Here is a 288,358-nt window from a genome sequence, read left to right as displayed (position 1 = left end):
TTTTATACATTCAAAAATATTATTCTGAGAAAGGGTCCATAGGCTTCACCTGACAGTCAAAGGTGTCCCAAGATCCATAAAAGGATAAGAACCCCTACTCCAAAATCTTTGCTTTGAGATCTTATCTGCTGCTTTGGGTTTAAATATCATTGCTGAACAATTTATTTGACCAACCCTAATCTCTCCTCAGAATCCCAGGCCTTCAAAACCAATTGTTTGTTGGATATTTGTCCCACCTATACATCAAATTCAACTGAATTCATCTTTCCTTTTAATCTTACCTTGTTTCAAATTTTCTAATTTCTGTTGAAATCATTCCATTTACCAAAATTCATATTCTGAGCAACCTAGAATCTTACCTCTCCATTATTCTCTATGTCAAAGTCATCTCAATGCCTACCTTCACAATATCTCTTGCATCCATATCCCCTAATCATGACTTACAAAGCAATCACCCTCACATAATTCAGGTCCTCATTAAATCTGCTGGACCAATGGTATCCAGTGTTTCTTATTACTTTAAAATCTTTCAAAAGCAAACAAAAAATATGTTTTGAACTTCTAGAATAATTTAATACACTACTCATGTTTTATTATATTATATTATATTATATTATATATATTTTTATTTACTTCAATTTGCTGTTTAAATTGTCATTAAAGAATTTTTAGTCCTCATCTATCTATCTGGAAACCCTCAAAAAGAACAATGGATATCACTTATAACATTGCTTCTAATATGTATGTACATATATATATATATATATATATATATATATATATATTAATAAAGTGGACTCCCCTCCATTTCCCAATCCAATCTATCCTGCTATGACTAATAAAGTGATCTTCCTAAGGTACAGGTTAGACCAAGCACTTCTTTACTCAAAAACATTGGTTGATTCCTTTCTAGAAAGAGAGAATTATAAACTCTTTAGCATGAAACTTAAAGTTTTCAGAAATCAAGTTCCAAATTACTTTCCCAATCTCATCTCAATAGTTCTATTCATGTACTCTATGTTCTAACATAATTGGCCCACCAGCTGTTTGCTAAATTCAATATGCCTCTTCCTACCTTCATACTTTTTAACAAGCTATCACGAGTGCTAGGAATGCACGCCTTCCTTATCTCCAGTTCTCAAAATCTCTATTCAACCTTAAGCTTATAGTCACCTAATTCCCATGTCTAACCCCAGTTGTTAGTGCTTTCTTTCTCCTTCTTTAAATTATCTTGTATTTTCTTATCCACAAATGTATTGTATCTTCTCATCCCCAAACCCTTCATAGAATGCAAGTTGCTTAAGAAGAGATTGCTCTTTTGTTTGCCTTTTAATCCCTAAATCATTGCATAGCCTTATATATAGTAGGTGTTTAATTTTTTAAAAATTGTTGAATTAAATTAAATTGAATGGCTGAATGTAATCTCAATACTAGTCATAGTATTTTTTTTTAATCTATAATTATATTGGGTCACATTTTTGTTATTCTTATTATATAGGCCATCTAGAGATCTGGAATAGTTATGATTCTCTTTCTACCTGTATCGGATGAACTTAGAACTTTACTTCAGGGTAGAAAGTCCAAACTGATATGAATAACTCAGGTATCTTTAAGATAGACTTCATAGAGACTTACTTCAAGGAGAAAGTCCTATAACTTTCTTGTAATCCTGCAGGGGTATACAAATTAACTGACACCAAGTAAAAAGTTACATTTAATTACATGTAATAAAACTTAAAACTTCTTAAAAATAAATATTTTATTTTTCCTCAATCACATGTCAAACCATTTTTAAACACTTTTTTTGAAGTTTTGAATTCCAAATTCTATGTCATTCTCAAAACAATCTGGTACTAGCTAACAAACAGAGTAGTAAATCAATGCAATAGATTAGGTACACATTATATTATAGTAAGTGACCATAGTAATCAAGTATAAACTCCAAGCTTTTGGAACAAAAAACTAATTCTTTGACAGAAATTTCAGGGAAAACTGGAAAACTATGGAAAAAAAACAAAAAACAAAAAAACCTTTATAACTTTTTAACTCTTAAAAGAAAGACTTTAACTTGCAATATATTCTTCTTTTTCTACAATAGCTTATTTAATGGCATTTAGTTCACAGAATTTCCCCCCCACATGTTTTTAAATTAATCATTATGAAATCGAACTTACTTAACACAGTGTCTTTTCATTATTCCCATACCATGAGGTATGTCTACTCCATGCCCAAAATGCTCTTCTTTCTCATTTCTGTTTCCTACCTTCTCTGGCTTCTTTGAAGACTCAACACATACCTTGTCTGGAAGACTTCTCCTCTCTCCCTTAAACCAGAATTATTGGGCCACTGAAAATCTCCACCTCTTTTAACTTTCTAACTTTTCATCATGTGTAGTTCTAAAGTATTCCACCTCTATTTGGGAATTTAGAACAATTCTTCTTCTCCTAAATTTATCAACATATTTACCAGAATTCACTGTCTTTCATTGAGATTTCCTAACCCACCAAAAGTTTAAAAAAATCTCCCCCCAAATCCCATCTTTTAGGTGGATGTTTCATTGTCCGATGAAGGTACTCAGATGTTACGGGTTTTCTATATTATTTCTGACAAAAATTTTCATATAATCTTGAATTTAAAAGTAAGTTTCATCACTAAAAACTGCCTTTTTAAAAGATTTGGTACACTCATCTGTGTACTATCTGCCCAAGATAAACCTTTTTTTTTTTCTTCAAAGAAAAAGTTAGCTGTTGTTTTTTTGTTTTTTTTTTTTTGTTTGTTTGTTTTTGCTTACGTGTTTGTTTCCTGATTTTTTGTTCATCCAACTTGAAGAAGCCTACTAGGTACTCAAAAAATCAATACCAATTTATGCAGCTGCCAGATATCTTTGATCTTTTCTGTTTCACAGCAACACTTTGTTAGTTCTTAGTGTTATTTCTTATTTTCAAGCACACTTTCTTTCAAACTTAGTTGAGACTGATGATGTTTGATTGTTGGCTTGAATGATCCTTGAAATATTTGACTTTACAACATTAGCCATTCCAATATTTCTAATTATCATTGTAGCGTGTTTTTTACAGCTCATACTTGAATATTTCCTTGGACTAATATCTATTCTTAAAAATCACAGGATTAAAAGCAAAACAAAAGGAACAATAAAACAATAAAACAACAGTGAATGAAGTGACAGAAAACTAAATGAAGTTAGGATAAGCAGATCAATCTAATATCATCAGGTCAAGGTCAGATGTTCTAACTTAGTATCAGTGGCACATGGGCATGCATGCACTCACATGTAGCATGCACACACATACACTGGCATGACAAAATGAAGCCATATTGAAAATTATATTTTGTTCCTACTTATAAGAATTTGGAAATAGATTATCCTTTTATAACTCTAGATAAATATAACTTTGTTATGTCTGGTTTTTCTTTTAACAGTTACTGTCCATATTTAAATTATATAGCTTAGCAATGTTCTTACAGTGTTCTAACATTGCTATAACCAACAGAAGCTATGGGGCAAATGATCATGAGGATCTCAGCATTTATGTGATGACTATGCAAATGAGATATACTTCTAGCTTACCCTTCCCTCTCCTCCTTTTCTCTCTCTCTCTAACTTTTTTTTTTAATTATTGGGAAAGGGATATATGTTTATCAGTTATATTTGGAAATGAAATTGAATTCTCAGTATCAAACATATTTCTTCCTCCTTTTGCTACTACCAATAAAAACAGGTTTTGTAGCACCTCTAGTGGTTGAGATTAAGAATGAAGTGAATAGAACTAGGAAAATAGTTTATACAGTAATAAGTATAAAAAAGAAAAAAAAGAAAAACTTTGAAAACTGTAAGAATTCTGATCCATACAATGGTTATCTATGAGTCAAGAGGACCCATGATGAAGTAAACTACCCTCCTTGGTGACCGAGATGTGATGGATTTAGGGTACAGAATAAAACATGGACAAAAAAGGAATTTATTTTGCTTGACTATGCATATTTATTATGAGGAATTTGGGTTTTTTTCTTCCAATAAAAAGGGAGAAAGTATAGATTTGGTTTTATCAAGAAAAAATTTAAGGAAGAAGGATAAATAAGGAAGACCAAAAAGAAGAGAAAAGTTGTATAAAATGTGTTTTTTCCTACCATAATTTTGTAGAATTTAGAGTGGGAAGGAATTTATCAGTCAGATGATTCTACCTCTCATTTAACAGTTCAGAACATTGGGGCCCAGAGAAATTAATTGCCTTGTCCAAAGACAAGTTTTGTTGCAGACACACTTAAATGGTTAAGTTACAATTCAAACTCTTCTTACTTCTATAACCAATATTGATATTATTTCTAATACTTTTGCTAGTAATTATATTCCATGACTCCATGGAGCATCATTATTGTATTATTATCAAATGGTCTTTTTCTTTAAATAGAGATTGAATCTGTACATTTTATCATTACGCATATAGGAAACACTGAAATGAGGAAACTTCCTCCACCCAAAATTGCTATGATTTACAATCTTAGAGAATTGACTGGGACACTGAGAGGTTAAGTGCTTTGCCCATAGTCACACAGCCAGTATATGTGAAAAACAGGATTTGAACCATGACAACAGTTTGAAACAGACAAGAAAACACCAAAACATCTCTCCTTTTGACTTTTTTGAATTTAAGAATCAGATAGTGGGTTATTTCTCTGGCTATAGGCTGAAATCTGAGAAGCAAGAAAAACTCTGGGTTAGGGCCAACTGATGAGGTCGATTAGTCCTTGAGTGGACCTAAGGAGGTGACAGCTGTTCAGCAATGTAACCCTTATAGGCTCAGTTTTCCGTTTCCAAAGGAACCCCCACATTCTCAATCAATATGAAAGCATTCAGGCTAGGGAGCTAGACTCCTTCACTGTCCAGAATAGTCACTGACCCCAATAGGGTGTCCTGTTCTAACAAGGATGGTAGAAACTGCAATCAGCAATGGAAATTACATATTAATTTGACTTTTCACCGAAATTATTTTGGGGCCATCTTGAAGTTGATGGCTAGAAAGTTGGGGTTCGGGAGGCAGATACTCTGGTTAGCCATCCTTGGGTCCCTTCTTACCTCCCAACTGAAAGAATACAGAGATCTCGCTTCTAAAAAGTTCAGTTTCAATAAATGCATCTAGCCACCAGGTGGTGCTTTCCTCTAAATTTTGGTTTCAGACATACAGAAATCCTCAGACTCAATCTTTCCCTTCCCTCCCTTCTTGTACATCCATTTAAATGGGTCCTTCTCCCACTCCCACCTTCTGACTGATGATAGAAGAGAGCAAGATGTCAACTAAGCAGCTGCAACCCTTCATTGGGGTGGGGGGGGAGCATGGCAGGAGAGGGGGCAGGAGAGGTGCAAAGATGCTTTAAATCTTTGTTCTCATTTCTTTTCCTGCCAAGCTATTCAGCCAGCTCTTAAGAAGCAAGGGGTCAACTTATGAGGAGAAGGGGTACACCATAGAAAGTATGGGTTAAGGTGGGCTGTGCTGTGGAGGTGACTGCAAAATCCCTGCTCTCCCCTCCTTGCCCCTTGACTGGTATTCCATAGATTCAAGTCTCCCTGGAATCCTCACTTTTCACCATGTGTAGTGCGGTGAGTCATTTTTAGATAGAAAGATGACCTTAAATTTAGAAAGACATAGGTTCAAATCCTCTCTCTGACACACTCAGAATGAGTCAGTCAACAAACATTTGTTATATATCTACTATGTGCCAGGCACTGGTATTATGACTGGGCAAATCACGAAATCTCTTAGTGTTCTGGGCAATTCTTTAAGACTATATATTCATCACTATGCCCAAAGGACTATAAAATTATGCATAGCTTTTAATCCAGCAGTGTCTCTACTGGATCTGTATCCCGAAGAGATCATAAAAAAGGTTAATAAAACATGACTGCAAAAAATGTTTGTGGCAGCCCTTTTTGTAGTGGCAAGGAACTGAAAACTGAAGGGATGCCCATCAATTGGAGAATGGCTGAATAAATTGTGGTATATGAATGTTATGGAATATTATGTTCTGTAAGAAATGATCGGCCTGCTGATTTCAGAAAAGCCTAAAAGACTTACATGAATTGATGCTGAGTAAAGTGAGCAGAACCAAAAGAACATTGTACACAGCAACAAGCTTATATTGTGATCAACTGTGATGGATTTAATTCTTTTTAACAATGAGGTGATTCAAAGCAATTCTAATAGATTTGGTATGAAAAGTGCATAGCATGTTCACATTTGAAATGCTGTTGTTTGTTTGCTTGTTTTTTCTTTCTCAATTTTTTTTCCTTTTTGATCTGATTTTTCTTGCACAGAATGTTAAATGTAGAAATATGTTTAGAAGAATTACACATGTTTAACCTATATTGGATTACTTGCTGGCCAGGGGAGGGTGTACATGTGGAGAGAGGAAGAAAAATTCAAAACACAAGGATACAGGGATCATTGTGTTGACAGGGATAAATATTAAAAACTATCTTTGCTTGTATTTTGAAAAATAAAGAACTATTATTCTTTTTTAAAAGCTTATACCATCATCAAGAAGGTGCTAACCTGCATTGAATGTCCTCACCTTAACACTCACTATAACAATAAAATCATAGACCCATTCCCACTCCCATTTTGCATTTGCTTAATTGATTCAGACTGAAGTGAAGGAGTTCCAAGATTGAAGCCCCTTCACCTGCTGTTATCTGTGATTGTCGAGAATGATATGATACAACCACCCTGGTGACGTCAAAAAGTTTCCTTGAATAGCACTTTGGGAATTCAAAAGCTCTTTTATGCCTAATTCACATTAGACAGAAAACCTTGATTTTAGTCAAAATGGTAATGACCTTACTTTGTAATCTTGGATAAGTCATATCAATATCTGGCCTTTCATATTCTCTTTTGTATAAGAGTGTGGTTCTCAATGGATCCTTACAGTTCTCATAGTCTGATTCCATTTAAGGCATGCCAGTAGGAGAAGAAGGAAGGAAGGAAGGAAGGAAGGAAGGAAGGAAGGAAGGAAGGAAGGAAGGAAGGAAGGAAGGAAGGAAGGAAGGAAGGAAGGAAGGAAGGAAGGAAGGAAGGAAGGAAGGAAGGAAGGAAGGAAGGAAGGAAGGAAGGAAGGAAGGAAGGAAGGAAGGAAGGAAGGAAGGAAGGAAGGAAGGAAGGAAAAGAGAGGAAAAGAGAGGAAAGGAAAGGAAGGAAGGAAGGAAGGAAGGAAGGAAGGAAGGAAGGAAGGAAGGAAGGAAGGAAGGAAGGAAGGAAGGAAGGAAGGAAAAGAGAGGAAAAGAGAGGAAAGGAAAGGAAGGAGGGAAGGAAAAGAGGAAAGGAAAGGAAGGAGGGAAGGAAAAGAGAGGAAAGGAAAGGAAGAAGGGAAGGAAGGGAGGGAGGAAGGAAGGAAAGGAAAGAAAAAGAGAAGAAAGGAAAAGAAAGGGAAGGGAAGGAAAGGAAAAGGAAGGGAAGAGAAGGGAGGGAGGAAGAGTTTACTATGTGCAAAGCAGCACACTAAGAGCTGGGGATATAGATAGAAAAGCAGAACAATCCCAGCTCCAAAGGAGCTCACCTTTTAATAAGAGAGGCAGTAGCTGAAAAATTTCAGCTACAAATCTAATGGAAAACTCCCATACTCCTAAAGGTGGCAGCATCAGAGCAGATATTAATGACTAATCTTAATTGTCACTTCTGATAAAATCATATCATTTTCTGGTGTGAACCATTTTGTAAGGATTTTGGCAATCTATTTTCTATTGTTGGTGGCAAGAACTTTCATTTCTGAGGCTTTCAAAGCTTTAATAGCAATAACAACTGCAGGAATTGTTGCTAGGCTGTATATTGGGAGAAGAAAGGAGAAGATCCCAAGTAAAATAGATTTAAAAAAAAATCTAGTAGTAGTAGGAGTTAGAAAGACTAAGAGGTCAGAGGAATTGAAGAAGGGGAAAAACAATTTCCTGCATCTTGGGACAGGCTAAGACAAGGGCAGCAGAACAGGTTCATTTGGAGAAAGCATCCTCTGTGAAATCAAAAAAGCCTTTAACAATCTACCAGATTTTCCTCTCATCAAGCTAAAGGATTAGCTCGAGGATTTGTTTTTCAGCTGATCTGCTGATAATAGCTTTGTGTAGACTTGGTTTTACTTCCCTGCACCAAGTTCTTTGACCTTTTAATCCTTCTGAAAGTGACCTGTCCCCTTTTTACAAATACTGATGTAGAGAAATGAAAGGAAGTTGGGCAGCAACCTTTCCTAAACATTTTTTTTAATTTACTCTTAAGACTGTTCCTAATAGAGTGAGGACTGGAAGGTCAGCTATAAATCAAAAGTAGCTAAATTCAGCAAAATATAAAACTAAAGCATATCTTAATGATACAATCATTTAGTCTATATACATTGTGGGTGAAAGTGTTGATTCAGACGAACTTCACTTCAATGGACTTTATTTACTTGTTTGTGTATTTAAGGAATTTGAAAATCTACTTCTTGGGGGGAAACCACATATACCCATACTGAGGAGTAGGATGGATAAAAGATGAGTCCCACAAAATCAGAATGCCTATTTTTGGGAAAACGAAATATGAAACATTCCTGATATATCATGAATTTGGAGAAGTTTGGCACTTTGCCTTTTGAAACCAATCTGACTGAGCTTCTCTTAGTTTATGAGGATTTTTGGTCATGTCATATGGGAAACATATGGGCATTATTTGTTCATACTGTGCTTTTTATTCTCTTCAGAAAAATAATCTTGACTATTTTAAATATTTACCAATTGGCCATATGAGACAACTGAATAAAAAATATGCAGCAATGAAAAGGACAAGTCCCTGAAAAAGCTGAATAGGTAATCCTAATAAAATCTACATGTAGAAAACTACTTTGAGTTGCCCCTTTCCCCACTTTCCTTTTCTCCATCCAATTCTTGGTCAGTATGGTATTTAACTATGTGGATTTAACTATATGGACTTACCAAATTTATGCTTGCTGAGGCTTTGGGTTATGTCACAACTAGAAAATTATGTTATTGCAGTTTACTTCCTTAGTGAAATTACTGTTTGGAGCTTTAATCTTAGGTTCTCACTGAATGAATACAACTCAGCAGGAAGTGAGAGTTCATTAGAAAGAAGAGTTCTTACACATAAGTTCTTACACACATAAATTAGTTTTTCGAATTTGTTTTCATTTTTTATTTCTTAAGAACAGAAGTAACTAGGGACTGACTTCAAAAGTTCCATGATTTCATCTATGTGGTTACTCCATCTACCAACACAGGAGGGAACTCTAGCACACTGTAAGCAATGGCCTTTATAAGGTGAAAACAAAAGAAATATAATAGGAACTTAAGTGCATCTAAGGAAAAAAAAAATCAGTGAAGTATTATAACTATAAACAGGTCTTTGAATTTCACCTTCCCTCATGCCCACAACGATATAAATGTATATATTTTAACCAACAACTGTTGTGTTTAATTCAACAAACATTCAGCTAACTATGTTATTTTCTTTAACAGCAGTCACCCAATCAAATCAATAGAAATATTTTCATTTATGTCTATTCACAGCACTGCACTGTTGGTTGCCTGGGTCAAATTATAGTGCACCATAGTTAGTAGAAAGAGAGGAAAGTAATACAAAATCAAGCATAAAATGACTTTGATAACAATAACAAATAGATATTATATAAAATGCATGAGTTAGATAGATTTTCTATGTGACTTTTGGTTTCCAATAATTCTCAAATTTGTTTCATTGCTTTAAGTCAGTGACTTTATCTTTTCATGTTGAGCATTGATTTGACTTTTGATTCATTAAATTGGGGTTTTGATGGATCACTGGTCACCAAAATTAAAATGCCAAGCAAAGTATGTTACACACAACAAGTTCATAGCAGTTTATGGGTTGTTAAATTTCAAGGCTTATCATTTGTCTGCAAATCTATTTTAAATTAAGAAATAATTATCTTTACATGGTAACAAAGCTTTCACATGACAGTAAGCAATTTCTCACATTAAAAAGGCTTTGTACCAAATGCATATTTGAGAAGTGATTAAATTCATCAATGCTTCAGTAAAATTTGTATTGTCTTTCTCTTTCATTTTGTTGTCCCACATATATCTTTTCTGATTATACCTATGTTGTTTAATAAAAAGATACAAATATCTACATTTAATGTCTACCCCATTTTGAAAAATTAGTATTCACATTAAAAACAATGACACAAAGAAAAGGAAAATAGAAAGGAATAATTTCAAAGAGGATCAGAAAAAAATATCAGAAAAAATATAGGTTGCATTTTCCCCTTATAGGACTCATAATTCCAATAACTTTTCAGGAGACAGATTTGTATTTCTTTTTCATTTAAAAAAGTTTTATTTTAGGGTATGATCTAAAATTGAGGGCAGTCTATATATGACTTGATGTTATATGTCCTAAGAGAAAAGATTATTGGAATGGAGGGTGTTTTATCTGAAGAAAATAAAGCTAAAGATATTTTTCCTGATGAGCTATTCCCCATTTCTGTGGAGGAACAAACAGAAGGTTATTACAGGCCATAAGGAATAATGGTTTGCCTGACAATTGAAAGAAACTATTTAAGGGGTTTCTATTCCTTGAGTCTTTCTAGGAAAAAAACACAGTACATTTTCTAGGATGACTGAGATTTTCATCTGCTGAAATAAGATGATTAAGCCAGATCATGGTCAAACAGCTCTCTTCCATCTAGGGAATTTATGAATGGTATATGTTCCTAAGATGGCTGGTCCAGGTCAGGACAGTGCTATCTGTCTATATAGGAACTACATAGAGCTCACCTACAAAAGACAATAATAGGACAAAGTCAAACTTCATTAAGATTCAATTAAGAAAAAATGTATTTTATATGTCAGTCATATTGTTTAGATGAATGTCTATGTATGTGTATATGTTGGTAGATATATGTATGTGTGTGTATATATATATATATATATATATATATATATATATATATATATATATGTATATACACGTGGGTGTGGGTGTGTATAATATACATGTATATATAAATATATCCATGGTTATGTAGCTTGCTTGGGGAAGTCATAAAGGAAGGAAAAAGGGTGGGGATAAAGTAAAAAACACACCTTAGAGAACAAAAGAAAAACTACAAAGCAGCAAAAAAAGATGAACATTTATGACTATAATGCCTTCTATTACATATGCTTTCTTGAAATGGAAATTTATTGTTACATATTTTAAGTCCTTCCTGATGTTCCACTGGGCACATAACAATGTTTTATTTTATTTTTCTGTCTTTAATTTTCTATTTTGCTTTTTCTTATTGTGCATTTCAGTTCTAAATAAATAAAAATATTCTATAAAAATTAAATTACTGAAAAATATCTCCAAATAAATCTTAGCAGTTAAAAAAAACCCAACAAAACAAAACCTTGAGAACAACATACTCTAACACATAGTTTCCTAATGATATGCCTCAGAACCTTAGAGTTTTGTCAATTTACATCGGTGTTCAAAATTGACTTCACATTCTTACATGGGTAAATCACTCAACCCTCTTGTCTTAAACCACTGGAGAAGAAAATGGCAAATCACTCCAGTATTTTTTCTAAGACAGTCCCATAAATGGAATGGGATATTGTTGATCTAAAAGAAATGAAATGATGAGCAGGTTGATTTCAAAATGTTGGGTAAAGTAAGCAGAACCAAGAGAACAATGTACATGGTAACAACAAGATTATGTGATAATCAGTAATTGTGGTGGATTTGCCCCTTTTCAACAATGAGATGATTTAAGGCAATTCCGATAGGTTCAGGATGGAGAATGCCATCTGCATCAGAGAAAGAAAGCTATGGAGACTCAATGTGGATCAAAGCATAGTATTTTCACATTTTGCTGTTGTTGTTTTCTTGTTTGTTTGTTTTTTTCTTTCTCAAGGATTTTTTCTTTTGATCTTATTTTTCTTGTATAACATGACAAAAAAAGAAATATATTTAAAAGAATTGCACGTATTTAGCCTATATAGGATTTCTTGCTGTCCTGGGGAGGGGATAGAGAAGGGAGAGAAGGAGAAAAGTTTGGAACACAAAGTCTTACAAAAATGAATGTTGAAAACTATCTTTAAGTGGATTTGGAAAAATAAAATACTATTGGAAAAAAAGAAAAAGAAAATCTTATGGACAGGATGGTCCATGGGGTCACAAAGAGTTAGACACAACTGAATGACTGAATAACAACATGGGGAATAATATATGTTCAGAAGTATGTTTTTAAAAGTACAGGAAAAGAAGATATCTAGTAAAGTGTTATAAAAATACAGGTACAGACTTGTACCTATACTTTCATTGACTGTGTTGTTTATTCTTCTTCTTGAAGGGGACAAATGATAATATAGGATGATGCTTTGACTTGTGTGTTGAATTGGGATTTACATGAGGCAGAGCTGTACAAAGTCACCAGCCTCACTCATTCTCCCAGAGTCATCAAAGTCCAGTGGCAGAGCAAAAGTAGGGATGACTAGCAATTGGCTGGCATGCAGTGGATGACCCTGGCATCTTTGATGTCTGATCAAGCTCTAAGCACTCCACAGCATCTACTGCAGCTGCCATCATGGCCATTGGACCAAATTATCTTCAGTTGCCCATTCCTCTGAGAGAAGAATTCACACCCTTGGGGTAGAATCCCCCTAATTCACCAACAAGATTGAGGTCTGTTGATTACCCTCAACCTGGATGAGCCCATCTGCCAAGATAGTTTTACTTGGGTATGGCCACTGCACACGCTACAGCTTCTTGGCAAAAGTCAGTGACAGATAAACACCAAAGGCAGATGAGCATATACCTATGATTTTATTGTTCTAATCAACACCTAGATGAAGAAACTCTTTTTCTATCAACACAGATTGACACCTGCCCTGAAAGTGACAGTCCTAGAGAATTCCTAGAGTACTAAGAGTTTAAAATCCTCTGCCCTGGGTTACATACCCAATATGTATCAAAGGCCAAATGAGGTATGCTACATGGCCTCTAATGATCGCCTTCAGATACGAGAATACAAAAAGATTTTATGAAGATGGAGGCATCTGAGTCAGGAAATTGTATCTGGGAATGAAGATTAGATTGTTTAAATTAATTTGATTAGGACAAAGTAATGAAAGAATATTGAAAATTCCATGTTCTTGGGTAGTACCGTATGTCTACTGGGCATTCTGACCTCACAGACACATTGGTTTGGTGCTGTCTGGTGAGCATTGCTCATAGTTTCTACTGGCCATTGCTTCCCACTTCTGATATCTTGACTCATTTCTTGAAAGCCAGCATCTTCTCACCCATCCATTTCAATTCTTCTCTGCTAAAATATAGTGGCTAGAACCACCCTCTGAAAGGAAAAAGCTAATACTTTTTTTAGACTCAACTAAGAAAAGGCAGGGCAGCTAGATGGTGCAGTAGATAGAATGCATACCTGGAGTCAGGAAGATTCATTTTTTCTGAGTTTGAATATGACTTTAGACCCTGAATAAGTCACGTAATCCTGTTTGCCAAAATTTCTTATCCATCAAATGAGCTAGAGAAAGGAAAAGCAAACCACTCTAATTTGTTTGCCAAGAAAACCCCAATGGGGTCATGAAGAGACAAATAGACCAACAACAAAAAATCCTATGCTAAAATTATTTTTTTTCAACTCCTATACATTAGTAGAGAACAAAGTCCTTTGTTATAGATATCTATCTAACTCAGGTTTAGAAACTGTTATGATCCTTTCTTGTTTAGTAAATAAATTAGAGCCACAACAAAAGGCAAGCTGAGGAGATAGCATTATTGCTCTCTGCCTACCTAGTGTCCATTTACTCTTACATTATGCATACTTATTAGCAATAAAGTTCTCTCTCTCTCTCTCTCTCTCTCTCTCTCTCTCTCTCTCTCTCTCTCTCTGTCTGTCTCTGTCTCTCTTCTCTCTCTCTCTCTCTCTCTCTCTCTCTCTCTGTCTGTCTCTGTCTCTCTTCTCTCTCTCTGTCTCTCTCTCTCTCTCTGTCTCTCTCTCTCTCTGTCTCTCTCTCTCTCTCTTTCTCTCTCTCTCCTCTCTCTCTCTCTCTTTCTCTCCTCTCTCTCTCTCTTTCTCTCTCTCTTGCTTTCTCTTTCTCTCTCTCTTTCTCTCTCTCTTGCTTTCTCTTTCTCTCTCTCTTTCTCCCTTCTCTTTCACTCTCTATTTTCATATTCACACATCTCTCTTTCTCTTCTCATAGTCATGTGTCATTAAAATTTTATCATTCAATCAAACATTTGCCATTTTATATAAAAGTCAGTGAGCCTGAAATACGAAAAGAATCAGAAATTCCTATGTTGTATAAATCATCTATAGAGTATTTCCAGAAAAGCATGGACAAGAAGGAATATACTTAATAAGATAGCCTGAATGGGCTGTACTGATAAAGAAAGAATTTATACCAATGAAACTGCTGATCCTCTGACATAAGAACATACAAGTTTCCTCCCTCACTTCCAAAGTTTTGCCAATTACTGCTCCCACCGAGTATAATTCGCTTAATTATTCACAGGAAGATTCTCTATACTTTCTCCATTCAATAAGTATTACTGGCCTGCTTGCTCTTTGCCATATAAAACATTCTATTCCCTACTTGTGTGAAGAACAGAAAGGAGATCAGTGTAACTAAATCATAGAGTACATTCAAGGAATAAAATGTATGAATACTTAAAAGAGAAGAAGAGACCAGATTGCAAAGGATTTTAAAAGCCAACTCTGGTGTTATGTTTGATGCTGGAGATAATAGAGACACTGGAATTTATCAAATGAGAGGGGGAACATAGAACTCTACTTAGGCAGATCATTTTGGCAGCTGAGTGGATGATGGACTGGAGTAGGAGAAGACATAAAGCAGAAAGAGTAATTAGAAGACTATTAAATAGGGTATGAAATCCTACAGAATGGTAGTATGTGAACAGAGAGGAGTTTGGCTAGAATAGAAGCTGTGAAGGTATGAAAAAACAAGACTTGGCAACAAATTGTATATTGTGGTGAGTGTAAATGAGTAATCAAAAATGACATAAGTTGTGGATTTGGTTAGTTGGGAAGTTCTCAAGATAAATGTGATGAATTTGGTTAGAGTGTCTGATAAGCTTTTATTAAAGGGGAGATTGGGATATTTAAGCAATTCACTTTCTTTGTTCCCTCAGTCCTAACTGCTCTACACTGTCCTACCCTGAGACAAAGAATCCAGGCCTACTTCTCCTACTTTATGCCATCATACTTGGCCCAGCCCTTTCTTCTTTCTAAAACCCAGTGAACTTGCTGCCAACTAATAGGTAAGCAAACGACATATTCATGGCCCAGAATTTCTGCTATCTTCAATCTTTCAACATGGTAGGAAATCAAATGGAAATGTGGAGAAGGGATTGAGGAGACAGTCAATAAAGGAAGCCTTAAGTGATTGAAAAACACACAAAAGTTTTTATAGAAAAGGACCAGTAAGAAGATAATAGAGAAATTAAACCCTAGAGCATCAGGAAGAATGTGAGGAAAGGGCAAGTAGACCTCAGTTATTGGAAAGTACAGCTCAAAGTTTCTCTCTATTTTTGCTCCCTTGAGTTTCATGCTGATCCTTCCTTCTCTGAGCTCCATACCTAGACCATACTCTCATTTTACTTCTGTTCCACCTTGCTCCTTCAACAGTGCTCAAGAAATACCTTCTACCTAAAGCCTTTCCTTAATAGTCTAACTAGAAGTGTCCTTTCTGAAAAGCAAACAAAAAGCTTGTATGCATTATGCATATACTTATATATTGTACCTCGCAAAAAGGTATAAGCTCTCTGAGGGCAGAAATTGTTTCATTTTTGTCTTTTTATCCCTGATGTCTAACATAGTACCAAATTCAGAGCTGGTACTTAATAAATATTTATTGACTAATTGATGTGTTCAAGTGTCTGCATAACTGATGATGCTACCAATCAAAATCATAATTAAGATATATGTGTGTATGTTTACATACATATATACATGTATTTATATCACACATGTATATATGCAAATATACATATTTGTATATTAGAGATGTATAGGCAATAACAGACTGATACCACTAAGTGGTTCTGAGGGCATCCTATTCCAAGAGGCGACTCAAAAGACAACTCCAAAGAGAAGGGTCAGGCTCTTTCTCACAGTCTCTGGCTTTTTGTGTCCCCATCCAACTGACCCAGAGAAAGACATATTTTTAAAAGCTTGTTGACTCTGGTTTAATATTTACTCAAAAGAGAGGTGTTCATCCTTCAGTTTTGAAGAAGACCATTGGTGGAAAAGGATAAGACTGAGCTGAACAAAGTTGTCAACCTCACTTTCTCTTCCAGAGTTATCCATATGTTTAGTGGCAAAACAAAAGTCAGGACACCTGGTAGCAATGGTCAGGAACTATGGATCACCTTAGCATCCTTAAAGCTGACCAAGCTCTAAGCAGCCAAAAAGGCTTAACCGCATCAGTGAGTTAGGGGAATGTCTACCCCAAGCATGGGAAGACTTTCCCCAGTATAATGGGCAGATGAGAACAATTTGTTCCAGTGGCCATAAAGGCAGCTGAAGCAAGCTCTGGAGAGCTCATTGATCATCAAAGGTGAACAAATCATAAGACCACTTATAGTTAGGAAATGCCTTAGCCTCATAGAGGATGTCATATTTGATCCTTGAAGTAACAAATATTGTGATTATTGTGGAAAGTGGCAGGTGTGATAATCAATGTACAATCAGTCTAGGTTGTTATTATTGTTCAGTCTTTTCAGTTTTGTCCAACTCTTCAGGCCCCATTTGGGGTTTTCTTGAGAAAGGAAGTGGGGTAGTTTTCCATTTCATTTGCCAGCTCATTTCAGAGATGAGAAAAGTGAAGCAAACAGAGTTAAATAACTTGTCCAAGATTACACAGCCAGTAAGTGTCTGAGGCTGAATATGAACTCAGGAAGACTTATCTTCCTGACTCCAGGACTATCCATTGCACCACACAGCTGACCCATCAGACAGTATTTGGGATGTTTATTTATTTCCTCTATTCAAAAGAAATGTTTGAAGTCTCATAGATATACTCTGACAAAAAAAATTTAGAATATGAGACAGTAACTCATATTTGTTATTATCTCTCCTAGGAGAATGTTATTTAAAATATCCACATATGAGTTATTTGGGGAAGTTGCTGAATAGACATTATATCGTCATCTTGATTTTGCATTTTAAAGTAATTCCCTCCAGGTCCATATCTTCCAGCAATTCACAACAGGATGGTCATTCTCTTCAAAATGGTGGTAGAGGCAGAAATCATTCCTCTTACTATTTAGCTCCAAATGAGAAACCTAAAAGCTCCTGACCTCAGCTCATAAGACTATCTTCAAGACTAGAAATGCCCTGTCACATTCACTGTTTGATAACCTATAGTCAAGAAAAGAACACAAAGAATGGGTATCATGGATCTGAGATTCAGATTCAGGCACATCTACACAGAACATATGCTTATTATCACCTGCAATAGACTGCTTAGGATGGAAGGGGGGATGGAGGAGGGTAAGAATTCTACTGCACAAATTCAGAAGGGAGAATCAAAAGAAAATTCTAGAGGGTGGAGAAGCTCACTTTAAGATCTACCAAGCAGCACCCCTCTCCTTCTTCAGCCTGTCTTATTTGATGCAGCACCATCCCCCTTCCTGCTGTCAGTGGGACAGACGGATTATTACATAATCCCAGAGCCTTTCCACACTGAAAACATGTCTCTGAAAGTCACTGAGGGAATTCAGCTTAATTCTAAGCTTTCTTCAGGATGATTTTTTTTGTTTGTTTGTTTTTGTTGTTGTTGTTTTAGCTATCCTGGAGCTAGGACTAGGGAAATGGTCCAAAGGAACCCTATATATGGGGAAAATTGGGGCTATTTATGCTGACTGTAAGTACAGAAAAGAATAATAAAATGAAAAGAGAAAACTAAAAATTTGATCATTTTATGTGGTCATACTAAATATTGCCAATTAAATGAACTGCTTATTGCTTGTGGCTAATTACAATTCATCGTAAGAATGATTACATAATTATTTATTATATATATATATAACATATAAAATATATATTTATATGTTATATACTTTATTTTAAAGTATTTATGTATTCATTTATATATAAAATATATTTATATATTATTACTATATATGATATAAATCAGATTGATTCTATAAATCTGTCAGATTAACTTTGTTATAAAATTTATTTGATTAGGACAAGAAACCTTACTTATACAAGTCCAGCTTTCATAACTTGTTTATTCATACAGCCTTACTTCTCACAATTTTAAAATGTTAAAAGAAACTTTTCTTAGAATTTTTCCTCTGTATTTCTTTGCATTTTTATCCTTGAGAAGTTATGGTGTTGAGTGATTATTTCTTCCTTGGTTTATTTTTAATACTATTTCACTCATCATCACCTCTTACTCTCTTCTCACCACCAGTTGCTAGATTATTTTTCTCATTCACTATTGTCTATGAAATAGTTGGTTGTCCACACCTGGGAAATATATTGTTTTTTGAATGTTCCCAGTGGACATATGCATCCTGTTGGGGCCCAAGGTAATAGCAAATTTGAAATAATGAATTATGTCCAATTGGACTTGTGGAGAATACGTCTCTAATTCGTTTGTTTTCATCATAGGCTCTCCTCAATTTATTCTCATCTATTTCTATTAAATGATCTAGCTCAGCCTGGGCTCCATCTGGGTGAGCTGTGCTTGCAGCTGTCTCCAAAGCTGACAATGTGGCTCAGAAAGAAGGAACAACTACTAAAAGGAGGAGACTCATCCCCAGGGTTTTAATTGTGAAATTCTTGGCTGAAGATGATGGGGGAAAGAGATTGGAGAAAACTAGGAGAGGAAGAAAGGAAAGTATTATATAACCTCAAAGCCAAAACACAGATAAATCCATTAAATGGATCATTTTCAGCAAATGATACTCTTAAACAGATTTTTCCTTTCCTCTGAAATGCATGATTTAATATATATTTTAATGGGCTCTCTCCTGGAGTTCTGCAAGATTCAATCCAATTTACAATTTACAATAATGTAATAAAATAAGAGAAAAAAGTAAATGGAGAAGTGAACAGTAAGATAAAGAGAAAAGGAAAGAGGAAAGAGGGAGAGGAGAAGAAACAAGAGAAAGAAAGTTAAGGGAAAAGAAAACCAAAAATCACATGTCTCATTTTTCCATTTTGATAGCCCTGTCATGTTTACCAAACATTTTCTTTGAAAAAACTCTACAAACTAGAGAATCTGATTATTATTGTCCCTGTTTAAATTTTCAGGGAGTTTAAAATGGAATATAGAATTTCCTCTATCTTCTCTGACATAAATCTAGATAGAACCATAGCTTCAGACTCCAAACACTTTTAGCATTCAGTACAGTAAAAGTATAGAATTTTACTGTTAAGAAGGAATATAAAAATAATCTATACTACTTAAATCATCTGACTTTAAATCTGATCTCAGACACTTTTTAGTTGTATGATCCTAGATAAATTATTTAACCTTGGCTATCTCAGTGCCCTCACCTGTAAAATAAGCATAATAATAGCATCAAATATTAACAATAATAGCACTTAATAATAACAACAAGAGCAACTTCTCAGAGTTGTGATGATAAAAATTACATTATAAAGTAATTTGCAAGACTTAAAAGTGTGAGCTATTATTTATGTAACCCTTTCTTTTTACAAATGATAAATCTGAGGATCAGAAAAGTTAAATAATTTGTTAGGATGAGAGCTTAGACATCTTGACTACCTCTTCAATGGTTTTCCATTATTATTCTATGAAATATGCAATACATAAACAAACATACACACACATAGAGTAACAACAAGATTATGTGATGATGAACTATGATAGTCTCAGCTCTTCACAACAATGCTGATTCAAGGAAATTCCAATGGACTTGGGATGGAAAATGCCATACACATCTAGTGAAAGAACTATGAATACTGAATATTATTGAAGCACTGTATTTTTACTTTTTTGTTGTTTTTTTTTTTCTTTCTCATTTTTTTCCCCATTTTTGGCCTAATTTTTTTTTTTTTTTTTTGCAATGTAACAAATCTGTAAATATGTTTTAAAGGATTACACCTATTTAACATATCAGATTACTTGCTATCTTGAGGAGTGGGAAGTTAAAGGAGGGAGGGAGAAAAATTTAGGACCCCATGTTATACAAAAATGAATGTTGAAAACTATCTTTACATGCATTTTGAGGAAAGTGCTATTAAAATAAATTAAATGTCTGATCTTGAAATATTAAAAACAGAAAAAGGGGGGGAATTCAATTCTAAGACTCCAGTGGAGAATTACAAGTTGATAGACATCTAACTTGCCAGATTCACAAAACCCACACTAATAATACAAGGCAATATAAGTGCCAAGAGAATGATACTAACAAAATATGCCAAAGATTCCTGGACCTAACATGACAGAAAAAGTCCTACTCTTAGTTTCCACTTTAACTTTAAAAAGTTTCAGTAAATAGTTCATTCTTGTCTTCAACATTTGTGCAGGGGTAGAAAAGGGGTAGACAACTGAAAGAGGGTATCTCCTAATTCTGAAAAGAGGAGAATTAAGAAAACAGTGAGATGGAATCAAAAAGATGATATGCTGTGAAATTACAGAAAACCTGCACCTTCACAGTTTTGTCTGGGGCCAACACTCTGTTTATAAGATTATAAACTCCTTGAAGACAAGTTCTATTTTGGAAATTTCCATTTGTCACTAACCAAATGATGCATGCAATACAGAAACTTGTTAATAATGTTAACTTGTTAATAAGGCTAACTATGACTAAAATGATTGACCCAAATTATTTTTAACAAAGAATCTCCATGATTCCCTGTTTGTTTCAGATATCTATATGGTGTGATCATTCTAGTCCAGTCCATTTCTTCTGATTTTGCAGGAGTTTAGGAATTCCAGTGTAAAGGGCTGAAACCCTTAAAAGGTGTGCTGGAATCAGACAACTGAGCACTTAAGGCTAATTACCTATTTGACAATAACTCTATTAGCATATGCTTGGAAAAAATGGCCCTTCTCACTATTCTGTGCTGGCTCAATCTTTTGGCATATACAGATAATCGAAGGAGGGATTAAAGGGTGGACTGGGAAGAGCCAGACTCAGTCGCAGGACGAGAGGAGGAGAAAAATGTGGAGATTCTGAATCTAGATCCTTGGCAAAATTCCTGGCAGTTTTGTCCATCTCCTTCACATCTCCTCTTAAAGACAAAGGACTTTTGCTTATCCTGCCTCTGGCTGACTCATTCCAGTTATTCAGTCATTTCAATAAACGTCTGATTTTTGGGGACTCCATTTGGGGTTTTCTCAACAAACTACATTTCCTTCTCTTGCTCATTTTACAGAGGAAGAAACTGAGACAAACAGGGTTATGTGACTTGCTTACAGTCACATGGTTACTAAGTGTCTGAGGCTAGATTTGAATTCATGATGATGAGTTTTCCTGACTCCAGATCCAGAGCTCCTTTTACTGTGCACCTTGCTGCCCACCAGTTTGGAATCCATTTAATTTAACTATTCTCATTTATACTTCATAATCTTTTTTATAAGAAAAGCTTCAATTGGCACAATACACTTCCATCTTTTGAAGTTATATATATATATTTTTTTCTCAGTATTTGTGGTAAAATAGCAACAGGAGGACAATGTTTCATACTTGGTCAGATAGGTACATTTTAAAATAAATTATACATTTTAAAATAAATTTTGCTTAACTATTTTTCTTTGTTGCAAAGGTTTCAATTGGATAGAAATTAATTGAGATATGGCCACAAAACAAAAAAAATTTCCAACAAAACTTTTTAATGGTCCCAAAAAGAATTACACTAGAGTGTGTCAGAAGTATCACTAAAATAATGTTGCATTAAGTGGCTCACTGGGCCTAGGGTCAGGAAAATCTGAATTCAAATTGCAGCTCCAACATTTTCTAGCTTGTGACCCTGGACAAGTCACTTAATCTTAATTTGCCTCAATTCCTCTTTTGTACAATTGAGATACATTGGAGAAAGAAATAGTAGACCATTCCAGTAACTTTGTCAAGAAAGCCTCATGAATTGTATCCTTTAAGTCACGAAGAGTTAGACACAACTGAACAACACAACAACAAACAACAACATATCTAAACCATTTCCTGGATCTATTAGTCTGGAGGAAAAGCAATTATGATTAATTTGGCATGACCTATGCTCCATGAAGCCAAATTGACTCTTTGTCATTAGCATTTCCTTTTCTAGGTCTTTATTAACCATTTATTTAATAATATATGTTAGAAATTTGTCCACAAATCAAGTCAAATCTGTAGCTTTTCTGTTCTAAAGCATAGACCAGTGATTCCCAAGGTAGACATTTTTAGCCTTGGAGATAACTTTATGAGTTTAGGAACTTCTTAGTTCCTCATTTGGAGGTGAATGGTAGGAGGAATAATTTTTGCAACTAACCCCTTATTGATCTTTGTGGTACGAGAGACCTAGAATAGATTAATTATAAGTGAGAGATACATCATGAATTATTAAGGGATGGAAGATGTTGGAGTGACATATGAAACATTTTTTATTTCATGGAAACCGTATCTCTTCTTACATGGCCTTTGGTGACATTGATTAAAAAAAAAAAAAGAAAAAAAAAGAATACTGAGCCCACAGGGCCATGAATGTGCCCTAAGATGACATTCCCTGTGCTTTAATAACCCCAACAGCAAATTGTCTATCTTTTCCTTTAAAACATATGAAGTAACATATGAAGGCAATGTCTCTTAGAAACACTTTCTGTTGGGTAAATTTTGAAATGTCTTCATTGTGGTCACAGAACCATATGAGTAATTTCTACTTCCAAGTGTCACTGTGAAAAAATCCTACAGTAGAGCATATATCTCCAGATGACTTAATGAGTATGTTAACATTTCCAAACATCAGCAAGTTATAAAAATTCTTTTAAGGATATTTTCCCCAAGGAATATGAAAAGTAACATGATTTAGTCATCAAAAATTTGCCAGAAAATTAGGGACCTTAATGCTTTTTGCATGTATGGGCAAATTAATAACCTTTCTGGTGGAAGGATCATTACAAAAGTAACTATTAATAAATTAGAGAATATTTCTTAACTAATTTCTGAACAAGTAATGGAAAAATTTTGCCCTGAGTATTTAATTATGTTTCTTTTGAATCATAGTCTTCAAGTAATCTCTCAAAGAGTTGTATTTAATTTGTGTTTTTAATTATTAATTTTCTTTTTTCTTTAATTCAAAATTTGATTATTCTTATGATTTGATTATTAAAGAAGATCAGAAGAAGATAACAACAATAGTCAGAGAGATGTACATCCCATGGAGTCTGTTTAACAGCACCTTTTCTTGGACATGTGTCTAAAATGGACAATAAAGAGAAGAGTGGCCTGGATTGTCTTTAGGAAATTGTCCAATTCTTGCTATGACCCTAAGCCTTTCCCTGATATAAAAGCTTATATTTTTTAATTCTATTATTCTTTCAATGATATCAACCAATCAATAAGCAATTATTTAGCACCAACTATATGTCAAACTGGGGACTCAAAATGCCGAGTCCTTTCTCACAGAAGCATACTAGATATCGATACAAAAAAAAAAAAAAATGAATACAAGTTTAGAGAGGGAGTTCACAAATAGTTGGAAAGATTAAGAAAGGATTTACATAGAAGGAAGACAACTTAAGCTGTCTTGAAGGGTATAAGAGAAAGGCTTTATAAGGTGGGAATGAGGAACAAGGAATTATAACAGTCTTTCACTTGGTGAAGGGTTATCAGTCATAGGTACATGAAAAAATTAATATAGGCTGGAAACATAGTGAAAGTAAGAAATAACCAAGAAAGAGATCACTCATTCTAGCAATATTCATGTAATGTCAAGAGAACAGGAAGAAAGGGTTAAACATATTTGGTAGATATTTTGTGGTGAGTTAATAGAAAAACATGTTTATTTTTAACCAATATCAAATTGTTTGCTGTCTTGGAGAGGAGACAGAGGAAGAAAGAGGGGGAAAATGAGGTATAAGGTTTTGCAAAGTGGAGTATTGAAAACTATCTTTGCATACATTTGTTTATTTGTTTGTTTGTTTGCTGAGGCAATTGGGGTTAAGTGACTTGCCCAGGGTCACACAATTAGGAAGTGTTACATGTCTGAGACCAAATTTTAACTCAAGTCCTCCTGACTTCAGGGTTGGTATTCTATCCACTGTGCCACCTACCTGCCCTGCATGCATTTGGAAAAATAAAATACTATAAAATATGTTTTAAAAAAGGAAAACATGTATAGGAGTTATATAGGATGAGCAGGTATGTTTGATTTGTAATCTAAATGAAAGAAGTACCCAAATCAATTGTATCATTGACTCCCTGGAGTATTATTTAATAGAATCATTTCACATGAGAATTACTAAATTCTCAAGAGAGACTATAACAGCTAAAATTCTTGTAACTCAGGAGTTGGTGAATATGCATCCTGGGCCAAAAGTAGCTCTTTAATACTTGTTATGTTTTCGAACTATAGCTCCTCATTACAGTTATTTTTCCACTTAAATATGTAACCTGGCAGTTGTACTGGTTATAATTGACCTCATTCATTATAAACTACTTCAACTAGGCTCAAGAATCAGGGAAATATGAATTACAAAGTATAATAACATCTGTGATTTAAGCTCAGTGATTCCAAGAAAGTACTTGCATGGAAATGAGAGCACTCAAGTAAAGTAGTTTTCTTTTTTTCTTATTTTTAATTTTAAATGTTGTTGAGATCTTTTGTTTTTAAGTCCCACTCACTTCTAAATATATTCATATTCTCTCTTCTAGATGGTGAGCCATCTCTTATAATAAAGAATAAAAATAAAGACAGAGAAGAACCCAAATTGTCAAAACTAACAATAACCAAATCTAACAAGGTTCTGTATCCTTTCAGAACTCTGCAAATTTTCTTCAGTTCTTCAAAGTAAATTCTGTCACTATTTCCACAGAATTCAGAATTTATTATTTGTTCATTTGTTGGTTTAGTAGCTTTTTATTTCTATTGGCATAGTTTCTTGGTTCTGCTCATTTTACTCCCCACCAGTGTGTATAAACCTTCTCAAGTTTCTGTTTTCATCAAATTCACTATTCCTTTAAGTTCAATAATAGTCTATTACATTCATGTACAACAATTTGTTTAGCCATTTCCCAATCAATGAACATTTATATTACTCCTTGGTCTTTGTTACCACAGAAAGTGCTGTAACAAGTAGAATAATTAAGTCAAGGTTTTGAACATTTTAGTAATTTCTTAAGTATAATTCTAAATTACTTTCCCAGAAATGATGGCCCAATTAACCATTCTGCCTTCCCACAATTCTTTCAGCATCTTTTTTCATGTTTACTAATTTGCAAGGTATAAGATGAAACTTCAAAGTCATTTTGATTTAAATTTTTCATTAGTGATTTGGAGCAAACTTTCATATTGAAGGTTAATAGTTTGTAATTTCTTTGAAACCTGTTCATCTCCTTTTACCATCTATCCATTAGGGAATGGTTCTTGAGTTTATATATTTATACTAATAAATAATATGCTAATATGCTATAAGATTCTAATCAGAAGAATTTGATGCAAAATGTTTTTATAAATTCTCGTATTTCTTTAGATATGTTGATTTTGCTCATGAAAAAGACTTCAAATTCAATCAATCAGACATTATTGTTTGTTAAAATAATGGAGTTTGGATGTATACGCAGACTCTATCAGTTTGTTCAAATGACAACTTTCTATATGAAAAATGCTGATGGCTTCTGGGATAATCACGATAACATGTAAGAAAGATGCCTTAGAGAGATTACAAGTGGTTCTGGTCAGTTAACCATATGATTTTGAGGAGGCTTTTTTATTTTTTTTCAACTAACTGAGTAAGCTTCAGTTAGTTGTTCCTTTTTGCTGGATTCGTATCAGAGAAGGCATAATGATTCAACTTACAGCATCCCGTGAAAGTAAGGAGAAAGGCCTTAGGGCTTTTTTCCATTTGGAGGTCACATGGCCCCTGAAAAACATTATTGGCTTCTTAGCCTTTTGTCTGTTTTTTTCCATTTCATGTGCAGGGAATTAGTGGTCTCTGATTTGGTCAGGAAAGTGAGCAAAAAAGACTGATATGCTGGAGAAATAATGCTTCAAGTCACCAGGAACTAGAATCCCAATGTTATTTAACCACTTCACTTTAGGTATCTTTTACCAAGGTATATGTTTCTTAAAGCTATGTGTCTTCAGAAGGATAAAAGTCCTTCAGGTCTTTGCTCTTAAAGGTGTCTCCCGTTGGATGCTGTGACCGAAAGTCACTGTTCTCCCTCAATTATAAATGAAGCAAAGGGAGATGACTGAATCTGGCTCATCTATCTGAAGATGTCAATAGAACCAATCACAATCAGTTGAAAAAGGTTCTTCCCAACCACCAACCAAAACCAGTAATATATTTTTCTTGTATACCCAAATCTCTTCAAGGCACTTTCTTTATATATTATCACAGTTCTCCAGGAAGCCATATTCACAGCCTTCTCTACATGGGAATATACAATCTGAGCAAGCCAATGGGGTCTACACATGCATCATATTTCCATTATATTAATACTTCTCTCCTATTAATTATGGGCATGTAAAATAGCTTTACCTGTTTTGCTCCATTGTTTGGTATAATGTGTCATTTAATCCTTAAAACAAGTATCCATTTGGAATAATAATTACTAGCATTTAAATAGCACTTTAAAATTTGCCGTGTTTTACAAATATGCTTGTATGATTCTTACAACAATTATGAGAAATAGGTGCTATCATTACACTAATTTTACAATTCAAGGAAAAAGACAGAGAGAGGTTAAGTAGCTTGCCCACAATCACACAACTAGTGCTGATGCTGAACCAAGTATAGTAATCTTTCCACTGTGGTGTATAGCTGCCTTTTTTGTTTAATGTGCTGATCTATATTAATTTTTTTTTTTTTTTTTTGCCAAACCTCTCTCCAGATTTCCTAGCAGTTCTTATCAAATAGGGAATATTTCTGTGAGTAGTTTCTATTCTCTGATTTAACAAGCATTATTAAATTATTATTTAATACCAAATTATTATTTCATATTAAAATGATTCAATTATGGTTGGATTAGGGTTATACATATCTCCCCCATATCTTTCTGTTCTACTAGTCTATTTTTCTAATTTTTTAGCCAGTACAAAATGATCTTGATGATTATTGCTTCATATTATTTGAGGTCTAGAAATGCTGTTATTTCTGCAGGCCTACATTTTCACTATTTTCCTTGAAATTTTAAACCTTTTAATTTCTCCAAATGATTTTCATTATTCTTTTGTCTCTCTTTACAAAGCAACCTTTTGGTAATTTGGCATAAGACTAAATTTGAAAATTAGTTTAACTAATAAGGTTTTTATTATATGTAAAGTCCCTTACAGTCATAACATGGTGCTGAGATAGCTCCTTATTTTAATACAAATTATCAAGAAACAATAGGTTTCGTTGATTTAACCAGATCTACAAACCCAGTTCAAAGAAGTTCTCAAAGAGGTGGTTCAATCAAAAATTATTCTCACCTAGCAAAAGCAATTACTTTTAAGCTGGTGAAATAATCAATAAGTTTCCACACTTAGACTAGGTTCACCTGAAATTCCAGATTTGGCATATGATAGTGGTGTAATAGAAAGAGAATTAAATTTGGGTCTAAATCCTACTCCTGATACTTACTAATTGTTTAAATTTAAGAAAACACTTAACCTTTCTAATCATCAATTTTCTCATCCACAAAATTAAGACAATATTTGGAGTACCTTCTGAGAAGGCACAGGATACCTCAGATATAGAGCAGGTTTAGTTCCAAACTACCACAATAAAATAATGTTGTAATAAAGTTTGTCACATATATTTTTAGTTTTATATAAGAGTTATATTTATATTAATTTCACAAAAAAAAACATGCCAGGGCTATTTACCAAATATTTCTAAGAAAGAAATGAAAATGATGGAAAATCTATACACAAAGAATCTCAGCAATTTTAAAAATCCAAGAGAGAAAAAGTTAAAGCTGAGAGAAAATGTAAATTGTGATAAATGGAGTCTGGTTATTAAGCCATTATTGGCCTCAACATAAAGCTGTATGTAGCTCTTAAGTATTTTTAAAGACAGTGTCATGTGTCAAACCCACTTTAGTATGAATGTTTTTCCTTTCAACCTGGCTCACGTGGAAACCATTTACTGGAGTTAATATGTTCAGTTGAGATGAAACCCCACAAGTAGATATATATTTTTTAAAATGCATTTCCCAAGCTGCCCAGGTGCCAGCAATCTACACTCATCAAGGACAATTTGTCACCATGTACTTTGAAAGTCAGTGGGATTGGAAGAGGTAAAAGCCTGTTTCCTATTCCTTGATGTGACATTTTTTCCCCATAGATCAAATTTCTTAAGGTTTATTTTATCAATGATGGCAATCCCCTACATATATTAACAGGAAGTGTTGACAGGTTAATTATAGAAGGAAATTAGCACATTTTAGAAGCCTGCATGATCATTCATACTTGCAATCACTTTTAATTATAACTGATTTGCTACAGCTTTTCACCTGCTTCATGGGCTAAAAGCTTTGACAATACCCAAGCCATGTGCATCTTAACCATACTTAGGTAGGTAGATTATACAAGATTTGTATTCACTAGGAAAGTGACAAGAGATAGTTTCGGGATATACAAATTTAAGGTAACTTAAACTATGTCACTTGTATTGTTAATAATAACCCATCTCCCCATTATTTCCTAAGAACATAAAATCCAATGATCTGGTGGAAATTTAAGTTCAACAACCATGTATTAAATAGCTATGTGCAAAATAATGTATTAAAATATAGACCCCATTCTCAAGGAGAAGGCATTCTAGTTAAAATTTTACAGACCTTGAAAATGAAATATTTTTGTTCTTCCTGTTTCATTGTTGAAAATGCTTGCAGTTCCGTATCTAGGATTGATGGTATATCTCAGTCTTTGAAAAATGTGTGTATCACCCAAAGAACAGAAAGTGCATGGTCTGTGAGTAGGTGGTATCAGAGAGATGCGTGACTAGAAAAGAAAGCAGGTCAGTAATGTAGCCAGAGTGAGGAATAGCCCATAAACAGCTCATGTATTCTACTGATATTTATGCAATGTCAAGAGAAAAAGGAAACAACTCCCAGAATGTTGGATGGATTTTCCTTGAGAGAATTTACAGAAGAATATGATGAAGAATTGCATGATATGAATAGGTTGCTTTCTCCCTTGCTGGATAAAGCAATCATATTAATGAAATAGAGGCTTTGAAGTGCTCCTTGTAGAATGTCTCAGAGTTTGCAGCATAGATTTTACTTTGGAGGGGGACAATCTATATATTGTTTTAACTGACTCTTTGTTTACCATGTTCAAAAGTCCTGGAAATTTTTTTCTGTCTTACTTCTTGCATAAGAGTATTCAGATTTTTGGATTTGTCATGTTATTCTGGGAGCCCTATAATACTTGGTTTTTTTTGTTTGTTTGTTTGTTTTTGTTTTTGTTTTTGTTTTTGCTTCATTTCTTCAAGATAATATATTTTGCTTGTTTAGAAATTGTTCTTTCTTTTAAGGTTATTGCTTTTTACTTATTTTCTTACAGATTGCTCATTTCAAATCCATTATCCTCTCCTTTATTTCTTTATCCAGACTTGCCATGGAAATTGAAGTTTTGTTTTTGTTTTTTCCTATTCTGTCAACTAATTTTATTATACAGGCCGTAGATTCTGTTTTTTATGTTCTTTCTCTTTTAAACCATTCAAGAACATCCTGGTATAATTTCATATTCTCTTTCAAACCCACAAGGACTTCTGCCTTATCTAGTGTTTATTCATTTTCCTTTGTCTTGCAATACTTATTCATAGATGCCTGAATTCTTTAACTTGATCTTGAGACCATATTTCCTGTTGTTCTTAGTATCATCTCTAATGACTTATCTACTTATCCTCGAGATCTTTAAATTTTCTTCCTTCTGAGATCTTTGATAATTTCAGTCCTCCCCACTCTACCCCTATGCACTTTCCTCTATTTCCCCTCTTTTGCTCCCTCCTCATTCATATTTTCCTGAGAGTTAGATCATAAGGGGTTTTAACCTTCTCCCATATTGGGCAACTCATAGTGCATTCAACCAGTTCTCTTCCTCAAATGATTTTGGGGGAGAGGGAGGCCATACTAAGGAAGAAGTGTTGGGTAAACCTAAATTAGAGGTGAGGGATTACTGGGCTTCTCTGCTGCTAGTTAAATGAAATTCTTTTAACTTGTTTGGCATCTTGGTGTCCTAGATCATTAATATATTTGAAATTGTTTTATGTCTAATATAATTCCTATTTTGGAAAGGTTTGAGAGCTTGAGAGGACAGTAGAAAATTTTTCATATTCCATCTTGTTGATCTTTTTTTTATTATATCACTGAAATAATCATCCATCTTCTGATATTCCTATCTGCATAAGTGTACATGCAATCCATCTCTGAACTTAACTTAAATGAATATGTTATCCTTGAATCAAGCAAGTAAAGATATATGTTCACCTGAACATATCAATCTGTCTGCCTCCATGTCAGAGTAAGAGATTTAAATACTTTAATTCTTCCTTCTTCATTCATGAGAAAATCCTTCAGAACACAACATGGAAACATTAGAAGTGTATGGTTGCATGTAACAGTTTTTTTAAAAGGCACTTTTGTCCAGAAAGGCAACTGGTACAATATAATGTTGACCCATTCTATCACTGGGCTGAACAAGTCCCACAAATTCATTCCCTGAATGATTCTTCTTCTCAAAACTGTTCTTGTCTAAAGAAAACAGTGACTTGCCAGTGATACTATGTGCCAGAGTTGTTACAATAATAATAAACAACTACTCTGATGGGGTCACAGGACCAAGCCTCATTTTGTAAGGAAACAATTTCAATTATTTGCTTGGCCATTTCAATTATTTATAAAGAAAACAGAGTAAGACTATGATAATACATCTGAAAATTTAAAAATGTTTACTGTATTAGTGAGTCTTTCTCTGTTGAAACCGTCACATTCTCCTAGGAACTGTTGTTATCAGTATTAAAATTCACCACATTCCACTCAAATCTTTATATCAACAGGGAGCTTAAATCAGGGTTACTATATAAGGTTATTTTCACTGGACAAAGTTCTTCTTTAAGCAGACGTGCTTTATATTTCATTTTTCTTCTTCTCATAGGTCAGGATTAGAAATAGGATAGCAGTAGTCAGAATGATATGGTGAGCTCAATTCCAGATGTGTTAGTTGGTTTAATGGGAGCAAGCGACTGCTTAACATCCCAGATTGCCAAGTATAAGTTATGTAGTATGAAATACAGTGAGCATACTGTACTATTATACTGCATCAGAATATTTGTTCTCCTTTCTTGTACCTTTACAAATATTCTTTTAAAGGTTACCTGAGAATATTCAGATATAGATTATATGTGGTGGATATTGGGAGAGGGAAAGGACTGATGCCTTAAGATAATTTATTTTTAAAGGTTTCTTTTTAAATCATATAACATTAAAAAAAACTCAGAATACATCTAGTTCCACCTCTCTGTGAAGTATGAATCATGTCTATGAATTTCCAGCTTATGCATAAAGACCTATAATCATTTAGATACACATACCTTTCCAAGCATCTCATTTTCATTTTGGATAGCTCTAATTGTTAAGAAGTTATTCCTTATATTTAGCCCAAATCTTTTTCTTTGTACCTTCCACCCATTATTGCTGATTTTGACATCTAGAACCAAGCGGTATAAATGTGATTATATCCCTCTTCAATGGGAAGGAGGGAAAGAAAATAGAAACTTAAAAGTAGTGGGAGGGGGGAAATGGCTAGCATTTAATTGCAATAATAATATCTCAAACCAAAGAGTTAAAAGAAAGATAATAGAAGTGGAAGGAAGGAAGGAAGGAAGGAAGGAAGGAAGGAAGGAAGGAAGGAAGGAAGGAAGGAAGGAAGGAAGGAAGGAAGGAAGGAAGGAAGGAAGGAAGGAAGGAAGGAAGGAAGGAAGGAAGGAAGGAAGGAAGGAAGGAAGGTAGGAAGGAAGGGAAAAAAGGAAGAAGAATTTAGAAAGAGAAAAGACTGAAGCATAGCAAGATAGACAAATGAGGAGACAACCAGAGACATGCTTGAGTTAAAAATCTTGTGAAATCTTGATTTCTCTTGAACCTGAAAGAAATGATGGTTCTTTTCTGTAGCAACTGTTTCAGATTACATTTTTCTTTTTCCTTTTTTTCAACTGAATGTTTCCCAATCTATCTTCCAAATCCCTACATTTGAAAAGAAGTGGATAAAATAAAAAATTGATATGAAGGAAAAAAATCTATCTATGCCTATGAAGAAGTGACTCAGCATCTCTTCTTTGTTAACCTGGGTACACTAATCTACTCTCTAATTGTGTTAAAATAAAGATAAAAACTTCCAAAGTTTTTTGAAGATGTAAAATCCTTTAATTGTTGCATAAATATTTTCTAAACAGAATTTTTTCATCTTTACAACCCCTTTGGTAGTTTGGTAGATGATTAATGAATAGAATGATGGGCTGGGAGTCAGAAGAGTTGTCTTTTTGAGTTCAAATGTGACTTCAAACACTTTCTAACTATGATATTGTTTAACTTAGATTCCTCATCTACCAAATGAATAGAAGAAGGAAATGGAAAACCACGCCAATATCTTTGGGGGTCACAAAGAGTTGGACATTACTTAAAAATAACTCAACAACAGCAAAGTCTATGGAACCCTTCTCACAATAATATTTTTACATAATTGAAGAAAATACAAATTTCACTCAAGATTAATGAAAATAAAGACCTAATTTTTCCCATGCAAATTAGCAGACTTTCTGAAATCTATTCACAGACCCAAGATTACATGGACATCAAATTAAGAACTCTAGAGTTTTACATAGATTCTTATCTATCTAAATAGACATGTAATTGTGAATAAATCTATTTATCTACGATATGTATACATATAGATAGGTAGATAGATAGATGATTGATAGATAAATGCAAGGTGTTTCAAAAGTCAGTCTAGTCTTGAACTTTAAAATAAAAAAAATTAAATAAAAATAAAAGTTTAAAACATTACTAAGACTTGAGGGATTTACTGTATCTGTCTCTGATTCTCTGTGTCTGATTCTGTTTGTTTCTAACTATTTCTTTCTTTCTTTTTCATTTTGTCTCTTTGGCTCTGGTTCTGTCTTAATTTCTGTTTCTGTGTATATCTCTCTATTTTCTATCAGTCTCTATCGACTGTCTCTGTCTCTGATTCTTTATACATACATATATATTATATGTATGTATATATATGTATATATATTGCATTCATAATATAGATATAGATCTTTTACATATATATTATATACTTTTATAAAAATAGAAAGATATATATTATATATATACATATTTTTCTATTTTTATAAAAGTATATGTGTGTATAGATATATATATGCATATATGCAACAAATGTATACGTATCTATACAACAAATAAATGAAGTTGTATTTCACAGAAGATAGAATGTGGTACCTCCAATCAATAAGACCTAAGTCTAAATGCCACCTCTGAAGTGTATTAGCTTAGTTGCCTAACCTCTGTGAGCCTCACTTTTTTCATCTGTGAAATGGATAAAACAATATTTACAATACCTAACTGACAGGATTGTTAGAAGGACCAAATGAAGTAATGTAGTATTTTGTAATCTTTAAGAGCTCCATAAATTATATCTCTATGTGAATGTGCCCAATAAAATCCTCCTCCAATGCCTCATTGAGATAGAAAAGATCTAGGTTATCCCGAATCCTCAGAAGCCATGCTATTAGGGTATAAAGCCTGGCTGGCACTAAAAAGCTGTAATGTTTTAGAACACAGGTCTGATGATAAGTTGTTATTAAGAGTTTTTAGTTGTCTGTAGAAAAGCCTAGCTAAATTCATTAAGGCTCATCAAAAAATTGCCTTCATTTCGTAAAACCAAGAGAACATTATACATAGCAACAAGATTATGTGATAATTAACCTTGATAGACTTTGCTCTTTTCAACAATGAGGTGATTCAAGGCAATTCCAAAAGACTAGTGATGGAAAGAGCCATCCAAAAAGGGAGGGAGGGGGGGAAGAAGGAAGGAAGGGAAGGAGGGAAGAAGGAAGGGAGGGAGGGAGGGAGAAACAAAAGGCTTTTCTTTTTTTAAATTTAATTTAATTAACTTATTTTTTCTTTTTTTATTATAGTTTTTTATTTACAAAACATATGCATGGGTAATTTTTTAGCACTGACCTTTGCAAAACATTCTGTTCCAACTTTTCCCCTCCTTTCCCCCACCCACTTCCCTAGATAGCAGGTAGTACAATACATGTTAAATATATTAAAGTATATATTAAATATAAAATATGTATACATATTTATGCAGTTATCTTGTTGCACAAGAAAAATCAGATTTAGAAATAAGGTGAAAATAACCCGAGAAGGAAAACAAAAATGCAAGCGGACAATAACAGAAAGAGTGGAAATGCTATGTTGTGGTCCATACTTATTTCCTAGTGTTCTTTCACTGGGTGTAGCTGGTTCTGTTCATTACTGCTCTATTGGAATTGATTTGGTTCATCTCATTGCTGAAGACAGCCATGTCCATCAGAATTGATCTTCATACAGTATTGTTGTTGAAGTATACAATGATCTCCTGGTTCTGTTTATTTCACTCAGCATCAGTTCATGTAAGTCTCTCCAAACTTCTCTGTATTCAGAGAATCCTGTTGGTCATTTCTTATAGAACAATAATATTCCATAACATTCATATACCACAATTTATTCAGCCATTATCCAACTGATGTCCACTCAGTTTCCAGTTTCTAGCCACTACAAAAAAGGGCTGCCACAAATATTTTTGCACATATGAGTCCCTTTCCCTCCTTTAGGATCTCTTTGGGATATAAGCCCGGTAGTAACACTGATGGATCAAAGGGTATGCACAGTTTGATAACTTTTTGGGCATAGTTCCAAATTACTCTCCAGAATGGCTGGATTCATTCATAATCCCACCAACAATGTATTAGTGTCCCAGTTTTCTCACATCCCCTCCAACATTCGTCATTATATTTTCCTGTCATCTTAGCCAAGCTGAGAAGTATGTAGTGGTATCTCAGAGAACAAAAGCCTTTTCAAAAAAAGTATTGCTTTCATGATGACCATTTGTTTTATTATAATAATTCCCCCAGCACTTAGAGCTGTGCCTACTATAAAGCAATTCCTTAATAAATGTTTATTGATTAAGCTTTAAAGAGTATGTACTAATAATAGCTAGAATTTGTAGTTCTTTAAAGTTTGTGAAGCATGGGGGCAGAGCCAAGATGGCAGAGAGTAAGACAGGTTTTTGCCTATGCTCTTCCTGGTTTCCCTCAGTATCAATACTAGGTCAAACCTTTGAATGGATTTTGGAGGGACAGAAACTACAAATATTTGGAGTGTAACAAATTTCCAGCAGAAGGTATCTTAGAAGGACTTCAATAAAAGTTTATCTTAATGAAGGGGCGTGGGGAGAAGAGGAGGATGGCCAGCACAGGAACAGTGCAGGGAAATCCAGGGTGGAGAGGTTCCATGGTGGGAATTGGGGGTGTGTGTGGAATCAGTGGGAGGATTTTAGCCAAAATACAGCAGCCTTGGCTACTTTGTCCTGGTCCAGAAGCCAATGGATCAGGCAGATTAGCTGACAGAAGGTAAATACTGAGGTCCTGTTTTCCTGCATAATCAATGGGACTTGGCCATGCTCATTCAACATGGGAAGGAAGCTGGGAACACGAAGGTACTGTTGCCTGTAGAAGAAGCTTGGGACAATCTCCCTTTTGCTTAAGAGCAAATTTCAGCCTTTTTAAAATGAGCAAAAAAGCAAAAAGAGCTCTGACCATAAATAAATATGATTGAGCCAGGGAAGAACAGACCTCAAACCCTGAGGACACTAAAGGCAAAACATCTCCAGATGAAGCCTCAAAGGGTGATGTGAGTTGATCTCCAATTGAAAAGGCTGTCTTGAAGATTTAAAAGAATCTTAAAATAGAGTTAGAAGAAAAATGGGTAAAGGAAATGAGAGCTTTGGAAAAGGAAACAGAAAATGTCTAAAGAAAACAACTCCTTAAAAAATACATTTGGTGAAATAGAAAAAAACGTACTGAAGAAAACCATTTCTTAAAAATGTATTTGGTGAAATGGAAAAAAGAAAAATTCCTTTAGAATAGATTTTGGGAAATAGAAAAAGAACAATTACTTGAAAAATTGGATTGGTGAAATGGAAAAGGAAAATGACATTTAAAAAAATAGAATCAGTGAAATGGAAAAAAAAAAACTAATGAACAAAACAACTCATTTAAAAGTTCAATTGACCAAATACAAAAAGGAGGTTAAAAAGTTAATTGAAGAAAATAATTCACCAAAAATTAGAATGGAACAAATGAAAGTGAATGACTCAATGAGACATCAAGTACCAGTCAAACTAATACATTTTTCATGGAATTGTGAACTGATTCTAACCAGTCTGGAAAGCAATATGGACCTATACCCAAAGAGCTATCAAATTGTGCATATCCTTTGATCCAGCAGTGTCTCCACAGGATCTGTACCCCAAAGAGCTCATAAAAAAGGGGAAATTATTCAAATGTGCAAAAATATTTATAGCAGTCTTTTTTATAGTGGTAAGGAACTAGAAACTGAGTGAATGCCCATCAGTTGGAGGATGACTGAATAAGTTATGGTATATGAATGGAATGGAATATTATTTTCTATAAGAAACAATCAGCAAGATGATTTCAGAGAGGTCTGGAGAGACTTACATGAACTGATGCTAAGTAAAGTGAATAGAAGCAAGAGAACATTGTACACAACAATAAGATTTTTCAATGATCATTTCTGATGGACATGGCTCTTTTCAACACCAGGTCTTGTGATGAAAAGAGCTATCTGCACCCAGAGAGAGGATTGTGAGGACTGAGAATGGATCACAACATAGCATTTTCACTTTTTGTTGTTTTCTTTCTCATTTTTTTCTTTTTTGATCTCATTTTTCTTGTGCAGCGTGATAATTGTAGAAATATGTGTAGAAGAATTGCACATATTTAATATATATTGGATTTCTTGCCTCTAAGAGAGGTAAGGGAGGGGAGGAGAGAAGAGAGAAAGAAAAATTGGAAAACAAGGTTTTAAAAAGCAGGGGTGAATGTTGAAACCTATCTATGCATGTGTTTTGAAAACAAAAAGTTTTATATGTATATAAAGAATCAGTCAAACAAAACCAAAAAAATGAAAAAATAGAATAAAAAAGGTTTGCAAAGCACTTTGCAAATGTTATCTCATTTGATCCTCATCATAACTCTGGAAAGTACGTGCTACTTTTATTTACATTTGCTAAATGGCCAGGGACTTAGCCATTGTCCACAGAGTTTGTAGCTGTAGAAGTCTTCTTGACTATAAGTCCAGTGTTCTATCCACTGCACAATCTAAGAAGTTTTAGAGAAGTTACCATCTGAATTGATAGAGGAAGTGCCCATCTATATGAGATCTCAGAATCTTAAGAGTTGAGTTAAAGTGTCTGGACCTCAAGAAATGTGAACAAAACAAAGACAGAGGCAACATAATTACAGTTTCACTAAGGGGTCAGTTTCCAAGATATTTACTATGGGGACAAGAGGCAAACATTTCCAAAGAATGAAAAAGTCATGAATAATATTATTTTAAATTTTTAAAAAATCCACTGATTGAGAAGATACCAAAGCATGTATCTACTTTTTCATCTCTATATAGAATCATTCTGAGAATGATATATATTTGAATTGAAGAAATTTTTGATGAAAAAATGAAATGTAAATGGGAAGGCTTTCACAAATGATTGCTGACTTGGCATTATCTTTACAGGTGCATGACAGAATGAGATATATAAAAAATGAAAAATCCTTGCAATATTTACACTTTATACATTATAGAAAGCATTTGACTCAATAGAATAAAAAGCAGTGTCAAAGGCTCTCCCCCAAACAGATGCCTCCCAAGTAATTGTTAAAGTTATACAAAATTCTTTGGTAAATGCTACCAAAAATCTAATTTTGTTTAATGATTCTTTCATTATATTTATTAAGTAAAGCAAAGAACAATTAGATATATAGTTACCAAAGGTGTTTTCTAGTATCACAGTTGTTGTTAACAAAGCACAAACTGATAAGTGATTTTTTAAAGTTGTCAATGTCTTTAAATGAACTGCCAACCGGAAAATTTCTCTAAAGGTTCTTAAAATTCTCTTGATTTTAAACAACATTATGATCATCACATTCCAGAACAGAGGCTCCTCAATAAAATTCATGTCTTAAAAGATGGGAGTTGAACAATTCACATATAGGGAAAACCAAATGGATGAAGAATTAAATTTGCCCAATTAAAGGAATGCAATTAAAAGGCCACTTAGCATATAAATATTGTAAAATAAAAAAGAAGAAAAATTGACCAGGCCCAAAATTGAATAAGAGAGGGAAAGATGGTTGGATTGCCACCAAGAAACTATAATAATCCCAAGTTAAACCCAGATACAGAAGTACATTTTCTTTTTAACATCAATAATTTCTTGGTGATTTTATGTAGCTGAAAAATCATGGCAGATAAGCTATATAACTCAAGATTCAAAACTACAAATGACCCAAAGGCAATGAAGAAGTGGGATCAGCAAAAGAACAAAGCAGTAGCTTTTAGTAGCCCAGATAATTGTAGAGGGGAAAAATATAACAAAGAAGTTATCAAGAAAGCCAAGCCAATAAGATGACAGGGAAAGATAATACATTGTTGGTGGAATTATGAACTGATTCAACCATTCTGGAGAGCAATTTGGAACTATGTTCAAAGGATTATCAAATTGTGCACCAAAGAGATCTTAAAGGAGGGAAAGGGACCCACATGCAAAAATGTTTGTGGCAGCCCTCTTTGTAATGGTTAGAAAGTGGAAACTGAGTGGATGCCCATCATTGGAGAATGGCTAAATAAATTATGGTATATGAATGTTATGGCATATTATTGTTCTATAAGAAACAATCAGCAGGATGATTTCAGAAAGGCCTGGAGAGACCTACATGAATTGATACTAAATGAAATGAGCAGAACCAAGAGATCATTGCACATGGCAACAAGATTAAAAGATGATCAATTCTGATGGATGTGGCTCTGTTCAATAATGACATGATTCGACCAGTTCCAATGATCTTGGATTGATGAGAGGCATCTACATCCAGAAAGAGGACTGTGGGACCTAAGTTTGGATTATATATTTTCACTTCTTTTGTTGTTGTTTGCCTGAATTTTATTTTCTTTTTTCATTTTTTTTCCTTTTTGATCTGATTTTTCTTGTGTAGCAAGTTAATTGCATAAATACATATGCCTAATTGGATTTACATACATTTTTACCATGTTTAACATATATTGGATTACTTGTCATCTAGAGAAGAGTGTGGAGGGCAAATGGGAAAAATTGGAACACAAGGTTTTTGCAAGGGTCCAATGTTGAAAAATTATCCTTGCATTTTTTTTAATTTTAATAGTTTTTATTTACCAAATATTTGCATGGGTAATTTTACAACATTGACAATTGCCAAACCATTTGTTCCAATTTTTCCCCTCCTTCCCCCTCCCCAGATGACAGATCGACCAATACATGTTAAATATGTTAAGAGTATAAATTAAATACAATATACATGTCCAAACAGTTGTTTTGCTGAACAAAAAGAATTGGATTTTGAAATAGTGTACATTTAGCCTGTGAAGGAAATCTAAAATGCAGGTGGACAAAATTAGAGGGATTGGGAATTCTATGTAGGGGTTCATAGTCATTTCCCAGAGTTCTTTCGCAGAGTGTAGCTGGTTCAGTTCATTACTGCTCTATTGGAACTGATTTGGTTCATCTCATTGTTGGAGAAGGCCACATCCATCAGAATTGATCATTATATAATATTGTTGTTGAGGTATATAATGATCTCCTGGTCCTGCTCATTTCACTCAGCATCAGTTCATGTAAGTCTCTCCAGGCCTTTCTGAAACCATCCTGTTGGTCATTTCTTACAGAAAAATAATATTCCATAATATTCATATATCACAATTTATTTAGCCAATCTCCAATTGACGGGCATCCACGTAGTTTCTAATTTCTGGCCACCACAAAGAAGGCTGCCACAAACATTCTTGCACATACAGGTCCCTTTCCCTTCTTTAAGATATCTTTGGGATACAAACCCAGTAGCAACGCTGCTGTATCAAAGGGTATGCACAGTTTGATAACTTTTTGAGCATAGTTCCAAATTGCTCTCCAGAATGGCTGGATGTATTCGCAGTTCCACCAACAATGTATCAGTGTCCCTGTTTTCCCACAGCCCCTCCAACATTCTGCTTTATTTTCCCCTGTCATTCTAGCCAATCTGACAGGTGTGCAGTGGTATCTCAGAGTTGTCTTAATTTGCATTTCTCTGATTATTAATGATTTGGAACATTTTTTCATATGACTAGAAATAATTTCAATTTCTTTATCTGAGAATTGTCTGTTCATATCCTTTGACCATTTATCAATTGGAGATTGGCTTGATTTCTTATATATTAGAGTCAATTCTCTATATATTTTGGAGATGAGGCCTTTATCTGAACCTTTGACTGTAAAAAATGTTTTCCCAGTTTATTGTTTCCCTTTTAATCTTATCTGCATTGATTTTGTTTGTACAAAAATTTTTCAATTTGATATAATCAAAGCTTTTTATTTTGTGATCAATAATGATCTCTAGTTCTTCTTTGGTAATGAATTCATTCCTCTTCCACAGGTCTGAGAGGTAAACTATCCTATGTTCCTCTAATTTATTTATAATCTCATTCTTTATTCCTAGGTCATGAACCCATTTTGACCTGACCTTGGTGTACAGTGTTAAGTGTGGATCACTGCCTAGTTTGTGCCATATTAATTTCCAATTTTCCCAGCAATTTTTGTCAAACATTGAGTTCTTATCCCAAAGACTGGGGTCCTTGGGTTTTTCAAATACTAGGTTATTAGAGTTATTAATTATTTTGTCCTTTGGACCTAACCTATTCCACTGATCAACTAGTCTATTTCTTAGCTAATAGCAAATGGTTTTGGTAACTGCTGCTTTATAATATAATTTTAGATCTGGTACAGCTAGGCCACCTTCATTTGATTTTTTTTTTCATTAATTCCCTTGAAATTCTTGACCTTTTGTTTTTCCATGTGAACTTTATTGTTATTTTTTCTAGATCATTAAAATAGTTTTTTGGGAGTCTGATTGGTATACTACTAAATAAATAGATTAGTTTAGGTAGTATTGTCATCTTTATTATATTTGCTTGCCCTATCCAAGAGCATTTAATGTTTTTCCAATTGGTTAGATCGGACTTAATTTGTATGGAAAGTGTTTTATAGTTTTGCTCATATAGTTTCTGATTTTCCCTTGGCAGATAGATTCCTAAATATTTTATACTATCAGTAGTTACTTTAAATGGAATTTCTCTCTGTAACTCTAACTGTTGGACTCTGTTAGTGACATATAAGAATGCTGATGATTTATATGGATTTATTTTGTATTCTGCAACTTTGCTAAAGGTGTGGATTATTTCTAATAGTTTTTTTAGTTGAATCTTTGGAGTTCTCTATGTATACCATCATATCATCTGCAAAGAGTGGCATATGTTTTGAAAATAAAAAACTTCAATTTAAAAAAATAGAATAAAAAAGGACAAAAAATTTACAAAAAAGAAAAAAGAAAAAGAAAAAGAAAATCAAGCTAAATTCACAAGATAAGAAGACAGGAAGACTGCAGAGGGTGAAAACCTCATGAAATAACATTGTAGGGCTTAAATACTTAGAACCACAACTGCATGAACACAAACTTTCAGAAGTATGATACAAGGTTTCATTTTTTGTGATGTTTTTCCAAGTTCATCACTTCCATCAACTTCCTTTCATAACATTTACAATTAATTTCATGTAAAGAAATATTTATTAAGTGTTCATTGAGCATAGTTCTAGGCACTTAGGTTGCATGATGTGTTATAGGTATGAGGCTTCTGAACTTTTTAAGTAGTTTAATATATTTTTTTCCTGAGAAAATGTATACATGAAGGACTGAAAGATCAAGTTAACACATAGAAAATGTATATAAACTACTCATTGAACATCCTACACAGGAGCCCTATTCTGATGTCTCAATGTGGTTTAGAGTTATTCTGGATTTTGGAAGATTATATCTTAAAGTTCTGTTTAGGTTCCATGGTAAACAGTATATAAAACTGAAATGTCCAACTGGTTAAAGTACTGGACTTGCCATGAGAGTTTAAAATCCTATTCACCATATTTATATAGCTAATCCATATGGTATAAATATGACCAATATATTCACCAGTACTGACCACACTGAAAAAATATAATATTTATAATAGCTTAAAAAGAATGGTGTTTAAATTTTTTTCTAAAATAAATCCCTGTTAAGAGGAAAAGAAATAAATTTAAAATGTTTTATTTGGCATTATCCTGTGAATGCACAAAACATTGAATAATAGTCTATATGTGACTGGATAACAGAAAAATACAATTAGTTCCACATAATGTTGAAATCCACTTGCAATTTTGCTCACAAGAAATGCTAGCAAATATGGATATTGATCAAAGTATTTTCCAAATAGCTAGGTCATAAGAAAATCACATCCTAGTATTTATAAGGAGTTTTTTATATATGTATGGGGCATATATAGATTTCTTCCTCTTTATTTCCCCCCACACACCTGAAATCCATAAGGAAAATCACAGAACAGGATTATTGATTCTGGTAACATTCTCTTGAGAACCTCCAAGTGTAACTCAAGTCACTCATGTGCTGAGAGAATATTTGCTGGCACTGCAATCTTCTTACATCAATTTCTTTCACATGATTAGCTTTTTATCAATACTCTCTTGATCTCTAATTCCCTATACTATAGCTGATTGTATATCACCTCATTTTAAAGTATTTTTTGCATCTTTCTTCTTTCACCCAATAGATTATAATTTCCTTGAGGGCAGGCATATATTTCCTTTGAATATAATACAGAAATGGGCACATAACAGGAAATAAAGTTTGTTGAGTGATTCAGTAATTCCTTTCTTCTGTGTTTATTAATGTCTTCACACTAAATGGCTTTTCCCCACTAGTTTCCCAGAATGTGTGATTTTCATCCTCTCCCTAAGGACATCCTAAGAGACATTTTTTCCCTATTAGAGTGTTGGAAGGGCCTTGGTCTCAGCAGGATAGACACCACAAGAATGGACAAGAATAGAGTGCAAAGTCTTTTATTGTCTCCTTCACAGTCTGTGTCTGTCATAGTCTGACCCAGTCTCCCCCATCAGTCTGCCAGTCTGCCAGTCTGACTTCTGTCTGACTTCCTGTCCAGTCAGGAAGTCCAGTTCTTATATACCCTATTACAATTACATCATTACAGCATACTGAATATATGTGAACTAGAGAACTATTACATCACCATGCTAAGTATTAAGTATATATAAACTAGATAACCATTGTATCATCAATTCCTCTGAGTTAACACCTTGTTTCAATTATACTTCTTTCAAATATACTTCTCCAAAGTTCCATCCTCTACATTTAGTGACTATCTTTCCATTTCAGTCCTTGAAATTGTTATCTCAAGATTTCATTTTCAGTAGTGATTACTTGTTTTAGGCTATATTTATAGAGTATAAAATTTCATATCCATCAAGATCATAAGTGACTTTCCCCCAAACTGATTCTTCCCTAATTTCCTTTCTTTTACAATTGTTCTTTGTGAAATTTTTAAAGATTTTTTTTTCATGCCTAAACTTGAGGTTCTCATGAGAGTAACACCAGAATGCTTTTGAGGGGACAGTTTAGGAGCATAAACTTGGTAGTGTGGGTGTCCCATAGATATGTAAGTAGCTCCTTATAGACACTGGTATATGACTTTCTTATAACTTAGCTACTCAAAAATATTTTTATCTATATCTATATTTATTAGCTAAGAGATCACAGAATAGTTAGCATTTGAGTTGATCTTTAAAGAAAAGCTCGGAATTAACAGGGATGGTAGGAACACTTTAGATTTATTGAACAACATGAGCAAAGGAAAAATGTTAGGAAAGTGCAATGATCCAAGGAATAAAGAATAATATAGACTTACAGAGGCATAAGATGATTGGAATGAAATAATACAAAGCTGGGAAATTAGAATATGATTGGTTGTGGAGGGTCTTACATGCTGGCCAAAACATTCTGAACTTTATTTTATTGGCAATTAGGAGTCCAAGAATATATATATATATATATATATATATATATATATATATATATATATATATATATATATTTGAGGCAAGTGGGCTTAAGTGACTTGGCCAGGGTTACACAGCTAGGAAGTATTAAGTACCTGAGACCAGATTTGAATTCAAGTTCTCCTGACTTCAGGGCTGGTGCTCTATCCACTGTACCATCTTAGCTGCCCCCCAAGAATATTTTTAATCATTAGAGTGACAAGGTAAGATCTATGCATAAGAAAGATCAATTAGCTAAGGGCCATATGGGTTTTTAAGTAGAACAAGAAATTATTCTGGAGTGAAAAGGGCAAGGGAAACTACCCACACATATCATAATAACATAACATCAAATACTGATGATACAATAACTGCATCATACCTCCCAATGTGAAGCATTCTCTTCCCTATCCTCAATTTATGACCCGTAATCTTTAACCCCAAGTTTTAGTAAGTATAATCTAATATAGATATACCAACCTCCTTTTCATGTCTCCCTTAAGTATCCTGGCTGATGAGTTACTGATGCCAGTTGATCATGACAACATCAAGGGTGAGACAAAATCATTACATGGAAATCTCCCATATACCATCAAGTCACAATCTGAACTTTCTTCCATTTCTGTGTCCCATGCTTCCTATTATACCAATATTCCCACTTCTTAGAGAGATTACTTGTAGTTACAAAACAAAATTTCCTTTTTAAGTGAATTATTCCCCTAATGGCACATTTCCTTTTAGAATCTGAAGCCATAGTGTCATATTTGCTTGATTTCAAAAGTCTGCTTTCCTCAAGTCTGAGGTTATAATGCTTCTGTAGACTCATTGTTCAAAAGCTATTCATCATTGTTCCCTTTTATCATTGTACTTATGATTTCTCTTCAGGGTGTTTGATCTTTTTTTTTAAAAAAAAAAAACATTATCACACTATGATAAAGAATATAAGCCACTTAACCTCAGATCTAAAACCAAGTCTGCCTGAGAGGTTTTATGCTTTATTCTGAGCTTAACAGCTCTTTGAAATTGTTGTACTATCTTCAGAACCTTTCTGCTTTCTCCTTTCCTTAGGATTGTTCATTAGAATCCTGGATATAAATTGCTTGAGAGTACAAAACAGAGAAGTATCAGTAATCATTACAGTCCCCTCTCTGTCTTTGTAACATCTTGACTGTCTTGATCAATTATGAGTTTTATTTTCCTATTTATTCTGGAAAATGGCAAATTAACTTTCTTTAAAACTTATTTTAAATTAATAAAACTGTACAATCATCATTTGTATGAAATTAACATTTCAGAAGCACTGTGAAAGAATCACAGTGTTGACACAGAAAGGGTACTTAGAATGGAAGCAAAGAGATCTGAGTTCTCATTCCATGTCTGCTGCTCATTAACTCAGGGAAATGATGTAATCCTTCTAGCCTTCATTTTCTTCTAAAGTGAAGAAGACAAGAGAAACAACCCACAATGACAGAAGAGGAGGAAATTCAGAAAAATATTGAAGATATAACAATTGTACTACACCTCCCAGTCTAGAGCATTCTCTTCTTACTCCATGACCTGGCATGCTTTAATCATAAGTATAAGTCATTTGGACCAGATTAGGTACACAAGATCCAGATGCATTTGAACATAATACCATACTGTTCAATAAACATAAAGACACCAACTACTAAGTAAGGATTAATTATCTGACAAAATTTCTGGGACAATTTTGCTGAAAAAAATCTGCTAGAGCTTGGGTTTGATCATCATCTCAAACAATGTACCACAGTGATCTCTAAATGGAATTTGTTGTACAGTTTTTCAGTTTTGTCCAATTCTTTGTGACCCCAACCTGATGATGTTTTCTTAGCAAAGATACTGGAATGTTTTTCTATTTCCTTCTCCAGCATTTTGTAAATCGAGGAAACTGAGACAAATAAGTTTAAATGACTTGCCTATAGTCACTCCTAGGCTCTGAGGCCAGATTTGAATTCATGAAGATGGGTTTTCCTGACTTCTGCAACTTCCTGGGCACTGTATCCACTTTGACATCTAGTTGCCAATGGTGCCATCTAGTTAATGGTCTAATATGTTTTATTGCATCCATAGGCCATATTTTTTTTTTATTTTATTTTTATTTTTTTATTTTATTTTATAATTATAACATTTTTTGACAGTACATATGCATGGGTAATTTTTTACAACATTATCCCTTGCATTTACTTCTATTCAGATTTTTTCCCTTCCTCTCCCAACCCCCTCCCCCAGATGGCAAGCACTCTTATATATGTTAAATATATTACAGTATAATTTAGATACAATATATGTGTGTAGAACCTAATTTTTTGTTTCACAGGAACAATTGGATTCAGAAGGTAAAAATAACAGTTTACATTCATTTCCCATTGTTCCTTTTCTGGATGTAGCTGGTTCTGTCCATCATTAATCAATTGGAATTGGATTAGCTCTTCTCTATGTTGAAGAAATCCACTTCCATCAGCATACATCCTCGTACAGTATCATTGTTGAAGTGTATAATGATCTTCTGGTTCTGCTCGTTTCACTCAGCATCAGTTGATGTAAGTCTCTCCAAGCCTCTCTGTATTTCTCCTGTTGGTCATTTCTTATAGAACAATAATATTCCATAACATTCATATACCATAGTTTACCCAACCATTCTCCAATTGATGGACATCCATTCATCTTCCAGCTTCTAGCCACTATGAAAAGGGCTGCCACAAACATTTTGGCACATACAGGACCCTTTCCCTTCTCTAGTAGTTCCTTGGGGTATAAGCCCAGTAGTAGTATGGCTGGGTCAAAGGGTATGCACATTTTGATAACTTTTTGGGCATAATTCCAGATTGCTCTCCAGAATGGTTGGATTCTTTCACAACTCCACCAACAATGCATCAGTGTCCCAGTTTTCCCACAGCCCCTCCAACATTCATCGTTATTTGTTCCTGTCATCTTAGCCAATCTGACAGGTGTGTAATGATACCTCAGAGTTGTCTTAATTTGCATTTCTCTGATCAATAGTGATTTGGAACACTCTTTCATATGAGTGGAAATAGTTTTAATTTCATCATCTGAAAATTGTCTGTTCATATCCTTTGACCATTTATCAATTGGAGAATGGCTTGATTTCTTATAAATTAAAGTCAATTCTCTGTATATTTTGGAGATGAGGCCTTTATCAGAACCTTTAACTGTAAAAATTTTTTCCCAATTTGTTACTTCCCTTCTAATCTTGTTTGCATTAGTTTTGTTTGTGCAGAAACTTTTTAATTTGGTGTAATCAAAATGTTCTATTTTGTGATCAATAATGGTCTCTAGTTCTCCCTTGGACACAAACTCCTTCCTCCTCCACAAGTCTGAGAGGTAAACCATCCCATGTTCCTCCAATTTATTTATGATTTCGTTCTTTATGTTTATGATTTCGTTCTTTATGCATAGGCCATATTTTTAATAGTTCTCCAATTGATAGGCACTCATTATGATTCCAATTTTTTGCTACAATAAAAAATGCTGCTATAGGTATAATGTCTTCCAGAGCTCTATTGTAAGCTTTCTTTTTTTCACCCTCTATACTATTTTGCTCAATATTGTCACTAGCTGCCATGGACTCAATGATCTTCTTTATGTTGACGATTCTCCAATCAACTGGTCCAGTCCTATCTAACGTCTCTGCTTACATCTAGTCCCCAGCTGTCTCTTAGAAACTCAAACTGGATGTTCTATAGATATTCAAACCCAACATGTAAATCCCCTATTCAGTAAGCTACAGTGGCCCTGTATTAGCTGAAGGATCAAATACAAATCTTCTGTTGGGCATTTAAAGTTCTTCACAGTCTCCCTTCTTTCCAATCTTCTTCAACTTCATATCCCTTCTCCTTATAACTCTTCAATGTAATAGCAAACACTGGCTTCCTTGCTGTTTCTCAAACTGCATCTCCTAGCTCAGGACATTTTTACTGGCTGTCTCTCATACTTGGAATGCTCTCTCTTCTCAGCTCCACCTTCTGGCCTTCCTGGATTCCTTCAAATCTTAACTAAAATTCTACCTTTTACAGGAAGCCTTCCCAACTTCTTAAATCCAATGCTTTTCTTGTGATTATCTCCAGGTTATCCTCTATGTAACTTGTTTGTATCATTTTCTTTTTGACCAGATAAAAGAAGGCATTCTAAGCTTTATTTCTTACTCAGTTTCTTACCCTGATAGGGTGTTGCCTCAGTCAAATTGAAACCTATTAAATAGCTTAGCTTAAAAAGTCCAAAGTCTCCCTCTGGATCGAAGATCATCTTCAGGCATCCTGATCTCTATCTTATCACTGGACCTGGATGATTCTGGAGAATAAAGTGAAGCAGGTGACCTTGCACATCCCTTTCTCACTTAAATCCGATTCACTTGCAAGTCATGGCATTATCTTCCTGATGTCATGGTCCTCTTCAAGAATGAAAAACAAAAAACAACTAATTGTTAATATGAGCTCTTTCAATGGGGAAAAAACCAAAACTGTTGTTTGTCTTTCTTTATAGTGCCTGAGTTTAGTACAGTTTCTGGAACATAGTATGTAATTAATAAATGTCTACTAACTGATTGCCTCGTTCACTAAATATTCAAAATGAGACTTATTTTCAGATATATCTTATGTGTTAATTTGTTTTCCTAATGACTACAAGTCTTTGTATGGGGCTAGGGTGGGGGGGTTAGGGTAGAGAGAGGAAAGTAGTTAGAAAAAGAGCACCAGTGAAATATTTTTTTAAAAACACAGAAGTAAGGAGAACTGAAGAAGTTCAGGAGACACAGATAAACATGGCAGTGATATATAACTTAAAAAAACAAGTTATACATGATATAAATTTATTCTCAAATACAATTATTTTGTTCTTTGTAAAAGGAAATGTTTTAAGTTCAAAAATTTCATAAAAAAGAAAAGTTAAAACTAAAAAAGATATATTGAGACAAATATCAAAATGTGTAACAACATATAAAGAAAAAATAAATCATTCATTAAATGTAAAATTATATTGATCTTAAAGATTGCATTATTATTTTTCTTCTATTTCACTACTCTAATTAGTCTAAAAAAATACTGAGTATGTTGCTACATTGTAATGTAAACAAAACAACACCATTCAATCATTTACTTTGACAATGAGCTTTGCTTGTGTTTGATTCAATTGTGCTGGACAGGAATAGGTTCAAAATAAGGAGCTGTATCAAAATCAGGGAAGAGTGAACATACACAAATATATACATGCACAAACTCTTAGGTTTCTTAGAAAAAAAAATAAAATTATATTATGGATTATTAAGCAGAGAACTAGGTGGGAAAATGGATAGAGTGTTGGGTTGGATATGGAGTCAGGAAGATTTCCTGATACTTCTTAGGTGTATGACTCTGGCCAACTCACATAACCCTGTTTCCCTTAGTTTCCACATCTCTAAAATGAATTGGAGAAGGAAATGGCAAATCATTTCATTGACCCTATCAAGAAAACCCCAAATGGCATCATGAGGATTTGGACATGACAATAACAAATGAATTTGTTTAATGGCTGCTACAATTCTAATGCAAATTATAATTTTTTCTTTTCTTTTCTGGTTTGGTGACCATGAAAAAATAATTAATTTGGCTTTTCACAGGAGTGAAGCTATCAATTCAAACAAGGGATTAAAGGGTTCTCACAAATCACCTTAGAAAATATTACAGTAGACAACTTATTTGGTTCTGGTTTTAGGGGGCAATATGAACATAATATCTTTAAGTATCAAAGATTGAAGCTTCATATCTGCTTTTGTACATCTATCGTCAATGATGATTTTCTCTATGAAACAGCTATGTTTATATATATATATACATGTATATAAATGTGCTCATATATGTATATACACATAAACATGAATGCATAAAATATATGCACGTGTGTATGTGTGCATGTATATGGGCTTCTCTGTGCATTGTGTGCTTGCAATGCACATATACATGTGTGAATACATAAGTATATGCATTGTGTGTTCATATGTGCCCATAAATGTATGTATATGTGCATTGTGTGCATTTTGTTTATATACATGTGCATATCTGCACAAACCTATATGATATGTGCATATATCTGCATATACATATAGATATCTGTGTGTATACATACACACAGGCTTCCATTTTTAAGGATAAGGAGCATAAGAACAAAGCTGTTATATAGGAAGCAACTGAAAAAAGATTGCCTGCAAAACCTACAAGTGAAATTATAAAAAAAAGAGCTGAGATTTTGTTTCTATTATGTGAGTCTTAAATCTGACTAGAGTCATTAGGGAATTGATTCAGAAAGAGAAAAGAAACAGGAAAGTGCCTGGACTTAAGATGAAATTCTACCTTTCGTGAAGGGACATGGAAACATGAAAATATAGAGGGAGAAAGTGTGATGTTAAACTTGGGATTCTGGATGAATATTAAAGTCAGGATATATTTGTTCAAAACAAAAGCATTTAATGAATGGTTTATTTTGTTACAATAGCCGATTTTGTTATAAAATAAGCAATAAAAATATGATTTTGAGTAGATGTGAACTCATGGAATGCTTTGAACCTGGGGTGACTTTGAGATACACAAATGATATGCAGGGTACCCCCAAGGGCTAGTCTATAATCTCTACAAGTTAATAGATGTTCTTTCAGAATTTTAATGGCACTGATTTTAACATGATTAGGTCATGGTTGTCTGAAGGATTTCTTTGACTCTTTATAAAACATATAGTCATCTCATGCTAAAAGTTCATCTGGCATCTCACTAGACATGAGAAGCTGAAATAATCTAGCTCTATAAAATCAGCAAAGAAAGAGAACTGCAAAATTAATGCAATCCCAGAATCCAATCAAGAAGGAAAGAAACACTTATTAAACACTGTGTCCCAGGTGGTCTTCTAGTGCTGAGGAATGCAAACATGAGCAAAAAGAAGTTCAATCTTTGCCTTCAAGAATTTAGTTTGTAATGGCAGATATAAAACATAAAAGGGACCTGAAGAACAAAGAAGAAGAGGATAGGTTTCAAATGTAGAAAGTTAGAAAGAACCTGGAGGAGAATGAAGGCAAATTAGCATGGGCCCTTTCACAAAATGGAAGCTTCAAGAGAGCTATTCATTGAGAGAAGGGAAGTGGACCTTGAAGAGAAATATTTCCAGGTGAGTAGGCTCTTCCAAGTTAAGGAGGCCCCAAGTCTGAGGGAAGTTCCAGAATGAAACAGGCTTGGTTTTGAAGAACAGAATGTCAAGGCCAGGATCAGAAGGAGAATGAAGGCAGTAAAGAGATTCTCTTTTCACAGAAGTCTTCAAGGAAGGGCTCTGTTACCTCTTATTAGGGATGAAACAGGGAATTCAAAGTCAGACAAGAATAGGACCATCTATCACTTTGATTATGAGAAAATAGGCTTTGTGAGACTTAAAAGCACACAATTTTTAATCTTTCTATGGAAACAATTGTCCTGTGGTACATCATGGCACTTTTACAATAGTCAACTTAGACTACTTGCTTTCGCATGAACATAAAATTTTCAAGCCTTACTTTTGCTATCCTTTTTTTCTCCTCCTTCTCCTTCTTCTCCTCCTTCTTCTAGATTTACCTGTTCAATTCTAATTTCAAGACCCAATTTTAAGGCAAATTCCACCCCCAACATTGTTAAGAATTATTTCTTAATGGCTCTAGCAGAGATGGATCTTTCTTTCTATTGAATTAGTATAACACTTGATGACACAACATTTACACTTAATTCAATTCAATAATTATGATTTAAGCATCTATTAAATGTAAGACTCTATTTTAGGTATTGAGGAGAAAAACATGAAAATTATTTATTTTTTTTTACTACACTGAGTTTAAATTCTAATAGAAGAAAGAATGTGACATGTAAACAAAAAGTAAGTATGGAAAAATGTGATGTGTGCAAATTAGAAGTACATGTAAAGTACCAAAGAAAATATGTGGGAGGCAGAGCTAAGATGGCAAAGAAGATACACATGTCATTCTAAGCTCCCCTTCTACCCTCACTACTAATTACCAAATTCAGCCTCAGAAATAGTGCTTGACTGGTAAAATCCCTGAATATTGGGAGTACAACAAATTACCAGCTAAAAATAATCTGGAAGATCACTAAGAAAAGGTTTGTGCTGATTGGCAGGAGCAGGCCAGCACAGGCAGGGAGGCAGAACACAGAGGCTAACAAGCAGATCAGGATGGGGGCAGTTTCCGCAAGTGGAGAATTTGCAGGGAGGACTCTACTACAGGTTGGTTGCTCTACTTTGGTTGCAAAACAGTAGATTAGCAGAGAAGTTACACAAATGCCAAAGGTAGAGTGTACTACAAAAAATGTCAGAATTTAACAGGACCTGGCTATACCCACCCAACACAGGAAGTGACTCAGCACAGACAGCACAGCTGTGCAGCTGCATTCTGCAGCATGGGGCTTTTGTCCAGGTCAGCCACAATTCTGTGGGGGATGGGGGAGGGAGGGGTGGTACTCTGCCCAGGGCCAGTAGAACTTACACAGTGTGGCATTGCTTCCAAGGGTAGAGACACTTCCACTGTGGGGTTCTTCCCAGGGCACTTCCACAGCTTGGCCACTATTTGCAACCTGTTGCAGGACAGCTATTTCCATATATCTACCCCTGTTCTATAGAGGAAGCTGGTTATCTCTTTGTGCTGAAGGCAGACCCTAAGGGCTTTTTTAAAAAATGAGTAAAAAAGCCAAGGGAACACTAGCCATTGATAGCTTCTATTCAATAGAAAGCAGGTTTTCAACCCCAAGGACACTAATAGCAGACAGTCTCCAGACAAAACCCCAAAGGAGGATGTAACCTGTTCCCCATCACACAAGGCTCTCCTAGAAGAAATTATAAAATCTTAAAAAAGAGCTGGAAGGAAAATGGGGAAAGGAAAGAGAAGCTCTGCAAGAGAGTACAGAAAAGGCTTATAACTCATTAAAAGAAAGATTTGAAAAAGAAAACAACTCCCTGAAATGTGAAATGTAAAAGGTAAAGAACTCCCAGGGAAACAGAATTTGTGAATTGGAGAAAGAAAATAACACAATTAAAAAAAATTAGTGAAATGGAAAAAAGTTCCATAGAGCAAACCAATTCATTTAAAAACTCAATTGGACATATACAAAAAGAAGTAAAAAAGCTAATGAAGAAAATAATTCATTAAAAATCAGAATTGAACAAATACAAATGAATGATTCATTGAGACATCAAGAATCAGTCAAGCAAAACCAAAAAAAAAAAAAAAAAGAAAAGAAAAGAAAAAATAGAAAAAATGTAAAATATCTACTTGGAAAAACAGCAGACCTAAAAAATAGATCTAGGAGAGATAATGTGAGGATTATTGGGCTTCCTGAAAATTATGATGAAAAAAAGATCAAAAATTAATAGGAGATATCCAATGGATGCATCCAGTGTTAGGCTTAATTACCAATCAACTACAACCTCTATATGACATTTTAAGGGGAGACAGTGCTTTAAATTCACCACGCCAGCTTACAAAAGAAGCACAAAAGGCTTTGAGAGAAGTTGAACTGGCTTTATCCAATGTGGTTGAAAGAGTCACTCAAAAACCCTTGGAAATATCAGTTTTTGCTACAAAAGAGGCACCCACAGCAGTCCTTCATCAAGGAGACAGAGTGATTGAGTGGGTGAACCTCCCAGCACAACCAGAACAAAGCCTTACACCTTACCCAGTGCTTGTGGCTAGGATTTTATTAAAGGCTATTAAGAGAGTAACACAATTATCTGGAATAAGTCCTGAAAAAATATACACATTCTATACTAATGCACAAATTAATGTATGCTGTGAGACCATCCCAGAATGGCAAATTTTATTGGCCACCGCTCCAAATTTTGCACATGGATCTCCATTAAAGATTACCCGGCTACTACATAATTGGCGATGGATTTTTGAAGAAAAGGTTTCTAAGGTTCCTCTTAAAGGACCAACAATCTTTACAGACGCCTCCAAAGAAAATATTTGTGCTGTATACTCTCATGATTTAACCATAAAGAGAGTAGTCAGGACTCCTTTTCAGTCCACTCAACAGAATGAATTATTTGCTATCATGATAGCTCTTACTTATTACCCAGGAGACATAAATATAATTACTGATTCAGCCTATTCAGTAGGTGTAGTACAAAGAATTGCCACAGCCCAAATAAAATTTGCAGCCTCCAATATTTATCAGCTCTTTAAGGAACTTCAAGAGCAAGTGAGAAAACATCTAGGCAAGATTTATATCTTGCATGTCCACTCACATAGTGGACTTCCAGGTCCCATTTTTGATGGAAATTCAAAGGCAGATAGCCTTCTAACCATGTTAGCCAGTAGTCCTTTATTTCAGGAAGCACAAGAATCTCATTCTAAATATCATCAGGCTGCTCGAGCTTTACGTTTACAATTTGGAATCACAAGAGAGGAAGCTAGGAGCATAGTAAAAAGCTGTAGAGCTTGTCTTCCTTTCCATGCTCCTACACTCCCTCCAGGGAAGAATCCTTGTGGTTTGAGACCCAATGAAATCTGGCAAATGGATGTGACCCATTATAAATCTTTTGGTCGTCTATCTTTTATTCATGTCGTGGTAGACACCTTTTCAGGATTCACATTTGCAATGCCAGCAGCAAAAGAGACAGCCCGGGTGGTCACTGAATTCCTTATACAAGCTTTTGCAATTATGGGTGTGCCACAAGCAATAAAAACAGACAATGGACCTGCATATACGTCCAAACATTTTACACACTTTTGTGCACAGTATAAGATTTTACATACCACGGGCATACCCTTTAATCCTCAAGGGCAGGCAATAGTAGAGAGAAGAAACAGAGATATTAAGACACTCCTCCAAAAACAAAAGAAAGGGGGAGCCACAGGTAGCCCTAGGGAACTTCTAAATTTAGTTCTCTATACCATTAATTTTCTAATTTTTGACAAAGATGCACTGGCTCCGGCAGACAGGTTTTATAACCCACCAGAAGGGCAGTGTCCAGTGCGAGCATCTCCACTGTCCTTAGATAATCGCCAGGTGATGTGGAGAGATCCAGAAAGTGGTGAATGGAAGGGACCAGATAGGTTAACTGCCTGGGGGAGAGGGTTTGCTTGTATTTCTTCAGCAGGAGAAGGAATCAGATGGGTGCCAATGAGTCATATTCGCCTTGTCCATCAGAGACAGACAGAAAAAGAGAAAGACCTCAAAATAAAGGAGAAGATATAAGAAACATCTGACACTGAAAGAGCATGGATAATAAGAAGACTGTTAAAGAACTTTAAAAACCAGCAGGAATCATTGGACTTCCTCACACAAGATGAGACTAATGGACAATGGACTTATGGACATTTATAAATTTTCAATTTATGATTATTTGATTATGTTATTTGTCATATACTTCTAGCATGTATTATGTTACTATGTTACTATGTGCTTATGTAATTTATGTAATTATGTGTAATACTTCCCATATTGATGGATTTATGTTTCAAGATCATGACTGTCCTATGTTCTAAATCAAAAGAAAGGGGGAGATGTTAGGATTACTAGGTGAGAACTCAGGTTGTCTGGATAGTGACAAGGTGAGAATTCAGGTTGGACAATTACAAGGTGAGAACTCAGGTTGACTTGATAGAAGGAGCAAGCTCATTGGCTGAAGTGGTTCTTCCCAGAAGCCCTTGCATTATCCCACGCCCATTCTCTGGGAGAATAAAAGAGAGGACACCCAGAGATAGAAGAAGACTCTGCATTGCATCAGGCTTGATGGGGCTCTCTGCAGGAAGGGAAGTCACTTCTCTGGACAAGAGTTAACAGCAACTGCCTGGAGACAACGGTTCATTACAGGAAGAAGAATCTGTCAGAGAGATTTGAGTAGAAGACACAGCAGATCTCTTCCCAGAGAGTGATCCAGCAGCTTCTAGAGACGACAGCTCGCTACAATAGATACTATTTTACAGGAAATCATCAAAGAGGACTGCCCAGATGTAATCGAATGAGAAGGTAAAATAGGTATTGAAAGAATTCATTGAACACCTTCTGAAAGAGACCCTAAAATAAAAACTCCAAGGAATATTGTGTCTAAATTTCAGAACTATCAGACTAAGGAAAAAAATATTACAAGCAGCCAGAAAAAAAACAATTCAAATGAGAAGTCACAAAAAGGATCACTAAGGAACTAGCTGCTTCCACATTAAAGGATTGAAGGACTTGGAATCTGATATTCCAAAAGGCAAAAGAACTTGGAATGCAACCAAGAATAAACTACCCAGGTAAACTGAGCATTTTCTTCCAGGGAAAAAACACAAAATTTGACCTCCAACTATAGGACTTAAGAGAAGTAGAAAAAGGTAAAAAGAACTCTTGAGAACTATATTTCTATTATGGATATACATAAAGAGTGCATGAATAATTTGATTTTACTGATATAATATTTAAAAAAGGAGATAGAAGTGGAAAGGGGATAGTATCAGAAAAAAGGAAAAGGGGAGATGAAAAGATAGAAATTACACCCCACAAAGAGGAAAAAGAAACCTATAATATCTGAGGGAATTTAGGGAGGGGGAGGAACATTGTGTGAGTCTTACTCTCATCACATTTGGTTCAAAGAGAAAATAATAGAAACATTTGGTTTGCAGAGAAACTTCTCTCACCTCACTAAAAAATGAGAGATAAAAAGGGAAAAGGAAAAGAGTAATAAGGGAAAAGTATAGGAAAAGGGGAGGGACTCAAAAGGGGTGGAAGGGATTCTAAAGAAGGAGAACTGTGTGAATAAAGTAGTGCCCATAAGTGTAATACTGGGAAGGTGGGTAAGGGGGGAAAGAAAAAGAAAAGCATAATATGGGGATAATAAGATGGCAGGAAATACAGATTTAGAAAATGTAAATAGAATGAACTCTTCCATAAAGTGGAGGCAGATAGCAGACTGGACCAAAAGCCAGAACCTACAATATGTTATTTACAGGAAATACACTTAAAGCAGGGTGAGACATACAGAGTAAACGTAAAAGTCTGGAGCAGAATCCATTATGCTTCTCCATGAAGTAAAAAAAGGGAGTAGCCATCCTGATCTCAGATCAAGCAAAAGCAAAAATTAATCTAATTAAAAGAGATAAAGAAGGAAACTGTATCTTGCTAAAGAGTAGCATAGATAATGAAGCAATATCAATACTAAACATATATGCACCAAGTGGTATAGCATTCTAACTTCCTAAAGGAGAAGTTAAGAGAGTTGCAAGAAGAAATAGACACCAAAGCTAATAGTGGGAGATCTCAACCTTGGACTCTCAGAATTAGATAAATCAAACCACAAAATAAATAAGAAAGAAGTTAAAGAGGTAAATAGAATATTAGAAAAGTTAGATATGATAGCTCTTTGGAGAAAACTGAATGGAGACAGAAAGGAATACACTTTCTTCTCAGCAGTTCATGGAACTGATACAAAAATTGACCATATATCAGGACATAAAGACCTCAAAATTAAATGCATAAAGGCAGAAATAACAAATGCATTCTTTTCAGATCATGATGCAACAAAAACTACATTCGATAAAAAGCTAGGGGTAAATAGATGAAAAAGCAAATTGGAAACTAAATAATCTCATCCTAAAGAATGAATGGGTGAAACAGGAAATCATAGACACAATAATTTCACCCAAGAGAATGACAACAATGAGACAACATACCAAAATTTGTGGGATGCAGTCAAAGCAGTAATAAGGGGAAATTTTATATATCTTTAGAAGCTTACTTGAATAAAATAGAAAAAAAAGGTCAACGAATTGGACTTGAAACTTAAAAAGCTAGAAAAAGAGCAAATTAACCCCCCCAATCAAATGCTAAACTTTAAATTCTAAAATTTAAAGGAGAAATTGATAAAATTGAAAGCAAAAAACTATTGAATTAATAAATAAGACTAAGAGTTGGTTTTATGGGAAAAACAATAAAACATAAACCTTTGGTAAATCTGATTAGAAAAAGGAAAGAGGAAAATCTAATTGTTAGTCTTAAAAATGAAAAGGGAGAACTTTTCACCAATGAAGAAGAAATTAAAGCAATAATTAGGAGTCACTTTGCCCAACTTTATGTCAATAAATTTGATAGACTAAGTGAAATAGATTACTACCTTCAAAAATATAGGCTTCCTAGATTCACAGAGGAGGAAGTAAATTGCTTACATAGTCCCATTTTAGAAAAAGAAATAGAACAAGCTATTAATCAACTCCCTAAGAAAAAATCTGCAGGACCAGATGGATTTAGATGTGAATTCTACTAAACATATAATAACTTATACAACTCAGGATTAGGAATCTTGGAATACCATAAATTCTGAAGCATCAATGTCTTAAGTGACCCAAGAAGTAACGGAGAGATACATGGAAAGCCTTTTTTTTTTTTTTTTTTTTTTTTTTTTTTTTTTAGAACATATCCCCAAATCATTATATACTTCAACAACAATATTATATAATGATCAATTCTGATGGACGTGGCTCTCTTCAACAATGAGATGAACCAAATCAGTTCCAATAGAGCAGTAATGAACTGAACCAGGCACACCTAGTGAAAGAACTCTGGGAGATGATTATGAACCACTACATAGAATTCCCAAACCCTCTATTTTTGTCTGTCTGCATTTTTTATTTCCTTCACAGGCTGATTGTACACTATTTCAAAGTCTGATTCTTTTTTGTACAGCAAAATAACTGTTTGGACATGTATACATATATCATATTTAACTTATACTTTAACGTATTTAATATGTATTGGTCAACCTGTCATTAGGGGAAGGGGTGCAGTGAAGGAGGGGAAAAGTTGGAGCAAAAGGTTTTGCAGTTGTCAATGCTGTAAAATTACCTATGCATATATCTTGTAAATCAAAAAGCTATAATAATAAAAAAAAGTAATAGACTAGTTGATCAGTGGAATAGGTTAGGTTTACAGGATAGAATAGTCAATAACTTTAATAATCTAGTGTCTGACAAACCCACAGACCCCAGTTTTTGGGATAAGAATTCACTGTTTGACAAAACCTGCTGGGAAAATTGTAAATTAATATGGTAGAAACTAGGCACTAACCCATACTTAACACTGTACACCAAGATAAGGTTAAAATGGGTTCATGATTTAGGTATAAAGAATGAGATTATAAATGAATTAGAAGAACATAGGATAGTTTACCTCTCAGACCTGTGGAAGAACTAGAGATCTTTATTGATCACAAAATAGAAAATTTTGATTATATCAAATTGAAAGCTTTTGTACAAGCAAAACTAATTGCAGACAAGATTAGAAGGGAGACAATAAACTGGGAAAAGATTTTTACAGTCAAAGGTTCTGATAAAGACCTCATTTCCAAAATATATGGAGAATTGCTTCTAATTTATAAGAAATCAAGCCAATCTCCAATTGATAAATGGTCAAAGGATACGAACAGACAATTCTCGGAATAAAGAAATTGAAACTATTTCTAGCCAAATGAACAGATGCTCCAAGTTATTACTAATCAGAGAAGTGCGAATTAAGACAACTCTGAGATACCACTACACAACTGTCAGATTGGCTAGGATGACAGGAAAAGATAATGCCAAATGTTGGAGGGGATGTGGGAAAACAGGGACACTGATACATTGTTGGTGGAATTGTGAATACATCCATATATTAGATGGTAGAAGGAAAGTAAGAGTAAAGAAATGATTAAAAGCTTCAAGTAATTATGTGTTTTGATTTGCTTATATTTGATGCATTGACTATTGACATTGTCAGATATTGCAACAGCAAAGAACAATCAGGTTTCATTTTCGGCCCAGATGTATCTTAGTAGACTATGTTATTAGTTGCTGGATATTTGTCTCATCTGATTACATTTCTATAACTAGATCTGTGTGACCACTTATAAGGATAGTATAAGATTTAATGATTTAATTAAAATTCAATTGAACTTTCCTTTCACCTGAAATCTTTCCTGTGTATAGAAAATAAAAGTTTGTGTGTGTATGTAAAAAAAATAAAGAAAAAAAATTATGTGAAAGAAGAGTATTTTTACCTGGAAATCTCATAGAATGTGAGGAGATGATGTTTTCTGATGAGTTTTAAGAAAGGAAGAGCTGTGTTCAGTTGTGTTTGACTCTTTGTGACCCCCATTTCGGGTTTTCTTGGTAAAGATACTGGAGTGTTTTGCCATTTCTTTTTCCAGCCCATTTTTGCAGATGAAGTAACTAAGGTAACCATAGTTAAGTAATTTAAACAGGGTCATTTAGCTAGTAACTTAAGTGTCTGAGGTCAGATTTGAAGTCATGAAGTCTTTCTAATGCCAAGCCCAGTGTTCTATCCACTGTGCCACAAGTTGTTTAAGGAAGACTAGTACTTTTGGAATTGGATTTGTTGAACCCTTTTTCAGGTCTGCTCAGGTACCTTTGGTGTCCACTAGGCACACAATTTAAACCTATGGCTCTAAGAAGTAGTAGCATAAGCAACAATATACCACAGCAAACCATCTCAATAGATGGACCAATCCAGGTCAAGGTCCAGGTCAAGGACTGATGTTTTGAGTTCAGTGGAACTCAAAACATCAGTCAGTTTGAGAGCTATCTACTTTAAGAATATGAAGACTTCTTCCCAGTGGTTTGCACAGATGACAACAATTTGTTCCAATGACTTTGAAGGCAGCTAAAATAGGTGCTATGGAGTACTCAGAGCTTGGCCAGGTATTAAAGACTCCAAGGTTATCCAGTGTATCCTGGGCCATTGCCAGTCATCCTAACTATTGTATTATCATTAGACTTCAATGATGCTGGGACAGAGTGAGGCTAATGACTTTGTACAACTCACTTAAATTCAAATCTCAAATAAGTCAAGATATCACTTTGCTGGTCCTCTTCAAAAATGAAGGACAAACAACAACTTCAATAACAAAAAGGAGGAGAGGGATTTCAACTGATGGAAGGGAGGAATGAAAGAAAGGAGTCCATTTTAGGACTAGAGATGGTGGAAGCAAAAATAGGGAGGTGGCTGAAGACAGGATAAAAACTGGGAATAGAAACTGATCCAGTTTGACCAAATTACTAAGTAACTGAAGAGAGGTGGTATGAGGTAAAGCTCTTTAGTTAGGTTGGATACATATGGTAGAGGGTTCTGAATATCAGGGTTAATTCAGGAGGGGGGAACAGCTAAATATTTTTGAATAGGATAATTATTTGTGGACTAGCTTATGACCTCCCCTACTAAAATGCTCCTTGAAATTATTTTATTCTAAATTGCGGTACATGAATATTATGGAATATTATTATTCTGTAAGAAATGACCAACAGGATGGTTTCAGAAAGGCCTGAAGAGACTTACATGAACTGATGCTGAGTGAAATGAGCAGGACCAGGAGATCATTATATACTTCAATCACAATACTATATGATGATCAATTCTGATGGACGTGGCCATCTTCAACAATGAAATGAACCAAATCAGTTCCAATGGAGCAGTAATGAATTGAAGCAGCTACATCCAGTGATAGAACTCTGGGAGATGACTATGAACCTCTACATAGAATTCCCAATCCCTCTATTTTTGCCCACCTGCATTTTTTATTTCCTTCACAGACTAATTGGACACTATTTCAAAGTCCGATTCTTTTTGTACAGCAAAATAACTGTTTGGACATGTATACATATATTGTATTTAATTTATACTTTAACATATTTAACATGTATTGGTCAACCTGCCATCTGGGAGAAGGGGTGGGAGGAAAGAGGGGAAAAATGGAACAAAAGGTTTGGCAATTGTCAATGCTATAAAATTACCCATGCATATATCTTGTAAATAAAAGGCTATAATAAAAAAAATACTTAAAAGGAAATTATTTTATTCTTTGATTCATCCAAAGAACCTGATATAGTTCCTTATACTGACTGCTAATATTTGGTGAATAAATAATATAGATTATACAATGGTTTTACATTATAATTCTATTATGGTATATTATTTTATTGCAATCATATTTAGTGTTGTATAACAAAGTCATATAGATGGAATTACATATGCAAATATAATCATTCCATAAAGTAATATTGTTTTACGTTAATAAGATTTTACAGATAATCCTGAGAAGCTGCCACTTAAAATAGTGTTTCCTTGCAAAAATATTCAGATTTAAAAACAACTAATTTTCAAAGGAATTTTAATAATAGCATCAGTTTAGGAGCCAGAACTTGCCTACATTCTCAACAATCTGTACTAAGATTGAATGGCTCCTTTATCATATTACTTAAAAGAGGAAAACTATTCATTGTGAAAAAAATATTTATCATAATATTTTATATGTGCTATACATGTTATTTGTGTTTATGATATATATTATGTGTGCGTGCACAAATAGCATTTAAATGGTGCAGTAGATAGAGTTCTGGGTCTAGAGTCATCTTCATGAATTCAAATTTAACCTCTGACATTAGCTATGAGACCCTAGGTAAGTCACTTAACTATTTGCCTCAGTTTTCTCATTTAGAGAAGGAAATAGTAAACCACAGTATCTTTGCCAAGAAAACTCCAAGTAGAATCAGAGAGTTGAATGTGACTAAAAACAACTGAACAACCACAGCAAAATAGCTGCAGTTGACTTAGAACTGGGGTTGAATATGAGTACTTGTAAAGCTGACTAAATGTGCATAACTCTGTCATCCCATGACAGTTAGAGAAAATATAATTTCAATTAGCTCTTGAATACTTGAAGACAACTATTTAGTCCCTTCTAAGTCTTCTCTTTTCAAAGTTAACTCTTTCCCACCCTCTTATTCATCACCATATCTACAACTTTGCATGTTAATTCCTCAAGGATTTAAATATTGATATTTTAAAGACTGACAAATTTTTGGTTTTTGAAAATTAATAATGAAGTCCTTACTTTTATTTAAAATGAGAAAAGAATCTTCCTTATATAAATATTATCATACTAGATCAAATGCAAAAGTACTTTTATCCAATCCATAAACTTATAACCAGACTAAATCATATCTATACTTCTTTTGCCATATTGATTTTACATATAAGTTTTAGAACCTAAGAATGTGAAGCAAATTTGCTATCCTAACTACTTGATTGCAACAGCAAATAGCATTTTAAGAAAACCCATCTGTTGATACCAGATTGATGCATGGAAGGAACACAGTTCAAATATCTAAAGTTTATAAAAAGAAACTGGGGGAAAGCTATCAGCAGACTCATTGTTCCGCTAATAAAGAAATTAAAATATAAATAAAGCTTTACAAGGTGAGATCACTTGTGAATGTCAGTTTAATAAGTGACAAGGAATAAAGGTCAAAATAGACTTGGTTTTTTGCTTAACAGTAATAATGAATTTGAAGGAATGATTTATACAAAAATGTAATTAGGCTGATGATAATGACATTGTGTGAAAGTGACAGAAAATTTTGATATATTTCTTTAAAATTCTTAAAGTCATTAAAATTGGAATCTATTGTTATATAATATTTCTATTTAAGTTTCATAAATTTACAAGAGAATTGACAGAGCCCAGCAGAAATCGATGACATTAAGGGTTGTTGCTATGGAATTCATCGGGACAGAATGGAGGCATTTGGCCCTTTTTCAGAAGAAGCTGTCTAGGGATTCAGATGCGATCTCCTAATTAGGGTGATGGGAAGTAACTCAGATCCCAGGAAGAACCTAAAGAAGTAAAATTCAAGTTTACCTCTTTACTACCCTGGACTTTTTTCAGTTGAATACTACTGAAATGGCTGAATAACAATAACTGGAATTAATAAGCACTTAAATGCTTGGTGACTTGACTCCATTCCTCATTCAGATGCAGTCACTCAAAAAACATTCATCTACCTATTCACACAGAAAAAATCCAGTGGATCAAGATTGTGGCATGGATCTTGATAAGTAAATCCCCAAGACAGTCAGATCATTGGTGAGCATGGTTTCAGAAGTCATTCCAGATTCTCAATGAACTGGAACATCATGCTTGTGTCATGTTTGAGAAACTGTATCACATTTTGAGTTCCCAAGCCGCCCTGCTACAAAAGGCCATCTTTTTAACATCAAAAAATTTTCACTTATACTCTATGGCTACAAATCAGAATAGTACAATCTCAAAATCAGAATTCTAAGGGACTCAGTATTATGAGTCATACTCATGACAATTTGTGCATGAGAAGTGGACCATCACCACAAATATGCATGAGTGGAGAAAGACATCGGCCATTTATGTTATAAAAGGAAAAGAGAGCAGATTGATAGCCCAAAGGATGTACTGGTATCTACAAAATATTAAAAAAGAAGAAGAAAACAGTGACAACAGAAAAGGGGTTGTTACATCTTAAGCAGATGCTCTATATAAAGTACAGGGACAAGAATTTCATGGATGAGAAGGTATGCTGAGTGAGCTAAAACCTAATCAAGTGAAAGAAGCACAAATACCAAAGTAATTTCAAAATTGGACAGAAATTTGAGAAATGATGCATAGGATTTTTAATGAGGGGAGAAAGAAATCAGAAATTAAGACCATAAAAGAAAAAAAATACTCAGATTAAAGTTCCATTCACAGCAAAAATCAACGAAACCAATACCTCATCATGTACAAAGCACTCCTAAGGAAAAGTCAATTGCCTTTTTATTCCCAATTCTAAGAGCTGAAATATTTTTAAATTAAAAATTATAAATGTGTGTACTTTTTTAAGGGGTAGGAAAATGGACAGGGGAGAATTGCACTCCAGTATTGTAAAACTCATATGGAAATGGGGAGCATCAATTCCAATGGTCTTGTGGTAGAGAGAGCCATCTGTACCCAGAGAGAGGACTATGGGAACTGAATGTGGATCACAACATAGTATTTTCACTTCTGTTGCTGTTTACTTGCATTTTTTTCTTTCTCATTTTTTTTTCCTTTTTGATCTGATTTTTCTTGTGCAACATGATAATTGTGGAAAATATATGTGTGTATATATATATATATATATATATATATATATATATATATATATATATATATATATTATAAGAATTGCACATGTTTAACATATATTGTATTACTTGCCATCTAGAAGAGAGGTGGGGAGAAGGGAGGGAGAAAAAAAAACTTGGAATACAAGTTTTGTCAAGAGTGAATGTTGAAAACTATGCATATGTTTTGAAAATAAAAAAAAAGACTTTTTAAAAAAAGGAAATGGGGAGCCATTAAACAATACTAAAGATTTTTGAAAGCTGCATTTGACTTAGAAAACCACACATTAATTATATTTACTTATTGTTAAATATTCCCTAATTATTTTACTACAACCTAAGGATTCTGCATTCCCTAGTGAACTGAGGGCATTCCTTTTCCCACTCCTTCTGGTTCAATTGGGAGGAGAATTTTTGCATATTCCTTATTTCTACTTGCCACTTGATACCATTGCTGTTTCTAGCTCTAAATTGCCATTCCACTTATCTGTTATCTTATATTACCCTTTTAGACATTGTCAGAACTTTGTCAATGACTTTGACAGCTAACTCAAGGTCTGCCTTTATTATCTTCTTCCACTCTTGTCTTCCCATCTTCTTTCTGGGACTTCAAAATATACATGTATCATGAGAACTCATGACAATAATTGGATAAAACACATTTCCTCAGCCCTGGACACTAATTATTTTCTTTCCCTCTACTCCCAACTTGAGCTTCAGACTAGTTTCATCATAAAACTTATCATTTCTTTGATTTCCACTACCTCTAATGCTTAGAAATTTGAAATTCTACATTCTGACCACCAGCTGTTACTTTCATACCTTCTACTTTCTACTAAGACTTAGCTTCTTCTTTACTCTTCCTATCTATCATATAAATCCACTAACCTATTCCTCTTTTTCCTGTTCACCTCCTCCATACTAGTTTCTCTTGCCTCCTTGCTCAGACTATGCTTTGTCATTGGAAAATCTACTATCTTTGATCTCCTGATTTGCTGAACCTCATGCTGCTTTACTATTACCATCTGAGTTCCCTGTTCCATTTTGTAGGTTGAAATAAAAATCTAGTGCTACTGAAGAAAGTTGGGAAATAGAACTAATTTCTTCCACTAGCTCTTAAATCTTCTCAAATACACTAATATGAAGCAATTAAGCATAGGACTCTACAAGTGTAACAAAACCATGCTAGAACTTCCTTCTCTCTCCAAAAATCCCAATATCCTTGATAAATAAACTTTATCATACTGTGACATCTCCACTTTTGGAAAGCATTAACAAATAAGGTTGAAAAGTGGACTAATATTTTAATATATCCTGAATTAACAATCTCTTTGTAGCATTTTTGACTACCCCCCCATCAATAGCAACAAAAATTATCATCCAAGTCCCCATACTCTCCAAGTTCTCCTTCTATATCTCTACTGCTTCCTGTCCATCTCTTGATTTCTCAAGTTTGGTGGTCTCTAAGCAAAGATGTGCTGGCTAATAACCAGCAATTTGGGAAAAGAGAATGTTGGAAATGTGCATATGACATCCTTTAAAATTTAACCTCCTTTATTAACATATTCTCCATCATTTTCTTAAGTCTAGATAGGAAACAAAGCAATAAATCAAGTTCTATGATAGCGTGTAATTTTTTTTGTGATTTCCAAGACATAAATGCTTACACTGAGAATATAATAATTATATCTCACAAGCTAGTATGAGCTGGTTCCAATATACCGACTGTCTCCAAGATCCTGTTCTTGTCCCATTTCACTATCCTTTAGTAAGCCCACAACAACTGCTTTCATTTTGTAACTAAACTTATCATTTCTTCCAGTGCCTAGCGTGATACTCTGCACACTCATTGACTTTAAAATTCATAGGGAAACTCCTTGAAACTTCAGTGGCATTGCACAGAAATTGTGTTTGGATAGGCCAAAGAAAATTCACCGTGCAATTGTCTGGGATTTAGATAGACTAGGAAAAACACATTCCTGGAATAGTTTATTAATTATCATGTTGGTTTAAAACCTGAATCATTTAAGAAATTGGAGCAAGGATGATTTCCAGTAAAAATGGAAAAAAAACTGCATGAACAGGAGGAAAAGAAAAGCCTTGCATTCAGCAACTTTCTAGGTCTCCTCCTTTTCCCCTTTATCCAAAAGAAGATGTTGTGAACGTCAAAGAGTTCAAAAGATGTGATATTTCCCATCATCCTATTCTTATCCCAACAGTGATCCTAGAAAGCTGATGGCAGTGTTTGCATTGGTTGCAAAGGATAGAATGGATCTAGTTTCACAACTTCAGAAGAAGCCCATAAATGAAACTCCATCATGTTTATGGAGATTCTTGAGCTCCCCCCAAACAAGATAAAAAGAATTTCAAAAAGCCTTTGCTTTGAATCATCCCTTTCTACATGTGCTCTCTAAGTTTACTCTCTCTTTCATATGCCCTCTATATGTATTTGTGTGAAAGAGATTGTCACAGAGCTTGTCAAGAATATTTTGTGCCACCTGTTTTTATAGTACCACTTTGGTAATAAAGTTGTACTTTCCTTTCCTAAAACTTCTTTAGGTCTGGCTGATTGATTGCAATGAATTTTAACTGACAATATTGGGAAATGGTACAAATCTATGGAATTAAAGATTCACCCTGGGACCTGAGACTGGTCTCTGAGAATGGAAGTTGGGATAAGGATTATCAAAGTTTATATGGCTGATATATCTCCATTTCTGTATTTATGTCCTCATCATCCCTATCTCTATTGCACCTATCATTATCTAACCTTATATACAAATACAAGCATATTTGTATAAATAAATATATACCTATATGTTATAATCATTATGTACATTGTTTTCTTGGCTCTGCTTTCTTCATTTTGTATCAATTCATTTAAGTCTTTCCATGTTTCTTATATTTATTGTTTCTTGGAACACAGTAATATTCCACTGCATGAATGAATGATAATTTGTTCATCCATTTCCCATTTGAGGGGCATTTACTTTGTTTCCGATCCTTTACTATCAAGAAAAGTATTGCTATTATTGGTGTATAGAGGGACTTTCTTTTTTTTAAAAATTAAATTAAATTAAAATTAATTAAACTCTGACTTCCTTGGGTTTAATGCATAGTAGTGAAATTTCTGGATTAAAGGGGACAGACATTTTAGTTACTTGGTTATTATAATCAAATTGCATTCCAAAATGTTTATACTGATTCACAGTTCCTTCAACAATATGCCAGTTTGCCTGCCTTTCCACAAACCCTTAAATACTGTTACCCTATTTTGTCATCTTTGACAATTTTGTTGGGTGTGAGGTAAAACCTCAATGTTATTTTGAATTGCATTTACTTTATAATTAGTGATTTGGAGCGTTTGGTTTGCAATTATTCTTGAGAGCTGTTTGTTCATATTCTTTGAGTACTTATGGAAGAATAACTTTTGATCTGATATACTTGTATTAATTTTCTTAAAGAAGTTTTTCCCATTTGATCATCTCTTTTCTTTCTTATTCTAAATACTTTAATTTGTTTGCAAGAGCTTTCCAGTTTCATTTAATCAACATTACGTTTTCTTTTGTAACAGCCTCAATCTCATATATGGTTAAGACTACATTGCTTATCCAGAGATATGAAATGCATATGATCTGCTTTTATAATTGTTTTAATGGTATGACTTTTAACATTCAGGTCACGTATCCATTTTGAATTTATTATGGAATATGATATAAAATGTTGGTCTAAACCTAATTGCTCCACATTTTAAATATAGGAATAAAATGAAAACTTTTGCCTCCAACTCAGACTTATCTTTCTGAATTTCTTTTGAGATAGCTGTGAATACGCCATAGTGCAATGAAGTTTTTAATCTAGGTATAGAAATATTTTGTAGAGAAACCTTTGCATGTTGTCACATCTCGGTATATCTCAGGAGATTTCAGAATAATTTATATTGTCTGAACACCAAAATATTTTTTCCTCACATCTAAAATGTTGATATTCTCAAGTAAAAAGTATTGATTTTTTGGGTAGGAAGGAGAGGAGTATTTTTGCTTTGGTCCAGTGCTATGCCTGCCTTAACATATATAGGTTTTTCTTCACTTTGTAAATGCACTTTATCACAATGGTGCCTTGGGTCATGGATATTAGGATTTTAAGTATATTAACCTCAATGCTGGAGCTTAATATATCAGCATATTTCTTTGGCATATCAGCAGATTGCATTAAGAGATTTATCCAACTTATCTTTCTGAATCAGACTGAAGTTAAATGTGAAATACCTAGCAAAATTAGAAGGATTCTCAACCTCTCTTCATCTGCAGTGATGGAATATGATTAGGAAGACCAAGGTATTATGGTAGCAACAATTGGTATAATTTCTCCAAAAATGATATTTGATATAACTGCTCTATAACCAGAATAAGTAAATTAATTTCTATGACTCGTAATTTCATTATTAAAAAGAGAATTATAACATATATATATAAAATCTATTTCAGAGGAATATTATAAAATTACTATAAGAATGTATAGGAAATGTTTTGCCAACAATATATTGCTATTAAAATGTCAATTACTATTGACTCATCCATACTTTTGCTGTGTTTTAGAAGCTACATCAGTTCTGCCTTTACACTAAGTATATTACATATATTCTAATGATATTTATGGTCTTCTTGATATAGTACTTCAAATCTATTTAGCATTATGAAGTACTTAATAAAGAAAATTTCTTTTGCTGGAATTGAAAACCAAAATTGGGTTCATATATTTTCATATTTCTTGTTTTGCTAAATTCCTTTCACTGCAAAGTAAAACTGAATACATGTACTGTAATGTTCTCTTCTCTAAAGTGTAATCGTTCTCTGGGAGCAGGTTTCTTGGGGGACTTCTGGAGGCAGCCTTAGTTTCAGTTCAGAATAATCACTCCAAATGCAGCTGGGGATTAAATTCCAAATCCTTTATTTTCTCTTCCAAAATCTTATCTCCACTTGGGGTTTGGCTAATTTTTTGGAGGCCTTCCTCTCTTCTTGGTTCCCCAGAGCTCTTTCCATTAGTCCTTTGTCTCTTCCAGCTTCAGTCTCTCATCTTCCCAATGTCTCCAGCCAGCACAAAGGTGGAAGTTGGAATGAATCTTCTCCATCTCGGAGAATGAGATTGTGGGTTTCTGTGGGTTTGGCCCTGAGAGCTTCTTGCTTATATTTCTGCCTGACTTGTGAATCTCCTCGACTTGTGAATTTCCTGGAAGTCCAAGAGTAGGTTTGTCCTTTAGTGGGCTCCTCCTTATATATGCTCTCTAATGGTGTGAAGTCTAATGTGTGAATTAATATGTGAACTCCTTTAAAGGTGTGAACTAAGTACATAAGCATTTGTACCTTGATTCAAGTTCTGGCCCATAACAATGTACAAAATACATGAGACTATGTTAAAGGATGTTTTTGTTTTTCTTTTTTTAAACGACCACATGCACAAAGTACATTATATAGCTACCTCCCTATTTTAAGACCTTTAAGATGACTTGAAAATTTAATGGTGCTTATTAAGTCCTAGATGTTTTTAATCATTGCAAATTTATAATTATCAGCTAAGAAAAGTGGAATTGTAGTAATTTTTCAGAGACTAACAATTTCAGAGAACTAGTGACTGTTCTCTAAATGTCTATGTAAATAGACATCTATTTCCACCAAAATATAAAGGATTATGATCATTACTGTTTATTATGTTTTCATAAAGATAGACATTGTTTTTCTTCCATTGATGATCCCTAATTTTGAATTGCTGCAATTTTTTTTTTGCAGACAAAGATAATTATTTGGTTTATGTAAATAAAAAATCATTTCTGCAGCATATTCAAGTGATGGCCTTAAAACTTGAAAAATATTCTTATATTTCTTGAATGAATATTAATGCCATTGAAAACTATAATAAGAAATTACAAACATTTTAGAGAATTGTTTTTATTTTCTTTTAAGATAGCTCATCTGATAGATTTGTAGCTCTCTATTTTATGGAAATAAGTTAGAAGCTAGTGATTATTCACTTAAAAAAAACACATCCAGAATAACTGAAAGGAAACAAGTATTCTTTCAGACACAGGTGTAAGTTGTTCATGACCTTAGGAAGTATTCCAGGTGACAGACAGCTGAGATACTTCAGTAGATGTTGCAACAAGCATTTATTTGTAAACTAAAAGTCTACAGTCAGAGAAACAAGGGGAGGGGAGGAAAATAAGTAGAATTAGGCTAGAAATATAGGATAAAGTTGGGCTATGAAAAATATTTATTTTGCATATTTAATCCCAGAGGTAATAGAAAGCCACAAGAGATTATTATATCAGTCAGATGACATGCTTTAGGAAATCACTGTGGTGACTGTATGGAGAATGGATTGGAGTAAGTAGATACTTGAAGAGAGACGGTCAGGAGACTATTGTGATTGTCCACCTACAAATGGATACATATGTGAGGAAAAGGCATATATACAAGAAAGGTTGTAAAGAAAAAAGTGACCAAATTTGGCAACTGACTGGGTATGGAAAGGTGAGTGAAAGTAAGGAATTGAGCACAACTCTAAAGTTATGAGCATCTGATAAGTAGTATCTATCTAAAACTATCAGCAAGCATTATTTGTAATGGAGATAAGCTAGAAACATGCTCAGTAAAATCAGAGTGAAAACAGGATGCCCATTATCACTATAATTATTCAATATTATACTAGAAATATTAACTTTAGTAATAAAAGATGAAAAAAATGGAAGAAATTAGAGTTGGCAATGACAAAACAACACTATCACTCTTTACAGGTATCATGGTATATTTAGAGAATCAATTTTAAAAACTACTTGAAGCAATTAACAACTTTAGCAAAGTCACAGGATATAAAATAAATCCACCTAAATCAACATTATTACAACAAAAATCCAACAGCAAGATATAGAAAGAAAAATTTTATTTAAAATAGCTGTAGATAATATAAAATATTTGGGTGATATCTGCCAAGACAAACTCAAGAACTATATGAACACAATTTTGAAATACTTTTCACACAAATTTCTAAATAATTGGAAAAATGTCAATTGCTCGTGGGTAGGCTGAGCTAATATAATAAAAATCACAATTCTACCTAAATTAATATATTTATTCACTGCCAAAACAAACTGCCAAAATTTTTTACAGAACCAGAAAACAATAATAAAATTCATTTGGAAGAAGAAAAGGTCAAGAATATCAAGATAATTAATGAAAACAATGCAAAGGAAGGTGAATTACTATACAAGACCTAAAACTGGACTATAAAGCAGCAGTCATCAAAACCATGTGGTACTGGCTAAGAAATAAGAATGATAGATCAGTGAGAAAGATTAAGTACACAGGACACAATGGTCAAGAACTATAGTAAACTATTTGATAAATTAGACTGGAGCTTCTCTGATAAGAACTCACTATCTAACAAAAAGGAATTTATGACCAAACAGGAAATAGAGAATATTATGAAATACAAAATCAATTATTTTGATTACATTAAATTTAGAAGTTTTTGCACAAACAAACAAAACCAAATAAAGCCAACATAAAAAGGGAATCAAAAAGCTAGGCAACACTTTTTTACAACAAGGGATAGTCTAACTGTCAGATTTGTGGAGAAAAGAATTTATAGCCAAAAAAAACCTAGAGAACAAAACGGAAAATGGATAATTTTTATTACATTAAATTAAAAAGCTTTTGCACAAACAAAACCATTGTGGCCAACATTAGAAGGGAAGCAGAAAGCTGGAAAACAATTTTTACAGCCATTGTTTCTGATTAAAGTCTTATTTATAAATTATATAGAGAACTGAGTCAAACTTATAAGAATACAAGTCATTCCCCAATTGATAAATGGCCAAAGGATATGAATAAAAAATTTCAGATGAAAAAATTAACACCAATCCATTAGTGAACCATCTTCTCCAACATTAAATTGGAAAGGAAAGGGAGTTGGGATGAATGTCTTTATTTTTTCCAATAAAATACTACTAAAAAAGAATAGTGAAAGGGTTGTATAAGTAATTTGAGGAGAGTAAAGATTTGAAACAGAAACTTTAGGTAATGATATAGAGTTTTGATAATGTATGGGATGGGTGCTAGATCCCCTTTCCCAAATTAACTAGATTCATCTTCAGGAACAAAGAAAAAACATTTATTTAATCCCTGCAGAGAGAGGCCCAACATACCTGAGAGCCATCCCAACTCCTGCCATGTGCTCATGGAATCTGGCCAGCTTCTGGAATTGTCCAAGATTTAAAAGCAAAGAAAAATTTTCATTGGATAGACTAAAAGGACATAACCATCCTTGACCAATGGTCATCAATGTTGTCTGCCTTCCACAGGTCACATTCTGCAATTTCACTAAATTCCTGCATCCCAGGGTTCAAGGTTCATCCTTCCAGAGATCATGTGACCTCCCCTCCAGGGTCCCTCGGGGACCCAGAGTCCAAAGCCCAATCTCCCAGCTCTGGGAATAGGTATCATGTGATTTAATACTAAGAAATAATTCATCCAATTAGTCCCATTCAATAATAGAAGATTAAAATAATTGTGACATAGTAATGAGAAGCCAGTCAGATTAGATAAACAAATCTGAAGTATATACAGTATACTTCTTCCAGTGAATAAGCAGTTGGCATAATCCTGTGTTGAGTTGGAAAAAGATAATTGATGATAGAATAGGGGAAATAAGAATTTCAAAGCAAAAGACTTTTGCAAGGTTAAATTGGTTAGGATCGATTTTGAAAGGATGTCATGGAAGACAGAGAACAAAGGCAGAAAGGAAGGAGTGTTCAGAACTTGCAAAAAGAAGAGAGAATAGTTTTTAAAAGGGACAATCACAATAAGAGATAGAAGGATAAGAGATTGTGGTTAATGAGAAATTTTGGTGGGTGATGCTAAACTCAAAATTAATCTATTATTGTTCATTTATGATTTACTTTCTGCTGAATCTATACATCTATTTGAATTGAGAAATTTTTCTAGCACAAAATTCTAGAAGTAAATCATAATGTTGATCCTAATCTATAAGAGATACCTGGTAACAGAATTAACAATTTTCAAGTATGATTTTGTAAAAATTACCGAAGAAATAGGGATAGGGCTTATATTTGTGATTTTATTGGCAAAAGGAACTCTCAAATGAGGAATGCAAGAAGGAACCAATGCAGGTAGGGACATTGATAATTTACAATTTTAAAGAGTTACATAGAGTAGCAGGGTCAAATATGTGACTCACTAGACATATGGCAGCCCATAATACATGTAAGTGTAGCCTGAGCCAGATTAAAATGTAATTAGAAAATATTTAGCAAAATAAAAAATACAACATAATAAAATGCTGCAATAATATAATATAATCAATAACCAAGGTTTCATTGTAACTTGGAAGCAGATCATTTAACTCTTAGAAACATTACAGTACACGTCTCCTTGGTTCTCTAAGGAAGAAAAATTAGAGTCAGATAAGTGGAAACTAGTGGGAGAGTGCCTAATTAAATATTATAATGATAATGGTCCTGCTTCAATTCCTGAAGAAACATTCTATATATACAACATAATACAATTGGCTTTAAGGAATTACATAAGTATTAGAATAAGGAAAAAGGAGAAAGAGCAAGAGGGGGATGGTATTGACAAAATAGCTGAAAAGCATGAAGAACTGGTCAGTAAGTTTTACTTTCTAGTTTTTATTTATTTTTATTAAAGTTTTTTTTAACATATTCATGGGTAGGTTTTCCACCAATGACCCTTGCAAAATCTTTTGTTCGAAATTTTCCCCTCCTTCCCCCAACCCTTTCCCCTAGCCCATAGGTACTCCATGTTAAATATGTTAAAATACACGTTAAATCCAATATATGTATACATATTTATACAGTTATCTTGTTGCATAAGAAAAATCAGATCAAGAAGGAAGAAAAATAAAAACTGAAAAAGAAAACAAAATGCAAGCAAATAACAAGAGAGAGAGTAAGAATGCTATGTTGTGTTCCACACTCTGTTTCCATGGTTCTCTTTCTGGATGTAGATGGTTCTTTTCATCACTGAACAAGTGGAGCTGGTTTGAATCCTCTCATTGTTGAAGAGATCCACGTTCATCAAAATTGATCATCATATAGTCTTGTTGCCATGTATGATGATGTCCTGGTTCTGCTCACTTCACTCAGCATTAGTTCATGTAGGTCTCTCCAAGCCTCTCTGAAATCATCCTGCTGATTGTTACTTACAGAATAATTTTCCATAGTATTCATATACCATAATTTATCAAGCCATTCTCCAATTGATAAGGCATCCACTCAGTTTTCAGTTTCTTGTCATTACAAAAGGGCTGCCACAAACATTTTTTTTGCACATGTGGGTCCCTTTCCCTGCTTTAAGATCTCTAAGTTGTAACACTTCTGGATCAAAGGGACTGCACAGTTTGATAACTTTTTGAGCATAGTTCCAAACTGAGCTCCAGAATAGCTGGATCCGTTCACAGGTCCACCAACAATGTATCAGTGTCCTAGTTTTCCCACATCCCCTCCAACAATGGTCATTATTATTTCCTCTCATCTTAGCCAATCTGAGAAGTGTGTAATGGTACCTCAGAGTTGCCTTCATTTGAATTTCTCTGATCAATAGTGATTTAGAGCATTTTTCATATTAGAAATTGCTTTAATTTCTTCATCTAAAAATTGTCAGTTTCTTTTCATATCTCAATTGTCATTTCATATCTTAATTGGAGAATGGCTTGTATTCTTAAAAATTCTCTGCATATTTTCTAAATGAAACCTTTATTAGAACCCTTGGATATAAAAAAAATTCCCCCAGTTTTCTGTTTTCCTTATAATCTTGGCTACGTTGGTTTTGTTTATATAAAACTTTTTTAATTTAACATAATCAAAATTATGAACTTTGCATTTCATAATATTCTTTAATTCTTTTTTTGGCCATAAATTCCTTCCTTCTCCACAGATATGGCAGATAAACTATCCCTTGTTTTCCTAATTTTCTTATTATGATATAATTTTCTTAGTATGACCTTTTATGTCAAAATCATAAACCCATTTCAACCTTATCTTGGCATTTATAGAGTGTCAGATGTTAGTTAATGCCTAGTTTCTGCCATGCTATTTTTCATTTTTCTCAGCAATTCTTGTCAAATAATGAGTTCTTATTCCAAAAGCTGGAGTTTTTGGCTTTATCAACACTAGATTACTATAGCCCTTAAGTATTGTGTCTTGTGAACCTAACTTATTCCATTGATTACTCTATTTCTTAGCCAATATCAAATAGTTTTGATAACTGCTGCTTTATAATATAGTTTTGGGTCTGGTACAATTGGGCCACCTTCATTTGCATTTTTTAAAATTAATTCCCTTGAAATTCTTGACCATTTTTCCAGATGTGTTTTATTATTTTTTCTAGTTCTGTAAAATTAATTTCTTGGCAGTTTGACTCCCATGGCACTGAATAAGTAGATTAATTTAGGTAAAATTGTCATTTTAATTATATTTTATTTATATTTAATTATATTAGTAGTTGATTGTTAGGTGCCATTCTCGCACCTAACTGATGCTAATAAATACTTATTCCTAGGCCTTATCAGAGAAAAATCTGGTAAATATAATATCTTACCTCTGTTTTGAGGTCTCCAGAATCCTCCAGCTGCTATCTCATATGGAAGCAGTTTAAGCACAACAGAGCACCCGAGAGTTTTGGCAACCAATCTTAAGACTTTATTCATGTGATTTATACCCACTCTATTACCATCTGCACTATCTTGGTACTGCTCTTCCAGGCCAAGCTCTAGATGATAAAGAGATGGAGTCCTTCCTGCCCTGAGCTTTTATGGGGTCTATGAGGTCACAGACACAAGCCAATAGATGGTTACATCCTGAATTTGACAAGATTTCAGAGTGAGATTTTAAGATTCCCGCTATGGCTGGAGGTACCACCCATGAAGGAGGTCTCTAAGTACTCAACTCCAATCACATCTGGGGACCTCAGAAACCATTGACCTTCTTACATCTCAACTGCGCTTGCCTGACCTTTCTAATGGACCCTTAAGAGTTGATATTCTTCCAATTGTTTAAATCTAACTTTATTTATGTGGAAAGTGTTTTGTCATTGTGTTCACAGAGTTTCTGATATTGTCTTGACAGGTAGACTCCCTAACTACAGTTATTTTAAATGCAGTTTCTCTTTGTGTCCATTGCTGCTGGACTTTGTTGATAACATAGAAATGCTAATGATTTTGAATGGATTTATTTTGTATCCTCGATTTTTTGCTAAAGTTGTTAATGTTTCTAGTAAATTTTAGTTGATTGTGTAGGCTTCTCTAAGTTTACCATCTTATCATCTGCAGAGAGTGAGAATTTTGTTTCCTTGTTGCTTACTCTAATTCTTAATTTTTTTCTTCTCTTATTACAAAAGCTAATATTTCTAATACAACATTGAATAATAATGGTGATAGTGGGTAACCTTGCTTCACTCTGATTTTATTTGGAATGCTTCTAGTTTATCGCCATTACATATGATGCTTGCAGATGGTTTTAGATGCTGCTGATCATTTTAAGTAAAACATTTATTTCTGTTTTTAATAGGAATGGGTATTGGATTTTGTCAAATGCTTTTTGTGCATCTATTGAGATAATCATGATTTCTGTTAGTTTGATTACTGATATAATCAATTGTGCTAATAGTTTTTCTAATATTGAACTAGCCCTATATTCCTGATAAAAATCCTACTTGGTCATAGACATAGACTGTCTTCTGGAATGTTCTGATGCTGTAAAATATGGTTAGAATTAGTAGATTGAGGAATTTGGAGAGGTTTGAGGGAGAGTTTGGTTGAGTTCCTGCCCTAACTTTGCCATTTTGGCAATTTTCTTTTTTTTTTTTTTTTTTTTTTTTTGAATTTTATAATTTATTTTTTTTTAATTTTTTTTTATTATATATATATATATTTTTTTATAATATTATCCCTTGTATTCATTTTTCCAAATTACCCCCCCTCCCTTATTCCCTCCCCCCGATGACAGGCAATACCATACATTTTACATGTGTTACAATATAGTCTAAGTACAATACATGTGTGTGAATATCATTTTCTTGTTGCACAATAAACATTAGAATCCGAAGGTACATGCAACCTGGGCAGACAGATATTAGTGCTAACAATTTACATTCCCCTCCCAGTGTTTCTTCTCTGGGTGTATCTACCTCTGTCCATCATTGATCAACTGGAAGTGAGTTGGATCTTCTTTATGTTGAAGATTTCCACTTCCATCAGAATACATCCTCATACAGTATTGTTGTTGAAGTGTATAGTGATCTTCTGGTTCTGCTCATTTCACTCAGCATCAGTTGATTTAAGTCTCTCCAACCCTCTCTGTATTCCTCCTGCTGGTCATTTCTTACTGAGCAATAATATTCCATAACTTTCATATACCACAATTTACCCAACCATTCTCCAACTGATGGACATCCATTCATCTTCCAGTTTCTAGCTACAACAAAAAGAGCTGCCACAAACATTTTGGCACATATATGTCTCTTTCCGCTCTTTAGTATTTCTTTGGGATATAATCCCAGTAGTAGCGCTGCTGGGTCAAAGGGTATGCACAGTTTGATAACTTTTTGGGCATAATTCCAGATTGCTCTCCAGAATGGCTGGATTCTTTCACAACTCCACCAGCAATGTATTAGTGTCCCAATTTCCCCACATCCCCTCCAACATTTGTCATTATTTGTTCCTGTCATCTTAGCCAATCTGACAGGTGTGTAGTGGTATCTCAGAGTGGTCTTAATTTGCATTTCTCTGATCAGTAGTGATTTGGAACACTCTTTCATGTGAGTGGATATAGTTTCAATTTCTTCCTCTGAGAATTGTCTATTCATATCCTTTGACCATTTATCAATTGGAGAATGGTTTGGTTTCTTATAAATTATGGTCAGTTCTCTATATATTTTGGAAATGAGACCTTTGTCAGAACCTTTGTTTTTAAAAATATTTTCCCAATTTGTTACTTCCCTTCTAATCTTGTTTGCATTAGTATTATTTGTACAGAAACTTTTTAGTTTGATGTAATCAAAATCTTCTATTTTGTGATCAATAATGATCTCTAGTTCTCCTCTGGTCATAAATTCCTTCCTCCTCCACAAGTCTGAGAGGTAGATTATCCTCTGTTCCTCTAATCTATTTATTATCTCCCTCTTTATGTCTAAATCATGGACCCATTTTGATCTTATCTTGGTATATGGTGTTAAGTGTGGATCCATATCTAATTTCTGCCATACTAATTTCCAGTTTTCCCAACAGTTTTTTCCGAATAATGAATTTTTATCCCTAATGTTGGAATCTTTGGGTTTGTCAAAGATTAGATTGCTATAGATGTACCCTTTTTTGTCCTTTGTATCTAATCTGTTCCACTGATCTACCGGTCTATTTCTTATTGGCAATTTTCTTGACAAAAATATTGGAATGCTTTGCCATTTCCTTCTCCAGCTCATTTTACAGATGATTAAACTGAGGCAATCAGGGATAAGTTACTTGCTCAGAATCACATAGCTAGTAAGTCCCCATAGCTAGTAAGTATCTGAGGACAGATTTGAACTCAAGTTTTTCTGATTCCACAGCCAGCACTCCTTTATCCATTGTACCATCTAGCTGTCTTAGTGGTTATATTATGTCATTCAATAATAATCGTTCTTGCTTAAATAAAACTTAAAATTCACAAAACATTTTTCTCATAACAACTCTGGGAGATGGTTAGTAATAATATTTTCTCTATTTTACAACAGCATCTCAGAGATGGACTTGTCAAATCTCTTGTTCTGTGTTCTATTGTCTTTAATACCTTCAAGTTCAAATGTCATGATTCTATCAGTGACACTGTAATCAATATATGAGCATACATATAAATAACATTGAGATGGAATCACAAAAGTACAAGATTTAATGAAATAGCTTGTCTAGTCATTAATAGAAATATGTATTGAACTTAGGTAGCACAGTGGATAGAGTGCTGGGTCTGGAGTCAGGAAAATTCTTCTGAATTAAAATCCAACCTCAAGGAATTTTAACTAGCTATGTGACCCTGGGCAAGTCATTTAACCCTGTTCCACTCATTTTTCTCATCTGTCAAATGAGTTGGAAAAAGAAATAAAAAAATCACAAAAGTCATGAGGAAGAGTTGAATACAACTGAAACAAAGTACAAACATGAATACTCTTTGAAGTTAAATGTATCTTTCTTTAAAGAAGTGGTCAAATTTGTAATCTCAGCATGAACTCAGTCCTTGAAGCTAGTAGAAGCTTAACAGATATTTACTGAATGTTGCAAAAGACTAGAGATATATTCAAAGATGCTTTTGTTAGTTGAGGTTCTGTTGTCTGAGCACTATGCTTCTGATTACATATATTTTAAATTTAATTGAAAGAATTGCTAAAAGAAAAAAAGTATGAGGTTTTGAGTTCCATTTGAGATGTTTCACTGACATCAGAATTTTGTTAGCTTTTTAGTAATCTTTATTAAATTTAGAAGTAGGATAGTTAATCTTGTAGTTGCCTAGCACAGGGAAAATAGGTTAAGTTCAACATGACTTATAGTCAAATTGTAGTAGTAGAATCTACTCGTGTTTAAATCCCAATGGGAGATTCCTCTTCCACAATACATGCTATATATTTTTTAATACTGAATATGGTTTCTTATAAAATGAAAGTGCCTCATGAATTATTAACCTTTTCCTGGCGCATTTTTCTTTCAATGAACATTCTAGTTAGGAGAAAGGATAGGGTTATTCATGGAAAGAATGAGTATCAAAAGGAAACAATCACTTTCAATCTCATCTGGATAATTAAATAACCAATGATTTTGGTCCTTTGTTTAACAATATAAGTGAAATTACTTCAGGCTAACCACACAATTTCCCATTTAGCATCATTAGACTGTGGTGATAAATGTTAGGTTAGAAAATTTTCTCTTTCTCCTGGCAGTTATCCTGAGAGGAAATTACATGCAAATTTGGATTTCCCCATCTTAGCACATATCAAGAGAATTTTTTTCATCCTTTAGGAAGTTTTCAAAATACCCTCAGGATTGGGGGGAAATGCAAACTTTCATTATTTGGAAGTCAGAGTTGTGCAATTTCACTGGTACTCTATTAATGACACCACCAAAAATAGTCAGAACTCACTCATGAAGGAAAATATGAACTCTTCAGTTCTTTCTAGTGGAGGGTGGAGGAGGAAAACAGGGAGGGGAGTGAGAAATGAGTGGATTTCCTAGTGCAGTCACTCTGAAAAAGGGAAGGTCTTCATAAGACCAACACAAAGGATAAATTCTCTCTTAAAAGTAGGAGTGGGATTAAATGACACTAAGACTAGGTGATGAAAACATGGATGAAAAATAATCATGACAAAGAGGGAAGTGAATGTGGCTAACTAATCAGCATATCATTGAGTCACTCTCAGCAAATGGGATGGGATTAAACATTTGAGATAAAGAGAATTAGGCAGAAGGCCAGCCACATTTAGAAATTTGGTTGGTAAAAATATCATTTGAGGAATTATGAGAATTAAAATCTACACCACCCCCACATCCCCCACATCTTGGTTTGCTTTCTTGGAAATGTTTCAGACTTCCCTATAATAATCTTCTGTCACCTTTGGAGAGATGTGCAAAGGAATTTAAGAGATACTCCTCAAATGATTCCCAGGATTCATAGTACTGCTGTTTCAGTCATTTCAGTCTTGTCCAGCTCTCCATAATTTCATTTGGGGTTTTCTTGGTAAAGATACTGGTATGGTTTGCTATTTCCTTTTTCAACTCATTTTAGAGATGAGGAAATGGGGTAGAATTTTGGTCTGGCCTGAGTATGCTTGAAAGTTCCCTATTTCTTGAAAGTCTAATATTCAACCTAGTTTTTGCTTATTAAGGAGGATATGGGATTCCCTTAAAAAAATAAAGCTTTTTCAATTAATAGAAATTGATTTTTCTCTTTCACTTACCCTTTCTCCATACCACTAGGAAAAAAGAAAAATCTTTATAAGAAATGTTAAGTATTTCTTATAAAAAAAAAATCCTTGAACAAATCCATTCTTAAAAATACCTACTAACTGCTTCCCAGAATGAATTATCCACCATTTCCATTCTGAGAAGTAGCATGGAATTTTGGTGAGCTGGCTGTGAATCTTATTAGCTCTGAGTTTAAGTCCTACCTTTGGTACATACTGTTTGTGGGGCTCATGGACAAGTAACCTGTAAGACTCCAGGCAACTTGTACTGGTAGAAGGTTATTTCCTCATACAAGAATTCCCTCTATTTATAAAATCACAGGGTCAGTTTCTATCTTCTATCCCATTTATCAAAGTAGAAGTCTTTATCCCTTCTTTGATCCAAATATTAGTTTGGTTCTTACTCACAACTGTAGGTGATATGGAGACCCTAAATATGCAAATTATTACCAGGCTGGTGAAAGAACAGGTAGCAGGAAGAATATAGGGAGATCCTAAGAAAGAAACTCAAGTAATAGACCATTTGAGGATAGTTAAGGTAACGGTTTTCTCACCTTTACGTTACTTTGCTTGTAATCCCACCCTTTGTTTAGGGTAGATGATGCATTGATTCTTAGGGAACATGGATTAGACTAGAGGCAACAAAGTGGACCAATGGGCAGAGTGATGATTGTTACATAATAGTTTAATAAAAACTATTTTTTGACTTTGTAATTTGCTCCTGAATTTATAGCCATGCCTCCGAGCAGGTATCTTTATCAATCCTCCTTTCATCTCTGATTTTTAGGTCCCTTCCATTTGTTTCCTTTCCCCATTAGAATGTAAGCTTCTTGAGGAAGCTTTTTGCTTTTTTGCTGTCATTATTATTGTTGTCCTTTGCTTTCAGAGAGGACCCTGACATTAGAGAGGTGATGCCATGTAATTTAAGTGTACTGGATTTCATTGAGTGAAAGGGCAAAGTAACCAGCACTTTCTCCTCCACAGCCATCTGGATCCGATGATAAAATATGGATCAGTTCAACTGGAGATGATCTAGAATGCAGTGTGTTTTTGTATCCCTAGGATTTAGTGCAGTGCAGGAAACACAGTAAATGATTAATAAGTGCTTTTTGCCTTGCTTTATCTTGTCTACTGCCCAAGACTGATTATTTATAATTACATCCTCATTATATTTTAAATCTACTTAAACTATATACATAAGTTTAAAATTTATAAATAACAATTTGGGACTTAAGATCTGGTAATGAAAATGTATAAAGTCCTAGTTATAACATATAGTCTAAAACTTATAGTAATAAAGATGTTCTTATAAAAGCATAAAGGTGCCATGATGAAAGATATTCCAAAAGATTTAAATTCAAGTATCTAAAAGGAAGCAACTTATGAATCCAAATCAGTCATAATATTTGACCTTCTTGGGTAAAATACACTTGCCATTGTCAAAGAGAGCTAATCATGTTTAGCTAATTGATTTTAAGAACTTTCTATGAATGAACACTAGGAATGGACAACTTTTTAATTCTGCACCTAACATAAGTTCCTGACATCTCATTTAGCAAGACTCATATGATTCGTTAACTTTAAACACTCTTTTTCTAAAATCTAAAAATGAATCAAAGGCACCTTGCATTTGTTATAATCAAATTTCATAAATGCTATTAATCTTCACTAAATAATTTTAAATGTATTGTGAGACACTGATATATCTAATGATATCTCATTTTCCACCTCAGTTATTTAGCAATTAACAGGAAGGAAAAATAAGGGGGAAATGATTAAGGTGAATTTTTTTTTTTGAAAGTGGCTTCTGTAACACAGAAAATCTTACAGCTTTTTTTTTCATTTGTACCAATATACCAATATCATCTTGTGTAAAGTAGAATATATAAGTATTTTATTTTTCTCCTGAATTCATAGTATTGCTTTTTCAAAATTCTATTTATTTCTATAAATGTAGGGAATAACAGAAAATCCTAATATTTCTTTCCTCTTATGAGAAGACTCAAGTAATTACTTGTTTATCAAAGATATGGAAGCAGAGCACATTCTTTTTGGAAATAACTTCCTTCAATAGAAATTTAGAGATTTTTATTTCATTATGTTAAATTGGAATTATTTTAAGAATGATAATTATACAACATCACTCTACTCTTTTTCCAGTAATCTATTTTTACCAAAAGATCAGAAATGGAACATAAAGATTTTAGTAAGATGCATTATGTAGTTAATTAATGCAGATATCAAATACAAATTATGAACAATTAAGTTCTACTTTTAGGATTTCCATTTTTACTTACAGTACTTATATTTACAATATTACCCAATGAGCATTTGTGTTCATTTCAATCCTCAGCAAGATCATTTAGAAATGCATGTATCATCATCAAATTATCTCAACATGCATGTTATTAAACTACCCATCCTATGGGTATACCATAGGATTATACTAGAAAACAAATAAGATGTTTTGTAGATGCAAACTCCTCTAAAACACACATATTATATTGCAAAATAATTACTTCTCATTAACATGCATAAATCATAAAATGCAAACCCATAGGAATTATGTTTAAAATAATTTATCTAACTTTGAGAAAAGGAAAGTTAGTATCTTTAGGCTAGTGAATATTTATAGTGAAAATTAACTTCATAATACTATTCACTTATTTAGTATTCACATAGCCTGTTTCCTCTGTTATGATCTAAAAAGGGTGTGTGTGTGTAACATTAGGGTATCTTTTTAAAAAAATTTTGTTTGCTGAGGCAATTGGGATTAAGTGATTTACCCAGGATCACACAACTTGGAAGTGTTAAATGTCTGGGACCAGATTGGAACTCAGGTTGTCCTGAGTTCAGAGCTGGTGCTCTATCCATTGCATCACCCAGCTGCCCCAAACATTAGGGTATCTTAAAATTAAAATGGACCCCTAGAAGGCATCTGCTCCAATCCACTATCAACCAAGAATCTGACTTTAAAATATTCCTTAATAAGGGCAATGTCACTATGTGAAATATACAAAGAAAAATTCCCCAGCAAAACAAAACAAAAACATCAACTATAGCAGTTATGAAGAGGAGGATGATAACAATGTTGATGATGATATAGCCTTCAGTCTGTATCAAGGATTTAAGAGTGAGATGATGATAATAGAGACAACAGGTCCAGATGAACTATATTCTTTATTGCATCATTTTTTTAGTTGTGTCTAATTCTTTATGATCCCCTTTGGAGTGTCCTTAGCAAAGATTGCAGTGGTTTACCATTTCATTCTCCAGATCATTTTACAGATGAGAAAACTGAGGCAGAGAGGAATAATTGACTTGAACAGGATCACATAGCTAGTAAGTGTCTGAGACCAGATTTGAACTAAGGAAGGTGAAATGTCCACATTCCAAGCCTAGCCTAGCCTTACTGCATCACTTAACTGCTCAAACTATATCCTAGGGTCCTAAAAGAACTGACAGCTGTGATTGCTGAGCCACTATGGGTGATAAAAGTGCTTCAGAATGAAAAAAAAAGAGTGTATTCAAAATTTCCAAAGGGAAGATAATACATCACGAAAACTATAAGCTTAACTTTATTTCATGGCAGAATTATAAAATATACTAGCAGAAGAATATGTCAGCATTCAAAAGGGAAAATAGTGATCACTAAGGCAAACCATGACTTCAAGATTAGGTCATATGGCAATTTTATTTCCTTTTGGATAATATTACTAAATAAGTCAAGGGGAATGCTGTAGATATTCCTAGATTTAACCAAACCATTTGATAAAGTCTTTCATGTGTTTTTATGGGCAACATGGTAAGATGTGATCCAGTCCAATAAACCCCAAACAAAATCAGGTGCCACAACATAAGAATCCCTGTGGGCTACACATAAAGTGAAATATTATAACTTTTTTTTGTAATTTTGGCTTGTTAAATATTTTCCAATTATGTTTTAATTTGGTATGGGCCAAAATTGGCGGTGTTGTTGGCTCATATGTTTAACACCTCTGGACTGGATGATAATACATTATATGAACCAAAAATCTTGGATTACTGGACACACATTATTCATCAATGAATCACTGCCTGTGTAATGTGATACTTCAACAATCTGTGCCAGACCCTGAGCAGTTTACCATTTTTTATTATTGACTTATATAAAATTATAGATGACATCATTAAACTTACTAATGTGAAGCTGGGAAAGATAATGATCATGCTGGAAAGAAAGCAAGGAAATGTGTATAGGCTAGAAAAATGATCTGAATCAAATGTAATCAATGCATATATATTTTTTTAACTATAAAGACAGCTGCATCCAGAAAATAAATTGATAAGTATTTATAATTATATAGATATGTACTTATGTACATATATATGTATACCTATACACATTATACATATATGTATGTATGTATGTGTGTATATATATATATATATATATATATATTTAATATTTGTATCTAATGGTTGCCATTTCTAGGGCATAGAAGAGGGAAAGAAGAAAAAAAAGAGCGTAAGTTACATGATAAATTTAATATGTTTTAATAGAATGGCAAGTTGTACATAATTACTTGCAGTTTCATGTACAATTATCATTTTTTTATTCCACTAGATTATGGAATTGCTTATTAATAATATTCAGAACCAAATAATTTAAAAATCCTCCAGTGTCAACAGGATAAAATTGAGCATAAAAAAGATCTGGGGGTTTTACTGGATTCTAAGCTGATTGTAAATCAACCAGATATGAAAAGAAAAAGTAGTATTATTTCCAGTTATGCTTAAAGAGGTGTTACATGTGAGTGAAATTACAGTCCTTCTCTTCTTTGCCTTAAATAGACTGTATCTGGTGTAAAGTATTTAGTACGGGGTGCCATATTTTCAAGTTGGAGCATGTGCAGTGGAGAGTAAGCAGGATGGTGAAGGACTGGAAACCATAGTATAGGAAAATTATATTAAGAAACTGGTGATATTTAGGCTGGAGAAGGAGAAGATAAGACTCAGGATGGACAAATTATTATGCATCTGGAGAGCTTTCAGATAGAAAAAGAATTGTACATAATTCTTTGCACTGTGTGTGGTTCTTAACAATCATAGTGTTATGGACTCTTGGTAAAGTCTGTAGATCTTTTCTCAGAATGTTTTGAAATTAGTAAAATTGGGTTACAGAGAAATTATATTGAAAGTTACCTATTTATAATATCTCATCCATCTATCTATCCTTCCTATCTAAATTTGACTATTGTAAGTTCCAGTTTGAGAATTCTCATCCCAGACAGAATTTGCAGAGGCATGTTTTGCTTGCTATATAAGAAAGACTTCCCAATACTTAAAGAGTTTTCCAAAAATATAATGGGACTCCTTTAACTATATAGTTATTTATATGGACATAGGCAAGTTATTTAATCTTGATGTCAGACCTGGCAATCAAATTTACTACAATTAAATTATGTTACTTAACTGATGAATTTCATTTCCTCATCTGTAAAATGAGGAACTGAACTACATTACATAGCTTGTATCCTTGTAGTGCTAGAGAAGTAATCATATTTTCCCCCTATCCTTGTACAGTTAATAAGTTGATGTGTCCTTATGACATAATATATATTTGTAGGAAGAAATTAAAAATTATTACTCCCATTGCCTATCCAATTATTGAATCAATGCTTAAACATTTTTAAACCTCCATCCTTGACAATGGACTTGACAAATGAGATTTATATCGATACCACCATAACAAAAACCATCATAATCTCACATCTAAATTATTATGGAGTCTGCTGGTTGCTCTCTGCCCCAACTTTCCCCACTCCAGTCTATTTTCCACTCAGTATCAAAGTGATCTTCCTAAAGTGCAGGTCTGACAATATTGCCTTCCATATTCAATAGACTATATTAGATTCAATTAAAAAAAAAAAAAAGTCCCCTTGACATTCAAACCCTTTGTAAATGGCCCCACTGCATCTCTCCTTTACCTTTCCAATTTCTATATATTCTACAATTTGATGACACTTTCTTATAATTCCTTTCAAAAGTGGCTTTCTCTCATGCTTCTTGGCTTCTTCTCAAGTTCTAGCTAAAACCTACCTTACATAGAAGCTTTTCCTGAGTCACCTTAACTCTATAATGTTCTTCCTTTCTTGATTGTTTCCAATATAACTTGTATAGTTTCTTTGTACATAGTTGCTTGCATGTCAAGTCCAGATTAGACAGCGAGTTCCTTGAAAGTAGAAATGTTTGTGTTTTTTTGTCTTTTTATTTCTAGCACTTAGCACAGTGACTATCACATAGTTGGCATTTACTAAATTAGCATTGTACTTCTCTATGATATGCTATTTATCCACTGACCTTGACATTTTATGATGGAACAAAGTAACATATTTGGCTGATTTAGCAGTTCCCTGCATTTTCATTATTTGTGAGTTACTTCTATTGGGAATGAAAGATCAAAGAAAAGCAATGCTTCCTAAGGAAAAGTCAACTTCTAAAAGCAGGTCAAAATTAATTATAGTAATTCTAATACTCATTTTGCAAATTATTTTTTCATTTAAAAAGTGATTAACAGTCTATATTGATGCATTTCTAATATATAATTTACTACACTACATAATTAAATATTTTTATTCCAATACCAATACATAAACAAATTAAAAACTAATAGCTAATATTTTTAAAGCAACAGAAGTAATCTATATTAAAAGTTTATTCATAAAACTTAAAAATACTGCCATTAAAAACCCATCAAATCCCAAAATCCTTAATAAAAATAGTTAGGTTGAGTTTGACAAATGCAGAATGAGATCATCTGAATTTTCAAACAATATCAAGTTGCTTTTAACATGATCCATATATAAATTCATATATCACACATGAGCTACTCAAGAGTTTTAAAATATCAGTGTCATCAGTCACCTAATGAGTTTGTGAATGTGACATACTGATGTGTATACTATTGCCAATAATCACATTATTATTATTTTTTAATGAGCCCTTTAAAAATGGATATCAAAGGAATACTTTGCATGGAAATACTGGCAATGCAAAAATGAGAAACATCTTTAGAACAAAAATTTGATGTTGCTGAACAGCATGAACAGTCATAGAACTTCTAAAAAAGAATAAGATGTTGAAATACTGAATGTAAAGCACAAAATATTGTGAAAGACACATGAGAAAGAATAAAGGCAAAGTTGTATTATCTTTTTTCTTTGACATGTAAATAATAAAGAAATGAAAGTGTTATAATGATAGAATCAAAGTGTCCTTCACATATATGAAAATTTCAATCAAAAACATCTTTCTAAACATAGTCACATTTCAAAAAAAGAGTAAAATTTATTTAAGTCAATAAAACAAAATGGAAATGGAGTGGACAGTAAAGTTAACTTTTACTATAAATTATGATTAGCAAATCACTTTTAAAACTTCCATAACTTAAAGTTCCATAACTTTATATTTGGTACTAATAACTGTTGATGAAATGAACTTATTCTGGAAAAAAACTTATAAATAAAACATAAATAAAACTTATTCTGGAAAAGGAGGCCTTCCAAAACAAACGCCCTTAACAGCGGAAAATCTCAATTTAGATTTAAAGTATTTAAGGATGTTTTGATACTTTTACTGGGAAGTAATACAGAGGATGATTTTAAATGAAAACCAATGTTTATCAGCCTCGAAATCCTCCTGCTATAATCACTGAAATGTTTCTAGTTCTTTGATAATCAAATAATAAAGTCTGGCTGTTTTAAAACTGCTTCTGAAGACTGATTTTCAAGTCATTTTAGCCCAGTTATTGAAAAATATTGGCTAGATCACAATGTTGCATTACTAATTTTAGATAATGCTGCAGGTGATCCAATTACATCTGATTCATTGAATAGGGATGTGTTTAAGAAGCTGAAAAATGATGCTAAAGAAGCAGACAATATGTAAAAAAAGGAATTCACTCTCAATTTGAAGATATTTTTTGAGCTGCACAAGTAATTAAGCCAAAAATTATAAATGTTGATGCTGTCAGTTGAAGAAGTCAAAGTCCACTAAGATGTGGATAAAGTTCTCTGCACCAGCTAGCATATGTCTGAAGATTTAAAAATAAAACACTTCAATCTCCACTGCTGAAATTATTAGATATCAATAACATAAATGTAGACATTAAATAACTTTAACATTTTAAAATTTTGCTTTTAATAAGCAATTATTACTTTGTAATAAATCTAAATCAGAAAATTATTATCTTTTGTTATATTAATAAATTAAAAAGATTATTTAAAAATTGATTGTATATTTCCATTGGGTAGGAATCAATGACCACATGTTACATATTATTATAACTTCAAATAGTACAAATTCAAATACTGGTCATTACTCACTAATTGGACCTTGTATTCTAAAATAGTTTGTAAAGGAATATAAAGACATTAAATATTTTACATTAAGAAAGTTCAATAAAGGAAATGAACATGAAGATTCAAGTCTGAATTATTAGATAACATCATGTGGGCTACATCTCACTACATTCAAATTTGGAGAAATCTCATTTTTTCAGACACATTCATGCCATATAAACTCATGTGTTTGTGTATGTGTACACACACACACACATATATATGTGTATATACATATATATATATATATACATATATATAAATATCTATTTAATATCTATCACCCTCTCCGCCTCCCTCTCTACCTACCTACCTACCTATCTATGAATGAGTCCCTCCATCTTACCCCAGCTGGAAGTGCTTGCTCCTCAGGTAACCTGATGGTCTCTGCTTTTTGGAGTTCTCGATACTAATTATGAATTTACTACAGATGCCCGATATGTACTTAAAATTCCAGAGCTTGAGATTCATTAGCCTCAGCTTCTTCAAAAGCTAGAGCTACGAGAATGTACCACCATTCCTGAACACATTTATGCTATTTATTATTACCTGTTTTGAAAATCCAGACAAAGCATAACAGGTTAATAAACAATACGTAATTAAATGTAACGTTTTTTAAAAATTAGAATTATTTAAGAAATACACTTAAAAAGGCAATGTAGCTCCCATTACAATTGTAGGATTAAAAAAAAATCTTTCAATCACTGATTGTAGGATATAATAAACAAAACACATGATTGTGGAAAGTCAGTTTTTATTATTTTGATAAAATTTGATTGTTTAATTTGTTGAAATTTAATTGATTTTTTAAAAACTGTTGACTATAATTCATGCTACATTATGTTAAGTATTGAAAAAAAAAAGTTTGCATGTTAAACAATGTATCACTTCAAATTGCCAATAACTTTCAACGAGTATTTTAGGGCTTTCTAGAGAATTAAATTAAGCCTTCTATATCCATGTATCAGACCTCTTTCAATTATGGTATTTAAAAATTCTTTTCTTCAAAGACTATCACATGGAGGCATCATGACAAGTTCTTTATTCAAAGATATTGGTGAACAACAAATCATTATTTTTGTTTTCCTGTAAGAATATAGTGAAATTAAATTTCCTGAAACAAAGTTGTTAACTGTGACCATTGGGAATTAGTATTTAAATATTCTCAAAGCCTGGTATGCAATTTAGCAAAAAGCTTATAAAGATGTATCACAGGTAGAAATGATTCTTCAGAATAAAGGGAAACTTGCTAAATGAGAAATCTTATGCATACATTATTGCCAGCAAACTATTTTCGTTGATTGCATCCAAACCATGCTCTCAAAATACAAAACTTTTTAATACTTATGTCTTAGTTTTTATAAAACATCTTTATGTTCACATTTTGAAGTTATAACTGAAATGCCCATTTTGAACTAAATCCTATTTGCCTTTTTAACAGTGCAAAGATGCCTTTAGAAAGACTTTTGTCAAAATAACTAAGCATGAAACAATACTACTCATGATTTAAAAAAAAAAATTTTCTCATTGGTATTAACTTCAATTTTAAATGGCAAAACAATAATTCTATTACATCCCCTCCCCACTTTTCTACTCCAAAAAAAAGAGGGTGGCAGCATACTAAACCTAAGAATGAGGTGAGTATACAGCCCCCCAATTCCTAGATGACATAAAGAAGGCACAACGTGAACAATGGTAAAGTCAGTAAACAAAATTTTACTGGAACATTTCATAACACAGAGAAATTCTGTCTGACGTGTAAAGCTACTGTCTTACACAAGAAGATGGAGAGACCCATTTCCAAGACTAATATGGATACAATAAATATGGAGTTTTACATACCAATCTGTACACAGAAACTTTCGCCTACAACCATAAAAATTTACATTTAACAGTGCAACATATAATTTAATCATTTGATTTGACATAAGATGTTTCACTTACTAAACACAAGCAGCTACCTGGTTTTCATATACATATATAATATGTATTTATATATATATTTTTCAACAATCTGTACAAGTTTCTAAACATAAAACTCCAAAAAAGGCACAATTGTCTATACAACATGTACAAAAATGGTTGGAGCTGACAAGAAACAACAATTATTGGTCAAAATTTCATGATTGCACAAAGATTAATAATGAATTTGTGTCAGAAAAAATGTGCTTTAAGGAAAGAAAGGTTTGCCAAGAAACCTTTAAGTGTTATAAAAAAATCTAGGTTGCTATCACAAGCCTGTCCTCATCATCATCACTACTGACATCACTAAACTGCACTGTCTTCTGCCTCCGGGGCAGGCCTGGGGGTCTGGGTTGCGGCCTCTGGACAGAGCCCGCCCCAGACTGCACTCTCAGGAGGGGCTCTGAGCCAGAACCCTGTGGAGAAGGGGTTTCCTGCTTTGGCATCACATGATTCACCAAGTCAGCTGTTTCCACATCAGTTTTACCTGTGCCATCAAGCTTTCCATGTTCTCTTGCAAGAGTGGGCTCTGATGAGTTTGTGACATTGTACCGATGGGTTTTAGGTGACCCCTGAGGAGATACAGCAGTGGTGATCTGATTGAGATCTGCTGCAAGAGTCTGTTCTGATTGAGTTTCACACCCTTTATTTTGAGAAGCTGGTGTTTCAGGAACTCCATGTCCATCTACAGTTACCGGACTAACCGAAGGAATTAAGGTAGGCAGTGCTATGTTCAATATTTGTAGGCCTGGAATGTGTGTCTGAGAGCTGGGATTGCTTTGGGTAGAAGGGTTTGCAGTCAGAACTTGAAGTCCTACAGCATTCAGTGCAAGTCCTGAAGGATGGACTTGAGGAGTGATATTTGTGTTGGCGAGGCCTAAAATATTTACAGTTTCCATGCTTAATGGCGGAAGAGTTTGCAAGCTTGGTGCACTTAGATTTTGAAGGCCTGGGACACCAATCTGGCCAATGGGAATACATGGCATAACATTGTTTAATTCAGCAACTCTAGTGGGATTTGTAGTGCCAGAAACTTCTGCGGCTGGATCCCCAGGAGGACCTGTAGTTCTGTGTATCACACTGACAGCTGGAATAGTCAGTTGCATGGGACCAGCTTGAATTGGTACAAATGTGGAGTATGCAGTTAGGCCAGCAGGAACCACATGGATTCCTCCGACTGGAATCATACTAAAGGGTGTCCTGGTTTGTTGCTGTGAATGCAAAGGAAGATGGCTAAACAAATGAGTTTGAGGAGGCATCAATTCTGAAATATGCTGCAGAGGTATTTGCTGTTTATGTTCTTGGATCTTAGGATAAGGTGAAGCCACTGAAGGGACCACCACTGTTGTCTGAGTGCCATGGTCCACTGCTGGAGAAGGAAAGTGCAGAGAGGGTATATTCTAAGAAAAAAAAAAGAAAAAGAAAGAGAAATGGAAAAATAAAACCACTTTTTTCAATATTTTGTGTGGCAGAGAACTCATTCTGCAAAATGATAATGTGGGGTCTATTTTCTTCTGGAAGCAAATTAACACAAGGTGCAGCATTAATTGGGTGAATTAATTTCCAAAATGCAACAAAATCTTTCATCAAAAAAATTCAACAAATTTATTGTTACAAGGAAATAAGTATAGGCATGGGAGAAACTGCAAAAAAAAATAAGCTTGAAGAATAGATCAAAAAATCTTGGAAAGTATCTCAGATTGTGAAGCAATTTAGTCTTATTTCCCACAGAAGACTATAGAGCTATCCATAGATTTAGATTTATAAGAGACCTTTGGAGGTAATTTAAATCTCAGTTTTACAGATGAGTAAACTCAAGGTCCAAATAGCTGAAGTAACTTGTATAAAGTTAAACAAGTACAAAGTAGCAAAGTCTACAGCTGAAAGCAGGTCCTCTTAACTACAAACATAAGGCTTTTCCTATTATTGCTTCTTAACTGTTTTCTGGACATCAAGACTCTCCCAAATATACCTAATGGATATATTAGTTGGGTTAAAAGATCTCTGGAGAACCAAGTTCTGATAGAACAATATTTTTATTCAATGTTAATCTAACATATACTAAAACATGCTTCAAGTTGAAATTTTCAATGAGTCCCATTGTGTTACTTATAATAGTATCTCAGATATTTCATGGGTTTATATTATACAATAATGTTAAGGCGGGCTAATCACAAATTGTGGAACTTCACTGTCACCTAGAATCACAGAATTTCTGAACTTAAAGTAATCTCAGAAGCCATTCAGTCCAAATCCCATTTATGCAGAACTCTTCCCATTACCTCCTCTGTATTCATTTATCTTTATTCTAAAAATACTGAACTTTGCCTTTATTTGCTTCTTCTTTAGCATATAAACTCCTTGTGAGCAAGGATTGCTTATTCTCTGCACTGGTATCCCTATCCCCTGATAGAGTGCTCCTTGGTTAGTAGGATTTAATAAATGCTTATTGAATTGAGATGAATCAGACAACAGACATCTTAAGATTTTACAGGCAGAGACTGTAGCAATATTGGCCAAGAATGTCAATGACAAGCAGTCCTTTTTACACTATTCAATGGACGATGAAGATTTATAGAGTTTTTTTTTTTTTTTTTTTTTTTTTTTACTAATAGAGTGACACGAAGGAGCATCACATTTCTCAAATGTAGGAGAAAGGGTTGGAGAAGGGAAAGACAGGCAGGAAAACTAAGCAAGAGTTGATCACACTAAGACTAAGTGGTCAAAGGTGAATAAGAATGGTTACTGGCAGAGGACTAAGGAGAGGATGCATTAAAGATTTATTGAAAAGATAAAATCTAGGAGGCAGCAAAACGAATGGATTGTAACCAGAATGAGAAACTAAGGAAGACCTTAGTTTAAATTTTGCCAGAATCGCTGTGTGAACTTGAAATATATCTGTCTTAATGTTCTCATCTGTAAAAGGGGAATAATAATGACACCTAATTCACTTATGAGGATAAAATATTTATAAAGCATTTTGTAAATCTAAAGGCTTTATATAAACACTAGTTATCTTTATTGTTATCATTGCTGGTGTTTTGTAATTAGCAGGCAATTAGAAAAATAGGACTGCAACTCTAGGAAGACAGAAATAAGAGTCATGTGCCCAGATGTGAAAAAGGATGTCCTGGGAGTAAAAGAGATCTTCAAGGGACAGAATATAAATAAAACAAAGACAAGATTAGAATTTTAGAGGACAAACTAAAGGAATGGGAAGGGATTGAGAAACCAACAAAGGAGATAGTTTAGAAATCTTCTTCTTTTAAATCATTATTATCTATGATCTGTGCCCAAATGGCTATCACATGTATGCATATCCTTGACCTAACACCACCACTACTAGGTATGAATACCAAAAGAGATAAAAAAAAAAAAAAAAAAAAAGGAAAATGACCTATATGTATCAAAATTATAGCAGCATTTTTCTCAGGGCAAATAAAAAAAAAAAAAAAAAAAGAAAAAAGAAATTGAGAGGATGCCCATCAACTGGGGAATGACTCAATAAATTTTAGTATTATTTGTGATGAAATATTATTGTTCTATGGGAAATGATGAGCAGGATGCTTTTAAAGGAAAAAAAAAAACCTAAAGAGTCCTCCACAAATTCAAGCAATGAAAAGTACTGAATACAAAGTAATAGCAATATTCTGGGATGACCAGCTGTAAATGACTTTGCTATTCTCAGCAGTACAATCATCCATGACTACTCTGAAGGACTTATGATGAAAACTCCTATCCATACCTGATATGGTATCTGATTGTGTGTGGATACAGATTGAGGCATTCTCTTTTTCTCTGTCTCTGTGGGGATGGGGATAAGGGAGAAAACCTAGAACTTAAAAATTTTAAAAACAAATGTTTAAAAAAAATCTGTTTTGAATGTAACTGGGGGAAAATATTAGATAAATAAATGTTATCATCAATAACTCACATTAATGCTTTTTTTCAAAACAATATATAAGTAGGGCAAGTAACAATATCTCTATTCTACAAGTAAGGAAACAGATTCAGAAAGACTGCCTAAGTGATAGGCCAAAAGTCACACACCTGGGTCACACACCTGGCTCAAGGCAGGGCAGGAACCAAGTTTTTAGACTTGAAATGCAGTTTTTGCTATTTTTTTGTTTTTTGTTTTTTTGCTACAATGTGAATTATACATAAAACAAAAAACAAATAAAGCAAATTAATATAACTTCTTATTAGGTATTGTTTAAATATAAGAAGAAAGAAAATAGAGTGAAAACATGATTAAAATAGATGAGGAAAATGAAGGAATAAAGAAAATTAATAATCTGCATCTACCTATTAGAAATGCTTTCATTGAAATTACATAACTCATTCAATAATTGATTCGGATAGCACATGATTTGACTTAATTTGATTTAAAAAATAGACCTTTTTCTTTTAAGATCTACTAACAAGCAAGGGTTTTTAAAACAATAATAACGTTCTACTTACAAAAAAAATGTTTAAGATATATTTAAAAACTCAATATATAACTAGAGAAAAAAATAATCTACTTACCTGTGTTATACTGGTAGGTTTTACTATCATAGTACTTCCCGCTACTTCATCAGGATAGTCTATAGACATCTGATGGCACGGTGATCTGGGAGCAGCTTCAGGAGACGGAGTAACATATTCACTAGTTTCCTTCTCCTCATCTTTTGTACCGTGCTGCCTTGTTATCACTGGGGATATAGAGTTCCTACTGCCTGATTGTACTGAGCTAAGTACAGTCATCTTTGTGAGTAGGGCTTTAGGCAGAGCATCCATAGGATCTGAGTGTACTCCAGAAAAACAGTCTGTCATTCTACTTTCCTCATCAGCACTTAGAGACTCCTGAAGACTACTTCTGGATGGATGATGCTGAGGGCTGGCAGTCACTGAAGGTGCTGCAGACAAAACTGATTCACTCTGACTATCTTCATCATCTTCTTCATTTTCATTCTCATCATCATCAGGGCCATCAGAATCTTCAATCTCATATCCTGACTGCTCATAACTAAACCTTTGTTTTTCACCTGTTAAAAGAACCCAAAGTTGATATGATATAAAAGTGCTTTGAAAATGATGTATTAATAATTATTAATTAGCATTTGAGTATGTCTTGTGTGTTTCCTCTGTGGAAATATGAAATGTAGCTTACAATGCAACATAGTTGAGGACATAAGACACATGCATGAAAAAAACTGGAGAATAATTGTAAAGAATAAAATACGGTCAGAATTCAGAAGACTGAAAAAACAGTATATTCTAATTTATTCAAAGATAACTGCAAAATTGTCGGTGACCTCTCCTAAAGCACAGCATTGTCTCTTAAAATACAACATTTATACAAAATGACATACAATTTTCCTGCAAAGAGAAAAGTCTGCAAAGATTAAATGAAGTCTGTCTTATTATGAGCTACTTGAAGGTATTTTTGTATGTGGCATCTCCAGAGCTTAATACAAACTCTCACACACAGAGCAGATACTAAATAAATATTTATTTAATTGATATGACTTTAAGGTCTATTAACAACCAAAGGTTTTTAAAACAGTGCAACTTTCTACCAAATCCTTTCACTCTAAAATATCAGAGTACAAGCAAACAAGTCAGCTTATTTCAGTCTTATTTCAGAGTGGCATGTTATGGAACATGTATTTAAAAAACAGGAGTGGGGAAAATAAAAGGAAAAAATAAATGAAAGAAACAAAGCATTTTTTTCTTAGATGACAAAGTTGCCTGAAAATCATTATAATTCTGTTCAATATATTCTTTACATTATAACGCATGAGATCTAGGGCAATCATTTGGATTTTTACAGGTTTTTTTTTTTTTATGATGTAATTCATATCTATGCTATAGGACTTGATCAAATATGTACTGAAAGTCCATTTTGTACCCATCTATAATACTCTTAAAAACAGCAACAATAACCTCTGGTAAGCACTTAAAGCCATTTAGAAAGTAAATTAATAGAAATTTAGCACTTAGCTTAAGAAGCATTCAAGAAATTGTTATTGTGCCTTTCTTGACCATCTTTCAATAAATTCTCCATAGAAGAACCACAGTAAAAGCAAAATAAATAAAAATTCTCACTTTAGGATTTAGAGTCTGCATTATAAATATATGGTTACTTATGTAACAATTTCCCTTCCCCAATCATCTCTTCCGCCTATTGGATAATGCAACAAATTCTACAAGTAAGAGATTTTATTACTTAATTTTTCCTTTCACTTTAGTTAAAAATACAAATAGTAAAGAAAGAGAAATCATTCATTGAAATTTGTTTAGTTTGAATAATTTTTGTAGATTCTTTCTAAGACAAAACAAGGGAATATTAGAACCTTAATGGACAGAGGGAAGAGAAGGAACTAGAAGGATAGGAGCCAGGAAAATAAACACTTTGAAATAACTTTTATACTGGTATATACTCCTATTCCTACTCCTCCTAGTTACTATTTGTTAAGATAGTAATGTGATATTAATATTTAAGTTAAGATATTAATGTGTTTTGATTTTTACCTTACAAACCTTTCTAGATTATCCCTACTTCAGGAGGGTTCTCATTTAACAGTAAAGCTAATAGGATGTGACCTCATCTGAAAGTACATACAACATTCCAAATTCACAGGACTTTTCTATTCTTTTAAGGAACAGAAATCTATTTTCTCTCCTTCTGACCCCAATTCTATTGAAAAGAAAAGAAACAAAATCCTTGAAACAAATATACACTAGCAAAACAAAACAAATTACTCACTGGCTATATGTAAAAAAAATGTTTCATTCTGTTCCCTAAATCTAACACTTCTATCAGAAAGTTGACATATGCTAGTTCTCTGCAATCACTGGTTGTCATCGTGTGGACCATAGTTCTTACAGCTTTCAAAGTTGTTTGCCCTTATAATGTTAACACTGTTTTCTAGATTCTATTCATTTCTTCATTATAAAAATCCTCAAAACTGTACACTTTACATTATCAATGTCACAGGATAAATTGTTCTTTTTTGCCTTTGCTAGCTTTACTCTGTACCAATTCATAAAAATCTTTCTACAACTCTAAGAAATCACCAATTTCCTCATTTCTCACAGTACAATAGTTTCACATTATATTCATATAACCATAATTTATTCTACCATTCATTATTTGATAGGCATTCCTTTAGTTGTTTTGTTTTGTTTGCTAATCACAAAAAAAGTGTTACTATAAATATTTCTGGCCATATTGGAACCTCCTATTCCTTTGATCTGTTTTGGGCATAGGCCTAGCAGTGGAATAGGTGGATCAAAGGGCATCATTGTTTTGTAACTTTTTTGCGTTTAACTATAAATTTCTTTGCAAAATATTTGCACCCATTCACAGACCCACTTGTATATCAATTTGTCTTTTTCCACAGCCTCTAGACAATTACCATTCCCTTTCCTGTCATCTTTGTCAATCTGCCTGAAGTGGAATCTCAGAATAGCTTTACTTTGCATATCTCTAATTACTCATAATTTGGAGCATTTTTTTCATATGGTTATAGATAGCCTGGATTTTTTTCCCTTGAAAACTGCCTGTTCATATCAGTGCTCTATCACTGGGGAATGGCTTTTATTCTTATTCAGTTCTTAAAAAGGAGACTTTGCTACAAAGACTTTTCTCCCAGTTAATTATTTCTCTTTTAATCTTAGCTTTATTACATGTGTTTCTGCAAAAATTTCAAAATTTTATTCAATCAAAATTATCCATTTTATTTTCTGTGAGCCTTGTTCTTTATCTCTTATTAGGTCACAAGCTACTCTCCTGTCTACAGAAATGATAGATTATTTTCCCCCTGTTTCTCTAATTCCTTTATGATGTGACCTTGTAGATTGACATATATCTACTTTACTCATATCATGGTAAAAAGCATGAGGTATTGTCTAAATCTAATTTCTTCCATATTGCTATTCAATTTTCCCAGTTTTTATCAGTTAGTAAGTTTTTTATCACAGTAGCTTGAATCTTAGTTTTTATTGAACTAAGGTACTAATGTATATTTACTTCTATAAGTTGTATACCTAATTTGTTTCATTGATCCATTTTTTAAACCAATATAAAATTATTCTGAGAATTGCTGCTTAGTAGTATTGCTTGAGATCTGGCATTGCTAGATCCTCTTAGTTCCCTCTTCTTTTTTCATCATTTCCCTTGGGATTTTTAAAAAATATATATTTCCCTCCTTATGAATTTCAATATCACTTTTTTCTGGTTCTATAAATAATCCTTTGGTAGCTACAGCTAGCTAATCCATTCCCCCCCCCCATTGTTTAAGTGGTTTCTGAAATTAACTCAAACAGGAAAATTATTGTTTCTCCTAATAGACTTCACTTAACCAAACTTTTGAGTTGCCAGTGAAGTGAAAAGGGAGCTAAAATTTAGAAGACTGGACTTCAGTTTTGTGTGATTCTGGTAAGTTATTTAATGATTTTAGGCCTTAGTTTCCTAATATGTTAAATTAAAGAGGTGAACTAGATAACCCATAAGATCCTTTCCAGCTTTATCAACGAAATCGCGAATAACTGATAAAGTAACTTTTTACATTACTTATATGAAATGTGAATACTTGCTTTTTTTTGCTTTGAGTTTAAAAATTTAGCTGTCTGCATATTTTTATTATAATTCTGTTTTAGATTACTTATAATCTTCTTGTCAAAAAGTTTAACATTAAATTTGCTCTATTTGATGCCCAGCTTTTATAATAGCAAATGCAAATCAATATTTAATGGATACTTTTTGATAACAAAGATGATAAAGCTAGAAAGATGATCTCTTATCTCAAACAGAGCAAGCATGGGCTTTATGATATTTTGCCAGAAGTTCAGATTTCTATTTTTTTAATCTATGTTATTTGAAAGAACTTATTCATTTCTTGAATAAAATGATACTTTCACATTTCCCATCAGCATGAGATGCTATAACCAAAAAATTCATTACCTCTTGTCCACCCTCCTAGTCATGCATTAGCTTATGAAATAATGTGCTGCATTGGTACAGATCAACATATATAGATAAATGGTTTAATAATGAGTTTTCCAAGTTCATTAAATTTTAAACTGTGAGAGATTTCAAAATCATGAGGGATTCTTTTACAATCACTTCTTTCCTTTGGTTACTACACTTTCTATTCTTGACAATTACATACCTAGATCATTACTTAAATTATTCAAGGTGTTTCAAATACAGGATGATAAGGTAGTAAAGTCTGAACTGTTATATAATTTGGACAAAGTTCCTGCCACTTGCATTATGATAATCAAACTGGATTTTCTTCTTATTGCTGCTTTTATTGAAATTTCAAATTAAAGGAATGAGTTTAAGGCTCTAGGGATAACCAGGAATGTTATGTGTATGAAGCACTTAAAAGACTTTACATGTTGACAGAACCTAAGAGAGTTTGTGTTTTATGGAACATAAAAATAAAATGTGGCATTGGAATAGAGTTTTTAGAGTTTTAACATATCAATATCATTTTAAAAATGCAATATGCTTTATGTAACTATAGCCTTCCAGAAACATAAAATAATATGAAATTTTTTTTCCTTGTAAAAATTTACCTTAAGATAACCAAGACTTAAGATTTTTTTTTTTTTTTTTTTTTTTTTACAGTTGAGAAAACTAAGGCAAAAAAGCTTAAGTGATTTGCTCAGGGTCAGAGAGCAGTGTCTGAAGTCAGATTTGAATTCTGATCTTCCTGATTCCAGGTTCAATGTCCTCCACTGTTCCTCTGAGCCTAGTGGCATCATGGAGCCAGTCTCTATGGTTCAGAAGAGTAGTAGTGCATTGGAAATTCTAAAAGTGATGAGTTTTCAAATTAGCTAACAGGGAATGGAGATAACTGTCTACTGAAGCTGTGGCACTATTGCCCAAATGGATTTAGGGGTAAGGAGCTTGCAAGGCTCAGACCAAGAGAGCAGCAAGCAGACTACTCCAGAGATCAGACTGTATAGGGCTTGCTAAAAATCCACAACTCCAGAGCCACTTTTGTGATCTATGAAAGAACATATAACTCATCTAGAGAATACAGCATCAGGCTCCAGGATGATTAATATCACACAAGGTCATGATAAGTCCCATGAGAAATGTGAGCCTAACTCTAATACAATGTCTCTAATACAATACAAAAAGGAAGGTTAAAATACTGAGTAAATTTTGAAATACAAATGTAGGGGTCAAGAAAATGCTGAAATGGTAAATATTAGTGAACTGTGAGAAAGGACTTTCTTTATAAGGGCAATCTATTTACATTTTAACAGGGGTAAAGAAAAATAAAGTTGTCTTCACGAAAACCTAAAGTAAACAGGGGTCATGGAGGCAGATAAGTAAGAGAGAAGAGCAAGAAATGGTCATGTTCTGATATTTAAAATAAGAAAGGAAAGAGTGTTACTGCAATGGAAGAAAAGGGAAGATTGTGTGATATAACTGTGAGCTAAAATCATATATATCCAAAAATATAGGCTTTTTTGTAGAAGCAAAGAACCAGAAACTAAAAGAAAACTATTACTCAAGGAATGATAGGAAATTCTGGCACATAAATGTAATGGAATTCTGCTATGCTATGAGAAGTGATGAAAGGGATTTTCTCTGAAAATGGGTAAAATCTGTATGGACTGATATTGAAAGAAGTGAGAACTTGGAGAAGAATGCAATACATAGAAAAATACTTTAGAATTCTATTCAGTGGAATTATCAACTAAGATTCCAGAGCAATGATGATGAAGTATGTTATTTATGACCTAATAAAGATGAAAATCTAAATATTCAGAATAAGATACACCTTTCTGGTATAGGCATATGGAAATTTGCTTTTGCTTGTATATGCATATTTGTGATAAGGATCTTTATTAGAAAAATAATGCTTATTAATTTAAAAAATTCAATTTAAAAGACAGATTTCATTAGATTAAGAAAACAAATCAGTCAGTTAATAATTGGTTACTGGGGATAAGAGACAGAATAAAAGAAATTGGGAGTAGGGGAAAAGAAAACAGCTCTTGCCCTCAAGGAGCTTACAATTTAATGCTGGAGAAAACAAACAAACATATGTACAATCAATCTACACATGGTAAAAATAAGAAATAATTAATAGTAGGAAGGCACTAGAGTTAAGAGAAGTTGGGAAAGAAGTCCTATAGAAGGTCTGAAAAAAGCTAAGAAATCAGTCAGCAGGCATGGGGGACATGCCAGAGTAAACACCTGAAGTGGAAAGATGGAGGTTCTTGTTTGAAGAACAGTCAGTTGGTCAGTGTCATTAGATTGAAGAGTTTATGGCAGAAGGTAAGGATAAAGGTGTAGGGTAAAGGGTAAAGACTAAAAAGGTGGTAGTTAAAGCAGCAGTGTGGACGGGAAGGGTTTTGAACATCATAGAAAGGATTCTGTATTTGATTCTTGAGAGAAGGAACCTCCCATGAGAGACATAAACCTAAATTGCTACATGGGTGGCACAACCTGACAGATACAGGAAAGCAATTTTCTTTACTCACTACCACACAATATAAACTATAATCAATAAATGCCCTTTGAAGAAAGGATTCAATCTTAAAGACTAAATTATTTCATTCTAAAGAATGGATATGTCAAAAAACAAACCACAGAAACAATACATAATTACATTAATCATATGATAACAATGAAGGAAGACTAATTCACCATATTTCACAGCCTGCTTTCTCTCCTTCCTCCACACCCCTTAAACAAGTAGTCAGGGTCAATCTCTGCTAACTATAGGTGACAAATCCTTTAACCTTCTTCTGATCCCATAAAGCCGCAAAGCTAGTTTAGGAGTCAGAGATGAATTGTGAATTCCCCAGACATCTAGCTTTAAGTCTAGTAGCTTTGTACTATACCATGTGGCTTCTCAATTGTGATCATTTTATAAATGAGGCAACCAAGAATCCTAGAAATAACATGATCTGTCTAAAGTTATTAAAAAAACTAGCAAATTGTGACATGAGGATTGGGACCTTCTCATCCTTTAAGGTACAGCTCAATCAATCTGAAGCTGACAAAGTCTTCTTTGAACATTGATCTTCCCTCTTTAAACTCACAGTACTTAAGTTTTTGTACCACTTAACACACTATCTCTTGTGTTATACTTCTTGTATTATTGCCATATTTTTTTCCACTCTTAACTTGTTTTTCCTAATCCACATAGTACATAGATATATCAATATTGATAAATTTTGAAAATAAAAAAAGCAAATTTACAAAGTTGAGATAATTTTGCATATTTAACAATTCATATGTTAACTTCATATTACAGTTTTCTAAGAATATGCCATCCAATTTTACATATTTATAGAACCATAGCTCACTAAATATCTGGACTAATCTAGCATTAGTCCAGCTAGCAATGGATTTTTTAAAAATGTTAAATTTAAAAAAATTTAAAAGAAACAGAATTGTGCATATTTAAATACAATATAGTTTTACAAAGACAAAGTAAGTTTCAATGAAATCATATACTATGTGATTTTCAAAGTCTATAAGTTATCTTCAAGAACAATCTTCACAATTCAAACCAGTCTTATTAGCACTGCTAAACAGTGACACCTACTGGGAAGAGCTCAACCTAAATACAAAGATATATTTGAACACATACTTTCTCCTTAAGAACTCAGAACTTTCTGAGATATATTAAAAATTATATATACAAATATGTGTGTGCAGATAGACAAATGAGAGCCAGACACAGAGAAATTTGCTGAAAATGTTTAAAAAAAAAGATTAGAGCTTAATATTTGCTTACTCTGTGAATTAAATATAAAGACTATCAAACCTGTTTTTGTAATATCTAATTACTCAGATAAGTTTTTTTTAATCTACTTATATCAATGAAAAACAAAAATATCTTTAAAATTATGATTTTTCTGAAGGTTTTTGAAAAAAGACAAGAATATTACTGACAAAATATTTTTAAAAGGACATATTTTTATTGGGTTCAGGAATGTGACTCTATGTAATTAACTCATCGTTATTATCACATGTAACTAGTTTTAATTATTTCTAAATCTTAAAGGGATAAGAAGAGCTTAAGACTCTATGTTCTCAAATCATCTTCACAGTAAGAACTACATAACTAAGAACAAAGTTTCCAGTTGCATTATATCATGTTAAATGCTTTATGGGTCTGACAGTTTAAGGAACAAAATAACATTCCTTACATTGTAAGTAGCATTTTGGTGACAAAAACATTCCTTGTTGATCAAGACATACAAAGCAAATAGCTAGAGGGGTGATTTTTGACATAAAAGATGAAAACTAAAAAGTACTTGCTAATCTCAATGATTACAAACACAAATTACAAAGAATGATAAAAAAAACCCCAAATATATATAATCTTATATAGCAAGAATGTACTTCATTCCTTAAAGAAAAAAAAAAAAGCAATTAGAATCCTAATTAGCGTGTGAGGTTGGATCTGAATTCAGATATTCCTAAATTCTAAGCCCAATATTCTATCTACTGTACCACTTTGCTGCCTAATAATGGAAAACACCTCAAAGAATAAGATTACAGCTATCGCACAGATGAAATGATTTTGGGGACTCACGAATAGAAAAGATTTATGTATATATTAGAAAGATAAATATTTCTAAGACCCACATTTTAGTCAGATTTGTTAAAAAATATATATTGTTTTATTCTTCACAACTTTATGTTGTGGACATGAAATAATCTTGACCACTATGCCAATATGAAATTTAAACTTTCTGAGGGGAAGGCAATAAACAAAATATTAAGTTCAGTTGAGGTATAAAAGTAACCAGTCAGGTGATTTTCCAAATTCCCTCAACAATGTGGAAGAAATCAATTATTCCTCTTTATGTCATAATTCTCTTACTATTTGAACTTAAGTATGTATTAACGTTAGCTTCCTTCCAAAATGAGAAAGTCAGGTGGAGTACTGTTGTGAGGATCACATGGAAAGATGTATATAAAATGCATTATAAATCTCAAAGCACTATATCAATGACAGTTACAATATCTTAGTCTTATCCTGAAGAAATATTATAATTATAGATTAATAATGTCTTTTTTTTCTTATTACTTCTTAAGTTACAGTTTTCATAATGTGCCTTTTCAAGATGATAGATTAAAATCAATGACATTTCATGTTGAATCTGTTATACATTTTTTCCTAATATATCACTTCTGAATAAATTCCTAGAATATTGAAAATTTCCTTTTCATATACAATCATTAAATCAATTTAATTGTAATTAATCAAACTGATTTTTAACTATTTATATACAAAATTATTCAGATTTACTTTATAAAATCTGTGCAAAAGCATTGGCCTTAGATTTATTTCACTGCCATTAAGGTATTTATTTAAAAAAAAAAAAAAAAAAAAAAAAAGAACTCCATAAAATTCTACTAACTTTAGTAAAATAATTCCTAAGATAAAAAGTTATCATTGGGTTACAAAAATGGAAGGATGCCAAATAACATTAACAAAGACTCAAGATGAGAAGGTATCGTCTTACAGAAGAAACTAATAGTTCGTATATTTATATAGTCTTTTCTTGGAGGTTTGATATAATTTTTGGATATTTATAACAGCTCAGAGAATCAAATCTGAAAAAGTACATGAAGCACTTGGTTAAACTATACAGAGCCATACAAATATAAGACACGTGTGCCATTATGATTATTAAAGTTTGATGATCTGGAGCCTGTCTGAACCATGAATATCAAAGGTCCTGCTACACAATAAAAAATCTGTTAAGTAATTATCTAAAGCAGGGCTTCCTAAACTTTTTCCACTCAAGATCCCTTTTCACCTGAGAAGTTTTATGAAATCATGGGTTACATATAAAATAGACATACAAATCAAACATAACAAAATAAATCATAGTTTTGCAAACCCCTAAAGTTTAAGAAATTTTGATTGACAGAATACTTTTCTAATTCCAGTCCTATCTGGAATTTTTTTTTTTAAAGTACCTCCAAACATCCCATAACCATGAAAATGCTACATATTGTCATAGATGTAGTCATAGACTACATGGCTATCTTTTTCTTTCACATTTGAGGAAAACGGAAATTAATCTGTACTTCAAAAAAAGGTTAAAGGCATACATTTCTTCAGCTTAAAATAATGAATCATATCAATTGTAACACCTGAAAGTCATTGCTACAGTACATTTACGATTAAATTCAAGTTAATTACTTAAGTTTATTATTGGTTGTCATGTGGGAGTAAAAAACATTAACCCTTCCCCCATTTTAAATAATTTCTTTTTCATTTTCTTCTGGCAAATTGTGTATGTTATATGACAAAATAAAGCCCATTCAATAAAGATTTTATTCAGAGAATTTTACAATAGAAATAAGGATAATTTAATAGCAATAAAGTATCATTCTTGTTTTAGAATCAAACGTGTGGGCAAAAATGTTAAGAAAAAAAGTTAACTGATAGACTTGTTTAATAATAATAATAATAGACTAATAATTATTAATTATTTAATAATAAAATAAAATTTTATATTAAATTTAATAATAAAATTTAATTAATAATTAATACATATTAATAATTATTATTAATAGACTGATAATACTTGTTTAAAAATCCTGTTGAATTAAATAGTATTACTGATGTTTTTTCTTGACTAGCTTTTTCTGCCATCCAGATGGTGGAATTCAATACAATTTTATTTTTAAAAAATCTGGAAAGATGAACAATGGCATTAAAAATCACATATGGGAATAAATATGACACACAAAAATCTTACCTGATTCTTCTGGGTCTTGATCATCTATTACACCTATAGACACTCCCAAATCCACACATTTCTTGCTATGTGCCTTAGATTTCATATGTTTTGTCAAATTTCCTTAAAGGGGAAAATATATTAAACTTTCATTATAGTAATATATTATATAATGTAGCTATTTTCAAATAGAAATATAAACTATGGCTACCAAAATTAAAGTATTCTTTTGGTCTTTTTCTACCCCTCTGATGGATATTTAAAGAACTTTTGTGATGGTGAGATTATGGAGAAAATCAAATCTAATAGCAACAAACACATATTTAAAGCAAATCCAGGTTTCTATTGGATATAAATGTAGCTACTAAAAATGACCCTTGGCTCAATAGAACCTATAAAAGAACTTTTACTTTCACAATACAAGTGGAAAAAAAAAAGAAAGTTTAAGCTTCAATGTTTAGTTAATACTACTATACTTGTTGGGCCAATGAGTACATAGAATTGACCAAGTAAACCCTGCCAATTCAAATCAAACATTTATTGAGTGCCTACTCTATCCAAAGCACTGTACTAAGCCCTGAAAAGGACACAAAGCAGTTAGCACAGCTTGCTTGTATTCTGTATTCAAATCTGTGTTCTCCTTGATGTGGTTATTTTCTCCAAAGAGATGGATTTTAACTCATTCATGGCTATCTATGTCCTCATATAATTCATCACAGAGACCAACTTGAGGCTCTTGTGTCACTCACTTTTGCCACATAACCAATAAATATACTTTTTCAGTCACACATTTCTTTGATCAAATCCTTTATACTGAGAAGCATCATGGGTTGGTGGTTTTCTGTTAGGATAACCTGGGTCCAAGTTCCATCTCTGTTATTTACTGGCTGTAATATGACCCTGGAAAAGTCACTCTTAGAGTCTCCAAACAACTGTCTAAATTATTCTCTAAGTAGGAAAATGATTGCTGATCCACATTGGTTGAAGGAAATTTCTTCACCAGGAGCTCCCTACACCAAAATCACAGGTTCAGGCAAAATGCTTTATACTGCGTCTCTTTTAACCTTCTTGTTAGCAATTTGTAGTTTCTTGTTTATGCTTACCATGCACCTTTCCATACTGTTTGAGATCTTCAACTTCACTTCCTCTGGGGACTATAGTATTCCAAGATTTCCAGCCATATATTTCCATTACTGGAAGCATATTGGTGTTAAAAATGAACTTTTGGTTCAATGAAAAGCTGAGGTCCTTAAAAGAAGTTTATAATTTTCTGAAGACAAGTAAGCCCATCCAATTCTGTATCATAATCTAGACCACAGGCCTTCTTCAATCTTTTAAATTTTTTTTTCTGTGTGATTCAGCATAAGTGCCACTTTCTACACAAAGTCTAGGAAGACCCCCAGTTGCTAGTATCCTCCCTCCTGGAAATTACTTTGTATATATTTACTTATTGATATTCATATTATTTTCCCTAATCGAATAAAAACTTCCAAGGCTGGGGCTGTTTTGTTTTTGTCTTTGTTTTCCCAGCCAATGCCGGTCAGTTTTCCCAGTGCCAGAATACATAGTAGGCACTTAATAAATGCTTGTTGAATGGATAGGTCAAATTCTTTTAAGTAATTATGAATCTCTTTTAGGAGGCTCTGCAATATTTTGGCGTTTGATGGAATCAACACAATAGTATCCACAAACTGGATCATCTGAAGGATCTCACCATCTTATAAGGATTCCTTCTTCAACTTGGACTCTGCTGGATCTCTTCTATGACAGTGATGAACATCTCAAGTGAGGCATAAAATAAATAAAACAAAATAAATTATGTTTGCACATAACAAGTGCTTATAAAATGTTGAATTGAATTGATTAAGATCCATTTCATCCTCTCAAGGAACTTAGATAATGTGAGAGAGAGATACACAATCAAATATTAATATGAAGTAGTGTATGAAAGAACATGCAAGGTACAAAGAATTTGAAAAAAAAAAAAAAAGCATGGATGGAATGCTTATCAAATTTACAGATGATAGAAAGCTGACAGGAATAGCCTAGAAAATGGATTTTAAAAATTAGAATCCAAAAAAGAAGTCTCTATGGGTTGATTACTGTAGCAACACAGATACTCATTCCTTCTGTGTACATCACGGAAAAACTATCTAATGTGATGGAGATTTTGCTTGGCATCTTTGAACATACTATGGGTATTTCACTGTAGCACTTATGTGGTATTCCCTGTTCTTGCTATGACAGGATCACCTTTTCTGACCATATTTCCTGGTTTTTTACACCATTTCTTCTGCATAAATCATCATTGGTAATATGTTATACTCATTTATGCAACATTATATTTCCCTTTGGATAACCACAATTTTTGAGTCTTTGGAGACCTTGGTATTCCATGATTCACAGCCATATAATTTCACTGAGAAGATATTGATTTATTTTTTTAATCAAATTTTTGTTGCAGGAGGTTTAAAGTTATTGAGAGTTCCGCACATTTTCCAAAATACAATCTGATCTGTTTTCTTTTTTAATTCTGAGCCTAGTTCATTGTCCATTTATATGTGTACCCAAGATACACACACACACACACACACACACACACACACACACACACACACCCCAGCTCAAGTGGCTGTCCATCACATAACATATTAGAGTCTGAACAACAGACACTTGATCCAATTAGTATTTCTTGCCTGTATATCAACCCATATCAATAGAACTCATTGAGATGGTTCTGCTCTGTAATATGTTGAAAACATGGTATGACCAGCAAAAAGCCATTTGTAAAAAGGAACATTTAGAGGTCCTCTCTATTTATGGGGAAATCCTCTTCTACTTGGATTCTATGCATGCTATAGTCTTGTTTTATGTCTGCTTGCTGAAAGAGTTAATGTTGAGAGGACTGAAAGTTATCTCTATGATTACATTTATAAAGGTATTGTATTTGATATTAACATATATGTATATATATATGAGAAATATTTTGTTAAAGGAAAAGCCTTTAAAGCAGCATTTTACTTAAGGCTGAGTAAAGTTATTTTTTAAAAGCAACACATACTACAGAATCTTATGTCCTCTTTACTCTCTATTCTAGGATTTTAAAGATGTGATTTGCCATAGAAAATAATTTGCAAAAACCTTTTTGGTCCCTTTATCATATCCTCAATGAATGTAAACTTAATAAGTAAAAAGATCATTTTCAAGAATTTTACCATGATGAGAAAATAGGCTTGTGATTATTTGTTACAGATATCTTCCAGCCTACTTCTTTCTCTCCCCAATCCAAATCCTACTGTTTGTTATCTTCTCATGTTTCAGATATTTTAAAAATTACTCCTTTCATGCTTTCTTTTTTCTTTTATGCATACTTTGTCTAGTCTAGCAGCTATCCTTCACTGGATCTTTCTGCATGACATTTACACATGCCAATATGGTACATTTAGGACTGAGATGTTGAATCCACTGTCATTAATAACAGAATAGATCATTAAGGAAACATTGGAAAATAGATTTCAATTTTAGTGTACTTGTTGTCTTTCATCTTCATCTATAAATTGTTTCATAATAAAGTAACTCAGTGTGGTCCCATACAAACCTTTTTAAAGACTTATTTTCCTCCTATTCTTCACAGTTCTATGAGGTAATACTGTGCAAAATCTTCCAATATTGTTTATATCTGATACAAATATTGATTATCATGCATTCTTATTTTACATGGAGATCAACTATTTCCTAGGTGAATTATTTTGGAGACTCTTTTAGTCTTCTTATGAATTGACATTAGTTAAATGTACATAGAAAATGATGATAGTCCACACAAATTTCAGTTCATTTTATCCACTTTCCAAATTAGTCATCAATATTTTAACCAAATTTTAACCAAATTTACTTGCATACCTTATCTTTTAATTTTTTAAATTTACTTTTGATTCTAAATTTTGCTCTTAAAAAATAGGGCAGCAGGAAGATGATCTCACTGTATAAGGTGCTAATTCATTAACACTAAGTCTTTTAAACCTACTGAATGATGTACTAGGTAAAATCAGTCATTTTTGTCTATTAAAATACATTCAATGTCATTTTTGTATTGTTCAATACTCACTAATCCCAATGTCTTCTACTATTTGTCAAAACATTCAAGATATAAGGATGTAAGGCTTCTACATAGTTTACAAGCCTTTCCCTCTTTCTTAATCACAAATCATATCTTCCAATATTTTTCAAGGTCTTTCGTTTTGCCTAGTTTCACACTGGAGTCACTGAATGTCATTGTACATTTTGATATGGTCTGAAGAATTTTTCGAGTTTTTCATGGACTTTCTCAATCTTCTCAATTTTCACATCAGATGTTGGCATTTAAGCTGTAATTATTATGATTGTTTTTCATATGTATTCTGCAAGCACTTCAAGGTAAGATGATCAAAAATCCCATGAAATTATTTTTCTTATTGCCTTTGAAGACATTCTGTAACCAACTCTGCAAATTCATTTATTTGCTTTTCCAAGGAGAATCTGTGAGTCAACCTTCTATTCAGTGGAAACTTCATTATGTTTGTTGATGCCATTTAGAGTTGAGAATGCCATTATCATCATTTGGTTCAGTGTTCCTAGGAGTATAATCAACTTGTGATCAGTATAAACACTGTGTAATTCTTAGCATTTTCTTCTTCCTTATCCATTGCTCTTCACCTATCACTGCAGAAAGAGGCCACCCAGGACTTAGAGCCACTTTGTCTTTTTGTTTGTTCCTTGGTTGCCAGGATCAAAGAATCCACCACCTACCAACCAAATTTCAAATGATGATCCCTTGCTCCCGGAACAGTTCTTGTAATCTTTGTAATTTAGTAAAAGCTGTTATAAGTTGTGCTGGTGGCATAGCTTTTAGGAATCTACTACTATATCCATGCTATCATAAAGCAATGGAAGAGGACTTTATTAAAGGGACAAAAGACAGTAAAATAGAATTGGGTAAATTCATTTAATAAATATTGAAGTTCCAACTATGTGCAAATACCTGTGGTAGGAACTGTGTGAAAAAATAGTTTAGATAAGATGCAATCCCAACTCTCTTCAGAGGTTGCAAGTTAGAAAGGAGTTTGCTCATTTTGCTTGTTTAATCACCAGTCTTGTGATATTGTTTAGGAAAATTCCACTGAGGAAAATCCTACTCTACCAATGCAGATCAGCAACTCCCTTGCAACTTAGTCTTTAAATTAAGAGTTTTGTGTCAATATTTATGAATTCAGTGACTCATTTAGTATCACACAGCCAGTATATGTCAGAGAGGGGAATTGAACCAAGTTTACTAAATTCCAAGGCCAGTTCTCTTTACACTATGTCACATTACTTTTTCTATAATAAACAAAGGGGTATGGGTGAATGACATAGAAATTGGTAACTATGTCATACAATCTTTCATGTTAAATGCTTTAGAAGTGAAAAACAAAATGCTAGATGAGATCAAAAGGTATGTGGGAAGGACATGATTACTGGGTAAAGGAGAATGAGGGAAAAGTTTCAAGAGGAGATGACCAGTGAATTGGGCTGTAAGGATGTGTCAGAATTAAACAAGAAGAAGAAGGTAGAAGGCATTACAGGCATATAGACTGGGTGAACAAGACACAACTAGAGAGTGCAGGGAATGTTTGTTAGGACAAGAGTAGACTAGTTTGATTACAGCACTAAAGATACATTGAAGGGTGTATATAAGACAAGAGTAAAAAAGAGTAATAATGTCATACCTAATTACAGTGAACCCTGAACCTGTTACATAGAAAAACAATTTTAATTTTTAACTTTTGAGTAAGAGAATGTTAAAACTATATCCATATATAAGAAAGATATTTTGTTATCATGTTGCTTTATGGAGGATGAACTGGAATACAGTGTCATAACTGGAATACTTAAAGAGACTACTACAACAACAGTCTAGGCAGGTACTTCTGAAAATGTTAACTACTGAAGGCAGCAGAGGAAAGAGAGAAATGGAGCAGGTAATGTTGCAAAGTTGCTACTAATCAAGCTTGATTAGTGAAAAAGTAAGAAAGATAAAAAACAAGGAAAAGGCAAAGATAATCACAAGGTTATAATTATGAGGAAAATTTTTTTCTCTAACATAAATAACATGGCAGAAAGAGATATATGCATAAGTGAATTTGGAAACAGAAGAGAACTTGGATATCTTGGCCAACTCCTTCAACTTAGAAACAGGAAAACTGAAACCCAAAATAGAAATTACTTGACTCACAATTATAAAGATAGGTAGAATGAGAGACAGTCCCCCTACTCCTTAACCAACATTCTTTCTACCAAATCACATGCAATTATAGTGTTTTGTTTTGTTTTTTAATTAACTGCATTAGCAAAAGATGAAGGAGACTTGCCTAGAAGGGAGTCCAAGTTAAAAATAAATGAGGATTTAAGTAGATTGTAAACTCAATGTAAGTCAATAGTCTGATGTGGAAACCTGCACATTATGCTATCAGATATCACCAACTATAATTATACAGTTAGTTTGCCATTCATCTATGTCATGCTGTAAACTCAGGTATTGACAAGGCAGAATTTATCTAGACCAAGAGAGTGAAAACCCAGGAACATGTCATTTGAAAACTTTTTAAGAAGAGTTAGGGGAGAAATGATAGGTCTAAAAGTGCATAGCATCCAAAATGGGCAAAGTGACAGTCTTGCTGCACTAGCCAGAGCCTGGTCAGACCATATTTTTAGTACTATGTACAATTGTGGGTACCACCTTGAGTGAAGACATTGACAGGTTAGAAACCATCCTGGATAACCAGCATGAAGCAGTAACTGAAGTTTATGACAGATGAGCTTCAATTAAAGGATTTGGAGATGTCTAGCATGGAAAAGAAAAGACTTGGGAAAGATATGTTAACTTCATTAAGTATTTCAAAGGCTGCCACATGGAAGAGAGATAACATTTCTTTTGCTTAATCTTGGAGAGCAGAATTGGCAATAAAGGGTAGAAGTTGAAAATAAGAAAATTCAGAAATCTTCAGAAGAAAGCCTTCCTAACCATTGGAACCTTCCAATGTCCAGAGACAGCGAGGCCCTCCTCCTCTTCCTTCTCTTACTTCTAAACATGGGTTGAAATCCTGTAATATTTGTTGATAGTCTGGACAATTCTTGGTTTACTTTCTGCCATTTCATCTCTATCACTTGGGAACCATAAGGGAACCCAAATAAGCCTTGAGGTTCATATGCTTTGTTCATCTCAAGGATGCCCATAACCAACTATAATTAAAATAAATACCCCTGAAAAAATGAAATTCCAAATTGTGAAACATTAAATATCATTGAAACTTCTAAAGAAGAAAGAAAATATTTTAAAAACAAATAAAAAGTTCTGAAAATATAAAGAATATTTGAGAGAAAAAACCAATAACAAGTAACATTCCTGTATTTCTTAATCTTAAGATTTTCTATGACATGACTACATCATGACTTTTTACAACATAAATGTTCAATAAACAATACTTAAAGAGATTATTTGTAAAATCTCTAATCATTATTATTCTCAACAAAGCATTATTGAATAAGAGAGTGTTTATCTTTGGATAGATAGTAAAAACATTTAACTATAACAGCATTTAACTTATGAAGTATTAATACAAAGTAATAATTTACCAGATATTATGACAGTATCTTAACAGTGCTATAAAAGCTTATGATTTGAATAAAATTATACATATAGCAAGTAAGGGAATAATAGGTCTAATTTCACTGAGTTCTTCTGAGGTATGAACAAACTATAAAGAGGAATGATTAGAAAGCAGGACACACTTAGCATAGTTAAGATTTGATTTAGCATTCATATATATATTTATGGAAGTTAAGGAGGAAAATGTAATAGGTGGGAGGCCTAACAATTAGATAATAGCATTGTTTCATTAATTCTTAAAATCTTATTGTTGTTTTTATTTAAAATATTTTCTTAATCTTTTATAGCTTTCTAATAAAATTACATATAACACAAAATTCTTACTTCAAAGTGACTACTTCTAAAAATATATTAGCAACAGAATATATAACATTTTATATATGAGGGGAAGTTATTGCTTTAATTTTAAAATTTTAAATTAATGACATTTTAAAAAGATTATGTAGAGGCTGTCATCTTCCCCATCTCCATTTCATCACAGGATCTAGAGAAATAGACATAAATATCTGGAGGAAGGAGGTGGACATGCTATAAATATATAGATAGATAAACATAGATATAGTACATATATATATATTTATATCTGTGTAAAAATATTCCAAGTATAATGCATAACAATTTTAAGCCATTATAAAGAGAAGGAAAATACAAAAAATTTATGTTGTTCTACCTTTAGTCTTGAAGGAGAAATTACAGTAGTTGCAGTGGTAAGGACGGACATCTGTGTGAGTGCGAATATGTTTCTTCAGCATACTAGGTTTCTTACAACGTATTCCACATTCCTCACAAATGTACTTTCCTCTTCCTCTGCCCCGAACATAGACATAATCTTCATTTGATTTATATCTAATTTAATGAAGAAAATACGAATAGGAAAGTAACAAACATAATCATCAATGAAATAAAACAAATGATGGTACAAACTCAAAACAAATAGCTTTTGTGCATTTTTATCATTTTATTTTTACATTAAAAAGCATCTAATATCTAGGAGCTAACTGTAATTCAATTTGAAATCTTCTCTAGCTCTATTAAATCTCATTCCTTTCTTCCTCAGTAGTAATTTCAGGGTTCTTTCTTAACATAAACACATACATATACATACACACACAAAAAGTATTATACAATAGTAATAGCTTATATTTATATGTCTTAATTTTTACCTAGTACTTTCCTCACAACAACCCTAAGTAATTAATACAATTACTATTGCCCCCATTTTACAGATGAGAAAACTAAAGCTTCAAAAGGTAATTTGCCCAAGGTCACTTAGATAGATGACTAAAGTGGAATTCAAACCCTCCCTTCAAAGTTGGCTAATCTGTCACCGTCTCTTCCTATCTGTATATGTATGTGTATATACACATACTTACATGTACATATATGCACACATAAAATTATATACTGTATATGATTATGATATATTATCTATGGTATATATTGTTATGACATAAATGTTACATATCATGCATATACATACACCCATAGATGCATGCATGTGTATATATATGGATGTGAATTTATCCAGATCTAGGATTTTATTAGAATAGGGAACTCAGAAATTCTCTCTACCACTTTAAAGCAACCTTTCTCTGCAAATAATATTCTTTGTAGGTTATTACCCAGGACACTGCCTCAGGTCATACAATTCTCAGATGTCAGAGGATAGACATGAACGTGGTTCTCTGCGGCTCTGAAGCCAGTTCCATACCATACCATACCATTTCCTATTATAACAAAACTCATAAAATAATACTCTGCATATCAAAATATATATGGGTATTTCAAATTTATCTTTTTCAGGCTAGGAAAGTTTAGAATTTTCAAGATATTGAAAAATACAATCCATTGCTATAGAACTAGAAATGAAACTCAGAACTTCAAAGAGACTTTGCTTATAAGTATCTCACCATTTTTTAATAATTAGTATTGTTCTTTTCTCCTACAAATATAAACAATTAAAATTTTGATCAGAATGGAACTGAACTAAACTGAATATATATTTTTCTATGCTAACTTTATAGCAAGGACTATGTTCTATGTAAATGTTGAATTAAATATGTGAATTTATATATGCTAAAAATATAAAATTAGAAAATAATGATCATCTTTTAAAATATCAAAACAAGGAACATTAATTTTTAAAAAGCTAATTTAAAAAATAAAATTGGTACTTGCCCTCCATCAAATATCTTAACTCTTCTTGGTTCATTTTTCATTATGGAATTTTCTTTATCTTGTTCATTGCTAATTTCAGAGGTGGCTTTATTGCTGAATTCAACTACTTTGGACTTTTGACTACCTAATGCTCTCTGAAAGAAATAAAGAAATTCAACCTTAAAGGAATTGAAAACAATACCCTTTTAAAATGTTCAATGGAGACTATAATTTACAATAATTAGTGTAAAGAGGCGCATGATTGTAAATAAACTTCATTACACTTAATCAAATTTAATCTGTCTTGTCAATAACAAAAAACAAACACACACACACAAACCAAACAAACCATCCATAATAACTTGGTAATATAGTCCTTCCTTGCTCCAAAATAAAGATTCCACAATTTTCTTCAAAGTAGGATAAGTGATCTATTATGATAATATTCTTAAGAAAGTTATTTATTATATTTAACTTTAAATTTTAACATGTAGTTTGAGTCAAGTTAAAATCTTTAAGATAATTAAATATTTCCCACGAATATTCTCATCTTCCCTCCTAATCTCCCAGTTAAATAATTTCAGTAAATTTAAACCATAAGTTCTATTTCCAGCACTTTGTATCATAAAGTAACCCTTTCCAAATCTGATAGACATCTTAAGTTGAAAAAACAATATAGGCAGTCTTCAAAATTGTGATGTTTCATTCCTGAAAAAAGGGCTGTAAATAAAGATATAGGAATAATGTAAGTCAACTCTAACTTCCTCATAGAAATGTTTATAAGAGGAATTATAAGAGAGGGTTATATTCCTGAACAAAAGTCAGTTGCCATAATTGCCACGGAAATGGTCACAAGCACCACATTAACCACAAAATAAATACTTTATATTATGCAATATAAAGTATAGACATTTAACAAAGAGGACAATATAATAACCATGACAAATTTTTATTAAATTTATAGACATAATGTAGCATAGTAAACAAAACAAAACAAAAAAAATGAGATCTGAGTTCACATGCTAGTTCTACTACCTAATAGCTGTACAAGTCAGGGAGACATGACTTGTTTCTGGGTGACATAATAATATGCTTATTAATAAAATAAAAATGGGAAGGTTGAGGTGATTTCTCAATTCCCTCCTCCATCACCCTACCATTCCCAGTCTAAATTTTTTAATATCAAATTATCCTTTAGGAAAACTGCAAGCATCTCTGGATAAGTGAACATGATAACATGTGGAAAATAGAAGAAATTTGGAAAAGGACCTTTATTAAGGTCAGGAGACAATAAACTCCGAGAGCTACCTAAAGTTAAGAGCAATACATGGGGTCATATGTACTGAATGGGGTCATATGAATTGACAAAATAATCTGTGTATAGCCTGCTATAAATAAGACTGAGAAATTAAATTATTATAATTTGACTAGGGTTTTCAACTAGTAGATTAAAAGAACTGATGCCAATTAAACTTTGTTTGGTAGGTATTCAATGAGATTATTTCAGAAGGGAAAGCATAGAAGCTTTGTCATTAGGGATCCTCTGATTGCAGTCAGAATCTCCATTCTAAGAGACAGCATATCACATACTTCATCTTATACTTGAATAAAAATCCAGTCTGAAATATCTCTAACAAATGTGCATTAATCTGTGCTCAGCTATCCCGCTCTTCCCCTTGCAAAGATTCAAACATGGGAAATCTAGCCTTCCAACAGAGTCCAAATCTGACCTTCTATGAATTATACCCACTGATCTTAGTATTGTCCTGTGGGAACAAGGCCTAAAAAAATCAAGTCCTTTTTCTACATACTATCAATCAATCAATATTTATTAAGCACCTATTATTGGCCAGGCACTGTGCTAATGCTAGTCCTTCAACAAATGAACAATGCTAACCCATTTTTTGCCAAATGATGTCTTCTCAAAACTAAATATATTTCCAATATCAACTGATTCTCATGTGACATGATCCCAAGATCCTTTACAATTCTATTGACTTCTCTTGTTCCCAATTTCTTCAACTATGATGTGCAAACTCATATGGAGTCTTGTAATTGAATAAGGGAGGCTATCTCAAAATGACTTATTATCAATAAATTTTATTTGTATACCTATTTTATATACCTAGATCCCTGGAATCATGTAAAAACTTCTGAGGCAAAAAAAGGTCATGAATGGAAAAAAAAAAAAAATAAAACTTAAGAATCTCTGTACTAGAGTATTGATACTATTTTTACAATGTGGAAGCTAAAACTGAGCACAATATTGCAAATTTAGGCCACCCAAGATAGATATAGTAGGATTATCACTCTATACATCCTGAACAAATTTTAGGCCTCTCTTAAATGAAGTCTAAAATTTAATTAGCTTCTTTAACTGACATACCACACTGCTGACTACATTAAATTTATAATTCCACTCCACATTTGATTCCTTTATCATAGTGTCAGGGGCATAGTAAACTAAATTTAATAAACTCCTAGTGATTAAGAAACCCAAGGTTGGAAACTAAAGGACTGTGGAGAAGAGGCGAGATTTCAGCACCTCATCAAATTGAGATTTGTGACTTTGGAAAGGAGAAAATGGAAATAAGCAAAAGAATCTTACATTTGACTTCAAAAATATGAATTTCTAAAGTGGAAGATGGAAAGATATGCCAGAAAGCAGTACGGTTAAAAAAAAAAAATCTGGGAGAGTTAATGGCCTATAATCTCATTACAATACTGTGATATAATAGTTCATAATGAACTTGGGCCATATTGAGACAGATGTAATAAGTAGGCCAAGAAAGAAATAAGAACTAGAAACAATTGAGATAACATCTAAAGTATTGTATTTCAGTTCTGGGGACCTTACTTCATGCCTTGAGGATCAGTTAAAGGAAGTGGAGATATTTAGTCTGGAAAAGAGAAGACTTGGAACAGGGAGCAAGATATTTGCCTTCAAATATTCAAAGAGCTACTGTGATGCAAATGAATTCCAAATCTGATTTCCTATCTTCTCCCTTGATCTCTAGGCACATACTACCAATAATCTGTAAAAACCTCTTTATTTGGATACACTGAAAAGTGAACTAATCATCTTCTTTCCAGAACCTACTTTCTCCTTACAAATTCTCTAATTCTATACAATAACACCATTTTTCCAGTTCAACTCTTCAATCATCTTGATTGTCAACTAAGTCCTGTACTTAATCAGTTGATGAGATCTGTTGAGGCATTCTTCACAATCTGCTTCCTATATTCTCTGTATTCATTCACAGTGATCAAGCACCACTACAATTAAGTTCCTGATACCTCTATGATACTTTTATAGGAATCTCCAAATGAATTTCCCTGCTTCCACTCTTTCTATTCTCCAATCTAATATTTACACACCTGGAAAAATAAAGTTTGTAACACAGAGAATTGAATGATTCCCCCAATATGTATAGGATGATAAAACTTGCTTAGCTTGATATGTAAGGACCTCTACAATCTATTTTCATTTCATTTTAATCATCTTTATGGCCTCCACAATTCCAGACAAATTAATGTAAGCCATTTCTGTTTTCCTTTGTTTGAATAGGTTACTACCAAGAACCAGGATGCATTTTCCTTCCTATATTCACTTCTGGAATATTTAGTTCAAATACCACCTTTTCCTTTAACTTGTCTTAACACCCATTCCAAATTTAAAAAAAAAAAAAGTTTTCTGCCTATTTCATAATTTTTTTTACATCATAACCACCATCATAATAACACATTATAATCTCTGTTAGAATGTTATATCTTCAAGAACAGGGACTATGTGACTTTTACAATTCTGTATCCTTCGTGTATAATATAACTATGTTTGGATTTAACCATTCCCCTGGATACTAGGTATTAAAAAATGTTTTCTGAATGAAATTTCATCTTTTTGTGTATGTTCTTGTCTCTGCTCATATCTGTCCTCATATCATTGCCTCTCATTCTATACATCTTTCCTTTGCCTTTTTTTCCACTGTAACCTTCTACCTTTTCCTTAAAAGCCTGTCTGTGGTTGGGAAAAGTAAAGTGGATTAAGCTAAGATATCTCTTATAGTTACTCTTAATTATTCTCTAGCACATGTAAAATGTCGCACATTTTCAAAAAGTAGTCAGCACATCATATGGTGTACTCAAAGATACAGTGAGAGAGACTGGTACCTTCTTATGATATTAACTACGACTCATCAAAAATGTTGACACAGCCTATAACAGTTATAAATTCAGTCCTTACATTTCTGTAGCTGGGTATAGCACAATTTTGATAGCTGGTTCTCCGGGGAATCTTTTGTTTGTTTATTTGTTTATTTTATTTTATTATGGCCAAAGAATACATGCTCTAACTGAGGGGAGTCCAACTTCTGCCCAGACCAAAGCTGCCAGGATACTAGAGAGCAAAAGGAGAAATATGTTTAGGAAACTTTTATAATGTTTCAATTTTGCAATCTGCATGCTTGTCTGGATCCCATACCCTTATGCAATAAAGTATGTGGAGTGTAGGCATATTTTTCTAAAAAAATTTAAAGTAATCTCAATTATGTGGTCATATCTTGTCATATAAATTCAATATGCCTCCTATAATTTTGGTGACTGCAATCTTGATTATTTCAGTATAATTTTTCCAATATGGATAACAAAACTTTGATGAGGAAACTCCTTCCGCCAATGCAGATCAATACTTTTTTTTTCCAACTTGCAGTGCTAGAGAACTGCTGTCTTGGGTCACACAAATCTGTCAGAAACAGGATTGGAGACTTGGTACTCTAAGCTCTGAGTCAACTCTCTTATCCATTATGCCATTTTGTCTCTCTTGGATTTTTCCCAAAATGTTTCATGAACATTTAATATTTAATAGTAAGCTCTGGTTGATGGGCTGTTATTTGTAACCCAGGATTTATTTACAAAAGATTTTATGTTCCCTGCCTGATTTTCATTAAAAATAAATGATTTCATAATTTTTTAATAAGCAAAAAGAAGATTAAACAAAATGAGCTCTTTTTATTTATATAACTAAGTCATTGTCCTCCTGTGGATCAGTGGCCTTGGTTAGAATAGCCCTTTTTAGAAAAAAAGGCTCCCAGATTTTGGGAACCTAAAGTAACAATATCCCCAAAGTTGAATGAATACAGCACTTCACAGCTTTCAAACCACTTTTATGTATTTCAATCTCTCTTTAGCTGAAATCCTAAGAAGTAGATTAAGTCAAGGAAATTATTAACCCCATTAAAAGCAGAGGCTAGGAGAACTCAAAAGACTTGCCCAAGCTCATGTAGTTAAGGAAAAAAGAAATAAACTAGGATTATAAGCTGTTCCTGGGAACCACAGACAATGTTGTTGCCCAGGAGTCAAAGGACCCTGGGTTAAAATCCCTCCTGTGATGCTATCCATTTGATCCATTTGCCTTAGCAAGTTACCCAATTTCTTGAGGTTTTAGTGTTCTCATGTGAAAAATAAAGAATTTGGATTATATGGCCTATAAGGTTCTTCTCAACTCTACATCAATGATCAGATTCAAATTCTTTGACTTTCAAAGGAAAAAATTCAACTTTCATTTAAATGGGAAAAAAAAAATCAAAATTATTTTACACATCACAAAGATGCAAAAATGCTCAAAAAGACGAGAGAGAGAGAGAGAGAGAGAGAGAGAGAGAGAGAGAGAGAGAGAGAGAGAGAGAGAGAGAGAGAGAGAGAGAGAAGAGAGAGAGAGAACAAATAATAATAAAAAGAATGATTTGTAAATAAAAATAAAGCAAGAAAAAGAAGGATGGTAAAAGAGTAGAAATAAGGATCGCCAATGTCTCAAACACAAAATTTCTTCATAAAGATCTAAAAATTGCATAAAGATCAAGTCCTAACTGATAAATCTAAGAAGAAATCATGAGTGGGACTTTTTTTCTAGTCCAGGTTGGCAAAGGAAAGTAAAAGAAAGGTCTATGGACACTGGGGATTGAATCTACCCAGGAATATTCTGGACCATTTCAAACACAAGCATTAAAAGAGGGCCAATACCATGCACCATGCAAGAAGAGGTTCTTAAGACTACAAAGACAGGCTCAGCCTGCAAGATGCAAAAATAGGTGTCAACTGGCAGTTCCATAGCTCACTGATTAGTTTCTAGTGACAGATTCAATTGTGGAACTGAGAGGAGACTAAAGATGATATTCTAGAGCACTGAATGTCTTTCCAATTATTTAAATCTGACTTTATTTTTGTGGCAAGTGTTTCTTAATTTTGCTCATATAATTACTGACTTTCCTTTGGTAGATATATTCCCAAATATTTTATACTATCGACCGTTATTTTGAATGGAATTTCTCTTTGTATCTCTTGCTCTTGGATTGTGTTGGTAATGTATAAAAATGCTGAGGATTTATGTGGATTTATTTTGTATCCTGCAACTTTGCTAAAATTCTGAATTATTTCTAATAGCTTTTTAACAGAGTCTTTGGGGTTCTCTAGGTATACCATCATGTCATCTGCAAAGAGTGATAGTTTGATTTCCTCATTTCCTACTCTAATTCCTTGAATCTCTTTCTCGGCTCTTATTGCCGAGGCTAGAGTTTCTAGTACTATATTGAATAGTAATGGTGATAGTGCGCAACCTTGTTTCACTCCTGATCTTACAGGGAAAGGTTCTAGTTTATCACCATTACATATGATGTTTACTAGATGGTTTTAAATATATGCTCATTATTATTTTAAGGAATAGTCCATTTATTCCTATACTCTCAAGTGTTTTTAGTAGGAATGGATGTTGGATTTTATCAAATGCTTTTTCTGCATCTATTGAGATGATCATATGGTTTTTATTAATTTGATTATTAATATGGTCAATTATACTAACAGTTTTTCTAATATTAAACTAGCCCTGCATTCCTGGTATCCCACTTGGTCATAGTGTATTATCCTGGGGATGATTTTCTGAAGTCTTTTTGCTAATATCTTATTTAAGATTTTAGCATCAATATTCATTAAGGAAATTGGTCTATAATTTTTTTTCTCAGTTTTCGATCTACCTGGTTTAGGTATCAGTACCATGTCTGTGTCATAAAAGGAATTTGGTAGGACTCCTTCAATCCCTATTTTTCCAAGTAGTTTATATAGCATTGGAGTTAGTTGTTCTTTAAATGTTTGGTAGAATTCACATGTAAATCCATCTGGTCCTGGGAATTTTTTCTTAGGGAGTTGGTTAATAGCTTGTTCTATTTCTTTTTCTGAGATGGGATTATTTAGATTACTTACTTCTTCCTCTGTTAATCTGGGCAAGCTATATTTTTGAAGGTATTCTTCCATTTCATTTAAGTTATCGAATTTATTGGCATAAAGTTGAGCAAAGTAGCTCCTAACTATTGTTCTAATTTCCTCTTCATTAGTGGCGAGTTCTCCCTTTTCATTTTCAAGACTTACAATTTGCTTTTTCTCTTTTTTTAATCAGGTTTACTAAGGGTTTGTCTATTTTGTTGGTTTTTTCATAGAACCAACTCTTAGTTTTGTTAATTAATTCAATAGTTTTTTTTTTACTTTCAATTTTATTAATCTCACCTTTTATTTTTTGAATTTCAAGTTTTGTGTTTGTCTGGGGGCTTTTAATTTGTTCCTTTTCTAGCAATTTTAGTTGTAAGCCCAATTCGTTGGCCCTCTCTTTCTCTATTTTATGCAAGTAGACCTGTAGAGATATAAAGCTTCCCCTTATTACTGCTTTGGCTGTATCCCATACATTTTGGTATGATGTCTCATTATTGTCATTTTCTTGGGTGAAGTTATTAATTATGTCTATGATTTGCTGTTTTACCCAATCATTCTTTAGTATAAGATTATTTAGTTTCCAATTATTTTTTGGTCTATTTTCCCCTGGCTTTTTATTAAATGTAATTTTGATTGCATTGTGGTCTGAAAAGGATGCATTTACTATTTCTGCCTTACTGCATTTGATTTTGAGGTTTTTATGCCCTAGTATATGATCAATTTTTGTATAGGTTCCATGAACTGCTGAGAAGAAAGTATACTCCTTTCTGTCTCCATTTAGCTTTCGCCAAAGATCTATCATATCAAACTTTTCTAGTATCCCATTTACCTCTTTGACTTCTTTCTTATTTATTTTGTGATTTGATTTATCTAATTCTGAGAGTGCAAGGTTGAGATCTCCCACTATTATAGTTTTGCTGTCTATTTCTTCTTGCAGCTCTCTTAATTTCTCTTTTAAATTTTAATTTAAAATTTTACCTATGCATATGTACTGTCAAAGAAAATGTTATAATTATAAAAATTAATAAAAAAGAAAAAAAAAGAATGAAAAAAAAAAAAGGTATTCTAGGATAAGGGGAGGTCCCAGGCAATGTTATGGAATGAGCTGGGAGAAAGTTTAAAAGCAAGTAGTGGCAATGTGGCTCAAATTGCAGGAATTGAGTGGGATCTCAGCTCTTAGCATCAAATCCTGTCTGAAATTTGAAGAAGGATAACTAGGACTCAAAACCAGGAATAAAGAGAAACATGCAGTCATTCTGAATCAGAGCTTCCTGAGTGACAGTAACTAAATCCAGCACCAGTTTAAGTAAAACTCGCTACTATATGCAGAATTCAGAGTTTACCTCTAGATCAGAGTAGTTTGGGAACACTGAAAGCATGCAGGTCTCCAGTCTAAGGTGTCAATGAAATCTTGGAATATTACAATTCACATGAAAGAAGCAATAGGAACCAAGAGAACACAAACTCAGTTTGGACAGTTTTTCTAGAAGTATGCAGATCACTGTCCTAATAGCAAGGATAAAGTCAGGAAGGGAGTTAAAAGAATGAGTAAAGAAAAAGAATACTGCTATGAAGAAATATTATGATGACAAGAATGTTTAAGACAAATACTCAGAAGAAAATGAATTCAAAACAACTATAAGCAAAAATTCAAATTAAAACATGCTTGGGCACAAGCTGAACTAGAATTCTTGAAAGAGAGGCAGCAAAAGAAAAAAATAATGAAGAGAGCTAAAAGTGATTTGTCAATGAAATGAGAACACCAGAAGAAAAAAAGAAAAAGAAAAAGAAATGAGAGCTAGGGAAGAAATAATTAGAAGCAAAATTAGCAGCTTGGTACAAAGAAGCATAAAGTATTAGTCAAAGAACAAACAATCTGAAAATGGCAGTTGACCAAAAAAGAAATTAATGACTCCATGTGGAAAAAAAAAAAAAAAAAGAACTATTAAAACAAAGTCAAAAGACTGAAAAAAAAAGAAAAAAAAAAAAAACATAGCAATGACGACTGACCTGGAAAAGAAATCAAAGACAGATAATTTAAGAATTGTTGAACTCTCGGAAATCCATGATCCAAAAAAGAGCTGAGATAATACATCTCAACAAATCATAAAAGAAAACTGAAAATAATGCAGAAATAGGAAAAATCTACTGGTAACTTCTTGAAAGAAATCCCACAATGAAAACTCCCAAGGACATCATCCAAAATCCACAGTTTTGAGGTCAAACAAAAAATACTGCAATTAGCCAAAAAGAAAGAATTCACATACTGAGGAACAACCATCAGGATCACACTAGAATTAGCAGCCATTATTTTAAAAGGGAAAGAACTTGGATTAAGATATTCCAAAAATCAGAAATACTATAAAAATAATAAACAGCTTTTAAATATTTAAACAATTCTGATTAACACAATAACCACAACTCAGTCTATCTATCTCCTGAACACTGGGGAGATAAACTAACAATATAAAATAAAGCTCTTTTTATATAAAGATATAAAATAAAACATTTTTGGAAAAATGCAGGAATTTGTATTGCTTTACTATAATATAAGGATTCTGTTTTTTCTTTTTTCTTTTCTAATAGTGTATAGGAAATGATAGGCATTTTTGTTAATTAAAAGTTGATATAAAATATATATATTTTATATATACAGAAATTTTATATGAGTTAAGAAAACTCCAGATCAGAGTATTGTGTTTTATAGGATTTTAACAACAGGCTATTAACAGTGATATAATATTAAGAGTTATATCAAAACACTTATCTCAAGCAGAAGAGATTTTTTAGGAAGTTCTCTGTGCCAACTGGTGGAAGGATAAAATTTGAATAAAAGTTAAATATTTTAAAGGTTAAAGAAACAAAGAAATAGGAGTGAGTCAAATGACATTGCATCAGAGACAGAAGACAATGTCTATGGAGCAAATAGGACATAAATAGCATAAGAATGTTTTAAAGGTAAATCTAAGGCATATTTCAGGCATGTGAATAATATCTTCTTAAGTGAATTAACTATTTTCAGGATGAAGACCTCAAAGGAATTGGATGAAGCAGTATAAAAGTGATGGACCTGGAATTAGTAAAATCTGAATTCAAATTGGGCCTTAGATTGTTAATAACCGTTGAGACTATTGGCGAGTCACTTAACTTCTGTCTGTCTCAGAATTCTCATCTATCAAATAGAAAGAACAACAGTATCTACCTCCCAGAATTGTGAAGATAAATGGTTATTTGTAATTTGCAAACTTTGAATCATTATTTAAAAGCTACTATTACCATTAAGTATTTTAAAATTTTTAGATATTAGTACCTGGTTTAGTTTTCTCTTGCAATCCTCCCCCCCCCCCCCTTCTTTTTTTTTAGGATAGTCATCTCTTGACTCCTTTAAATTCACAGTTCTTTCCTCTTGATGACTCAACTGTTCTTAATCTCTAATCCATGTCAATCACACATCTGGATGACTATATTCTGAAATAAATCATCCCTTAACACTGATTTTTTTTTTTAATGACCTCAAATTTAAGGCTGCTTTGCCATACCTGCAACCTTCCTACTGCCCTCATTCCTAAATGATTTAAACTTAGTGAACATGTTTTTTTGGGCTTATCAGGAATTTGAGTTGTTTTGCGTGTCTGTTTTCACTAAAAATTAGCTGTTAGAAATCCATGGTTAGTTATCCCCCCATTACCATAGCTCTACTTTGTCCATCTTTCAAATCCCTCTTTGTCCCCAACACTTACCACTCACTGTCTACAGAACATGCCTGAGAGCAAATCCAAAAACATATGTTATTCTATTTTCTAATCATCCCTCCTTAGGAACTCTTCTCTTACTTGTATAGTCTAATATCTACATTGTTAAGTTTTCTCACAGTAACATGGTGACTGTTCTACTCTCTTCACATTTCTCCTCAGAGGACTGATCCATCCTTTCTTCTTCTTCTTTTTTTTTAAACATCTTTAATTATCAAACCTCTATGGAGCGAAGAAGGCAGGGGAGGAGAGGGGATAGAAGAGAAGGGGGAAGAAGGGAATTTATTAAGACTTTCAGACTCTAGACATAATTCTTTATATATTATGCTACCTACCTACCTCTAAAATATGAATTTTCTAACTCTAAAAGTGTCAACTCTTCTTCTTCCAAGACATGCAGTGTATTAAGGTTGAAAGTTTTAGGAGACAGAAGAGTTTTTAGGTGGTGGAAAATCAGTGCATAAACATAAAGACAATGTCTCAGAATAGAACAGTTGGAAGTGAACCCAGAGGACTTAGAATGAAATGTTTAGCTCTGGGGAAATATGAAAAGAATAAGGATTTAGATTTGCTATGTATATGCTATGGGGTTCCTATTAGTAATGTTCATAGACTAATGACAGCATTTTTTGAGCCTGTGATAAAGTCCTGGCAGATATAAATATTTGATTGAGATGGTTTTCAGTCCCAGCATTTCTGATAATGGAATAAAAAAACCAACTTGGGAGTGGAAAGGAAAAGGGAAATGAAGGGGGGAAAGGGCACTGACAATAAAAGAAACATTTGGCTTAATAAATTTATGTGTTTGGGTATGTGTTACAGGGATCAGTTCAAAATATTTTAACACTTTAATTACTGCCAACTTGCACAAAGCTAAATCATCTCAAAATGTGTGTTTAAATCTTGTCATTTCTTTGTTAAAAATCCTTTAAAGAAAACTGCATGTATTTAGCCTATATCAGATTACTTGCAGTGTTAGAAAGGAGGAAGGTAATAGAAGGGAAAAAAATTTGGAATATCAAAGTCTTACAAAAATGAATGTTGAAAACTATGTTTATATGAATTTGGAAAATAAAATAGTATTGAAAAAAAATTTAATCCTTTAAAGGGCATATCCTGGTAGAAAACATGAAAAATCCATAGCTTAATAATCAAATTTGCCCAAATTATGCATTCACTTACCTAGTTCCCATTTCTTCAAAACAACTATATTTACAATAAGGCTTATTGAGTTTTCCCTTAATAAGCCATGAACATTTCAACCTTCTTTTGATCATACTGTTCTGATACAAAATTTCTTCTTTTCTAAGTCATGAAATTAACTTAAAATTCTATTTTCTCATTAAATCTCTTCCAAACTTTTCCAGTTTATATCACATTAATGCCACTGCCTGACAGTTTTGACACTGAATTATTATACATACTATATGGGTGTTTGTTGAATGAATGGCTAAGATTTATGTACTTTGAATCAAATGAGAAGGTCCATAAAATCCATTTACTGATCATACTATGAGTTGGGCTTATTGCTACTTTTAGTTAATTATTTGGCACAAAGATCAAAAGGAAATTAGTTATCTCCCAGTATACCAATTCAATAGAAAAATTCAATTCTGCACTTTGCATAGTAACATGAGGGAAATGAATTTAAGGTTTTATTATAGTAAGATCCTTTATTATCTTAAAGGCTGAATGGACTATCTTGATGAGTATTAAGTTCCCTAGATTTTAATAGTAGGCTGGGCAGCCCTTTGTCAGTGATGCACTGGATAAACATCTTCTGAGGTACTGTCCATTTCTAAGATCCTGGGAGAGAGAGAATGGCATACATCGAAGAGCTTTGGACATGAAGCCAAGAAGAACTTAGGTTCAAATTCAAGAATTCTTAGGTATGTAACCATGAACAATTCTATGAATCTCAGTTTTCTCCTCTATAAGTAGAGAACAATACCTATTGTACCAAACTCACAGGGTGATTATAAAGCAAAAATACTTCATAAGTCTTAAAATTCCATGTAAATGTCATCTGCTATGATTAAGAAAGAAAGAACACAGACTTGTTAGTATAGTTTTTATAGTTTTTACTGCTACTGATTAAAGTGATAGGCCTCAGAAGATAAAAGGAAGGCATGAACAGCGAATTGTTTCTTTAAAAGACATGGGCAGGATCAAATCCAATGAAATAAAGGTGTCTTTTTTTTTTTTTTTTTTTTTGACAAATCTTTTTAAACTCCTAAACTTAAAAAAAAAAAATTAAAAAAAAAAAGTAATTATCAAGTAACATAAAACTGATTCTACAAGGAGGCAATCCCTCTCCCCCTAACACATCTACACAAGGTAGAAAACAAAAAACAAATTAACAGTAGAGAACTTAATTACTTAAGAGCTCTAACTCATCATATCAGTCCTCAAATTAAGCTCTAATATTAATGAGCATAAAAAAAACTCTTTAAAAAAAAAGTGTAGGAATCCACTATGGAAGTGATTCAGCCCAAAACCCATCTCAATTCCAATCACTAAAAAACAGTAGATACAGTGACTCATATTCTGGTCAATCACATGAAGAAAAGGAGGATTAATAATAGAGAAAACTGGCCAATTATAAAAAAAAATTTTTTTTCAAAGCAAGAAGGGAGCATGGAACCTAATGGAAATGGGGCTAGGAAACCAACTGAGGAGTATCTTTTCTCTTATGAGGCTATCTAAAAGCATAAGCTTTATTTCCAATTACAGGAGAAAGGACATTAAAGAGAGAAATACAAGAGAACTGAAAGAATACAAGATTGGAAGACAACAAGAACTTGATAAACCAACAGATAGGATCATAAAAAGAAAAAAATAAGAAGGAAAACCCCAAAACTTTAAACAAATGTAATATAAAGAAAAATAAAAATAATATTGACTGTGGACAGCCCCAAAATCATGAAATAAGAAATTTCAGAATGGTTCAAAAAGAAATAAATGTCACAAAAGTAGTAATTAAGAATTAAGGTCAATTATTGGAACTCTAAATGCACAACTTGAGAAAGAATTAGTATAGTGGAAAAAATAAACACATGATAAAGTAATTCATCTACTGTAGAAAAAAAGGCAAATTTCCAGAAATGTAAAGAAATTTGGCAGAAGATAAGCAAAAGAAAATTTTAAAAAATATATGAATTTTTTGCAAACTAAAGAAATTGACCTTGATGATATGATATATAGAAAAATTATCATAGGTTTCCAAGAAAAATACACCAAATCAAAAAAAAAAAAATATCTAAATACCACAATGAAGGAAAGGCCTTTAAACTACCAAAAAGCATGAAATGAAAGAATCAGATGACAACAAACTACCAAGCATATCAAACTTTGAGACACAGTGGTAACATTTGAGAATTTCAGTGATACATAATTTCAAGAAGCAAGAAAGAACTTCACATTTGAAGGAAAGGTAATTCAAACAATACACAACTATTCTACATGCAAGAGAATTCAGAGGAAATACTAGAACTTAAAAAAAAATATAGGAGAAAAAAAAAAAAGCTCAAGATGCAATTAAAAAAAAAACATACAACTTAAAAATTGAGCTATTATCAGTGAAAAAATAGATGTTTAACTCCTCCATCTAAACAACCACAACAAAAAAGTGGCAAGAGAAATTACTGGGAATAAATAAAAAACAAACAAAAAATCCACAAGAAGAGAGTATAACAATTCACTTGCAAATGTCCCAAAACAATAGAGGCATAATAAAGGTAACTTGATAACTATATTTATTAAATTATCTCATATTTATAGGGTTTATAGGTGTTTTTTTTTGTTGTTTTTTTGTTTTTTTTTTAAACAGAAAAATGATGAACTATTTATTTAACACGTACTAGACTAATTGCCAGCTAGGGGAAGAGTAGAGGGAAGGAGGAGAAAATTTGGAACAAAAGGTTTTGCAAGGGTCAATATTGAACAATTACCCATGCATATGTTTTGTAAATAAAAAGCTTTAATTAAAATTTTTTTTTAAATTAAAAAAAGGTTAAAAAAAAAAAAGAAAGAAAAGAAAAAGGTTCGAACTGCCGAGGTAACAGAAAGAATTAAAAAAGGGATAAGATGACCTAAGGGGCTATAAAGATTGAAGAGGAAATCAGAAGAAGTTAAGAAATTAAACTGAGGTACTAGGAATTAAAATTTTGAGACTCCAAGAATCAATGTTTTCTTTGTGAGGACAGAAAAGTGAGAACGTCATAAATGGGAAGAGTAAAAGTGGAGGACAGAGGGGAACAAGCATTGTAACCCCTACCAAGTACATGGGTGAACAAGTAAAAGGATGGCAATTCTTAAATTTTCACAAGAGAAAGTTCATAGGCAGAATAATAGAAATAAAAATTAATTTAAAACTTAGCTATCTATCTCTTTTTGTGAGACAAATCTTATCCTAAACATGAGGTTCTGGAAAGCAAGGTAAGAGTTTGCCAGCAAGTCTGAAACACTGATGAGATTATAACACTCTGAGGTGAGCTCAGATAGGCTCCCCAGAGCGTTTTTTGTTCTTAAGTAGACCTTTTTTTTATTCAAGTAGAGTTTCAATTGCAGCACCACCTCCAGTGGATATCTTATTGTATCCAATCAGAAAGTTTTGATGTCATATCCCCCATGATTAAATTTCCCCCATAAATCTGCCAAGGCCTACACCATCTTTGGTAAAGTTCCTTTTTAGCCTGCCATAAAGTCCTATTTCACAGTGTCTTTCACACCCTTCCCTTCCCCCTACTGCCTCATGGTGGTCTTTCTCATTATAGCTAACTCTTTTAAAGTGCAAAATACCTTTTAGGGTTAGTTTGCCAATCAATGGTATAATCCCATCCCTATTAACACTCTTTTAAGGTTAGTCTACTAAACTCTATGGATTTAGCCTGCTAGTCAATAGCTTTGTCCAATTTCATAGCATACACTCTTCCTTCTGGTTCCACTGAGGAATTTGTCTTTTCTATTAAGTGTTAAAACTCCTTTCTTTGCTATTTCTTCTATTGCACTTCCAAATCTATTTCATTCTTACCATTCCTGGTGCCTTTTACCTCTTCATTTTGTCCATAACCTCTTCCTTTGCCCTTTTGGCAAAGAGAATACCATTGGGAAATCTTCACATGTGCCTTTTGCTTCATATTTCAAACCAAGAATTGCTACCTCATTATTAATACTGAACTAGAGAAATAAAAGGCAAAAAAGGGACGAATACACATATATGTATATTAATGAGTATTGCTTCAAATACTTTAAATAAAACCTTATTAAGAAAGACTATGGTAATATTAATCTAAAAAATTATCCTCTATGATCAAGAAGAACTTATACTTAGAAGTATACTATAGAAGTATACAAAGAAGATTCCAGATTTTGGGGAAAAAAACACAACACAAAAATAATCAAATTTTTTAAAAAATCAAAATTAAAAAACAAAATGCCCTAAAAGAATTAATAAAGAACCTAATTGGCAATAGTTTCAGTAAAGTATTAAGATTCTAAAGAAATCCACAATAATCAATAGTATTTCTATATAACAATAACAAAACCTGAAAGAAAATAATGTAAAGGGAATTCCCCAAATAACTACCAATTACAAAAATACTAATAAACCAATCTATCAAGGAATATTCAGGACTTCATAGATAAAAGCACACAATATTATCTGAAGAAAAAAAATAACTTAAATAACTAGAGAGCCTGTTAGTATTCTTGGTTGAGTTGCATCAATAGTACAGATTTTAGTAGTGGCAATATAGCAACAGAATCAAATCAACTTGCTAACTTGTTGATTTTTATTATTGCTGATGATATATCAAACTATTCAATTTATTTTAGAAAGCAAAATAAAATATGCTTTTTGTTTGGAGAAAAAAAAAATCTATACTCTTGAGAGGAAAAATACCAAAATTAAAAAAAAAAATTTAAAAAAAAAAAAGGAAAAAGGAGAAATAGCATGTCCAAACCTAAGACTACATCTATCATAAAACAAAAAATATCAAAACTATATACTATTCATTTTTTTAAATAGAACTGCTAAGAAGAATCAGAAACAAGTGAACCAAACACTTAGTGTTTGACAAAAATTAAGAACATAAATTACTTGGAATAAGAACACTGACTAGAACTGCCAGGAGAATTAGAGAACACTATAAGAATTTAGATTCAGAGTAACATCTTATATCATATGCCACAAACAGTTCAAAGATGATGCTAAAGCTGAATATTAAAAGTCACACTATTTTTAAAAACAGAAAAAAAATGGAATAGCCATTTTTACTGCTACAATTTTAGAGTTCTTATTCAAAGATAATTACAGTAATGAACCTGGAATCAAGAAGATCTTGGCCTGAATCCTGCCACCAGCACTTACTTGCTAGCGGACTGTAAAAAAATCACTAAATTTCTCTAGGCTCTAATAAGGGAGTTGAACTCTTCTAACAAATTCTATGATCTTATGTTATTATAAAAGGATAGGAGTGATCACAAAAGACAAAACAGATAACTCTGATAATAAACTCCAATGATAAATCTGAAAACTAAATTTATAGGAATATGATATGACAGATGATTTAAGAATAAAATCAGTGTATCTAATATTAGAAGAGAAGCTTTAGCTTGGTGAAAAACTAGACCAAAAAAGAACCTCTAAGTGTATGGGAGATGTACACATAGTATATATACATCACCACCCACATGCTCAATTGGACACAGAAATCTCAACAAAGAAATAAGAAACGGGGATAAAAGAAGATTGTGAGGGGTGATACATGGAATGACAGATTAAGAAAAGCAGTAGTCAGAAGTAAAACAGATTTTTAGGAACAAGGTTAACAGAGAAAAAGAAGGATAAACAGAAGAAGAAAGGATGGAAGTAAAATACATAACTAGATAACTGTAAATGTGATGAACTCATACAGAAAACAGAAGTAGCTAACAGAATGAATCAGAAATCAGAATCCAAGACTACGTTGTTTAAAAGAAACACCCTTGAAAAAGAAAGGCATGCAGATTTTATTAATAGGGGTATGTGGAGGGGTGGAACTCAATCTATTATGTTTGGGCTTGTTTTAAAAGAAAGGGGAATAACTATCATGATCTCAGATGATGCAAAAAGAAAGACTTAAGAGATAAGCAGGAAAAAAATAATTTTGCTAAAAAGTACCATAGTCAGCAAAATAATTTTACAGCAAGTTTCTCTGATAAAGGTCATACACACACACATATATTTATATCTATAATAGACATACATATATTGTGTGTGTGTTTGTATATATGGAACTTAATCAATTTATTAAAAAAAAAGAAGAGCCATTACCCAATTGACAAATGGTCAAAGGATATGAAAAGCATTTTTCAGAAGAAATCAAAGCTATCTATTTAGTAATATGAAAAAATGCTATAAATGTCTACCGAGAAATGAAAATTAAACTGAATCTAAGGTATCATTTCACATCTGTTAGGTTGGTTAATATGGCAGAAAAGGAAAAAACAAATACTAGAGGGGGGTATATGGAAAAAGAGAGATACTATTTTAAAAAATAGGGTCACAATTAAAAAAATTTAAATAGGGGCACTTATAAAAATATACATTCTTGGTAGAGTTGTGAACCAGTCCAACTACTCTGGAAAACAATTTTGAACTATGTCCAAAACTACATATACCTTTTGATTCAGCAATACCACTACTAAAGAAAAGGAAAAGAATGTATATATTAAAAAATTTTATACCAATTATTTTTGGAGTGGCAAATAATTGGAAATTGAAGAGATGCTCATCAATTGGGGAATGGATTAACAAGGGGTGGTAGAGTATTATTGTAGTATGTGGAAGGATGAGAGATGGTTTCAAAAAAAACCTGGAGAAGACATATCAATTCATGCAAAGTAAAATGAACAGAACCAGGAGGTCATCATACACTATATTGTAATAATGATTAACTGTGAAAGACTTAGCTTCTTTGAGAATACTGATTCAAAACAATTCCAAAGTACTAATGATGAAAAATGCTATCTTCCTCCAGAAAGGGAATTGATAAACTCTGAGAGCAAACTGAAATATAACTTATTTTATTTTTCCTGTTTTTTGTCATTAAAATGGCTAAATTAATGAAATGTTTTTACATGATTTCACATTTATAACTGATATAATTTTGTTTGCCTTCTCAATAAGTAGAGAGGGGCTGTAAGGAGCGAGAAAATTTGAAATTCAATTATTTTGGGGAAATTCAATTTTTTTTAAAAGAGTACTAAAAATGAATAATAAATTCCCTCTCTCTCTCTCCCTTCTCTTTCTCCTTCTTAACCCCCACCTCTCCCTGCCAGAGAACGTAAGATGCAGATATGAGGAAAAAAGTGTATTATAAGATTGAATGGGGAAATACCTGTGGAGGCAGAGTTAAAAGAGAGAATGCCTTTTATAAAGAATTGTAATAAGGCCAGTTTGTTTAGAAAGCACCACAAGAAGGGCTTTAAAAAAATATGTTTTGGGAACAGGTTGCACAAGTATTTAAATGCAAAATAGAGGAATCTATATTCAATTTTAGAGGGGATAATAGAAAGCATTTTAGGAAAATCCCTTTAACAAGCTCTTAGAAGATGGACTAGAATGATGACTAATTAATTAATTAGATTGTTACTTAAAACAGTCCACATGAGAAGTGATAAAAAGCCTGGACTAGAAGAGTGGTTAAGTGTCAGGAGAGAACGAATGCAATGTTCAAAATGCTAAAGAAACAGAATTGACAAGATGTGGCAACTGAAGGGCCAAATATAATGAAGGGGAGTCAAAATTATTTCAGTAAAGTAAGTTTTAGTGAATAGAATTGTTTGTCTCAAAAGAAAAAAGAGAATGTAGAAAGAGGGCTGGTTTCATGGGGAGTATGCTTAATTCAGTTTTGGATATCTTTGATTGGAAACACTGATGGAAATCAAAAGACAGAAAATGAGTGGATAATATATTTCTTGAAGTCATCTGCATACAAATGATAATTGAATCCACTTGAGCTGAAGAAGTCACCAAAGCATAAAGTATACTTTATATAAACATAATACTTATATAAAGTATAAAGAAAGAAAAAGATTGGATATATCCATAGTGTACATCCACATATGTGGATGATCTGTGGTTTATGATCCAGCTGAAGCTACTCAGAATGAGTAATCAGAAAGTAGGAAGAGAGTCAAGTGGGAGCATATCATGAAAATGCAAAGAAGAAAAAGTATCCAGGAACAGAGGGTGGTAGAGTTTCAAATGCTAGAGAGAGATCAAGAAGGAGGAGGACTGAGCAAAGTCCCTTGGAAATAGCAATTAAGAGATTATTGCTAACAATAAAAAGCAGTGAGTGATGAAGTCAGAAGCCAGATTTCAAAGGCATGAATGAGCTCATAGGAAGTGAAGGCAATGAGAAATGACAACTTCTGAGACAGAGAAGCAAGACAAAGATTTCCCAGAAAGGGAAAGGATGTTTGGGGAAGTAATCTGGAAAAGAAAATGGTTGGCCTAGACATGGACAATTATCACCTCTTAAATTGAAAAACTTAAGAAGAACATAGGGAATGACATCAAGAGACTATAGAATGTAAATAAGGAAAAGAGCTTCAGTAAGAAAGAGGGAAAAGGAGACTTTTGTTAGGAAAGAGTCCAACTAAATATTCTTCCCAGGAAACCTTCTCTAGAAACTACTTCTGCTACAAATTCTTCTGCAGATAATATATTTGAATGAAAAATTGTTTTCTTGAATATAACAATAAATTTTAAAAGATACTTTTTAAAAGAAGGCTGAGGCAGGTGGGTGGCATATAGAATCTGAGGCTAGGCCATAAACCAGAAAAACCCAAGTTCAAATCCACAGCATCAGACACTTTTTAACTGTTGTGATCCTTTGCAAGTCACTTCACAATTTTGTGTCTCAGTTTCCTGAATTGTAAAGTGGGGATCACGATAGCAATTACCTCACAAGGTTGTAATGAAGATTACATGTAATTACACATGTAAAGTGCTCTAGTGCCTGGCACATAGTTGGTGCTTAATGCTTATTCTCCTAAAAAGAAGGATGATGATTTTAGGAAAATAATTTCATAATGCAAAAAGGGCCTTGAAGGGAAGTTATTAAAAAACCATCTACAGAGTATAGGCAAGCCTATCCTATGAACTGCTTACATATTCTCTGTCTTGCACAAAAGAAAAAAGAAAAAAATGGGGAAAATGTTAATTTCTTTTCACTATTCAGAAAATAACAAATTTGCACACATATGATCAACAGATCATAGGGTCATTACTTTAGAAATGGAATGGACCTGAAGCTTTCCATTTCAGCCTTCTTTCACCTAAGCTGTACCCTTTCTCATTTTATGAATGAATAAATCGGGGTCCAGAAATATTCAGTGATTTAATTAAGATCACATTTATGGCAAATAATAAGAGATGGAATTTGAATTGATGTTCTCTAACAATAATTGCTCTTTCCACTGGACTGCTCTGCTTCTTTTGTGTTTGTGAGTGTGTGAAAGTGTGTGTTTCTGAATCTTTGATGCCAGTAACTTTGCAACAAGCCACTAACATTATTAAAAACCTTTTAGAATGTTTGGGGACAAGACAGAACATGACTTCAGGTATGTGGTTTCCAACAAAGGAGATCAGCAATTGCCCTGAAACTCACCTTCAAAGAGTTATCTAGGAGGCACTAAAAGAATAAGTGATTTGTATAGGGTCATACCAATAATATATTTCAAAGGTAGGATGCTTGAAAACTCCAAGATTACTTCTACCCTTGGTTTTTTGCTAACTCCCAAATTGGAATGGTTGACTTTATCACTATCTTTTTTTTTGCATAATTAAAAAACAAAACAAAAACAAAAAAACCCTAAGTCAGGAATTCACTCTTCTTTGATCAAATTTTTAAAAACAGTTTCTTAATCTTCAGTCCATAGTTCTACTCACTGAATCATATGGTTGAATATATATATATATATATATATATATATATATATATATATATATATATATATATATATATATATATACATATATATATATATGTATATCTTTAAGCTAAAAATGCAAAAGAAATAGAGCTATAAAAATGTTTTTCAATTCTCATATATTCAGAGTTGAAACTATTGTTCTTGAAGTATGAATGACAGCAAGAAAACAGTCTCCTCTCCACAAGGGAAATATTGAAAGACAAAAATGCAGTATATTCATGATGGATAATTTTCTAGATGCTATCATAACTACCCTCTCCACAAAGCAAATCATATAAATTCACTTCAGTTAGAAAACAACAACAAAAAAATTATAAAGTAGATTCCCTAAAAAATGCAAAACCAACCAAAAAATCAATTTAAAGTAATGCATAGTTAGAATTCAATTCTATACTTGTTTTTTTTAAGCCTTGCTACTGATAACTCAACAGAAAAATAGTTTTTAAAAATGACACAGACACAAAATAAAAGATATACAAATTTTCTCAAAGAATCCATCCTAGTTTTGTTCTGCCTTACTCCTATATCTGTCTCATATTTATGACTAACAATTTTACTAAGTTATTCAACAATAGCTCAAGATTAAAGTCAAATATGCAACAATAGCAGCAAAAACTCTACATAAACACAACCTTGAACATCTTACTTTGATAGGGACTATATCCTTAAAGTATTCTGCTTAATGAAGGAAGAATTCTAAAGGGAAATGACCTGTATTTAAGTGGAGAAGCCCTCATACTTTGTCCTTTTAAATTTTATTCTATGAAAACTCCAAAACTCAAGATTTTCATGAACTTTTTCTATTGTCCATCATAACTATCATATTAGAAAGTATGCCTTCCTCATCCTGTCTGTTAAATGTAGGCTTTCATTCTCTTTTCTTTTTATAAACTTTGTCTTCTTTCCTCCTATAGATTACACCATCACCATTATGTGAATAATTTCCCAAATCTTTATCTTTAGATTTCCTTTCCCAAACTCCAAATTCACACTTCCAGAAGTTCTGCTGGTCTTCTCTACATAGTAATCTGAACTCACCAATTATTACTTGCTGTCTTTCTCCTTTATTGCCCCATCAGTTCCTCCCAATGGGTATGCTATTTATTGTGACAGTATCAAACAGTGACCATAGACTTGAAACCTGAATTACCTTTTACTACATCCTGAACTTCACAAGCACATATCCAGTTACCACGCTGTGGATTTTACTTCCATAATGTCTCGTGCTATTCTACTAGTACTATTCAAGTATGTCTTCAATATGATTCACTGAATTAAAATAATAGTTTCTTCAAGTTATCAGTGTCAGAAAATATAAGAAAAAGGACATATTGAATATTTGTGGTTACTTAATATAGTACATTTTGACAAATGTTAACCTTTTTCCTTAAATAATTATTTGTTAATTAGGACAAATTTCAGTAGTTTAAACAAAAATAAATTATTTTCCAATTAAATGTTAGAAGTACAAAGACAATCATTAATTATATGAACTTTTTTTAGAAAATAATTACATGTCAAGTACCTTGCTTAGGTTGTTTTTCCATTTGCTTGAATACACCAGTACATCTGATTTGGAATGAGAAGTTATTGCTTGACTATACAGGGATTTTCCAAACTTCTGTTTTGAATTAAGGAGAGAAAGTGCAACTTTTGTAGGCAAACCAAGTGGATTTGGATTACTGGAACTAATATTCCACACTGAATATGCTGAAGTTTTTTGGTCATTTTGAGGCAAATGCAACGGTTTCCGTTTTACAAGGTAACACCATGTGAAACTTGTTGTAGTCTTTAGACTTGGAAAGGATAACTGGTGTATATCTCCTGAATGAAGTGATGTAGAGGTTATCTCCTGGATATTCATTTTGTTACATTTGTTTTTAACCACTGGAGAATTCCTTTCTTGGTTACTGTTTTTCAAAGGAAAAACTTTAATATTTTCTGGAGAAGATACAGGTGATCCTTTAGCTCCAAGACTTAAAGATATAGAAGCTTTACTGTTTTCTAGTTCTGGCAATTCTTTTATATGTTCTACAATTTCAGATTTCAAATTTCCTGAAGAGGTCCTGCCCAATAAACCAGCTGTCAAACCGCCAGGGTCACTTCTATTTCCAGACTGCAGAATAGTTTCGTGATCCAATAAAACACCTTCAATGGGCTCTATAGTACAAACCTGTCTCACCAAAACAGGCTTCTTGTGTTTATTTGAATCACTAATTTTCATGTTTAACAGTTGTAATGATCTAATGTCTGTTATACAAACAGCACCATTTTCATCTTTAGCTCGCTTCTGTTGTTTTTCCATGGCAATATCTAAGCTATTGGCTGGGGAAAGCATTCTTTTACTTGAAGCTGATGCTTCTGAGTGAGGAAAAAGACCACTGACGGGGATTTTCTGAATTATAGTCAAGGATTCTGATGGTGACAAATTTTGGCCTATCTCAGAAAACACATTTTCATTAACAAGTTGTTTTTGTGAGTTTGGCAAAGCATTCTGGGGATCCTGGTGAGATTTTGGCTTCTGAATTGCACTTTCTGAAGTTGGCACTGTAACCATATTTGTCTTGCAAACTGGTTGATTTGCTTGATCCTGGGTTACTAAAATTTGTGGAAGGGATGTAACAGTAGCAAGACTATAAGATGGTACATTACTGTGAAGATGAACAGGAACTACAAAAGGTGTTATCTTCTGTATTTGACTGCACAAATGTCCAGGTTTTAGAGGTGGCAAAGTGCAAGAGCTAGATGTACTAGGTATTTTTAATGAAGTCATACTTTGATCCACACTACCTAGATTTGGATGAACTTGATTTGACAAGGTATTTGTGGAATTTGAGCATGGCTGACTTGAATGCAGAGTTTTAAAAAGAAGTTGATACTTTGGAGCAAAGCAATCCTCGCTTTCAGAAGATAAGCATGTAGTAGAGACAGTATCTGATTTTTTACCTTGTGTTGTCACTTCAAAAGAAGTTTGTACATTTTGGTGTTCAGGGGTCAGATAAATTTGATTTGTTAGGTTGGTATCTAAAAGCTGCTGTGGATTTATAGAAACAGAATTTGAGATTACTGGTTGCAAGTCCTTAACTTGAATCTGGGGAAACAATGAGTTTGAAGGAAAGTCATTTAAAGATTTACTAGATATCTGAGATTTATGAAATGCCATTGTGGTTACATCTGATACAAGAGTATTAGGGAAAGATGATGGTATTACAGGAGTCAGATGACTATCTGGAGCAATGTTCAGCGATATTTGACGTACAAGAGGTCCCCTCCTCCTTTCTAAAAGCGGAATATGTCCTGTAATTCCAATGCCAGAAGGAGGCTTCAAAGTCTGTACTTCCACAAGTGGAATAGATTTGGATGGAGATGTGTTTCCACAGTCAAAAGATTTACTCCTAAAGTCAGAGACCTCCATAGATGGCTGTGTGCAATTAATCTGTTCTGAAGCAGCTCTTCTCATTTCACGGTAAGGAGTTCCTGGCACACTCAGCGTTTGTGAGACAGCTGGAATCATAAGGAGCTCTGATTTAGTTATACTTTCAATTTTGGAGGTATTTTCAATTTTAGAAACTTCCTCTATGTCTAAAGAAGCTGAGAAACTTGAAGTATGTGATAAACTGCTCTCCCTACTTAAGCTCCTAGAAAGGGTAGAATCAAAGCTTGATTCGGCAGAGGAATGTTCCATTTCAGCTAGACGGATTCTTTTCTTTTTGGGTGGCAGTTTCTCAGTTGGCAATTTTGCTAAAGTTTCACTCCGTTGGGGCCAATTAAACTTTTCTGTTTTATCTTGATCAATACTTTGGATTTCATGGTCACGATCTGGTTCTTCTGTGACCAATATTTCAGGGACTTGTATATTAGGTTGGCGAACTAGTCTTGATTGTATCAGCAGATTTCTTTCATTTGAAACCACTCTAGGACTTTCTTGAAATTCTACTCTAGATGAATCTGACAACACAAGCTGGGGATGGCAAACAGCACTCCCAGGAGTATATCCATCCTCTCGAATAATTCTAATTGTTTTCAAAGGCCCATGCTTCATTGATCTTTTACACTCTTGAAAAGAAATTGGGGAACTTCTTTCAAAAGGTTCAGATTTTTCAAAGGAACTAGGTCTGCTTAATGAATTGGTATGTTGTATAACAGAAATTCCAGTCCCTTGTCTTTTCAGCTCTAACTTTTCCTGGGTAACTGAATTTATTTTCTTTTCTATAATGGAAGAAACTTTGGGTTCAGTAATCTGTTCTGTGCTCCTTGTAACAAGCTGAATTTGAGATTTACTTTCTGAAATATTCTGACATTGAACACCTTCTAAAATTTTTGAAGCAATTCCACTTTCATTTTGCTGAAGCTCATCATCGTCTCCAACACTTTTCATTTTCCTCCTTTTTCTTATCTGGGGTGTCTGTTCCCAGACTCCAGATGAACCAGCCATTCTATAATGCAAGATTGGAGGTTGTATACTACCAGATGCCGAACTGTGCTCAGTTTCTCGTATAGCTACCTTTGTTTTTGGTCCATGTAACTCTGAACAGTAAAACTTCTTGTGATTTTCAAAATTTTCCAGTTTCCTATATCTGTTTCGACAAGTTTCACACTCAAACATTGTTCCTCGGCCTTGATGGGATTTCTTTTTTTCCAAATTTGATCCTTGTGCAGATGACTTACTTCTTGGCAACAAAGTTTCATTAGAAACATTACATCCAAGATAGCTTTCATCTGAAGACTGTGTTGTTCCAAGAACATGATTTTCATTTGAAGAATCTTCTATTGCTGTCTGTCTGACAAGAGTACGAGGATGTCCACTTTGTTGTCCTGAAGAATTAGGTCCTGATACAAAGACATCATCATAAAAAGAACCAATTTTATCATCAAATGATTGACTTCCTCTTAGTGGATGAGGTGGTGGTATTATATTTGCAGGTACAGCTGAATAACCTGTAGTAGGCATAGAATTACTTCTTGTTATAGGTAAACAGTCAAGGGAAGGTACAGACAAAAGAAAAACTTGTTTAGATTTCTCAGTAGGTGTGAAAGGGGACTTTGGTATATCAGAACTTGAGCTAGTTCTCCTTCCCATGGGTTTTAGGTCAAACTGGAAAGAATCTTTAAATATATATGATTTTGGTGAATCTATACTGCCTCGTCGAGAGAGAGAGGTTCTTCTTGGTTTCACACTATCTAGTTGCTTATCATCTACCAAGGCTTCATTATCTGATATTAACTTTGATATACGTTCTTCCAGTGTTTTTGTTGCCATTGGTGGCCGCATTAGACTAGATAAAATCAATGCTTTTTCCCCAGAGGCTGTCTGTGCAGTAGAAGATGGTGCTGTACTGACAGGAATTGTATAGGGTCCATTATTTTTATTTGGATCTTTTTCAGTGGTGGATAATACTCGTACAAAGGGAGGAGGTGGACTCATTGTCTGATCAGTACTTTCAGAGCGTGAAAAGTAACCTGAATCTGTGCTTCCCAAACTTCTAGGGCTCAGTAAATGCTTTCCTTGTTGCTCTTGGGAACAATCAGTAGCCTGCTGTCTTTGCAGTTGTGCATGTATTGGTCCAACATGAGATTCTTGCTTTTCTTCCAATTGTGTGACATCCCCTTTCTGGTAGGGTTTATCATCAGTCTCTAAGCAAGAAACATGGTCTAAATTTGATTTTGTGTTTATAACTTGAATGTCCCTTGGCTTTTGTATATTAGAAAGTTCAGGAGTGGAATCTGTAACTTTTGGACTATCAGCTCTTAAAGGGGAAATATTTGCTGGGTGAACTACTACTTTAGGTAATGCTGTTCTTACTTGTAATTCTGAAGTTTTTTCTTGTAGTGAAAAGTCACCTAATACATGATCTGGATTGGTTGAAATAGAACTTGATTTCTGTAAGGTTTCAGAATTTGATATAATTTTCATTATTTGTGTAGATTCCAATTCTATGGAACCTTGGTCATCTTGTCTTTCATCAGCAGTACCTTCATCATCACTTTCACCACTTTCTTCAACATCTGAATGAATAGTAAGTGCTTTAGCTGATTCATGTGATAAAAATAAGCCACTTGAATCTGGCTGTAAGACAAGTCCCAGTTTGATAGCATGTGCATGAGATTTTTTGTGCTTATATAAGTTGCTTTTAGTCTTAAATGAAAATCCACAAGTCACACAAGGATAGGGCCTTTCTCCAGTATGGGAGCGGATATGCTTTAAAAGAACACTAGGTTTTGCACAAGCTCTACTGCAATATTCACATATATATTTTCCTTGCTTTTTGGGTTTCTGATCTTTCAAAATTAGATTATACATTTGTTCAACACTGTGATTAACAATGGAAGCAACTTGAGCTGAATTATACATTGGGGCTATAGGTAACTGTGTGGAATTGGTTGGACTTACTGACATTGGTGAAGAAGAATCCACTGGCTGGTTATGAGCAATAACCTGAGATACATTAGAAAGTGGGGTATGATTTATAGAGGAAGTCACAGCTATATTGTATACATGTGGGATTTGTAGAGCATCTTGACTTTGCTGATGTGTAAGTGACCTAGTAAAACCTGGACATACTGAAAGCTGATCATGTTGGCTAGATTTAGGAACAAATCGCTCATGTATAGTTTGTGAAGGAGAAACTGACTGAATTGGTGCTTGTTCATTCTTGCCAGCAGCAGATACATGTACAGTTTGTAGGGTACAAGGAGCAACCTGTGAATTAGGAACAAATTCTTGGTGTGACAAAGAGTGATTTGGATCACTCTGACTGTTTTTTAGTTTAGAAGGAGATTGGGTAACTTTATTTGGTCTCAGTTTTTCTACCTTTATAGCACAGGAAGGCCCCTTTTGTGATAAGGTACTCAGTTCTGGCTCCATGGCTTTCAATAAGACATCAAATGCAGTGCTTGTATATGAAGATGAAGTAGTACTACAATTAAAAGTAATACATTCACTGTTGTCAGTCTTAGTCATACTTGACATAGAACTAGAAACACACTGTTCAGCAGATAAATTGAGCTCTCCTGAATCAGAGCCTTCTGATCTCCACTTGCGTAACTCCAAGGAATGCTGGGATAAAGACAATTTCTTTGGGGGTACCAATGTTTCAGCTTTTGAGGTTTTGGTTGTTACTACAGGTGTTTCCCCATTTTGTTTGGTAAATTGTTTCCCATTTTCTACTGGAAGGTGATTCTCTTCCTTTTGATATCCTGAAATTCTATGAAGCACATTAAAAGATGGTTCTCCTGTGTTTTCCTTAAGCTTTGTTTGAAGAGGATTTCTCAGGGGTGATTTTGGTATTTTTTTCAGATGATTTTCAGTTACAATCTTTTTCCGTTTCACACCTTTAACTGTGTCTGTTGTTCCTTTAACACCAGTCTCTAAAATGTCTGTGAGGGGGAAATGGAAAAAAAAAATTTAATTGGAATGACTTTAAAATAGCTTCTATAATAACAACAAACATGAAAAACACAATGGAGTTGTGAAAAAAAATAAGATAAAATATGAGTCTAATGCAAATGATACTAGTTCTTTTCATAGTACTTTTATGATGTCTGTGAAGAAAAGTACTCTGTTAGAGTAGTGATGATCTCCATATTCTTTTTGATTGAACCCACTTATCAATTGAAAAACATGAACATAGAACTTTCATATAAATATATTTATGAATTATATATGTTTACCACCAGATTAAATTATAAAATGAACACAAAAACTGACATTTTAAAAGGGACATATATATATATATATATATATATATACATATATATATATGTATATATATATATATATACATATATATATATATACGAAAAATCTTAGAGAGCCCAAAGATTTTGTATGTGTAAAGAGAGACGAAAATGACTAGATCTATACTTTAGAAATATTTCATTGGTAGCTCTGTAGAGAATGGATTAGAAAGGATAATAAGAAAAAGTAAAGACTTAAGGTAGGAAGACCAATTAGAAGAGTACTCTAATAATCCAAGGAGAAGTGATAATGACATAACCTAAAGTGTTGGTTGTATAAGTAGGAAAAAAAAGACAGATACAAGAGATTTTGTGGAGAGAGAAATAATAAGATTTGGCAAAAGACTAGCATCCAGAATGTAGGATGGAGAGCGAGATGTTGGAGATGTTGGCGTTGAAAACCTGGATAAATGGAAGGTTGGAGGTGACTTCACAGAGAAGAAAGAAAGGTGCAGTAAAGAAGGAAGAGTACACAGAGGCAGGACAATGGCATAGTAACTTTGCTGGATAGCTGGACAGGATGTGAAGGTAGAGCATTATTTGGTATCTGGTGCCACCTAGCAGATACAGTGAGCTAAATGGGCTGATAAGTTACCTATCTCCTAGGTTGAGTTTTAAAGGTTAAGTGAATTTATTTTCCCAGATATTAAAGGCATGGATTCTGGAATTCTGAGACACAGACAAACAACTTTATTCACTTATTTAAAAAAAAAATAACATGTATCTATCTCAAGTGAATGATCTGAAAATATTTTTCTTTAAGTCAGCAAAGTATTCTGAATTCATTCTTAAGCCTATTAACCAATCAGTTCAGAATAACTACTAAATAATTCACTGTGAATCCATTTTTTTTGCAAAGTCAGTAATTTTAAAATGCTAATTTAATTCATAATATTAATCCTTCTGTCTTTGTTAGGGGATAAAATGCCTATGCACTATCTCATTAAGTCTTACAACTGCCTTGTAAGGTTAAGCTTCTATCTTCATTATTATCTCCTGTAGAGGGCCGAACTTTGGACAAATATACTTGAAAGAAGTATACTTGAAACAAGGTGTATACTTGAAACAAGGTGTTAACTCAATGGAATTGATGAGATATTGATTCTCTAGTTCACATATATCTAGTATAGTATAATGATATAATCACTCTAGATTGGCTTATATTCAGTATGCTGTAATGATGTAATTATAATAGGATATTTAAACTGGGGACAAAATCAGACTGGGGGAGACTGGTTGAGACTGGCAGACTGGCAGATTGCTGGAGGAGACTGGGTCAGACTATGATAGACACAGACTGTGTAAGAGACAATAAAGACTTTGGACTCTATTCTTGTCCATTCTCATGATGTCTATCCTGCTGAGACCAAGGTCCTTCTGAAGGATCTCCAGACAGCTAGCCCAGACATTAAAATCCCCATTTTACAAAGCAGATGACTGAGGATCAGAGATATAAAATAATTTGCCCATGAACACAAAACTAATTAAGGATTTGAGATGGGATTCAAACTCATATGTTTCTGACTCAGATCCAGCATTCTTTCTGCAGATATGATATCTTCAAGGGGCTATGGCAGAGACTCTCCCAAAACAAATTATACTTAATAACCACTACTAATGTCTGATGATTTATTTGGGGACAAATGATGCCCCCAAGAACACAGAAAATTTTACCAAGGATATATGGGCTTAGGCAAAAACTGAAGATTTTTCATAGAGACTTCATCACTACTGTTGCTTTAATGTAGGGGAGTCAGAAAGAAGATGATTTGGGAAATGAACAATAGGTAAAATAATAGCATCTGATAGGTTTTGTATTTCTATAGTATTGTTTAAAATTTAGAAATAATGAGTCTTGATCAGAGAAGGAATTCATATTAAAAATGCTGAAAAAGACTTACATTCCTGATGTCTTGTGAACACGATCCAAGGGGGCTTTAATTGAAAATTAAAGGAAAGGGCAGACTTTCCCACATAATCTATCTGTCAATCCTGGAATCATGGAGAGTAGAAAATAAGAATAGGAAAACATGGGGCCAATAATTCAGAGAAGAAATTACCAAGAAAAAGGAGCACTTCCTCAGCTATACAAATTTTTTTAAAAGTTTGGAAAATAAACGCAAGGCAAGAAGGAAAATTTGACTTGACTTAGATTTCTGAAACTTAGTGGTATGGAAGTCATGACTAGAACATGGCTTTGGATAAATATCATTTTTAAAAGTCAATAAATGTTTATTAAGCACATACTATATGTATGCACATTATACTAAATGGTAGATACACAAAGTCAAAAAGACTGTCCCTGTCCTCAAGGGATTTACAGTTTAATGGGGGAAGATAGCTGAAAAGTGGGGGATGGGGGTGTTCAGGAAGAGACCCAACATGGTAACAGGAAAAAAAGTTAGAGAAATGACAAAATCGTACAATCAAGTGAAAATAAGGTCTAGAAAGTAATGATAAGGTAGAATATCATGGCTGAAAGGCTCTTGCAGGGCTCTCTTGGTGTATATTGGTTAAGTCAAAGAAGTCCTAAAGCAGTGAAACTAGTTAAGAAATGAAAAAGAGAGAGACTATATAAAAGGAATGTGGAGCATATCACTGTATATGAACAAGGTATGTATATTCATGTGAATTGAAACCCTAGGAACCTAACAGAAAATACGGGGAAGCATATGGAGGATCAATAGAGGAAGAAAATGAAAAGAGAATATCATTTGGAGAAAAAGAACAAATTAGATGAGTTTGGGGAAGCAAGCCATTAACCTGGAATGGAAACAAGTTATTGTAGTAAAGGAAGATTATTAATTATCTGAATATCTTCTAGAGAATCTTTTTTCTCCAGTCTTCTACTCTATTCCTACTCCTTAGCATTAATCTAAATGATTTTAATGTTCTAAAGAAAGTATAATCTCACAGTCTCAAGTCCAAGGACCTTCACTTTCAAGCTTCTCTTTAAGCACCTCCCAGAAAGACCATGCACTTCATTTTCCTCTAAGATCTTAAACTAAGATCTTAAACTATAAAAGTTAACACCTTTCTACATCCATAATTCTAAATCATTACATCATCTCCCCAATACCTTAACTTTATAGCTTTTATTATAACTTCTAGTTTTTTGTCCCCTCCCTATTCACCTGCTCCAGCAAAGTCTAGTTTATCAAGTGGTTCCAGATTCAAACTGACAGTATAGCAATAGCCATTTCAACAATACTTTTGTTCACAACCCACAAACTAAGGGTTACAAACATTTTATTTTTGGACTAAAGAACATGTTCTTAATCTAGTGTTATCTCTTTCCATTTTTTTTTCCCTTTCTGTTTATCCTGTATAGAGCTTCTTTGTACATATTTATTTGTTATTGAGAGCATGGACTATCTCTTACCTTTTTTGAATTCTCATTGCTTAACAAAATGCCTGGTATATAGGAGATGCTTAATAAATGTTTAATGTTTGAATGATGCTAAATAGCATGATTTACTTAATTTACTCATTTGTTAGGTATTTGCTATGAGCTAAGGATGTGGAAAAAAAAGGAAGACCTCTTTTTACAAAGTTACCATTTCACTGGAGAGAACACACATATATTCAGTTATATTAATGTAAGGAAATTTGAGGTAGAAGAGAGTCTTAACGAGGAAGAGAATCAGGAAAATTATGTCATCTGATCTTCATTTTTAGGGAAATTCGAGATGTCTAGAATTTCTAATTAATCAATATCAAAGGTAAAGAGAAGGAGATCCATGGCCACAGGTATCAACAGATAATGTTAAGAAAAGACTATGAGACAAAAATTAAATATTACTCAAAAGTATCTGATCTAGTTTTGACTAAAAAAAACCCAGAAAACTTTTCTCATTGCTAGTAAGTCCCAAGTTTGCTTAGACCAACACCAAAAAAAAAAAAAAAAAAAAAAAAAAAAAAGAGGGAAATCAACAGGGGGAAAAATGGGAAAGGAGAGATATTGTGGAAATTATAAATAAAAAAGGAGGGGTCAGAATAAAGTATTAGGAATAACTAGAAGAGTAGACAAGAGATGTATGGAATGCTTGTAGCAAGAAACCAAGTAAAAATGGAGCCACTTGGATAATGAAGCACCTGAGACTAATTGCCAACTGGACCTGGGATTATGATAAATTACAAGTGCAGCACGTATGATCATGCAGCACTGGATCATGAGAATTGGAATCCCTTAGAAATAATGATATCAAGAAAAAGAAAAATTGACTTGGAATACAGGATATTTAAAGAACAGTGGACTTATGGTTACTTTTTCATGCAGTACAAGGAAAGAGCTGTATGTCTGATATGCCAGAACATAGTATCTGTGTTCAAAGAATATAGTTTGTGTTGACACTATGAAACTCAACATAAAGATAAATATGATTGTTTGGTTGGAGAAGAGAGAAAAGATAAAATATTAAAACTGAAAAATGCATCAACAACTCGGCAGAAGCAGCTAAATATTTCATCACTGCGAGCCAAGTTTTCAAGTTGCCAAGCTAATAGCACGTATTGGCAGACCATTCATGGAGGGAGAATTTGTTTAAAAATGCCTTCTTTCTGTTGCCAAAGAGATGTGTTCAGAGAAGGCCGATTTATTTAATACAGTGAGTCTTTCAGGACCTACAATTACATGGAGGATTGAAGAAATGGGAGACAATCTGCATCAGTATTTGTAAAACTCCACAAAACAAATTTCATATTTTTCTTGGCACTTGACAAAAGCAATGATGTTCATGATTCTGCATAACTTCTAATTTTTATTCATGGGACGAATGATTATTTTGAAGTCATAGAAGAACATGCTGCACTGCAAAGCATCAAAGGAACAACTACAGGAGAGGATATCTATGAAAAGGTTTGCCAAACTATGAATGGTTTGGAGCTGGTCTGGGCTAAACTAGCCAGTGTGACAACTGATGGTGCCCTTAGCATGGTGTGTTCTAAGAAAAGAGTAATTGCTCACATTAACCAAGAGATGGACAAACATAACCATTCTTATCCAATAGCCATACACTGCCTCATCCACCAACAAATGCTGTGTAGTAAATCAATTGTGGTATCTTGTGTTAACTTCATTAGAGCTAATGCAATAAATCACAGACAATTTCAGGAATTTCTGTCTGAGCTAAATGAAGAAGATTTGTTCAATAAATTTGGAAACAGTCTAGAAGCAGACAATGAAGACATACTAGGATAAAATGTTTATATTTATTCAGAGTTCTCAATAAGAAACCCTTAAAGATTTTTTGTAGGATAGTAGTGATCTGATGAGAATGCTAAACTAGAAAAATTATATAGCAGCCAGAGAGAAACAATTCAAATATCAAGGAGCCATAATCTGGATTATTAAGGCTCTAGTAGCTTCCAGTTTAAAGTATCAAAAGTCCTGGAATACAATATTTCTGAGAACAAAGGACATTGGGCTGCATCCAAGAATTGCTACCCAGCAAAATTAAGCATTATCTTTTGGGAAAAAAGATAGATATTCAATGAAATTTCCCTAATGGATATTGATGCAAAAATCAAATAAAATATTAACAAAGAGATTACAGAAAGTTATTATCAGGATGATATACCACAACTAAGTATGATTTATACCAGGAATGCAGGGCTGGTTTAATATTAGGAAAACTATTAATATAATTGACTACACCAATAACCAAACTAACAGAAGTCAGATGATTGTCTCAACAGATGCAGAAAAAAGCATTTGATAAAATCCAACACCCATTTTTATTAAAAATACCAGAGAACATAGGAATAAATAGTTTTCCTTAAAATGATGAATAGCATCTATCTAAAATCATCAGCAAGCATTATATGTAATGGGAATAAATTAGAACCATTCCCAAAAAGATCAGGGATGAAACAAGATTGTCCACTATCACCATTACTATTCAATATTGTTTTTAAAATGTTAGCTTTAGCAGTAAGAGAAGAAAAAGAAATAAAAAGAATTAGAGTAGGTAATGAGGAAACAAAATTATGGCTCTCTGTAGATGATATGATGATATACTTAGGGAATCAACTAAAAAACTACTAGAAACAATAACAACTTTAGCAAAGTTGCAGGATCAAAATAGATCCACATAAATCATCAGTATTTCTATATGTTATCAACAAAGTCCAACAGTAAGAGATAAAAAGAAAAACTCCATTTAAAATAATTAGTTGGAGAGTCTACCCACCAAGACAAAGTCAGGAATTATATGAACACAATTACAAAACACTTTCCACACAAAGTCAGATCTAAACAATTGAAGGGTAGACTGAGCTATTATAATAAAAACATCAATTCTAGCTAAATTAGTATACTTATCCAGTAGCATACTAAACTGCCAAGAAATTACTTTAAAGAACTAGAAAAAATAATAACAAAGTTCATCTGGTGGAACAAAAGATCAAGAATTTCAATGGAATTAATAATAAAAAAAGATGCAAATAAAGGTAGCTTAGCTATATCAGACCTAAAACTATATTACAAAACAGCAATCATGAAAACCATTTGGTAATGGCTAAAGAAATAGAATAGTTAATCAGTGGAACAGGTTAGTGTTAGGATTACAAGGATTCAGAGGAGCTAGCCCAGACCTTGATAGGTTAGGTTCACAAGACACAATAGTTAATGACTATAGTAATCTAGTGTTTGATAAACCCAAAGACCCCAGATTCTGGGATATGAACTCACTATTTGATAAAAATTACTGAAAAAAATCAGAACTACTGCCAATTTTGTTTTACTAAGGCAGAAACTAGGCATTAACTATCATCTGACACCCTATACCAAGATAAGATTTTAATGGGTTCATGATTAAGACATAAAGAGTGATACTATAAGCAAATTAGGAGAACAAAGGATAGTCTACCTCTCAGAGGAGAAGGAAGGAATTTATAGCCAAAGAACAACTAGCACATTACAAAATGCAAAATGGATAATTTTGATTAAATTAAATTTTAAAAATTTTGGACAAACAAAAATGAATGCAGACAGGATTAGAAGGGCACAGAAAACTGGATAAAAATCTTTATATCCAAGGTTCTGACAAAAGTCTAATTTCTAAAATACTTAGAGAATTGACTCAAATTTATAGAAATACAAGCTATTTTCCAATTAATAAATGGTCAAAGCATATGAATACACAATTTTCAGATGAAGAAATAAAAGCTATTTCTAGTCATTTAAAAATGCTCTAATTCATGATTGATCAAAGAAATGCAAATGAAGACAACTCTGAGATACCATTACATACCTCACAGATTGGCTAAGGATGACAGGAAAAGATAATGATAAATGTTGGTGGGGTTGTGGAAAAACTGGGACACTGATACATTGTTAATAAAATTGTTAACTCATCTAACCATCCTGGAATACAATTTGGAACTATTCCCAAAGAGTTATCAAACTGTGCATACCCTTTGATCCAGTCATGTCTCTACTGAACCTGTATCCCATAGAGATCATTTAAAAAAAAAAAAAAAAAAGGAGGATTCACATGTGCAAAAATGTTTCTGGCAGCCCTTTTTGAAGTGTCAAGGAACTGGAAACTGAGTGGATGCCCATTAGTTGGGGAATAACTGAATAAGTTATAGTATATGGATGTTATGGAATATTGTGGTTCTATAAGAAAGGATCAGTAGGATGATTTTAGAAAGACCTGGAGAGACTTACATGAACTGTAAAATCAAGAGAACATTATAGATGGCAATAACAAGATTATATAAATGATGAATTCTGATGGATGTGGTTCTTTTCAACAGCGGGGTGAATCAGGCCAGTTCCAATAGACTTGTGATGGAGAGAGTCATCTGCATCCAGAAAGAGGACTCTGGGAAATGAATGTGGATAACTACATAGTATTTTCACCTTTTGTTGCGTTTGCTTGTTTTCTGTTTTGTTTCTCATTTGTTTTTGGAAATATGTGTAGAAGCATTGTGCATTTTTAACATATATTGGATTACTTACAGTCTTACAGGGAGGAGGGAAGGAAAGGAGAAAAATTTGGAATACAAGATTTTGCAAGTTGAAATACTGCACATATTTTGAAAATAAAAAACTTAAAATATATAACAGAAAAAGGAAAGATATTTATTTTTTAAAGTATTTTAAAAAATAACTATAGGAAAATTTCTTTGTTCTTTGACTCAATTCTGATAAAAGACATTTACATATATTTCTACTCTACTGATTATTTCTCTGCACATTCTTTAATATACTTTAAACAATTTCATGGTAAATTTTCCATCAAAAATTTCATGTAAAAGTCTACTTATATTTTCTCCAATGATGACCTTAATATTTACATAAATCATTCTCCCAAAGATAGGCAAATATTGACAGTGTCACAACTGATCTTTTGGGAGGTATTCAAAATCTTGTGTTTATGATACAAATCTCACCAAAATCCTCTTAGAATTCAAAAATAGTAATAACTATCAAAATTTGGTAATATCAAACTTAATTAATGTTTTATTTATTGTTTCAATTTATTCTTTCCCTTCTTATTTTTTCACTACTTCTCTCCAATCCATTCAGTTGTTCCACCTTCATGGGAACTTAAAAATACACATTCTCAACTTCTCCCAAGTTCAACTTCATCTTGTAAAATCTATTTACCTACTAACTTCTTTCTTCTGTGAATCATGTGAAAGGGCATCAAACTTTTAGGCACCTTATAGATAGCTAGTCATATTGGTTTTATTTTCCTGCTAACATTGATATGAGGAGGAAAATTGATATAAATCTTGAACAATGGACTCTCCTTATTCATAATCATATAGCTGATTGATACTGAAGAGAACAATGATGTGAAAAATAGAAAAGGTTCAATAAATTTATTTGATTTTTCTTTCTTGTCATTCATTCATAAATCCAATATAAAACTGATAAAATAAAACTTTCTATCTTTGTTTTAAACTGTCAGAGGTATCCATCTCAGATATTATTATAACACCCACTCTCTTTTTTAATAAACCTAGGGACATGAATATAATAAAATAATTTTAAAATAATAAAATAAAAACAATTGTTTCTTGCTATCTCATTCTATATAGACTTCATTATTATTAGCTCCAAGAATCATTAAAATTTAACAAATATTGAGCATTTCTGTTTGTCTCTAGTCCAAAAGAAATAATACCAACTTCAATTATGTTCAGCTAAAAATAGCTTATGTTGGATGAGGAAGCATCACCATAGGAACTGAAAAGGAGATGTATAAGAAAAGAAAAGGAAAATAAAAGAAATAAAATCAAATATTTTAAAAGGAAAAAACTGATTGTGGAATGGCTAAAGATTCATCTGTACAAATAATATTTTCCAAAGTAAAACAATGCAAGAATTATTTAAATCAACTATCACTTCCTCATCTGTAAAATTTTGCTTCACAGAGATGAAGTGGAAACAATGATTTTTGGATTGCTGGTATTTCTTAGCTTACAAAAATTCTAAACTTGACAGCACATCTTTTAAAGTCATAAAAGATATTTAAGTAACATTAAATTGTCTCTTTGTCACCCTCAGATTATAAATCCACAGTACTATCTATTATTAGTCGCACCTTAATTTTAGGACTTTTCAAAACATATCCATTTAAACAATGAACTAATAATATTTAAGACCAAAGAGTTTGTTTCCTAAAAAAAAAAAAAAAAAAAAAAAAAAAAAAAAAAAAAAAAAAAAAAGGCACATCTGGTCCTCTCCCAATTCTACCTATAGTTAGTTACACTGCTTTCAATCCACAAATACATTAAAACCTAATTCTGATCCTATCAATTGAAACTGGAATTAACAAACTTAAGACATTTGTCCAAATAACTTTGATTCAAGTCCAAAATACTCTGGGAAATGTTAGAAGGGAAAATTAGAAGGTGCTTTCAAATAGCAGAGATGACAGGAAACAGACCCATTCCAGTCATGGGAGACGTTATGTACAGAGCAATAGAGATGGAATAGGACGTCATGAAGGAAGATATGTTACAAGAGAATGAATAGTTCGATTTGACCAGAAAATGAAATACATGAAGAAGATTTGTTCAATAAATTTGGAAACAGTCTAGAAGCAGACAATGAAGACATATTAGGATAAAATGTTTATATTTATTCAGAGTTCTCAATAAGAAACCCTTAAAGATTTTGTTTGTAGTATAGTAGTGATCTGATGAGAATGCTAAACTAGAAAAATTATATAGCTATATTTGAAAGATGAATGGGAGAAAGGCAAAAAAAACTAACAAGGAGGAAAAAACCGTTAGAAGGCTGCTAAAATTGTAATGGATAGAAGGAATGAAATCTAAGACTAGAATGAAATATGAAAAGACAAAAAAAAATTTGCAGGAAGAATTGATAGGACCTAATAATAGACTGGGTATATAAGACTAATTAAAAAGAATCAAAACTTGACTGTAAAATTAATATTAAAGATTGCTAATGCCATTGTCAAAAAACTGAGAAAAATAAAACTCAGGGGAAGTGTGAAAATTTGACAAATGACTGGATATGTAGATTAAAAGAAAGTGATGAGCTCACTGAGTTTATAAAGTTAGGAACCTGGAAGAATGATGGTACCTTCAACAGAAATTGGAAGGTTCAAAAATAAAACATGGGGAGGAGACAGAGACAAGATGGCGGAATGCACACAAATGTCTGGGTGACCTCCAAACTTTCCTAAAATTATCAGATTAAGCCTCTAAACTGGTTTTGGAGTGATAGAACCCACACATATTTGGAGTACAACAAATTTCCAGAAGAAGGTACTGTGGAAGAACTTCAGGAAAGTTGTGTCTCAATCAGGCAGGGGGAGAGGCTGCCACACCCAGACCACAATGGTCAAAGTGGGAATCTTCTGTGAGCCTCTTAAGCTACTACTCTGTCCTGGCTGCAAGCTGGTGATTAGCAGATTTGCTGCAAGACACCCAAAAGCACCCCCCCCAAAGGGGCAAATTGTGAGCCACTGAGCCCCAGAAGAATGCAGGATGTGGCCACACCTATTCAGTTCCAATAAGTCAGTCAGGAGAAAGGCCCCAGGGCAAACTAAAGTGCTGGCCCCTTTGTCTTAAGAGCATACCTCAACCTTTTTTTTTTTTAAATGAGCAAAAAAAGCAAAGTGAACTCTGATCATAGACAGCTTTTATGGAGAAAGAACAGACCTCATACCCTGAGAATCCTAAAGGTAAATCAACACCCCAAAGGGTGATATGAGTTGGTCTCCATTTCACAAGGCTCTCTTAGAAGTATTCAAAAAGGATAAAAAGGATATTAAAAGAGAATTAGAAGAAAAATAGGGAAAGGAAAAGACATCTTTGAAAGAAGGTATGGAAAAGAAAAACCAGAGATTAGCTGAAGAAAACTCCTTTAAAAAATAAAGTTGATGAAATGGAAAAAGCATATAACTGCTTACAAAATAGATATGAAAAAGAAACCAATTGATTGAAAAACAAAATCTGTGAAACATTAAAAAAAAAAATGAAACAAACACAACACTTCATATAAAAGTTCAATTGGCCAAATGCAAAAGGAAATAAAAAAGCTGAGTGACTGAAGAAAATAGTTCATTAAAAACTAGAATTGAGCAAATGGGAGTGAATGAATCAATGAAACTTCAAGAATCTGTCAAACAAAACAAAACAAAACAAACAAACAAAAAAAAGAAAGAAAGAAAGAAAGAAAGAAAGAAAGAAAGAAAGAAAGAAAGAAAGAAAGAAAGAAAGAAAGAAAGAAAGAAAGAAAGAAAAAAATAGGAGAAAATGTAAAATACTTCATTGGAAAAATCAACCAATCTGGAAAATATATCTAGGAGAGACAATCTTAAGAATTACTGGACTGAAAATCATGATGAAACAAGAAGGCCTAGACATCATCTTTATGGAAATCATCAAGAAAAACTGTCTGGATATCCTAGAACTAGAGGGTAAAATAGCCCATTGAAAGAATTCACTAATCATCTCCTAAAAGAGACCCCAAGATGAAAACTCCAAGGAACATCATAGCTAAGTTTCAGAATTATCAAATCAAGGAGAAAATATTGCAAACAGCCAGGAGGAAACAATTCAAATATCAAAGAGCCACAATCAGGAATACCCAGGACCTAACAGATTCCATTTTAAAAGATTGAAAGGCATAGAATTTGATATTCTAAAAGGCAAAGGAACTTGGATTGTGGCCTCAGTAAAACTGAGTATCATCTTTCAGTGAAAAAGATGGACTCAATAAAACAGATAAATTTCATCTATTTCTGATGAAAAAACCAGAGCTGGATAGAAAATTTGATCTTCAAATAAAGAACTTCAAGAGAAGCATACAAAGGTAAAAAAGGAAACAAAAAATAACTTTCTTTTAAAAGTTAAAAAGCTTATATCCCTATATGGGAAGATGCTATGTTTAAATCCTGAGATCTGTATCTCTGTTATGGGTATACTTAGAGGGTATAGGTATAATTTGATTTTTCTATGATGATTTAAAAAAGAAATTAGAGGAGAAACGGTGATTCTACTGGAAGAGGAGGAAAAAGGAGTTAAAATGAGGTAAATTACATATCATTAGGAGGCAAAAAAGACCTATTGCAACTGAGGGAAAGAGGGGAGGGGGATGAGCATTGTGTGTATCTTATTTTGATCAGATTTGACTCAGAGAGAATATAAGACACATTTAGCTTAACAAAAAAGCTTGTGTCACCTTAAAGGGAAGTAGAAGGGGAAGAGGAAAAAGAAGGGGGCAGGCTAATAGAAGGGAAAAGAGAAGTAGAAAGGGAAAGATATAAAAAAAGGGAGGGACTGCAAAAGAGGGATGTTTAAGGGAGAGAATGATCAGTGACAAAATACTGAGGAGGAGGGAAAGGGGGAAAAGGAAGTGAAAAATATAATAGGGGGTAAACAAGATATCAGGAAATACAGAGACAGTAATTTTACCTGTGAATGTGAATGGGATGAACTCCCTCATAAAATGGAAACAGATAGAATGTATTGAAATTTTTTCTTTTATTTTTATAGCTTTTTATTTACAAGATATATGCAGGGGTAATTTTACAGCACTGAAATTGCCAAGCCTTTTGTTCCAATTTTTCCCTTCTTTCCTCCCACCCATCTCCCCCAGATGGCAGGTTGACCAATACATGTTACATATGTTAAAGTATAAATTAAATACAATATCTGGATACATGTCCAAATAGTTATTTTACTGTACAAAAAGAATCGGACTTTGAAATACTGTACAATTAGCCTCTGAAGGAAATCAAAAGTGCAGGCGGACAAATGTATGTAGTTGTTCATAGTCATCTCCCAGAGTTCTTTCCCTGGGTATTATAACTGGTTCAGTTCATTACTGCTCTATTGGAATTGATTTGGTTTATCTCATTGTTGAAGATGGTCACATTCATCAGAATTGATCATCAAATAGTACTATTGTTGAAGTATATAATGATCTCCTGGTCCTGCTCATTTCACTCAGCCTCAGTTCATGCAAGTCTCTCCAGGCCTTTCTGAAATCATCCTGTTGGTCATTTCTTACCGAAAAATAATATTCCATAATATTCATTTACCACAATTTATTCAGCCATTCTCCAATTGATGGGCATCCGCTCAGTTTCCAGTTTCTGGCCATTACAAAGAGGGCTGCCACAAACACTTTTGCACATACAGGTCCCTTTCCCCTCTTTATTATTTCCTTGGGATATAAGCCCAGTAGTAACACTGCTGGATCAAAGGGTATGCACAGGTTGATAACTTTTTGAACATAGTTCCAAATCAGGAGAATGTATTAAAAGCCAGAATCCTACAATTTGTTGTTTACAAGAAACTCATTTAAAGTAGACTGATATGTTATGGGCCAGAACTTGAAACAAGGTACTAAGTGGAGACAATGGTTAAATCTAGTATAGCAATGATTTAATCCTACAACAAATAAAGGTTTCCTAGTGATAAAATGATTAGTTTGTACTCAGTGTGAGGCATATAAGCTAGGAGCCTCAGCCAGGATTCAGTCGGGAAGATTCAGAAGCCAGGGAAGGCAAGAGGGAGCTCAAGCTCTCCAAACCAAGGCCAGACTGAAAGGCGCTCCAGAAAGTTGCCCATCACCAGGAAGGAGTTAATAAAGGATCTGGACTATAAGAAAGCTAACTGGGCCACAGGAAAGGAGACAAGACTTGGAAAGAGACAATAAAGGATCTGAACTTTAACCCCTGGCTGCATTTGTGGTGATTACTGAACTGAAATGAAGGCTGCCTTCAGAGACCCCCAAGAAAACCTTAACAGAGAATATTACATTTTAGAGAGAATATTATACTGATACATTTAGAATAAAGGTAAAAGGCTGGAGCAGAATCGATTATGCTACAGCTGAGGTTAAGAAAAGCAGGAGTAGCAATCCTGATCTCAGAGCTAGCAAAAGCAAAACTAGATCTAATTAAAAGAGATAATGAAGAAAACTACATCCTACTTAAAGATACCATAGATAATGAAGTAATATCAATACTAAATGCATATGTACCAAGTAGTACACGTCCAATTCCTAGAGGATAAGTAAAGAGAGATGCAAGAAGAATCAGACAGCAAAACTATACTAATGAGGGATCTCAACCTTGCTTTCTTAGAAGTAGACAAATTGAACCACAAAATAAATTTTAAAAAAGAAGTTAAGGAGGTAAATAAAATCCTAGAAAAATTAGGGATGATAGACCTTTAGAGAAAATTGAATGAAGACAGAAAGGAATATACCTTTTTCTCAGCAATACATGGAACCTATACAAACTGGCCATGCATTAGGCCATAAAACCCTCAAAATCAAATGCAGAAAGGCAGAAATAGTAAATGCATTTTTCTCAGGATATGATGCAATAAAAATTATATGTAACAAAAGGCCAGGGGAAAAAAGAGACCAAAAATTAATTGGAATCTAAATAATTTAATCCTAAAGACTGAATGGGTGAAACAACAAATCATAGACACAATCAGTAATTTCATCCAAAAGAATGAAAACAATGGGACAACATACCAAATTTGTGGGATGCAGCCAAAGCAGTTATTAGAGGAAATTTTATATCTCTAGATGCTTATTTGCATAAAATAGAGAAAGAGAAGATCAATGAATTGGGCTTGCAACTAAAAAAAATTGGAAAAAGAACAAATTAAAAACTCCCAATTAAAAACCAAATTTGAAATTCTGAAAATAAAAGGAGAAATTAACAAAATTAAAAAAAAAACTATTGAATAAATAAAACTAAAAGTTGGTTTTATGAAAAAAATAGATACACTTTTAGTTAATTTGATTAGAAAAAGGAAAGAAGAAAAACTGTTAGTCTCAAAAATGAAAAGGGAGAACTTTCTACCAATAAAGAGGAAATTAGAGCAATAATTAAGAGTTAATTTGTCCAACGATATGTCATTAAATATGATAATCTAAGGGAAATGCAAGAATAATTACAAAAATAAAGATTGCCCAGATTAACAGAAGAGGAAATAAATCACTTAAATAGACTAATTTTTAGAAAAAGGAATAGAACAAGCTATTACTAAACTAAGAAAAAAATCTCCTAGGCCAGATGGATTTACATAGGAATTCTACCAAACATCTGAACAACAATTAATTCCAATACTATACACATTCTTTGTGAAAAAAAAGGGAAGCAATCCTACCAAATTCCTTTTATGAAACAGATATGGTGCTGATATCTAAACCAGGTAAAGTGAAAACAGAGATATAAAACTAGAAACCAATTTTCCTAATAAATATTGATGCAAAATTCTTAAAATAAAATATTAGCAAAGAGATTACAGAAAGTCATCTCTAGGATAATACATTATGACCAAGTAGGATTTATAGCAGGAATGCAAGGCTGGTTCAATATTAGGAAAACTAATAGCATAATTGACTGTATCAATAGCCAAACTATCAAAAATGATATGATTATCTCAATAGATGCATAAAAAGCATTTGATAAAATGCAACACCCATTCCTATTAAAAACACTAGAGGGTACAAGAATAAATGGACTTTTCCTTAAAATGATCAGCACCATCTATTTAAAACCATCAGCAAGCATTGCGTATAATAGGGACAAACTAGAACCATTCCCAACAAGATCAAGGGTGAAAACAAGGCTACCCACTATCACAATTACTATTCAATATTGTATTAGAAATGTTAGTTTTGAGGGGCAGCGAGGTGGCGCAGTGGGTAGAGCACCATCTCTGAAGTTCACAGGACCTGAGTTCAAATCTAGTCTCAGACATTAACATTTCCTGTGTGACCCTGACAAGTCACTTAACCCCAATTGCCTCAGCAAAAAAAGAAAAAAAAAAAAAAGAAATGTTAGTTTTGACAATAAGTGAAGAAAAAGAAGTTAAAGAAATTAGAGTAGGTCCTGAGGAAATAAAATTATCACTCTCTACAGATCATATAATGGTATACTTAGAGAACCCTAGAGAATCAACTAAAAAACTACTAAAAATAACTTACAACTTTAACAAAGTTATAGGATACAAAATAAATCCACATAGATCATCAGCATTTATATATATGTTACCAACAAAGTCCAGCAGCAAGAGATACAAAGAAAAATTCCATTTATAGTAACTGTAAATAATATAAAACATTTGGGAGTCTACCTGTCAAGGCAAAGTCAGTAACTATATGAACACAATTATACAACACTTTCCCCACAAATGAAGTCAGATCTAATCTCTTGCAATAATATCAAATGCTCATGGGTAGGCTCAGCTAATATAATGAAAATGACAATACTACCTAAATTAATCTACTTATTCAGTGTCATACCAAACTCCCCAGAAATTATTTTACAGATCTAGAAAAAAATAACAACAAAGTTCACCTAGAAGAATAAAAGGTCAAGGATTTCATAGGAATTAATGAAAAAATGCAAATGAAGGTGGATTAGCTTTGCCTGATCTAAAACTATATTACAAAGTAGTGGTCATCAAACCATTTGGTACTGGCTAAGAAATATTGTAGTTGATCAGTGAAACAGCTTAGGTTCATAAGACAAAATGGTCAATGAGTATCTCAATCTAGTGCTTGACAAACACAAAAACACAGCTTTTGAGATAAAAACTATTTGACAAAAAACTTCTGGGAAAATTGGAAACTCGTATAGCAGAAACCAGGCATAGACCCACACCTAACACCCTATACTAAGATAAAATCAAAATGGGTTCATGGTTTAGACATAAAGAATGATATTATGAGCAAATTAGAAGAATAAACTTATAATTTAACTCTCAGATCTGTGGAGGAAGGAATTTGTGGCCCACAAAGAACTAGAAATCATTACTGAACAAAAAATGGATAATTTTAATATTAAATTAAAAGGTTTTTATACAAACTAATGGAGACAAGATTAAAAGGGAAGCAATAAACCAGGAAAACATTTTTACATTCTTAGGTTCTGATAAAGACCTCATTTCTAAAATTATAGAGAATTGACTCAAATTTATAAGAATTCAAGCCATTCTCCAAATGATAAATGCTCAAAGGATATGAACAATTTTCAGATGAAGAAATTAAAACCATTTCTAGTCATATGAAAAGATACTCTAAATCATTATTGATCATAGAAATACAAATTAAGACAACTCAGGTATCACTACATACCTCTCCAATTGGCTAAGATGACAGGAAAAGATAATGCTGAATGTTGGAGGGGATGTGGGAAAACTGGGACACTAACAGATTGTTGGTGGAGTTGTAAAGTGATCCAACCATTTTGGAGAGCAATTTGGAACTGTGCCCAAATGGCTATTAAACTGTGCATGCCCTTTGGTCCAGCCATCTTAAAGGAGAGAAAGGGACCCACATGTGCAAAAATGTGTGTGGCAGCCCTTTTGTAGTGGCAAGAACCTGGAAAATGAGTGGATGTTCATCAGTTGGTGAATGGCTGAATAAGTTGTGGCATATGCATGTTATGGAATATTATTGTTCTATAAGAAACGATTAGCAGAATAATTTCAGAAAGAAAGTCTTTCTTGGAAAGACTTACACGAATTGATACTAAGTGAAATGAGCAGAACTAGGACATCATTGTATATGGCAACAACTATGTGGATCACAAAATAGCATTTTCACTTTTTGTTGTTTGCTTGCATTGTATTTTCTCCTTTTTTTTTTTTTCTTTTTGGTTTGATTTTCCTTGAACAGCAAGATAATGTATAAATATAAATGCATATATTGAATTTACCATATATTTTTACCATGTTTAACATATATTGGACTACTTTCTATCTAGGGGAAGGGGGACCAGAAGGAGAGAGGAAAACTGGAACACAAGGTTTTACAAGGGTTAATGTTAAAAAGTTATCCATGTATGTCTTTTGAAAATTAAAAAGCTTTAAAAAAAAAATAAAGAATATTTTTAAAAGGGGGTAAGTTTAGACAGGAAGAAAAAGACTTCCAATATTAGACAAGCTGAGTTTGAGATATTCCCAGAATATCTAGTTTAAAATGGCTGAAAGGCAATTGATGATACAAGATCAAAACTCAAGGGCTAGATACATAGATTTGGGAATCACTGGCATAGAGCTAATAATTTAATCTTTAGACCCTCATGATGTCACTGAGAGAGACTTCAGAAAGATAAGTTTTCCTCCCCTCCAAAAATCCTGCCCTTATACTAAAGGTTTCAGCATCCAATGTTGATATTCCCTCAACCTCCCACTTGAAATTCTATGACCATCTTCACTCTACCTCAGCCACACACAGAGGTGGCAACACAATGGATCTTTAGTAAATAGGCATTGTTAACTATAAGAATATTAAGAACAATCAAAAATAACAGTACACAGTCACCAAGTGGTATTTTTGCTGGATGAGAGTAAGGTACGTTGATCATTCCTATTAGCTGGAAGGGAGAGGTGATGCAGCTAGAACCCACTGCACAGAGAGTCTCAAGTAGGAAAATTCTGGTCTATTGCTGCTGATGTTCTTGTAGAGTGACTTGGGGAGAGGTAGGGCAGGGGTACTGGGTCAGCATGGCTGATCGAACTCTGTCCTTTGTTTGGTAGAAGGTACTGTATTAGGCCTGGGTATTGAGACTGCCTGACTGGTTACTCTTTCCTCCTCAAGAAAAGTACTGATATTTATACCAAAATGTTATAGCATGAATAATATAGGGTGAAGAGTTTTAGAAAATTAAGTGGTTTTAATATCATAAATAATTTTTTACAAAATATTAAAAATAAAATTACAAAATAAATATTACAATTAGAAACAGGTAGGTGGGTGCTGTTGATAGAGAGCATTGGACTTCGTGTCAGAAGCACCTAAGTTCAAATCCAGCCTCAGACACCTGACATTTGCCAGTAAGCTGGGTGATCCTAGGTAAGTCATTTTATCACAAATGCCTCACCAAAATAAATAAATGAATGAATGAATGAATATTGCAATTATAGCTTACTAAGGAGAGACTGGAACTTAACAAAAGACTCAATTATTTATTAATCTAAATAAAATCCCCATTTTCTTCTTTAAATATTCCAATGCTGTATTTCTGATATTTGCTTTAGCTAAATTTGACTTTTAAAATCTCTAATTTTTCTACTATATCCATCAATGTACTATAAAATAGTACAGCAGTATAATAAATAACACGATAACCATATAATTAATTGCATATGCTAAACCACATATTACAGAGATCTACACAATAATGTGGAAGAAAATAGAGCGGGATTTATAACCTAATCTGGTCCTTTCTGCCACTTTAAAGGAATTAGATCTAAATCATCTTCTTGATACTCCTTTCCTGACTGCTGCCTTCTGCTTGTCCACAATTCCCACTTCACTTCTAATTTGCTCTCTTTGATTAATCTTGTTTGGCAAAACTATGGATATGTACAGCCTTCCAGAATGTGCTTCCCCAAATTTAGACCTGCATATACATATATGTCCTTACTGTTTATATTGCCTCCTCCACCTACTAAATCTACACAAATGAAACATTAACTCCTAGTTAAAAAATAACTCCCAGTGTCTGACTCATCTGAACAATGAAAACAAAAAGTTGCTATTACTCATTTAAAAAATAATTTTATGACAAAAGAACTAATTTCACACTTTTTAAAAAATAAAATTCAATAGAAAACAGCAAGAAAATTGGGCTGATATTCTGGAAATCAATTTGGAAGTACATTACAAAATTATATATACTCCTTGACCCTATATTATCACTATTGAATATTAGATCAATGAAAGAGAAGAACAACCCAAATGCATAAAAGCTTTTATAGCAGCTCTTTTTCTTGTGGCAAAGAACTAGAAACTAAGGTACTGCTTCTCAATTGGGAAATGTTTGAATAAAAGACAGTCTATGAATGCTAAGAAATGATTGAAGGAATAGTTTCAGAAAAACTTGAGACTTATATGATTTGACCCAAAGTGAAGAGAACAGAACCAGAAGAAAAAGAAGAATATATATTAAGAATAATGGAGAACACGTTATAGAGTCCAAATGCAAAAATATTCTATAAGATGAAAAAGTTCTTCATGTGCCTGGGCTTTCAGAGTACCTCACATTCATGGCATATCAAGGACTTACAAAATAAGCTCTAAAATAATTTGAAGAATTTAACCTAATTATGAATGCAAGGAAAAACTAAGAGTTGAACATTGGTTATCTAAATTATAATACAAGTTGAGTGGAAATGTGTAGAGTCCATTCATCTATATATATGGTACAAACATTACAGTAGATATATATATGGTACAAACATTACAGGTAGATAATCAACCAGGCAGAATGAAACAGAAGAATACTCTTAATTTGCCTCTGAATTGCCTATTCATTTTTGAATAGCCTCAAACGTCTCAAACAAATCATCTATTCATCACCAAGATTTTTTTGGTAATGTTGCACCTACTATAGAAGCAAAACAACACCCAAAAGACAATAAATAGAAAGGCTATGTTAGGCCTGAGCAGACTAAAAAGGGATGCAAAAAATGTGGAATAAATAACATCATCACAGAAATGTATGACCTAATAAACAAAACAATCAGCCTATCATGTGATCAAATTATGAACACTAATAATATATGAAACAGATTTGTTTCTCCCAGTCTTATATAATGCAAGCACTAGGGATATAAATACAAGTGAAAGAAGAGCTGGTTCCTGTTCTCAATGATCATCATCAGTTCTGATTGTAAGTCGACTGTTATCATTAAATAAGAGCTGATTTCTAAAATTAATTTTTCAAATTAGATGGCTATATTTTCAAATCTGTGAACCTCCCAAGAAGTATAAACCTGAATTTTGGTTACCATTAACTGATTTTAAGGTCTGTCCATTTTCAATTTCAGGGGCAAACTTTTAAAAAATGGCTATGCAATCTACTCATCATTTTTTCTGTGCTCACCTTTTTGTGAATCTTCAGCCTCATTAAGTTCTTTCTGTGCTTCTTCAATTTTGTCTAAAAAAAAATTACATGAGGATATATTTATCAATCCAATGTAGATAATAGATAAACATTGATAATTAAAAATAAATGCTATGTTTATATGCTCTAATTGTTAGGAAAATACATTTTTGTTAAATAATTGCAATTGATAAAATTTTTCATATTTTAGAATCATTTTTTAATCACTAAAGCACAGGAAACAATAGCAGAAAACTTTCTAGAATTTCTGAATATAAACAAGACAACAAATTGAGGGAACTCATAGACCACTACCAAAAACCTATATCCCCACATGAAAAAGTCTAAGATATACATAGCAGTTAAATTGAATAATTCTATTCAGAAACAACAAATTTTGCAAGTAATCAAGAGGAAAACCTTTGAATATGAAAGAAGAGCAAAGGAATAATAGGAAATCAGAGCTGGAATTGAATAATATAATTCAAAGGTAAATGGATCTATACTACAACTCCATATCAAACAACTTATGAAATAGGCATCAATGAAAAAAAGATAAATATTCAACAAAAGAAAACTAAATCAATGAAACAGAAGAAAGCAGATTACTTGACTTGGAAATACTCAATAAAAGCATAAGAAAGATAAATAAGTACAATTATCAAGAAAAGGCAAAATAGGGAAACCAATCACCTCATATTCACAGGTTATTTTTTTCATTTAAAAAAAAAAAGTCAGGGAGAATGATTGATCTATTCAAAATAATAACAATCAACCACCAAGGAATTAAAAGGATCTGAAGAATTTAAGTAATTTAAATTTAAATGGAACTAAAAGTCATTTAATAAGGATTTATCTATGAAGTCTTATGACCCATTTTGGATAACATCATCAATTTTTAATAGAAAGTAGTGTATGTATTATAATATTATCTTGCTTAAGAATCATAACTATTTGGAAAAAGATCAATAGACAAAAGTTATTAAAGTTATATCCTTTGTTCTGCCATTATTGCAATCTTTGATCTTGGAGAAGAGACAAAACAATTCACCTTTCCTAATTTATAAAATGCTAACTATGTAGGGAAACAATATGCAAAGGTTAAGAGAAAAACAAAGCATCTTAGTAAAAAGAAAAAAAGAAAGACAGCATTACAATCTCTACATTCTTTCATCAAATGAGAAATAAGCATGAAAGGTATACCTTTGTCAAATAGTATATTAAGAATGATTTTCAAAATATAATTTATTTAAATAAAATTTATAGTACTTTTCAGAAGCATGAAAAACAAGATTCTTTTTCTTGGAAATCATTTTGGTCCTAGTTCAACTAGGGGCAGGGGGGAGGGGAAAACTATTCCTTACATCTACCCAGTATGGCATGTCTCTTTTAATTTAGGAATTTGAGTTCTTGTGATAAATTTATGAGTATCTACTTTTTCCAATCAGTTCAATAATAAAAATAAAGAGATAGTCATTTTTCTCAATTATGTATTATATAAAACAGAGCCAGAAGTGAATAAACAAAAAGAGAAAAAAAAATAAAAATTACAAACAAAAAGATGAAGTTTTTTTGTTTCTGTGGATGTCACAGACTCTTAGGAAACACACTAGCACATAACTGCTCAGCATGGCATGCCCTCATAGAGAAGGTGCTGTGTTCTATGAGCAAAGCAGAATTGAATTTAGCCCACAGAAAATTTTGCACAGAGATGTGCAAAATTAGAGAAACTACCCCAAATGTTCATATGGACTATTTGTGTTCAACTTGTGGCATTTTGAGCTCATATTGGTCTTATCAGCCACAAACTGACACACTCAACTCTAACAAGTCTTGCCCAAATTTTCACCAATATATTGAAAGTGTTCCTCAGTTTTTATTTTTCATTGTTAAGAGTGTGAATAGAGCGCTTGATATCCAACTGTCAGTCACTTCCATCATCACATGACCAACTAGCTCATCTGTACTTCCTATCAAACACAGCCTTGAAAAGATCTTTTACTCTCGATCCTCAAAGATCCGAAATCTGTTCTAATCTACTTTATGCTTTTTCATTGTCCTCTGTGATATTTATTTTTATTTGTTCAGAAGTTATTATATTCCATGTTTAGCTACAAAAAGTAATACAAACAGAATAATAATAGTAAAAAGGAGGGGCCTTTCTTTTCATGAGAATTGTGGAAGGAATCTTGGAATACCCTGAAAGCAAACTAACCCTATTTTTCTCCTCCTGTTTAACTCCTGACCAACTGTCTGTTTATCTATACCATGTCTCAGACATATATATATTGATAGAAAAATTCTATAGCTTTTCTATCCAAATATATGTCATAACTTGGACATGATCAAGCTAAGTACTTGTAAATGAACAATGTCTTCTGAGAATTTCCATAATATCCTAGGGATTGTCAGCCACAATATCATTCATAAACATCATTCATAAAATCTAAATACTCAAAGGGAAATCACTCTTCAATTTGGACTAGCTGGATCTTTTTTTCTATCACAATAGGAATCATCTCTGATAGGTATTCAGTACCCTATTTTATGCCTTGTCAGATATTTGTTTGGTTTTTTTTTTAAATCAAACAATATTATATTTTCAATGGATCTTTAATTATTTTTTAATGTGTACATGAGAGATGTTTTGTTGAAAAAAACCAAGGCAGCAAAAAATTCTTAACAAAGCAATCCTTTTATCATAATCAACAATAAGGAGAAGGAGACAATATGGACATATATAAGAATATACAAATATCAAGACACAAATTATTTGCTAAATGGGATAAATAAAAAGAGTCATGGAACACTCCTACAATTCAAACTTGGAATAATGGTAATGAATGACTCAAAAGAAATAAAGACAGAAAGGTGAGAGACAGTGGAGACAATTTGTAGAACAGACTGTAGTTATCCTTCTGTTCATGGAAGGTCTTCTCAGTCATCTTGCATGAAATTCAACTTCACCAGAATAAGTTCAACAATGAATCTAGTTCTAAGTTTTCTCCTTTCTCTTTTAAATAAATCCTGAATGGGATAACTCAAAGGAGTATCCAAGATACTGGTTGTAGTTCTCCATCTTTTTGGAGCAAGTCACTCTTTCAATTCAACTGACAAAGTTTCTTTAAAAACTGGCTTAGTAAAAGAAGTTCAATTGTTCTGGACTAATCTGACACACAAAGCCTTGCTTTATTTGGTTCTAAGTCTTAATATTTGTTAGGACTAAACTACACCCTAGAGTACAGATTTCTGTTCATGAGCCAAATGGGGGGGAGGGGGGGGAACTGAGATCCTGAATAGTAAATTAGATAAAAGGACACTAGAGGAATAAGAAATTGGAAGCTTGTAAATAAACTATAGCAGGAATGGGGCTTTAGAAATCTTTGTCCTTCTCCCCCCCACCCTTCTACAGGCAAAAACTGAGAATAATGAATAGGAAAATTACTTGCCCAATATTACACATACTTAGCTACCAATAGAGTCAGAACTATAGAAATCACGTATTCTACTACCCAGCTAGAACATTGTCTGTTTTACCATAATGCCTCCCTGCATCTGTCAGAGGAAGAAATTTTTGTGATTTTCTAATTTTAAAAATGTAAAAAAAATTAATTTTTTAATTTAATCACTCAAAAAAAAGAGCAAAAGCTCATTAGACATGCTGAATGTATGATGCCTATGAAAATCTAGGTGAAGATATATAGCGGATAGTTGAAGATGTGCTACTTGAGGCTCAGGAGAATAATAAGGACTGAAAAATCATTTGTTAAGGAGATGAGAGTTGAATTCATGAGAAGTGATGAGATCAATGAGAAAGTACTTAAAAGAAAAAAAAAGAGCTCAGGTCTAAATCATGGAGTACACTCATGTATTACTACAAAACATGGATAATGATCTTGAAAAGGAGACTAAAAATATTGGGTCTGCTAAATAAGAAGAAAAAAAAAAAAGCCATGTCACATAAATTCAAGGAGAACCCATCTAGAAAGAAAATGTCAAATGCTATGAATGGTCAGAAAAGGCAATTACACTTAGCAATAAAAAAATCACAGATGAACTTGGAGAGAGCTGTTTCAGTCACTATATCTTTTAAGCTTTTGAAAGATATTTTTTAAAAAATAGATATAATGACAAATAATGATGACTATGATATGTATTAGTATTTAGTAGATAATAATAATAATTAGCATTTATATAGTTCTTTAAGATTTGCAAAGTACTTTTAAAATGTTACTACTTTTGGTCTTCCTAACAACCCTAAGTCCTGTTTTACATTTTACACAATGGAAAATTGAGGCAAAAAGAGATCAAGTGATTTAGCTAGGAGCACAGAACTACTGAATGAGGACAAAAGTGAATTCATATATTCTTGATCTTAGGTTCAGAGATGTATTTGTTAATTTAAAAAGCAAGAATTTATATAGGAATTACACAGACAAGTTTTCTGATTATATATATAAAATAGCTTAAGTATATCACTTAAAATTATGTTTACATTAAAATTTTCTTCACAAATTCACTTAATATAGAGATCATAAAACTAAACTTCAGCGAATTGCCGGACTTGAAAATTCTGAAATTATATTCTGAATTAATTAGATGTTTCGTTATACTTATTTTTGTAACAGAAAGAAACTAATGTTCTAATCTCTCAAGTAATAGAGTATAATAATACAAAGTTTGCATAGAGGAAAAATAATATCAAGACAAACAAATAACCTGAAATAAATGTTTTGTGATTTTATTTAGAAAGAAACATCTCTTGTGTAATGAAAAAAAAAATCCTCCATTTGGAGTCAGAAAGTCTGTTTCCCTTGTTTCACAAGGGAAAATCACAAGCTCTCTGTTTCTCAATTCTTTCTAACATAAAATGAAAGGTTTGAATTAGATGATGCTCAGGTCCCTGATGAGTCAGTAAGACTCAAGTTCAAATCTGACCCCAGACTCTCACTAGATTCGTGACTATGGATAAATATCTCTTTAAAAAAAATTTAAATTTATTTATTTTTATTACACATTGCTTTATGAATCATGCTGGGAGATAAAAATCAGAAGAAAAGGGAAAAAACATGGAAGAAAAAAAAACTAAAAAAAAACCAGTAGTGAACAAAGCACATTTTGATTTACATTCCATCTTCACAGTTCTCTTTTTGGATGCAGATGATGTTTTCTGTCCAAACTGTACTGGAAAGCTCAGGAGTGAAATAAGGTTGCCCACTATCACCATTACTATTCAATATTGTATTAGAAATGCTAACATTGGAAGTAAAAGAAAAAAAAATTAAAAGAATTAGAATAAGTCACAAGGAAACCAAATTATCCCTTTTTATAGATGATATGATGTTATTCTTAGAGAACCCTAGAGAATCTATTAAAAAACTACTACAAACAATTCACAACTTCAGCAAAGTTGCAGGATACAAAATAAGTCCACATAAATCATCTGCATTTTTGTATATTGCCAACAAAGTCCAGCAGCAAGAGATACAAAGAGAAATTACCTTCAAAAGAACTGTCGATAGTATAAAATATTTAAGAATCTGTCAAGGGAACATCAGGAACTATATGAACACTACTACAAAATACTTTCCACACAAATAAAGCCGGATCTAATAACTTGGAAAATCTCAAGTGCTCATGGATATAGGCCAAGCAAATATAATAAAAATGACAATACTACCTAAATTAAGCTATTTATTACCATATCAAGGATTTCAAGGGAATTAGTGGAAAAATGTCAATGAAGTTGGCCCAGCTGTGCCAACCCTGAAATGGTATTATAAAGCAGCAGTCATCAAAACCATTTGATACTGGCTAAGAAATAGAGTAGTTGATCAGTGGAATAGCTTAGGTTCACAGGACAAAATGGTCAATAACTATAGCAATCTAATGCTTGACAAACCTAAGGGACCCCAGCTTTTAGGATAAGAACTCACTATTTGACAAAACCTTCTGGGAACATTGGAAACGAGTAGCAGAAACTAGCCACTGATCCACACCTAACACCATATACCAAGTTAAGGTCATGATTTTAGACATGAAGACTGATATTATAAACAAATTAGAACATGTGATAGTTTATCTCTCAGATCTATAAAGAAGGAAGGAATTTATATCTAAAGAAGAACTGGAACTCATAATTGAACATCAAATAGATAACGAATAAACAAAACTAATGCAGACAAGATCAGAAAGGAAGCAATAAATTGGGGAAACACTTTTACTTTTAAGGGTTCTGATAAAGGCCTCATTTCTAAAATATTTAATAGATTCAAATTTAGAAGAATTCAAGCCATTTTCCAATTGATAAATGGTCAAAGAATATGAAAAGACAATTTCCAGATGAACAAATTAAAACCATTTCTAATCATATGAAAAGGTGCTCTAAATCACTACTGATCAGAGAAATGCAAATTAAGACAACTCTGAAATACCACTTCTCACCTCTCAGATTGGCTAAGATTACAGGAAAAGATAATGATGACTATTGGAGATGATGTGGGAAAACTGGGACACTAATACATTGTTGGTGGAACTGTGAATGAATTTAGCCATTATGGAGAGCAATTTGGAATTATGTTCAAAAAATCATCTCATTGCTGGAAAGAGTCATCAGAACTGATTGTCACATAATATTGTTGTTGCCATGTACATGCTGGCTCTTTTCATTTCATTTAAGTTCTTGTAAGTCTCTCCAGGTCTCTCTAAAATCATCTTGCTGATCATTTCTTATAGAATAATAAGATTCCATAACATTCATATACCATAACTTATTCAGCCATTCTCCAAACTCAGGGCATCCACTCAGTTTTCAGTTTCTTGCCATTATAAAAAGGCCTGTCACAAACATTTTTGCACATGTGGATTTTTTTCCCCTTCTTTATGATTTCCTTTAATTTTCCATTAATGGTACTGCTGGATCAAGGGACATGTACAGTTTGATAACCCTTTGGGCATAGTTCCAGATTGTTCTCCAGAATGGTTGAATAATTTCACAACTCCACTAACAATGCATTAGTGTCCCAGTTTTTCCTTATCTCCTCCAACAAGCATCATTATATTTTCTTGTCATCTTAGACAATCTGAAAGATGGGTGGTACCTCAGAATTGCTTTAATTCTCATTTCTCTAATCAATAGTGATTTAGAACATTTTTTTCATATGACTATAGATGGCTTTAATTTAATTATCTGAAAATTGTCTATTCATTTAAAGTCTCTTACCCATGGTTTGCCTCAGTTTCCTCAATCATAAGATGAGGATAATAATAGCACCTGCCTAGCATAATTAAATGAAATAACATTTGTAAAAGTGCTTAGAATAGTGTTTTTCACCCAGTTCTATATAAATGCTTATTTTCTTGCTTTCTACTCCATCTAAATAAAAAAGTTCTATGACTAAGAGATTTCTAAGTCTCTTCTTGTGTCTTCTAAATATAAATCTTGTTTCATTACAAATTAGAAGTAATTAAAATATTTGGCAATAGAGTACAAAAAACATGAAGAGGATATTACAACAAATGTGACTTACATAGACAGATAACATCTATATATTTCTTAACTAAGCTCATCATTCTCTTTTATTTTAGTAATGAAAATCTCCCTTGTTCCTCTATATTCATTTTTTTCTTAAAAGTAATATTAAGTGATTCAAATATGTAAAATCTATATGATAAAATTTTTATTAAGTGTTTTAAAGATGAACTGTAAAAAGTCTTATTTAATCACCATCTGAATTTTTAAGTTACCATATGTGACTATACTATTTATATCACTGAATAAAACATTACTCCTACTTTTATTCATCATACATCTGTACAAGAGCCTTCTACTTTAATGTTAGCTGCTAGTAACTATTTTAAACATCAATAAAACCAAATGTATGATAATGACAGAATGCTTAAAAATAAAATTTAAAAAGCTTAAATATATTTAATCATTTACTTGTCTTGTGTTACAATAAAAGGTTGAAAGTTTATATTCAAAGACCATTTTCAGTCTTGATTTAAAATCTGACAGGAAGTATCTTTACCTAAAAGTTACATATTTCAAGACACTTAAGAGAAAAGAAGGAGACATCATGGAGATTTTTTTCAATAGTCTAATCACACTCTCAAGGGCTAATCTCAACCCCTTCTAATTCATCCTCTACTAAAAAACAAAGCTGACATTCCTAAAATAAACATCAAATCTGTATCACTCCTGTGTTCAAGAAGCTTCAATAACTTCCATACCTCTAGGAAAAAAATATCAACTCTTCTTTCTGGCATTGAGGCCCCTTCACAATCCAACTTCAACTATTTTTTTCTCCAGGTTGATTACATGTTATTCTCTCCTCCCCACACAGCAGCTTAACAGGATGACTTGCCATTCCCTATGCACACCATTCTGTTTCCCAGTATATTACCTGTGGGCTGGCATGGCTAGAATGCTCTCTCTTATTATTATCTTTGCTTCAAGGATCAGTTCAAGGACCACCTCCTTACATGTGAACACAGTGTTTCTTCCCTTCCCCACAACAACAGAAAAGTCTCTCCTGTTTTACATTTGTGAACACAGTGTTTCTTCCCTTCTTCCCACAACAACAGAAAAGTCTCTTGAAAAAAAAAAAAAAGCAATAGCAGCAGAAAGACAACAAAGAGAATACTGAGACTGCTACACAAGGAGACAGGATTGTCAATAGAAATCTATAGTAGAAACTATAGTGAAGAGAAAAACTGTCCATTTTAAACAGAACCTGGTAAAACCCTGTCTAGAGGAGAATCAATGTCTTTTTATGAGCTACATTACAACAAGGAAGGGTACATGAAAGAAAGAAGAGAAGCAGAGAAAGGAATGTGTAATGTGCTGGCCAAAAATGAAGAGCTACCAATGAGAAGGTGACCTCTATGGTCATGGAGGAAAAAAAAAAAAAACCTAAAGGGAAGCAGGTCAGGAAAGAGGGAGGGATGAAAGGAAAAGGAAAGGAAAGGAAAGGAAAGATATCTTACTTTAGTGGTAAGAAAGGGTTCCACTGCTTAATGTTCCTACAGATAGAGACATGGTCTAAGATAGAAAATAAAACACTTTAAACTAGACTAGATCTGGGGGGATTTGGTGCTTGAAAAGTCTATTGACCCTACATGGATTGTAAAGTGCGAAGTGGGGTTAAAATACTTAAATATAACTTGTATCTGGGGGATGGGAGAGCATAGATACAGCAGAGAAAAATGGAGGGGAAACTAGGCAAGGGAAAAGCTGCAAAATCAGGGACACCATGGGATAAGGAATCCTAACGTAGGACAGTATTTTCTTAGAAACCTTCAATAATCAGCATTGTCCTGGGAGTATGACATAATGGAAAAGGGAAATCTATGGGGTAAATTCTATATAGCAATGGCAGAAAATTCTAGAGGAAAGAGCCTAGACTTAGGCATCTGAGCTAGGGAGCTTTCGCTGCATGAAGAATAAGAGAAACAAATAGACAGATCAGATGAACATGAAACAGAATGAGGTTCTAGTTTAAACAGAAAGATTGAATGATAACATGGAGAGAGTTAAAAAACTAAGTTTTAAGTTTTAAAAACTAATGAACATGACTAGCTGAAAAGAGGAGAAAAAAAAGGAGAAATCTTGGCTCACTGACAAAAAAAAAGTGGGGGAGGGAGAGAGAGAAAGAATATAACTAGATAAAAATAGGGAAAAAAAAGAACTAATAAACAAAATCCCAAAGGGATATGATTAACAGACATGAAAAAGGGATCACAGGTAAGGGGGAAAGAGCCAATGGGAACATGATCACCTAAAATTTTTCAAATAAAGCAATGGAAGGAAAATAACACTCTCTCTACATCAGAAGAAGGAGAAAAAATCTTTGAAAAATAGAGAGAAGAAAACATAGGCCTCTCATAACTTTAAATGTGAATGGCTTAAATAATGACATTAGATAACTGACAGATTGACTAAGAAAGCAAAATCTTACAATCTATTACTTATAAGAAACATTTTTTTAAAAAAGTTAAACATCAAATAAAACTGACAAGATGGATAAAAATCAAGAGAATCAAAAAAAATAAAAAACAAACATTCAAAAATTTAAAAGGAATCAATAAGAAAATTCTATCATGCTGAAAAGAGCCACAGATAACAAAACACTCTCAGTAATAATAAATTTGTATGTACTAAAGGCCTTAACATCAAAATTCATAGCTGACCTTTAAGAAGATATAGTTAGCAACACAATAGTGAAAGGTTTTGATATGCTTCTCTTCATTTTACATATATTTAACAGAAAAATAAACAAGAGAAAATATGGGGCTGAAAAAATTTGCTAAAAGAAAAACAAAATTAAAAGGACTATATCATCCTCTAAATGGGACAGCAAAAGAATATGTATTTTCTGTGCTACATGGAATTTTTACAAAAATTAACAATGTACTAGGCTACAGAGATACTACAAATGAAAAAAGGCAGAAAAAAATAAATCTGTCCTTTACATATCATAATACAATAAAAACAGAAATTGGTTCAAGGACTACAAATAAAATATACAAACTCAAATGGAGACTAAATAAATGAAATTTTAAATAAGTACATCAAAGAACAAATAGAAGAATCAAAAATTATGTAAAAAATAATAATGAATAAACAAAATAATACCTGTATACATAATTTATAAGTATTCTACCAGGTTTTATTGTAGAACTAGTTACAGTATAGAAAAGTTAAAACTTTAGTTATGTTAAATATACTTTCTTTCCACTAGAGGGTACTAAGAAGACAGACTTACGTCAGTCAGAAAATTATGAGTATCCTCCAGAAGAATAAAAAGAAACAAGATGGAATAAGGATGCTTCTGGGACTTTCAAAGGTCCTTTTTCTATAACTTCACTGGTTTGTAAATATCCAATAATCAAACTAATTCGGCTTCACAGATCTTTCACATAAAAATGCTTAGTTGAGATTTTGCTGGAATTTTTGAACCTGACTATAAAAACTGAAGTGGTATATTAAAATCTATTAAACACTAGTAATTATGAAAACTTAAAAATGTTTTTCTCTTTTTACCTTTATTGTCTTCCATTAATTAAACTGTAAATTATATTTATTTTCAATCATTTTTACTTATTTCATTATGAATTTCCCAATCACCTGTAAAAAAAAATTTTTACAATCATTTTAAGAAATTTGGAATTCCAAATTCTTTCCCCTCTTCTAACCTCCTTGAAAAGCAAGCAATTTGATTTTGGTTACATTTGAGATGATGCAAAACATAGTATTACATATTATATACATGTTGCGTTTATATATTAGTCATGTTGCAAAACACAATAAAACAGTAAAAATAAAAACAAAATGTTTTAAAAGCATATTTCAATCTACATTCAGAGTATATCAGTTTTCATAGCCCGAAGGAAAAGAAATAGAGTTCTTACATAATTTTAAACAATATTTAAGACAGTATTCTGCCCCCAGTAAGCTCTCCTCATTCCCTAAAGCTTCTGACAGCTAGCATGGTACCTCTTTTCTCCTCTTTCTCCCTATTTTGATAAATCAAGACCCTAATAGTCTTTAGGGAAGCTGAAGGATTCTAGGCTCCACCTAATTCCTACAGTGACATCATACTCTTTACTTCTAAGCAAACAGGACCACATCCCTATAACTAAAACAGTTCCAATCAACAGAAATATACCCTATGCAAAATCCTGGAGGTCAAAGAAGGTTATATCAGCTACTAGACCAGAAGGAAAAGAACAGGGGAAAAGCAGAGGTGGCGTATAGACAACAGAACCCAAAGACAAGCATAGTACAATGCAAAGAGCACTGATCTTAGTGTCAGAGAAGATGGGTACTGATATATAGATATATAGCAATATAGATAAGTGACTGAGAAAGTTAATTAATTCATCTCACTGGCCCTTAAGTTTCATAGTCAATAAAATCAGAGAGCAGAATTAAACCTTTCTAAGGTTACTTCCAGTTCCAAGCATTGAATTATGTGTGATTTCAATCTTTTCAGCATTATGACAAACTAATCCCCATCATTATATCCCATACATTTAAAGTCATTCACTTTATTATTTTGGATTTTACTTTGACTCCCCTGCTTCCTTACTTTTGAACCTGCCATTCTAACATACCAAGAATTGTGTCTTCTCCACTTGCAGAATTCCCTGAAGGCTCATCTCAAACATCACACCATCCCTTCTACAATCATATTCCCTGATATTTCCAGGAACAAGTGATTTTTTTTTCCTTGAATTTCTCCTATTACATATGGTAATCTCCAAATATTGTGATTATTTATCTGACCTTATATTCTTTAGCTTAATCTAGAGTAAGAATTAAGTACAGTGTTTCATATGTCTGTCTTTCCCAATGCATAATAGAGTGTCCTATATACATAGTAAGCATTTCATAAATGCTTATTCTGTTATATTTATTGAATTTCATTGTCAGTTAGATGGAGGGAAGTTATTGTTTTATTATACAGTACCAATAGGGTACTGCATTCATTCTTTTTCCTTAAATTGAAGAAGCTACTGTAGTTTGCTAGATCACTGCCAGGGAGAAGGGAGAAAAAGCCTGACCTAATCAATTAGCACATAATCCTCAAAGGTCAAAGTAATTAATAGGCCAAAAAGTTGAAAATCTTCACTCTTCTTTCCTGCTCCCCTTGGAGTTTTAATATTACACCTGGAGCTTAGTTAAGAATAAAATTATAATAAAAAAAACAGTATTTTATGTGGTTGAAAGTGAATACTCATGAGTTTCCATGAGTTAATGCTGGAAACTGACTCAATTGAATATTCACTATATTACTTATATGCTAAGGGTACAAAAAAGAAGGTATACTGAACAGATGATTAAGGATAAGGAAGAAAAAGACATAAAGCTAACTATATAAGCTAAAGAAAGTTAAGAGAAAAAATGGTAGTGGAAGAAATCAGGTAATGACTATGCAAGGTTCAGAGGGATCTAGGGAGAAAGGCTTAATCAAAAGATCTTGACTTAAAAGAAAAATGTCAACTGTTGACCTAAATATTTGTAGATGCCAAAAGGTATTTAGGTATATTCTATCAACTTAAGCATATATGGAATTCAGTTAGCTCCCTTATGCTAAGCTAACTTCTTTTTCATTTTAGATTTTGTCATTATTTTAGTGGAGATTTAATAAAAGATCTTTCTGTGAAATGTTCTGGATTCACATTAGGATTTAACAAGAAAATATCTGATTTAGAAACAAAATCAGGAGCCAAAGAATTGGCCAATAAACAATTGTTAGCAATCAATAAAGTTATATAAAAATGGAAGAAAGCACTCCAAGAGTCAATAAAACATATGGAAAGATTCCTACACTCAGATGCCAAAAAAGAGGGGGGAAAGTGAACTAGGTTAATATCTTAGCGATTATTTATCACAAGTACTATATATCTCAAATGCCCTTTCCCTCCAAATCATATCCCATACCATTCTTGTCTAGTCTCTGTCTCTGTCTCTTTCTTTTGTCTCTCTGTCTCTTTCTCTCTCTCTCTCTCTCTCTCTCTCTCTCTCTCTCTCTCTCTCTCTCTCTCTCTCATACACACACAATTTCTCTATGAAAGTAACAGATAGAAAACATGAGTTAGAAAGTAAAAAAAAAAAGGATTTTAAAAGTACAATACAAAATATAACAATAGCAAGTATTTCCACAATCTGCTCTATAGAAAGGTCTACCTGTATCTTTTCTTAATCTGTCTGAGATCTAAGAGAGCCCTACTGAAAAAAAACCAAACATTTTCTAGAGCTTTTGTGTTCCTAAAGCTCAAGGATCCTATGAGATTTCACTTCCTTTTGGCCAGGCCTTTTCCTGCATTCAGTCTGCATGAATATTTATGGATGGAAAAACCAGAGAGAGTAGTGCATTCAAGAAGTTAAAAGAAGAAAAAGGCCAATAGGTATTGGAAAGATCATCTCTGTAAATTTTATGTGAAATTACAGATAGGTCAGAAAAGATGAGATGGCACAGAAGATGTTATTATCTCTATGAGCTTAGTATGACCAAATGCATACTATCAGTAGGTAATTTACTGACACAGATATTTGGTCAATACCTCTTGCTACCTTTACCCTAGCCATGAAAGCTGGTTCTGGCATCCCATATTGAACCATGTGCTCAGTTACTACAGGGGTCTAATTTTAAGGGATTGAGAAAGAAGTGAATGGGGAGGAAATAGCGGTAGTGAGAACAACAATACTTCATTGGAGTTTAGCAAAGAAAGAGAGGTAAACATTGATTAAGGAATGGCATGATCATATGAACGTAGAACCCTGAATATGTTTGTAGGAAGCAAGAAAATAACCAACAGACTAAAGATAAAGAGAAGGGAAAGTATATTCAAGATGAAAAAATAGACAAGTTGGGAAGGTATCATTATGACCAAAGGTACAGGTGTTCACCTTGGTAAGGACAGCTCTCTTCCTTGAAGCCTAGTGAAAGGAGTGAGAAGACAGAAGAAAATTATTTTACTGATCTCTCTTATGCTAATGCTACCTCAACAGATTGTGAGGTAGCATAAAAGAGATCAGTAAAATAATGACAAATGGCTTCAGTTTTCTCAGTAAAACTACCATAGGGCAGAACTAAGAGGAAAGTTTCAAAGACTTAAAGAGAAGATTTGGGAAAGCTAATGTGATAATAATAATAAAACTGATCAAGAATGAATGTATTTTTATGAATCAGTGGGGATACTTATTTAACAAGCGATTGTATGATTTTCTGCATCATCGTTCACCAGCTCATGAGTAGTAATAGAAAAGTGGGACAGTGGACATGAGTGTTGAGGAATAGTCCAGAAGGAGTTAAAGATGATATGATGAAAAAGGAATTCAAAGGTAGATGATAGTAAAAGTAGTTCTGACCAATTAAAGAACCAAGACAAAAAGAAATAAAAATCGGAAGCTTACCAAATATTCCAAATAGCAATCACCTACAATTTTTATCTCACTGTTATGAATGTTCCCTCTTTGTATCTGCCCACACAACATAATTCCTATCCATGGTCTCCCATAAATTCACAACAGAAGTCCATCTGATATGCTGGAAGCTCTCCTCAGTTTCTTCTGACAGCTTGAAGATACTCATGGAGTACTTGGCTGTCCTTCTGTCATAACTCACTTTCATCCTATGAACAGCCCAACTGCTTTTGCTGTCATATATTTATCTTATAACATCTTTTATTCCTGTTCTCCAAAGTTTCTCATTATATATTGTAACCTGCTCACATTCGTAATGCATCTATCCATTATGCTCTGAATGATAATCATTTTTAGTTCTTCTTAGCCATGGAGTAACAATAGTAGAATGTGCTAGTATTAAAAACATTGCATTGATAGGAAATGACTAAACAAACTTTAGTACATTAATATAATAGAATATTATGATGCTGCAAGAGAAAATAACTATGATAAGAGAAAAATTTATAAGAACTGATAAAAAGCTAGATTAGTAGAATCAAGAAAACAAAATACATGATGTCAGTGTCAATGCACATAACAAATAAATATTGAAACTAAATGCTAGAAAATTATAAACATCAAGTTTGGTCCCAAAGATATTATAAGGCACCACCACCATCCTCTATTTCTTTGCAGAGTTTAAAAGCCCATGGGTATGAAATAATGCATTCCTAATGTTTCAATATATTGTTTAATTTAGTTCTCTGAGAGGGGTTTAGAGGAAGGATATAGAGATAATATTAAAATAGCATTTTTTAAAAAATAAATTGGCCTATTACTCCTGGGAAAACTTTGGGGTGTCTAAAGGGATTTCCTAGAGGAAATTAAGCCACTTTCCTCGTTGTTTTGGGGCCCAATTCATCCACTTACATCATCTGTACAGATGTCCAAACAATCGTTTGTACAATCAATTGAACATCATAATCTGAGCAACAGCTATAGGCAAATGCTCTACTTCATCTTTCTTATTATGTGGATTTTGTATTCTCTACATCTCCAAATAATTGAAAGATGGCAAAGATGTGGTCCATTGTAGAATAACATTTTCAAAAGCTTGCTTTTGACCTACTAATACTCTAGTTTAAAAAGTTCTTGATTAGTTTGTAGAAGAGTCCAAAAGGTTTTAAAGAGAAACCAGAAGACAAAAAGGTCAGGAATTATCAATCTCTTGGTCACTTGTTCCCCCCATTAGTCATAAGATTTCCTAAGTTTTTCCACATCTACAGAATCTGTAACTGCATTTGCTATTAATTGTTGAATGATCCTTCAACAACATCTCACAAATGTGTCATTTCTTCATAACACTTGCTCCAATTAAGAGGTTTTTCTTGTCTATATTTTCTTTAGTGCCATTTTTATCTACAACTAGGACAGCAATATTGGAATTCAAGTTTGGTGCTTTCACTCTCTTATATGTATAAGCAGTTTGTTTTTAAAATCTTAGAAGATATATGAAAATGTACTTTCCTCCATGTTTTGCAAAGGTGGGGATGGATGTCGAATCTTGCGAATGTCAGACACGATATGCTAATTAATTTTAGTGAACTTTTCTTCCTTTTTTTTTTTTTTTCTTTTTTTATTCTTTATTATAAGGGATAGCTGGAGCAGGGGGAGAGACAAAAATATATTTTGGGAAGGGAAGAGGATATAAAAACAAGAAGTATTTATTGAGTAATTACCATGAGCCCTAGCAAATCATTTTGACTATCTATCCTTGTTACAGACCCTCAGTGAGAAAGGATATGGGTAACTTTCCACCTGGCTTCCTATTTGTGTCACTGTTACAAGTCCTATCTTCCCCAGAGATACAAAGTGGCTCAAAGCCACTCTTTTTGTTAACTGAACTTTGATGGAGCAATGGACTGTAAGCATGAAGATTCAGTTTTAAATCTCAGTATGGTCACATATAACCAGAGTGATCTAGAGCAAGGCATTTAACTTCTCCAAAGTTAACTTCTCCTCTAAAATGGAGATAACAGCTCCTACTTTAGATGTGGTTATCATTATCATCACTATTGAGTCAATGCCTTCCTCACTTTATAGATTATAAAATAGAAGCCCATAGTGCTAAAGTCAGCCAGCTTTTTTTTTTTACTCCTCTCCCTTGGCTTCTTTCTCCACCACCTTCATTGCCAACTTTTCTGCTTCCCTCTGTGTTTTATCTCTCTGCACCTCCATCAGAATGTAAGCTTCTTGAGGACAGGAACTATCTTTCTTTTTGTTTAGATTTGTATTCCCAACACTTAGCACAGTGTCTGGAACATCCTAAATGCTAAATAAATGCCCAAGGTCCAGATTAAAGTAATTAGGAGAGACAAAAGATAGATCCATGTCTGAGTCCAATCAATTCTCCTCCTACTGTGCCATGCTGCCACCCAATGCATATGAGGCTAAAATATGCAGGGGAACAAGGACATAGAGAGAATTATAAGACAGCTTCAGGCAAAAAGTTAAAGAAGTGGCTTGTCTAATGAAGATGGTGAGTCCCCTTAGATCTCAGGAAGATTTAAGTGCCTGATAAAGTCTTTCTTTTTGACTGTTATCAATTAACACTGATATTATTGTTATGATTATCATTAACATTACTAATATCTATACTGTATGTACTCAAGCAGTAATATCATGAAAAATCATCAGGCTAAAAAAAACCTGATTTTATGAGGCATTATTAGATCATGAAAGTCTTGCCATGAAAGTCTTTTACCTTCTTTGTAATAAAACTTCATAACACTAACAAAGAGCTATGAAAATAATGAACACTCAATAAATTTCATTAATGCATTCATCTCTCCTAGTCAACATAAATGTTCTTTCTTCTGTTAATAACTTTGGTATAATTGCATTACTTAATAAAATGTTGTTTCTTCTTTCCTCTCAGGTTTTTCCTTCTGTAAAGTTTTTAAAAACTTGATAAAATGTCATTTTTTGATTTTGCAGTCCAAAAAAATCAAAAGTCTTAGAATATTACTTAACAAATGCTAACTTCTGATTATACACAATGTTTTACCCACTGTCTACTTACCCAACACTTGGTCTGAGCTAGCTAAGCACAAAGAAGTTCTTAATATCTATTTATATAGAAGTATTGACAGAATTTCAATATGACTGCATTTAGTTCAATACAATTCAACAAATATTTAGACAAATATTTAGAAGGAATTTCATAATTCCAAAGCACTATGGTAAGAGGAATAAAGCAAGTCACAGACTGTTCATGCCATCTCAAAGAATTTGTGATCTAGTTTGGTAATAAAAATGATGAAATGATAAGAAAAGTGCACAAAATATTATAATACAAAAGATGATCATGCCATGAGAAAGACACAGACCAAATAAAAACTACTTTTGTACCAACTGTGGTTCAGTTTCTCTGCTAAACCAGTTAAGTGAAAGGTAAATTCAGTTTTTCTGCTATGCTAGAAGTATTTATAGAAGAAAATATGGCACTAATAAGGGCAGAGTGTTGTCAGATTAAAACTCTGAATAAGATCAATTAAAACTCTGAATAAGATCAATCAACTTTGCACAGAAAAAAAGTAAAAACTATTCCACAACTACTATCCTCTTTGCCAGGACTCACAAATGGGCATAATTTACCACTAGAGAAACAGGATAAAGAAGGGTGACTAGCTCAAAAATGCCTATGAATAGTACAAAAAGAATTCCAAGTGCATTAACAGCAGGTCAATGGTCTTTTCATATAAAGGATAAAGTCCATTATTCAATAGCAATAAAATGTCTAAGAAGACTTTACTGAATGAATGTCTTTCCCAGATCCTGATATCTAAATATTTTAAGGAAAAGCTAACATGATATCTTTTCATGTTTGTTTCTTTTTCTCCCACATCTGGTACAGCCAGAATTTTAAAAATTAAATTAAATTTCTGATACAGCCATAAAATTTCTGAGAATCATTCACTTAACATTTACTTTACTAAAATATTAATTCTCTCAAAATCCTTTCTTTTACATATTGACTTGAACTCTTAATATTTTCCATGTTACTTTATTGAGTTCTTCTTTCAAAATTTTATTTTATTTTTCTACAATTTAACATTTACCACTTTGCAATGTTACCTACATACCTATAATGTTTTTTGCCTCTATACTTTCTAGACTTTGTTTATGCAATTCACTGCCAACAAATATTTCAGCGCTTAGAATGGAAGCAACAAATTCATCCAAACCTCATCACTGCTTTCTCAACCAGTAAACACACACACACACATACACCTTTTTCTACGTGTGATTTCTGTGCTATCATCTTATAATAAAGCTCCAAATGCAGAAATTGTTTATTATAAAAAGTTCAGTCTCTCAATTCATTTATAGGTAGTATTTAATAAAGCAATTCTTACTATATGCTATACTTTTCTGTTTCCAATAATAACTTTCCATTCTTCAATTACATGCTTTTTCACCTTTGTCTTCTGGTACCCTTTTATCCATCTGAGATACAATTCAAGAATTTCCTATTCCCAGAGAATTTCCCATTCTATCCTCCCACAATAAGGACCCTCGTTCCCTACTCCACCCCACACCTCAAAATAAATTTTGTATTTATTTTGTATTTACTTATTACCTCTGCACAGGTTGGTAGTTCTGAGGAAAATGTAAACTCTTTGAGGGCAGAGACCTTACTGTGTTTGTCTTTGTATCCTCAGAGCTCATCAGTGTCTGGAAAAGAGCTGGAAAATCAGTATATACTTACTGAATTAAATTAAATTGAGTGTTAATCTGATTGTATATAAATTCTCAAATATAAATTGTAGAGGACCACAGATAGTGGAGGAATGGTAGGTGAAGTATAAGACCCCTCAAACCAGAGGGACCTGCTGACAATGTCTGGTTCGGCTCCCCATCTCCTCTAAGGGCTCTCGGCTTTCCTGAGAAGTCATGGGGCAATGACAACCAGTGCTGTAATTAAATCAGTGTGATACCAAGTGGCATCAAAGAGTCATATATGCACAATAGCAAGTTGTTTATGTGGCCCCTCGTGCACAGTATATACTTAGTATATGCATAGTGTTGCTTTGATTATGTTAGGGTGTATAAGGTTGAGAGAATTTGAAATAAAAGGACTCCATGTTTTGACCACCCATAAGAGTCTCGCCTCATCACTCCTCCATTAAGGCCAAGGACTCAGATCGGTCTGGACAGTACATTTTGGCACTCCAACTTGGGGGCTCTAGAAAGCACACAACAAAAAATCTTAATCTAAGTAGTTTTTGAAAGCTTTAAGAGGTATGTATCACTATTTTTATATATTAAAAAAAAATTGATTGCTCTATTCTAAGACTTAGCCTTGATGCCAAAATCAAAATCAAATACAAAAAACAATAGTTAAGCTTCCAATTCCATATGCATGGCTTTGGTCTAATTTAATCAAAGACAGGTTTGTTGTAATTTATCAGCCACTGCCAATTACTTTAGAAATAGGTTCTAGCTTAATTCTATTAGAAAGTGTAAAATAAATAAGTTATGATTAAAGTAACTTAAATTCATCATTTAGATTGAATCTTAAAATTTAGTTCCTTCTTAGGCTTACTAGCATATGTGATGATAGAATTCCATCCCATGGAATTATTACAAACCTTTCCCTGAGCCAGGATATTCTCTTCATAGCATTCTCACATAGAGAACATCATTCCAAGTACTATTAACTTTGTTCACTTTCCCCCGACCTGGAAATATCCAACCCCTTCCTTCTGATTCACATAATCTTACCAATCCTTTAAGTCCTATTTCAGAAAGCTTCACAAGGCTTGTAGTTGACCCTTATGCTCTAAAGGAGCTCTTCTCCAGCCAGCCCCTCTTCATGTCTCTGTCTCTCACACATTTGTAATTTTCAGTAATTCCCTTCCATCTCTATCCACTGCATATTTTCAAATACAAGATTTAATTGTATTGGATTTGTTATTGACTTGCATGCCATACTAAATTATTCTCTAACTGGTGTATGCCATGTATATACATCCCATTTTCACAAATCTAAAAGCTCCTCATGAACAGAGAATTTTTAATATATTTCTTCGGTATTTTCTATAGCTTCTACATAGTCCAAATGAACAGAATTCATAACAGCATGAGTAGACAAACAGTCTGGGAATAGCTAGTTTACTTCACAGGGTTTCACTGTGTTGGAAATTCAGAACAAGATAGCTGAAATCAGAATAGAGTAAAAAAAAAAAAAGAGCTGCCTATGGATATGATAAAAGCGTAATAAGGGAAGATTTTCCAATGAACTATATTTTTTTAAAAAATTGATTAAGCATCTCCTATTGCAAAGTTAATAGCTTTGGATTAATGGAAGTAGGGAAGACTGCAGAGAACTATGAGGAAAACAAAATATTCTTTTTTTTTTTCTCCTTCCCATTGGAGTCCTAAATATCCTGAAAGCCTAGGTTTAGGCCAGGAAATGAATTTTCCATGAACCATGCTAAGTATAAAACCCCCCAGTATTTTACAAATATAATTTTGCTGCTGAGGTAATTGCCATAAGAGCCTTGTATTAAGACTACTACAGTTGTAAATTCTCTCGGTGATTTTACCCATTGCTATTATTAAAATTAAAAGATTATTAAGTTCTGTGAGCGATGATTCTTCGGTGAATTAATCTCAGGAAATAGAATCTTTTGTAGAAAAAAAGTCCTATTTGATTTCTCTGATGCTTGCTGGAGAAAGAATCCAAAATTCTCGTCATTTGCATAGCAAATACATGTATTAAATGTATCCAATATTGTGTTCTCCAATTTTATGACAGGAAGCATAAAGTAGTGGAAAACACATTAAACTTGGAATTAAGAAAGAACTAAATTCACATCTCATCTCTAATAAATCTCTGAATGTTTGTCAGGCTCAGTTTTCTAATCCATAAAATGGGAATAAAAACACTTGTACTAATATTTATCTCATATGATTATAATGACGATTTTACAAATCTTAAATTACTAAAAACTTAAATTACTAAAAAGTGAGGTGCAATCACTACCCTGATACTTTAAGAAGGTTGACACAGGGAAAAATCACTTTCAGAACAAATAATTACATATTACAATTTGTATATTTGTACAACTTGTAATACAATTGTATTACAAATTTATGTTTTCAAAGGATTGTCTTAAAACTGATTCAGTGAAGGAATTTTTTAATGATAGAAGCTAATTTTATACACTTGGAACTTTCAAGAACAAACCTAATTCACACAACAAAGTATATTTATAACATTAGGTGTCAAGTGTTTCAATACAAAATTAAATAGCATCTTCCTCCAGAACTTTGCATTCCTTCAAAAGTCCCTACATATCTAATCACACATCTATTCAATTTTTATTGCTTTGTTTAAAGAAGTACATAAAAGCAAATTGAAAAGCAGGAAACAAAAAAGGAGGCATTAATTTTTTTTACTCACCCTTATTTAGCTCAGCTTAACAATTTTTGCTAAAGTTTATACTCTTTCCCCCATCATCAAGATGACCTTATTACCTGGAACTATTTTATATTATACATAATCATACTTGCCTATACAGACTTAACAAAAATATACAAGATAATTAAAATATTTTATCTGAATGTTTCCTTGGAAAAGAGTTGGAAATAAGTATAGGACAAAATGACAGCATTTTGTATATGTTTTTTCTTAGAATCTTGTCTGTAAACTGCTACTAAAAAAAAAAAGCAAAAGCAATAGAAATGAAAATTATTAACTCCATGCTAAAGCCTTTCTATTAATCATGCAGATTCCAAAATATAAGAAAATATTTTCATAACTTAGAAAACAAATAAGGGCAAGAAGAAAAACAAGTAAAACTTAAATTCTGCTTAAATTTCATCAGTAATATACATAATCTAAATGTATCACTTTTATTGCCTTTATGAAATGTCATTGTGAAAGTTTCTATTCAATATTTTAATTACAATGGAAATGGAATTTTACATGAAATCCTTGAGCATATTTTATTTCACTTAGTCCATTTCCCACCTAATGTAAAGTAATATTATAGTTCAGTTTTCATTTAGGTATTTCTAGAAAAACACAAAAGCCTAACAAATGTCTTTACATAATACTGGTAAATTTGAAAAAAATATAATGGCATCTTCAAATCTAAAAATAATACTACTTCTTGGAAATATTTCACTTAATAGTAATATGGAATTAAAGTTAAAATAGCCAATCTACATTCAGAGCCCTCAGTGATATTAATAGTTGATAAAAATAACAATAATACATTTAAACAGATATAAAAATGGTTTTTCTTCTTCTAAAGAAGCAACAAAAAAATAATACCAATTATTCCAAGTGCTTTTAGGAAATAAACACACCTACAGAAGCACAACAAAGTTAATTGTATGAGTATCAATAATTACTTATTTCATGACACAACTAATAAACCACGAGATAACAACCCTCAGAAAATATAAAAATAATTTTATCCACTTCACAAAATAAACACATTCATCTGCAAAAACATACACCACTGATTTCTTCTTTCACATTGAAAATGTCTTTAGTTGAATTGTTTTTTTTTTTTTCTTTTGTTTTTTTGTACTAACTCTGAGGCTCAATAATATGCATGCAGCATGAAGATAATGTTTACTAAGCTAGACAGCAATATAATTGCTTCTGGTGACACAACAGTGGCAATGTAAAAAATTACATTTTTCTCAAGGACTACAATTGTTTGCCCTGCAAACATATGACATTGTTCTTTTAATGTTATGCATTTCTCTTTTATCTATATGAAAACCTGCAGATTAAATTTAGAATAAATCCTTCACTAGCAGTCAATTTCTCATCAATGACATAAATTTGGATCAATGTTTAAATTCACTTTATCCAATCAAGAGAGTGCAAGAAATTAACTACAAAGTGTTACATTTATAAAACAATCATAATCCTTTTACCTATATAGATAATTCACATGCACCTCTAAAATATGCTTGTATAATTACCAAGGGGGTATTTTAGCATTCACATTACCTGCCAGCTGACAGGTCATTCCCCATTATCTGTGCCCCGGCACACCTGAATTACCCTGCCACATCCCATTACATTCAGGGTATAATTCTAAGATGTAATCTCTCACAGGCTAAGAGATCCTAAGAATCCTCTCCCACTATCTCTCCATGGCAACAGTAGCTACAGTAAAGCTAGTCCACCTATTTCGAAAGTGAAAAAAATATGAAAAACAGCCAGAAAGCCACAATTGTTAGCAGTCAAAACATTCCCTCTTTTTATTTCCCATTTAATTTCAAATTTAAAGTAAAGCATATTCTTTTTTGTCTATTTCAATTTTTATTAACCTGCTAATAGATAAAAAAACAATCATAAAATCAGCTAAAATGCATTCAGATATTCAATATATCTATAGGAAAAGATTGTATATAATATCTTAATGTTTGTTCTTTCACAGCAATTTTAATATTTTAAAATAGTAATATCTTGAATTATTATTTTAAAACTAATTGAGTTTTTCTTAAGTGATTCATTTTATCCACTAGAAATTCTGTTCAGACAATTGGGCATTTTTTAAATCTTTAAATTTTATATATATAGATAGATATGTACATGTGTATCTATCTATCTATATATATCTATACACACACATACACACATGCACACACACACACATACATATATATATATAATTATCAAGCATGATTAGGGGAAAAAAAATCCTTGACTAATAGTAGATTTGGATACTGTACACTCTATACAGACTTGAAAGTGATTCCTTATATATTAATTAAGCAAAAATAGTTATTAGTTGAATGTTTCTTTATTGCCTTCAAAGCAAACAAGTCACAAAAAGCATATGTACAAGTGATACAATAAAAGAGAGCGACCCAAACCACATTCTGATCACTAAGCTATAACCCAAAATAGAATTCATATATTTTCTTAGCAAAATCAATAGTTTCTTCTCTAAGACTTAAAAATTAAAATTACCACACATATTAAAATTTTTTCAGAAGATAGATTTTTAGAAACATGCATAGTAAAATTCAGGGCAGGCCAATTGTTAAATTCAACACATTTGAGCTAAGAAGAATAGAAATAATGTTTAACTAAAACAACCAAACATACAATAGAACAATATAGTTTGCTTACATAGGATATGCATCCCATGACTCAATCCATATGAATATATCTCAGTCTTCTAAACCACACATTATGCAAACTAGAATTTCACATGACATGTAGGAGGAAATCAACTACTGATTTCTTAATAAGCCCTTTCCACATCTGCTTACCAACTCAAACACATTTTTTAATTGTCTCAAAAAGTATAACTGATATAAAAATTCATGTTATTCAGTGAATAAAAAACATTATCATTTTACATTTTTAAATTCAACTTCAGAAGATGCATATAAAAACACTAACATTTTTTATGTAATAAATGTTAGGCTTAACAGGATTATATGTTCTACAATGATATCTCTCTAAGAGCCATAAATTTTTTACTCACGCTACATTATTATCACCCTAGTTTTATTTAGAGATTTAAAACTACTAGAAATCAGGAGCCAAGCTTTATTTAATAAGTATTGTAGAGCTTAGACATAGATGAAACTACACATAAAACAAGAAGTTAAGGAGATGAAAAGAATTTTAGAAAAATTGGATATGATATACCTCTGGAAAATATTGAGTGGAAATAAAAAGGAGTGGACCTCTATTTCAGTTGTGCATGGAACATTCATAAAAATTGACCATATGCAGAAAAAGCATTTGATAAAATCCAACACCCATTACTAATAAAAATACTAGAGAGTATAGGAATAAATGGACTTTTCCTTAAAACAGTCAGTAGCATCTATTTAAAACCATCAGCAAGCATCATATGTAATGGGGATAAACTAGAAAAATTCCCAGTAAAATTAGGGGTGAAACAAAGTTGCCCACTATCACCATTAATATTCAATATTGTGTTAGAAATACTATCTTTGGCAATAAGAAAAAGAGATTAAAGGAATTAGAGTAGGTAATGAGGAAACCAAATTATCACTCTTTGCAGATGATATGATGAGATTAAAAATAGGAAAACTAAATCACTAGTCTCAAAAAATGTAAAGGGTGAATATACAACCAATGAAAATGAAATTAAAGCAATAATTATGAGCTATTTTTCTCTCCTATATGCTAATAAAACTAAGAATCTAAATGAAATGGATGAATATTTTCAAACTTCTCTAATTGTCCAGATTGTAAAAAGAGGAAATGGAATACTGAAATAACCCTATCTTAGAAAGAGAAATCGAGGAAGCCATAAATGAGCTTTCTAAAAACAACAACAACATGCAGAAGCAGATGGTTTACAAATGAATTTAACAAAATATTTAAAGAACAATGAATTCTGTTATTATATACACTGTTGGGGAAAAATAGATAAAGAGCCCCATAAAATTACTATTGCACAAAAATGGGTTTGCTACGTTAATCAGGTAGAGTAAAAACAGAAAACTGGATCTATTGTCTAATCTTCCTAATAAACATTGGTATAAATTTTTTTAAAATAAAATACAAATCAGGAGACTGCAACAATTTAACATGAAGATCATACACTATGACCAGATTGGATTTATGTCAGGAATACAAGTCTGGTTCAGAATTAGGAAAACTCTTAAGAATAACTGACCATATTGGTAACAAAAACAACAAAATTCACATGATTATATCAATAGATGCAGAAAAAGCTTCAAACAAAATTCCAACATTCATTGCTATTTTTAAAAATACTAGAAAGCACAAAAATAAATGGAGCTTTTCTTTAAATTATCTAAAACATTTATCTAAAACTAAGAGCACACATTATTTGTAATAGAAATAAAATTTCCAGGAAGATCAGGGGTCAAGAAAGGATGTACACTATCATGATTATTATGTTATACTGTAGTAGAAATGCTAGCACTAACAATTACAGAAGAAAAGGAAATTGAAGGAATAAGTAGAGGCAATGAAGAAATAAAATAGCAATTTTTATTGACATGGTTTACTTAATTAAAAAAAAAAAACAGTCACATTAAATAAACTTTAGCTAGGTTTGGAGTAAGGAAGACTTAAGTTCAAATCCAGCTTCAAAAACATAATAGCTCTGTGACCCTAGGAAAGTCACTTAATGCTATATGCCTTAGCTTTCTCATCTGCAAAATGAGCTGGAAAAGGAAATAGCAAACCATTCCAGTTTCTTTGCCAAGAAAATCCCAAAGGGTCAGACACAATTGAAATGACTAAACAACAACAAAGGCTATCCATGAACAGGCAGTTTTCAGAAAAAGAAATCAAAATTATCAGTAATCATATGAAAAGTACTCTAAATTACTAATAATTAGAGTAATGCAAATTAAAACAACTCTGGATAACACCCCACATCCATCTCATTGTCTAAGATGACAAAAAAAAAAAAATGTTAAATGCTTGCAGGCATGTGACAAAATAGGTACACTGCTATTACCCGAAGTTGGTGGAAATATGAACTAATCCAATCACTTTGGAGACTCAGAATTATCACTACTTGGTCTGTAATCTCAAAGCCATCAAAGGAAAAGGAAAAGATTCTTATTTACAAAAATATTTATAATAACTTTGTTTGTGATGACAAAAAATGTTGGAAACAGAGGATACCTATCAGTCAGAGAAATGGTTAAATAAGTTATAGGATATGATATAGATGATAAGATATAAAATATAAGGGAATATGATTGTGGTGTAATAAATGATAAAGAAACTAGTGTTACAAAATCCTGGGAAACCTATATGACCTAAAGCAAAGTGAGGAAAGCCAGGAGAACAATGTGAACAGTAACAATACTGAAAAGATAATTAATTGTAAAAGACTTGCTAACTCTGAAGGACTTAAAATGATCTATCATAACTCCAAAGAAGGATGCTAAAAAATGCTATCTACCTACAAATAAAACTGATGGGATTCGGATCACAGCTTGAAATATATATTTTTCCCTTTATTTTTCTTGTTTTTTCCTCTCCAAATATAGCTAATGCAAAAATGTTTTTGCATGACTTCATATGGATAATGGGTATCATTTTTCAAGCCTTTTCAGTGGGTAGGAGGGGGAGCTGGTGGGAAAAAGAATTTGAAAAAAAAATATATTTTTTTAAAGCACATAATCTTAAGTGATGCAATTGTTAATACTCATACCTGATAAGTTTTGGTACCTGAGATAAAAGTACCACTTTGGTTTTGTGTTTGTTTGTTTTATGGAAAGAATTGAAAAAGGCAAAGATCTTTAAAAATTAGAATTTTTTTCATTAATAATAATCTTTCACATTCCATTAAGAATAAAAATAGAGGAAAAGATGCTAAGAAAAATAGATTCTTATAAAACGAATGGAGTCTCCAACAAAAATGTGGAATTTACAGAGTACAGACTTGTTTAGTAGAAGAAAATAATGACTTGCATGATATGTTTAGTTTGAAATATTAATGTACTGCCAGCATCTAAAATTAACTTCACAAGTACAAAATGGAAGAGTTCAAGTACATTTACTATAAGAACCCTTTCCACTTCCCTTCCCCAAGTTTTCGGTGCGCTCTTGGTTTTAAGGTTTTATCTGTCATTATTCATCATTTCAAGGAGTTATGAATTTCTTCATGTAGTGTTTCTCCTACCAATATAGATTATATAACTTTCATTCCTATGCTGATTTTCTTACTAACTGAAGTCAAAACATCCTTTGTGGACCAACCTTCTGTGATGGGTCAGCAATGCTTTGCCCTTCTCAAGGATAATCCTCAGATATGAGAAATACAGTTTTTGGTGCTTTTATTTAAATGAATCTCATTCTGGGAGGACTTGACAAAAATCTCATTTTATTTCATTTCCTTAATGCAGAAAAAAAGTGTTTACCACTTAACCAAAGACAGGGATACTTATTTAGTTGACTTTTATCTTTAAATGCTAGCTATATATTTATTTATTTATCTAGCTATCTATCTATTTATTTATTTATGCTGATGCAATTAGGGTTCTATATTCAATATTTACTTATCACTTTTATGTTTTATATATGCTAATAAAACGTAAGCTCCATGAAGACAGAAAAAAATCTTTTGTTTTCATCTTTGAATGTCTTGATATTGTAGACATTTCAACATTGTTGAATTAAATTAAGCTACATGAAAACAGGAGCTCATCTGTAAAAGAAGTACTTTTATTCTGCAGTAAGCTGAAAAGGTAGCATGATAATGACTGCCCATAAAGCTAATAGATCTTAAACTATATCTAGAGAAGTCTTAGGACTAGAACAGAGAGGTGACAGTTTAATTATATTCCATCTTAACCAGAACACATCTAGAGTGCTGTTGTTCAATCGTTTTAAAAATGTCCAACTTTCTATGACTCAATTTGGAGTTTTCTTGGCAGAAATACTGTAGTGGTTTGCCTTTTCCTTCTTCAGCTCACTGTACATATAGATGAGGAAACTGAGGCAAACAGGTAAATGATTTGTCAAGGGTCACACAAGCCTGGGGCCAGATTTGAGCTCAAGTCTTCCTGACTTCAAGTCCTGTGCTCTATCTACTGTGTCATCTAAATGGCATTCCTTATGGGAACCTTAGGAAAATCATTAATAATCATGAGAACATCCAAAAGAGGGACATCAGTTTAAGGCATATGAAGATCAGGAGAAGGAATATGGGGTGTGTTGATTAGAAAAGAAAAGGTAGCTAGGTGTCACAGTGCAAAGAGTGCTGAACTAATCCTAGCTTTGTGTTTCTGGAAAAGTTACATAAGCCATCTATAACTCAGTTTCTCTATCTGTCAAATAAGAGAATTGGACTAAATGGTCTTTAAAATTTTAAAATCCTACTATCCTATGACTATGGAAAAATCTGAATTAACAGTTTGCAAACTGAATTTCAAAGGAATTAACATGATCTTCAATTCAAGGACAAATCACTGTGCTGTGGGAGGCATTAGATGCAAACACACAAAAAAAGTGGTCTTTGCTCCTCAAGGAGGTTACATTCTGTGATTATTATTAAACAGATGTGGAATTGAAATAATTATACTTAGTCTCAAGGGGACAAATCAGAGTAATAAATGAAAGCTACAAAGAAATTTGAATATAAAGAAAAATTTCTAAATTGAAGCTACCACAGAGTGGAATAGGTTGGATTAGAAAGTAAAAGAATGTTATCTCTGTCATCACTAGAAATTGACAAACACGAATTATAAGATAATAACTTATAGAATATACTGAATATGCTATCCTTGATTGATTAGATACAAGTTGGATTACCTCTTTGATGTTCTAGAACTTGCAATACCATTAGAATGCATATGGTTCATGACAGGAACAAATAATGATGAATGTTGGAGGGGATGTGGGAAAACTGGGACACTAATACATTGTTGGTGGAGTTGTGAAAGAATCCAGCCATTCTGGAGAGCAATCTGGAATTATGCCCAAAAAGTTATCAAAATGTGCATGCCCTTTGACCCAGCAGTGCTACTACTAGGCTTATCTCCCAAGGAAATACTAAAGAAGGGAAAGGGACCTGTATGTGCCAAAATGTTTGTGGCAGCCCTTTTCATAGTGGCTAGAAACTGGAAAATGAATGGATGTCCATGAATTGGAGAATGGTTGAGTAAATCATGGTATATGAATGTTATGGAATATTATTGTTCTGTAAGAAATGACCAACAGGAGGACAGAGAGGCTTGGAGAGACTTACATCAACTGATGCTGAGAGAAACGAGCAGAACCAGGAGATCATTATACACTTCAACAATGATACTGTATGAGGATGTATTCTGATGGAAGTGGATATCTTCAACATAGAGAAGAGCTAATCCAATTCCACTTGACCAATGATGGACAGAATCAGCTACATCCAGAAAAGGAACACTGGGAAATGAGTATAAACTGTGAGCACTGTTTTGTTTTGTTTTGTTTTTCTTCCCAGATTATTTTTAGCTCCCGAATACAATTCTTCCTTTGCAACAACAACAACAACAAAATTCGGTTCTGCACATATATATATTGTATCTAGGATATACTATAAAATATTTAATATGTATGGGAATGCCTGCCATCTAGGGGAGAGGGTGGAGGGAAGGAGTGGAAAAATTTGGAACAGAAGGGAGTACAACGGATAATGTTGTAAAAAAAAAAAAAATTACCTATGAATATGTACTGTCAAAAAAAAGTTATAATTATAAAAATTAATTTAAAAAAGTTTTAAAAAAACAATGCATATGGTTCATTAGCAAACTACTGTTATTTATTCACTATATTATCTGAAGTTAGAGTCTCTGCTCTGATTTAACCTAAATATAGTATAAATCAAAATGATATTTTTGTATTAGTAACAAAGCAAGATAGGCAAAAAAAATTTGAATTCATCTACAAACTGAATTTCAAATAGACTGAGTATATTCAGTATGGAGTAGAAAAGGAAGCTGTAAGTGGGTGAAAGACTTACTTCCTAAATCCCAATTTGACATTAAATTCTTATGAAGACTTTACTTAAATAACTTGATCTTGGACAAGTCATTCACCCTGCTTATTGGCTTTATCACCTAAAAAATGATGGTATCACTTTAAGGGATCTTTTAGATCTTTAAGAGCTATAAAATATTCTGTCAAATTATAAAATAGAAAAGAATTCACAAGATAAAAGAATATCTTATTCTTTTATATCTTGTTCTTTGTTATCCTTCATTCCACATCAAAAAGAATATTCTTTACTAAGAATATACATTTAATTTGGCCCCAAATGGATAGCTAAAAATAAAAGCAACTAAATATATAACTTTTAAGTTATTGGGGAACAAATAACTGTGAAGTTTTGTAAGAACTTAGCTCATAAAAAATATTAAAATTTTTCCAACACTAAGAAATAAACCTTTGAAACTAATAGTGGTACTTCATGCTTTAAGAAAAGGATTTACTTTGTGTATATTACAAGTTTTAAAGAAAATCCCTTTATTATTTAGTATATAATTTCAAAGTGCATGAACATTTACTATTAAATTCAAAAAGTCAATCCCTACATCTGATTGTATGTTCATTTAATACGAAACATAGAGCCTTCCCAACCATTCTTTAGGACATGAGCTGAAAATAATTGCAGACTAAAAGAAAGTAAAAATTACACTTGCCATATTAGGTCACAAAATAATAAAGCATTTTTATGAATTGCTAAGACAATGCATCTGAGGCATTCATTTGAATGGCAGACAAAAATGGTATTATACTTTAATAATACATCACCAATCATCTGTTAAGACAAAAGCCTCCTCAATTACATCATCATTTCATAAAGTTTTCCCTAGGTGACTCTTAAAACCTAATTTTCTTGCTTTTGTTGTTTCCAGAAAAACCCACAACATTATTTTAATGTGTCTCCCTTGCTGAACAAAACATATATTTTAGGAGAAAAATAATAAATCTTTGATCTATAAAGCTATACTATTATTTTGCTATGTTTATAATAATTTATTTTTTAAATTGCTCAATTTTCACGCATATTAAAAAACAGGATTTCCAAATATAAACTTTACATAAAAAGACATGTTTCACATAGTAACAATAACTGTTATACAATGTTAAATTAGTATTGGCAACACACATAAGGAAGGCTTCTTATAATCATTTGGAGAGTGACTACTACACATCATATCTGAACTTATTTTCAAACAAAACCAAACCAGGTCTGCTTAAAATTCAGGAGGATTGGTGATCAGAGAAACAAAAAAAATATTCCCCAAACTTCCCTAATACAATTATTGAATAAGTGGAATTAGGAAAGGTAAAATATATATAGAAGAAAGTGACACAACATTTTCTGCTTTTTTTGTAGACCTTTGTTGTATCTTTAATAAGCTTTACTAATAGGATATACTATAAGATATTTCATATGTATGGGAATGCCTACCATCTAGGGAAGGGGGTGGAGGGAAGGAGGTTTTGGAAAAACTAGGAACAGAAGGGAGTACAAGGGATAATGTTGTAAAAAAAAAAAATTACCTATGCATATGTACTGTCAAAGAAAATGTTATAATTATAAAAATTAATAAAAAAATAAACTTGACTAAAATAATTTTTTATTTTTGTTAACTTATTATTCATTATGGCATTTAAAAATTTTGAATTTCAAATAGTCTCCCTGCTACCTCTTTCCCATCAACTCAATATGAGAAATCATGCAAAATTTCCATATTAACTCACAAAATGAAATGAAAGATTATATTTCAATTTATACTCAGTGTTCATCAGTTAGATCAAAACTTAATTAAGAGAAGCAGCTAGATGGCCCAGTAGATAGAACATGGCCCTGAAGTCAGGAGGATCCGAGTTCAAATCCAACCTTCAGACACTTTACTAGCTGGGTGACTCCGAGCAAATCACTTAACCCAAATGACTCACTAAATAAATAAAATTCTATTAAGGTAAATTCTAATTGTAAAATAGCCCCATTTAAACTGCTAATAAGTATAGATGATGGATTGTCTTGTTTCAGAATAACTAATCTATTTTAGAAAGCCATGAGTTAATTTATAGTGTATAAAACCTACCATTAGAAAAACTAAATATAGTACCCTGGCAAAAGAACTATTTACAAAAATAAAAACAATTTTCTCTTACTTTCATCCTCAAACTATTCTTCGTAACTCTACAAAAATTAACTTTTCATGATTTTTCTTTAAACATAACATAAGAGGTTTTTACATCCTCAATAACCTTATCATGTAGAATGGAATGGTAAACTCAAAGAATAAAAAAGAGCAAACAGGGTAACAAGTCTAGGATTATCTCATTAAAATACAACAATTTGTTCCAGAAAGAGGTAACAAGAGGCAGAAAGTGTGTTGGATTTTGAATCAGAGGACCTAGGTTCAAATCAAAAAGTGCCACTTACTAGTTGTATGGCCTTAGGAAAATTACTAACCTCTCTTGGTCTCAGTTTTCATCTGTAAAATGAGGAGACTAGATGATTTCTAAGATCCCTAAAAGCTCAGGATCAGGAGGAGGAAGGAATTTGTGTCCAAAGAAGAACTAGAGATCATTATTGATCACAAAATAGAAAATTGTGATTACATCAAATTAAAAAGTTTCTGCACAAACAAAACTAATGCAAACAAGATTAGAAGGGAAGTAACAAATTGGGAAAATATTTTTACAGTTAAAGATTCTGATAAAGGCCTCATCTCCAAAATATACAGAGAATTGACTTTAATTTATAAGAAATCAAGCCATTCTCCAATTGAAAAATGGTCAAATGATATGAACAGACAATTTTCAGATGATGAAATTAAAACTATTTTCACTCATATTAAAGAGTGTTCCAAATCACTATTGATCAAGAAATGCAAATTAAGACAACTCTGAGATACCACTACGTACCTATCAGATTGCCTAAGATGACATATGATGAATATATAATGATGAATGTTGATGAATATAATATGATGAATATATAATGAATATAATGATGAATGTTGGAGGCACTGTGGGAAAACTCGGACACCAATGCATTTTTGGTGGACTTGAACAAGAATTCAACCATTCTGGAGAGCAATTTGGAATTATGCCCAAAAAGTTATCAAAATGTGCATACCCTTTGACCCAGCAGTGCTACTACTGGGCTTATATCCCAAGGAAATACTAAAGAAGGGAAAGGGACCTGTATGTGCCAAAATGTTTGTGGCAGCCCTTTTCATAGTGGCTAGAAACTGGAAAATGAATGGATGTCCATGAATTGGAGAATGGGTGGGTAAATTGGTATATGAATGTTATGGAATATTATTGTTCTGTAAGAAATGACCAATGGGAGAAATACAGAGAGGCTTGGAGAGACTTACATCAACTGATGCTGAGTGAAACGAGCAGAACTAGGAGATCATTATACACTTCAACAATGATACTGTATGAGGATGTATTCTGATGGAAGTGGATATCTTCAACATAGAGAAGAGCTAATCCAATTCCAATTGATCAATGATGGACAGAATCAGCTACACCCAGAAAAGGAACAATGGGAAATGAGTGTAAACTGTGAGCATTTTTGTTTATTTGTTTGTTTTTTGTTTTTCTTCCCAAATTATTTTTAACCTTCCGAATACAATTCTTCCTTTGCAACAACAAGAAAATTCAGTTCTGCACATATATATTGTACCAAGCATATACTATAAGATATTTAATATGTATGGGAATGCCTGCCATCTAGGGGAGAGGGTGAAGGGAAGGAGGGGAAAAATTAGGAACAGAAGGGAATACAAGGGATAATGTAAAAATAATAATAATAATACCTATGCATATGTACTGCCAAAAAAAAAAAAAGGTTATAAAATTAAAAAAAAAAAAAAAAGCTCATGATCAGAGATCCCACTACTGGTACCCTTTAAGATGTCTAATGATCAACCTTCACTTTTTTTGAGATCTCTTCTCTGGTGCAAACTACGGAGTTTAGCATCTAAATCAAAAAATAAGTGGAAATGAAAACAAAATTATATAACAAAGAGAGAGATAGGAGGAAAATGCATATATATACCACTGTGTTGCTAATCATATAAGTGAATTAAGATTTTGGGAAATCAAGAAAGGTACAATGTGGCAAAAAAATTAGGAAGTGATCTCTCCAACTTTTCAACTTCAAAAGAAAGATATGTGAGCCAAATCTGCAATAATTAAAGATGACACCAAAATTAAAAGAGAAATTAAAAAAAAAAAACAATTAAGTTAAATGTCTTGTTGAGATTCACCCAGCTAGTAAGTGTCAAATGTCTAAGGTTACATTTAAATTCAGGTCTTCATGACTTCTAGGCCAGTGTTCTGTTGTCTATGCCATCTAACTGCCTCAAAAGAAAAAAAATTTTTAAAAATAAGACTCTTATGAAATAATTATTAAATACAGTATAATATAGTATACTTAAAATATAGTACTTTAATACTTAAAGTACCATCCCTACTCCCAAGTCCAAAGAGCAAAGCCTGCAAAGCTGGCCTCACAAACTTCTAGTTCCAGTGTCTGACTATAAAGTAATCTGTATGGTCCTCCTATAGAAGCAATCCTTCTTTAATTTTCCCTTCTTCTATCTCAAAAGAGGTAGAAAATAACAGTGCAGAGCCAGTCAAAGGGAAAGAGAAATAAGTTGAAGTCAATCGTCTTCTGGGAGTCTATTCTAGGCAGGAATCTATGCCAGGTCCCTATATGCCTCAATTCAAGAAGGCCTGAGGGTACCCAGCCTTGGAGGAGCCTACACATATAAGATAACTAACTGCCTAATTATTGTTGCTCAACATTCCAACTTGTATCAGTTTTATAGATCCAACAACCTCCAGAATAAAACTTTACAAACTTTTTTTTTTCAAAGCTTTTTACCATGTTGTATCAAGACTATATTTTTGAAGAGACATTAAAATCAATTTAGAAAATAAGCTAAGTTTCTCTTCAAGAAGCCACCAGGGAATCTAAAGCAAAGAAAAAACAAAAATAGATAAATGAAATAAGTATTTATGGTGTATAAGTATTTTACATCACTTTATAAAGTGATTTTGTAAGTTATATGCAATATTTTGTAGCAAGTAATGGGAATTTAAGCCAATCTTAAACTGGCCAAATAGCACAAAATAAATAAGCCTAAAAAAATTTTTTTTAAAAGCTGTCTGCCAAAAAACATGGAGAAGGACCACAAAACTTGTTATGCATAAAGTGATTCCAAAAATTGTGATTATAGTATCAAACAAAGCAAAAATTAAAAAATAACAATGTCAAGAGAGGTGACTATAGAAACTAGACACATATAAAGATGACACTGACAATGAAATAACGTTAAGATAAAATGTAGAAGCAACATAAGATATATATTATGTAAATGAGTTTTGTCATACTTCAAATAGAAAGGAATTCAGCTGCTGCATATTAACTTAAAAAACCTCAAAGTAACATTATTGATATTGCATTGTATTTGTCTTCATTTTGTTAAGCTTTTCTGTTACATTTTAACTATGGTTTCAACAACTCTCCAGAGTTTCACAGTCACTTCCAGGCCTTCTGTTTGTGACCTCTGATCCAATTCCATAATAGTTAAATGAGTTTGAAAAAGCAGAGAGATAGCAATATTGAAGACATTAAATGTTCTTGTCCCAAAGCTGGATAAATCGTTTACTTGAAAGAAGAACATTACTAAATAACAGTTAATGCATTACTATTTATTAATATTACTATTATTTCTAGATTATATTAGAAAACTACAGAAATGCACTAAATAAAATTGAAAACTCATATTAATATCATTATAGATAAATTAACACTGCCTCTCCACACACCACCTACCTAGCAACATCTGCTTAAGCTGCAGGATTCAGGGTCAAGATGACCTGGCTTTGAACCTTCCTTGAATTCCCTTAAGTGTCAGACAGCAGACTGGCAAAGATACAGAAGAATTAGGAATGAGTGTGTCAGGAGTGTATCATAAATCGATACAGCAAGGCGGGGTGAAGGTGTTTCTATAGAGAATGCCTAATTTCTATTAGTATACAAAACGTCTCTTCATTCACTGATTGATTTATCTGCTTTATGTTTTCTTAGTAACTTTGTGGTTTTAAGGTTTAAATATGGAAAGCAAAGAAACAATAAACTTGTCTTGATCATCAATACCAGTGATCCTTTCTTTTCTAGCTTTCATGGTGCTTGTGAGAGCCAATACAGCTGTTCCATCACTGGCATTTCACAAATACTAATATTTTTATTATCTAGAAAAATAAAAGAGAAAATATAAAGTAAAACATATTTTTAGGGAAGTTATAGTTGAACAGACTACTAGAGAAGTGATATTTTATATATTTGTGGCATCTTTGGAATGGAACCATTAAAAATCATACATGCCTCTTTGTACATTGTTTACAAAAACATGCTCTGAGATAGGGCACAGATAAATTATGTAAAATATTAAAATAATAAAAATAAAATACTAAAAATTCAATATTTTTTTAAATGTTAAAGCCAAAAAATAAAAAAAAATACTGATTAATTCAGGAGTAAGCAAAATTTATAGACCTAAATATGGACTTACTATATCTGAATAATGAATTGTTCAAAGAGCAAAACATAAAAACAATTACTAACAAGTGATGAACTATCATATCAATATGTTTAAGATGAAATTAAATCCTCAAAGGAAAGATTATATTCTTGAATGTCTCATTTTTGTCTCTATATTTTCTATACTAGGGACAAAGTAAATGTGAATATAATGTTTAAAACACAAGAATAAAAGTAACCCAAAAAAGAAGAAATCTTCAAATTTAGAAAAGTAAAAGGGAAAATTATAAAGACTATTAGAATTTTACTTACAAAAATTACCTACAAAAATATAATTAAAAGAACATGAAAAAGAGATCTTAAGCCAATTTAAGAAACAAGAACTGAATAAAACACAAAGGATCTAGCAAAGGGAAGGAGCAGGAAGAGAAAGGGTGAATCCTACTCTAAATGGATTTATAGGCAAAAATTATCAAATATTTAATAATTTAATATTCATGGTTGCAAAAAATAGTTTCAATAATTGATAAAGAAATTTTCATACCAAAATATCACTAGCACTTAAATCACAGAGCAAAGAAGGGAAGGGATTATAAGTAGAGTAATGATTAAAGAATATCTATATAATTTTAGAAAAGAAATACATCAATATGTCTCCCAAATTCTTCACTAAGACCAAGTTCAATTTGTGGCAAGGATTTATAAGGATAGATGAATATCAATAACAATAAAACAATTAGCATAATTAATTATATCAAACACCAAAATAACTTAAACCACATCATTATATCAACAAATGCAGACAAATCTTTAACAAATGTTCATTTGCTGGGACACTGATATATTGTTGATGGAATTGGGAATACATCCAGCCATTCTGAAGAACGATTTGGAACTATGCTCAAAGAGTTATCAAACTGTGCATACTCTTTGATCCATCAGTGCTCGACTGGACTTATATCCCAAAGAGATACCAAAGAAGGGAAAGGAACCTGTATGTGCAAGAATATTTATGACTAGAAAATGGAAACTGAGTGGATGCCCATCAATTGACAAATGGCTGAATAAATTGTGGTATATGAATGTTATGGAATATTATTGTTCTGTAAGAAATGACCAGCAGGATGATTTATTTCAGAAAGGCCTAAAACAACTTACATGAACTGATGCTGAGTGAAATGAGAAGGACCAGAAGATCATTATATACTTCAACAACAATACTATATGATGATCAATTCTGATGGACGTGGCCCTCTTCAACAATGACATAAACCAAATCAGCTCCGATAGAGCAGTAATGAATTGAACCAGCTATACCCAGCAAAAGAACTCTGGGAAATGAGTATGAACCACTTCCCAATCCCTCTATTTTTGTCCGCCTGCAATTTTGATTTCCTTCACAGTTTAATTATACACTATTTCAAAGTCTGATTCTTTTTGTACAGCAAAATAACTGTATGGACATGTATACATTTATTGTATTTAACATATACTTTAACATGTATTGATTAACCTGCCATCTGGGGGAGGGGGTGGGAAGAAGGAGGGGAAAAATTGTAACAAAAAAGGTTTTGCAGTTTCAATGCTGAAAAATTACTCATGCATATATCTTGTAAATAAAAAGCTATTAGAAAAACAAACAGAAAAAAGAAATTGAATAATTAAAAAAAATGTTCATTTGTGCTAACAACAACAAGAAGCCCAAAAAGCATATGCATAGAAGGGCCATTATAATATTATAAAATGAATACTTCCAAAAATTAGCAACATTTGTAATACAGAAATATTAAAAGGCTTTTCAATAATTAGAGGGATAAAGCAAGAATGTCCCTTTTCTCCACCACTACATGGTACATGACAATGCTACCAATAGCAATATATGCAAGAGACAGAAGTTAAAACCTTAAACATTAACAAGGAGCAAACAAATTTATACCTATTTCTAGATTGTATGACACTTTAATTAGAAAATTGTAAATACTCATCAAGGGAAATTTAATAGCTTCAGTAAAGCAGAAGCATATAAGATAAATTTATAAAACCCATCAAAAGTTTCAAATCAAAGAGGAAATGATAAAAAGGAAAGATATATGGGGAAAAAAACTAACAAAGGTGAGTAAGCACATGGATAAATATATTGAATCCAACTTTATTACATCTATACTCCTCAAAGAATGCATGCATGTATGAATATAGAGACCAAGCTCTCTTTATTGTATGTAGATAAATGTGTAGACAGAAAGATAAATGGGATATATACATGCATTTCCTTTTTTCTAAAAACATTCTAGAACCCAATCAGAAAAGTATTTTCATAAGGACACTGCTTTAAAGCTGAAAAACTTTTATGAAATCTTTCATTTCAACTCCTACTTTTCACACACATATATTTATACAAATGAAGAGACTGAAGGTCAAGAGATTAAATTGCAAAGTCACAAATGAATTAAGTAATAGATTTTATTGGTTTTACCTATTATCTTCAAAATCTTTTCTAATCATGTAGATAGGCTTCAATAAATAAGTATATGAACATGAAAGGTAGAAGTTTGGGGGAAAATTGATGAAATTTTCAAATATGTCTGCAATAAAGATGTTCTAAAATTCAATATGAAGAATGTTATATTATAAAAAGTTGTCAGAGAAATCCTATCAAAACAATTTTTTCTTTGTTCAAAAAATGAATTCTGAGTTGTAATTACAAATTAAATTTTGTTAACACAATACTTATTTTCAGAAATTGTTCATTTTATTTTTCAAGATTAAGTTCTAATTATTTTTTAAACTATTTATTATAAATTACCTGGTAGCCAGTTTTAATGGATTCACTTTAAGTGGTCTCTTCCCAACAGACTTTCATGTTTCTGTCTTCTCTTCCGTCTCCTCAAAAGGAGGTTTTTGTAGATAGGTATTCAAGCATTTAAAGTGGCAAGAATAAATTACTCTATGCTTTTTGAGTTCACAAGACCATGTTTTTTTGTTTTTGTTTTTTGCTGAGGCAATTGGAGTTAAGTGACTTGCCCAGGGTCACACAGCTAGGAAGTGTTAAGTATCTGAGGCCAAATTTGAACTCAGATCCTCCTCACTTTAGGGCTTGTGCCCTATCCATTGCACCATCTAGCTGCCCCAAGGCAATGTTTCTTTAAAACTAATGATGATGCCTCTTACTCAATTTACTTTATGCTATGTAGTAAGCCAGTTGCTATTACTATTGGTAACTACAGCAACTAGCATAAATAATTCAAGGAGGGCTACCAAATTTCTCAGTTCCATCTGGTAAGATTTTCATTGGTTATAAGAGGACCTTGCTAAAAGTGAAGGTATTATTTATTGTAATAGCTTAAAAGAGAGATGAAGTGGGATAACTATGCATATTTACTTAACCATTATAACAGATATATTATTGCATCTTCCAATTAATCAGTCAATAAGGATTTATTAAGTGCTCATTAGATACCAAGAAATGTAGAAAGCACAGGAGTTATGAAGGCAAAACATCACGTGCACCTCAATAAGCTCCTATTTTAAGAGGGGAGACAACCATAATATATATATATATATATATACACACACACATATATAAAAGGGAAGGCACAGGCAGCTAGAGGAACTGAAAAAGTACTCCTTCAGCAAGTAGGATTTGAGCTGAGTCAATTGATTGAGAAGTATCAAGAGATAGAGTTGCAATCATTCCAGACATGTGATAGTCAATTGCAAAGGCATAGATATATAAGAGATTGAATGTTGTATATGGGAAACAGCAAATAGGTCATTTTATCAAGGTTATAAAATGAATAGAGTTGAGTAAAATTGAGAAGATCTGTTCATACTTCATTTTTGAAGAGGACCAATGATATCAAACCATAATGTTATGGTTTGATGTCTTCACTTGCACGTGAATCATATTTAAGTGAGGCAAAATTACACAAAGTCATCAGTCTCTTCCAAAGCCATCAAGGTACAGTGACAAGACAAAAATCAAGATGACTGGTGATGGCCCAGGACATAATGGATCATCCTAGCATCTTTAATGCCTGAATAAGTTCTAAGCATTCCAAAGTGGATGACAGACTGAGAAAAATGTGCCAAACAAAGAAAAAGCTAAGAGTTAGTTCTTGGTACTATACTGAATAAATAATGTTTTAAGCACACTGCGAGGGAAGATTCTTGTTATCTCTATTTGCAATATTAGCTTCTTCCATGAGCACAGTTTATCACGTATAAAATGGAAATAGTAATCACAAAATATAACATTAAAAAATGTTTAAATCCTGCCAATGAAACTGTTTTAAAGTACACAAGTAAGAATGAAAAATGTATATTCAAATATTAGGGGATCACGGCCCCAACTTCAAGACTTATGTGACCAGCACTGCTTGTCTACCGGAAATGGCAAAGAATGTAAGCAATGAGGGGCAAGAGCCAGGATGATGTAAGATTCCATTTATTACAAAGACTGCAAGTGCTTTTATCATCTTAGGTGCTTGTTTCTAATTACTACTTCATAGGTAATCACATTTTAGCCTATAGTAAGCACATGATTCTCTACAGGAAGCTACGTGTAGATATGATGTGTGCATTCCCTTCCTATTAAGGATATTCAAAATACTCCCCTCTAAAGTCTGGCACACCTCTCCTGGGAATTGACACACTTCTCCTTTGGGTGGGACCCCCTTCCTCCCAGCACCATCTTGTTCAGCCTTACACGGCTACCCTCAGATTACCTGAGTAATGAGAACCCTGTGTGATGTGCAAGACTGGCGGGGGGTTGGCAAGTCCTCTTATATTTAAATCCAAAAAGGCTTTTAAAGAGTAACCCAGTATAAAATGTCACTCAAATAATCTTACATTAGAACAAACTGAGAAAAGCCAACATTTATAACAAACTAGGCTGCATAGATCAAACCAAAATTATTCCCTCTATCAGTTGTCCCTTTTCTTTAAAAGATAATTATGAATGAAAAAAATAATGAGCTGCTCACGCAGAAAGAGAGGACTGATCAATATCCAGAACAAAGTAAAGTACTTAGGTGGAACACGTGGCAAACTTAAGAGAAGATATGTCTCCATCAAACAGAATGGGAAGATATGGATAGGATGAAATTCGAATTGTTGTAGGTAATATCCACATCAATATTAACAACAAACCCACTTGATAATTATATACTTACATATTTATTTGATACAAATATACTATTTTCTCAATTAAACAAGCATTCTGGTCATTCAGAATCACAATATCTTTTCAGATAATTAAAAAACACTTAATACAAAATTTTAGTCTATAAACCCTATAAATGGAGCTCTTATGCAATTACATGATAAACACTAAAAGGCAGTAAAATTTCACTTTCATCTACTTTATTGAAATGACTCAATTCAATAGAAAGGTTTCTGTAATAAATTCAGTAGAATTTATATTACAATTACTTGCTCTTTTCACTAAGCAGTTTTTTGTTTTTTTTTTTAAGATGCACAACACTGGATTTAAAATCACATTTCTTTCTAAGAAGACAAATTACAAAGCTTATAAAATTCAAGTTAATGAATTGATATTTGATTAACTCCTTTTGGTAGGAAGTCAAATACAACCAGAATGATAAAAGATATATGGCATAAATATTGAATTTCTGGCACATTTAAATATTCATCACCATCATAAAGCCTCTATTGGGATTGGGTACCTGACATTATTCTTTGTGCTGAAGAAAGGAGTTTAATAGAAATGAATTGTTATAAGCAAATATTCTCCATATACTCATTTAATAATTTTTTTCACATGTATGTATAAAAACACACACACTCATATAGAAGTAAAGGTTTGAAAGATAACAATAATGTCTCAAATTTCTACAAGTTGCCAACATCACTATTATACAAACTTTTGGAATAATTAAGATGGGTCCATCCACATACTCTTATGTGTTCTAAGAAGAGTAGGGGGAATCACCTCCACCTTTTGGAATTCCTGGCTCCTTCAAGATTTGGCTCCAATGCTACCTCCTTTAAGAGGCTTTCTTGCTTTCTCAAGTTACATTGCTCCTTCCACCCTTCTTTGTAAATATTTAAGAATGAGATGGGAGAATGGAGTTGATAAAGGTGTTTCTGATCATTTCAGTTCTCTCCAACCACTTAATTTTACAAATTATAAGCTTTGGATGGTATAAAAAATACCTTGAAAAAAAGAATATGAAACTTTGAGTTTGAGTCTTTTTAGAAGGCCAGAAAAGATATGAATGCTCCTTTTAGAATTTGGAAACTAGTATAAAGGAAATATAAAGCAATATTTATACTTCTTTGCTCCTTTAGAAAGCGAGAAGTTCCTCAAACAATGTCATCAAAAGTAGCTAGCTATCAATGGCTAGCCATTGACTGACTGAAGGCTCAGTTACATACATACCAGTGGCCATAAGAAGTAGAGATAGTCTGAGGAGTCAGTCTTGGGAGTAATCTCTGACAATCAGAAGATAGCCAGAAACAGAGAAAACAATTCTTGAGAACCCTATGCTACTTTCAGAGAGCATCAATTGGCATGCTATTGTGGGCCATGTTGCCCAATAAAACAATTAAGTATAAAGAAGAGAAGACATGAACCTGTCTCTGCTAGATGAAAATAGCTCTCGTTTCACTATGTTGTATTGCCTTTCCATTTCAGTACTGACCACTGTTAGTTTCTAAATGTTTTTCCAATTTAATTTCACCTAAATTCCACTTCCTATGAGACAGAGGAACATATTTCCACTAAAAGAATCATCAACCCGACCAGTGGTGCCTAAACTTGGACTTCTAGTGGGGAAACATAGTTATTAAATGGTGTCCTCAAATCTCTATACTACCATCATTATGAGCTTTATTTAATGCCAGCAATATATAAAGCATGATTCAATAAAACAAATATATCTTTGGTAGCCTGAATAAATAGTACAAGGCAGGCAGACCCAGAGAATGAAAGCACCCCTATCTTTAAGGAATTTTATGTTCTAAATCAGTTAAGTGAAGAGACGCATCACTCCTTGAAAAAATTTGCAAGTTTGGAATTAATGAAATTGCCAGTGGCAAATAATCTGTGTTATCCTGAAAGATATTGTGAACTTCTAACTTGAGAAGAAAAATAGCATTTTGGACTTCTACGAGTTATATGTATAGTCAAATGCAAATAACAGCCTATTTTGATAATTCCTTTTATTCTCGGCAAAAATCACTTACAAAACTATCTAATTCTTTCCTCTATAAGCAAGCGTCATTATATTTACTTTAAAGTTATGTAAAGGAATTTCACATTCATTATATCACTCCCACTAATGTACACAGTACTTCCTGGACAGAGTTGTAAGATATTCTCCTCTAGCTCACCTTTGTTGTTTGTTTTCCCATTAGAACATACTTTCCTTGAGGACGAGGGCTGTCCAACTTTAGTACTTAACAGTACTTACTAGCACACAAATGCTTTTTTTTTTTTTCTCCCCACACTCTAACTGGGCTAATCAATCAACTATCATTTAGACTATAATGTTAAGGGTTGTTGCTACAAATACAAAAGCAAGACAATCCCTGACTTTAAGGGGATAAAATGTGTTTAGAACTAAGCAATAAAAATATATATACAAAATAAATACATGGTGATAGGGGAAAGTGAAGGAGATTAACAATGCAGAGAATCAGAAAACATTTCATACTAAAATTCTACTAAAATTACCAAAAACTCTGATAATTGCCAAGTGCTTAGAAGAGAGGCATTAGTATAACTTAATAGGATATGTAATTATTCTGAATACAGCTCAGAAATCTTTTAGTCCTCTTGTGAAGTCACAGAAACTCACTCTCACATTCTGTCTACCTCATCTCCTTACAATGATATTGTCTATTAAATGCAAATGTTTGCTCTGAGAATATATCAATGAAGTTTTATTGTATTCAGGTAGAATAAAGATAGTGTTGGTGACAAGGAGGTCATGAGATAAAAAAAAAAAAAAGAAAATTTGTGTAATTTTTATTTTATTTTATAATTATACCTTTTTTTTGACAGTACATATGCATGGGTAATTTTTTACATTATCCCTTGCACTTACTTCTATTCAGATTTTTTCCCTTCCTCCCCCAACCCCCTTCCCCAGATGGCAGGCAGTCTTATATATGTTAAATATATTACAGTATATTCTAGATACAATATATGTGTGTAGAACCGAATTTTTTGTTGCACAGGAAGAATTGGATTCAGAAGGTAAAAATAATAGTTTACACTCATTTCCCAGTGTTCCTTTTCTGGATGTAGCTGATTCTGTCCATCATTAATCAATGGGAATTGGATTAGCTCTTCTCTATGTTGAAGAAATCCACTTCCATCAGCATACATCCTCGTACAGTATCATTGTTGAAGTGTATAATGATCTTCTGGTTCTGCTCGTTTCACTCAGCATCAGTTGATGTAAGTCTCTCCAAGCCTCTCTGTATTTCTCCTGTTGGTCATTTCTTATAGAACAATAAGATTCCATAACATTCATATACCATAATTTACCCAACCATTCTCCAATTGATGGACATCCATTCATCTTCCAGCTTCTAGCCACTATGAAAAGGGCTGCCACAAACATTTTGGCACATACAGGTCCCTTTCCCTTCTTTAGTAGTTCCTTGGGGTATAAGCCCAGTAGTAGTATGGCTGGGTCAAAGGGTATGCACATTTTGATAACTTTTTGGGCATAATTCCAGATTGCTCTCCAGAACGGTTGGATTCTTTCACAACTCCACCAACAATGCATCAGTGTCCCAGTTTTCCCACAGCCCCTCCAACATTCATCGTTATTTGTTCCTGTCATCTTAGCCAATCTGACAGGTGTGTAATGATATCTCAGAGTTGTCTTAATTTGCATTTCTCTGATCAATAGTGATTTGGAACACTCTTTCATATGAGTGGAAATAGTTTCAATTTCATCATCTGAAAATTGTCTGTTCATATCCTTTGACCACTTATCAATTGGAGAATGGCTTGATTTCTTATAAATTAAAGTCAATTCTCTGTATATTTTGGAGATGAGGCCTTTATCAGAACCTTTAACTGTAAAAATGTTTTCCCAATTTGTTACTTCCCTTCTAATCTTGTTTGCATTAGTTTTGTTTGTGTAGAAACTTTTTAATTTGGTGTAATCAAAATGTTCTATTTTGTGATCAATAATGGTCTCTATCTCTCCCTTGGACACAAACTCCTTCCTCCTCCACAAGTCTGAGAGATAAACCATCCCATGTTCCTCCAATTTATTTATGATTTCGTTCTTTATGCCTAAATCTTGGACCCATTTTGATCTAATCTTAGTATGTGGTGTTAAATGTGGGTCCATGCCTAGTTTCTGCCATACTAATTTCCAGTTTTCCCAGCAGTTTTTGTCAAATGATGAATTCTTATCCCAAAATTTGGAATCTTTGGGTTTGTCAAACACTAGATTGCTATTTTTATTCACTATCTTGCCCTGTGAACCTAACCTATGCCACTGATCAACTAGTCTATTTCTTAGCCAATACCAAATGGTTTTGGTGACTGTTGCTTTATAATATAGCTTTAAATCAGGTACACTTAGACCACCTTCCTCTGACTTTTTTTTCATTAGTTCCCTTGCAATTCTCGACCTTTTATTCTTCCATATGAATTTTGTTATTTTTTCTAGGTCATTAAAATAGTTTCTTGGGAGTCTGATTGGTATAGCACTAAATAAATAGATTAGTTTGGGGAGTATTGTCATCTTTATTATATTCGCTCAGCCTATCCAAGAACACTGAATGTCTTTCCAATTATTTAAATCTGACTTTATTTTTGTGGCAAGTGTTTTGTAATTTTGCTCGTATAATTCCTGACTCTCCTTTGGTAGATATATTCCCAAATATTTTATACTATCGACTGTTATTTTGAATGGAATTTCTCTTTGTATCTCTTGCTGTTGGATTGTGTTGGTAATGTATAAAAATCCTGCGGATTTATGTGATTTTGTATCCTGCAACTTTGCTAAAATTCTGAATTATTTCTAATAGCTTTTTAGCAGAGTCTTTGGGGTTCTCTAAGTATACCATCATGTCATCTGCAAAAAGTGATAATTTGATTTCCTCATTTCCTCTCTAATTCCTTGAACCTCTTTCTCGGCTCTTATTGCCGAGGCTAGAGTTTCTAGTACTATATTGAATAGTAATGGTGATAGTGGGCAACCTTGTTTCACTCCTGATCTTACAGGGAAAGGTTCTAGTTTATCACCATTATATATGATGTTTACTGAAGTTTTTAAATATATGCTCATTATTTTAAGGAATAGTCCATTTATTCCTATACTCTCAAGTGTTTTTAGTAGGAATGGATGTTGGATTTTATCAAATGCTTTTTCTGCATCTATTGAGATGATTATATGGTTTTTATTAATTTGATTATTAATATGGTCAATTATACTAATAGTTTTCCTAATATTAAACCAGCCCTGCATTCCTGGTATAAATCCCACTTGGTCATAGTGTATTATCCTGGGGATGATTTTCTGAAGTCTATTTGCTAATATCTTATTTAAGATTTTAGCATCAATATTCATTAAGGAAATTGGTCTATAGTTTTCTTTCTCAGTTTTCGATCTACTTGGTTTAGGTATCAGTACCATGTCTGAGTCATAGAAGGAATTTGGTAGGACTCCTTCAATTCCTATTTTTTCAAATAGTTTACATAGCATTGGAGTTAGTTGTTCTTTCAATGTTTGGTAGAATTCACCTGTAAATCCATCTGGTCCTGGGGACTTTTTCTTAGGAAGTTGGTTAATAGCTTGGTCTATTTCTTTTTCTGAGATGGAACTATTTAGACTACTTACTTCTTCCTCTGTTAATCTGGGCAAGCTATATTTTTGAAGGTATTCTTCCATTTCATTTAAGTTATCGAATTTATCGGCATAAAGTTGAGCAAAGTAGCTCCTAACTATTGTTCTAATTTCCTCTTCATTAGTGGTGAGTTCACCCTTTTCATTTTCAAGACTATCAATTTGCTTTTTCTCTTTCCTTTTTTTAATCAGGTTTACTAAGGGTTTGTCTATTGTGTTGGTTTTTTCATAAAACCAACTCTTAGTTTTATTAATTCAATAGTTTTTTTACTTTCAATTTTATTAATCTCACCTTTTATTTTTTGAATTTCAAGTTTTGTGTTTGCCTGGGGGTTTTTAATTTGTTCCTTTTCTAGCAATTTTAGCTGTAAGCCCAATTCCTTGGCCCTCTCTTTCTCTATTTTATGCAAGTAGGCCTGTAGATATATAAAACTTCCCCTTATTACTGCTTTGGCTGTATCCCACACATTTTGGTATGATGTCTTATTATTGTCATTTTCTTGGGTGAAGTTCTTAATTATGTCTATGATTTGCTGTTTTACCCAATCATTCTTTAGGATGAGATTATTTAATTTCCAATTATTTTCCAGTCTATTTTCCCCTGGCTTTTTATTAAATGTAATTTTGATTGCATTATGGTCTGAAAAGGATGCATTTACTATTTCTGCCTTACTGCATTTGATTTTGAGGTTTTTATGCCCTAGTATATGATCAATTTTTGTATAGGTTCCATGAACTGCTTAGAAGAAAGTATATTCCTTTCTGTCTCCATTTAGCTTTCGCCAAAGATCTATCATATCAAACTTTTCTAGTATTCTATTTACCTCTTTGACTTCTTTCTTATTTATTTTGTGGTTTGATTTATCTAATTCTGAGAGTGCAAGGTTGAGATCTCCCGCTATTATAGTTTTGCTATCTAATTTCCTTTTGCAGCTCTCTTAATTTCTCTTTTAAGAATTTAGATGCTGCACCACTTGGTGCATATATGTTTAATATTGATACTGCTTCATTATTGATGCTGCCCTTTAGCAGGATATAATGCCCTTCCTTATCTCTTTTAATTAGATCAATTTTTGTTTTTGCTTGATCTGAGATAAGGATGGCTACTCCTGCTTTTTTGGTTTTGCCTGAAGCATAATAGATTCTGCTCCACCCTTTTACTTTTAGTTTGAATGTCTCACCCTGTTTCAGGCGTGTTTCCTGTAAACAACATATAGTAGGATTCTGACTTTTAATCCAGTCTGCTAACTACTTCCTCTTTATGAGGCAGTTTGCCCCATTCACATTTATGGTTAGAAGGACTAATTCTATATTGCTTGCCATCCTATTAACCCCTGCTTATGCTTTTCCCCTTTCCTTCCCTTTTACCCCCCTACCCAGTATTAAACTGGTGAACACCACTTGCTTTTCACAGCCCTCCCTTTTTTTGGATCCCTCCCCCACCTTAAAGATCCTCCCCTTATTTTACCCCTTTTCCTCGAAATTACTGTATTCCCTTCCCCTTGGCTTACTCCTTCCCTTTCACTTTTCAATGAAGTGGAAGAAGTTTCACCATAAATCGAATATGTCTATTGATACACACTATGTTCATCTCCCTCCTTTCTTTCTCTCAGATATAATAGGTTACCTTTGCCTCTTCATGAGATGTAGTACCACCACTTTACACTTTTTTATGATATAATTTTCTTTCCACCTCTAGCTTCTAAGACAAATTGTACTTATGTTCTTTACATATTTTTTTGACAGAAAATCTCAAGATTTCTTTTTACCTTTTTAGAAATCTCGAGTTCTGTATTTGAAGATCAAACCTTTTATGTAGGTCTGTTTTTTTCATCAAAAATAGATGGATTTCATTTATTTCGTTAAATGTCCATCTTCTTCCCTGGAAAACGATGCTCATTCTTGCTGGGTAAGTTATTCTTGGCTGCATACCAAGTTCCTTAGCCTGTCGGAATATCATGTTCCAGGCCCTGCGTTCTTTTAATGTGGACGCTGCTAGATCCTGGGTTATCCTTATTGTGGATCCTCCATATCTGAATTGCTTTTTTCTAGCAGCTTCCAATTTCTTTTCCTTTGTCTGATGGTTCTTGAACTTGGCCACTATATTTCTTGGCGTTTTGATTTTAGGGTCCCTTTCAGTAGGTGATCGATGAATTTTTTCAATGCCTATTTTACCCTCTGTTTCCAGAATGACTGGGCAGTTCTCTTTGATAATTTCCTCGAAAATGGTGTCCAAGCTCTTTTTTTCCTCCCATTTTTCAGGGAGTCCGATTATTCTCAAATTGTCTCTCCTGGATCTGTTTCCCAGGTCTGTTGTCTTTCTGGTAAAGTACTTGACATTCTTTTCAATTGTTTCATTTCTCTGGTTTTGCTTGACTACCTCTTGGTTTCTCCTTGAGTCATCATTTCTACTTGTTCCAGTCTAATTTTCAATGATGTATTTTCTTCACTCACTTTTTTTATCTCTCTTTGTAATTGTCCAATTGAGTTTTTATCTTCTATGGAATTTTTTTCCATTTTATCCATTTTATATTTTAGAGAGCTGTTTTCTTTTTCCAGCTCACTAATCCTATTTTCCTTGGAGTTGTTTACCTTTTCCAGCTCACTAATCTTGTTTCTCAATGATTTGATTTCTTTATCCACTCTGTCTTTGAATGCATGGGATGACTTCTCCAGGCTCTCTTGCCAAGCTTCCCTTTCCTTTTCCCATTTCTCTTCCAGCTCTCTTGTGAGAGCCTTTTTGATTTCCTCTATGAGGTTCTTTTGTATTGAGGAGCAGCTTATATCCCTCCCAGGGGATACATCTGGGGACAGTCTGTTCCTAGTCTCCTCAGCATTTGAAGTCTGCTACCTCTCCACACAGAAGCTGTTAATGGTTAGAGCCCTTTTGAATTTTTTGTTCATTTTGTCAGAGTAGGAATCAAAGAAAACAAACTGACAAGAGAAACAATTGGTCTGTTTTGCGGGGGGATGGGGCTGGATGGTATTAATGGGCTTCCTCTACAGACTGGGGGTAGGGCAGCAGAGAGCCACTAACAGAACAGCAATGACTGTACTGAGACTGCGCTCTGAGGCTCCGAGAACGCACGGAGTCAGTCCAGGTGGGGGTTGGGGGTGGCCGGGCTCTGAGAGATGCTAGCTTTCTGGGGTTTTAATCTACACCTCAGGTGTTTACACCCTCTCCGCTGCTCCTGGCTTGCTGCCAACACGGAGCATCCACACTGGGGCAAAAGCCCTTTTGCAGAAATGGCAGAGATCACACCCCTCCCCCTCCGGTCTGAGCCGTGTGAGCTGCCTGTCTTGCTCTGGCTGCCTGCCCTCAGTCTGCGCCCAATCTGATTGACCCTCCCCCGAGCAAACACAGACCTTTTCTGGCGACTTTCAAGGATGTCTTCTCTTGGTGATTATTTGTGGATTTCTTTCTGGGTCAAGCATTAAGTCAGAGGCTTGTCATGAAGTAAGTTCTGAGAGAAAACCAGGAGCTCAAGCAGCTGTCTGCCTCCACACCGCCATCTTGGCCGGAAGTGATACACAAATTTTCAACAAGGAGGGATTGTACGGTTTTGTTTTGTTTTTTATTCCACTCCTTCCAAGGGCTTCCTGTCAAGTGTTTTGGTAGTCTGTGCCTATTCTGGCACCAAACACCCAAAATTACAAACTTGTCCTTTATCAGCATATTGCTTCTAAAAGTTTCCAGATCTTCATAAAAAATTTTTTTGGCCTCATCAAGTTTGTTATAGTGGAAGCATATATACTTATGATGGTGGTATGGCACTTTCCTGCAAATGTCAATCATGTTGTCATGAGCCTGTCTTTCATTCCTTTGGGAAAGCATATAAGTTCGGTGACTAAATTTTTGGGGGGTAGCTTTTTATTTTCCAAACACATGCAAAGAGTTTTTAACATTCACCCTAGAAAAACCTTGTATTCCAACATTTTTTCCCTTCCTTCCCTCAATTCATCCCAAACATGTAATCCAATATAAGTTAAACATGCACCATTTTTCTACACATATTTTCACATTTATTATGCTGCACAAGAAAAATAAGATCAAAAAGGAAAAAAAATATGAAAACACAAAAAATAAGCAAACAACAACAAAAAAGGTGAAAAAAAATGCTATGATCCATATTCAGTCCAGTGTCCTCTCTGTGGATGTAGATAGCTCTCTCCATTACAAGTCTGTTGGAATTGGCCTGAAACACCTTATTACTGAAAAAATCAAATCCATCAGAGTTGATTATCTCATAATCTTCTTGTTGCTGTGAACAATGTTCTCTTGGTTCTACTCACTTCACTTAACATCAGTTCATGTAAGGTGAATACATTAAATTTTACTGTGAAATGTACATCAGCTTTACATTAAATCTCGACACCATGATTAGAAGAATGTGTATCGGTCTCCCACTGTGGCAAGTTGACCTTCTTTTGCCACTTTTAATCACTCAAGTCAGCTATATGGATATGGATACCTAATGAGTATATGTACATCTTCATATTATCTTTAGGAGAATGTTCTACATGTGTATTAAGTAGTATCCCTGAAGAAAATTTTAAAAGTAGTTTTAAGTCCTCATATTTGGGAGTAGAGAATAAATATTGGTTTATCTTAATGGAGGGATTTTAGGCAGGTTGAAATATTTCAACCTGTGCTTTATAAAATCAGTGGAGCAATATTTCAATTTGAATAAGTACAATCATATTTTGGGGAAAATAAATATGGGAACTGAGGGATTCAGTCAGGATGAAGGAGTCAGGTTGGAACGGTAGTTGCTGAGGAGATTCAATCAGGATAGAGAGAAGCATTTCAGAGAGGCTGGGAGGATTTAATCAGGTTAATATGATTTCAATAAAATTTAGGAGAAATTCTAATCAGAGTTGAAGGAATTCAGTCAGGAATCAAGAATCGTATAGATAATATCTAGAGTATAAACAATCAGATTTTCACAAGTGATTATGACAGAGCATTTTTTTTTTACACTGACATAATAATATCCTACTATTTTTATTTTTTTCTTGACCCCAAAAATAAAATCTGATTCAGTACACAATAAATATAATTTTAAAGGCTCTCTTCCATGTTAAGATCATAAAAATGTTTGATAAATAAAATCACATAGTTATTTACTCAATTACTATAATTATTAACTTCAAGCAAAGCAAATGAAAAGAAAAAGGATCCATGCCATCATGAAGGCTGTGCTGAACAAGGTCCAAATGGAAAAGGAATTAGTAAAACTTTTCTGATGCTCCTGTTTATAGATGTGTTGACTGCATCAAACCCAAAATCATTATAAGGTCAAATCAATGTGACTAATCATTACCCAAGAGTCTGGCTTAATAATAATTCATACAGAAAAACAAAATATTTAAAAAATCCTTTTGTACAGACTATGATATATAATGAGATAGCCAGTCCATAAAGTAGTTTATCAATAAATACACGAGTGAAGGGCCCTGGAAATATGGCATGGTAGACTCATTAGAAAAGAAGCAGAATAAGGGAAATCACTGAAAACACATTTGCTCAGAAATGGAAAGCTAACTGGTAAAAAAAATCCATGTTTTCCAGAAAATGTCAAAAGAGATGCAAAGTTAGTTCTCCAGTATATTCCACTGATCTGCTGTGGAAGCCCTGCATCAAAATATCACACTGGACAGAAAATATGGATGAACTACAGCCAAAGATGGAATACTACATTGACAAGAAAACAAATTCAGTTTAACAAATCATTAAAATATAGGGAATTTTTTGTCTTCAACCAACATGGATTCAAATTTTCCCCAGATTTTAACAAGCCAGAGTGCTTTGCAGAATAAAAGGGGGAGGGTATCTCATTCACTTCTTCTTTGGGGGCATTCTATTGAAATTTTACATTTTTAATAATACAAAATATTAGTACAATTTATTTCACATAAGAAACCATGTACTCCTTAAAATAAGTAATAAAATTTGTTTCCTAACCACACAAAAGTATATTACCAACAATTATTTAGCAGCAAACTTCAGCCCAGAAGTAAACTGTGAATAGCAATAAAGTCTTGTGGATTATGAGTTTAAAACAACAAGTGTTAAAAATGACTCATCATATTAATATATTGACATTCAAGGGACTCCAACATGCTAATCATTATAGCAAATGCACACACACATATAAAATAGTATTTGCTTTCATATTAAACAAAAACAGATTTGTTTCAATTCTCTTCATATTTCTGTTTACTGCATAGCCAGACAATGAGAAGTACGTTTACAACTCAAGTGAAACTGGGATAGAGCTAAAAAGATAAGTCTCAGTATTCTGGGCATATAGGATTTGGACTAAGACATCAATTTACCAATAACTAAAATTGTGGAAATTGGCCTCAATCAGTTTTTCTCAATACTCCTGGAAAAAGCACTTAGGTCATAACCTCTGCAAAGAAATGTACTATTAGTATAATAAGAGAGATGACTGAGACCTTGAGAAATTACCTGACCTGTTATACTGCTTTTAAATAGGTGAACACTACAAAAATAAAAAAAATTGTATACTCATTTCTAAGATCTCCAACTTCCCAAGACTATACTTTGATTCTGCTATGAATCTAATCTTATAGATGTGGGTATAAAGTAGACTGAAACTCATTCAATTCATTTAAAATCAAGGGATCATAGAAATAAAGTACAAAAGGATTTTGTGGGTCACTTAGTCCAACCTTGTCATTGTACAGATGAGGAAATTAAGGCTCAGAATTAAAGTGACTTGTAATAATAGGATAAAAGATTTAGAACTGGAAGCCTTATAAGCCATCCAATCCAATTCTCAATTTTTCTTAATAAATAAATAAAACAAAGACATGGGAAGATTAAAGTAACTTGTAAGCAATACATAGGTGGTAAACATGTAAGATAGAATTGGAACCAGGATCATCCTGACAAAATCCAATGCTTTATCACAGAGGGGTTACAAGTGCATCCAAACCAGATTAAAATATTAATTGGGAAATATTTAACAAAATAAATAAATATACAATAAAACAACAACCCACAGAGATCATTATATAGAAATCAGTTACCTCCCTCTCTACTTGGATCTGATACCACTGTTCTACTATGTAGAGTACAAAGGCAGTATATAGCAAAGCATTCTTTAGTCAAAATGGCATAAAAATCAGATCCTTGCATGCTTTATTTTTCCAGTGTTCAAATCCAGGTCATCTAACTTCAAATTCTGAGCTCTTTCTACTAAATTCTCACAACAATTAATAACTTTATACATATTTCAAGTAACTTCAAAAAAAAAAAAAATTAGTGTATCCAATTCTTCTCTGCTTAAGTAGTTACAGAGTTAGCACTAGAAGGAGTACTGGGGGCCATAGAGGAGAAGATCATAATTTTAGAGCTAAAAAAACTAAGGCCCAGACAGGTCAAGTGATCTAACAAACATGAGAGTTTCTCATACAAAAAATTACACAGATAAGTAAGTAGCAAGGCCAGGAGTCAAACCCATGTAGATCTGACTCCAAATCTCAGTCTTTCTACTGCTTAATTCAATGTTTTCTCATTAGAGACAAGAAATTCTGTCCAAAGTGAATCTATTCTACTTCAAATTTAAGTGATTTCCATTCCTTTTGTCTTCTGCACACAGGGGTTCTGTTAACAGATATGTCAATGACTGGTTTCCACTTTGTGCTCTCAACTATTCGGAACAAAGAGAATAATGAAGGCCCAAGGAAAGGGAAAGCCAAGAAGGCTCTATGGCTTTGCAATAAGTGTCAAATATACATTTGGGTTTTTTTCCCCAACTAGAGTTGTCTCTGATGACTCTTCTAGTTAAACTAATATTCTCATTTAATAACTGATACAATTTAATACCAATAGTAACTTTTCATTGTGCCTTGTACTTTACAAAAGGACTTTCAAAATTATTCTTTTCATTTTTTTCTTCTCACAATCCTGAGGCAATTTACATTCAACAAATACGTTAAATGATGTTTTCAAGTTCGCAAATTTGTGACAAGAATTTGAATAAATAGCTTCTAACCTTAGTCTGTCAACTACATTACTGTGCTTTGCTATATATTAAACACTAATTTTTTTCAATTTCCTAAGCAGATACTGACTGGGTGGCTGGAAACAGAAACACATAAATACACTGGGAAAATGAAATGAGAATAGGGGAGAAATGATTGAAAAACAGACCAGGGAAGAAAACTGGCAATGGGTCTTCTGCATAACAATAATAATGCTTATTTTATGACAAGTACTGTTATATTTGCGTATAGATGTAGGCACTGCTGACCTTCAAAGGAAAAGAGTAACTCAAAAGACAAATAGACAATATAGACATTTATGAGGGTGTCTCTTTCCTCAAAGGGCTACATGGAAGTACAGGGCAGCAAAGTAAAAAGTGTGAATTCCAAATCTCCTCTACACAAAGTGTGAGTCACAGTCTCCTCCTATAAGATCTACAGTTTGCACATCACTAGAATTCTAGTGTAATTCTAAACAATTTTAAAAACTTTGTTTTTTAAATAATTGTTACTTTTATGGATAAAATTATAATTAAAGGATTGAAAAATAAATTAACGCTTAATTAAAAAATGGTTTTGTTATTAAAATTTTAACTATCCAGTATCACATGTTCCCCATAAATTAAGCTTACAGAATTGTGAATGACAGAACTGATGAAAAACCGTATACCAAAATTTATTGTTTAAGAAGCAAAGCCTCTAGGTAATTTGCAGGACAGAAGGCATCATGTATTACATAGCAGCATCTACTGGTGAAATATACTACTGCAAGGTAGTGGATATAGCAGTGAACAAGTTAGGCAAGAGAACACCTATATTCCAATTCCAAGTCTACCAACAGAGAAATAAGTGGCCTTAATACAAATAAACTAATATCTCTGGATATCTGCTTTCTCAACTATAAAATGCCAGTGCTCATAGAAACATTAAGCCTTATTAATAATTTAGTCCAATGTCCTCATTTCACACGACGAGATTTGAGATACATAGAAGTTAACATCGAAAGATAAAGATAATAATCTCTAAAGTTCCTTCTGATTTTGACTCCATAAAACTATGCTTCTATTAATCAATATAAATACAAGATGAGAAAGGAGCTAAAATCCTGAAACTATTAAAATAAGAATAGATAGTCCCATAGTTATAAGAGAAATTCTTATTACTTAAGAACAATAGCACAAAAGAGATCTGAGTAGGAGTCAGAAAATATCTGGAAAGGTTTTAAATGTTTTGTTTAAAAACAAAATACCATTTTTTTTTTAAATTTCAACACTTTACTGAGGCAATTTTGTCTTTAAAAATATCTCGTTAAAAATATGGAACTAAATGAAATAAGTTTCACTTTACAAACATCTGCTTTAAAGATATTATTGGCTTATATTGGATTATTTGTTGTCTAAAGGAGGGGGAGGGGAGGAGGGAGGGAGAAAATATGAACACAAAGTTTTGCAAGGGTGAATATTGAAAACTATCTTTGTATTTATTTTGAAAAATAAAGGCTATTTTTTTAAAAAAGCAAATACCTGATTTGAACCTAAAAAAAAAAAAAAAAAAAAAGGTAATGTTGTAATTACTTTTTAAATAGCTTTTTATTTTTCTAAATACATGCAAAGATAGTTTTCAACATTCACCTTTGCAAAATTGTGGGCGCCAAATTTTTTTCTCACTCTCCTCTCCCATATTCCTCTAAGGCAACAATCAATCCAACCAATATAGGTTAATCTTGTTGGAATTACTAAAACAAAACAAATGTACCAGTATCAATCAAATTTTAATATTTTGATTTTTAAAACATGCTGTCCTAAAGCCATTAATACAAATCAAATTGAAAATCAATCATCACTGACACAATTTTGAATTGAAAGATCTTAGAGATCAAGTGTCCAGTCCTCTTAAGTGATGGGTAAGTAAATTAAGGCCAAAAAAGTAAAATTGACTTGCTCAGAATTCAACAAAGATGACATGAAAAGCTGGGTCCTTTGGTTCCCAGTCTGATGTGTATCCTATATTTATTTAATGTCAATGTTTAAAAATGTTACTTTTTCTTGATTTTCTAATATATATTTATTGTGTGTATATATATAATTAGCTAAATTCTACACTGCCTGTGACATTAATAAAATGCAAGTTAGATCATCACAAAACAGAGAGAATTATACAAAATTTGCTCTGAAAATAACTGACCTAAGCTGTAATTAAATTGTGAATATTCACACTACAATTCAATTCAAATGAAATGAGTATGATGTAATAAAAAAAAAAAAAAGACTTAGGAATCTAAAAGTTCTAAATTCAAGCCCTATCTCTGACAAATATTAGCTTGCAACTTCTAAAACACTTAATCCAGTGTTCTAGTAAACTCTCTAAAATTAAAAGTCACAAAAGATTTCCTTTTGTGGAAAGAATTGCCACACCATATTTCCCTAGACTGATTCACAGCTCTGGCTCTTGCCCCATCTGTAATGCTTAATATATTTAATTTATATGAACTATGAAAAAAGCACATTTTAAAATTCATATCTTAACAAAAAATTATTCTTGATAATACAGATAGTAAAATGTTAACATACACTAATATGTGTGTATAAGTATATATTTTTACATACACTCATATATATATATATATATATATACATACATAGATATATATACATATATATATATTTTTATACACACACACACACACACACATAAAATACATGCAAAAAACTTACACTTTAGCTAAAAATTATAATTTATGTCCATGAGGTGTCAGTAGTTCTTCATTTAATATTGAAGGCATTATTGTTAAGGAACACATTTTCATCAAATCTAAAAAGTCATGATTCCAGCCCAAAAGCTTACTATATATTTTAAAAGAATCTTAATTATCTTTTTTTTCCCCCAGAATTTCAGTCTATGTCAGATTACAGGGTAAACCAAAGCTAAAACAAAAACACAAGCAACATCTTCCTAAATAATTTTACAACATCCTCTCCAAGCTATTGTGGCATCAGAATTAGAGGAGGAAGAAGGGAAACATGGATATGATGTAGGACTAGCCCAATGTAAAGATATATCATACAATGCCTGATATTTCAAAGACATTTTTCCTTGGTTCTTTGTGTGTTCTGCCTCTGAATTTTTTACCACTGTTGTTTCCCTCAAATATTGTTTCCTTCAAATAATGCAAATGGAAGAGGTAATCTACATAAATATACCAATGGAATAAAAAGAATGTTTAACTCATAAACAATTTGGGAAACATACAGCAAAATGTCAGTAATCTTCATTTCACCTGTGGTTTATAAATACAAGATTCAGAATGACATGTTATCTACAAGTATAAAACTCTGTTCTTACCTTAACTCTTGTAAACTATATGGTATACTGATAACTACATAAAATGGGTAGAATGCTGGACTTGGAATCAGGATAATCAGAGTTTGAACCTTGCCTTGACCACTTACCAATTCTATAACTGAGAAAATCACTTAACTTCTATACAATAGTTTTTAATTTGTTAAATGGGGAGGGGATTAAATTCAAAGACTTTTAAGTTACTTCCCAGCTCTAAATCTATGGTACTATGAATTAATACAGGGGCTAAAGAAAATATTTTGTTTTACTACAACACTTTGGTTTACTACAAAATTTAAAGAAATTATAGAAATACCAGACATTATCTTGGTATACATTGTCTTGTCTTGCTATATATAATAAAATAATATTCCATTAGAGAATCCTGGTCATTTCTGCAAATCTAAATTCCATTTTTCCTGATATAAAACTTTAACATATTTATGCTCCACCCTATACTAAGGAATGTCTTAAATTCATTTTATCATAAATAATTAAAAGCTTATCACTTAGCAATGTCAGAATCTTTCATTTTAAAGGTTTATCATCAATGATGTACACTATTTATCCAGCAAAAGCATTAAATGCCTCCAACAAAGAAACATTATTAGAATATTCAATAAAAATTATTGCAAAATATTCCAGAAAAAGGGTATCTTATCAGAATTAATTTTAAAGAATACAGTAGAAAGAATAGGTTATTAACTTTTATTGTACCTCTAAAATAAAATCCAAATAAAATGCAACTCATCATTACATGAATTCTGATGTACCACAGGTCAAATCCAATATCCTAAAATATATACATGACAAAGTACAAAAATATTTTATTCTTGGGTCAATACAGTGGCAAATGCTTCATAAGGCTGACAGGAGAGAGACACCTATCAGAACAGAGGAACTGAAAAACAAAAAGCAAACATAAATCTTGGGTTTAGCTAGACAAGATTTATACCAATGGGAAACAAAGAATATCTATAAAAGTGTAGCCTAATAATTTCTGCTAAAGTCTTTTTTATTCAACCCATTATTATCATTCATAAAAACCTATTTGTATATAAAATTATAGCTTTGATAAGTTAAAATTGAACATTCAAAACTCTACTGTAGGATATTTGTATATCTTTCAAAATAATATTAATACAAATATATTTAAAGATTCATATATCTTTAGAAATAATTAGTAAAAATATATTTTACAATGAAAATATGTATTTTTCAAGGAAGTGGAATATTGTAGATAGCAGATGTGATAAAGCCAAAGTCCCCCAAACCTCTATTCTTAAACAGAAAGACAACTTTTACACTATTGAATAAATTTTAAAATATGCAAAAAATTATAAAAAATATAATAAAATAAGATTTTAAACAATGTCAGAAGCTGATACATTTCTGAAGTAAACAGTTTTTTACTAATCAGCTTAACTATCAATAGTGTCAAACATATCATTCTAAAATATAAATGGAATGATTTTCCATCTATTCTAAACCAGTCTTCAAGATTAGAACTCAAAACAAGTTCTTGAAAAAATCTATAGCTGTCATAAAGACCTTAAAGATCAAACAATTGTTTAAAGGAATGACCTACAGAATCTTTCCGTAAAAGAATACTTCAATAAAATACAAATTTCTTTATAAAAATCATAACTCTACTGCCAGATGCTTCTACAAATGGAATATTTATTAATTTATCACCAACATGGTTTATATACCATCAATACTCAGATCAACTACCAATATACATATAATCTCCCTTGCTGTATATTCTTCCTATTGTCTATATATATATATATATATATATATATATATATATATATATATATATATATATATATATATATATATATATATATTAATACTAGATGTGGTCACTTTTTGACTTATCCAATTTTTTTTCAGGTTATTTCTGGCCGTTATTTCTATCCAAATAAATATCTTAAATTTAAAACTTCCAAAAGGACAATAGCCATAGCTGTGTGCTTCATGTTGTATGGTATCTAACAATATTTAGGTTTTTTAATCATTAATAATTACTTCTAGTTCTGTAATAGAACTAGATTGGGATAAATCACAATTTCTGCAGAAACTGAATTCAATAAATGCTGAAGTTTTTCTTGAATTAACATATTAACCTTAAGACAACTGTTGACCTCAGCACATACAGACATAATTGGCAATTTTTGTCCTGATTCAAGTAGAGTTACCACTCTTTCAAGGACATTTAAGGGGGGCAGAACGAAATATGGTGAAGAGGAGACTCCTCTTTATCTGAGCCCTCCTGACATCCCTCAGATCAACACCAACTCAAGCTTTTAAACTGGTTTTGGAGTGACAGAACTCACAAATACTTGAAGTATACAAATTGCCAGCAGAAAATATCTTGGAAAAACTTCAGAAAAGGTCTGTTTCAATTGGGTAGGTGGGAGGATTGGGGAGAGGGGGAAGTTGCATGGCACAGGAACCCATAGCAGTGTGGCATCCACCTGCCAGGTAATCTACCAAGTGGCTCTTAGCCAAAATACAGCAGCTTTGGCTACTCTGTCCTAGTTACAAGCCAGTGGATCAGCATCTTAGTTATAAGACCTCCAACACAAATACAAAAGATAAATCATGAGAATGTGAACCCCAGATAATGTGAGACTTGGCCATACCCACCCAGCACAGAAGGAAGCCAATATTAACCCAGTACATTCACTGTCACCTGTATAAGAAACTTGGGACAATCTCCTCTTTGCACTAAGAGTAGACATCAGGCTTGGGAGGGGGGAGGGGAGGAGAAAGGAGCAAAAAAAGCAAAAAGAGCTCTGATCATAGATAGTTATTATGAAGAAAGAGAAGAACAGATCTCAAATCCTGAGGACATTAAAAGGAGATCATCTGCAAATAAAGGCCCAAAGGGTGATATTAATTGGTCCCTATCACTCAAAGTTCTCTTAGAAGAATTCAAAAAGGAACTTAAAAGAGGGTTAGAAAATGAAGAAAGGAAATAAGAACACTGCAGTAGAATTTGGAAAAAGAAACAGAAATTATCTGAAGAAAACTCCTTATAAAATAGATTTAGTACAATGGAAAAAGTATATAACACCTTACAAAATTGATTTACCAAAACAAAAAAAGAAAACAATTCCTTGAAAAACAGAATTTGTGAAATGGAAAAAAATCCATCCAACAAAACTCATTTAAAAGTTCAATTGGCCAAATGCAACAAGCTTAAAAAGGTAACTAAAGAAAATACTTTACTAAAAATTAGAATTGAACAAGTTGAAATGAGTGCCTCAATGAGACATCAAGAATCAAGTCAAGCAAAACCAAAACAAGAAAAAAGAAAGAAGAAAGTAGTAGTAGTCGTAGTCGTAGTCGTAGTCGTAGTAGTAGTAGTAGTAGTAGTAGTAGTAGTAATAGTAGCAGCAGCAGCAGCAGCAGCAACAGCAGTAGCAGCAGTAGTAATAGTAGTAAAAATTTCACTTTGGAAAAACAACTGATCTGAAAAATAGGTCTATAAGAGACAATCTAAGTATGAATTATTAGACTAACTGAAAACCATGATGATAAAAAGAGCCTAGACAACCCCTTTCTGGAAATCATCAAGGAAAATTGTCCTGATGTCTTAGAACCAGAGGGTAAAGTAGCCATTGAAAAAGTTCACTGATCACTTCCTGAAAGAGACTGCAAGATAAAAACTCCAAGGAACACCATACCTAAATTTCAGAATTACCAGATGAAGGAGAAAATATTGCAAGCAGCCAGAAAGAAACAATTCAAATGTCAAGGAACTGCAATCAGGATTACCTAGGACCTAGCAGCTTCCACTTTAAATGATGGGAAAGGGCCTTGAATATGATATTCTGAATGAGCAAAGGAACTTGGATGGCAGCCAGGAATCAACTACGCAGCAAAATTAAGCATTATACTTCAGGGGAAAAGAAACAAGTGAATTTCCTTTATTTCTTATGAAAATATCAGAGCTGAATAGAAAATTTGATCTTCAGATACAGAATTCAAGAGAAGCATGAAAAGCTAAAAAGGAAAACTCTTGAGAACTATATCTCTGCTATGGGTATATTCAGTGGGTACCGATATAATTTGATTTTAGTGTGATAATATAAAAAAGAATAAAATATAAAAAGAGGGAGAATGGGGATTGTGCTGGAAAAAGAGGAAAATGGAATTAAAATGGGGTAAACTATATCTCATGAAGAGAAGCATGGAAAGGTAAAAAGGAAAGAACTCTTTGAACTATATCTCTGCTATGGGAATATTTAGAGGGTACAGATATAGTTTGATTTTATTGTGACAATATAAAAAAGAAACAAGAGGGAGAAAGGAGATTGTATTGAAAGGAGAGGAAAATGGAGTTAAAATGGGGTAAATTATATCTCATGAAGAGGCCTCCCCTATTGTAATTGAGGGAAAGAAGGGAGAGGAATGAGCATTACGTGAATCATCAGATTTGGATCAAAGAGAGAATAGAATACCAGACATATTTAACTTCACAAAGAAATTTGTTTCATCCTGGAGAAAAGGAGGAGGAGAAGGGGAAAAGAAAAGGGAGAGGACAATAGAAGAGAAAACAGAAGTAGAAGGGGAATCATAAGAAAGGGAAAGGGCTGTAAAAGGGGAAGGCTTTTTGAAGGAAGTGGGCAAAATACTAGGGAGGAGAGAAGGGGGAAAGGAAAGAAAAAAGGAGAAAAGTATAACTTGGTGAAAATAAGATGGTAGGAAATACTGAATTAGTCATTTTAACTGTGAATGTAAATGGGATGAACTCTCCCATAAAACAGAAGCAGATAGCATAAAAGTCAGACTCCTACAATATGTTGTTTATTAGAAAAACATTTAAGTTGAATGATAAATAAAGAGTAAAGGTAAAAAGCTGGAGCAGAATCTATTATACTTCAGCTAAAGTAAAAGAAACACGGACAGTGATCCTGATCTCAGATCAAGCAAAAGCAAAAAATAGATCTAATTAAAAGGGATAAAGAAGGAAACTACATTTTGCTAAAGAGTAGCATAGATAATGAATATTGATTCTAAACATATATGCACCAAGTGGTGTAGCATGCAAATTCCTAGAGGAGAAGTTAAGAGATCTATAAAAAGAAATACAGAAAAATTATACTGGTGAGGGATATCAACCTTGCTCTGTCAAAATTAGATAAATTGAAACACAAAATAAACAAAAAAGAAAGAGGTAAATGGAATTCTTTTTTAAGTTATGTATGACAGCCTTTGGAGAAAACTGAATATAGAGACAGAAAGGAATATATTTGTTTCTCAGCATTAAATGGAATCTACACAAAAATTGACTACATATTAAGAGCATAAAAAGCTAAAATTCAAAGGCAGAAATAGTAAATGTTTCTTTTTCAGATCATGATGCAATAAAAAGTATCATGTAATAAAGCCCCAGAGAAAACAAGACCAAAAACTAATTGGAAACTAAATAATCTGATCCTAAAGAATGAGTGTGTGAAACAACAAATCATAGACACAATTGATAATTTCATCCAAGAGAATGACAATAAGAAGAAAGAAAGCATACCAAAATTTATGGGATGCAGCTAAAGCAGTTCTTAGGGGAAGTTTTATATCTCTAGATTCTTATTTGCATAAAATAGAGAAAGAGAAGATCAATGATTTGGTCATTTAACTAAAAAAACTAGGAAAAAAAATTTTAACTCCCAATTAAATACCAAATTTGAAATTTGAAAGGAGAGATTAATAAAACTGAAAGTTAAAAAAAAAACCCTACTGAACTAATAAACAAAACTAAAAGCTGGTTTTATTAAAACACACACACACACACACACACACACACACACAACAAAATATTTAGTTAATTTGATTAGAAAAAGGAAAGAAGAAAATCAAATTGTTAGTATCAAAAAATGTAAAGGATAAATTTTCCCCAAGGAAGAAGAAATTAGAGCAATAATTAGGAGCTATTTTGCCCAACTGTGTATGCCAATAAATATGACAATCTAAATGAAATGAATGAATACTTACAAAAACATAGACTGCCCAGATTAACAGAGGAGGAAATAAATTACTTAAATAGTCCCATTTTAGAAGAAGAAATTGAACAAACTATGAATCAACTCCCTAAGGAAAAATCTCAAGGACCAGATGGATTTACAGATGAATTCTACCAAACATTGAGAGAACAATTAATTCTACTATTATACAAACTATCTGGGAAAATGGGGAAAGAAGGAATTCTAACAAATTCTTTTTTATGACACAGATATGGTGCTGATACCTAAACAGGGAGAGTCAAAAAAGAGAAAGAAAATTACAGACCAATTTCCCTAATAAATATTGATGAAAAAATAATAAAATAGATAACCAAAGGTTATCTCCAGGATAGTGTACCATGACTAAGCAGAATTTATACCAGGAATTCAGGGCTGGTTCAATATTAAGAAAACTAATAGTGTGTGATTGACTATACCAATAATCAAACTTACAAAGTTTATATGGTCATCTCAGATGCAGAAAAAAGCATTTGACAAAATCCAAGACAAATTCCTATTAAAAACACTGGAGAATATAGGAATAAATGGACTTTTCCTTAAAATGATCAGTAGCATCTATTTAAAGCCATCAGCAAGCATCATGAGATACTTATTAGGAACTATTTCCATTAAGATCAGGGTTGAAATAGGGTGGCCCACTATCACTATTACTATTCAATATTGCATTAGAAATGTTAGTTTTAGCAATAAAGAGAAGAAAAATTTAAAGGATTAGAGTAGGTAATGAGGAAATCAAATTATTATTCTTTGCAGATGATATAATGGTATACTTAAGAGATTCCTAGAAAATCAACTAAAAAATTACTAGAAACAATTCACAGTTTCATGAGGAAAGCAAATTATCACTCTTTGCAGATGATATGATGGTATTCTTAGAGAACCCTAGAGAGTCAACTAAAAAACTACTACAACTTTAGCAAAGTTACAGGATACAAAATAAATTCAAATAAATCTTCAGTATTTTTATATATTACCAACAAAGTCTAGCAGCAAGAGATACAAAGAGAAATTCCATTTAAAATAACTGTAAATAAAATATTTGGGAGTCTGTCAAGGAAAAGTCAGGAACTATATGACCACAATTACACAACCTTTCCACACAAGAGATCCAATCTCTTGCAAAAATATCAAAAACTCATGAGTAGGCTCAACTAATAAAATGAAAATGACAATACTACCTAAGTTAATCTACTTATTATCCAATGCCATAACAATCAAACTCCCAAGAAATTATTTCACAGAGCTAGAAAAAATAATAATGTTCTTCACCAGGAAGAACAAAAGGTCAAGAATTTCAAGGGAATTAATCAAAAAATGCAAATGAAGGTGGCCTAGCAGTACCAGACTTAAAATTATATTACAAATCAATAGTCATCAAAACCATTTGGTACTGACTAAGAAATATAATAGTTGATCAGTGGAAAGGTTAGATTTACAGGACAAAATTTAAAAAAAAAAACAGCATTTGGGATAAAAACTCACTATTTGATAAAAACTGTTGGGAAAATTGGAAATTAGCTTGGCAGAAACTAAGCATTGACCTAATACCTACCACCGTATACCAAGATAAGTTCTAACTGGGTTCAGGATTTAGACATAAAGAGTCATATTAGAAGCAAATTAGAAGGAATTTGTAGCCAAAGAAAAACTGGAGTATATTACTGAATACAAAATAGATAAATTTTGGTTATATTAAGTTTAAAAGTTTTTATACAAACAAAAGCAATGAAGACAACATAAGAAGGGAAGCAATAAACTGGAGAGAAAAAGTTACATTCAAAAGTTCTGATTAAAGGTCTCATTTCTAAAATATACAAAGAATTGACTCAAATTCATAAAAATTCAAACCATTCTCCAATTGATAAATGGTCAAAGGATATGAACAGAATTTTCAGATGAAGAAATTGAAACTATTTCTAGTCATATTGAAAAGGTGTTCTAAATCACTATTGATCAGAGAAATGAAAATTAAAACAACTCTGAGATACTACTTTATACTCTGAGATTGGCTAAAATGACAAGAAAAGATGATAAATGTTGAAGGGGATGTGGGAAAACGCTATGAATACATTGTTGGTGGAGGTATGAACTGATCCAACCATTCTGGAGAGCAATTTGGAACTATGTCCAAAAGGCTATCAAACTGTTCATACCTTTTGATCCAGCAGTGTCTCTACTTGGCTTGTATTTCAAAGAAATCATAAAGGAGAGAAAGGGACCCATATGTGCAAATATGTTTGTGGCAGCCCTTTTGGTAGTGGCAAGAAACTGGAAACTGAGTGGCTGCCTATCAGCTGGAGAATGGTTAAATAAGTTATGCTATATGAATGTTATATATTATTGTTCTATAAGAAATGATCAGAAGGATGATTTCAGAGAGGCCTAGAGAGACTTACATGAACTGATACTAAGTGAAGTGAGCAGAACTAGGAGATTATTATACATAGCAACAAGATTATATGATAATCAATTCTGATGGACAAAGCTCTTCAACAATGAGATGATTCAGGCCTGTTCCAATGATTTTAGGATGAAGAGAGACATCTGCACTCAGAGAGAGGACTATGGGAACTGAGTGTGGACCACAACATAGTTTTTCCATTGTTTTTTTTTTTGTTTGTTTGTTTGCTTGCATTTTGTTTTCTTTTTTTTTTTTTCTTTTTGATCTGATATTTCTTGTGAAGCACAGTGATTGTAGAAATATGTATAGAAGAACTGCACATGTTTAACATATATTGGATTACTTGCCATCTAAGGAAGTGTGTGGGAGGAAGGAAGGGAAAAAATTTGCAACAGAAGTTTTTCAAGTGTGAATGTTGAAAATTATCCATGCATATGTTTTGTAAATAAAAAGCTTTAATTAAAAAAAAATAAATAAAAGGATATGTAAGCAATCAATAGGTATTCAATTGCCAACTATGAACCAGGCAGTGGAATTACCAAGACAAAAAATTACAATTCCTCAGGAGCCTACATTCCATTGGGAAGATGAACATAAAAAATATGCATATATGTACATATTAAATGTACATATGTATGTGTATAAATGTAGATAGATATGTACATATCTATACATAGATATATATATATATATATAGAGAGAGAGAGAGAGAGAGAGAGAGAATATATCTGTATGGGTGTGTGTATGTGTGTAAATATAAGGTATTTTAGGAAGAAATACTAGCAGCTGGGAGAATCAGGGAAAGCTTGACATTAAAAAGTACAGGCATTCAAAGTTTAATCAGAGATAGCCAGCCAGTAATAAGCACAGTATGCATGTTGGCTCCTTTCTCTGTTACTTATAGCTTTAACAGAATTGTCTAGAACAAAGATTCTTAAGCTGTGGCTTGTGCGACTCCACATGAATGTGGGGATTGCAGAATTATGTTTTATTAACAGTATATGTTTTATATATTTATCCCATAAAATTTTTTCAGGTAAAAAGTTTGAGTGAAAAAATTTAGAAGACCTGGTCTAGAGCACTAAAAACTTAAGTTATTGGAATGACACATAACCAGAGGTGTCAGAGATAAAATTTGACACCACATCTTCCTTCAACTCTCTAGCAGTTACTCCACATACCTCTCATTTATATATACAAACATATACAAATGCCTAGGGAGGAGGAGGTACAGAGATACTAAAAACTCTCAGTGGATTGGGAATGTAAGAAAGTACACATGAGCTGACTTATGAAGGAAACTAAGGGTTATAAAAAGTGGTGGTAAGGAAATCCATTGAGGACAATTTATGCAAAGATATAAAGAGATGGAATTCTCAGTATGATGGACAACAAAAGGGTCGGTTTGCCTGATCTAAGATATGTATGAAATGGATTTATATATACTAAGTCTGGAAAATATATTTGATCCTAGAGCAAGGTCTTGGAATTCATGAGATTGGCTTGATTTCTTTTTCTTTAAATAAGTGATGTTTTTGTTAAGAATTATTTCAATGTAATTAGTTTCCTTTGTGTATGTATTCTATATTGTACATTTAGAAACATTGTTCTAAGAAAACATCTATAGGCCTCATTAGACTGCCAAAGACACAAAAAAGGTGAAGAACACCTATAATAATATGAAGTAATTGGAATTTACTAAGTAGGAGAATGCCAGATTAGATCTGTACATGAGAAGAACTTTAAAAAATACACTCCCTATCCTTAGGAAGCTTACATTCTGATGGAGAAGTGTAGGGACCAGAGAGAGCACTTTAATTTGGAAAGTCATAGAGATCCTTCAGGCCAAGTGGAAGTAAAATAAACAAACAGTAGCAAAATAGATTATTATTCACATAAAATTAAGAGATTTGAGTCAGGAAGATGAATTAAGAGGCGATTATAACCATTCAGTTGAGAGATAAGAGCCCAAACAAGAATAATAATGCATGAGTGGAAAAAAGATAAATAGAAGGAATGTTGTGGAGATAAGAATCACAATGACTTAACAATTGACTGGCTGTTTAGGGTGCAGAGGGAGGCATTAAGATGGCTTTAAGATTGTGCAACTGGGGGCCCAGAAAGAAGATGATCCTCTTGAGAATAATAGAAAAATTAGGATGAAGAAAAGATATGAGGGTAACAAAATTGAGTTTTATTGGATACATTGAATTTGAGATGCTTAAAGGACATATTTAGTCCAAAATGTCCAAAATTCAGTTGATAAAATGAAGGTTGTATAATTTCAGGATCATAGACTGAATGACCACTTAATATATTGGATAGAGATTTAGATTTGAAATTCCAGATTATAAACTTAATATCACCCTGGCTATTTAACCTTTATGAGCCTCAATTTCATCATCTATAAAATAAGGAATTGGACTTAATAACCTCTTAAGATGCCATTTTTTAAATCTATAATTCTATGACCCTATGATTTAGAGCTGGATGCAATATTAGAAGTCATAGAACTTAAGACTCTTTGTACAATTGTACAAAATTATACAACTGTACAAGAGAGGAAGCTAAGACCTAGAGAGGTTAAGTTACTTGCTAAGAATTGTCAACTACAAAGAGATAAAATTCCAGAGATAATGACAGCTGATAAGGTCTTGGAAAGAGAGATAATGGAGAGAAAAAGAAGATTGCAAGGCGTCTGTCATTTTATCCTTAGAGAGGCTAGGACAATTTTCAATTTTTACCCTTCCAAAGGTGATTCTAATAGAACTATAACTCTGACTTCCTATTTTACTTAATGTTAAAAATCAGGGGAGAAAATGAAACAATGAACAAAAGTGGGGAATAGGAAAAAAGAGAAAGGTAGTCTTCAGTCAACATGAGGCATTGGCTTTAAGCTCATCTACTGATTCTGAAGTATCATTTTTCTAACAAGAATATAATTCTTTTCAGCAGGAAAGAAAAGCTTAATCATTTTTGCAACACGGTAAAGGAGCCAATGGGAATTACCAACATATCTTCTATATTTCCATCTTTCTTGAAACTTCAAAACTATATCTAGTAAAAATTTTTTATATTATAGAATTCACTATTTGGAAAGATGATCTTATTTGTCTTTTCCATAGTCAATATACTCTTTTTCATGGTCTGAGGCCAACAGTCCAGGGTAACTACAACTAAAATGTATACAGTAGATTCTAATTCTTAAGAGATATCTAGTGTTCTTGTATCACTTTTTCTGACTACTTTGTGAGTGCTTGTCCTGTGTGAGTTCTCTATAAAATAATTTTTATCAAAAAGTCAGAATAATATAGTTAAAATTTTTTAAATAGAATGCCAGGGAGGCAGCATAGCAGAGTAGAAATCCAGTCTGGCAAGTCAGGAAAATCTAGGTTTCATTCCCAATTCTGATATATTCAGGTTGACTACAGGCAAGACACTTAATTTTTCCATTTCCCTGGCAATTCTCAGATCCAGGAACATTTACTAGCTGTATGATTTTGGAAAAGTTACTTCATCTTTGCATTACCTACCTGACAGGATTCTTTCAAGTGTGCTTTGAAGACATTAAAGTGCTATATAAACATATATTATTATTTTCCCCTGGGAGGAACAATGACACCAGCATCCTAAGAAATTAAATTCAGAGTATTGATTTTGTACTCCAATGCTTCATAGATGTGATCTCATCTATGTGAGGACTCCCTCCAGGGTTGAAGTATATATAGCTCAGGTATGCTTGGTCATCCTGTACAACTTTCCCCCATCATCTCTCCAAATTCATAAGGAATCCATCATATAGTAAGTTCATTGACTGTTTTAAGTTTTCTCTGACATTACAGAAATACAAACAGAAGAGTTCTCTCTCAATTTACCCTCACTCTTGCCAACTTTTTTCAAGTTACATGTATTTGATGACATTCTTTATGCCACTTTTCTCTCATTGGTCCTTATTTACCATGTGTTGTATGTAACCTATTCACAGTGATCATGACTGAGCTTCTCCAATGTAATTTGGATGATTCTCAACTTCATTTCATCAGAAACAGTTGTATTCCATGATTTACAAACAGCATCAATGGAAACCTATTGTTGTTTAAAAAATAATTTTTGTTTCTAGAAAAAAACTTAAGAGTAATTTTAAAATCTTCACAATTTCACAAAGGCCATCATCTTCTTCTTTTATAATTCTGGCCCTAATTCACTGCTGTTTTGTAATGTCCCCTATAAATGTATGTATACACACTACACACAAACACACACGTACACACACTAGAGGTGAATGAGTTTTAAAAGTTGCCAATCCAACTGCATTCTTGATGACTAGATAAGACAGTCTTCATCCATTGATTTTCTTTCTGACTAGGTAGGTAAAACTCGATTCATTTTTTTTAATGTCCTTAAATCTTTTCCATGAATGTAACATGTATTCCTAATAGAAATGCAAACTTTTTAAAAGGAATATAAAGTCTTATTTCTCTAGATTTTACAGAAATAATAAAATGCTCTGAATTAAAATGTTGATTACTTGAGATATACATAACATCTCTTAAGAGATTCTATTCCGTCTTTATAAGATAAAATGGTTCATGAACCATTCAAATATATATAACCAGAATACATTTTCAAAATGCAGACAGTCTATATATGCTATCTTATACTTATTGCTGGGAAAAGAAAAAAGAGAACTTCAAAACTTATGGTATATGAATGTTACGGAATATTATTATTCTATAGGAAATAATCAGCAGGATAATTTCAGAGAGGCCTGGAGAGACTTACATGAACTGATGCTAAGTGAAATGAACAGAATTACATCATTTTACATGGCAATAACAAGATTATATGATGATCAATTCTGATGGACATGGCTTTTTTCAAAAATGAGATGATTCAGGCCAGTTCCAATGATTTTGTGATGAAGAGAGACATATAAACCCAGAGAGAGGACTGTGGGAACTAAGTGTAGATCATAACATAGAATTTTCACTCTTTCTGTTGTTGTTTGCTTGTATTTTATTTTCTTTCTCATTTTTTTCTTTTTGATCTGATTTTTCTTGTGGAAGATAACTGTATAAACATGTATGCATACAATGGATTTAACATATATTTTTACCATGTTTAATATATGTTAGATTATTTGCCATTTAAGGGAGGGGGTTGGGGAAAGGGATGGGGGGAATTGGAACACAAGGTTTTACAAGGGTCAATGTTGAAAAATTATCCACACATATGTTTTGAAAATAAAAAGCTTTAATTAATTAAAAAATACAATCTGCTAAAAATAAAAAATACAAAGTATGATAATAATATAATCTTTAAAGATGACAACTAAAAGCCCTTTAAATCAGGGCCTCTGACATAATCAACCATACTCTATCCACAACTAACAGTTTCTTGCATATATGGAAACTCAAAAAATATTTATTGAATAGTTACTAGTTGATACTTGAAAGACCAAGAGGGCTCCACTTAATAACTTGACCACAACAATTCTTGTTGGACAGTTTATTATCTACATTACAAACCAATCTTAACATCTTCCATATACAAAAATCTCCATAAACTCTGTTACTTGATACTTTGTTTTAAAATTTAGATCACTAAAGTATAAAATGTTACAATGCACTAAGAGTAATGCAAATAGGCATCTCACATATGGCAATGACTTTAAACCTGGAAAAGTTTTATTTAAAAAAAAAATACTTGCTTTTAAAAGTAATAAAATGCCAACAATTTTTATCTGACCAGTTTAATTTAATAACTAAGTATTCTGTCACACTGTCAATATACAAATACATTTCAGTACACAAATGGTGTTTAGAGTAATGAACTTAAAAATAATTTCATGTTTTATGAAAATTAAGTTTCAATATTTAATAGCATCCCTCTCCATAGGTATTATAAAAGTAGTTTTCCCTAGTGTTGTTTGAATTACTAAGAATTCTAAATTAACGAGTTATGATTCTAATTTACTACAAATCTAGATTATTGTGCTAGTAATTTCACACATTATATACTATTATCTATTTTTTGCTATGTGGAAAGAAAACACTAAAGCTTATAAATATATACTTGGATCTGAAGTGAAATTATCATGCTGTTTTATTAATTCTACCATTATTTTATTACTGTGTTCTGTGTTTGCTATCAAAAAGAAAACATTCAGGTAGCTAAACATTGAAATGATATAAAAAGTTTGCAATATAAAACTGAAAATAAACCACAAAAATCAGATTTTATAAATCTAAAGTTTTTTTTAAGCAAAAATGTTTTGATTCATATGTCTGTTATAAAAACAAGTTATTTTACACAATTATCTTTTAATGATTATACTGAAACTCGTACCAACACCAGCTACAAACACTTTTCCATTTTTTTCCTCTAACTATAAAGCCATCCACATGTGTTTGAATGTAATGTGACACAAAATATAAAACAAAGTTATTTTTAAATTGTAAAGGATCAATTAGAAGGCGAAGGGGAGGGGCAGGAGAAGGTTCTCAGTAAAGATTTCTATGACCTATATAACAAACTGTGATGTTATAATAGGAATAATGATTAAACATGAAGATTTCATTTGTATTACATAAGACTATTTAGACTCTATGTTAATCTTTTTATAGATTTTTAACTTACTGTTTTTTACCTTGCCTAGATTTCCCTCTGTATCACTCCTCTTACCCCTCTTTATTCAGCAATCCCCTGTAACAAAGGCTTTTTTAAGAAAAAGAGAAAATGAAAATTCAGGAAAGATCAGACAGCACATTGAAAAGATCTAAAGTTTTATGTTCATCTTAAAATTTAGATATGTTATCATTGTTGTTTTTGTTATTATGCTTCCCATTTTGACTGTGTTTATCTATCTATCTATCTATATCTATATGTAGATATAGATATAGATATAGATATAGATATAGATATAGATATAGATATAGATATAGATATAGATATAGATATAGATATAGATATAGATATAGATAGTTTTCCTGGTTCTATTTATTCCATTTCGCATCAGTTCATATAAATCTTTCCAATGTTCTTCTGGATCATTATCCTTTCTTACAATACTGTAACATTCCATTATATTCAAGTACCCTACCACAATTTGTTTAGTCATTCCCCAATCAATGGCTATTTATGTTGTTTCCGATTTCTAGTTACCATAGAAAGTTGTATTATAAACATTTTGGTGGCTAAAGAATAATTTTAAGTTTTAAATTCACAAGAAATTACAAATATAAAACATTTTTTTTGCTCCTAAGAGTTAGAATTGAAAGGCAACTTGTAGAGCTCATCAGGTCCTACTTTCTCATTTTACAGAGAAGTATAAATGTCTCACCCATTGGACTCAGTAAGATATATCAATATTTATCTATGCAAAAAGTATACATGTTTTAAAGACTTACAAAAATAACCATTTCAGGTAAGTATTACAAGCATTATTATCCCCATTTTATAAAGAAGAAAATAGGCTCAAAAAGTTATTGTGAAATCCAGGATTCAAACCCAAGTCTTCTGAATCAAAGACTGACCTTCCTAATAAAAAACTCTACAAGTTTTACCCAAATATGGTTTATAAACACAGTAGTTTATCTGAAATGAAGCTTAGAATACATGACCTTTAAGGTTCCTTTCAAACATGACACATTACGATCTTCTAATGGTTGAATTTGAGTAAGTACAATTTTTTCCTGAATATTCTGGGCTAGTTATTGTGAAGTTATTAATGATGACAAAGCCTACAGACCATAAATATTCATTCGCATTTAGTCTAGATTAATCCTTTAAGAATTTTAAAGCTTTTAATTTGAACTTTCCTTCTATAAATCACACATGCATGAAAAGAAATCAACACATTTCAAAACCTTAAACACAAGAGTAGACAAATTCATTTCCTGTGAGTTCTATATGGTCTATATCACATCAAAATTTCTGATAAAATTCAAATACAGTATTATATTGGATAATACATTCAGCTTCACAATAACTTGCTGGGAAAATAATGCAAGAAGTTCTACCAATGGGCCGAAGCCAAGATGACAGAGTACTCAGGTCTTTGTCTGAGCTCTTCCTGGATATTCTCAGATGAACACCAGATCAAGCCTCTGAACTGGTTTTGGAGTGACAGAACCCACAGATATTTGGATTGTAACAAACTTCCAATAGAAGATATTTTGGAAGAACTTCAAGAAAGGTCTATCGCAATTGGGTGAAGGGGGGGAAATGAGGGGGATGGAGATGGGAGACAGGCCAGAGTAGGCACAGCACAGGGACCCAGGATAGAGAAGGTTCTAAGCAGGAGAATCTAATGGGAGACTCTTCCCCAAAATACAATAAAATTGGCTACTTTGTCCTAGTTCAGAAGCCAGTGGATCAGCAGACCAGCTATGAGACCTCCAAAAAAACTATAGAAAGAAAATACTAAGTCCCTGAACTCTAGCAACACCCACCCAGCATAGGAAGAAAGCCAGCAGCACTGGCCCAAGCATGAAGCCCCTATTTGCCTATAGACAAAGCTTGGACAATCTATCCTTTGCCTTAAGACCTCAATCTTTAAAAATGAGCAAAAAGAACTCTCTGACCATAGATAGATATTGGGGACAGGGAGGAATAGATCTCAAACCTTGAGGACATTAAAGGCAAAATGACTCCAGATGCAGCCTCAAAAGATGATATCGTTAGTATCCATCTCACAAGGTTCTCTTGAAAGAATTCAAAGAAGATCTTAAAAGAGAATTAAAAGAAAAATAAGGAAAGGAAATGAGAATTTTGCAGGGGAGTATGAAAAAGGAAACACAGAAATAACTTGAAGAAAACTCTTTAAAAAATACATTTGGCAAAATGGAAAAAGAATATAACTCCTTAAAAATAGATTTGGCAAAACAGAAAAACAGAAAAAAAAATTAACAAAAAAAAAAGTAATTTAAAAGTTCAATTGGACAAATGCAAAAAGAGGTAAAAAAGCTAAGTGAAGAAAATAATTCACTAAAAATTCTAACTGGACAAATGGAAGCAAATTACTTAATGAGACTTTAAGAATCAAACAAAACCCAAAAAAATGAAAAAATAGAACTAGAGAATGTAAAATATCTTAATAGAAAAACAAATGACTTGGAAAATAGATCCAGGAAAGACAATCTAAGAATTACTCGACTACCTGACAACCACAATAAAAAAAAAAGGATTCAAAGCATCACAGAAAACTGCCCTGATGGCCAAGAATCAGAGAATAAAATAGTCATTGAAAGAATCCACTGATCTTGAAAGAGACCCCCAAAATGAAAACTCCAAGGAATATTATAGCTAAATTTCAAAATTATCAGATCATGGAGAAAACAGTGCAAGCAGCCAGAAAGAAACAATCCAAATATGAAGGAGCCACAATCAGGATTATCCAGAACCTAGCAGCTTCAACTTTAAAGGACCAGGGCCAGGAATATGATATTCCAAAGGGCAAAGAAATTTGGATTGCAGCTAAGAATCGACTATCCAACAAAGTTAAGCCTTATCTTTCAGGGGAAAAAAAACAGACATTCAATGAAAGAGGGAAATTTCATTTATTTTTGATAAAAAGACCAGAGCTGAACAGAAAATCTGATTTTCAAATACAAAACTCAAGAGAAGCATAAGGTTAAAAATCCTTATATGGAAAGATGATATGTTTAACTTTAACTCTTAAGAACCGTATTTTTGTTAGGGATATACTTAGGGGGTATGGTTTAATTTGACTTTATTGTGATGATAAAAAAGAAATGGGATAGAAAAAAAGGAAAGGGGAGGTAAAATAGGATTCACATGAAGAAGTTTAAACAGACCTAATACAACTGAGACAAAGGAAAGGGTGGATGAACATTGTGTGAACTTTAATCTCATGAGATTTGACTCAAAGAGAGAATATCAGACATATTTATTTAGTTCACAAAGAAATTAGCCTCACCAGATAATGAAGTAGGAAAGGAAAAACAAAGGCTAACAGAAGGAAGAATAGAAATAGTAGGGCAAAGGTATAAGGGGGAGGAGCTGTAAAGGGGAGGGTTGTTTGAGGGAAGTGGTGGTCTGAAGCAAAATGTTGGGGAGGAAGGAAAAGGGGAAAAGAAAGAGAAAAGTATAACTTGAGGAAAATAAAAGAGCTAGAAATATAGAGTTAGTAAATTTAATTGTCAATGTGAATGGGATGAACTCTCCCAGAAAATAAGCAGAATGGATTAAAAGCCAGAATTCTACAATAAGTTGTTTAAAAGAAACAAATTTAAAGAGGAGTGATAAATACAGAGTAAAGGTAAAGAAACAGGGATAAATCCTGATAACAGATCAAGCAAAAGCAAAAAGAGACTAATTTGAAAATATAAGGAAGGAAACTACATTTTGCTAAAGGATATCATAGATAATGAAGTAATATCAATATTAACCATGTATGCACCAAATGGTATACCATCCAAATTCCTAGAGAAGAAGTTAAGAGAGTTTCAAGAAGAATTAGACAGCAAAACTATACTGTGGGGGGATCTCAAACTTGCTCTGTCAGAACTAGATAAATTGAAACACAAAATAAACAAAAAAGAAGTTAAGGAGGTAAATAGAATTTTAGAAAAGTTAGGTATAATAGATCTTTGGAGTAAAGTGAATGGATACAGAAAGGATTATACTTTTTTTCTCAGCATTGCATAGAACCCATGTAAAATTTGACTAGGTATTAGAGCATAAAAAAACTAAAAATCAAATACAGAAAGGCAAAAATGGTAAATGCATCGTTTTTCAGATCATGATGCAATTAAAATTATATATAATAAAGGTCCAAAGGAAAAATGACCAAAAATTAATTAGAAACTAAATAATCTAATCCTTAAAGAATGAAGGGGTTTCGTGAAACAACAATTCACAGAGACAATTGATAATTTCATCCAAGAGAATGACAATAACAACATGCCAAAATTTATGGGATGTGCCCAAAGCAGTTGTTAGGGAAGTTTTATATCTCTAGATGCTTACTTGCATAAAATAGAGAAAGAGAAGATCAATGAATTGGGCATGCAACTAAAAATGCTAGGGAAAAAAATTAAAAATTCCTAATTAAATACCAAATTTGAAATTTAAAAGGGGAAATAAAACTGAAAGTAAAAAAAAAAAAAAAAGGTTTTGAACTAATAAAGAAAACTAAGAGTTGGTTTTATGAAAAAAAAACAAAATAAACATTTAGTTAATTTGATTAGAAAAAGGAAAGAAGAAAATTGGCTAGTATCAAAAATGAAGAGAGTGAACTTTCCACCAATGAAGAAGAAATTAAGAGCAATTAGTAGGAGCTATTTTTCCCAACTAAAGCCAATAAATCTGATAATCCAAGTGAAATGAATGCTAACAAAAACATAGATTCCCCCGACTGCCGGAGGAGGAAATGATTACTTAAACAGTCTCATTTTAGAAAAACAAATTGAACAAACCATTAACTCCCTTAAAAAAAAAAATCTTCAGGGCCAGATGAATTTATAGTAAATTCTACCAAAAATTTGAAGAACAATTAATTCCAATAACTATACAAACTATTTGGAAAAATGGGAAAGAAGGAATCCTACCAAATTCCTTTTATGACACAGATATTTGCTCATACCTAAACCAGGGAGGGTCAAAATAGAGAAAAAAAATTAGAGATTAATTTCCCTAATGAATATTGATGCAAAAATCTTAAATGAAATATTAGCAAAGAGATTATATAGCAATTAATCACTAGAATAATACACTATGACCAAGTAGACTTTATATCAGGAATGTAGGGCTGGTTCAATATTAGCAAAACTTTTAGTATAACTGACCATCTAAAAAACCAAATTAACAGAAATCATATGATTATCTCAATAGATACAAAAAAACATTTGACAAAATCCAATATCCATTCCTATTAAAAACACTAGACGGCATAGGAATAAATGGAATTTTGCTTAAATGATCAATAGTATCTATCTAAAACTATCAGCAAGCATCATATGTAATAAGGATAAATTAGAAGCACTCCCAATAATGTCAGGCATGAAACAAGGTTGCCTACTCTCACCATTACTATTCAATATTGTTTTAGAAATGTTAGCTTTAGCAATAAGAGAAGAAAAACAAATTAAAGAAATTAAGAGTACATAATGAAGAAACAAAATTATCACTCTTTGCAAATGATATAATGGTATACTTAAGAGAATACTAGAGATCAACAAAAAAAACTACTAGAAACAATTAACAATTTCAGCAAAGTAGCAGGATACGAAATCAATTCACATACATTATCAGTATTTTTATTACCAACTAAGTCTTGCAGGAAGAGATACAAAAAGAAATTCTATTTAAAATAACTGTAGATAATATCAAATATTAGGAGTCTACCTGCCAAGACAAAGTCAGGAATTATATTAACTCAATTACAATTTCCACACAAAAAAAGTCAGATGTAAGCAACTGAAGGAATATCAAGTGCTCATGGGTAGGACAAGCAAATATAATAAAAATGACAATACTACCTAAATTAATCGACTTATTCGGTGCCATAGCAAAACTGCCAAGAAATTACAAAGCTAGAAATAATAATAAAATTCATCTGGAAAAACAAAAGGTCAAGAATTTCAATGGAATTATTGAAAAAAAATGCAAATGTAGGTGACCTAGCTATAATATCTAAAACCATATTATAAAGCAGCAATCATCAAAACCATTTGGTACTAGCTAAGAAATAAGACTAGTTGATCAGTGGAACAGCTTAGATTTACAAGACACAATTGTCAATGACTATCATAATCTAGTGTTTGATAAACCCAAAGACCCCAGATTCTCAGATAAGAATTTACTCTGACAAAAATTACTGGAAAAATCAGAAAATAATATGGCAGAAACTAAGCATGACCAACACTTAAGACCCTATACCAAGATAAGGTCAAAATGGCTTCATGATTTGATTAAGACACAGTAATACTAAAGGAAATTAAAAGAACAAAGGATAATCTCTATCAGATCTGGGGAGAAGGAAGGAATTTGTGGCAAAGAACTAACATGAATTATGAAATGCAAAATGGTTAATTTTGATTGTTAAATGTAAAAGTTTTTGTACAAATAAAATTAATGCAGACAAGATTAAAAGAGAAGCAGAAAACTAGGGGAAAATTTTACATATAAGGGCTCTAATAAAAGCCTCATTTCTAAAATAAATAGAGAATTGACTTAAATTAGTAAGAATACAAGCCATTCTCCAATTGATAAATAATCAAAGGATATGAATAGACAATTCTTAGGTGAAAAAATTAAAATCATTTCAACCCACATAAAAGAATGTTCTAAATCACTACTGATCAAAGAAATTCAAATTAAGACAACTCAGATATACTTCACACCTGGCAGACTGGCTAAGATGATAGGAAAGGTTAATGATGAATGTTGGAGGGGATGTGGGAAACCCTCAACAATAATACATTTTTGGTGGAGTTGTGAACTGATCCAACTATTCTGGAGAGCAATTTGTAACTATTCCCAAAGAACTTAAAAATTGTGCATACACTTTGAGCTAGCAATATCTCTACTGAATCTGTATCCCAAAGAGATCATAAAAAAAAAAGAGAAAAGGACCCTTACAAAAATATTTGTGGCAGTCCTTTTTGTAATGGCAAAGAACTGGAAATTAATTGATGCCCATCAGTTGGGGAATAGCTGAATAAATTACATAAATATTATGTAATATTATTATTCTATAAGAAATAATCAGCAGGAATATTTTCAATATTATTCTATAAGAAACAATCAGCAGGATGATTTCAAAATTGATACTAAGTGAAGTGAGTAGAACTAGGAGAATATATTCACAGAAACAATAAAATTATAAGATCATCAATTCTGATGGATGTGATTTTTTTCAATAATGAGATGATTCAGGCCTGTGTCAATAGACTTGTGATAGAGCCATTTGCACCTCAGAAAGAGGGCTGTGGGAACTGAATATGGATCACAACATAATATTTTCACTTTTTTTTTTGTTGTTGTTGTTGTTTGCTTACATTTTGTTTTCTCTGATTTTTCTTGTGCAACACAATAATTGTAGAAATAAGTATAGAGGAATTGCACATGTTTAAACATAAATTAGTTACAGTCAAAAGGAGGGGGTGTGGAGAAAGGAGGGAGAAAAATCTGGAACATAAGGTTTTGAAAGGGTGGATGTTGGAAACAATGCATAAATTTTGAAAATTAAAAGCTAAAAAAAAAGAAAAAAAATTATGTTCCCACCCATAAAACTCTTTTTTATAGACTCAACAGGTGAAGTCTAGAAGAAACCTCGAAGTCATGTAATTCAAACCATTTTGAGAGAAGAAAAACAAAACAAAACATTGTCTGCAATTTCCAAAAAAGACTTTTGCTTGTTGGTGCTTTCTGCCTTGTGACTTAAATGAGAGAAATATTCACTGAATTAGTTCTCCCTGGACTAGCCTTCTTTACTTTCCCTCACTAAAGAGGATTTAAATAAAACAAACTAACAACAAAAAAAAAAAAAATTGGCAATCTCTTACTACCAATTAACATTTAGCACAAAGAGGTAATTCTCTTTGGACAAAAATATAAACAACATAATGCTCTATACAGATGTTCTGTTTTACAAACAACATGTTAAAAGTACAGTGAGTCTGGCCAGTTCCAATGGTCTTGTGATGAAGAGAGCCATCTGCACCTAGAAAGAGGACTGTGGGGAGTGAGTGTGGATCACAACATAGTACTTTCATCTTTTTTTATTATTATTTGCTTGCATTTTGTTTTCTTTCTCATTTTTTTCCCTTTCTGATCTGATTTTTCTTATGCACCATAATAATTGTGATATATAGAAGAATTGCATCCGTTTAACATATATTGGATAACTTGCTGTCTAAAGAAGGGAATGTGGGGAAAGGAAGGGAAAAAAAAATTAGAACACAAGGTTTTGCAAAGGTGAATACTGAAAATTATCTATGCATATGTTTTGAAAAGACAACTTTAATTTTTAAAAAAAGAGATGTTAACCTGGTTAATATTAAAAGTAACAATCTCATCTTTCTAGAACTGTTTTTGGGGTTTTTTTGTAGTTTACAAAAGTGTGTTTCTTATAACTTATATATAGCAAGGCAGTTGTACATAAATAAAAATTTTTTTAATCATGTCTGTTCATATGTTCATCATTAAACTTTAATAATTTAATAGTTCACTATTATAAATCATTATAAAAATGAAATTTTTATCAGGTGACTAATCATAGCTAATTAACTTGTTTTATATCATAATTAAAGTTTTCATATCAATATTTGTTTAAAGCAAAGCATGAACATTTTTTTCATTAACTCTAATTTACAATGAGATACCTAAACCTAAACACATATTTAATAAACACTTTAATAAATACTATCTATATGGCATATGGAGATAGATATAAAGATCAAATAAGACTCCTTTACTATATGAATATAATACATACAAAGAAACAAGTTTAATGAGCACTAATAACAGATGAGAATGTAGAATCCTATAGATTCTATAGTTCCATATTTCTTGCATTTGTAGTTTCCTCTCAACCACCCATCAGAGACCAACCACTAATTTTGACCCTCATTATCTTTACATTAAACTATAATATTCCATCTATCTCCCTCCAGCATCTCCCCTAATTCATTCTTTATTCTGCTTCCAAAATCATCTTACTAATATGCCCATGTCACATCCTTACTCAAAAAACTTCCACTGGCTTCCTATAGCTTATAGGACAAAATACTAATTGGATACTAACAGTATCTAAGTGTTTAAGGCTCTTAAAAATCTGGCTCCAAACTATTTTTCAGAAATTATTTCACTATGCTTCCTTCTTTTTCTTTTAAGTGGCACACAACTATGCTACTATTTGTTCAATTCAAGAAACATTAATTAAAGTGCTATTCTTTGCTATACAATGGAGAAAAAATGTTAAGATGGGGGGGGGGGAGAGAAACGGACAGAAGGAGAAAGAGAGAAATAAGGAGAATGGTAGAAAAAAAAAGAGGGGGAGGGAGGAGAGACAAAGACAGAGAGAGATTGTTTCTGTCTCAAAGTACTCAGAGTTTACATAGTTTACTTTACTGTACCCAGATAAAGTAATTTGAAGAGGAAGGGCCCACTAACAGTTTGAGGAAAAGTTGTCAGAGGTGAGGGGTAAAAAAGGTCAGTGGAACTCTGAGCTTATCCTTCCCTCTTCCACCTTCCTTGCCCTAACACAGACCATTTCCTTCATTTTTGAAGTACTATACCCCCTCATCCCCAAACTGTCTTGCTTCTGGGACTAGAGCTCAAATACCAACTGCTTCATGACACCCTCTCTAATTTTTCCATGATTCCCCCATGAAAGCGATCTTTTCTTCCATGTATTTCTAAAGAGAAATTTGTTTTGACTTTTCCTCTATCCTTATCTCTTACATCATACTTATCTAGGTATATGTTTGAACCTATATCTTTTTCAGACATTAAGTTATAATTCCTTGAAGGCAGGGATTTTTAATCTCTGTATCTGAAATATAATTTCATGTATAAAATAGGAATTCAATGAAAGTTTATTGAAGTGTAATCTTTTGAAAACTGAATAGGATTAGTCAGAAAAAAATTAAGGAAGAATGTGATGTTCATTATTGAGATACAGAACAGGACAAATCCTGGATTTAGAGTCAGAGTACCTGGATTTCATCTCCCAGATCTACTATTTACACATCAATATGGCCACAGGTTAAATCAACACTCTGGGCCTCAGTTATTTCATTAGCAAAATAAGGAGATTGCACTAGATTGACTCTTGTAACTGAATAGAAGATCAAGAAATTAGAATTTATTATCAGCAAATGTTTGATTTGTATACCTATTTTATATACCTACATACCTAGGGTCAAGTAAAAATTTCTCAGGTAAAAAAAGTCCAAAGCTAGTTGTGAATAGACCACCAATCTTCAAGTACCACCAATCTTCAAGTCAGGAGGGCCTACGTTCAAATTTGGCCTCAGACACTTAACATTTCCTAGCTGTGTGACCCTGGGCAAGTCATTTAACCCCAACTGCCTTAGTAAAAGAAAAAAAAAAAGGGTCCAAAATGGGCAAAGTTTAAGACTTGTACAACATAATGCATAGCATTCACTCAAGCTCCAAATGTATGATGTTACAATGTAAATCACCTCTGCCCAATGCTATTTTTAACATTTTATTCAGGATGAGTCAAAAAAGAAGCATGGAGTAATGGCTCAACTTAAAGAGTCTGGAAGGGTATGGGTTCAAGTCTTTCATTTGACACATTTGAATGGTATACTAACCATAAACAAGGCATGTACCTTTTTTTCATTGTTTTTGAAAATGGTAATTTTTAATAATGAAGTTAAAGAGAAATATTCTAACATGCAAAGAACAGAATATTATTAACTTTTACTCTGTAAAGTTTAGGTTCTTAGATATATATTAAATTTAACATGATAATAACAAAACCATCCTTATTTCTGTACCTTTTGAACTTCCTTCTGCTCTCTTTTGCATATTCTTAAAAAGTTCAAAGAACTTTCACTTTAAAACAAAACCTGATCACTACCAACAAATACTTTCCAACAACTCTTCCTTCCCAAATAGAAGCCTTCCCTTTAAATAATTAAGTTTACTCAAGAAAAACAAATATACACATTAGCTCCATCTGGTAAGTCTCATTCTGCACCTCTTATCTATCATCTTTTTTTTTTAAGAGGCTAGAAAAGTGTTTACTTATCAATTTTCTGAAGGTATGACTGGTTATTGTATTTATTGCCTTCCTGAAGTCTTTCAAAATTGTTTTCCTCTACAACATTGTAGACGTAAAAGTTGTTTTAGGATTCTGCTTGAGTATGTATCAAATACAAGATACATTCTACATCTTGTCCAAATCTTCCCAGATTTCTCTGAACCTGTTCTTTCATTTGACACCGTACAATAATGTTCAATTATATTTATGTTCAATTATATTTGTTCAGCTGTTCTCCAACCGATGAGCATCTACTTTGTTCTCAATTTTTTATAACAAAAAGTGTTGCTACAAATATTTTTGCACATATAACTATGTATATGTAACAAAACACAGTTAAAAGCACTTTCTCTAACTTCCTTTTGCTTGTGTACATACCCTCCTGTGGTGTTAAGGAATCAAATGAATTGGAGACTTTTAAGGTACATGTACATATTATTTTACATTACAGAAGGCTCTAAGGCAACATAACTCTATCAACACATTAATATGCCCATCCTCCCACAGTTCCTATAACAATTACCATTTTCCTTTTTTTAAAAAACTTTTTCATTTTGGAACTATACTCAAAGGGCTATAAAACTGAATACCTTTGATCTAGCAGTGCCACTACTATTTCTGTATCCCAAAGTGATCATAAAAAAGGGAAAATGACCCACATATGCAAAAATGTCTGCAGAAGCAATTTTTTTATGGCAAGAAATTGGAAATTGAGAGGAACATCTATCAATTGGGGAACAGATGAGTAAGTTGTAGTAGGTTAACATAATAGAATACTGTTCTTCTATAAGAAATGATGAGCAGGCTGATTTTCAAAAAGCCTGGAAAAAACTTACATGAATGATGCTGAGTGAAGTGAACAGAACCAGGAGAACATTGTGCACAGTAACAATAAAAACTATCAACTAGATAGATTTATTTCTTTTCCGCAATTCTAAGTCTAATAGACTTGGAATGGAAAGTGTCATCTACATCCAGAGAGAGAACTATGGAGACTGAATGTGGATAAAAGCATGCTATTTTTCACCTTTTTTCTTTTTTTTTAAATTTGTTTACTTTCTTGTGATTTTTCTCCCTTTTGTCCTGATTTTTTTTCCACAACATGACTACTATGGAAATGTTTTAAAATATAATACATGTATAACCTTTATCAGATTATTTGATGTCTTGGGAAAGTATGAGGTCAGGGAAGGAGAAAAAAATTTGGAACTGAAAAGCTTACAAAAATGAATGTTGAATAGTACTACATTTACATAAATTACATGTAATAACATAAGTTGAAGTTGTTTTAAAACTTAATGCAATTTGTAACCAAAATAATACTTTAAATTTTAACATACCACCTAGCAGCTGCTCACTCCACCTCCTCTGCTAAATCATTATATCATTACTCATCATCACATTTACTGCAGCTACAACTTAACTAAGGAAATGCTCCTTTAATTTCCCGATAAAAGATTCATGCCCAATCCTACATTTAAGAATAGCTTTTTGTCTTCTTCTGAGACTCCTTAATGGTTTTCTGTAGGTTCTTCATTAATTTTAGTTTATCTTTTCTTATATTAGGAACCAAAATTTTAGTGACTTTCTTCTACACTCAAACTAGCTTACTAACATTCTTATTCAGTGTCACAAAGGCCCTTTTAGTTAATTTGATATAAAATAATTTCTGCTTTTGGCAAAGTAAATCATAGAAGACTGAAATAAATGTATATTCAGTAGCAGAACTAAAGTATGAATTTTGAGTGTTTTGTTCCACATCAGCTACCATATTGAATACTAATGATGCAAAATCATGCCCAAATTAGCGTTTGTCTCAAAACATTTTTGGGCTAAACATCTAAGTTATTATTGATAAGCCAAAATAAGCATAGTACCTTCCATTTATTAATATATATAAGCAAAACAACAGCTTAGAAATTAGAAATCCTTAAATCTAAAACACTGAGTTCTCACCCAGTAATCCTAACAATCTAATAACTATTTTTACTTAGACCTATGAAGAATGTGTTGTCAGATTCAGCCTGCATTTCTAGCTTTTTAAAATTTCCTATAGCTATACAGTTTCATCTTGTTAGTCTCAATCCACCATTTCATTCCACTACAATCTTTTTAGTTTCCATTTCTATTATCTAATATATAAGCTGTCTTAAATTTCAAATCATTACAAAAAACTTGTTCAGGATGTCAGGAAATTCTATCTTGAATTAAACAGGACAACATTACAAACATTACAAACATTACAAACAGAGCCTTTTGGCACACTACTCAAGAGTTCCCTCCAGACTGACATTTTCATAGCCATCTTTGAGAAGGAAATGAAGGACTAACAACAACTGGATTGACATTTATCTATTTATCATAACTCACTGGTCTAATCTTTCAACTAGCTGAGAGTTCATGTAACTATATTAACATCTGGTTCATATTTCTCCATCTAGTCCATAAAATTATTATGGAATATTTTATTAGTGTGTCACAAAATATTCATAATGTCTCTCTTTTTGTTTATACTTGAGAAAACTAAAAAAAAATTATTATGTATCTATATACATTATTTTATATTCCCCCTAGAAATATAAGGTTCAGAAGGGAAGAGACTTTTCATTTTCTCTTTATATTCCTATATACCACAGTATCCTATAAAATTAGATATCCGGTAGGTTGGGATTTTCAATTTAATCAATATAAAGCATTACTTTTTTCAATAACATTTCTGAAACCTTATTATGTATTTACTAAGAAGGAATAGAGCTACTGAATCAGATGCTATTCATGAACATGAACTTTAACAAATCATTAACCTACTAAAGGCCTTCAATATTATTCAATTCATTAATTTACTACATATTGTTCTCCTGTACTGAATCAGTCAATTCAAGTCAAGGAATAGAATAGCTTCTCACTGTAAGATGCCAGACAATTTTATTTTTCATATTCTTTTTTCCCCCTGAAGCAATTGAGGTTAAGTGACTTGCCCAAGGTAACAAGCTAGAAGTGTTAAGTGTCTGAGGCCACATTTGAACTCAGGTCCTCCTGTCTTCTGGGCTGGTACCCTGTGCCACCTAGCTGCCCCTATTTTTCATATTCTTTAGCTCCTAACCATTGATAAGTGCTCCATAGCACAAATTTTTTTTTACTCCTTTTTAAACCGCATTATAAAGTATGTTTGATACAAAAACAAAAAACAAAAACCTATAATCCATATTATCCAAATTAATAGTCTTAAATAACAAGCACCTGAGTATCCTTTTTAAGTCCTTTTTAATAAAATATTTTACCAAAATTTTTACCAATTTCAAAACCTTTTTGAAATGCAACAAGAGCAAAACCATTCAAAATATTACTTGAGTTTCTTTAAAAATTAATTATATAAAACTGTTAAATCTCAAAAACTCTCATGCATGCATCAATTTGTCTTGGGTTAATAATAAAATAGTTCTAAAATCCTTTTATCTAGTATGTAGATTGAGGAGTGAGGGAAAGGTAGATTATTCCTGCCTTTTATTAAATAGCTTATTCAAATGGGAAAAAAATATCATAAGTTTTTAACTGTAAAGTTTGTATTTCACAAGATGATCCCCAATTCTAGATCTATGATACTATAGTCTTAAGAGTAGTGATACTTATTTACTTTTTCCAAAAGGGCTTTTCAGTGAATCTATTTTTATTTTTAAGTCATTTCATACTTTTGTAAGCAATCAAGAAATCTATAGTTGTAAAATTCACTAAGATCATTTTTTGAATATGTTTAGGATTGTTTCCTTATTTGCTTTAGCAGATCATTGCCTCATTTAGTGAAACATTTACCTAATTGCCAATGAGAAAGAGTAAAAAATACATTAAAAACAAAAGAAATTATTTAAAATCATAAGGCAGAGTTTATTGGTATTAAAATTATTTTTAAAAAGCCACACTCATTACCATTCTTTATGTGAATTACATACCATTTACTACTAGCTGACCTTCTATTTCCTGATGGAAAACAGGTCAAATTTCCTGCTTTCAAGTTCTGAAAGTAAAAGATCCCATAAATGTCAAGTTTAACTCTTAAAAACTAGTAGTAGTTGTTTTTTACCTCTAAATCAGATATTTTGACTTGTAAACTAAAAGTGATGACAAATATTAAGGTAAATAAACTTCTCCTTAAGCATTTCCTGAGAAACAACGATTTTTTTTAAATCAACCTTTGACTAAAGTCCTTTTTGTCAGTGAGATAGATCATTCAAAAACAAATCTCACTGAATGCTTAGAATGTCATACATTTAGACCTTTAACATGTCTATCAATGACAGCAGTCATTTTGCTACTCAAAACCATTTGATCCTCAATGTTATATTCCACAAATCTTGCTGATTCTCATTATTCAAGATATCTCACTTTATAAGATTTATGACAAGTTTCATACTCTAAAACATAGTGTTCCTCTGGAGATAAAAAAATTTTTTACACACTTACCTCTCAGATTTCTTGGATGAATCTGTTTAGTCCGAGGCATCTTCTCTTAGTCACAGGCAACTTGTTCCTCTTAGAAATGGTGGTATAACCAGGTCAAGGAAGGGTAGCTCCATAAACCCACAAAATATGTCAGCTAATCCAAATACTGTGGAAATGAAAACAAAATTATTTAAAGATAAATTGGTACAAATACCAAGACTACAATGTCAGGATTTAACATTCAAGAACAAGTATCAAAGAGGACAAGCTCTCTCTTCTTGGCTCATTAATCTGACATTTAAACTCAGCCTGTAGTAGAGATGGCAGCAATAAGATCTGACATGTTCATCTCAAGATTTGAAGTTTATACAAAGGACTTTAGCATTCACTATTTTATTTCCTCCTCAGAAGGGCAAGTGAAGTTATTAGTGATTTCAGTGGTCTCTAAGTTACTCTCCACAAGGAGGCTCCTTTTACCAAAGCAGTCCAGATTGGCATTAGTTGTGCAATTTATACCTTAGAAAATTGTCCAGTATACTGAGGTGTTATGTGATTTTACCAAGGGTCACTCAGGTTATAAAATGAATCAGTGGTAGGGTTTGAAACTAGATCTTCCTTACTTAAAAGGTGAGAAGTTCAGAGACTGAGTGACTTGCCCAGGGTCATACAGCTAGTAACATGTCAAAAGTAGAATTTGAATAAAATGAGTAAGTCCAGCTACTTTAGGTCTGAAATTGCTTAACTGGGAAACTGGGAAACAGCCCCACCTCAGTTTTTGAATGACTACTAATCATAAAAACATTATTACAACAATAAAGTTCCCCAATGCTTTATTTTGGGATAGGGGCAACTACAAACAAAAGATTCTCTAAGACCATCAGTAGGACTACAAGGTCTAGTAAATCATGTCTTGATAAAATAGTTAAAACTATGAATTTCTAGGTCACAGAAGAATAAAATTCATTAAGTTTATGGCCTATCTTCAATAGATAATTATTCCAACACAGCAACTTGCCACTAGTCTACTAGGGAATTCAACAATCTGCATGAGTGAATGATACATCCACTCTAATTTAGAAATATAAACTTCTAAAAAGGATAATAGGCATGTATTTACTATATGCAGTAATCTTCAATCCTAAGAATATTTAAAAATCTGTGATTTCACATTGTATTCCCAAGCATGCCTTAGTCTGGGATTTCATGAATGTATATATATATATATATATATATATATATATATATATATATATATATATATATATATATATATATATATATATATATAAAGCAATTGTATGTGTATGTATATATGTGGGGGGTAGGGGTGTGTGTAATCACCTGATGGCCAATCACTCAAATGGAGCTTGTAATAAACACCACAGTTAAAAGTCGATTTTTCTTTTTTCATTAAACTTCTTTGAAAGACAGCTGGTAAACAAACACCAAGTACTATTATTTTCTCTGTTTCTAATAGGACAGCATGATCACTATGCAAAGGCCCAAAAACCAGAAACAAGAAAATTAAAATGTTTATAATTCCCAGTGAGCTAGTCACTAAGAATTCATTATTTGAAACAGTCAAGTACCATGTATCTAAGAAGTAATTCTAATAGTGAAAGTCGGTTGGCATTTGTGGGAAAAGAAACATGTCTGAGAACACTGATATAGTAATACAAGCTTGTAGAAATGCATGGATTGGAAGTCTTTGAAAGAAACCAAAAGCTACCTATTGTTATTAAATGTTTTTTTCCCTTCATCGGCTCAGTAATTAATGGCTAAACTATTTTAAAATGCCTCTGAAAAAAGAATATTTGGAAGAATGTAAATTGTAATAAAAGATTTGATAAAGTGCATGGCATTATGTATGCTAAATGATTTGTCAGACATCAGATATGATTTCAAGCTCTCTATACTGTAGTAGCTTATAAGCCCCAACTCGGAAACCTTGTTTCCTCATTTATCCAATGCAGAATTAAGTATAATTATTGTTAAATAAGCATCAGATCCCTGAACTAATTCTTTTTATATGCACAGCGCTGAAAATGGTCACGATATCTGAGACTTCTAAAATGAAAACTTCAATTTTAATCTAATAGAATTGCATAGTTTAAAATGATTTGCACTCTAAAATTTTAAGTATGTAAATTTCCAGTCTGTTAAGTCTCTTCCTTCTACCCCAATACTGTCTACCCCTCCTTCCTAGCCTACCATTCCAGGTTAAAATCTTTATGGAAAAAGAGGGATATTTTAAACCCTGCATCCGTTAACACTAGCTTAGTACGATCATTCCTTTATGAAAATTTTTTTTTACTACATACAGCAAAAACATGACATGATCAAAATCGCAAAGACAGTTGCAAAGGGAAAAACATGAATGAATGTGGAGGGCGGAGCCTGGGAAAACCCCTCTGCAACGCTGCACTGAACAAAGCGCTTCACATGCCAGGACTAGGAGGGATGGAACTGGAAACCCAGGACAGAACCGAGAGTGGATGCGGTGGAGGAAGAGGAGCAAAAGAATGAGAAAGCGATGGAGCCAGGAGGAAGAGGAGGGCAGCGGCAGCATCCTAGCCTTCCCACTGCTAGCGCGCGCATACATACACACACCCCCCCTTCATTCTCCCTTCCACAGCCAATAACTCATTAGCAAGCAACACTGAAATGCAAGCCCCGAACCAACACAACTAAAAAGCCCATCTTTCCAATCACAACTACTGCATGCGTTTCGTTTATCTACAATCCAGAAGGGGAAGACGAGAGTAAAGAGGGACTTTAAAGAAGGAGGGGGGGAAAGAGAAACCCACAAAGCCGTGGGGTGGGAAAGCTGAGGCCTGGTCTTCCTCACGCCCCCCCCTTTTCTTTCCATCTCGAACCCAGCCCTCCACCCCCAAAAAATGCGTCTGCAGCACTAATAAGGTCTGCGGGGAGGTGAGATTTCTTTTTTACCTGGTCGGGCTACGAGACGGGAGCTGTGGCGGCTGCAGCAAGGCTGAGGCGCGCACTAGTAGGAAGTGTCTCCCCCCGCCCCGCCATCCCCTCCCTGCCCTCCCAGCTCGCTCTTCTCGGCCCCTCTCCCGGCAGGTCGCAGGGGACCCGCACTCCCTCCTCCCTCCCTCTTCGCACCCCCAGCCCCGGGATCGCGTTATCCGAGGGTCCTCCCTCCCCTCTCCCCTCGCTCCGCCTCCTCCCCGGGCAGGCTGCGGCGTTACAGCCGCTGCGGAGCCCTCTTCAAACCTGCAGCTTGGGAGCCACCGCAGCCACCGAAGCCAGTCCCGGCCCTGGCGCTGGAGCTGCTGATGGCGGCCGCCGTCGCCGCCGCCGCTGGGGGAAGAAGCAGCAGCAGCAGCCGCAACAGAAGCAGCAGCGGCGGCGGCAGCGGCAGCTTGGAATCACCGCGACCCCTGCGCGGCGGCGGCGGCGGCGGCGGCGGCGCCAGGGATCCCTCCTTCACTTGACAACCTCAAACACAAACATGACCTCCCCCTCCCCTCCCCCTCCCCCTTCCTCTTTACTTCTCTCCCCCTCCTCCAGCACCGCCGCCGCCGCCCCAGCAGTAACCACTCTTCACGCTGACGACTGACACTAAAACAAACCCACACAGAAATATTCAACGAGGGGAATGGGTCCGGGGAGGGGGGTGCGGTAGGGAGGGGACTAGAGGAGGGCAGTACCACGGAGGGGGCCTGCGCGTAAGATTTTTTTCTCTCCTCAACATAAACAGGATCTTAGTGAGGACCTTGCTAGGGAGAGGTGGAGTAAGGAGAAGATACTAGGAGAGAGGATGAGCCGGGGAGGGAAGTAGGTGCTGTCCACCCTAGAGGGACTGGCAGCACAGGAAGTGATACACCGACGGACGGACACGGCTCGGGGTGAACTGGAGAACAGCCCAGAAAGAGTGCGACTCGCTTTCCCCTAAGGAAACCTAGATGCGGCTGAGGCTAGCACCCTACCCCCTCAGAGATGAAGCGGCTGGCCGGCCCGAATGCGTGTGGGGGCGGGGAGGGGGTGAATGGGGGCGGGGCGAGTTCTCCCTCAGAGGAAAGGAGAGGTTACCTCCTTTCTCCGAAGGGGCGGGGAGGGAGAACACGCTCTAAGTCCTCAGGGGTAGGAGGAGGAGAGCCGGCTCCCGGCGGGGGCGGGGGAAGGTCCGGAGGCTTTCCCGCGGCGGGGCGGGGTGGGGCGGGGCGCCTGGGTAGGGGTTCCCCCAGGGGCAAGAGGGGATGCGATGATTGGCTAACACTTGCCCGGGGGCGTGGCCAGGCCGGGTGTGGGAGGGGGTGCAGAGGGGAAGTGGAGTCTCCCTCCCTTAAGGGTCGGGATTAGAGGGACGTGAGCCCCGCGAGGAGATAGTACGGACCCTTCAGAAGAGGCTCTAGGAAGATCCTAGTACTAAGGAGAGACGGGGCTGAAGCCGAAAAATCGCGCCCCATCCTAACCAAGGGGTTAGAGGGACTTTGAAGGCCGGGTCTTTCCTCACCCCTCTCCCGGGGAAATCAGAAAGCGGAGCCTCCCCTTCTCCGCTCTGGGGCTAGAAGGGGAGGGGGGGCGGAAGGAGGCGGTGTCTTCCCTCACTGACTACGAAACTCGTAGTTCAGCTGAGGGGAGGAGGAGGGAAGAGCCGCGGAAGCGGGAGTTGGGGGAAGGGGAAAAGGGAAAGGGAGGTCGCCGGGCGACCCCGGTAGTCCCAAGGGACAGGGAAGGAGGGGGAGGGGGTGGAGCAGAGAAGTCACGTGGCGATGGCTGCTACGGGGAAAGGACCCAGAGGGTCGCGCGGGTTTGAGGGCGGTTGGTGCAGGGGAAAGGGGCGGAGACAGTATGGTCTGCCAGATCTTTTTTACTTTCTATTGCAGGATGTGGGCTGGGCCGTTGACGTCACGGGGTCTCCCGGCCCCGCCCCCTTCCCGGGTTGTATGAGGGAGGGGTAGAGTGGGGGATGGTGTAGGGCAACAGTAAAAGGGTAGAGTGGAGCCGCTGGGAGGTGGGAAGGGAGGGAATGGGGGGTACCCCAAGGGGGTTTCCTCAGCTACGTGGAGAGGGAAGGGAAAAGTCATTGTGAAACTTGAAACTCATTAACTTTGAAAAACAACTTTTAAAAAAACCTAGGGAGGAGGGTGAAAGGGACGAAAGGAATTATTAACCATGAAACCACAGTTTTGTTGGTGGCGGATGTTCCCATTAAGAGGGAGGAAAGCCAAGGTTATTCCAGAGGCCCGCTCCAAGCGCAGGCTGGTGGTTCCCAGAGAGGAAACTTCAAGAGGATTTAACCCCAACCTTCCAGTTTCTCTGTCATAACTACCCTCCTAGGCACCAGAGCAAGACTGAGCAATAAATCCAGTCCTGTGGAAGAGGGAAGGAAGGCAGAAGAGAATAATTTAAGTAAGGGTTTGAATACTGTTCAAGATTGAGAAAAATAGAAAAACGATAAAGAAAAAAAAAAGTGCAAGATTGTAGACCGGAGAACATAGCCGTATATGAAATAGACAATCAAGGGATCAATTTCAAAGATCCTGTGTATGTTTCACAATCATACAAGGAAACAAGAATGGTAGAGATGGATGTATGAAAAGTTTGGTTTTTAGAAATATTGCCACCATAAACTTAACAAGAAGAAGCCTGAGGTACCAAAGAGCTGGATGGGGCTACTTTGTTCTTAAAAAATAAATCCAAGATTAACCAACTGAAAAGGGTTAGGACTTCCATTCCACTTAATTCTAAATCTGTGGACACTTATTTAGATTATTTTGTTCCCTGTACTTTCACAGTGCACACTTTTTTTTTCCTGTTAAGGATGGACTCTAAGCCAAAATTGCTCCAGAGACATCCCTCCGCCCTCCCCCCCAAAGCTCAGAGCACAAGAAATAAAAATATTACGTAAACAAGAACAACCGTGTAGGCATATATAAAAATGCATAATGGAAGGGAAAAGCTTAGCTATTTTAAAACGAATTTAGAAGTAAAAAAACAAAACATTTCAATAATTAACATAAATTTTAAAATGATACAAACTATGAGGCGTTTCCATGTAATAGTATTTGCCCCTGGGAGCTACATATATCGCTATCTCATTCACCATGGTGTAAATCCATCTTTTTTAGTGAAACAAAATGGAATTGAGTAGGGTACAGATACACTGTACACACACAAAGGCACACACCTACCAAAATTAAGAATCTGAAAATTCCAAAAGCCACACATTTTAATTATGAAAACAATTTACAATAAACAAAGTCAGAAAATATAAAAATTCTCATGTTAACATTGACTCTGCTTAGTATCAGCACACCTAAGCTTAAAATAACGATTTTCACCAGACACACTAGATATATACATCCAGTAAGACTACTTGGTGGGTAATTTCTAGTTCCTATAACTCAGTGACTCAAACTTGCAATTCTGAATTGCATTAAAATTAGCATTTAAGTCTGTCACAGTTACCTTGCTTACAGTAACTACAATTTAATTAGAGCTGCACACAGTTTAGGGGACAATGAACAATTTATTATTCTAATTAATTCATTGATTTAAAATCTAATTTGGATTTGCTTTCTTGAGTATTCTTTCGTGTAAAAAAAAAAATCTATTTCATGTTCAATTTTTCCAGTAATTTGAGAGCCAGAAAATCCAACTAAATAGGCATTAAACTTTTTTTTTTGGCCACAAAACAAACCAAATATTTTTTCCTCAAACTTTACAGCATTACAGACCAAACATGGAAATTTTCTTAATTTTTCATTAAACGACTGTAAGGGAAGGTGCGGTTGGCCTCCTTAACGACATTTCACCATCAGAAACAGATTCATGGCTGGGGGGCGGGGAAGGGGGAGAATGTTCATACAGTCCGTACCTCTCCCTCTCCCTCCACCCCACCCCCGCCATAAGGAAGGAGTTAGCTTATTCACCACCATTCCCAAAGGCAAAGTAATCAAAACCCCTGGAGGATAGGAGGTGGAGGGGCGCTAGGGGTGGCAAAGGAGGAGGCTGGAGAAGGTAATAAATGAAGTTGTTATAGTCTTGTGTAATTTACTTAGCGTAAGAAAAGTGAAACAGAAAAAAAAAAAAAAAAGTTTACAACCCCCAGTCCCAAGCATGACACCATCTTTCCCTTTAAACTGCATCCTTCTAAAGCTTCCCCCTACTCGCCACCCTAACAACGGATCTTCTAGTTTAAGGTAAAAAAGGAGATTCGAATTTCCCCTGTAGCGGCCCCTCCAGTTCAGAAGCTCTCAGCCCACAGAGCGGAGCTAGGGCATGTAGGGCTGCTGACACGGAGATCCCGGAGGTTCCTGCTTGCAGCCACTGGCGAGTCACACACGCCGAGTCCCCTCCTCCTTCCCCCGGCTTAGGGTTTTCCCGTTCATCAACTTAATCCTCTCCTCTCCGCAACTCACTGACAAAACCTTCAATACACTTGCTAACTCTTCCTCTTACAACAGCTTTTTCAAAGCAACACGTCAGAAAAAAAAAGTAAAGAAAAAACTTACCCAAAGTGCAATTTAAAAGGCATAGCCAAAGCTTCCTGGGTTTAACTTTTAATTTTAAAAACAACAAATGCAGAAACCAAAAACCTAGTAGGTTGAAAGTGGGCGTGAGAGGAAATGCAAAGGGGAGGTGCTTCTTTCCCTCCACAGCCTCAGCTCTCCCCTTTTCTGGCCCAAGCCTGGGACTTTGATGCTATCTGTCGCACCGCCTACATTGTATAACTTCAGCTCTGTGTCTCTAAATGCTGCACATATATTTATTAATTTATGTGCTTTCATACTGAGAGAAGCAGGTGGGTAATGGTAAAGAAATCCTTCAGAAGCATCAGAGAGAAGCATTAGCATTAACTTGTCTTTGCTAAATATAGAGAAATTTAAATCCCCCTTTTTATAGTATAGGATAATTAGATCAAGAGATTTTTTAAACACAGGAAAGACACTAAATCATAAATATGTTCACTCTCCATCCCTAAATGTGAACATCCTAACATATATTCATTCTCTAAAGTTTTCTTTGGTTTTTCACTTCTTATTGATGGAAGATTTCTATCATTTCACCACAGGACAATTTTAGTCTGAAAGAAGCAATTCTAAGAATATTTTTCTGACTACAATAAAACCACACTGTAAAATGTCTTAAATATTTACTATTGGTTCAGTTACATTGAAGGTCAAATCATCTGGGCCTCAACTTCTCTGTAAGATGAAGGGATTGGCCTGGATAGCCATAAGACTCCTTCTCACTCCAAATCTTTTCTAATTCTATCTCCTGAGGTAGCCTATAATAAGAGGTTCTTTTTGACTTGTGGCACCAATCTTATATGGAGTTTCTATTCTAATTTTTTTAATATATATATATTTGTCCTTACTAAATCTCAGGGTCAGCAAAACTTGGATGTATTTTTAGGCAGATTTTTTTTCTGTAAATACTGTCAACAGCAATGAACACGTGTTTTTCTTAAAGTGCCTACTCATGTAATAGAAGCTAAACACAATGGAAGATATAAAGACTATATACACAATCCCTGCCTAGGGAGCTTACAATTTAATGAGGAAAATATGATGAAAATGAATAGAAAAAAGATTGAACTATACAGAATGAGCATAGCAAACTATACACTACATAGTGTTATAAGGTTTCTTCAATAGTTGTAAGCATTTAAGTGCCCTAGGAAAACTTCAAGGAGAGAGTGCTTTGAAAGAGAGAAAGTTTTTGATTTAGCAAAAAAAAAAATATTCTGAACAAGAGAAATGGCATGGACTAAGTAAGTTGGAAGGTGGGAGTAAGTGAATTATGTGTGTAGGTTTTCTGGCAAGAGTAGAAAATCTAAGCCAGGTGTAATGGATTATAAAGCCAGTAAGGTATGGGGAAGGTAAAGGTTGAAAGGCTTTCATTTCTACCACCTACCTTCTCAAGAGGACAAAAAAAATAAGCTTGATTGGGAGGAATTACTGAGAGTTACAATGGGCTTCCTCTAGTCAGGGAAATGATCAGACTGATGCACAATGAAAATAATTCACTCCATTGTAGGTCTTCTTTCTTTCTGTAATACCTATCAGGGTATATGAGATTTGGAATGAAGAGGACTTGGGTTTAAGATATTTCAACTCTTTGGACCTCTGTTTCCTTATCTGTAAAATGAGAAGGGTTTAGACTAAGATCCCTTTTGACTCTAAATCTTATGAGTCTATGATTTTGTGCCATAAACACATATTTACTAAATAATGATGGGTATTTAAGAGAAAAAATGCTCAATGATAACCCACAAGGCAGCTCAATTATTCCTCATCAGCAATACCCAGAAGTAACTGGCTGCAAAAAACAACAAACACAACAAACAATTCCCCACCCCCGGGGGAAAAAAAAAACTATAAGGGAAGAATTCAAAACAGCCCACCCATCATATCATTCAAGAAGCAACAATATGGAAATAATCAAATGCAGCAATATAAGACTAATAATACTGTTTAAAAATAAGATGGCATCCTGATCTAAAGACCCTGGAAAAGGGTATGTCAGGTACTTGCAAAAGATATTAATTTGCTTTTCACATATAGTGATGGAGGCCTGAGATAATTCCAAATTTCATAGCTCTAAATGAGTCTGAATTAGCTTGTCTAATCCTGAATCTTCTTGGCATCCTTAATTTTATAATTATATCATTAAATCACAGGACTGAGAGAAACTTTATTCTAGTCCATCCATTTGTTTTCTGGCAGAATTCCAGCTCTCCAAACAAATATGTTTGCTTTTTTTATTCTAAACATCCAGAAAAAAAAAAAAAGATCTTTATATAGAGAGTAATCCAATTTCACAGCTAGTAAAGCATTGGATTTGTCATCAAAAGTCCAAAGTTCAAGTTTTGATTCTGCTACTTGACTAGCTGTGCAATTGGACTAGTCCTATATATAGTCAACAGGAATTTAATAATTACCAAACACCAAGTGGGTTTACAAAAAGGGCAAAAGACAGTCCCTGCCCTCAAACAGCTTACAATATAATGTGGGAGAAAATGAACTAACAAATATGATTTGGACAAACTATTTACAGGACTAATAGGAAATAAATTCAAAAGAGAAGGCACTAAAATTCAAAGAGATTTGAAAAAAGCTTCCTATGGAATATAGGATTTTAGTAGAATATTAGAAGACAGTTGATAAAGAACATTTCAGAGATGGGGAAAAGCTAAAGAAAATGCTCAGAGCCAAGAGATGGAAGGTCTTGTTAGTGAAATAGCCAGAAGACTGGGTAAAGGATTACAATGATTTCCAAGGTCCTTTCCTTTACAGCTCTAAATCCTATAATAATATCTTATTGGTTCATTTTTTCTTAAAAGGCAAATCTTGATAGCAATCTGACCATGAACAAAATAAGCAACTGCAATCTACCTCTTAATAGTGCCAAATTACTCCTTCATCCTGCTTTATTCAGATATCTACCACAGTTGAAACCAAGGACTCTCATACCCAGGCCTCCAAAAATGACAGTGGCTCTCTGTTACCTCTAAGATCAAAGTTAAACTCCTTTGTTACTCTCATACCCAGGGCTCCAAAAATGACAGTGGCTCTCTGTTACCTCTAAGATCAAAGTTAAACTCCTTTGTTTGGCATTTAAGGCTTTTAACAACATGGACCCTTTCTACCTCTCTAATATTAAGCTTTTATTTCTGTCAAAGAGCTCTGCCAATCAGCTACCCTGGTTTACTTGCAATTCCTCAAATTTAACATCTCAGCTATACAAATTTGCAAAGGCTGTCTTCCATTCTTTCAGTGTTCTTCCTCCTTACATCTTTTTCCTGGTTTTCTTCAAGACTCAAGTCTCACCTTCCGTAAAGGTTTTTCCATGTCCTTCCCTTTTAAATTACCTTTCATCGATTCTGTATAGATCTTATATGGACCTAGTTATTTATATGTTGTTTTCCCCTAAGACTATGACCTCTTGAGGGTAAGTATAGTATTGTTGCCTTTCTTTGTATCTCCAGTAGCAAGTTCTTTATACATGCTTGTTGACTGACTAGATCTGTTAAATTCTAGGATGAAAAATAAATTCCTTAGTTAGGCATTTATGACTTTTCACAACCTGAGATTTTCCTATCATTTCAATTATCTTACATTCTGATTCAGTCCTACCTGGCCTACCTGCTATTCTGCCACATGACCCTGATCTTGACTTCCTGTACCCTGCTCCCTGGGTCTGGAATATTCTCTCAACCACTGACTCTTGAAATCCCTGACTCCCTTTCAGGCTCAACTCAAATGACATCTTCTACATGAAGCCTTTCTAGCTCCATACCATATGCTAGTGTAGTGCCTCCTATTTAAAAAACTCAGTCATTTTCAATCATATCTGATGCTTCACAACTCTATTTGGGGTTTTCTTGGCAAAGATACTGGAGTGTTTGCCATTTCTTTTTTCCAGCTCATTTTACAGATGAGGAAAATGAGACAAATAGGCTAAATGACTTCCCCAAAGTCACACAGCTAGTAAATATCTAAATGCAAATTTCAGCTTATGAAGATGAGTCTTCCTGATTCTAAGCCTGGTGCTCTATGCACTACATCTCTTAAAAACTACCTTGTGTTAATGTTGAACATACATATTTTATATATATATATATATATATATATAAAACTACATAACTAAATAACTGTATACACACACACACACACACTCATGTTCATGTTGTCTATAGGTTCCTTGAGAGCAAGGTATGGTTCTGCTTTTTTTTTGTGTGTGTGTATGTGTCTTCATCTTTTAGCCTAGTACCAACATGTAAAAAACAATTAATGCTTATTGATTGATTCAATTAAGGGGAAAGTGAGGGTGTGGCACAAAAGACCAGTTATGCTGGGAAAGAGGTTAGTCTATCTCTCAAAGTCTGGTTTCTAATGACCCAACTACTAAGAATAGATAAAGAGCAAATGGCAGTAGATAGGAGGAAGGTGGTGAAGTGAGATGGGAAAGGACAAGTATCAAGAGAGGTACACCATGGATGGTAAGATCATTCATAGATTTAGAAGTAAGCTAATATAACTATCTTATTCCCTCCATTTTTATGGGTGGAAAAAACATCTACAAAATTACTCAAATAATTTGCCATTTATTTACTTCATAAATGCTTGAACTAAATTTGAACTATTGACTAAAACAAACCTTAAGTGGATCAGGACCACATACGGGATCTCATAACTGATTGTGAAAGTTGCAGAATTATGATTTATTATCAGTAAATTTTTTATATGTATACCTATTTTATATACCTTTATATTAAGGGTTGTGTAAAATTTTCTCTGACAAAAAGAAGTTGCAAGTGGAGAAATTTTAAGAAACCTTGGACTAAAAATCTAATATTCTTTCTATTGTTCTACATTATTTCCTATAACACCTGAGTGTGTTATTGTAATGTGGGAGAAACTGAGGCAAGATAAAGACTAGAGTGTTTTTAATATTTTATTTGAGTTTCTGAGCAGCAGATCTGAATCCATTTGTCCTCCAGGGCTAAATTGGACTTTTGTCTCAAAGAATTTAGCATCAAATGTGAGATTCCAATGATTTTTATATGGCTCCAGAGATCAAGGGAAACAAAAGTGGAATCCAAACACTGATGAGGGGAGTGCGGAAATTTCCAGGAAGGAACTATGTTCCCTCAAAAATTCTATTCTGATAGGTTGGGGATAGGACCATAAATTCTGACAAACTGGGAGTGAAGGGGGTAGTCAAATGAGAGGCAGAAAGTCCAGAGAGATAGATATAGCCAATTAGGTATCCGAGATAGGACATCTGGAGTTTTATGACTCTTTTGAAATGCCAGAGTGGCCAGATTTCCATAGCCCTAATTATCTAAGTCCTAATGAACAGGCAAGGTGGGTTGCAACCAGAGGGATTGAGGCAGAACAATTCAAGGAATTAAGGCAGAACAATTTAGAGAAACTGAGGCAGGACAATTTAGGAAAACTGAAATAGGACAAAATTTAGGGAAAGTGAGACACAACAGTATCCGGAGCTGTCAGGGACTGGATGAAGAAGTGTAGTACCTAGTGTGGACTGGACAAGCAATATAGATTATAAAGTGCCCCCCCATCTTCCACATCAGCACCCAGAGACAAAGCATTGAATACTTACTCCAGCTACACCATTGGCAGCCTCTAATTACTACCAATGGCCCTGGTACAAACTCCAATTAATATCCCTTTTCCAGATTACATCCTTCCTTTTTTCCAGTTATTCTTCCAAGAATTTTAAACCTCTTCCTAACCTCCATTTTTTTTCATATAAACATCTCTATTATATTAAGCCCCTTCTCCAAGTTACCAAATCCCCTTTCATCCACTTACATAGCTTCACCTCTCATCATTCTTCACCCTCCATCCCTGCCACTTCCCAGTTGCCTTTTGCTTCACTCTGGGTCATCCCAGGCCCAGGATTTTTTCTGTCCTCCAATATCAATCATCTTTCCTTTGTTAGGCCAAGATTCTTCCATGTTTGTGAATGTATATTTGAAAGAAAACATATATATATATATATATATATATATATATATATAGCCAGACAGAAGTTAATGAGGAAAGAAGATTTTATTTGCAGCAAATTGCTATGGACAAAAATTCTTGAATAATAATTACACATGGGCTCAAATTCCAGTTCTGCCACTTTCTGCATCTTAAAACTTAGGCAAAGATCCCTCTTGAGCTTAGATTCCTCATCTATAAAAATGATATGGCAGTATGGTAGAATGGAAAGAAGGCTTATGGAACACATGTTTTCAAATTCACAACCTATTTGGGCATTCCCCATTTTCCTATTAGGAATATATGAAGAATTGTTGTCAATGGTCTCTGGCTCTATGAGTTAGTGCCTAGATGATGTCTAAGGCCCCTTTCCAGCACTAAGACCTATGATCCTAAAATAGTGCCAAAAAGCATAGATACTTAATAAATGCTTATTGAGTTAACTAGTTGTAACTCTATTATGTTAACTTTGTGCTCTCTTGTATGAGGTCTAAAGAAACCAAAAAAGGATCTTTTCATTACATATACTTCTGCTGATTATTAAATATTTTAACAGGGTCAAAATCTACAACCTAAGAATCTTGAAGGACATTTCTCATGTTAGAGGCAAAAAGAAGTATCCATAAAAATATTAAGTAGAAAGATTTTATTTTAGGGTCCTCACTTCCTCTTGCAAAAGTCTTTTGCCACTTTAGTTGTGCCCTGTCATGTGATAGGACATAAGTAAAGTGTCAAAGGACTACTAAATGTATAGTTGGAACCTACTAAAATTTATTACCCAGAAGGACTTCATTAATATATCCATATTAGCCTGTATATGAAAAGTTATACTAAAATATTATCTCCCTGAACTATTTTAAAACAGACTAAAATAATGAATCTCTAATTGTAGAATTTGAGGAACCATAAAACAAAAGCGAGATATATTAGAGGCCAAGATTATCTTTCTTGTCACCTAAAATCAAGATGCAGAACATCAATAAAGCATTTTCAATATCATATTTCTGATCTTTAAAAGCAACTTCCTTCCTCTTGCCTCAGAATAAAATGCCACTTATATAAATCCATTTCCCATATCCATTTCTATAAGAATACCTCAAACACGCACTCAACTTATATGTCTACCCTATCCCTTACAATGTCAAAAACTTACCAGGTTCTGCCTTTGTAACTCTGCTGGCTTTGAAAACTGTTGAGATACTTGCTCGCTGTAACAAATTTTATAAATCCTCTTGATATACCATAGCTTCCTGGTTCTTAGAACTCTCTTTGCTTTATAGTGTCTCTGGATTTTCTGCTCAGTGAAGTTGCTGAATAAATTCATAGCTTTGATTTTATTTTGGAAGATCTTGAAAATTAAGAGACAACTTGATACAGCTGCTGCCCATTATACTATGTGTACGTTTATGTGTGTATGTGTATACACATATATATGAATATAGTATATGCATGCATGCATGTCTGTAGTATATTGTGTATTATTGAAATAATGAAACCTAAGAACTAAGAAGTGACAACTATAAAAGTCATGAGAGAAGAAAGACTAAGGGGGAAAAAACTGATGAATTAGTGACTACTGCCTGGAAAAAGTTGGGGAGAAAAACAGAATAAAATTGTAACAGAAATGGGTGGGGGAGAAAACATTAATAGGTAAGTTAGAATAGATCAGCAAGGGTGAGAAAGGAAAACCACTATAGAGAAAATCAATAATAAAGATTGTCATTGCACAGAAGATTTAATGTCAGCAAGAAGACATTGAACTTGACATACTAGAAATCTTAGAGCAAAAGTAAAAGGTATGAGGCTTCTAAGCTACGATATATTATGATATATTCAGATGGTTTTCTATCTTAAAAGGATATAACTATCATTTGTAAGATTTTTTACTATTTCTATATGCAAGTTCTATCGAGTTGTGAATGTAAGTTTTATTTGTTTTGTTTTTAAATTACTGATAGAAATAGGAAAGCCTAATCATAATATGTAGTATTTAGAGATGGGAATAACAGGACACACATTTGTCTTCTGTTAGCTACTCACACAACTGTCATTCCCAACTGTTATGGAACTTCTGGTTGCAAAATTCCATCCTTAGTAACAAGAGAATCAAAACAGTCCCTCCCTCCTAAGGTCTGATCACAAAACTGTTTCGTAACTATGTTCCCTCAAAAAGTTCCATAGTCTGTTTCTCTATACAAATTAAAATATTTCCTGAAGGTTAAAAGCAAACAAAAGAAGATGAAAACTTCTAATAGGCAAATGTTTTAGTCTCTTCATTATAAAATCATGTTATTTTTTACTTGTCTAAATTCCTTACTGAAGTTTTGACTTTTTCCATTTTCTTTTAAAACATTTTGTGAAGTTTCTAATCAGACTTTTTAGATAACTGCAAACTTAGTTCCTGATGATTCTCTTATTTAAGGGCATCTTTTAAATGATGGATTTTTTCTATTTAAATTTCTACTTGAAATATGGTTTTTGTGTACCTTTATTTTTAGAATTTGCTTTTCATTTCTCCTAAAATTCTTATCCCAAAGACAATTCTTATGAAAAGCAGTCCATAATTAAATTATTTCATGACAGTTGTTAGTGATTATATATTATCCTAACAAGCAAGTTATCATTTTATTTTAAAATTTTAAGGAGAAAATACAATTTTCACTTTGTGTTTTGGGGACTTGTCTACACTAAAGCTTGTGCAGCAAGCATTATACTGAGCAACTAGGGTTGGGGTAGAAGGCTTGAATCTCAATGGAGCTCTGCCATGATATCCTTAGATTTCCCTTGTAAGAAACTTGGCATGTGAGAATTAATCTCTTCCGACTGACAGAAAAAGCTAGTTCTCCTTATTCTAGCCTTATCTTTTCACTATTAAAGAATTCCCTTATAAGATTTAATTACAATTTTCCTGTGACTATTAATTGTAGACAGACTGAGACACTCAGGTAACATTAAAAAGTGCATGTGGACCAGTGAAAATCCCTTTAACTTATATATTTGTGGAATCTGTATGTCAAACTATTATTAGAGGAGGGTTATAGGAAATAAGAATATAATTTAAATTTTCTATAATATAAAAATTTACAATCTCTCAAATTGTAGTTTTAGTGTTCTTAATTAAGGATGGGAAGATAAGCAATTGTATAGAGCAAAAAGCCAAGCATTCAGTTTCCTTATCTACTAATGCATCTCAAAGGAATATTTTAAGAAATGACAAATTAATATTTATTAAGCAGTCTGCAAAAACAATTGCTATAAAAGAACTAAATACTAATTCCTTTCCCCTTCCTTCCTTCCATTATCTGTAACCAGTCTCTTTTATTCTGGTCTCATATGTTTCTTTACTGGTACCCTCATTTCTTTCTTCACTTATACGATAATTAGATTCCATTTTAAATGAGCATTTCCTTCATCTTGAAAACTCTTGGCTTGTACCTACTTGCTTTTCTTCTGCCCTACTTTCCTTTCCTCCTTTGCCTTTAAACTTCTTGTTAATGGCATATTCTTACTCCCAGCACTATTCCCCCCCTCTACTTTCTCTAAAGCTGTACAATTTGGATATTTGCCCCTTAAATTCCATTAAACTTGCTGCTACTATTAATATTTACAAGAGCTTTGAATTCTTTAGATGAAAAGCACCAAATATTTTCCCCTAGTCTGTTCTATCTGTGCCATCTTACTCATTTAATATTGGTATTGTTTCTTTTCTGGCAAATTAAATTTATCTTCATCTTCATTTTCAAAGATAATAGTAATTCAACAGATATTTATATTTCCAAATCTCTTCTCTCTTTCAAAATGTCTTTTCTAGTGACTATTTGTCTTTCCTTTACACTTGATATATTTGGGTTTGATATGGATTAGTGAGTCACTTTTCTTTGTATTTCAAAAGTCTGAAAATTAAAATAAATTTCATAATATATTATCCTACATTATGTGAAAAATGCTATTTGGGGTCAGATCAAGGATGTATTCTCTTCTCCCAAGTATTCTCTTTCTGACAGTAACAATAAGGGATATGTTGTAGAAGAGTATGACAATCTTCTGCTACATCAATTTCAAAAAGTATTATAGCACAAACATTCTTATATTCCCTTGATCTGGCACACTACCACCAAATTAATCTTCCTTAAATACCACTTTGGTAATGTCACTCCTAATACAAACATCAACAGTAACTTTCTAGTGCCTATAGGAGAGTCTTAACTCCTTACCCTGATGTTTAAGACCCTTTTACAATTCATTCTCAACCTACCTTTTTTAGACTTATCTCCCTCTGACCACAAACACAAACCTCTCAGCCAACTAAACTGGTATACTTTTCAAACATCATCTAACACATTCATATCTTAATGCTTTTAGTACCATCATAATCTTCATCTTGAATTTCTTCTTCACTCTTCTTTCACTTATTGAAGTTCTATCCATCTTTCAGGAGCCAGGTAAAATTTCATCTCTATGAAGCCTTTCTTCTCTGATCATCCAAGCTTTAAGTAAAAATCTCTGTTTCCTCTGAATTCTAACATTCATTGTCCATATCACTAATTAGGTCTGGGCAGTGATAACTTTTATATGTGTATATATAAATGTTACATATCAGTATATACATAAATTATATACTTATACATGCCTATGTGTGTGTATATCTATATACACACATACATATATACAAACACATATACACATAACATTAGTTCCCATTACCTGAATTCCAGGTATGTTATATATCACCCTTCTCAAAGAATTCTCTGGTACTATTAGAAGAGGTTTGGTGGTATATGGGCTCCAGTTACCCCTTGGTATTCCCTTAAGTATAGGGGTTGGATCTCCTGTGCCCCATTCCCATTTAATTAATAACAATAATAACTTTTACACAAGAATTTTACTTCAAAGATATAATTAGGAATATACAAATAAACTCTACAACATGTGGTAGGCTTAGTCTCTGCCTTATACTACTTCAGGCTCTATGGAGTGGAAGAGGATTGGGTTGTAATTTTCCTCAGTTCCTAGGCAGCATATTCCTAGTTCCAAGTCCAAAACCTCTTCAACTAAAGTTTCAGGCACTTTGCCTTCTCAGGGCTTCTCTATTACAAAGGCTAACTGAAATATCTGACCTAGAATCCTGGTTCCAAAGTCACCATGTTTTGATTTCTGGTTGGTGGGCATCACCCCCTGCAGTTGAAACTGAGGACAAAAGAAACAGAACATACACACACACACACACACACACACACACACACACACACACACACACACACACACAATCTGTTTTTTTCTGGGAGCTACAGGATAAAAAGGAAAAGGAATAAGGAAGATAAGACTGGAACATGTTTGAAAGCAACTTACTGATTTGTTTTTAAGGAGACTAAAAAAATCTGTATTTTTTTACAAAAGAAAAGATTAAACTAAAAAGTTCTTTAAGCAGGAAATATCTGACTTGTCAAATGGAAAGAAATGGCTGTGAAAGGCCAATCTGAGTTAGACTATAAACTCATTTATAAATCTTATGATTAGCATGAAGAATAATTATGTAGAATATCTCAGTAAAGACTAAAACCATTTTAAAGAAAGTATAGAAAGATATACAAATAAGAAAAGATATTTCAAGGATATTTAATCACAAAAATCTAAGGAACACACAGAACAAAACTGAAAAAGATTTCTCAAAATCATTGAAATTCTCTATCTAGGACAGTGGAACTACAATGCTTAGACCCTAGTATCACAGTTTCAAATGTGCTTATAGTGAAGAAAGAAATGATGCTAAAAAGAACAAAGATAGGAAAGCATCTAATATGTGTGTGTAGTAGTAATAGTAGTAGTAGTAGTAGTAGTAGTAGTAGTAGTAGTAGTAGTATTTCTAGTACACAACATATACAGCTAAATACAGTATACATAGGGGAGATCAATGCTAGAGGTAATAAAATTATGAGGAAATTGGACTACTGATATATATAAGATAAGATAATAAAGATGCCAAGAGAACATTAATAACTACTAACCTATATACTTATTCTCCCATCTATTCAAAATCTTTAAAATATAGGGAGATAGGGAGATAAATAGATAAGTAAGTAGATAGGTAGATAGATAGATGTGAAAGGTATATAGATATACATGGTTTATTGTCCTTCTTACTCAAAAAGGACCAAAATGACATCATTATTTTAGAGTTGAGTTACAGTGTGTCCGACTATGGCTGATCAGACCAAAACGAGCTTAGAATGTTCTGCCACAGGTTAGACCCAAATAGTCTCTATGAACATTTGGGGTAGCTTCTCTAGTTTTGTGTACCTCATGTTTTTTCTGGGCTAATTCAGTTCTGCTTTGTTCATAGAGCACAGCACTTTCTCTAATGAGGGCACACCATGCTGGGCAGTTCTGTGCCAGTGTCTTCCACGTCATACAATCGATTCTAAAGTTCTTGAGAGAACTTGAGAGTGTCCTTCTATCACTTTTTCTGACTACTTTGTGAGTACTGGGAGTTCTCCATAAAATATTATTTTTGGCAAGCTTACATTTGGCATTTGAACAGTGTGGCCAGCACCACAGAGGTGCTCTCTAGAGCAGTTGGAATGCAGTTTAGTTTGGGAAAGGACCTCAGTGTCTGGTACCTTATCCTGCCAGGTGATCTTCAGAATCTTCCTAAGACAATTCAAATGGAAGTGATTCAATTTCCTGGCATGGTGCTGATACACTATTCAGGTTTCACAAGCACACAACAATGAGGTCAGCACAATGTCTCCATAGACCTTCAGCTTGATAACCAGTCTAATAATCTCTCCTCTTCCCACTTTCCTATCCCAAAGACTGAGGTAGCACTGATAATGCATGTGTCAATATCATTATCAATGTGAACATTCCTGAAAAATACACTACCAAGGTAAAAGAACTTATCGACAGCATTCAAAACTTTGCCATTTACTGTAACTGATGATTTTACATATGAATGGTGTGGTGCTGGCTGATGGAAGACCTGTGTTTTCTTGGTGTTAATCATTAGGCCAAAATTACCACAAGCAGCAGAGAACATGTGTGTGTGTGTGTAAAATCAATTGAAAATGTCCTTAATGAGTAGGGAATCCTTATTTAGTAGCAATCCTTAATTAGTGGGGAATAAGCAGACTTTCACATATGATATTTAATATTTTCCATTTCACAATTAACTAAAAGATTTAGAGAATTTAAGATTGCACTGATTTGATGTAATAAAATGCTGCCTTATATACTCTACAACTTAAGTGTCTCCCATCTATATGACAAAACTGTTCAATATTCCTTAAAAGATAAAACAGCAGAAATTACATTGTTCATTGAATTTATGATCATGAATTTTAGAAGAAACGTAAAACAAGATGTTTGTCACAATGAGGGAGGACATGTAGCACAAAATCCACATTTAAGTGGGAGTTCCTGTGGATGATGAAGTCCTCTAGATGTTGTTTGTAGATAACATTGTGTTTCTTGCATTAAGCCCAAGAATATAGCAGAGACTCCTGGAAGAGATCTGTAGTTTTTAAAGGAGTTTTTCTTTTATCTTTTCTATACAAAAAGACCAGATGGATAAAGAATGTCTCTTGTCTGAATTATGAATTTGTATGGGCACCTTATATAGCTTGCCCTTCAATATGTATACATTCAATACAGATGGATGGTGATTTGGGCCAGTAGTAAGGAGAAGGAAGACTGAGATGGATTACCTTTAGATAAATGCTAAATTACTTCACTCATAAAAAACAAAGTTCCATTTTTAATATCAAAATTTTATTGGTATTTCTTTATGATATCCAGACAGAAAATAAAATATTATTTGTATAATTAAAAATGAATATCTAGTGGAGAGTAATGGAAGACACTTATAACCAGGTTGCAACATATAACCAATTATATACATGAAAGAAGAAAAGTCAAAAGATGTTATCAAGGAATTGTATGATCAGAATAGCATAGCCAGAAAGCTACACTATACACTTGTAACGCATTTCTGGTGAAAGCAATGAAAGTCTCCACAACATTGGTAGACTTCTTAGAATTGTCTCAAAGGATGTATCAGTATAGATGAGTTGAAATCTGTATCATTGGAGGTTACTTCCAAATTAATATCACAGGTCCATTTGAGTATATTTTTCTTATTTTTATTCTTTCTTCAAGTTTTGCATTAATTCTGATCTTTGCCCTAACAAGTCTGTGTTCTGATTGCATAGAGAGCTAATGCCAGCATGACTCCCACTTCAATGATGAGTCATTTCCTGTCTGTTCAAAAATAATCAATTTCTTTTTTTCAATACTATTTGTTCTTTGTCATGTTCAGCACCTCCTGTTTCTTTTATGGAAGAAAAATTTCAAATATATAGTTGTAAGACTTTTGCATAATCTGTAAGCCTTTTTTTCTTTCTCATTTTTATTCTTGAACCATTTTTTTCTTTTCCTTTTTATTAATTTTATAATTATAATTTTTTTTGACAGTACATATGTATAGGTAATTTTTTTTTTACAACATTATCCCTTGTACTCCTTTCTGTTCCAAATTTTTCCCCTCCTTCCCACCCCCTCCCCTAGATGGCAGGCATTCCCATACATATTAAATATCTTATAGTATATGCTTGGTACAATATATATGTGCAGAACCGAATTTTGTTGTTGTTGTTGTTGCAAAGGAAGAATTGTATTCAGAAGGTAAAAATAATCTGGGAAGAAAAACAAACAAAAAAAAAGCTCACAGTTTACACTCATTTCCCAGTGTTCCTTTTCTGGGTGTAGCTGATTCTGTCCATCATTGGTCAATTGGAATTGGATTAGCTCTTCTCTATGTTGAAGATATCCACTTCCCTCAGAATACATCCTCGTACAGTATCATTGTTGAAGTGTATAATGATCCCCTAGTTCTGCTTGTTTCAATCAGCATCAGTTGATGTAAATCTCTCCAGTCTTCTCTGAAATCATCCTGCTGGTCATTTCTTACAGAACAATAATATTTCATAACATTCATATACTGTAATTTACCCAACCATTCTCCAATTGATGGACATCCATTCATCTTCCAGTTTCTAGCCACTACAAAAAGGACTGCCACAAACATTTTGGCACATACAGGTCCCTTTCCCTTCTTTAGTATTTCCTTGGGATATAAGCCTAGTAGTAGCACTGCTGGGTCAAAGGGTATGCACATTTTGATAACTTTTTGGGCATAATTCCAATTGCTCTCCAGAATGGTTGGATTCTTTCACAACTCCACCAACAATGCATCAGTGTCCCAGTTTTCCCACAGCCCCGCCAACATTCATCATTATTTGTTCCTGTCATCTTAGGCAATCTGACAGGTGTGTAGTGGTATCTCAGAGTTGTCTTAATTTGCATTTCTCTGATCAAGTGATTTGGAACACTTTAATATGAGTGGGGATAGTTTTAATTTCATCATCTGAAAATTGTCTGTTCATATCCTTTGACCATTTTTCAATTGGAGAATGGCTTGATTTCTTATAAATTAAAGTCAATTCTCTGTATATTTTGGAGATGAGGCTTTTATCAGAACCTTTAACTGTAAAAATGTTTTCCCAATTTTTTACTTCCCTTCTAATTTTGTTTGCATTAGTTTTGTTTGTGCAAAAACTTTTTAATTTGATGTAATCAAAATTTTCTATTTTGTGATCAATAATGATCTCTAGTTCTCCTTTGGACACAAATTCCTTCCTCCTCCACAAGTCTGAGAGGTAAACTATCCTATGTTCCTCTAATTTATTTATGATTTCGTTCTTTATACCTAAATCTTGGACCCATTTTGATCTTATCTTAGTATGTGGTGTTAAATGTGGGTCCATGCCTAGTTTCTGCCATGAACCATATTTTTCAACATCTTTTTTACCATCCTCCCTCCCAATGCTTCCTTAGGCATTGGAATCACTGAATATAAAAATATATTTTAATTTAATTTGGATGGTCTTAATGATTTCTTCCTATGATTACTCTTATCTTTTCATCCTTTTCAACAGATGCTATAATTATTTTTATGATGACTTTGTAAACTAAGCCTTTAGTATGAATGCTACAATATGAAATGAAAAAATGTCCCATGAAAAGATATTTCTTGTTGCCTTTAATTCAGGCAAAAACTAATTGTACCAAGTCCTTTGCTTCTTTGGGAAAGCCTGTGAGCTATTTAGCTATGATTTCCTTTTATTTTCTTTCGTATTTGTTAAAAAGGATGGGTTTTTCTAATAGGAACAGAAGTTAGGACTTAGTGGGTTTAATATCATTTATTTTAAAAGAAACAATAGTCAAACTTCATTTTTAATTTGAAGGGGGAAAAAGTCTGTTCCAGGATGGTAGCAATTTCCAGAGCTTGTATTCTTCTGGTATAATCGCTAAGATTCTGTTTGAGTCACCACTATGTCACAATACAACATTAGATGAAGACTTTATCAAAACAAGTCTTACAGTGCAATGTAAGTGTTAAGCATTATTATTTTCTCTCCCAATTAGATACTAAAGGTGCTTGAAAGCAAAGATTATGGCTTTTTCTCTTTTTTGTCTTTGTAACCAATATTGCTGAATACAAAGCTAAGCATTTTACAAATATTATCTCATTTCATTTTATAGTTATAGTGCAATTATATTTATTATATATTATCATATATGTTATATATAGTACAAATATTTTATGTAAATTGTCTAAAATATAGACATGCAGACACCTATATAAACACATGTGAATTTTAAATGTATATATGTATATATACACATACACAATTAATATGAATCTATATGTGTACTCATATACTCTGAATTTACTTTCTTAATTCCCACTCTCACTGGCAGATTGGATTCCTGGAACAATGTTATATCTCCCATTATGGTATCCCTGAGGGATTAGGGTATATTTCTAATCTCTGGCTAATGCCACAATATCATTATGATCAATTGATAATCTCCTTGACATAACTGATATACAATATTATCAATATTTATAAACAATATTAATTACCTTTTATAGAGGTATATTTAATGAGAAATTAGAGCAACAAACTGCTCTCCCTAAAACCAGGGTAGATCAGGATCCCTGGAAGAATAGATTAAAAATGGTTGCTATATAGCATTCCCACTTAATTGTGAAGCATTCTCCTCTGCCATCTTGATTGATCCTTGGGAGGAGTAAATTCAAATTCAAATTTTAAATGGCAGCTATAAAGCATTTCTTATACTCAGTTCATTTCTGGATACAGAACAACTGACACAAGAATCACTCCTGTACTTATAGAATATTATATATGAATGAAAAGGACAAGCTATTGCTAGGCTGGATCAAGCAGATTGTTCTTTAGGGCTCTCCCAGTTCTATCTACTCATCTACAAACTGCAATGATGCACATTGTGCTAGGCACTCTTGTCACTAGACCTCACATACTATTTTTTCTGAGTTTACAAGTAGTTTCTAAGTTTACAAGGTAGCTCTGACATTCATTAGGATCAGGGAAGAATAAACAGAAAAAGAAGAAACAGAAACTCCATGCATACAAAGCCAAAATTTCTGCATTTTCACTCAAAAGCTTCATGAGTAAGGTTCATAGAATTCTTGCACTAGACTCTTTTGTATGCATCCTCAGTTTAGGATCAATAATCAATGAAAATGTTGTTTAATGCCATTGAAGTAAGGCAATAGGAAATAGTCCCAGAATACCTGTGCATACTCTGAAGCTGGGAGCAGGTCTCTTTGTATGTATCATCATAAATTTGTAATCACAGGCTCCCTAAGCCTCACATTATTCATGCTTCTAAGAATTCTGTCCTCATTGGCTGGGATTCTTATTTCATTTAAATGATAAAAGTTTCTCATTTTGAATAGCAGGCAAAATTATCTCTTCTTACTTTTTCTTTTTCTTTTCTTGCTTTTTCTTCTGTATTTTTCTTTTTTCCTTTATTTAATTGATGGCTGACAGTAAACTTTATGGTACTCAGAAAAAATACTATTTTGAAATTTTAAAAATTATAACTTTTTAGCCTTGTCTTCTGATTTTCTAGATAAAAGAGTTAACTAATAAATAAGCAGAATACAAATCCAAAACCTGAAATGAGCATTAAGTTATTTTTACTTGCTTCAGACTATGACTTAATATGTCATCCAGACACAATAATGTCATCCACACACATCAGCATCTTGAAGACCACCATATATAGGGAAGTCTTCCATAGACTGTTCTTTATAACAGAACCATATACATCTTCCTTTCTTATGTCCAACTTATTATTTATAATCAGAAGATCATTGGTCACAATTTCTTCTGGGACCATATCTTATCAAGGAATATTTATGATCTTAGCATAATCATGGGAGATACTTTGTGGGAGGAGAGCCTTAAAGGCAGTATATTATTCTACTGAGATGTTTTTATCCTCCCTTTGGTCATCAACAAAAAATAAATGATCGAATCATTTTCTGCAATTCTTTATCAATTTTATCAATGTGAAAATATCTATTCTCTATACAGTCTACCTACTTTCTTATGTGTTTTAATAGATACTCTAAATATAAATATCCTTGTTCACGTTATAGAATAATATATGATGTTATTTATATAGATAGAAATGAGAAGATAAACATATGAATGAGTAAATATGAAAATTTCTTCATAATTTTATATTAATACTATCTGTGGCTTTTTACCCTACTTTGGAATTTTTTTTCCTTTGAGATATTTTGAAAACTGACACATTAGTGCTCTTCTGTATGTTAAGATAGGTTCTTATGTATCTGAGCAAGTGAGTCCACTTAGTGAGTGTGTTTCCAGTGCAAGTTTTCTTTGAATGTTTTTGTTCAGGTCCAGCTGCTTTTTCCAACTCATTTTTTGAATGCTATTCTTTTTCCTCATTTAGTGCTTCTGCTGTGTTGGCTTTGGAGTCAAAAGATCCAGATTCAAATCTTAGTTCTGCTACTTACTATTTAAAAATGAGGAGTCTTAACTTTCATCTCTCCTCTAGCTCTAAAGCTATGGTCTTAAGGACAAGCTATTGCTAGGCTGGATCAAGCAGATTATTCTTTAGGGCTCTCCCAGTTCTATCTACTCATCTACAAACTGCAATGATGCACACTGTGCTAGGCACTCTTGTCACTAGACCTCACATACCATTTTTCTGATTTGTAAGTACTAAGGTGGTAAGAGCAAAATTGTGATATTTCTTTTGCAATTGTAAAATAATACACCCAAGAAAATTTGGCAGATCTGTTCTATTTCACTTTTATATGTGGTCACCTTCCAGTTTCATCTTTAAATGTTCCTGGAAGCCTCAGCAAAGCTTTCTGTAGACCCCCCCTTCACTGCTTTTCATTGCTTAATATAAATATTTTTTAAATTGGATAAAAATCACAAGGGATGAGAAGGTATAGATCAGGTCACAATATGTTGCAGTGGAAGGAATATCATCACTGATGATGCCATGAATCTTTTGAAATAGTGCAATAAGAATATAATGATTAAGCTCAATCACAAAGTAGCAAAGAGTTCTGTGCCTTATTGTTTATTTCAAAGAAAAAACTGGCAAACAATTGTTAAAGATAAAAGATCTAATTATAGTTCATTTCAAAACACTTCAATACTTCATTGTATGAGGGATCTTATTAAGGAAAGTAGCTTTCTCCTTGGTGCAAGTGGTGATCCATCTATGCTTCCTTATATTGTAAGATTATTTATGTCTTTCCCCAAAACTTCCATAGATTCCCTTGGAAGCCTTACCTTAAGTCTCTTTGCATTTTATACATAGCAGTGTAGATTTTAGGTTACCTTAGTTACTTAGGTTATCTTTGCTTTGGGGTGTGTGTGTGTGTGTGTGTGTTGTTGTTGTTGTTGTTGTTGTTGTTGTTGTTGTTGTTGTTGTTGTTGTTGTTGTTGTTCTACCACCTTTTCTGGATAGATACTCCTTTGATGATTTCTTTTTTGACTCTTTTCACATACAAGTAATTGTTGGTTTTAAAATGCAGCTTATTTAACAGACCACACCTTTTGAATCACCTGAACTTTTTATTCTTTTCAGATTATTAATTAATTAATCATGGGCAAGTCACATCAGCATAATAAAAATTATAAAAGTATTTAAATTAATTTACTTATTCAGTACTATACCAAACTCTCAAAAGAATATTAAGCAAAAGATAATATTAATATAGAGGAATCAAACATTAATAATTTTAAACATAATTTAAAAATGGAAAACCTCTTTTAGTATTCTTGTCTAACAGTGGTATTGTTAGGTCAAAGTATATGCATGAATTTATAGCCCTTTGACATAGATCATATCTTTTGATCTTTAATCAATTGAGGCATGGCTCTTTTTAATATATAAATTTGATTCAATTCCCTCTATGTTTGAGAAATAAGGTCTTATCAGAGAAAGTTGCTTCAAAATTCATTTTACAATTACTATTGCTAATTGTATTTCCCTCATTTATTCTATCCTTTCTCTTTCCTTTCACCCTGCCCATCCTCAAAAGTGTTTTGCCACTGAACACTACTCCCCCCAATAAGCCCTTTCTTTTACCATTCTCTTCTCCTTCACATATCCCATTTCCCTCCTGTTTTCCTGCCAAATGAGATAGATTTCTATATCCATATTGGGTGTGTATGTTAT

General features: G+C 33.1%; 1 protein-coding gene across 7 annotated transcripts; it reads right to left on the bottom strand.

Annotated features, from left to right (window-relative positions):
- Positions 1-91,553: 91,553 nt before the first annotated feature.
- On the bottom strand, positions 91,554-267,882 carry HIVEP1 (HIVEP zinc finger 1). Of its 7 annotated transcripts, XM_074271780.1 has the most exons (10): positions 263,487-263,606; positions 260,271-260,415; positions 259,760-259,824; positions 169,434-169,487; positions 141,863-147,714; positions 118,370-118,503; positions 116,862-117,037; positions 108,529-108,630; positions 97,306-97,805; positions 91,554-94,178 (listed from the first exon to the last, which is right to left on the bottom strand). In XM_074271780.1, the coding sequence occupies exons 5-10, from the start codon at positions 147,305-147,307 to the stop codon at positions 93,036-93,038; spliced, it is 7,500 nt and encodes a 2,499-aa protein (XP_074127881.1). In that variant the 5' UTR covers positions 147,308-147,714; positions 169,434-169,487; positions 259,760-259,824; positions 260,271-260,415; positions 263,487-263,606; the 3' UTR covers positions 91,554-93,035. The 7 variants fall into 7 exon arrangements, with proteins under 7 accessions (XP_074127881.1, XP_074127827.1, XP_074127863.1 ...); XM_074271726.1 differs by lacking the exons at positions 259,760-259,824; positions 263,487-263,606 and adding an exon at positions 267,734-267,882; XM_074271762.1 differs by lacking the exons at positions 259,760-259,824; positions 263,487-263,606 and adding an exon at positions 263,765-263,782.
- Positions 267,883-288,358: the final 20,476 nt, after the last annotated feature.

The sequence above is a fragment of the Sminthopsis crassicaudata genome, chromosome 1 (genome assembly GCF_048593235.1).
Source record: "Sminthopsis crassicaudata isolate SCR6 chromosome 1, ASM4859323v1, whole genome shotgun sequence".
Classification (NCBI taxonomy): domain Eukaryota; kingdom Metazoa; phylum Chordata; class Mammalia; order Dasyuromorphia; family Dasyuridae; genus Sminthopsis; species Sminthopsis crassicaudata.
This window is presented reverse-complemented; position numbering and strand designations above follow the sequence as displayed.

Excerpts from the sequence above, each read along its gene's own strand:
- HIVEP1 (XM_074271726.1), bottom strand. The coding sequence starts at position 260,310 with ATGCCTCGGACTAAACAGATTCATCCAAGAAATCTGAGAG. Across the intron at positions 118,504-141,862 it reads GGAAAAACAACCTAAGCAAG|AGAGCATTAGGTAGTCAAAA; the intron begins GTACTTGACATG and ends TATTTCTTTCAG. Across the intron at positions 97,806-108,528 it reads TCAAGACCCAGAAGAATCAG|GTGAAAAACAAAGGTTTAGT; the intron begins GTAAGATTTTTG and ends TTCTTTTAACAG.